The sequence below is a fragment of the Mustela erminea genome, chromosome 6 (assembly GCF_009829155.1).
Source record: "Mustela erminea isolate mMusErm1 chromosome 6, mMusErm1.Pri, whole genome shotgun sequence".
NCBI lineage: Eukaryota > Metazoa > Chordata > Mammalia > Carnivora > Mustelidae > Mustela > Mustela erminea.
The window spans coordinates 6,379,210-6,656,483 of NC_045619.1; the positions used below are offsets into that span (position 1 = coordinate 6,379,210).

At 52.9% G+C, this 277,274-nt stretch overlaps 9 protein-coding genes and 1 long non-coding RNA gene across 15 annotated transcripts; 6 read left to right on the forward strand and 4 right to left on the reverse strand.

The window, feature by feature from the left end:
* The first annotated feature begins 12,496 nt into the window (after positions 1-12,496).
* LOC116592686 lies at positions 12,497-16,287 on the forward strand. The gene is made up of 2 exons (XR_004286584.1): positions 12,497-12,670; positions 16,088-16,287. It is a non-coding gene; the product is annotated as an uncharacterized LOC116592686 (long non-coding RNA).
* A 75,936-nt stretch (positions 16,288-92,223) lies between these two features.
* On the reverse strand, positions 92,224-113,045 carry LOC116592547 (collagen alpha-2(V) chain-like). The gene is given in 6 exon segments (XM_032345712.1): positions 92,224-95,301; positions 95,647-95,929; positions 95,932-95,977; positions 99,437-99,569; positions 99,605-100,032; positions 112,998-113,045. Coding segments are annotated over 6 exon segments (1,035 nt in total). The 3' UTR covers positions 92,224-95,204.
* Positions 98,801-201,807, forward strand: TCF20 (transcription factor 20). Of its 3 annotated transcripts, none has more exons than XM_032346068.1 (6): positions 98,801-99,118; positions 147,385-153,060; positions 187,368-187,461; positions 195,027-195,076; positions 196,133-196,260; positions 201,682-201,790. In XM_032346068.1, the coding sequence occupies exons 2-5, from the start codon at positions 147,421-147,423 to the stop codon at positions 196,214-196,216; spliced, it is 5,868 nt and encodes a 1,955-aa protein (XP_032201959.1). In that variant the 5' UTR covers positions 98,801-99,118; positions 147,385-147,420; the 3' UTR covers positions 196,217-196,260; positions 201,682-201,790. The 3 variants fall into 3 exon arrangements, with proteins under 3 accessions (XP_032201959.1, XP_032201960.1, XP_032201961.1); XM_032346069.1 differs by lacking the exon at positions 98,801-99,118 and adding an exon at positions 99,681-99,757; XM_032346070.1 differs by lacking the exons at positions 98,801-99,118; positions 196,133-196,260 and having other exon boundaries at positions 201,682-201,807.
* Positions 201,808-208,386: 6,579 nt separating this feature from the next.
* On the forward strand, positions 208,387-212,957 carry LOC116592687 (cytochrome P450 2D15). The gene is made up of 9 exons (XM_032346071.1): positions 208,387-208,701; positions 209,360-209,531; positions 210,073-210,225; positions 210,326-210,486; positions 210,911-211,087; positions 211,270-211,411; positions 211,656-211,843; positions 212,284-212,425; positions 212,523-212,957. Exons 1-9 carry the CDS (start codon positions 208,513-208,515, stop codon positions 212,699-212,701), a joined length of 1,503 nt encoding a protein of 500 aa, XP_032201962.1. The 5' UTR covers positions 208,387-208,512; the 3' UTR covers positions 212,702-212,957.
* A 1,152-nt stretch (positions 212,958-214,109) lies between these two features.
* On the reverse strand, positions 214,110-222,784 carry LOC116592692. The gene is made up of 10 exons (XM_032346087.1): positions 222,699-222,784; positions 220,977-221,015; positions 220,090-220,133; positions 219,787-219,864; positions 219,553-219,629; positions 215,733-215,798; positions 215,587-215,625; positions 215,210-215,374; positions 214,901-214,943; positions 214,110-214,595 (listed from the first exon to the last, which is right to left on the reverse strand). Exons 2-10 carry the CDS (start codon positions 221,006-221,008, stop codon positions 214,474-214,476), a joined length of 666 nt encoding a protein of 221 aa, XP_032201978.1. The 5' UTR covers positions 221,009-221,015; positions 222,699-222,784; the 3' UTR covers positions 214,110-214,473.
* Positions 222,785-234,400: 11,616 nt separating this feature from the next.
* On the forward strand, positions 234,401-241,801 carry NDUFA6 (NADH:ubiquinone oxidoreductase subunit A6). Of its 2 annotated transcripts, none has more exons than XM_032346088.1 (3): positions 234,401-234,586; positions 240,375-240,490; positions 241,588-241,801. In XM_032346088.1, exons 1-3 carry the CDS (start codon positions 234,448-234,450, stop codon positions 241,717-241,719), a joined length of 387 nt encoding a protein of 128 aa, XP_032201979.1. In that variant the 5' UTR covers positions 234,401-234,447; the 3' UTR covers positions 241,720-241,801. The 2 variants fall into 2 exon arrangements, with proteins under 2 accessions (XP_032201979.1, XP_032201980.1); XM_032346089.1 differs by having other exon boundaries at positions 241,486-241,592.
* Positions 241,802-243,005: 1,204 nt separating this feature from the next.
* SMDT1 (single-pass membrane protein with aspartate rich tail 1) lies at positions 243,006-246,977 on the reverse strand. The gene is made up of 3 exons (XM_032346090.1): positions 246,667-246,977; positions 245,184-245,324; positions 243,006-243,247 (listed from the first exon to the last, which is right to left on the reverse strand). The coding sequence occupies exons 1-2, from the start codon at positions 246,853-246,855 to the stop codon at positions 245,187-245,189; spliced, it is 327 nt and encodes a 108-aa protein (XP_032201981.1). The 5' UTR covers positions 246,856-246,977; the 3' UTR covers positions 243,006-243,247; positions 245,184-245,186.
* Positions 246,978-247,744: 767 nt separating this feature from the next.
* On the reverse strand, positions 247,745-272,638 carry PHETA2 (PH domain containing endocytic trafficking adaptor 2). 3 transcript variants are annotated; one of them, XM_032346086.1, is made up of 3 exons: positions 272,550-272,638; positions 250,407-250,488; positions 247,745-249,580 (listed from the first exon to the last, which is right to left on the reverse strand). In XM_032346086.1, exon 3 carries the CDS (start codon positions 249,573-249,575, stop codon positions 248,790-248,792), a length of 786 nt encoding a protein of 261 aa, XP_032201977.1. In that variant the 5' UTR covers positions 249,576-249,580; positions 250,407-250,488; positions 272,550-272,638; the 3' UTR covers positions 247,745-248,789. The 3 variants fall into 3 exon arrangements, with proteins under 3 accessions (XP_032201977.1, XP_032201975.1, XP_032201976.1); XM_032346084.1 differs by lacking the exon at positions 272,550-272,638 and adding an exon at positions 251,808-251,894 and having other exon boundaries at positions 247,748-249,580; XM_032346085.1 differs by lacking the exon at positions 272,550-272,638 and adding an exon at positions 250,895-250,979 and having other exon boundaries at positions 247,748-249,580.
* Positions 251,109-253,215, forward strand: LOC116592548 (collagen alpha-1(I) chain-like). Its single transcript, XM_032345713.1, has 3 exons — positions 251,109-251,125; positions 251,165-252,293; positions 253,037-253,215. The coding sequence occupies exons 1-2, from the start codon at positions 251,109-251,111 to the stop codon at positions 252,240-252,242; spliced, it is 1,095 nt and encodes a 364-aa protein (XP_032201604.1). The 3' UTR covers positions 252,243-252,293; positions 253,037-253,215.
* NAGA (alpha-N-acetylgalactosaminidase) lies at positions 254,128-263,820 on the forward strand. Its single transcript, XM_032346079.1, has 10 exons — positions 254,128-254,216; positions 254,640-254,731; positions 255,579-255,714; positions 256,136-256,307; positions 256,782-256,959; positions 257,314-257,408; positions 258,066-258,227; positions 259,498-259,695; positions 260,776-260,919; positions 261,404-263,820. The coding sequence occupies exons 2-10, from the start codon at positions 254,716-254,718 to the stop codon at positions 261,536-261,538; spliced, it is 1,236 nt and encodes a 411-aa protein (XP_032201970.1). The 5' UTR covers positions 254,128-254,216; positions 254,640-254,715; the 3' UTR covers positions 261,539-263,820.
* Positions 272,639-277,274: the final 4,636 nt, after the last annotated feature.

Here is a 277,274-nt window from a genome sequence, read left to right on the forward strand (position 1 = left end):
ACGGAGCCATTTCTGTAGCCCCCAGTGCTCATTCCTCCCTCTCAGCAGCCCTGCTGCAACCCGTTTGACAGGCGGACAGGGCTGAGGGGTGGGGAGTCCCCCAGGCTGCGGGGCTCGGCTCCTTCCCTCCCCTGCTCTCCCCTACCCCTGTCCCCCTGCCACTGCCTTCTACTCTGTCATTTGCAAAACCCTCCCTCCCACCCCCAGGCTGCCCCAGAGGTCCCTGAGGGGCCCTTGCCCACAAGCATGTACAGTGACCATGAGGGGCCCGAGGCATAGGCCCTGACCCTGGCCCCCGAGCAGTACTGGGTCACCCAACTGTGGGCATCCAGATAAAACATCTATGGGATGCAGGTGCCTGGGGGGCACAGTTGGTTGAGAGGTTAAGCCTCTGACTCTTGGTTTCAGCTCAGGTCCTGATCTCAGGGTTCTGGAATCGAGCCCCGTGTCGGGCTCCTTGCTCATTGTGGAGTCTGCTGAAGTTTCTCTCTCCGTCTCCCTCTGCCCCTCCCCCAAGCACTTGCTCTGTCTCTCTCAAATCAATCAATCAATCTTTAAAATAAATAAATAAAAATCCGCCTGGGATCACGTCCCTCCTCGTGCTCCGCAGTTCCCACCGTCCCCAGTTCCCACCTCACTGGGAACGAAATGCTAAGCCCTTCCCGCGGCCTGTGAGCCCCTTCAGGACCAACCCGACACCCTTCTGCACACACGGCCACTGCCAGCATAGTCTGGCCCGGGGGCAAGACGGGGAGGGTGCTGAGGTGTCCAAGGGGTAGGCAGCGAGGCAGGGAGGAGGAGGGAGGGGAGGGTCAGGCTGGAGGGGTGCGGTAGGAGATATCCCGGGACTCCCAGTGTGGAGCAAAAGACAATGGAGCACCTGTCCCTTCACCTCCAGGGCTGAGAGCCCCACGAGCTGCTGGTGCAGGGGTGGGGGGCAGGGGTGGCAGATTCCCCCAGGGGGAGCAGGGGACAGTAGGGAGGAGAGGGCTTCGAACTGAGCTCCTTGAGGGCACGCCTGTGTGGACTCTGGACTCTGAGCAGGCGGAGGAGGGAAGGACGGAACTGGGGAGCCCTGTGGGGCTGGGGGCTGCCGAGGTTTCTAGAACCCCAGCTCTGCCTTGCAGCAGCCACGCCCTCCTGAGCCCCGGTTGCGGGGACAATCAAGACCTCTCAGAGCGGCTCAGAGAAGACAGATGGGGAACTCTCTGCTCAGCGGGTGTGCGTTTTCCTCTCGGGCTTCTCCTCCAGGAAAAACAGGCGATGGCAGAACAGTGTGGAGGGGGTTCGCTAAACAAGGGGCCCCGGGCTCTGTCGCCCCCACGGGAGGAGGATCTGAAGAGGAACAGGTCAGGCCTGGGTGAGGGGAGCCTTAGACCCAAAGGCTGGATGGCAGCATCCCCAGTGGTGGGTCCCAGGCCTAGGCCGGTAGAAGTCCCCTGCGGTCCTGGAGGGCCAGGCCCTGGGCACTGCTCCTTCCCACCCCGACCCTGCCCCAAGGTACCCCCTTGGAGGGGCAGTTGGACCTGGCCTGCCTGCCTGGCCCTGACCGGGATTTCCTCCCGGCTCTCAGCAGGGCCTGCCTGCCCTCCTGGGTCACCGTCCACAGAGCCTCGGGCACCTGGAACCGGTCAGCTGCTTCCGACACCCTCCACCTCCGAGGGCCTCTCTGGGGCAGCCCCTCAGATGCGGCCCACACGGCCCCTTCCCCCGGCTTCAGCCAGCAGCCCCTCTCCTGCTCCCGCTCCGTTCAGTGCTTGCTGGAGAAAATCATCCCTGAAAACCAAGCCCAGGAAACACAAAATAGGTGTGGGAGCGGCGGCCCCTCCTCGGCAACAATTTCCAGAGGATTCTGTGGAGCAGAGTTTCCATGGGAACACGTGCACTTCCACACAGAACCTCGGCGGGGCTGGGGTACCCCCTCACAGCCCAGAGTGCAGGACCAGGGCCCCGGGGGCCTCGGCCCCGCACAGCCGGTCACGGCCCCCCGCCCTCACCAACCTGAAATCAAGCTACTGGCAAATCTGCCTTTTTCTTTTCTTTTCTCTTCTTTTTTACATTCTAATTTAAAGGCGCACTCCATTCTAAGGATGCCTTTGGGATTTCCAGGATGGATTTTTATGTAGCTCAATAGTTTTCTTGGCAGACCGCTCAGCCGGAAGAGGTGGGCTGTGGCCCCAGCCCAGCTAGGCTGACAAGGCAGTGTCTCTCTGTCCCTCTCCATGCCAGGGGACATCACTTACCCACCTGAGGTGCTTCCTCCCGACCGGATTCAGACTCCACGTGTTGGGGGCACCAGCAGGAGGCGCTGGACTACCTTCCTCACCAGGCTCCTTCCTTGACCTGCCGTCCTAATTTACCACCTGCAAGCCTTGACCGAGCGCAGGTCAGGTCCCTACTCTGCACTCGGTATTTTGCGTGTGTTTATCTAAGCGGGTGCCACAGACATAACGGGCATCACGCAGGAGGTCAAATTTCTTTCTTTCTTTTTTAAGATTTTATTTGACAAGCAGAGATCACAAGTAGGCAGAGAGACAGGTGGAGAGAGCAGGAAGCAGGCTCCCTACAGGGCAGAGTTCCTGATGCAGGGCTCGATCCCAGGACCCTGAGACCATGACCTGAGCCAAAGGCAGAGGCTTTGACCCACTGAGCCGCCCAGGTGCCCCAGGAGGTCAAATTTCCTCTCCTGCCAGTCGCCACCTCCATCTCAGGCCCCTCCAGAGGCCACCCTGGGGTCACTGGGGTGTGTTTTGTTTTGTTTTTTTTTTTTCAGGCTGTTTTCATCGTGTCCACAAACAAATATGCATAAATATGAACATATAAACTATACAGTGATTGCAGGGAGTTCTGAAAGCTTAAATGGGATTGTTCCGTAGGTGGTGTCTGTGCTGGCTTTGTTCGTACAGCCCCACGTGGTGGGGATCTGCCCGTGACAGCGCACAGAAGCTGCCAGACTCCTTAATTACAGCAAAGGATTCCGCAGTACCCATGGACCCTAATTTACCCAGAGCCCTATAAATGGCCTTTTCAGTTGTTTACAATTTCCAGCCTCACAGAAGGTGCTGCAGGGAATAGTCGTGTACATAATCTGCAGAACTTTCTCTGTGGGAAATGACAGAAAGGACTCGCTGGGGCCCAGGGTGTGGACATTATTCTTTTAGCAGATGCTGTCAAGTAGGCATGCAGAAGTTTTGTACGGGTTTCCATTCTTTAAGGCTTCTACCTGCACTATCTCATTTAATCCTGAAGACCCCCTGCGAAGTGGGGGGCAGGGGCCTTGTCTCCCCATCTTACCAAAGCAGAAACTATGAGAGAGAGAGGCTGAAGGTCCTATAGCCCGGAAGGGGCAGCCCTGGGTTGGCTCCCACTGTGTGTGGTCTTCAGGCTCCATGGATCAGATGGGGGGGGTGTTGGTAAAGTGTTTTGGATGGACTCAGTACCCCCAGGGGTGGGGAAGTCCTTGAGGCGACAAATTTCTGCCCGAGATAGACTGTCAGCATTACATTGCTCAGGATTGTTGGGGGGTGGGGCAGGGGTCCTTCTTCCCCGCCGTTGGTCTATCTTCTTGAGGAAATGAAGGCGGGTCTGTAGAGGCTGGTGGACCTGGGCCCGCCCAGCAGACAGCACGCACTGTGGGGCCTGGCTTCAGGCAGCCTAGACATTTGGATCCCTAGACTCCCCTGAAAATTTCTGGGCACAACACGCCTGGAGGTGTGAGCCGCCTCTTGGAAGCTTTCTAATCCGGGATAATGCTGCTGTAATTGGCAGTGGTTTGCATTTACAACCCTCTCGTTACCTGAAAATCTCCTTGCAATGGCTGTATCTGGAGAGGGTTTAAGTTTACCACTTTGTGGACCTTGAGGGGCCGAGGAGACCAGGCTTTTTCTCTGTGCCCCTTCGCCCACCCCATTCCGATCCCCCAGTGAGTGCCGCAGGCAGGCCCCGGGGGCCCCAGGCTGGCTGAGCTCAAGGCCTTGGTTCAGGGCACAGCCCTGTACCTGGCTCCCCACGGGAGCCCCAGGTTGATTAGGGGGTCGTGTTTCTCCCCAATTCTCCCTCCTTCCTGGGTCCAGCCCACTCATCTCGTCTCCCTTCAACCCCCTCTCCTGCTGGCCCTTCCCAGTCTCTGCCACCAAACTGATCTTTCTTTCTTTATTTCCTTATAAAGATTTTATTTATTTATTTGACACAGAGAGAGAGAGAGAGAGAGAGTGAGAGAGTGAATACAAGCAGGGGGAGTGGGAGAGGAGAAGCAGGCTTCCTGCCAAGCAGGGAGCCCGATGCAGGGCTCGATCCCAGGATCCTGGGATCATGACCTGAGCTGAAGGCAGACGCTTAACGACTGAGCCACCCAGGTGCCCCACCAAACTGATTTTTCAAAAGCACAGATCTGACCATGCTTCTCCTCCTCAAAACCCTATAGTAACTTACATTTATTCATTGCAACAAAGGGTCAACGATAATGCAATAGGGGCAAAAACAGGCTTTCAACAGGTAGTGCTGGGAGATACGGACATTCTCATGCAAAAAGATGAAGCCGGACCCCTACCTCACACCCTATATGGAACCACACGGTGGCTTTCACCATCCACGGGTTGGAGCCTTGACTCTTTAGCCCTGTGCAGCAAGTGGGATAAGAGACAGATGCTTCTGGGGTGCCTGGGTGGCTCAGTCGTTAGGCATCTGCCGTCAGCTCAGGTCATGATCCCAGGGTCCTGGGATCGAGTCCCGCATCGGGCTCCCTGCTCCGAGGGAAGCCTGCTTCTCCCTCTCCCACTCCGGCTGTTTGTGCTCCCTCCGTCGCTGTGTCTTTCTCTGTCAAATAAATAAATAAAATCTTTAAAAAAAAAAAAAGAGAGAGAGAGAGAGAGAGAGAGAGACGGATGCTTCTGTCCTCACGTCGTCCATCAGCCTCATCTCTGACCCGCTCCCACCGGCCCGGACACAGCTGCAGTTCACGGAGCTGCCAAGCTCTGAATTGTTCTCCCATTTTCTCTGTCCCAAGGCCCTTCACTCCATTCTTTGCCTGGGGTATTCCTGCTCAAATGCCACTTCCTCCATGAAGCCTTCCTTCAAGCCCCACTTCCACCAAGCAGTTCATGCATTTCTCACTGCTCTGACCTGAATCGGGTCAAACACACCCATCCCCCCCAGCAGGCTCTGAACTTCCAGGGGAGCACGGAGAAGAGGCCGTGTGTATCTCCTTAACTCATAGGAGGGGCTCAAGAGCCAATTGTTTAAAGAATAAATGAACTTTTACCTTGGCTGGCAACTTAGTGCCCATTCTTGCTGAAAGAGGAAGAATGATTTTATTTTCCAGTTTTCAGAAAGTGATCTCTAGGACGTGATCCATTTCACATCGGTGAGAACTGCAACAGACATGGTGCTCCGTCCGTCCCGGAGAGGGGAGGCCAGGCACGTGCAGGGTCTGGAAAGCTGGCAGCGGCCCTCCAGACGGGAGGGGGCAGGCTCTGTGCGGAGAGGTTGGAGGCCCAGGCACATGAGGAAGAGAAAGGTGAGCGAGAGCGGGAGTGAGCAGCGGCTCTGGGCTTCACCTCCCTGCTCCCAAAGCTGTCAGGGGCTCGGATCGATGACACGTGCCTGTGGAACTTGCTTCAGAGGCCGAGAGCCCTGTTCGGGTGGTTCTGTTAATTGATCCCAGAAGCCCCTTGTCACTGCCAGGGGATGCTTTAGCCGGCTCAGCAATGTTCTGACCGCCGTTCCTCGCCTCACCAGATGGCCGTTCCTCCCGCCTCAGCTGCTTCGAGCCCTGACCATGTGGGATCTGGGATCCTCCAAGCAGCCAGCAGCACTGATCCCACGGCGGGGAGCAGGGTGGGAGCCCCCAAGAAGCCCCTTGGCCAGGTCAGAGCCGCCCAGACAATGTCTGGATGGGTAGGGGAGACTCAGGGTTTATAAAAAGTCCTCTCCTCTGATCTCTCTGAACTCAGCCTCAAATGCCCCCCACCTGCCTCCAATGGCCTCATGGCCCACTGCCTCCTGCGGGCAGGGAGCCTGAAGTGCTGTATATTGGGGGTAAAGCCAGGACAGCTGCCCCTTGACCCATTAGGAAAAGTCTGGCCAGTTTAGTCCTGGTGGGGAGGGAGACTCTGGAACTGAGTGACTAGGTCCAGAAAAAAAAATGCTGTCTGTGTTGATACAAAGTGAGCCCTGAGCTCCCACACCTCGGGCCTCCTCAGCCTTGTACAGTGGGTTAGCCTGCCTCCCGGGATATAGTAAGGAAGCCCAGAGAGGCTGAGGAGAGTCAACCCCGGACTGGACTGGTCCCACGGCTGGTGCTCCCAGCCCACAGCTCAGCGCTACAGGGTACCTCTGTCTTCTCCCCTGCTTCAAGCCTGGAGTGGGAGATCGCAGAGAGCTTTAAGATGCTCCAAAAACCAAAACCCAACAACAACAAAAAACCCCTGCCCTTGCCTTGGAGGAGGAGGAATGGCTGCTAATGGATATGGGGTTTGTTTCTGGGGTGATGAAAATGTTCTAGCATAGGATAATGGTAATGGTTCCACAACCTTGTGAATATGCTAAAAGCCACTGAATTGTACCCTTTAAAATGGTGAATTTTATGCTATGTGAATCAAATCTTAATAAAACAAAACAAAGCCAGACACTGCCCTATGTTACCACTTTCTGTGCCCCCTGTTCATGACCCGCAGGACAGAGGACCGAGCACACATCACACATGTGTGCACACACACACACACACACACACACACACACTTCCCCGGGAAGGCACCCAAGTCCACCACCCTGCAGCTCTCCACCCCAGGCTGCCCGCCCTATGTCCTGCCCTTCCTCCCTCCCTCATACACAAGGCTCTTTCCAGACTCTGACACATGGGAGTCCTCTCTGCCTACTATGTAATTACATGCCAGCTACATTCTTATCTGGAGCGAGGCATTGTTCCCATTTTATAGATGAGAAAACAGAGTGTCAGAGATATGTAGCCTCTTGCTCAGGTCCACATGGGCGGGGGGGGGGGGTGGCCAAGCGGTAAGACTGAGATAGATTTAGGCCCAGCGGTGACTTCAGAGTCTGTGACCTGAACCTCTTTGCTCAGTGGCCCTCTGCCATAGGCTGAATAGTGGGCCTCCCTGAGACGTCCACATCCGAATTCCTGGAACCCACGAATGCCACCTTATATGGCAAAGACCCTGCAGGTGTGATTAAGGATTTTAAAATGAGATTATCCTGGTTATTACAATTCGCAAGTGTTCGTATAAGAGGGATTATCGACGGAAGGCAGAACGCTATAGGAGGATGGAAGTAGAGAGATTTAAAGTTGCTACACTGTCGACTTTGGAGTAGGATGGAGGGAGGGGCCATGAGCCGAGGAATGCAGCTCTAGAGCTAGAATGGGGGATGAGGCAGATTATCCTCAAAATCTGGAAGTTCCATGGCCCTGCCAAGCCCTTGGTTTCAGCCTGGTGAAACTGATTTTGAATTTCTGGCTTCCAGAACTGTCAGAGAACAAATGTGCACTATTTTAAGCCACTGAGTTTGCGGTACCTGGTTACAGCAGCTACAGAAGTCTACTATGCTTTCCCTTCTAGGAGGGTCTCGTTCAGCCTCCCAGGCCTAGTGGGTGGCTCCTCCCTGCTCTGTGCTCCCTGCCGTCACTTCTCACAGCTCTGACCCTGGAGGTTCTGCTGCTGCTCTGCGTTTGCCCCAACCTTGGCCCTCTTCTCTTGCTCCCAGCACTGACATTGCCAGGCTGGTGTCGTCCTCTAGTTGTCCAAGAGTAGGCAGCGGCTCTGGGGCATAGCAGAGGAAGAAACTGAGGCTCAGAGAGGGACAGTGAAAGCCCAAGTTCACTCAGCTAGCAAGGGGCAAGGCTAGGTTTGAACTTTGGACCTGGCTGGTCCTAGAGCTGGTGCTCCTAACAACTCCTCTCTGGACACTGAATGAGGGTCCCTGAGTGACCCTTGATAAGTACTCCTGAGTAAGTGACAGCCTCAGTCTCAGTGAGACCCTGAAAGGCAGGCATACACTGAAACCCAAAGAAAATATATTGTTGGAAGGGCTATGGGAGCCCCAAGGAGAGTAAACCAAGCCTGAGCTAACCAAGGAAGACTTCCTGGAATAGGGGACCTTGAAAGATGAAGGCATTCCAGATTGAGAATATCATGAGCTAAGGAAGGCCTGAAGATGAAAGGAGGGATGGCAGAACACGTGAGGTGTCTGAGGGAGCCTGGGGAGATGCCACCAGGCCTAGATCATGAAGGGCCTTGGGTACCAGATTGAGGCCTGAAGAGCACACAGAAGTTGGGGAGCAGGAGAGCAAAATCCCCTACACTGTCCTTTAGGAGGCAACTCAAGTAAATGGCTCAGGGAAGGCTGGTTTGTTTCATTTGGAGGCTGCTGACCCCAGTGAAAACTTTGGGACTGGGACTGAAGCCAAGGAGATATAGCCTGGGGCAGGGAACAAGACTCTAGAGTCACTTCGGAGGAGAGGGGACAATAAAACCTGGTGATCTACTGGCCTCAAGTGTCCATGCCTCATCCAGGGGACAGAGGCTGATTTCAGTAAACACGACCAGAAATGCAGGAGTGGAGCACCAATGTAGGGAGAAATCTGGGCAACAACCAGGAGGAGGTGTCCTAAAGGCAATTAAGAGAATGGATCAGGACTCAGGGGACAGGTTGCGATAGCAGACACATGATGAGCAGAAACTGGGAAGCTGTGGTGGGCATAGCTGCAGGGGGAATGAGGTAGTCAGGGAAGGTGTGGCAAGAGGTGACCAGGGCACCCAAGGTCAAGAACTCTTAAGGAAAGACCCTTTCCCTCCTCTGCTGCTGGTGCCTCAGGGTACTAACCCCAGCACCCACCTGGGCCCATATGGAATTGGACTTTTCCTGATGGGCTTCACTTTAGGGAAAGCTGATAGGAAATTCTAAACCAATAAGAGCAAATAAATGAGGGGTGATTACCGACAATAGAAGAGGGTACACCACGGGGTGCCTCCAAATAGCATTTCCTCCAGTACATTTTAAGTGCTTTATAGGTCATTAACTACTTGACAGAGAAAGCCTGACACTTAAAGCAAAGAATTCTGCGCCTCTGCCAGGGAAAATCAATCAGAAATGAAGATTGAGCATTGCTGATGTTAAAATGTACTGGGTGGGCAAAAGGGATTCGATTTACACATAATGTTAAGGCCCTCTCTGTTGTGTAAAGTGGGGCATACTGGTATTTGAGGCCGTTTATAAGTCCCAAACTTAACCCCCACCCCCGCCATTTTTTGTTGTTGTTATTGTTAATGAAATATTTCAAAGACACGGAAAAGTACAGAGATGAGCTTAATGTCTGAGCCCACCACCTAACTTCGTCAAATAAAACATTACAGCTACGGTTGAAGTACCCACTTGTTAAAAATGCTACTTGCCTTTCCTTCCTGTCTTTTCAAATCCCTTCTGTCTCCCAGCCCCCGCTCTTCGGGGAGACCGAGGCTGACCACCCATCCCTGCCCAAGACATGGCTCCTTCCTCTGAAATCTGACTGTAATTACTGCCTCTTTAATTAACTTGCCGATTAATCACCACCTGCTTGTGAAACAGCTTTTATTGTCCTTGTCCATCTCATATGTGGGATGTGGATGGGGGTGGGGACCATGCAGGCAGGAAAAGGAGGGACAGGCAGGCTGGGCAGAATCTGCTGGAGAGAGAGGCTTGAGAAAGCCTCCTATCAGAGGATCAGCTCACTCCTGGCTCAGAACAAGCAGCTGCCAGGTAACAGGAACTGAGAGGAGCAGAGGATAAGACCCCAGAAAGCAGTGGGCATTAGAAGGATCACCTGCTCTTGCTGTCCTCCTCCGACCAGAATGTTCTTTCTTCATTGAGCCTTGTTGCAGGTGGAATCGTGTCTTCCAAAAAGAGATGTTGATATCCCAACCTGTGAATGTAACTGATTTGGAAATGGGACCTTTGCAGATGTAGTGAAGTTGAGATGAGGCCATACTGTGTTAGGGTGGGCCCTAATGCAATGACCGTTGTCCTTATAAGGGATCCTGTGAAAACAGAGACACACAGGGAGAACTCCCTGTGCCATGAAGCCCGCTCCTCTGCATGCCTGAATCTGGCCGTCCAAGGATCTTAGGCAGTGTGTCTCTGTCAATTTTTTAAAATTTGTTTTTTATTTTATTTTTTAAAGATTTTATTTATTTATTTGATGGAGAGAGAAAGAGATCACAAGTAGGCAGAGAGGCAGGCGGGGGTGGGGGTGGGGAAAGCTGGCTCCCTCCTGAGCAGACAGCCTGACTCCATCCCAGGACCCTGGGATCATAACCTGAGCCTAAGGCAGAGGCTTAGCCCACTGAGCCACTCTGGGGCCCATATTTCTGGTCAATTAGTGCTCTCATCCAACTCCAGAAGCAGCTCCTATACCCTCTTTTATGGGAGGAAACCTTCTCCCCTAGCCCATCTCAGAGTCCACCCTTCAGTCAGAAGGACCAGTCTGGGGGGACACCTGGGTGACTCAGTCAGTTAAATGCCTGACTTTTTATCTCAGTTCAGGTCTTGATCTCAGGGTCATGATTTCAAGCCCCACAGTTGGGTTCCACGCTGGGCATGGAAACTATTTTAAAAAAGAAAAAAAAAAAAAAAAAGGACCAGTTTGGGATGCAGTGGGGTTTCCCAAGGATTCCCTCCCCCCACAATAGCATGCCTGGTCAAGTCAGTTTCCCTGGGCTCCCCCCAGAAAAATCCTCCCACATGTCCCCAAACCCTCAGAGGTGGGTGAGGTAGCCTGGTTTGACCAGAGCGCTTTTAACATCCCCTGTGATTTGTGGGGGAGGGGTGCCAGAAAAGGAGAGGAACCCAGAATTTAACACCGACAAGCACAGGGTTGCCTACAACATATTCACTGAAACAACTTCCAAACCACCTTCTCCAATCAATCTGATCTTTGGACAATTGTGAAACTGAGGCCCTGACGGTCCACAGCGCATCGCTGTGTAGAGATCTGAGGTCCAGTGGTGTAAGCGTGTCCCAGTATCAGCTCAGCCATCACTCCCGGCAACAGCATTCCTCGGCACGTCTGTCTCTCCATTCTTGAAGGAGAATGAATGATACTACCATTCTCTAGGGATGTTACCAGCCTTAAAGAGAGCTCTAAAAACCATTAATTAATTTCCATTAATTCAATCAACAAACACAGTGTGAGTACATCCTGCATGCCAGGCCCTGGGGGTACAGTGGTGAGCACCGCGTACCCAGAGTCCCGACCTCAAGGTGCTACCTCTTTGGTCGCCAAAGGCAAAGAAATGCAGTTACACTCGGGTGGTTAAGTGTTACGATGGGGTGCACGGAAGCAGCGATGAAAAGGCTGCGGATCTCAGGAGGGCCCAAAAGAGCAGCGGTGGCCGCAGGAAAGAAAAGGCAAAGAATGAAACCCGCAACCCCCACCCCATTGCCTGAGCCCTTCTTCATCTCAGCCAGTCAGGCCTCAGCGTCGCCGGCCGGCTGACCAATCAGCGCAGGAACAGGAGCGCTGGCAGCAGGGCCCCGGCTTCCCGCGGGAGGGCCGCTGGAGCCCGCGCGCCCCGCCCGGCCCCGCCCCTGCCACGCCCCCTCCCCGCCCCCTGTCTGCCCAGGCCCCGCCCCGCCGCGGCGAGGAGCGCCCGCCTGGAGCCCCCCGGCCAGCGGCCGGTCGCTGGGGCAGAGTATTGTCTCAAAGGCCGAAAAGAGAGGAAAGCGGGGAGACTGGGGGGCAGCCACGCGACTGGGAGAGGATTTATAATATTTTCTTTCGCTGTCGACAATATTGCAAAACGTATGAAAGGGACTGACTGCACCGCCGGGACCGGAGCGTGAGGGCGCGGGCAAGGTAAGCAGCCCCCGGCCGGCTTCGCGGAGCGCGGGGGCACCGGGGGAAAACGCGGCACCACCCCGCTCACTGAGCGGCTGTCGCGGAGTCTGCGTCCTGGGTCGCCCTCTGAGCCTCGTGAGCCTTAAGAGTGTAGACGCGGTCCGGGAGCTGGGGCATGTCGGAGGCAGCGTGGACGCGGCACCTGAGCCGAGGAGTCTTCAATGACCCGGGGGCTGCCGTGGCGGTGTAGACGCGCGCAGGCGGTCCGGCGGAGGCGCCTCCGAAATCCCGAGGTAGTCCAGGCGGTCAGCGTAACTCGCGGGAGTGAGACGGTGGAGACGCGGACTCTGACCCAGGCACGCCGCAGAGCCCCGGAGGGGCCCGGGGAGCGCCGCAGAGCCGAGGGCCGGTGTAGACGCGCGCGGGGCTCGACCGCGGAAAGTTTGCCGGAGCGCGCGGGGCGGGCGCGCCTGGGGGCTGAGCGCGGAGCGAAGCGGCGCGGCGCCCGGGGCGCGCGGCCGGAGAGTGTCCGCTGCTCCCTGCCGCGGGAGCCTGGGGGATCCCCGCGCCCCGGCCCAGCTGCCGCCGCGGGGTGGGAGGGGTCGGGCGGAGGGAGCAACTGAACTGAGCGCGTGCGGGAGAGCGGGGGAGATTGACTTCGAGCCTTTCGGACAGGTTCCCGAAGCGCCCGCGCTGTGCCCGCTGGAGCCCGGGGGTCTCTCCAGCTCACCTGGAGGAATCTGAGGGGCAGAGGCCAGCTTACGACACGACACTCGCTGAGGGGCCTCACACCCGGTCTGGTCCGAGCCCGCAGCCCAGCTCCTTCTCTCCTTCCACTTCGCCTCAGTGAGGAGAAAGGCGTGGGGGGAGCGGGGGAGGCGGGTGCAGATGGGGCTTGGGGGTGGGGTGTAGGGAGACGATCGGGACTGCTGGCTCGGCCTCCCGCTGCCTCTCAGTGGATCTGGGGGGCCCTTGAGCACTGGAGAGGGAGTGAATGGAGGACGGAAGGCAGGGGTGGGGAGGAAGCCTATTGGGCAGGTGATGCTAGTCCCCGCCTTCCTGATGCTGTGTGCCTGGGGCAGATGGAGTGGGACAGAGTACCTGTGTGACAGTCTCCTGTAGGGGAAGGAAGACCCCAAAACCCAGTTTCTGCCACAGGGGGAAGGCAGAAGGGAGCCCAGAAGAGGGAAGAGATACCAGGGTGGCTCTTGGGGTGGCCCAGTCCCATTTCCCAGTACTCCCTGTGACTTTTGCCCCAATTCTTACTCCTGCACTCCCCCTTCTCTCTGATTCCTGCACCACAGGTCCTTTGCACATGTTGTGTGTGTGTGTGTGTGTGTGTGTGTTTTGTTTTGTTTTATCAACAAGTACTCATCGAAAATCCCAGGCACAGGTGACTCAATGGTGAACAAGGCAGACCTAGTCTGGGACTTCCAGACCAGGGCAGGGATGCAGATGATGAATAATAGTCCAGAAGGGAATGGGGCAAGGGAATGGGAGGCAACCTTGGGTGGTCATGAAGAAAGGCTCCGGAGAGGTGACAGTGAGGGATTCTGCCTCCTCAACCTTTGGGCCCCAGTCACCTCCTCCAGGAAGCCTTCCTTGACCTCACTGACCTGACACCTCCCCTGTTGACAGGCTGTCATAGCCTGGGGACCACTCCTCCCATGGATATTTTTATGTCATTATTGGGTTAATATTTGTTTCCCCCCATCAAATGTAAGTGTCACGAAGGCAGGACCCAAATTTCTTTTGGGTAGACAATAGACAAATTGAATAAAGGATGGGTAGAATTTCCCCCAGAAAAATGTGAACTGCTCAGCAAGGTCGGGCATCCAGATGGCAGAAACTTCTCTCTCCTTCCCTGGACTGAGTCCTGGGCTCCACACCCCATTTGCAATTGACAGAAGCAAAGTAAAAGAAACAGCAGGCCTGCTGAGGAAGTGAGCAGGAAGAGGCCTGGCAGAGATGGCCCGCTGAAGCTCCAGGGCTATTCCACTGGAAGGGAAGGGACTGCAGAGGGGGAGGCCAGAGGACATGTGCCTGTCCTGTTCTCTGAGCTCAGACCAACCTAGTCCTCAGCTCAACCTCTGTCCCAGCTCTGGGAGGCTTGATTTCCTTCAAATGCTTCTCTGGAGAAGGTGGTGGCCATCAGGGTCCCCAGATGGCCAGGGTCTAGGGCCATAGGAACTGCCTGGCATCCCCTGCCTCTCCCCCAATCTGGAGCCAACAGGCTGTCTGTGGCACCTGTCTGCCCCAGAGTCAGGCCTCCGGGCCACAGATAGCTGTGAGGAACATGGAGGTTCCCCACCCTTCCCTGAAACTCCTGGCAGGAAAGTAGGACTCAGGCTTTGAAAGACCAACTCTCCTTAATTTCCATAGTTTCCACACTTGGTGATTTCTCCCTCCCCTGGCTCTGTCAGACCTGTGGGCCTGGCACTTTTCCGGTGGCAGATTACGCTCTCACAGATGCCCAACAAAGCTTTCAGCTCCCCCCTCCCATTCCGCCCGCCCGTCCACCTCAGGGAGCTGCCTCCAGGCTCCGCTAGAATGTCTGCAAGCTTTACTCAGGCTCTGGCAGGGACCAAACAGAAGCGGCCTCCCCACCCAGCCAGCCAGCCAGCCCTCCTGACTGGAATTGCTTTAAAAAATTAATTTGCAATGATTTACGCCCTTCCATTCTGTGGGGATCACCAGCATCTTAAATATGTATTTAAATCAGATTCACTGCTCCCAGTTAAACCTGAAGCATCTCCCCCCAACCCCCACCCCAGCAGAAAGAGCCCTGGATTTGGAGTTGGCACAGCTCAGAGGTTCAGGCCTAGTTCTGCTAATGACAAGCTGTGTGACCTTGGGCAAATTACTTAACCTCTCTGCGCCTCCATTGGCTCCTCTGGTAACTGAGGTTAATGATAATCCTTCCCTCACAGGGTGTTGGGAGGATTAAATTAGATAACATTCAGGGAAGGGCTGTGCAATGCCAGGCCTGTGTTTTCTGTTCCCCGGTACAGGCTGTCCCGCTAATTAGCCTGGTGACCTTGGGCGGGCCACTCAGCCACTCCTGGCCCTCAATTTCCCCATCTCGAAAGCATAGGGGTTGTTCTAGGAGATGAGGCCACAGAGCGCACCCCCGAGGCGATCCCTGAGCCCCACCACACCGTGTACCTCCTCCACCCCTCTGCCAGACACCCTCCCCCTTGGCCACCCTCTTTTGCATTATCCAAGCGCTGGGTTCTAATTGGAGATGGCCCCCCTCCCCAGCTGCCTCTCCTCCTGGCTCCCTGCGAAGCCGGAGCCGCAGGGTTTGGGCCCTAGGGGCCTGCAGTTCTTGGCTCATTTTCAGGAGCAATTAGCTGTGATGTCACAGGCCTCCGCGGTGGTCTCAGTGGGCGTGTGTGCCTGGAAGCCCAAACACCACTCCGTCTGTGGCCTGTGGGACTCCCCCAGGCCAGGGGGTCCCCACTGCTAGCTGAAGGAAGGCAGCTTCCCCGGCAAAGCCATTTCTGTACTTTATGACTCCTTGAAGCCCCGAGCCTCAGTGTAAATTAGTTCTACCCTGTGCTTTTGTTGGCACTGTCTGTTCCTTGGAAGCGAGGGGCTTTGTCAGGAAGAACAAAGCTGTTTGGTGTTTTTCTGATTTGGGGGAAGCGTGCTCCTGGGGGAGGGCTCATCGCTTCTCAGTGTCAGTCTGGAGTCCTCGATTCTCAGGCTCATTCTCAGACTCGCTGGTTTTGTTTGGGGTTTTTAAGTCCTGTGGCTTAAGAGTCACGCATGTCTGTGTGAGTGTTGGCTATAGGCTTGCTTTCTTCCTTTCTGGCTTCTACAGCGTATTCCGTGGAAGCTAATTCCAGGGACTGAACTTTTCAAATCACTGCTTCAACAGCTTTTAAAAATCTGGACCTAGTTACCCCTGTCACCCATGTGTAAAGATTTAGAAAAAAATTCCCAACCCGAGGGTGGGCAGCCTTGAGGATGCACGGCTCCTGGCAGCGTGCACTCGCCATAGACTTGAGGTCAAAGCCGAAATGCCGGGCGCCTCTTGGGATGGGAGGTAGTGGGGAGCGTGGTCTGCTCGGTGCCAGACATCTGGATATTTAGAAAACATCTGGGAGGCTGGATTTTTCAGATTTCTGCCTGACATTACATATCACAAACATTGAGCCTGCCTCCCGCCCCCCACCTCCCTAACATACCCAGCCCCTTCCCCCCCCAAGCCCCCCTTTCCTGACGGGCAAGAAACATCCATTCTTTCCAATTCCCCAGCGTTTCCCCCCTACCGGAAATCTGATGGGCTTATGACATCATGGCTGGCTGCTGAGCAATGAGTGGATGCCACAAAGAAATCCGACATATCAGATGGATTCTGAAATCAGTTTCCCTCTGGCTGTAGTAACGGGAGTGAAGTCAGGAGAATGTGAGCTTTGTTTAAAAAACAAAAAAATAAAACTAAGCCTTGTCCTGTATTAAATACAGTCTTTTTCCTTTTCTTTTTTTTTTTTTTAAGCAAACGGACCTTTTGGATATCATCCTATTTTAATAGAAATGCTGGTTTTTATGAACTGAAAGTGTCTAATAAATCAGACCTAATGCAATGTGTTTGCTTTTGGTTGAGTTTTTGTGTGTCCTTATTCACTAATAAAGGAGGAAGTGGGAATGGCTTCTGTCCCTTCGTTATTCAAATGGGGTAGTTTTTTTTTGTTTGTTTGTTTGGGTGTGTTTTGTTTTGTTTTGTTTGGGTTTGAGGCCAATAAAATTCACCGGGCAAATTGCTAGTTTATGTTTTTCCAGGAATCCATTTTTATAGAGTGACCTTGGACCTGACCTGGTCTGCAAACATTGTATTTGCCTCTGCTGGTTTTTCTGGCTGGGAAACTGTAAAGACGATGCAGTTAAGCCTGCTTTTCAGTGTCTTCTCGGCAGGGCAGAGCCAGGAACAGGGAGCTGGGAACAGGGCGGTTTTGGGGATGAAAAACCGATTTGAAAGGACAAAGTCAGGAGGGGAGCAGACAGTAAAGGGGCAGCGTGGGCGTGGGGGAACCCAATGTCTTCCCTGCCCCTCCAAAGAGGACCTCAGAGCTCAGAAATAGCTCCAGACGGAGGAAGCTCCCCCCGATGCTGGCCCAGTTTACAGGAAGCTCAGGTTTGGGGGTGCTATGCCTACCACGCCTCTGGCACCGGCATTTAGCGTCTGTCAGATCTGCATTGGAGTCTCCACTCCCACTTGGACAAGCTGTGGGGCCCTGGGCAAGTCACGTCATCTTGTAGTCAGTGCCCAGCCCCCCCAACCTCCTGGCACAAGGGCCCCACCGTGCATACTGGGAGAATCCGTAAGGCTGGACAGTCCCCAGGTGCCCGGCCACTTCGTAGGGCTCCGGGGACAGCCTTGGAGCCAAGCGAAGCCAGTGTAGATTCTAGTTTTTACATCCTGGTTCTGCCAGCTACTATCTGCGTCATAACAATAGGGCCAACCCCACACGTGGGGCCATCGTGAGGACTGACATAGTGAGCGATCACCAGGCCTTAGCTGTTTTTATGAGATGGGCCCCTGAGCCCTGCAGGCAGGTTGCCCGGTAGCACTGTTGGGCGCCCGGGAGGCAAGGGGATGTGTCAAGCTGAGTCCAGGAGGAGGATAGCCAAGGGCCGAATGGAACATTCTTCATTGCTCTGCACAGAACTTTCCATGGGTCCCCTGTGTCCATGATTCCTATTTTAGAAGCAAAAACAAAGACATTAAGCATCTTTGCCCAAGGTCACGGAGCCCAGGTTGGAGCCAGGGGGTGGGCTCCTGCACCTGTCCTCCGCATTCCGGCTCCCCTGGCGCTGTGGAGCCTTCCTCCACCTGTTCCAGCTCATCCCCGCAGCCGGAGCACTGCCTTCCAGTGGCTGCCCCGTCCCTGCCAAGACTCTTCCACTGCCCCATCCAAGAGGCCTGCATAGATTACCCTCCCTTCGTGTCATCTTTGGCCCCTCTCAGGGTGTGGCTCTGCGCTGGGCCCCAGGGCCCTTGTCTACCTCCCTTAGAGGCCAGGAGTGGGGCTGTGGCTAGTTTTGTGTCCCCCACAAGGCCCTGTGGGCCAGGTCAGCAGCCATTTACTAAGGACTTATTATGTGCAAAAGATGGGGACTCATACGGTTGATGGGGACTCACACCCAGCTTGGACTTCTCTCCTGAACTACAGACCCATGCCGCCGATGCCCTCTGCCACATCCCCATGTGGACGGCCGCTGGGCCCTCTCCCTCAGAGGTCACCCCCAGAAACCTACCCCCCACCACATCTTCCCCATCTCAGGTAAGAGCACCTCCACTTTCCACGCACTTGCTCAGGCCCCCCAGCCCTGCAAACACTACTGATGCCTCCCCTCACTTTCTCTCCTCTCTCTCCCCGGGCTCCTCCTTATCCAATCCATCAGCAAATATCCCTGGCTCTGCTTTCAAAATATATCAGCAATTTGACCATGTCCGCTGCCACCGTATGCGTGTAGCTGCCTCCTCGTGGGTCTCCTGCTTCTCCCTGGGGCCCCTGGCTTCCATTCTCGGTGCAGCAGCCGGAGTGATCCTGTTAGAACTTAGGTCAAATTCTGTACTCCTCAGCCCAGAACCCTGCAATGGCTCGGTCAGAGTCAAAGCAGAGTCTTGTGTCTGTCCCCTGCTTGATCCCTCTCAGTTCCCATCACCCTCACACCACTCATTGACCTCCTTGCATTTCTTCCAACATCTCGTGTATATTCCTACCTCAGGACCTTTGCACTTGCTGTCCCCTCTCCGGGTATGCGCTTTCCTTGGATGTTTATAACACTTTCTCCTTTGTTTCATAGAAGTTGTTTCCTGAAGGTGGCGGCTCAGGAGGTGGCCAGAGGGGGAAGAGGAATTGGAGGAAGAGGGGTTGGGCGGACAAGTGGGAGTGCACTTCTGGGGCTGAGGACGGGCCTGGGTGGGCACAGGAGAGTAAGTGGGACCTTCGAGGTCAACAGGAACCTGGTGGGTGGAGAGGGCAGGTTTTCCAGGTTGGGGTTTCCCAGGGGGAAATGTACCCGGCATGTATGTGCACAGCTTGGCCGGCAGGGGACAGATTGGGGAAGGTCTTAAGTGCTGCCTGGAGAGGTGTTAGGAGGAGCCGTGGAGGCTGCGTTGGAATCCCCGCTGTCCCTCTGCATCTCTGTGATCCTGGATGCGGAGCTTCTCCGCCGTTGGGCTCAGCTTCCCATCAGTAGACTCTTGAGCACAGCCTTTCCTGCAGCACTGTCCTACTTTACAGAGAGAGAGAGACTTAATTAAGCCTGGAGGGACCCAGGGTAGAGAGAGGTCTGCCTGGAAGAGCATGGTAGGCAGGGGAAACAGAATGTGCAAAGTCATGGGGCCGTCCTCTGGGCTGCATTTCTTCAGTCCCTCCCTCAGCGAACAGAGAGGCAGGGAAGACAATGAGGGGGGTGGCCTGGCTGTCCCCAGTGGGGGCCTGAGGCGCCCCCGTTTCTGCACTCAAGGGTCTGGCGACCTCTAACCTCATACTCTCCTGAGTGCTGCAGCCCTGAGAGGCAGGCCTTTCCCTGGAGCTGGAGAAGCCAGGGCTCAGAGCAGAGAGGTGACCTGCTGGCACATTACCACACGGCTGGGAAACGGCAGACGAAGGCCTTGAACCCACGCCCTGCTGTCCTTCAACAAAACTGAGCCGCATCCTTTGGGTGGGACAGGTCAGCTCACTCCAGGTCTGGGAGAGCCAGAACTGTACAGGTGAGGGGCGCTTGCTTGATTCAGTCAGTAGAGCACGTAACTCTTGATCTTGGGACTGTGAGTTCAAGCCCCACGTTGGGTGTAGAGCTTCTTTAAAGAAGAAGAAGGAGGAGGGAGGGCGGAGCAGGGGGGAAGGAGGGGAAGGGGCGCCTGGGGGGCTCCGTGGGTTTAGCGCCTCTGCCTTCAGCTCAGGTGATGATCCCAGAGCGCTGGGATCGCCCCCGGCCCGTGTCCGGCTCGCTGCTCAGCGGGGAGCCTGCTTCCCCCTCCCCCTCCGCCTTCCACGCCGCCTGCTTGGGCTCTCTCTCTCTCTCTGTGTCAGATAAATAAATAAAACCTGAAAAAAAAAAAAAGTTGGGATTACAAAAACCTCTTTTTAAAAAAAAAGGCAGAATTGTACGGCGAAATCCCCATTCATAACAGACTTCAAATTTTCGTCCCTTCCCCCCACAACCATGAGGCTGCTCTGATCAAGGCCACTCCCTCCTTTGGAGAAGGTGAGTCAGGCTTCTGGAAAGCCCCCTGAGCCTCTTTTCTTGGCTGGAGCTTCTCTGAAGACTCTGGACGCTCCTGGAAAATTCCCAGGCTGTTGGCTCCCTGAAGCCTCACAACCACCCCTCACACAGGGGCTGTTGTTATCTCCATTGTACAGCTTGGGAAAGTGAGGCTCAGAGAAGAGCCCTGTCCAAGGGAGTCCTGCTGCTTAATCGGGGGGTGTCCTGCTATATTCAATTTCCCAAGGCTGCCCAGGCAGCAGATCACCGGGGGCTCTGTTGGGAGCTTCAGGTCGCCCGTTTCAGCCCACACTGAGAAGAACGTTCTTTTGGGTATGCCCAAGATCGATCTTTGCAGAAGTGAGGTCCCCATCATCACCGGAGTTCCAACAACCTCTGCATTCGGTGCGAGGGAAGAATAACATCAGAGGGGCTTTGGGACCAAGCAGTTCAAATTTTTGTTTACCTCTCCAAGCCTCAGTTTCCCGAGCTGTACAATGGGAATATTAATACCTAAGTGTCTGAAGTAGTAGTCCGGGGACACCATAAAGCACCCACAGAAGGCACCCAGTAAGTGCCACTGTCTCCTCCTGGGACTCCCAGACTTCTACGATGGCCAGGCTCTGAGGTCAGAGTGCGAAAAAGGCCACTTCACCAGCCGCGCCTCTGTCTGGGGAGCCGAGGGGTCCGTGCAGGGCTTGAACCGTCCTAGGCATCTGTCTCCCATCTCATCTGTCAGATGGGCTGGGCCGTCTGTGGGGATGGGGTCCCCACAATGACCTTGGAAAATATGACCTTGAGGGCAGAGGGGACCTCTTGCTACCACAGACTTCTCAGCCTCCAGGAGGGGCCGGGTTTACCTTTTTTTTTTTTTTTTTTTTTTGTCTCTGTAAGAACCTCACTGCTCTAATTACAGACCCACACAGGCTCAACTCTGAGCCTCCCTCCCTTCCAGGGCTTCCTGGTTCCAGGCTCGGAAGTGGCTCCATGCCAGGAGCCAGAGAGCTGGGGGACTGTCACCCAGAGGCTCTGTCATGATGCCCCAGGCAACTGCTGTTTGTTGAGCAACCCCTACTCTGGGCTGGGGACCTTCCTCACCTCTGCTTAAGTAATTCTTGAGGTGGAGCCTACAATCTCATGTCACAGGACAGAAGGCCATATTTCAGGGAGAGGAAAAAACTGGGCTGAGCGGTACAAGAGCCAGAATTCTATCCCAGTGTATAAGTGTACCCGGTTTATGCCCTGCCCTGTCTATACCCTACCACCCCTCAGGCAGGACAGTGGAAGTAGCACTGGCTTCAGAGCCCTGGGATGTGATGGGGGGACTCTGAGCAGTGGAGGCAGACACAACCCAGACTCTGCCCTCATATCTTTGCACATTCTGTTCCCCCTGCTCACCACGCGCTTCCAGGCAGACTCCACCCTCTGTGAGCCTCTTCAGGCTCAAATCTCTCCCTCTATGAGGCAGAGCAGCGCAGGTCTGTTTTCAAATCCTGCCGTGACACCGCTGGACCTGGAAGGAAGCAGAGGGAGAGGGCATGCACTTCGGGGACCTCAGACACAAAGGCAAGCGAGTGTGAGCGGGCTGCATCAGCTAGGAGGGCAGAGCCAGGATCTGGCCGGGGAAGGTTGGCTGCTCTTCCCTCGCTCTGTCTTTGGCTTGGGCTGCCCTCTCTGCCTGGCCACTTCCCCTTCTCCTGTCGCAGGCTTTGTACCCTTAGGTCCCTGCTCATGGGTCAGTCTCTTCCTGAGCCATCCTGTTCAGCACCCTCCCTCCCAGGGCTCTCACAGCCTCGGGTGCTTTCTGGATTTGAGCAATGATCCAGAACAGAGTGTGTGCAGCTTTCTGTCCTGCCTGAGTGTGCTGGTAGGACCCTCCACCCAAATCCTGGGCTGTCCTTGTTCTGCGGTGACCACGGACCAAGTACTTTACCTCTCTGTTTTCTCGTCTGCAGGATGGCACTAGCGGCTCCCAACTCACAGGGTTCTCTAGGGGATTAATTGAGGTTGTGTTCATAAAGCAGGAAACCATACCGCCTCCTAAAGCCAGCCAGCTGGGACCCATGGGTTTGCGAGCATCATTATTATTTACAGGTTCCCTGAAGGCAAGGCTTTGTGTCCCTGCCCTGTTCACAGCAAGGCCAGAAAGGGGGCTCTGGGAAAGCTTCTGGAACAAATGGGCAGCCTATTCTCCTTCTCCAGTGTGAGCTCTAATAAAACTACCAGTAACCTAAATAGTTATCGTGTTTTGAATACCTACATTAACTTGTTCAATCTCGACCACCTTGCAATGCGGGAATTATTAGACCCATTTTGCAGACAATGGAGTTGAGGCTTAGAGGACCGGGGACAGGTAGCTGAATCGGGTTCTGCCTCTGGGTCTGGCTGACTTCGCTGTACCGTGTGTTGGTTAGGATGCTGTCCTGTTATGCCCCTGGCTGAATCGTCCAGAGACCTTCTCCCCTCCCTGGGTGTCCTGCTTCATCTCTAGCCCACCTTCTTGGAGTCACTGGGGTGAGGGGACATGGGTTTGGGGGCCCATGGCAATCTGCCTGTTCATGAGCCCGGAGGCCTATAATACTTGCACACGTGCTCGTGACACACACACTCAAAGGCACACACACATGTGCACACGTATACACGCACCCTCCACAGGCAACAAGTTCCCCGAGTCTCCAGAGTCAAGGGTCTATGACGGCAAGCCCGTGTGAGGTCCCTGTGAAATGCTGCAGGTCAAACTGTCACTGCTCATCTATCGGTTGGCCGGCCGCAGTCCCCAAGCTGTCATTGGAGCTTGACACTCCAGTGACACTCCTGGGGTCTGATGGGGCTTGGAGACTCCCCCACCCCACTCTGGGGGGTGGCCCCAAGGGACTTCGGGATCCTTTAACCCCTGGTGGGCTAAATCAGCCAGGGCCAAGGGGAAAGGCAGTGATGGGGCATTCAGGACCTGCATGGGCGTTGGGCCCGGGGCAAGCCAGCCCAGTAAGAGCAAGCCTGAACCCCCTAGATTCATTCATTCATTCTGCAAATGTTCATTGAGCTCCTCACTTGTGGCTTGCAGACCCCTGTGCTCAGGGCTGGGGACGTGGCAATGGACAAGACCCCTGCCCTCATGGAGATCACATTCTAGTGGAGGAACAGAGACAAACAACATACTAAGGGCGTAAAAAAATATTTTGCTCCAGAGTGATAAACGCTAAGAAGAAAAATAAAACAGGAAAAGGAAACAAGGTAGATTTTTATTTTTATTTATGAATAAGGTGTCCAAGGAAGGTCTGAGAGAGAAGGTGACATTTGAGCAAAGACAGCAAAGAGGTGAGGAGGTGAGTCCGTGGCTCTTGGGAGGGGCGGACTTCCAGGCAGAGGAAACAGCCAGGGCAGAGGTACACAGCAGGGAGCGTGCCGTGAGGTCCAGGAGTCGCAAGAAGGCTGGAGCCTGTGTGGCTGGAGGGGAGTGAGGGAGAGGAGGTGGTAGCCGAGGCCCCCAGTGAGGAAATGGGGGCCAGATGGTGAGGCCTCCCAGACTCACCATTTACAAGGATCCCTCCGGCTGCTGAGCTGGGAGTAGGCTGGGGGAGGGGCAAGGGCGAGCCGGGAGCCAGATAGGAGGCTGTTGAGAATAATGTAACAGGATTTGCTGATGGATTGGATGTGGGAGAGAGAGAGAGAGAGAAGAGGGGGGGGAGGGTGTGTGTGCAAGTACAAGCAGGGGGTCAAGGTTGGCTCCAGAGAGTTCAGGTCACTTTGCTGGAGCGGCCAGCCCTGGAGGAGGCTGGAGACCAGGCAGTGGGCTGGGATGCGGCGGTTCTTTCTGTGCTCCGGGGATCCCGGCTCAGCCCCGGGAAGAGCCGTTCACTCTGGATGCGGGTCTGGGCGTTGGGATGAAAGTGGTCTCTGGGCCCACAGGAAGCCCCCTGAGCCTGAGCCTCCTACCCACCCATTCACCCACACGGCCACCTGGTCTCCCTGCCCCTCCCTCTCTCTTCCCTGTCCTTCTACTGTCACTCACCCACCACCCCACCCAGCCCCTTCTTAGCACCCCAACTAGCCAGGCACTGACCCAGGTACTGGGGCTGCATCCAGGAACTCGGCAGATGGGGTCCCTGCTCTCACGGACCTGACATGCAGTGTGTCTGGGCTCGAAGCAACTTCACGGGACAGACTAAGACCCATGGATCCTCTTAATTCTTTCCGATTTAAGGTCATGCAACAAGTGTGTGACTACGTGTGATTTCATTGTAATACATTTTCTAAGTCATTTCAAATAAAGTCACTATCACCGGAAACCCTGGTCAGGTCATGCCTCCTGGTTTGTGTTCCAGAAAAGACTGGCAGAGCCGAGGGCCCCAGGCTGCCAAGGCTCGGGGAGGAAGGGCTCCCAAGGAGGCAGAAGCATGGCTCACCCAAAGGCGGGGGTGGGGGGTGGGGGTGTGGAGCAGGACTGAGCGAACGTGGGATGTGGGGAAGGCTGCAAAGCCAGGTGGGTCCCCGGGAGCACCTGGTCTTTGTTCTGAAGGCAGTGAGGAACCACCGATGTTTTCTGAGCTGGGGACCAGAGAGAAGGCTGTGGCCTTGGCCAGTGCAGGGTACAGAGACCAAACCCAGAAAACAGGAGTATCAAGGGGGTTGAATATGGGAAGTGTCACGGGACTGACTGGTTGCATCTGGACATGGAGCTAATGTGACCTGCTCGTACCAGATGTGCTCCTTCCACAGTGCTCCCCGCCTCGGAACTGGCCCCATTCCCCCCAGCCCTCTGCACCGCTGGGATCCGGCGCCATCCCAGCCTCCCCGTCCCCTACATCGGTGCTACTTCTAAGTTGCTTTAATTCTGGCTCTCAGATTCCTCCCCAGCATGTTCCTTCTCTGTCCTGCGCAGCCTCTGCTCCAGGCGGGGCCCTGCCTCTCCAGGCCTACGCTCTCCGTGGCCTCCTCCCGGCCTCATGCCTCCAGCCTCGTACTGCTCCTTCATCCCTTGGGCAAAGAGCCAAAGGGATCCTTCTGGAACCCGAGTCTGGCATGCCATCCTCCTCATCCTCACGGTTTCCCACTGCCCTGAGGAAAGCCCACCCAGTACAGCCCACCCCCCTTAGCTGAGATCCTGAGGATGAGCAGGACTGGGAGAAAAGTGTTTCAGGAAGAAGCAAACTCCAGAGCAAAAAGCATGGGCTGGACCCACGGCAGGAAGCAGCGCCCACCCTGTCAGAGTAGCCACTGCCCCCGCACCCCACCATCCACCCAGGCAGGCAACTTGGAAGGGGTGGGTAGGCCAACTCCTGGGGGCCTATGGGGTAGACTGCTCTATAGGGACCTTACCACTTAAAAAACAAAACAAAACAGTTTTATCAAGATAAAATTCACATACCATAAAATTTACCTTTTTAAAAGTGTACAATCCACAGTTTTTCATATATTTACAGGACTGTACAACCATCACTGCTGTCCAATTCCAGAACACTTTTATCATCCCCCAAAGAAACTCTGAGCCCACTCGTGGCCCCTCGGCTCCCCCTCCCCTTGGAAACCACTCACCTGCTTTCTGTCTCTGTGGACTGCCAGTTCTAGACACTTCACATTATGGAATCAGACAATATGTGACCTTCTGTGTCTGGCTTCTTTCACGGAGCGTATGATGTGTTTTTGGTTTTGTTTTTGTTTTTTTTTAATAGTGTCCCTTTCACAGGACTGTCTTTTTTTTTTTTTTTTAAAGATTTTATTCATTTATTTGACAGACAGAGATCACAAGTAGGCAGAGAGGCAGCCATAGAGAGGGAGGGGAAAGCAGGGTCCCTGCCGAGCAGAACTTCCCAGGACCCTGAGATCATGACCTGAGCCAAAGGCAGAGGCTTTAACCTACTGAGCCACCCAGGCGCCCTGCATATGATGTGTTTTTAAGATTCACTTATTCAGGGGTGCCTGGATGGCTCAGTGGGTTAAAGCCTCTGCCTTCAGCTCAGGTCATGATCCCAGGACCCTGGGATCGAGCCCCGCATTGGGCTCTCTGCTCAGCAGGGAGCCTGCTTCCTCCTTCTTGCTCTCTGCCTGCCTCTCAGCCTACTTGTAATCTCTGCCTGTCAAATAAATAAATAAAATTAAAAAAAAATTCACTTATTCATGTTACAGCAGAAGTCAGTCCTTTCTTCCTAATGGCCGAATAATATTCCATAGCTACCTTGCCTGCATTTTTGTTTATCAACTGGGGAGCATGTGGGTTGTTTCCACTTTGGGGCTACCCCGAATAACGTGAACAATGCTGCTCTAAACGCTCGTGTGCGAGTTCTTGTGTAGATGTGTATTTTCATTTCTCTGGGGTCTAGACCTAGAGGTGGAATCACTGGGTGGTACCATAACTCTCTCTCTCTCTCTCTTTTTTAAGATTTTATTTATTTGACAGAGAGAGATCCCAAGTAGGCAGAGAGGCAGGTAGAGAAAGAGGAGGAAGCAGGCTCCCTGCCGAGCAGAGAGCCCGATGTGGGGCTCGATCCCAGGACCCTGAGATCATGGGCCCAGCCGAAGGCAGAGGTTTCAACCCACTGAGCCATCCAGGTACCCCCCCGTAACTCTCTTTTTAACCTTTGATGAATGGCTAGACCTTTTGCCAAAGTGGCTTTCCCCATTTTGACATTCCCAACAGCAGCGTACGGGTGTTCCGAGTCTCTGCATCCTTGCCAACACTTGTTCGTACCTGGCTTTTCATTATAATCAGTCCAGTAGGTGAGAACTGGTTTCTCATTGTGTGTGTGTGTGTGTGTGTGTGTGTGTTTAAGATTTATTTATTTGAGAGAGAGACAGAGTGAGAGCACGGCGGGAGGGGCAGAGAAGGAGGGAGAGAGAGTCTCAAGCACGCCCCTTGCTTAGCATGAAGCCCAACGTGGGGCTCGATCTCATGAACCTGAGATCAGGGCCTGTGCTGAAACCAAGACTCAGATGCTTAACAGACTGTGCACCCCAGACACCCCCTCCGTGTGGTTTTGACTGATGGCTGATGAGTTGGCCACTTTTTCCTGGGCTTATTGGCCATTTGTATACCTTCTTTGGAGAAACGTCTGTTCACACTCCCTACCCATTTAAAATCTGGGATACTTGTCCTCTTATTGTTGCGTTGTAAGACTTCTTTACATTTCTGGATCCAAGCCCCTTGTCAGGAACTCCAGGAGCTAGGCCCTGGGGCTGCCCTGAGCCCCATACTCCTAGTCCCAAGGTCTGTCCCCTGGGCTTCACTGAGCGGCTCCTTTATCCCCCGGGAGGGTGGGCATCTGCCCTGTGAGTCACTGTCTCCCACCAGCTCCCTTGACCCACTTCAGACACCACATGGCGAGCGCTTCCCAGGGACCGTGGTGGCTCCACCCATCAGGGCCGCAGACCAGCAGCTGGTTTTCATAACAAGGGAAAGGGAAAAGGCCGATCCTCACAGAGGTGACCACAGAGAAGCCAACACCTGTTCCAAACCCGCTGTGACATGGCCGCGACCCCGGCTGCAACAGGCCGGCTGCCTCCACGGCCCAGAGGTCGAGCCCGCAGCTTACCAGGACATCCGCCCAATGGACAGGCGGCAGAAGTGGGGGGAACACGACACCCTGTCCCCCCCCCCGCCCCTTCCCCCTCCCCTGCACTGTGCTGTGGGAGGGATGCCTGCCAAGGCAGCCGCAGCCCCCTCGGGCCAGGCCCTCCCTCACCCTGCTTATTTAAACTTTCCTGAACTTTCCACGGTTTGTAAGTTGAGCTCCTATAACTTTGAGAATCAAGGGAAATGGTAAAAAAACAAAACCCAACCGTGTTTGCTGGCTGATTTAGCTTGGACATTTGGGGGGTTCTTTCTCTGTGGCTGCTCAGGGCTGGGTGCTAGGAGGAAAACACAGGGGCAGGGCTCGCTGGGCCGGTTGTATGGGGGTCTCACTACCCCCTACAAACCTCTGGGCTGGGATGTTTGCCAAGGCAGTGACCCCCCCGCCTCACGCCATTGGTCGTGACTCTGTGCAGCGTGTGAGGGGTTGGGATGGGGCCTCAGCCCCTGCAAATTCACCGCCCTCAGGGACACAAGAGGTACAAAGAGGGGAAGGGGCCTGACAGTTCTGGGAAAGGAAGACCAGGCTAGGGGGCCTGAGGCATAGCCTCCGGGAGCTGGGGAGGGCCGACAAATGGGGGCTTCTGAACTGTCCTTCAAGGAGGGTTAGAATTTCAAAGAGACAGAAAAGGCATTCAGACTGAGGACAGCATAGGCACCGGGGTCTGGCACACAGGGGATCTGGGTGAGGGCTGTTATCTAAGGGGTGAAGGGAAGCAGGTCAGAAGCCCGGCTGGGGCTGATTGTCACTGGCCCCCTTGTGCCTGCCGCCAGCCCACCTCCCGGATGGGGTTCCTAAGTGCAAAGGCAGCCTCTGGTCCCCTCCCTCACCTTTGCGCCACCTCTCGGTCCTGCAAACCTGTCCCCTGGAGCCCCGCTGGCTGGCTCTCCCGCACTGCACTTCTCTCTGCAGGACTGGGCCTGAGGACTTGCTCCTCACTCCCGTGGAGCCCCAGCTGGGCCTTCCACCAGCCACCTGCCACCCGCCCACATGGACACCCCCCCCCCCGCCCCCCCCCCCGCCCCCCCCCCCCCCCCCCCCCCCCCCCCCCCCCCCCCGGTCCCGCTGGCTTCGGCTTTGGCAAGCTCTGGGCCCTGAGGCCCCTCTGCTCACTGATTACACAGCAGCCGGTGGGCTCAAGAGCCAGAGCGAGAGATTTATTATGGTTTTTAGGGGGCGTTTAGGAGCCGATGTGATAATGTCTGTGAACTCACTCTGTAAACTGTAACGGGGGAGTGCCATGCACATGTGAGGGGCTGGGGATGGGGAGGGGGCGGGAGCCCAGCCCCCAGATCACATCCTGAGGCTTAGCTGGGAAGCCCCTCCAGTCCTGGGGGTGGAGAAGTCCTGTTGGAGGGCAGCGCAGGAGTCCTGCTGAAACAGGACCTTCCTGGGCCTGGGGACCCGTCTGTGTCACCAGGCAGCCCTGGAATGAGCTGTGAGCCAGAAAATTGCTCGGGTCATTCCCTCACCCAAGAGGCCCAGTTGCATTGCAGTGACAGTCACAGGCTTCCTGGCTGTGGTGGGGGAGAACTCAGGCCACAGTGAGGGGAGTTCACGGAGGGGAGCTGCACAGCGGCTGCACTGGTGCTCTTCTGGGAAGGGGAGCTGCCCACAAGCAGAGGGGCTCAGCCCTCCTGCCTTCTAGCTAAATGTTACCATCTGAGAATGTTTCTCTGGTGCCAAACGTTTACTGAGCACCTACTATGAGCTTGGCAATGCTGTAGATGCTGGGGGTACATCCAGATGCTGGATCCAGACAAATTAGAATCCCTGTCCTCAAGGTGAAGGTGAAGACAGACAATACATACCTTTAAATACTGGTTGTTACTGCAGAGACAGTGAAATGGGGGGAGATTGCGAACTGCTGAAGTTGGGGAGGGAGGCAGAAAAGTCCTTCCTGAGGGTCCCTCTGCCCTTTCTCGAGATGGGCCCCTCTCCATGGCCTCTGGGAAAATCCTAAACCCTGAGGGGCTCAGATGGTCCTCCAGGGACTTGCCAATCACCAGGCAGCACACACACTCCTCAGCTGCCTCCCAGGCTTGTGGTCAAGGGGCCATCAGAGCTCATGTGTTCCCCATCTGGCCAATGTGGGGGGCTGCCAGCATCCCCAGCTGGGCTGCGTGCATTTCATCCCGGAGCCAGTGAGAAGCGGTGGGTGGGCGCAGCCCGAGGACCCAGGCATAGCTGGAAGAGTTGGCCACGGCAGGTGCCGCTCTGTCTGCCCCCATTCTCCAGATGAGGAAACCGAAGGATCCCTTGCTGGTGCGGGTAGAATTTGAACTTCAGTCTACTTTTTTTCCAAAACAAACTAAACTGAAAATCATGCCCCTCATCTCATAAGGACAAGCAGGGAAGTCTCCTTGAACTTGGGACTGGTTGCCTTTACTTATCTCCAGAGAAATGGGAAGTGAGCTAACGCTGTTTGAGGCTTAACAGGGCCAGGCGATGTTGAATGCCGGATCTGAGCTAAGTCAATCCCCAGTGCAACTCAACACTGTGGCAACTGCCATCAATATTCTCATTTTACAGACAGGGAAACTGAGGCCTGGTGAGGTTACCCAGAGCCCTACAGCTGGTAGAATGGAGCTCGGATGCAAACCCCTCAGGGCCCATGTTTTTAACCGTTCCCGTCTGTCTCCCTCGTAAAGGTCACAGGCCTTGGGCCTTATGATTGCCAGGCTCTGCTGAGTGGTTCTGCACGCATCAGCCCACATCAGGCTCATTATGGTCTCCTGAGTTGACTGGTCTTCCTATGATCTGCCCTACATTTTTTACAGAGAAGGGAACTGAGGGCCCGAGCAGGGGAGTCACAGCTGGGAAGCTGGGAAGTCAGGACCCAAGCACATAACCTTTTGGCTCTCTGCCCTCTTGTCTCATCTGCTGTCTTGTTTTGGCCCCCTGAAAACCCGCAGAGGCTCAGCTGTTCTCCCATATTGCAGATGGGCACACTGAGGCTCAGAAAGGTGTTTTGTGATTGACTTGTCTGTCGTGGCTGGCTGTTGAGTTAGGCTTGCCTTCTGGGCCTTTCTATGAGAAGGCCCTGTGGCTGGACCACTGTGGCCAGGAGATGGTTGGGGGTGGGGTGGGGCAGACGGGGTCTTGGGCATTTGCCCAGGTGTGCAAGGTTCTGGGAGCGAGGACTGCTCAGAGCCAGCTCTGGGATCCAGGCACCAGCATCCCCTCCATTATAGACCAGTCCTTAGCTCTGGAATCAGCCCTGAGGAGGTCTCACTTCCCAGCAGGGCAGAGCCCTCTGGAGGGCCATGAAGGCTCCTGGCTTAGCATCCTACCAACCTGTGACCTTGGCAAGGTCACCTTATCTGAGCTTGCTCCTTCTCTGTAAAACGGGATCTTGGTGTCTGCTTGGATTTGTGACACACGTTTTTAATAAAACTGTGGTGTGTTTGGTGGCTGCAAAGGTGTGGCTCTTGCCTACCCCCCACCCCCCACCCCGTTCTTTGCTCAGGAACCTAGCAGGATGAAGGAAAACTGGAGGAACCTGACCTGGGGAGTCATCACCACTGTCTTGGCCACCGAGGGCTCTCTGGGCTACTCTGTCCCTCCCATGGACCCTGGCCAGCTGCTGTCCTCCACCCTGTGGTCCCGAAACTTCTTGTGACCTCACAGGTGTCATGGAGGCACAGCTGGACCCTCCCTGAGTCTCCTGGACATTCCCCAGGTGGACTGCACCTTCTGGGAAAGATCTGATGCCAGTCTGAGTGCAGTGGCAAGAGGCCCTGGAGCCTTGGCAGTGGGATTAAGGTGGAGAAAAATGAAGCGTGGAAATCATTAGCTTCCTTGGTTGGCAAGAGCTACCCTGAACGAACATTTGAGGCTTTTAAAATGAACATCAGCTGCAGGGACTGGTGCCCTGTGCCCACCATGGCCCAGGCCACCTAGCGGAATCCCGATCCGGCCCTTCTTCTTTGGTTGCCACTCAGCCAACACTTACTGAGCGCCTACTGTGGGCCAGGCCCAGAGCCAGGATGGGAGGGAGAATTCAGCCAGAGAGCAGCAGCCCTGTGGTGAGAGCGCAGCCGCAGAGGCCCTGGTGCCAGCCAGCAAGGAATCAGACAGGGCGGGGCAGGCGCCACTACCTCCTGGGGGGCTCTGGGAGCAGGGAGGGGGTGGGTGGCCCTGGGGGGAGGGGTCAGTGCCAGGAGGTCTCCCAAAAGAAGGGTCTGAAGGGGTGGGGGTGGGCTTCCCATGGAGAGGGACCTGCAAAGGCACTGAGGTATGAAAGGCTCCAAGCAAGAGAAAGCACATGCCTCTGGGGCCAGGCAGGTGGGCCTGGTGGGGACTGGGGAGAACTGCAGGCTAGCGTTCTAGCAAGATTGCCGCCAGGGAGGGGGGGTGGCTGCCGCGAGGTGGGGGAGGCTTCTGCCTGAGCTTCCTCTTTTCCAAATAAGCTGGAAATGTGGATTTTTATGTGAAAATTTCCGATTTCTACATGTTGGGAATTATTTTTAATTAGGAACAAAAAAATACTATGGGGTCAAAGCAAGCGGGCTTTGGCTGGGTTGGGCCTGTGGGCCAAGTTTCTGATCTCCGGTGACAGAGGTGATGGGGAGGAGGCAGGGAGGTGGAGCAGGCTGATTAGAATTGGGGGGGGGCTGGGCAGGGGGAGGAGGCTAGGCAGGGTGGGCCGGTAGGAGGATGGGGGTTTTGTGAAAGGGGAGGTGGGGTGGGGGGGCCAGTTGGGAGGAGGGGGTTTCCTAAAGGGGTGGGGTGGGTCGGTTGGGTGGGGGGCTGGCCTAACCCCCACCAGCGGCGCCAGTGCGTGGAGGGGGGGGGTTGGGCGCGGGTGGGCGGGGGCTGGAGGCAGGGCCCCCCCCACCCCAGCCCCGCGCGCCGCGGCCGCCCGCCGCCTCCATCCGGGCCTCTCCCCACCTCCCGCCCGCCCGCCCCCGCCCGCGCCCCTCCCCCGCCGGCGCGCACGGCTCCCGCCGCCCCTCCTCCGCCCGCCCGCCCTCCGCCCGCTCTCCCCGGCTCCCTCCCGGTCTCTCTTAAGTGCCATCGAGGGGCGCCGGGAATTGCAGCCAGTAAATCGCGTCCCACCACTCAGCAGCGGGGCCACCGCAGCGGCGCCGCCCGCGCCCGCCGGGAGCCCGCGCCGCCCGGGCGCCTCTCCAGGGCCCGCGAGGCCCGCCCCCCACCCGGCGCGGCGCTGCGCAGGGCCTGCCCCCGGGCCGGCCGGGGCGCGCGGGGCCCGCGCTGGAGGCGAGGACGCGGCGGCCGCGGGGCGCACGGCCCGGAGCGCGCGGCCCGCGCCCCCGCGCGCCCTGCCCGCGCCCGCGCCCCGCGCTCCGGAGTCCGGCCCCGCTGCCCGGGCTCTCCTGCGGGACCGATGCCGGCCCTCCGGCCGCCAGGGTAAGGGGGCAGCGCGGGCGCGGCGGGGCGAGGCGGGAGGATGGGTGGGCGCCCGCCCCGGGGACCCGGTGCCTGCCCAGCAGCAGCGTCTGGCACGTGGGGGCGTCTCAAGTTCCCTCTGGAGGCCGGACAGGTGGCGAGAACGCGGGGGTGTGATGCTCTGAGGCTAGCACTTACTGCGTGCCTACTGTGCGCCCGGTGTGATCCGCTCGGCTGGAGTGGGGGGGTTTGTCCCCATTGTACAGATGAGAAAACAGAGGCTACGAAAGGGCAAATCGCTTGCTCAGGGTCCCCAGCTAGGAAGTGGCCAAGCCAGGATTTGAGCCCTGGGCTGCTTGACGCCAAAGCCAGAGCTCTCCTCACTAGGGCACACACAGCCATGGAGTGAGGGTATGAATATTTCATTGTAGAAAAGAAGAAAAAAAAATCAGCCATTGTCCCACCACCATAATGCAGCCACTGTGAGCATCGAGGCTTTTTATTTCGGCCTTGTTCTTTTTCCTCTTTTCTTTAAGAGCCTGTGCTTGGGGGTCATTTGGACCCTGGTTCCATCCTGGCTGTAGCACCAAGAAGCTGAGAGAGCCTTTGAGCAAGTCCCTTAGCTCTCTGGGCCTGGGTCTCCAACCTAGGAAAATGGGGACACTCCCAGGGCTACTGAGGGAACTGAGGCTACTGAGGGCTACTGAGCCTTGAAGGAACAGGAGGACACAGGGAGGGGCCAGGGCCTGGGGCAGGGGTTCGGCAGAGATTCTCGGAGAGCCTAGGAAGTGCAGAAGCTGCCCTGGGCCCTGGGGGCAGGTGGGGATGGGGGCAGCCTGGCCCACAGGCTTTCAAGCGGGAGGGCTCTGTCCAGCACACTGGTGCTGCCTCTCTTCACACCCTGCCTTTGCCAGGCTCCTGCTTCCTCCTGGAGTGTCTGGGCCCTGGGGCAGGTCCCCACGCCCGCCCTCCCCCCCCCCCCCCCCGGGGCTTCACCTCCTCTAAGAAATGCATTGGCTCCAGGAGGTGGTGTCTGACACTGCTCAGAATTTGGCACTCAACATTTGGGGGCTGGCTTCTCCTAAGCCCGGGCCTGCGTTTGGGGCTCTGCTGTGACATTCTGGGCTCACAGGTTAAGCATGAGGTCCAATTCCTTATCTTACCCCGGGGCCAAAGGCATCACCTCCACCAAACTGGAGATCCCAAGCCTGTGGCCTCCCAGACTACCTGCCCATCTTTCTGGCCAACCACAGGGATCCTTTGGTCCTGCCCCTCAAATATCTGTCTCTGCTTTTACCCTCTGGGCTGGACATTTCCACCTCACCTCCCCTGCCTCAGCCATCAGTCTGGGACACCGTAGCTCAAGCTGGCTTTCTAAAGGCAGCTCTGAGCTGTGAACTGCTCAGCGGTCCACGGGCCTAAACTAGGCCAAACTTCTGAGCTGCCCCTTGAGGCTGAGCTTCCTTGTGGTCTGCCCTGCCCACTTCTGCAGCCTCACCACTGTTAAGCAGGCTGTCCCCTGGACACAAAGCCCCTGAACACTGGGTCTCCCCCATCTGAGATGATCTCTTACCCCAAATCCCTTCCCTGGTGTCTTCTGGCCTGTTGAACTCTTGCTCATCCTCAGGGCCCGGCTGGGCTTTCCTCCTAGACCCCCAGCTCTCTCAGGCGGGTGGGGTCCCTGTGCCTTCCCCATGGGCACCCCTGCTCTTGGCAAGTCCCTCCATTACGGGTCTCACATGGTGCAGCATGGCCAAACACGCTTCTGTGTCGGCCTCCCCCACCAGACTGGGAGCTCTGGGAAAGCAGGGGCCGGGGCTGACACACGCCCAAGGCCAGACCCGGAACGGCCAGCTCGGCGATCCTTGAGGAAGGAACACTGGGGAGTCTGGCAAAAGCAGATGGACCTAAGCTCCTTAGAGGGGCTCTCTCAAACCCCCCCGGGAGTCAGTGGGAGTGGAAAGTCATGCCTCCTTGGGGGTCTTCTACTGGTGAGCAAGTTGCCCTGAGAAGATGAGGACCAGGTATCTGCAGGCCTTGACCCTCAGCCATGGCCGTCGGGGACCAAGGTCCCACCTGGGTTTGTCGGTGCAGTGACGGTGGGCACTCAGCTGGAGTGCTGGAAGGGCCCTCCCTGCCCTGTCCCCTGAGTCCCTCAGCCCCCTCTGCCCCATGGAGCCCAGCCCCGACGGTCCTCCCAGGGAACAGGGAGAGTTATGTCAGGCCCTCTGGCCGAGCGCCAGGGCTCCCCATGGAACTATAAATTGACCTGTCGGGAGAGGGAAGAGATTAATGTCGGCCATCTTCATTAGCGCGTCCCCCAGGGTGACGGCGGCTGCCCTGAGCTGGCTGATTGGAGAGGGTGTGAGTGAGTGAGGGGATTGAGGGGGGTTGCACTCCCCCCCCAGAAAAGCAAGGGGTAGGGCCCGGGGCCTGCCAGAGAGCCGTGGCCTCTGCCGACTGTTAGAAGGGCCGTCCCTCTGGCCTCTGCTCCTGGCAGCAGGCGTGTGCTTTGATGGAGGACCTGTGTGCTAATTGGGAGCAGAGATGCGCGCCCTGCAGCTCCGCAGGGCTCCCGGGCTGACACCGCCAGCCTTCATTAGAGGCCTTTCCCCTGACCAGAAAGGAGCCTGCTGTGGGCTGGGGGGAGGCTTTCCTTCTTGCCTTCCCCCTCCCCCTCCCCCTCTGCCTTCTCTTTACTGCGTTGATGATGGGGAAGGAGGCAGCTTTGGTGTGTGGAAGGGGTGATGAGCATAGGAAGATGGCAGAGGTTGAAGACCTTCTGCTTTCTGTTGGACATGTGACCCGGGGTTGGGGCCTCCGCTGCTCTGCATTTGGGTGTCCTGGGTCCATGGGACGGGCATGGTCATGCCCCCCCGCCCGGAGTGAGTGGGGGATCGGATAAGGGAGTGTGTATGGATGGATTCATTTTTGGAAATGAGGGCAAAGCAGACCAGACTCAAGCCCAGCTACTCGGGTTCAAATCCTGTGGCTGCCCCATGCCCTTCATGAGGCCCTGGGCCCTCTGAGCCTCAGTTGCCTTGTCTGTCAATGGTTAGGGGCTGGAGCTGCTCTTGTGGGGTGGGGATCCCTTTTGGGAGACAGAAACAGAGCCTCCTCGCTGAGTGCGGACTGCCGCGGGCCGTGCTATTGGTGCGCTCCATCTCCATCATTCATTCACCCGCTCATTCATTCATCCAGGACCTGCCTCCTGTACTGGGGTCGTGTGCCCACAGAGGGCTTCAGAGGGGGCCTTGTCTGCTGCTGGTCTCCCTGGGGAGACAGTTCTGGGAACAGATGGGGACAGGACTGCATGGGCTGCTGGGATCCCTAGAAAGCAGGCTTCCCAAGGCCAGGGATATCTGGAAGGCTCCAGAGGGACACCCATGAGGTGGACATGGTGTCATCTTTCCTTGCAGGTCTCGTCTGTGCCAGACTCTAATGTGGAGGGACCCAGCTAGTCACCATGTTCCTGGCCCCTTGAGTTCCTCAGACCAGGCTCTCTGAGGTCTGAGCAGGGGAGGCTCTGCTGAGTGTGCCACCCACTCTTCTGACTCCCAGTCTTTCCTGTGCATCCAGGGGTGCTGGGACAGGGGGGACTCAGTACCCGGTACTGCTGGCCTCCAGTTCATGCCTCGGATTGGGTTCTTGAAGCATCTGGTTGGCCTAGTGCCTGCTCAAGGCTGGGAGTAGGCAGCAGGTGGGCCAGGACCATCCCATGGGATGGTCAAATTATCGGGGCTATGCCACTTACTGGCTGGGTCACTGTGGGCGTGTGGCTCTTGCGTTCTCAGGCCTCAGGGTCCTTGTCTGCACAATGGGATGGCACTGTGCGAACTGCCTGGCACACACCTGTGGCAGCACGGGGCAAGTGAGCACTATGTTGTGGTCACCTCTGCCTCAGGCAGCTGCCCCGATTGCTGCTTGCTGCCCGGAGAACCCCTAGGCTTCTCTGTGGCTCCAAATCTCTCCATCAACCTGCTAGGGGGTCCTGGGCACCCACTGTGCATGGTGGAATGTTTGAACAAAAAGCACACGGTTCTGGAGTCAGAAAACCCAGCTCTGAGTTTTTGCCCTGTAGCCAACCGGCTGTGTGGCCTTGGGCACAGCACCTAACCTTTCTGTGCCTCTGCTGTCTCCTCGGGAGCTGAAATGAGATGTCGTACACTGACAGCCACAGAGCAGGTCGGCATTGATGGGTGACCTTCGCGTGGAGGCTGGAGCATGGGGCCAGGAGTGCATGCCCTGGGCAGTGGGGGGTGGGAGGGGATTCCTGCCCCTTTGGCCGTGCAGTGTGACTTTGGGCACATTCCTTAAAGGGGGCCGTGGCACCCACCCACCCCACAGAGCTCTTCGGAGAATGAAAAGACATGCAGAGTCGGGGAGAGGGGCTGCTCGGGGCGCCATCCCAGGGCTGGATGCTTTCTTGGAACCACCCTGGCCCTGGAGAGGTGGATGACCTCCCCGGGGCCCCAGCTTCCCAGCTGGAAAATGGGACCAGACCCCCCGCACACCCCCGCCGCTCCCCACTCGCCCTGGTGCCCAGATCTCTGTGAGTCTGCGTCGAATCAGAATGTGAGCCATTCTGTTTCGAATGCATCTGCACGGCTGCAGCCCCATTTGCTGGGAGCCGTGTCGGAACACACCGTGGCCCGGACTGGAATGTACGGAGGTTTGCCCTTTGGAAGTCACGTGCGGGGAGGCGGGTGACGGCGAGGTGCCTATTGTTGCCGCCTCGCGCCGTGCCCAGCCGGTCCCGCCTGGCAGACTCGCAGGAGCTGGCAACATGGCTGTCTGCCTCCGCCCCTCCCGAGCAGGCAGGAATCACTAACGCGTTAGCAGTTTCATTAAGCCTCTCGCCAGCCTCCCCGCCTCCCTCCCGGGCCTCCTCGGTAATTATTTCCCAGCCCTTCCACTCGCGGCCCCTTAGCGAGCTCTTCGTTATTGGCCGAGTGGCCCCCGCAGGCTGGGCTGCTGGGACCGGGGCTCCGCCGAGGGCCCCCCCACCCCCAAGCACCCCCTCTCTCCCGCCTCCCCCCTGCGTTGCCATTTAAGCTTTGTGTCCCCCTGAGGCCTCCGTGAAAATGCAGATCTGCTGCCTGCCAGGGGTGATGGTTAACCCGTTATTACACACCCCGCACACGGGAGGCTCCTCGGCACAGCCCGCCTCCCTTCAATCAGGCGAAAAGTTTCTCGGGCCTTCCTCTGGGGCTGTCGTGGGGTGGGCACCAGGGACCCAGCGGCAAGGGAGAGGGGATTCCTTGTGCCACGAAGCCGTGGCCATCCAGGGCCCTGGCTGGGTACCCGCCACCTGCCTCCCACGCGGGGCACGGGTGGGGACTGAGGGGTAAAGGTGTGGGGCGTGGGACTGGGACCGGGGCGTGGGACTGGGGTGTGAGTGCGTTGTCTTCCTGGCACCTAGAGGTCCTGGGACGCACAGTGATCGTGAGACGCAGGTGGCCCAAATACCCCTTCCTCTTGGCCGTGGTGACTGGCTGAGAAATGGGCACCTGGCCCGTCTGAGCCCATCACTGGCTGCCCTGGATCTTGGACTTAGGGTCTTGGCTGTGGTTCCTGAACCTGAGCATGTGGATGTGGGACCACCAGCTGCTCTCTCCCATCAGCCGTATCCAGGGTAGGGAATCTCAGTCAGCACAGAACTGAGATGGAAGGATACGTTACTTCCTCGGAGCCTCTGGTTCCAGCCATGCCTGAAACCACCCCTGGAATTGTCAGTTACATAACAGTCACGTTCCCCTCTTTGCTCAAGCCACCTTGAGCTAGATCTCTTCTTGCAACCAGTAGAGTCCTGACGGGTGAGAAGCAGCAGCCAGGATTTTAGAAAAGAGGTGACCTTTCAAGTTCGGTCTTCAGGGGTGAGTAAGGTTTGCTGGCAGAGAAGGGGCAGGAAGGGTATCCCAGAAGAGTATGGGTCTGGGAATCAGAGTGAGAGGAGAAACTCCAGGGTCGAGCCTGGAGAAGCCGTTCAAGTCCAGACCACAGGGGCTGAAGCAGCAGCATCCAGAGGGTCCCAGGAGCGAGCCCCTGATGTGCTCAGATCTAATTAGCCCTGGAAACTAGCAGGTCATTGACTCATCCATGGAACACCTGCTATGCGCTGGACCCTGAGGCTCCACCAGTTACCACTGAGACACAGGCGCTGCGTCCTGCTGGTCCCGTGCTGTTGCGGGGACAGACAATGAGCAAGGAAAAAGGGAATGTGACCCAGTGTCATCTGATGGTGGCGGGGGACGGTGGGCATGGGGCCACCACTGGCCAGGGTGCTCTGGGGAGGCCTCTCCAAGAAGAGACATAGGAGCTGAGAGCTGAAGGATGAAGAAGGCTGGCCATGGGGAGATCAGGACGAAGAGCATCCCAGGCAGAGACAGGTACAAAGGCCCTGTGGCGGATCTAAGTTTGGCCTGTCGAGGGGCAGAAAGGAGGCCAGTGTGGCCATGAGGTATGGTAGGGGCCAGGGGGCCAGATCATTCTTGGAGGGCACTTGGGTTTTCTCCCTGTGATGGGGAATCTTTAGAGACTTCAGCAGCAAGTCTGGAGGTACAGATGGGAATGAGGAAGATGGCAGTAGGGCTGGAGCTGGGAGGATCCATGAGGCCTGGGGAGTTGAGGGGAGAGAGGAGGCCTGGATAAAGCCCCAGTTTCTGGAGTGAGCATCTGGCCGGGGGAGAGGTGCCACGTAGGGAGAAGGGTTACCTGGAACAGGCTTAAGCTGGCTGACATCTGGGTGGAGGGCCAGGGACAGCTAGGGCTGGTGATTAAAGCTGAGGTTGTCCAAGGGGAGGGGAGTTGGGAGCCATGGCCTGGAGAGAGGGAGGACATCTGGCCCACCAACCCCGGGGTGTGTCAGGCGGGGCTGGCGTGTGCGAGAGGCCATCCCTCGTGCGGATCTGGCTGGGGCACGTAAGGGACGTTTCTGCTGCCTGCAGCCATGCCACCCTCTGCAGTGAGAAAGCCCACCTAGGCTGCTTTGTCTCTTGGTGCCAGCTGGTTTGCTTGGCTGGGGAAGGCCATGCTAACGGGGCCAAGGTTGCAGGCTGCAGACTGCACGGGTGGTGGGCTGGGTCCTTGACCCGTGGATGGGTGCCTGGACCGTGCTCCTAGTGCCTGCGGGTGCCGGATGGGTGAAGGCTGGCCCGCACACCTTGGTTACTCACTCTGGGTGGGCCTGGAGGGGAAGGTGAGCCGGGGCCAAGCTAGTCTGGGAGGTGAGCTGAATGCCGGGGACCCCTTCCTCGCACCTGGAGCCCTGCCCCCTCCAGAACCTGCTGACCTCCCAGGGTCACCCCCTGGGCACCCCCTGGGCACCTCCCATGATCAACTACTACACTTGGAGGTCCCCAGAGCCCAGGTCTTCCTTGCCACCAGGCGCTATGCCTTCTGAGGCGCTTCCTCATTCCCTTCCCTCTGCTCTGCTCCGGGGGGAACAGGTGCCCCCAGCTGCGTTCCCACAGCCCCTGGGCTCTTCCTTCTGCCAGTCAGCATTCAGTCAGCAAATGTTTTCACTTAACAAGACTGAGGCCCTACTGCGCACCAGGTCCTGTGCTAGGGGGCGAGGTCGAGAGGGAGGCATCTGTGAGTAAAGCAGACCAGGGCCCAGCCTTCACAATAGAGCCGGAAAGACAGTCCGCTGGGAAGTGCGCAAATGCATGTCTGGTACAGGATGGTAGGCACAGCTGTGTCGGAAAGCTGAGGGGTGCTGGGCCGTGGGTGGGCCTGGGGGGCGCTGATGAGGGCAGAGTGGTCAGGGAGCCTTTCATCTGAGAGCTGACGGAAGAGAAGGTACCCGTTATGAGAGGTGTGGTGGGGAGAGCGTCCCAGGTGGGGAGGTCTCCTTTCTTGTCTGTCTCCCTTACTCCCCGTGCCTCTCCCGGGGACCAGCACAGAGCTAGGGTCTCCGCTGGAGCTAAGCTGATTCGGGTAGGGTCCCCAGGGGCAGGGATGGTCTGTGGTGGCCCCACAGACCCCAGACCCCAGGAGTGTAGGCAGAGGCCAGAGCCAGGCTGGATTACAGGGCCAGCTGGTGCGCTGCTGTGGGCACTGCGCTTAGCCAGGGCCTAGGCCTGAGGCTTGGGCTCCCACTGAGTCCTAGGACAGACTCCACGGGAAGGGTTACCCCCCTTCAGAGGCAGACGGGACAGAGCGACCTGCACGCTGGGGGTTAGATCCGGTCCCCACTAGAGGCGGGGAGGCCAACCTCCTGCAAGTTACTGAATTTGGGCCTCTTTGATCTGTAAAATGGGCACAGCTGTGCCTCCGCCGGCGGCTGGCGGGAGCATGGGAGGGGCTCACGGTGCAGCGCCTGGCTCAGGACGGTGACTGGGTGTGTCGCCCTCTCCCCTGTGGTTATTCTTGGCGTTTGCTGAGGGCGGTGCAGGCGGGGCTGGTGTTAATTTGGAGTCTACATCCCCGCGTGCTTCTTCACTGTGCCAGCTCCTAGAACAGTGCCTGCCACACACGGCGGGGGCCGGGGGGGGGCGCTCTGTCGATGTTTGTTGACTGACTCCTGAGTGAACGGGGTGTGAATGAGTGACCCCTAGGTGGTGGGGAGCACAGGGCACAGAGCACTTGGGCCTTACCCTCCCGGAGCAGGGATTGTGCCCCGGGGGCACTGACCGTGGGGGATCCCAGCCACCTCCCCTGGCTGGCCTGTCTGGATCTCTGCACACATGCTGGGCCTTCCTGGTAGGGGTCAACAGCTGGGTCATGTTTTTTCTTCACTGCCTATGTCCTCTCCAAGCCTCAGTTTCCTCCTCGGTAAAATGGAGCTGAGGGTGAGCCTGACACCCCCTGCCCCCATCCGGACCCGTCCCCAGGTCACTGGCAGACTCAGGAGAAGATGATAGTAATAGGACCCTCTTGAGAACTGAGCCTGCTGGAATGTTAGTGGTGACACTGGTTTCCCAAGGCTGTCTGTCCAAGGTCTCCAAGAGGCCACTGTGACGCTTAGCCTACATCCAGGGAACCAGGCTTCTCCCTTCTTCCAGTGGCCTACAGGACGACAGGCACCTGTCCATGTGACCCTTCCAGTGACGTGGTACCTTGAATTAACTTTGTCCAGCGGCACGTCCAGGGCTTTGTGGAGCCCGTTCTCACAGGAGCCTTGCTCTAAGCTCTAGCCTGGGCCCCTTGGCCCCTTTCCCACTGCCCCTGTGATCCTGTATCCCAGCGGGCCCCTGCAGAAACCACTGTGGTGGGCTGGCACTGCTCCTGGTGGGGGTCCTCCAGGCTGGGACACAGTAGGTGTGCAGGAAGGGTCCAGCTTAGAAGTGGGCCCCTGAGGCCTGATTCCACACCCATCACGTGCAGAGCCAGGAGAGAGAAGCATGCGTGGGTCCCAAACTCTGGATTCTTCTCAGGTTTATGGTCGGGAGCAGGTCGGCTCACTGTTGGATGAGGGTTTTTACCCCTTTTTCTTTGCTGTCCCTGAAGCAGGTGGAGACCACCGGCCTCTTGCAACCGGGGAAACTGAGGCCCACAGAGGGCCAAGATGAGAGGGAAGCCAGATGCACTGATGTGTTGGTGTGCCCCACCTTCCCGGTGTTGTGGTCACTGGACGGGGTTTATGCACAGCCTGGGCACACACCACCCTCTGGCACCCTCTGTGCAGTGAGGCAGGCCCTGTCACTGCCCCCGTTTTGCAGATGCAGGAACTGAGCCAGCAGATGGAGAGGGCAGGGTGATGGAGTCAGGATTTTGTTCTCACTTACTTTTTTTTTTTTTGGAGGTATACTTAAATACAGAAAAGTGCACAGATCCTGTGTACAGCTGGGTAGCTTTTCATGTACACATGTATGTGCAGTCCTACTCCAGGTCCAGACCTCGACATATGCAGTGCCCCGGGAAGCTCTCTCCACCCCATCTGGTCACCACCCACCTGCCGCCACTAGCATCGGACCATGAAGCTGGTCTTGTCGTCTGCGCATCTCACATACCTGGGGTCACACAGTGTGTCTCCTTTTGCATCTGCTGCTTTCACTCAGCAGGATGTCTGTGTGAGTTGTCCTTGCTGTTGCTTTAGTGGAAGTTGGCAGAATTGACATTGGAACCCTCCTGCTAACTTTCCTCGTGGCATCAGAGATCACTCCTGCTCACACCTCTCCAGAGGCTCCCACTGCCCTTGGATGGAAGATCCAAATCCTCCCCCTGGCCTTGTCCGTGTTTGCTCCCATTACTGCCCTCCAGCCACATAAAAGCTGAATGGGTCTATCCTCAGAAGCACTAAGCTCCTTCCTGCCTCAGGACCTTTGCACATGCAGTTCCTCCCCCCGTCTGCCTTCCACTTCCTTCCATGGCCCAGCTGGTGTGCCACCTCCTCCGGCTGGCCGGTCTGGACCTCCGCACATGTGCTGCGCCCTCCTGGTGGATGTCATCAGGCTAGGTCATGTGTTTTTCTACACTGCTTGTGTCATTTGTAATTAGTTGTCTATTAAGCATCTGCCTCCCCCACTAGACAGTAAACTCCGGGAGGCAGGGATGGTGTCTGTTCAGTTTACGGCTGCATCCCCGGCACCATGCATTGATTCATTCACTCATCCTTCCAGTCAGCTGTTCATTCAGCAAACACAGGGAGCCTGGCACGCTGCGGCCTCTCTGCTGGGATCTGTGGAGTGAGTGGATGGACGGGTGAATGGAGGAGTGACTATCTGTCTGCCTTTCACAGCCAGACTCCTCCCCATCTACTCTATTCCCCTGTCTCTGATACTACCTCTCCGGGCCTCAGTTTCCCCAGTTGTTGAAGAAAGGAGCCAGACATGGCCCGTCTGGCCAGGTTGTGATTCTGAGGATGTGGGACAGATGGTCATGGGCCTGGGGGCAGCCAGTGGAGCGGGGGTGGGGGGGTAGGCTGACTCCAAGTCTCGGGGCAGATGCTGCCCAGACAGCAGTGCCTGTTCCAGCATCAGCTCCAGCGCCCATCAGAGCGCTCTCCCTGCCTGTGTTGCCTGCTAGGGCGCGTGGCTCAAGGCTGAGGTCTGTTGAGGGGCTCACCAAGGCCACACAACTGAGTCCACCTCTGCTATCTCGGCTTGGCCTGCTGGGCCCTGGGAGGAAGGGAAAAAATAGGGTTGCCTGCGTGTGGGAAGCAGTCGGGGCAAGAGTGGTGCTCCCCCGCACCGCAGACTTGGGCCCTAGCTTGGCTTCCCCTACCTTATAGCTAGGTGGCCTCGGCCTGCTCACTCCCACCATGAGCTCAGTTTCCCTGGCTGTTAACCAAAAAAAAAAATGGGCCTGACAGTCTGGATGGTCCCAGGCTCTTGGGGGAGTGTGCCAGAGGCCTTGGGGAGGCCAGCCGCCCTCTCCAGGGCCCAGCTGGACCAGCCCGGGCCGGGAGACGCGCAGCGCAAGGTGGCTCCGCGGCTTAGCAGCTTGTCAGCCAGGCGGGCGGGTGTCCTGGGGCCGGGTTTGATTAGTTCAGGTTGACAGTCGCGCTCCGCAGCGCTGCCGGGAGGGGAGCCCGTGATTACCCTAATGAAGCTTGAACGCAGTTTGTCATCCAAACAGCTGGTTCGGAGCCGCGCTGCTGCCAGCTGCCCGACTCAGCCACGCAGCCGCGCACCCGGCGCTGCCCGAGCCCGGAGAGGCCCCACTGCCGGGGTGACCCACGGAGGAGGTGGTGGTCCTGAGTGCGCAGCGGCCAGCCCCTGGGACTGGGATGGGCTGTCCGGGGGTGGGGGGCGCTTGGCAGAGCCTTGAATGGTGGAACAGGGTAGCTTTCTCAGGACGCTCACAGTGCAGACCTCGGTCTCCCCATCTGTAAAGTGGGTGGTGGGGACCTTGCAGCTCTAAGTCTCGGATTTCAGGCGAAGGTGTTACCTCCTCTGGGGATCCTTCTTGGACCCTGTAGGCTTGGTCAGAGTCCTGTAGACTTCCGCGGCCCTCAAGGCACCATCACTCCCTGATGGCCTTGTGTTGTCATGGAAGGCGCTGGATGGTTGTCATTGTGTCTCATTCATGCATTTGGCAAATACTGATGAGAACATACAGTAGTGGGCAAGCCAGTCACTATCTTGCCTTCATGGAGTTTGCATTCTGGTGGGAGACTTTACCGGGAGAGCCTGGGAGGGCTTCCTGGAGGAGGTGGCAACTGAGCCCAGAACAATAAGGAAGAGTGTTCCAGGCAGGAGGAACGGCATGTGCAAATGTCCTGAGGTAGGAAGGAGGAAGTGTGGTGGAAGGTAGGCATGTGAGTCATCTGGTGACATACCGAAGGTATCAGGGCTTCCCAGGGAAGGAACTTATTTTATGCCCTTGCACTGCACAAGGACACCATGTGATCTTTCATTTAACGTTTCTGCCGGCCCCGGGAGGATCACTGTTCCGTGCTGCAGATGGGGAAACTGAGACTCAGGCTCCCGAGAGGCCCTTGACCAGTGGTTGTTGGCTCAGATTCGGTTAGAGACCATGTGGACACTCAGATGAGAAGGGGGCTGAGCTGGGACCCTGGAGCCAGTCCAGGGCTTAAGCCCTTGCCCAGTGGAGGAGGGCTGGGAAAGAGGCCAGCAGGCAGCCTGGGGCCTCCGGCAGACAGTGAGTGGGTCTCCTGTTCCTCCAGGCCAGGACTCGGATTTGAGTCTAGTCGCTCCTGAGCCCACACTCCCTCCACCGCCTACTGAGCCATTTCTAAGCAGTTTGAGGCCGTCCTTTTCCTAGGGCTTGGCTTGGATGGGGTGGGGGGTAGGGGGAGGAAGGGGACTCAGGAGGGTGAGTCTGGGAGGACCAACCCTTGGCTGCTTCCCGGTTTTCTGTGCCACCTCTGAAGCTGGGCCCCATCTGCACCCTTCTGCATGCCTACGGCAGTCTCCTTGCTGGCTTTCCAGCATGTGTCTGCAGTGGCCATCCTGTCCCCACTACCCTTTGGTCTCGCCACTGCCTCCTGCCATACGGTCTGAGGCTCGCTGCCACCAGCACAGAGCCTGCGTTCTGGCCCATCACTGATGGCTTCCCAGCCTCATCCCCATGCCTCTCCTCGCTTTGCCCCCTCCCCCTCCTCCCTCTTCCTCCTGGAGAGGGGATTGTGGGTTCCTGGGCCTTGCCCTGCCATCTGTCCTGCGGCCGCTTCCGAAACAGGTGTGCCCAGGCTGGGTGCCGGGCTCGACAGGCGCTCCCCACTGCTGCCGGGCAGATAGGAGCAGCCCCTGGCAGCCTGGGAGCTGGGCTGAAGGACAGGTTTACGGCCTCACCGCAGGAAGGGGGGAATTCCCACCGCTCTGCTCCCGCCTTGTCGCTGCTCATGGTGTGACTGCTGCTGTTGCCGCCGCCCGCCTGGGGAAGTGGGGGCTCCCGAAGAGAACTGATTGATCAGATTCGCCTGCCTTGGCCCTGGGAGACCCCAGCAGGTCTCCACCCTGGACCAGAGATGGATGGGGAGAGCTGGAATGAGCCAGGCAGGAGGCTGGTGGGACACGGGTGTGGCAGAGCAGGCCCACATGGAGTGGCACAGGCCTCTTGAATGGTGGACGGGGGAGGCATGGGCTGGACTCCAGCCTCGGTGAGGGCGGCAAGAGAGCCCCCCAGTGTGCTTCTGGGGCCCCGACCCTGTCCTGTGCTCGGGTTCTTTCTCCCACCGAAATGCCATTCTCTGGCCGAGACCTGCACCGAGGAGTTCCTCTGGGGCCTGGGACAGGCCAGGGCAAATGACTTCAGGGAGAGTAAACAGTGGTGCTCCTGAAGGAGTGTCAGGCCCGTGCTGTGCGCTGGGCTCATGTTAAGCATTTCACATATGTCATCCGCTTGACTCCACCACGACCTTGTGAGGTCGACTGGTCCCTCTCCCCATTTTACAGATGAGGAAACTGAGGCCCAGGGAGACTAAGTGACTTGCCCTGGGTCACAGAGCCAGGGAGTGGATGAGCTGGGATTTGATCCTGGGCAGTCTGAAGCTAAGGACTGGGCTTCTAACCAAGAAAGCGGGGATGGGAAAGGGGGCTGCACCGGGCTCAGGGTGGGCTGTGGCGTGGGGGCTGTGCTTGAGAAGGCGCCCGAGTCCGGTGCGTTGAGTGCTGCTGGGGTCTTGGGGCTGAGTGGCCTTCACACACATCCTCAGTGGGCGTCAGAGCCATCAGACACCAGGATTCGGAGGGCACACAGACTGTCCTGCCTCAGGGAGGTCCTCCAGGACACCTATCAGGGAGACTAGGACCCCAGGCCCCCTGCCTTCCCAGGACACCCTGGTCATTTGCTGAGAAAAATGTTCTGGAGAGCTGGACTCTGCAGGGGGTGTGTCCAGCTTTGCTGGAGGGCACATCGGGACGGAGCCGCTAGAGAGGTACAGAGGCGCTGTCCCCCCTCAGAGCTGCTCCGTGGTGAGGCCTGGGAGGCTGGTCTTGAACCCCGGCTCGGCTCCGTGACCCCTCCGTGACTCGGCCCCTCCTCTAAGCTGGGATGGTCCCCCTCACTCCACACGGCTGCCACGAAGGCAGCGTCCCCTGGGGACGCGCCTGGCACACAGTAGTCACCTAATACATATTAGTCCCCTTCCCCTTCTTGAGCCAATGCCACCGGGATTCGTTTCAGGACTTGGAGAAAGATCTCACTTTCCTTACTAAGGGCTCGTTTAAAAGACTGAGTGGCCGAGGGGCCGCTGGTGGAGCCAGGCGGACTGTGCCCAGAGCTCTAGCTCCAGACAGGCTGTGTGATGCTGGGCAAGGCATCACGCTCTCTGGGTTCCTCTTTCAAAGGTGAGTGAGGCGGAGGCAGCCTACCCTCCCCTAGCCCCCAAGGGAGTGGACGTGGTGACTCTTTGCCAGTTTACAAGCACTCTAGACTGAGGTTGTGGTTTTACAGATGAGGAAACTGAGCCCCCGAGGGGTTAAAGAGCTGGTCTGGGGCCACCGAGCTGGGGCTGCTGCCCTGGTCCATGAGGCTCGGGGTCCGTTGCCCTTCACCGTGCTGGGTGTGCTCTGGGGGGATGTCCCCCATCCTCGCTCTGAAGCTGGCATCGGCCCGCTGGGCACCAGCACACCGGCCCCAGCTGGAACGGCTGTCTGATGCACGCCACGAGGTCTGGCCAGAGAGCAGTCTGTGACAGAGCCGCGGGCCATGTCTGCTGGGAATGACCCAGAAAGGAGGGGGCGTCATCACAGGTGGGCTTCAACAGGAACAGATTCCCAGGTGTCCCTGTGGAGGGTTTCTTGGGGAGCGCTCTTGAGACCATACCTGTAGGGGTCGGACGGCGAGGCTGGGCTGCGAGGTAGTCGCACCAGAGGCCTCAGGACCCCGTTGGGATTCCAGAGTGGAGGTGGTCCTGCCAAGCGCCTCAGCTCGAGGCCATTGTACCCTGCACTGACTGATCTCTGGGGCAGCATCCCCAGGGAGGGGGCGGGTCCCTCCTGCTGAGGGGCACAGCTGGGCACCCTGGGAACCCAGCCCTTTGGCAGCCAGGGGAACCCTTGCCTTGGCCCAGAAGCCCCGGTCTTCATGAGCCTTTGAAACGGCCCCCCTAGCCACCATGCGAGGTGGGACCACTCAGCCTGAGAAAATAACGCTTGCAGAGGTGCACAGGCCCGTGGGCCTCAGGGTGAGCAGGAGGCAGAAGGGGAGCCCTGGACGTGGCCTGCTGCACCCCACAGCCACCTTCTCCCCGTATACCATGAACTTGGAGACTCTGGGCCTTTGCTCCTGTACGCCTTCTGCTGAGTGGTCCCTTCCTTCTCCGTCCGAGGCCATCTGGCTCCACTACACCTTCTCTGTCCTGTCCTTAGGGGCCTTGTCCTCTGGTGCAGGCCCTCGTTGGTGTGACATGTGCCTGGCTTTGACGCCGGTCAGGACTCTGCACTCCTGGGAGCCAAGGCTGTGGCCCCTCCTTGGTCCCCTGCCACGTCCGCCTCCTGGTGTGATGCCCAGGCCCGTGGCACCGCACAGACGTTGGCAGGACTGAATTACATTTTCAGGGCCTCCCTTCCACCCACTGGTGTGACTCGCAGCCGGGCGTGCTGTTTGGGCTGGTGCCAGCCCCCGCTTCTTGGTGACACTCATGGGGAGGAAGTCGGGCTCCGCTGGGGAGGCAGCGGTGTGGCTGGGCCCCTCAGGTGCACCTGGCCCCGGGAACTCTGCCTGGCGAGGGGAGAGGGAAGAGGCTGATGGAGGGCCAGTGGGCAGCGGGGACATCTCAGGGGACTTTTTCTGGAGGTTTTCCTCTCCTAGGCTCTTGGGGGAGGGACGTCCCCTTGCCTGGCCCTGGCCCCGGGACAGCTGTGGTGGAGGGTGGGGGGAGCCCAACAGAGATGTCTGCTGTGCCCAGCACCTCTCAGTGGCTCCATGGAGCATCTGTGTGCCCAGCCGGGAGGAGGCCCAGAGAAGCAAATGTCCGGTCAGGGCGGCTGGCCAAGGGGCCCGGAAGCTGGAGAAGTGTCTGGTCCGGGCTGCTGGCTTGTAGCCTGTATTAATGTGTACTTGATATTCGTTTCTTCCTTCCTTCATTCGTTCATTCATTCGCTCACCCAGCTGTGGTTTCCTGAGCCCCAGCTCTGCACAGGACACGGGCCCAAGAGGGACCAGCCCCGGGATGGGGAGAGAACCAGGTCCTGGGCCGTGGCCGCCCGAGTCCCGTATTTGGCACCCAAGGCTGGGATCCTCCTGTCTTACCCCATCCACAGATAAGCTGGTGACCTCGGGCCAGCCGCCTCGCCTCTCTCAGCCTCAGTGTCCTCACCTGTAAAATGGGGGTAATGATAGTCTCCGAGTGGCCAGGAGATCACAATGGCTGTAAAAGCCCATTGGCAAAGTGCATGATTCACAACTAGCAGCGCAGATGAGTTCTCAAATTATAGATTATTTTCCGATATCACTGCTTCTGTTTGTCTTCCTGTTTGCTCGTCACGGAGGCTGGCCGCTTTGCTCCTCCTCACTCCCCGCCGCTTCCCGCATTAGTAATAGTAATAACAACATGCTTGGGGCACCCTGCCTCGATCACCCTCACCACAGCCTCCTGCAGTAGATAGAGCTGTCACCCCCGTTTTATAGATGAGGCAGCCAAGGCTCAGAGCTGGCTTCAAACCGGGCCCCTGTTCTGGGATCTGTGCTCTGCATCCCTGTGATCCGTGCTTCTTGGCTTTTCTTGTGTCTGCCTCAGCAAGGAACATGTGACCGCGCTTGGCCGCTTGGCTGGACTCAGGGGATCTGGTGCTGGTCTTATGCTTACCTTCCCTGCCTCTCTCTCCTGTTCTTCCATCATGTCAGGCTCCTTCCTGCCCCAGGGCCTTTGCACTCGTGGGATCCCCTGCCTGGAGAGTTCTCACCCCACAGCCAAGCAGGGCTCAGTTCAACTGTCGCCTCCTCAGGGAGGTCACCCTTGCCTGACCAAGAGCTCACCCCCACCTCTCTCAGCATCATGCTGTCCCCTGCCCTGAACACACAGCTCCTCCCTGCAGTGCCTGTCACTTGAGGCAGGTGACAGCCGAAGGCCTTCTGGCTCCAGTGTCTTCAGAGCCCAGCCACTCTGGTCTCATGGCCCCCATGTGTTGCCCAGTTCTCTCCGGCCGCCCAGGCTTCTCTTTGCATCCCGAGCCTCCGGTGTCTCTGGTCAGGTTGTCCGGTGGGCACTTCAGCCTCTGAACTAGCCACCAAAGAAAACCGAGCCAGATGGGTGACCTGAACCTGGACTCAGGGAACACACGTTCCTTTGCTCCCCGCCACCCCCGAGAATGCTTCTGGGAGGACCTGAACGGGGATCCCTCCCTCTCCAGCCCTTCCTGGCCCATGTCAGGCCTGTGTCTTGCACAGAAGTCCCTCCCGACAAGCTCCAAGGAGACCCTGGACCTCCCCCCGCTGACATTTCGCGCTGTGATCAAGAAGACGGCTGGTCGTCGCTCTGCTGTCTTCGAGCCCACTCTCTCTCTGCGTCTGGGTGTGAAGGCCACCGCGTGCCCCGAGCCAGACTTGTTGCCAGCTTCTGAAGGACCTTACCATGGGTGTTGGGACCCCATTCCCCCTTCCGAGTGTTCACAGCAGTCCCCGGCTTGGTGCTTGGGATAGGGCTTGACACCGTCAGCTCTCGAGAAGTCTACTGAGGGAAGAAAAGAAGGAAGAAATTCTTTTTACTCTAGTTGCTTAAGTGCCACTGTGTGTCCTGTGGCTTCCTTGGATTCTTTTTGGACAAGAAGGGAAAAATGATGATAGCAATAATAATTGCTCATATTTTTTAAAAGGTTTTATTTTGGAGAATGACAGAGCGCGCACGTGTGAGTGAGCGAGTGGTGGGAAGCGGGAGGGAGAGGGACCAGCAGACTCCCCGCTGAGCGCAGAGCCCAGATGTGGGGCTTGATCTCAGGACCCCAAGATCGTGACCTTAGCTGAAACCAAGAGTCAGATGCTCAACGGACTGAGCCACCAGGCACCCTAATAATTGCTCGTATTTATCAAACACTTGCTACGAGCTAGGCATTGTTCTAGATATTTTGCACGTACAAACTCATCCAGTTGCCTCAGTCGTGTTAGGCGGGTATAGCCACCCCGTTTTATTTGAAGAACTAGAGTGAGCTAGCGGCTGGCCCAAGGTCACGGGGCTCGGAAGTGGTAGAATTGGATGAACCCTGGCGGTGCCCCAGAACCTATGTTCTTGAATCAGGAAGTGTAGACCAGATTCTGTTCTGCTGGAGAGGGGACAGAAGGACCTGGGCTGCTGTCCCATGGGTCATGCCTCTGCAGATGGAGTGGATAGCAGTGCCAGCTGCCTGTGGGTCCCCGAGCCGTTAGAGGGGGCTGGTCACAGGAGGCTGAGTTGGGGGCGTGGGTGTGGCCTGAGCTGGGGGAAGCTGGGGGTCCCTGCTGGAGCGTCTTTCGTCTCCCCTAACAGGCCATGTCTAGGCAGCCACGTGGCCTGAGACGCATGTCTCTGGTGCTCCCCTGTGCCCTCCAAGGCCACCTGTCTGAAGCTTCTGTCCGTCACGGACAGGCCGCACCACAGCAGCCCCTGGGTCCGCCTCCGTGCGAGAAGGCCTTAAATCCATTCCCAGCCCGGGCTCCTGAATTGCTTGTGTGCTTTTTACAGTTGCTTGGGGAACTGTAAGTCTGCGTTGCCTGACTCCTGTGTATTTAAATTCTCAACCATAATGTTATATTAACTCATTTTTTGCAGTTTCCTGGGAGGCCGTGTGTACATTACTGGGGCAGTGGGGGAGTGGGGACGGCCAGGCACACAGACAAACACAGCTGCGAACATGCCCGGCCCTGGGGGCCGACCGGGGGCCCCCACCTCCAGTGCGCCCCCAGGAGAGGCACTGCCTGCTGGCCAGGTACTCTAGTGCCCGAGGCCCCCTGAATTTGTGGGCCCCACCGTGTGGCCCGTGAACTCAGAATCCCTACTGGGGAGGGCTCTGGAGCCCGGGGGAGGCCTGTGGATCACATGTCCTTCGTTCATTCGTGTCCCAGTGCGCCCGTCCCTTTGTCCATCCCCAGACACGCTGAGCCTACTGTGCACCCAGCCGGCAGACTGCGGACATGCCTGACCCTGCTGTCTTCCCCAGGTGGTGTGCTGGGGGGCGACAGACATTAGCCCGTGAGACTGATGGTGTCAGGGGCCACGAGAGCCTTGGGAAGAAAGTGGAGAAGGCGGTGGGGGGGCCGGGGAGAAGGGCACACACTGGGGCAGAGACTTGAAAGGTGGAGGAAGCCGGCTTTGTGTCTCTGAGGTGGTCGTAGTAAGAACAGCTGACTGAGTGACGCGGGCCCTGCTCTGCGCATGTTAGCTTATCTAACCCATACAACAAGGCCATGGGGGGGGCTCGTGCCCATTTTACAGATGATACACAGAGTCAACATCCACCAAATGGCGAAACTGGTACCAAACCCAGGCTGTCTGGCTTCATTAGCCGAGTTCTCAGTGTTTTCTTCAGCTCTCTGGGAAAAAGGCATTTCGAATGGGTGGACCAGGATGTGCAAAGGCCCAGAGGCCAGAAGGTGGTTGGTGAGATTAAGGAGCTGCTGGAAAGCCATCATGGCCGGGGCAGAGAGAGCAAGGGTGAGAACGAAAGACGGAGGTGGAGAAGTTGAAGGGCTCGATTCTGAGGGTTGTGACGAGGAACTGGGGGCTCACTGTGCTCCCTTGTCCTGTTGCTGCTGGGACCAACACAGCCGTGGTGGGGCAGGCTGGTTAGCGGGGGCGGACAGAACTGTGTGGCAGGGCAGGATCTTGGGGCCCCTGTGGGGCAAGATGAGTGAAAGGGGAGCTCCTGGGGGAGCCCAGGGGCTGGGCGGGAGGCCCAGTTCCTCTGGGGGTCCTGCTCAGAGGATCGGAAAACGGAGTTCTCTGCTGGCAGCCTCGCCTGTCCTCGAGGGATATTTGTCTAGGCTTCTGCACGGTGTGAAGACGGGCTTGGAGCTCAGCCCTGACGCTTTATTTAGTTGTCCACTCCTTGCCTCTGTTTCTTCATCCAGGAAACAGGGGCCCTGATGCTCGTGAGAATTAGATATGATAGTTGTAACGTTCCGGCACTGGCAGAAGATTGAAGCTCCGCTCCTCGAGCGCTTGCTGTCTCCTTTGCCTCTCTGGGCGCTGAAGGGAATGAAGGCCAGGAAGGGAAATGACTTGCCCAAAGCCCCTCTGGGTCCTAGTGTGGTGCGTCGGGGGAGAGATGTGGGAGGAGGGCCCTGCCCCCCACAGCCTTCCACGGCTGCCCAGGCAGGAGTGGGGCTGGGAAAGACCAAGCTGGGAGCCCTGGCAGATGGGCCCGGCCCTCTGGCCTCCACGCCAGTCTTTGCTCCTGCTGTGTTTGCTGCCTGGAACGCCCTCCCGCTCTAGCCCAGTCCTCACCCTGCGAGTCTCAGCTGAGGGCAGCACCTCCTCCAGGAAGCCACCTCTGACTTTGCTCCCAGACATCACACGCCAGCTTGGTGGGCCCGTAGCCCTGTGCTCCTGTCACTCTCACTGTGGCCCTCACCTGGTTCTCCCCAACCCTCTGTCCTCCCCAGCCCAGCCTGGGGGCTCCCCGCATGTGGAGCTGTGCCCCAGCTCTCCTGCCCCCCTCCAGTATGGTATGGAGCTGCCATCAGTGAGTGCGTGTAGAAAGAGCCAGAAGGACCTCAGGGTAGCCCAGGGAGGGGGAGCATCCTGCACACTGAGGTCTGGAGGTGGCCAACGCCCCGTTCTTGGGACAGCTTCTGAACGGCAGACCCCGGCGCCAGCGAGACAGTGGCCGTGGCATGTTCTAGAGTAAAGCTGGTCTCCCACAGCTCAGTGACTTGGCCTGGAGTCCTTTCTCACTTGAGGTCCCTGATGAAGGCTCGGTCCGCCAGGGCTGGGGGTCACTGAGCAGAGGGCCCCATCCTGCCCCCCTCGCCAGGCCTGAGCCCCATCCCCGGAATCCTCTCCAAATGCCAGCCTCTGTTCTTAATGAGGAAAGCTCTTCTCTCCTCCCCACCGTTCCCCCTTCTTCCCAAATGGGCTCACCATTCTGCTGCGCCATGCTCCCCACCCCCGTCACCTCCTCCCCCTCTGTACAGGCCACGGAGGGAAGGGAGGGTATTGTATATTTTAGTCGATTGTTCCCCATACGCCCCAGTCTCTTTGGGGTGGGGCTGGGGGGATGGGGGAGTAAGTAAATTATATATTGAACTCCTAACTGGAGCTGAGGCCTTGTGGTTTCTATGGCAACCGGGCTGGAAATAGCTCGGCGTGACATCAGCACGATACAGGTATAGCCGGATCCAGCCGTTCCCCAAACAAGCTGGCAAGGGGAGCAAGGGATGTGTGGCTCATTAGCATATGCAAATCAGGCCTGGTGAGCCTGGTGGGGCCTGGGACGCCCCAGCTGGGCACATGGCTGCGGCCAGGGCCTCTGGCAGGTAAGTGGGCCAGGGCGGGTGGTGGGGTCAAGGCCCAGGCCTCCCCTGGCCCGTGCTCCCCCATTGGGGCTGGTAGGGGCCTCCAGTGTGGAGCCCAGGCTGCTGGGGCTTGCCTGCCCCGTGGGGCTCTAGGAGCATGGCCAATGGGGCTGCCAGGGGACGGGCAGGCGCACACGAGGCACAGCAAAGATGGTTTCCTGCCCGGGCTCCAGTGGGATCTGGCTCCTCTTGGTGCGTAGAGGCCTTTGAAGCCAGCTACCTAATTGGGCCTTGCTGGCTGGCTGCCGTGTTTCTCTCTAGGTCTGCAAGGAAGCGGTCACCCTGCGCCCACCTTGGTATCCCTCCTTCACTGCCAGGTCATGGGAAAGGCCCATGGGTGACCCTCTGCCAGCTGCTTCACTGTTGGGTCCCATATCCCCCTTCCTGCCCACACCTGACAGGGAGGAGAGAACAGAGCCCTTCATCTGTGGCTTGACACTGCCCACCAGTCACCTGGCCTGGGAGCCTCAGTTTCCACCTTAATGAGGGGGAGGTATTTTGTCCCTGGCCACCTCCCTTGCAGGACAGTGAGGTGGCACCGGGGAAGGGCTTGGGTGAATTCGATGGGCCAGAGACACATTTGGAGAAGGAGGAGATTCTCTGTCATCTCTGCTTAAATCGAAGCTCTGTCACCTAGCACTGCCCCCGCCCCCCGCAACATCTCACACACACACACACACACACACACAAACACACTCGTGAGACTAGAGAACTCGCAGTAAATTTCTGGGCGAGGTGAAATATTGCCACCTTCATTGTGGTGATTTCCACACGAGGGCTCTTGGCTGAACTGCCAACAGTTGAGCTGGGCGTGCTCTGTGGCTAAATGAGATAATTTATTCATTTCAGCAAACTTGAGGGTGTGCCGCGAGGGCGGGTGGGGAAGGTGGGGGGTGAGTCAGACGGGGGCCAGGCACCAGGAGCGCTCTCCGCTGCCACAGGAGGCCCGACCGGTAGTGGGGCCAGTGCCGCCTGTCTGGGAAGGTTCTCGGGGGCATGTGATCTTAGAGCGACCCCTTTAGGCCGAGTTGGAGTCCACTTGGCTGGGAATGGTGTTCCAGGGGGAGAGGCAGGCGGGCACCCAGGCTTGGAGGACACCCAGCCTTTGGGGGGAGGGACACTATTTAGCTATGCCTGGAGTGAAGTGACAGAGATGGCACCAGAAAGTTCCACAGGTGCCAGCCCCAGGAGATTGCCAAGCCAAGGAGTTTGGACATGATCCAGAAGGCAGTGGGAGCCATCGGTGGCACCTGATATGATCAAATCCTGGTTTCAGGAAGAAAAGGTGGGCCGGAGAGGGCGGGCATGAGGCAGCCCAGCGGAGGTGACATAGTCATGGATGGTATTAAGGACAGGAATGCCAGCCGCAGTCCCTCCAGAGAGGCCCTGGAGCCAGAAGTTGCTCTTTCCATGGACAAAGGATCAGGAAAGACCTTCTGTCCTTGGGCCTCAGTTTCCGCATCTGTGAAATGGAGCGATTATAGCAGTAGGATGTGGGATCTGTATTAGCCGACAGATGTAAGCATTTGTTCTCCTGGGTTTCAGGATCAGTGGGGAGCAGTGGGAGGGAAGAGCTACAGCCTCATGTGTTCTGGAAGGAGGGGACAGCAGCGTTGGGCAGGGGTGCTGATTTCCTACTGTGGTGGGGGTTTCGCTGGCTGGGTTCTGGCCTTGGCACACGTGTGGCTTTGTGTGGTTGGTGGGAAGGAATTCTGCCTGGGCTGCCCTTGAGGCTCCTGGCGACCAGCGAGAGTCCCTGTTCTCATCTTTTCTTTCCCTCTCCACAAACTGTGGTTTCCTCTTGGTTCCCAGCCCTGCGGTTAAGGGAGGCTTGCTGGAGGAAGGGACATTTGGGCCGAGTTTTGAGGGAATTGTTGACCAGACAGGAAGAGATGGCATCGCGGCCCGAGGGCCCAGCAGCAGCAAAGGCCCTGAGGTGAGAGTAGGCGTGACTTGCCTGGACCGGAGCACCGCAGAAGGGTCTGCCTCCAGCCCACTGAGGGGCCTTCGAGGACGGAGGGAGTCTCACTCAGTGTTGGCCCCCTGGCCAGCTGAGCACCTGGCCCAGAGGTAGAGTCAGCGAACGTTTGTTGAGTGAATGAGTGAGTGGCTGCGTTTCTTCCTGCCTGTGTCCAACCCGCTGCACCTGCCTGGCTGCCATCACCTCCCTCATTCTTCATACCCAGGCGGGATGCTGCCCCTGGGAGTCCTTCCCTGAGCTTGTGCTTGCCTCAGTGCACCTTCCACGAGGGCTGCACAGAGCCCCTCAGGATGGGGGGCTATCCCTGTGGGCCTCCAGCTTGGCGCCAGCCCCTCGAGGCCCCCGCTGGCTTCTCCCGCCTTCCAGTGCCTCAGGCCCTCCTCTTGGGTGGCCCAGGATCAATGATGAACTGATCCTTCCCAGAACCTTTCCTCCCGGGCAGGACTGGGTCCTGTGGGAGTCCTGCAGGTGGCTACCACGGCCCCTCCGTCCCCAGGTCTCCTCAGGCCACTCCCCAATTCTGGGTGTTTCTAAAAAACTACAGAAAACAGCTTTGCGTCATCAATTTCCTGTCATCTTTAAAAAAGAAGGCACGGCCAATTTAAAAACAAGTACTCTGCTGAGGTATGACCTGAAGACTTCAGGCAAGGAGGGCTGTTGGGCCATGTCCCCCGCCCCATCTGCTCCCTCCCCCACTGGGTAGCTGTGTGGGTAGGCAGACACTGGGCAGCCAGAGTCCTGTGCCCTCTCCTCCCCTTGTCTATTTGGGGAACCCCTCCTCCAGATGCTGGCCTGGTGTTGTCCAGGTTTTGAGAATTGTTATTTATTTGCTCATTTATTCAACGTTCACTGGGTTCTTGCACTGTGCCAGGCTCAGTGCTGGGCTCAGAGGTACAGAAGTGAGTTAAAGGGGACAGGCAGGAGCCCCCACTCTTACCTGGGGAGACGGCTCCCTCTTGTCCCACAGGCGCTCAGTGTGGGCCTCCTGGGCGTGGGCCCCGCCGGCTCCCCGACCCTCCTGGGAATTGCAGGCCCCCGGCTCTGGGGAAGCAGCTGGGCCAGGTGCGGCCAGCCGCCTGGCTGCCTGCCTGACCGCCCGCCCACCCGCCCCAGGAGGCATCGCTGCCTGGGATTTGAGCTCCTTCGAGGGCTGGCGTCAGGCCGTGGGGAAATCATTTTCTGACAGTGGCCATCAATTTTGCTGAGAGCCCATCGATGCTCCGGCAGCCTGTCCCTCGGTGGCGGCAGCTGGTCCGTGTCAGTCCCCTCCGTGTCCTGATGACAGAAACGATTCGCATTAGGCATCTGCCCCAGAGCATTTGTCCGGAAGGGATGGGTTCTGGCCAGTTCCAGATACGCACCGCATCACCTCCAAGTTCATCTTTGGGTCCTTAGCTTAGTGGAGGTGTCTCCTCCCCATACTGGGGTGGCCACACGGAGCCCTGGGTGGGGGTGGCCCCAACAGGAGCCTAGGAGCTCTCGGGGAAGGGGATTCCGGTTGCCCCCCACTCCCCCTCCGTGGCCGTGTCATTCTAGGTACCGAGCCTGCAGCATTAAACAGCCGATGGAGCCCCCGCTCTTGCCCCTGCTGTTGCCCTGAGAGGCGGAGCATTTTAGCTGGGAGGTAAAAGACAAGAAGGAAACTGCGTCGTGTAGGAAAAGCATTCTAGGCAGAGGGAATAGCACATGCAAAGGTCCTGAGGTGAGACTAAGCTTGGTGTGCTCACAGAACAGAATTCTGTTGAGGCTGCAGTCAATCTTGGGTAACTGGGAGTAATCCAGGATCAGAGCCCGGGGTCCTGACAGCTCTGGAGGCATCCGACGAATTCTGGCAGAGGACCAAGGAAACCCCCAGAGGAAGTGGTGGGTGTAAGCCATGAAGGGGAACACGATTTTGCCCGGTGGCATTAGATATGGAGAGGAGCCTTCCAGGAGGCCTGCAGGGGTGAGAAGAGGGCGTCCTGCTCAGGGCTCTGCTGGCAGCTGCAGGGTCCTCCCCATTAGGGAGAGGGGACGCTGGGTGATTCCAGGCCACCTCAGGCTCTCCGAGGCCTTGGCCGCCCTCACCTGGTCGGCAGCACACCACAGGCCCCATGGGGTCAGCAGCCTTGGCGCTGAAGTCCTGCCATGTGCCGGGCAGAGACCCACCTGCCAGCACCGCCTGCGGAGTGCCAGGCACTGAAGAGACCCTGGGTGTAAGTTACAGGACGCTGCTCACAGGCGGGCAGTGTCACCTGTACTTCCAGGTGGGGAAGGTGAGGCCCAGAAAAGTCGCGAGGCTTGCCTAAGGGTCCACTGTGGGGGTATGAGGCAGGCAGGGGAGACTGAACGGGGAAGCTTGCCAAGAACCTGGTTGTCCTGATCTCTCCTGGTTGGAGAATGATGAACCACCCCTGGCACAGCAAGCCAGCAGCCCGGAGATGCGGCTGCCGTCCTCCTACCGCCCTTCCCTTGAGCTCTGGAGGTGTGGGCTTGAGGCCCAGGCATGGGCACGCAGGGCATGGGCGTGGGGAGGTTGGAGGTGGGGCCTGAGGCCCCCACACCCTCACCCAGTGTTCAGACACTGGGAAGGGGAGGACATGCTCCAGAAGCTTCCAGGGACCTGTCCCCTCCTGGTTCATGGCAAAGAGGACCACTCACTTCTTCCATTTGGGGAGCCCGTGGTGCAGAGTAGGGGTGGAAGATGATGGGCCTCACAGCAATGGGGGTCTGGGCCACGGCAGCCATTGTCTGTGGGTTTGTCCCCCCAGGGCCCACCGTACACTGGGGAATGAACAGTAAGTTTGGTGGTGGCTATGAACTTGGGCCCTCACCTTGGGCTTTGGTCCTGACAATTGCTTTGTTAGGATAAGGAGTGTAAATTCCAGAACTAAATCTGTTTCCCTGATCCCTTCATGGATTCTTCTAGGCCTAGGGTCCCACCTGGCCTGGCTTTGTCATACCCCCATTAATGAGGTCAAGGCCACCCAGGGAACCCACCTCTGTCCACTGTGTCCATGGATATCCCATTCCCAGGAGACATTGGGCTGCAGCAGGCAGGGCTAGGGCTATGTGTCCTGTCCTGGTGCCTGACAGGTGGCCTACTGACTGTCCAGAAACAGCCCATGGTAGAGCCCTAAGCCCTAAGTGCGGCCCTAAGCCCTACTTGCTTGCTCATTCATTCCTTCATGATGGGCACCTCCAGGACAACTGGAGATTCTCAGTTTTCTCTGCGACGCCTGGGCCTGTACAATGCTAGCCACATAACCCCTACCCAACAAATACTCCGCATCTCTACAAGGTGATTTCAGCATTCGAGGAAGGACTGTCTTCTACCCGCAATGTTTTCCTTCCTTGCCTGTTGGCAGGAATTTTACCCTTAGTGATTCATTCCTTTGGCATAACTATTGCCCTGTCCAGGTTCCTCTTTTAAAACACAAACTCCTAGAATCTCACACCGTCTGCAAAAAAATCTCCCTTTCTGGGTGACCCGTGTGCCAAGGAGGCTAAGACTGTCTTGACTGGATGGGGCTTTGGCATCAGGGTTTGCGGGAGAAACCTGGAAAACAGGCAGAGTCAGGAGGGGATGCGGCAGGCTCTGCATGCCTATGGGGTGCCGGGGACTATAGTATTCTCGTGCTTCCCAACACACAGCCCTGTGCTGAAGGTGCTCTTAGTTTTGTTTTGCCAGGAAGGGGATAGAGGCCTAAGCCTGTCCCCTAGCTGGGAGGGATGGGGCCAGGAGTGGGGTCTGTGTGGTTCCCACCCATGCCCTTTGACTACACCTCACTTCTGCCCAAGATGTGGTTCTGTGGCCCCCACAGGGAACCCTGGGCAGCTCCTCTGGGCTTATAGCTGCTGAAGGGGGGCTTAGTGCTCAGCCGTTTGCACGTGGTGAAAGGTGGTCGTTCCAGAATCTGGTTTGAGCCTCACAGTGACCCTCCGAGGCAGAAATGCCCTCATGTCTCCGATGAGGAAACTGAGGCACGAGAGGCCTCCTCCATGACCTTCCAGGGAGAACAGGTTTGAGCCAGAGCAGCACCACCTAGGGCTTCCGTCCGCCCCTAGCACGTGGAGTGAGGGTCTCAGGTCTGGTCTTGGTGCCGGAGATGAAGTGCTCAGGTAGCCCCCTTCTTCCTCTCTGATCACCCGTCTGGTTGCAGGCCTTACAGGGACCCCAGCCTGCACCCTCCCTGGTGCGGCGCTCCAGTGGGCCGGTCCTGGGGACAAGGGGTGTGGCCTCACCGCCCACCTGCCCCCCACCCCCACCCGGTGCTCCTGCGTCCCTCCTCCAGAGAAAAGCGAGCCACTAACCCGGCCAGCTGGGCAGCCCCTAATTGTCCGCCCTCCAGGCTGTATTTTCTCCGGTACTGATGAGCCACGGTCACCCGGGACGCACCCGGAATCTGAGCTGAACTCAAGACGGATCGGGTCTCCATCTCATCAATCTGCCGGTGGCCACTCGGCTGAGGAGGAGGGCGGGCGTGTGGGCTGGGCCGTGCAGGAGTCCTGGCCTCCCCGGTCTGTCAGTGAGGTCTTCTGTGACCACAAATCTCCCCTCTGGGGCTGATGCATTGCTCTCTGTCCAGGAATTTGCAGGGTGACCAGGACCTGGCAACCTTCTGGGCCTCCTAACTGGCTGCCCATTGCCGAGAGGATAAACCCAGACTGCTCACCCTGGCCACTCCCCCCTCCCCTTCTAGCCGCAAAGGCTGCCACTTTTTCCCACAGGCCACCCTCCTCCCCACCTCAGGGCTTTGCCCGTGCCATTCACTCTGCCTGGAATGTTCTGCTCAGGCTCTGTCCCCTCCTGTTGCTAAGGTCTGACAGAAACACCACTTCCGAGCTCAGACACACACGGGGCTGGATTCCTGTTCTTGTCAATGGTCTCAGCACCGCTTACCTCTCCTGCCGCACCCTCCGGGCAGCTGGAATCAATGAATTATTTATGAGATTTTCTGTTACTGTGTGTCTCCCTCCCTGGAACATTGGCTCTGTGGCCCCAGGAACCACTTTCGTGTTGTTTCCCACTAAGTCCCCAACCCTGGTGCATAGTAGGCCCTCAGGACATGTTCGATGAGTAAACACCTCGTGACTGTCCTTGCCCTAATTGAAAGTTTTCACTCTCTCAGGGGATCCCCCTTTCTGTCCGTCCTCGTGTCATCTCTGCTCACCAAAACCCAGCCATGGATGCAATCCTCATGCCTCACGATGGCTTTTGAGGCCGCAGTGTCTAACTCAAACAACTTCCTCTGCCTGGAGTTGCTTCCTTGTCTGTTGTCTTTGCTTGGTCAACTCCTAGGCATCCTTCAAAACCTCAGTGAGTACCACCTTTTCTAGGAAGCCTTCCTGGCTGCCCCCCACAGGTGGGGTTCTGCCCTCTGATTCAGCAGTGGCTGGGTACGAGGCTCTGTGCAGGGCACTGGGGAGACAGGGCAGGGAGGGGTGGGGCGTGGGAGCAATGCAGAGTCAGCCTGGCAGACAGCAAGTTCAGAGCGGCCTGATAGCGTTCATGGTGACAAGAGCTAAGCAGTATTCCTGGCAAATGGGTTACGTTTTTCTTATTTTATCCTCACCCCCACACTGTGAGGGGTGGTGTCACCCTGCTTTAGGGATGAGGGCGGCGGGGTTCAGGTGATGTCACTTGGGGCTGGGTCACGGAAGCTGGACTTGAACTCCAGCTGCTTTCTGTGTCCCATGCGGCTCTGCGCCCATTGAGGGGCATGCAGAGGGCTGTAAGAATAGGGACGAGCCCCCCACTGCCGTGTCTGTGGGGCAGGAGGTAGAGGTCACACAGGAAGATGTCTGAGCTGACACAGGAAGGAAGCATACCCATTTTTCCAGGCAGAGAGGGAACCAGGAGGGCACTGCTGGCGTGGACAACCGTACAGGCCGAGGGCTGGGGGAGCGGGGAGAGGGTGGGGGCGTGCAGGTGTGGAGGGGCGGGGAGGCCCTGGAGCCCGGGGGGATGATGCCCAGGATGGGTGGGAAGAAGAGGAGTGGTCCCCAGGAAGCCAGGGGGGTGGGCCAGGTCAGCGTGGGGAGGCCCAGGACCAGGTTGCCGCTGGGGGCCTGGGTGATGGATGGAGGCTCCTGGCGTGTGGCCACTGTGGGCTCTGGCTTTTGGCGGCTTCCAGGCTCTGTAGTCCTGCTTGTCCCTGTTTGTGGCTTCTGCTCGTTCAGTCTCCGCTCTGTTCCGTCCCCACCGACAAGGGGTTTGTGTGTGGGGCCCCTGGGGGTGTTTGTTGTCTCTACGTCCTTAGGGAAGAACTTGAGAATGAGTCTGGTGACTGTCCCACAGGCTTGGCCTCGTCCCTCTGTTTCCTGTCTTCTCATTTTCAGAAGGGGCACTCTCGGGTCACTTCTCTGTCTCAGGTCACTTCTCTGAGGCCCACTGTTTATGTTTTTCAAGTGGCCTCACAGGCCAGAGGTCAGGGCCAGCCAGCTCCCCCAGTTTCACATTTTCGCGGGGAGGGAAACTGAGTCTCAGAGAGTTTATACAGCAGCGTGTGGCCTCCCAGCCAGGGGGGCAGAACCAGGATTTGGACCAGGTCTGGCTGACTCCACAGTCCTATCCCACAATAGTGGTCCTGCCTTGGGGTATCCTGCTCCCCCTGTCCCTGCCTCATTCCTGCTCACCGAAATCCAACCTTCAGGGCCCCACTTGGAAGGACCAGACTCTGTTCTGGCTCGTGGAAGAGGCTTAGTCCTCTCCCCTTCCCTTCCCTTACAGAAACTTCATGCCCACCCTTTCCCTCAGCCACCCTTCTAGCCACTGGTCACCCTACACTGGGTCCGCACTCTGGAGTTGGATTTCATGGCTTCACCCTTACCAGCTTTGCGACCTTTAAAAAATTAGCTCTCTGAACCTCTGTTTCTTTATCTGTAAAATTGTGTGGGGGGAGTGTTATTTAGGGCCTGCCCCCTGGATTATTGGTAGGATTGAGTCCCTGAGTATAAAGTGCTGGGAATGGTACCTGGCACATAGTAGGCCCTCTGTTCACATCACGTGTTATTGTGTCCAATCCTGGTTTTCATGAGCCCCCTCCTCCAGGAAGCCTCCCCAGATCCTCCAGGCTGGTGAGCATCTCCCTCCTCTGAGTTCCGGCTCCCTTGCTCCGTGTCCCGGCGGTGAGGTCTGAGGGTCAGGTGGGTCCCTTGCCCAGCAATAGGCACCTTGGGGGCTGGGGCTGTTCCCCCCATTGCCCCCTCACCCCACCCCAGCTACCGGACCAGGGCTCTGCACATAATAGACACTTAATACATGTTTATGGAATTGAATTAACGATAAAACGAGATAATGGCCTGGAAGGAGCCTGAGTTGTTAGGCGGGAATGCACAGCATAAAAACCAGGCATATTTTTTTAAGCAGATTAATCTGGTCTTAACTCATTCTAATAGCCTGCGCCCCTATTGGCCAAGGCCATTATAATAATATACGGCCAGGGCCATGGAGCGGGAGATAGCAGTGCCTCAAAGTTTGCCTTCCAGAGGATACCATGGCAGGCTGCCTCCCGACTCTCTGCGCTAGAGCCCAGGAAGGATAAGGGACATCCCTGGGGTCACTCACTTGGAAAGCAGAGAGAGGACACTGGGGCTCAGAGAGGCCATGGGGCTTATCCCAAGATGCACAGCTAATGGAGGATGAGCTGGCACGAGAGGTCTAGCCTTCTGGGGTGATCGCATTCCTCTGTCTTTGATGCTTGGTGCCAGGACCAGCTTCCAGATTCTCATCCCACAGAGCCCTTCACTCAGCGCCTCACTCCTGTGAACAACCAGCTGCACAGTTGCAATGTCATGTTCAATGCCTTGGAATATATAAACCCCAAGAGGAAAAGAGAGAAAGCTCGTAGCAGCCATTCACACCTTAGTCTGAATTCACTTTCTGGTGAAGGCTGAGATCTGAGGGAGCTAGAGATCTGTGGGCTATTGGAAGGCGGAAATGCTCTAGCTTCTGTCAGATCAGGTCAAGCACTGACCCCAAAGTGACCTGTCCCAGCTGTCTACTGCTCTATCCCTGAGTCTAGACAAGAGTCTGGGAGTCGGGGAACTTGGCTTGATTTCAGAAAGAGAGGCTTGGGGTGGTGACCAATCAGTGTTTTTTCTTCATAGTCCAGGAGGGAGTGACCATACCACCGGTCAGATGCAAATCCTAGCTACTGGAGTGGGTGTCTCATGTGACTGTCTTGCCTTAGCTCGTCTCAGGAGCACCCCCGTGCTGTGCTGTCACCAGAGCCCCAGCCCTTTGCCGCCCTCATCAGCAGCCTTGGACAAGTGCTGCTCCCTGAGCCCTCGGGTCCCTGTCTGTGGCTACAGTGATCCCATCCAAGGGGCAGTGAAGAGTCACGAGACACCCAGCACAGCCCCAGGCATGCATGTGGGGAAGCCCCATCAGTGCCATCTCTGGGCTTCTCCCACCAGCCCGTGGGGAACCCAGCACCGAGGCTGGGGGATGCCTCGTGCTCTTGAACCCGTGGGGCTGCCCGAGTTTCAGCGGGGAAGGGAGCGGAAGTTTCTCTCAGCTGGAGGTTTCCCCAGTTGGGTGGTACCCTGGAGGGGCTGCGGGAGCCTACGGGTCCCCTCGCCGTCCCCTCCCCCCCACCGTGGCTTCCCACCTGCCTCCCATCGGGCGGACAAGGTCCTCAGCTGCTGGCCCAGCCTGGCAGGGCAGCCTCCGCCTTCATCAGCCAGCCCGCCACTTCCCTGGAAGGAGAGATTGCAGGTGGCGACTCGTAATTTCCCGGGCTTCTCCCTTTCATTAATTTCTTCCCGCAAAATGGAGGCTTTCTGCTGAGCCGGGGAATTGGCAGCCGCGCTCTCTCGGCTCAAGATGGGGGGCGGCGGGGGGGCCGCGGCAGCCGCTGTGCTTACACTTGGCCGCGCCCCCTTGCAGAGGCCAGAGGTTTCCTCCGTGCTGGGATCAGCTTGCCGAGGCACACCAAGTCCGGAAAATTGCTTGGTTCGCCCTGTGCTTGCTGCTCCGTCCCCGGTGGGGGGTCGGCCTTCAGGGGGCAGTGAAAGGGGCAGAAGTGTCTGAGCCACCAGGGACACCCCCTTCTCTGCGTCTGATTCCTGAGGGGATGAGCATGGGGCTGCCAGGGTCTTGAGCATCCATCCCGAGGGCCTTTTCTTGCCCTGCAGAGTTCAGGTTTGAAGACCCCACTCAGGAACGAGTGTGATAAAGTAGTCGAGGGCAGACACCATCTAGGCTTCGGGGAGCTCCCTGCCGTGGGGACACAGAGACGGCACAGCAGCGAGGACACCTGGCCAAGGGTCACTGCTGGACAGGCCAGAGGGTAGGGAGACCTGAAGTTGGCAGCCTGGGGAGACCAGGGTCTGGAAGGATAGATGCGGGGGTGGGAGACGGGGAGAAACATCCCCTGATTCTGGGACAGCCTGGGCCAAGAAACCGAGACTTCATCCAGCCCGCAGAAGCGGTGGGGGGCAGATTACAGGGAATCACAGGGTGAGCCAGGTGTCCCCTGGAGCGTGGGGGGACTTGGTTTGGTTTAGAGAGGCCAACAGGACAGCCAGCGTGGAAAGTGTTTGAGAGGGGGCCTAGGAGGACGGGGAAGAATGCTGGAGGTTGAGTGGGCGAGATGGTTCCAGGCTGCCGGGCCCAGGTAGGTGACAGTGGTTTCTTGGGAAGGAGGCAAGGAGACACAGGAAGAGGAGCAGGTGTTCTGGTGGGAGAAGAGGGATAGGGTCCTCATCAAGAGGAAGGAGTCAATCACACCCTAGTATGAATTAGGGAATCGGACTTGCTCATTAACTACCAACTTTCACTTACAACCTTAGGGTCTAGGAGATGGCTCTGGAGGAACAGGGCTGACATTTGCTTTGCGCGTGTCCCTGTGTTTGTGCGGCTGCCTTGGTAGGGGGGACTCAGAAGGTGTGCAGTTCAAATTCTGCTCTCCCTCCCTGCTGAGGGACCAGGGAGAGGGGCTGCTGTGGGTCTCGGAGCTTCTCTGTTCCTACTTCCTGGTTTGGAAAGAGCTCAAGTTCCAGAGCCAAGCAGATCCCAGGGCTCGGGGCTGCTGCTGGAACCTGGGAGCATGTCAGCTGGGGACAGCCATTCCTCAGCCTCTAAGAGGGCTCAGGGCCCGCCCTGCTGGAGAGGATGTAGCTGTCCACTTTGCTGGGGGGGGGGGGGACTGAAACCCAGTTCATATCCCATCGAGAGCACCCCGAGGTAGGGGAGTTCCCCGATGGAAGTCGAGCGCCTGCATAGGGAGAAGTGGACCCTGGGCAGCCCAAACCTGCAGCTGCTCCTGCCTCTTAACTCCCGTGCCTGTGTCCCCAGCTGGAGGATGAGGTGACTCTGACCTCACAGGGTCTCCGTGACTTCAGAGTTCACTGGAGGGCCTACCTGGCATGCGGCTGTGGTGTGCTGGTGACAGTAGCTAGGGGTTGGTCCTCTGCTAGCACTCATCCCGGGGGTGCGGACAGACAGACAACGCAACGGGCTTTGTGAGCCAAGGGGGTGGTGAGTCAGGAGGGCTCTGCCGGGTGGGGCGGCGGTGGACGGGACAGGTAGGCACTCAGGGACCAGGGCGAGATGTATGACTCCCCTCCTTTGGCCCAGGGCTCTGGGCTCCCTCCTGCCAGGCTCCTGGCGCAGCCTCCCCAGCGCCTCTCTGGAAACCGGGGTTGCCCCTGCGCCCACCCCACCTCCCCACAGTCACCACTTCGTTGGACTCTACCTGCCTCTCCCAGTCTGCATTCTGGTTGCAGAGTATCTGGGCAAGAATCTAGTGCAGCTTTGATCTTTTCGGAGGGAGGACTGGGCAGCTGAGGCCGGGCGGGAGCTGGCTGTATATTTTCTTCTGTAATGGGGTATTAAGTAGACAGCCCAGATGGGGATCTTGGGCAGGAGGGGCTGGGGTGCAGCCTGCTTTGTATCAGCCTGAAATATGGCCCCATCTCTGCCAGACCTCAAAGGACTCTACCTTGGGGTTGGCTGGGAACCAGCTTTGATGTGCTTACGGCAGGGGGACCCGGACGGGCAGATCTTCCCTGGCACAGATCTTCCCTGGAATGTGGCCTGCCAGGTCCCTGGGGGAGAGGAGCCCCCCCTCCGTTCCCTCCCGGGCTCTTCCCCTTCCTTCCCTGTTTCCCTCCCTCCCTTCCCCCTCCCCATTCCCCTCCTCTTCCTCCTCCTCCCCTGGCTGGAGCCACTTACAGGCTGTGCATACTTCCCATCCACAGCACACAACCCCCACCCCAGCCCCCAGCCTCCCTGAGGGTCCCCTCCGGGGATGTGTGGAAAGGGCCACAGAGACCCCGAAGCTGATTGTGGGGAGAAGGTGACTCAAGGTGTGGACTCGGGCCACCTACCCCAGGATTGAATCCCAGCTCTTGAGCCTATCAGGCAAGTTACCTGAATTTTCTGTGCACCCAAGTTCTCTTCCCTCCAGAAAATAGGGTGGGGGGCATAGCTGCCTAAGTAAGGGGTTGACGAGAAGGGTAAGGGAGTTAATACCGCAGAGTGCTTGGATTTGTGCCCCGCCCCCAGCACACGCTGTTTCTGTGACCCAGAGTGAGTGGTGGACCTCTCTGGGCCTCCGCCCAACAGTGTGAATCTCGCCCCCAGTTCGGTGGGGGGATGGTGCGGATGAGATGGATCCGTTACAGGACTTGGCCACGTGGCTTCCAGTGTTTGCTAGACCCCTCCTGTGTGCAGGGCTTGAGACCAGGTCTGAGCCGATGGGGGGAAGAGCGCCCAGGTGAACCGGGCGCCCCTTGAAGCAGTCGTTCCAGAGTTGCAGGGGGGAGGGGCGGTGTCCTGGACGAGCCTTGGGGCAGGCCTTAGGCAATGCCAGTTCCCTTCCTTCCTTTTTTCTTTCCTTGTTCACCTGCCCCCCTGCCCCCCCAACTTGTGTGAGACCCTCAGGAGTTCTGCTAGTCTGGGAACAGAGGGCTTGCCTGGCTCTACCTCTCGCTGGCTGGTGACCTTGGCGGGGCATCGTCTTCTAGCTGTGGATTCTGTCACCATTACTGGCTGGTGGGAGAGTGGCAGCTCTTTGAGGATCCTGAGACCACCCACCCCGCCTCAAATCCTGCCCCACGTGGAGGTGCAAGTGATGATGCTGGGCCACGTGGCTGGTGTCTCCTCTGCCCCCCTCCCCACCCTGCCCGTGGCCAGGATTGACAGAGAAAGGCTGCCCCCTTTCTCAGCCCTCTCCCCAGAGACCTTCAGCTTGGAACCAGAGCTCCCTCCCCTCTGCCTCTGCCTCTGCCTTTGCCCCTTCTGAAGACCCTGACTGTGGTCTCTGCAGGTCTCAGCTCCAGTCCGGACTCTGCCGTGGGAACCCCATCCTCGGTTTCCCCATTTGGAGAATGGGGCTCATCACCTGTCACTGTGTTGTTATTGTTGGCACCAAGGCTCCTGCTCAGTGAAGGGCACCTCCCAACTCCCCCAGGCATGGCCCCTTTCCTGCCATATACCCTCAGCTGCCCCTGTGATGCCACTCCAGGGTCAGGGTCAGGGTCAGCATCGTGCTAGATCACTCAGGGCTCCTCTCGAAGCACCCTGGCAGCTCCTCTCCAGGGCACTTCCTCCGTGGGCTCAGTCTGAGGGACTTGCCTGAGGTCATCCAGCTGCAGGTGGGGGCCTGGGCCTGGGCTTTGGGCCTTGCCAACACCAGCCCGTGGGGCCACCCTGTGCACTGGAAAGTTCTTCCTTGCCTCAAACTGAAGTCTGCTCACAGGAACAGCTGCCCAGCAGTCCTGATCGGTTCTGCTGATGAAAAGAGAGGGCTCCCTTCCCCAACGACAGCCTTCAGAGAGTGAAGGCGTGTGCCAGCTCCCCAACCATCAACTCCCTTGTCCCCCCTGCCCCACTCCCCTGGTCCTCGGCATAAAGGGAAGAAGCTGTGTCCCCTTCCTGCCTACGCCTTGGCCTGCCGAAGCCCTTTTACTCATCATCGCTGGGCCCTGAGCACGTGCACGTACTGCTCCCTCCCCTCGTAGGCAGGCCCCTGCTTGAAGACCCGCAGGCTTAGGCTCCTGAGAGCCCTCTCACCCCTCACCCCACAGTGGTGCCCACAGTTGACACAAGCACCCCTGCCCCCCATGGGAGCCAGTACGCCATCCGCCTGTCTGTCTGCCTGGGGCCTGGCACAGAGTAAGTGCTCAGTAGATCCCTGTTAAATGAACACAGGAAGGAATGAGTGAGTGACGTCCAGGGCGGCCTATCTGGCGTCATACCCGCGACCCCAGAGTGGAGATTGGAGCCTACCTCTCCCCTGCACAGACACCTCCAGGGCCTCTTGGGTGCCCTTAAGATAAATGGCCCAACCTTCTGAGTTTGCAGGGCTCCCCATGTTCAGCCGTAGCCACCAGCACCCATTTTACTCCACCCCTGGCAAGCACAGATGCCAGGGATTTTGCCTAGAATCCTCCGTGCCTCGCCCTGGGACTTTCCTTTGGGGAAGCCCCTGTCACCACCCCACAGGTTGCCTCCTTGGTGCTCCCGTTTCTCTGTCCCCACCTTGGTCTGGCACCAGTCCTGGCCCTGTGTGTGTGTGTGTGTGTGTGTGTGTGTGTCCAGGTCCTGGTGGGCGTGGCCAGTGAGATGAACCAATGCATCATGGGAGGACTGGGCAGTTTGGGTCAGGACAGCAGAGGTGGCATTCGGAGACCCTCCCCTGCCACTAACCCTTTCCCCACTAGTCAATAGCTCACCCGTCTCTTGGGCTCCAGACCTTCGGACCGTCTGTCCATCTGACCCTGAGGTTCCAGCCTGGGAGTCCCAAGATCCCCACGTTCTAACCCACCCCCCTTGCCAAGCGCCCACCATGTGACCTCGAGTGAGCCCCATTGTCTCTCTGGGCCTCAGTTTCCCCACTTGCAGTACAAGTGGGTTGGAGTCCATCAGAAGCGAGGTCCTAGGCCCAAATCAGGACATGCTCTATTTGGCCCATGTGGTGGTTTTTGCCTTTCCTTTTTTCCTTTTTTCCTTTTTTTTTAAAAACTTGAGCCAGTATTGAAAAGGGGAAGCTTTCACATAAAATCCAGATTTCCAGCTTCTGCTGAACTGGGATGGCCCTGCGCAAGCCTCTCACCAGTGGGCCCCAAGTAGCTGGTGGCCGTTGCTCTTGGCCACCTGCCCAGCGGCTGACCCCAGAGGCCCCTTCTGCCCTGACACTCTCTTTGGAGGGAAAGGTTTCAAGCCTGCCTGGAGATAAAGCTTTCTGGCTGCACCCCCCCACCCCCCCAATATTCCAGGCAATCTGCCTCATTTTAAAATTCCTTCAGCAGCCCCAGGCCCAGCAGCTTCTCCCAACGAAGGAATGAGCGACGGAGGCCACACGCACGTGACTGTGCTCTGCGGCGGGGAAGGCTTTGATGTTGCGGGCGATTTCCGACCGCCCCTCGGCCCCTCCCCCTCGGCCCCTTCCCCTCCCCTCCCCCCGCTCCTTCCGCGTTCTCTCCCTCCCTCTCCCCTCCACTTTTCCCTCCGAACCCTTTCTCTCTTCTCCCCTCCTCCCTCCTCCCCTACACTTCCTCCTCCCCCTTTTCTTCTCCTCTGCTCCCTCCTCCTTCCCCTCCACTTCCTTTTCTTTGCTATTCTGTCCCCGCCCCCCCAGGTTACTAGCCCTCGACTGGCATTACACACCTGGCCTGGTGACTTGCAGGCCAGGTCACCCTGGGTGGTTGAATTCTGGGGGACAGGGCCGCTGTGCAGAGAGAGGGGTGGGGGTTGGTGAGACTGCAGAGTGCAAGGAAGAGTAACCCGCCCCTGGGGCTGTGTCCACTGTGGAGGAGGGACAGCCCTCCAGCCCCTGCCCCAGTTCTCTGATGATGCTGGGTGACCTGCCACTGCTGGCATGTTTTATTCAGGTCTTCAGGCCAAGGCTGCTTGTGTCAAGGCTGTAGCCCTTTTGTCCTGGGGAGAAACTGAGGCCTGGGGCACTGGAGGCAGGAGGGAGTGGCAGGAGGGAGTGGGGGAGGGAGGGTAAGGTAAGGAATGCAGGAGTGGGGAGGGCCAGTGGGCGGCTGGTGTGTGAGAGGCATGTGAGGCAGGGCCCTTGGTCCCCATCCCCAGCGGGACTCTCCCACACCTGCTGCTTGCTGCCTGCCCCGTAAATATTCTCTGGGGTCCCTAGTTGGTGGCCCTGGGGACCCTTGCCACCTGCCCACCACCCCCCTCCTGTCCCTGTCAAGCTTTCTGATGGTGAATCCCCAAGGCTTGTGTCAGGTTTCTCTATCTGGCGAGCCTCCGTTTGCCTCCCCGCCCACAGAGGGCAGGCCGTGGGTCTGGGAGGACTTGGTCTCTGCCATCCCTGCCCCGTGTTACCCACGCCCAGTGCACCCATCTGCGAGCCCTGAGGCTGAGGACACACCTCTGCCGGCCACAGGGATGGAATGCAAAGTGTGGGACTGCTTCCAGAACTCCCTGAGAGGGTTGATCTGTACCTTGGGGGAGGGTCCTCCACTCCTGCCTGGCCCCCAGGCTTGGGCCTGTCCCTGCTCTACTTTCTGTGGTTAAAAAAACCTGGCAGGAGTGTCCATGAAAGGCGTGTGTGCACGGAGAGAGAACAATTAGGGCAGAGCTGTAACTATGCCAGCGGGTTGGGAGTCCTACTGTGTGCCCACCAGGGGAGTGACAGTGTCCTCTGTCCCGCTCCGTCACTGCACAGAGGAGTTGTTCAGGCTCGGAGAGGGGACCCAACTCCTAGGGTCACACAGCCGGGCTCCTCTACCATCCCCACCCTACTCTGCTCTTGGCACTGCCTGCTGCCCAGGTGACTGGCCTCTGGCCAGTCTCCCTCCTCGAAACCCTAGTCAGTGATGCTCAGGTGGGCTCCTGTCTCACTGGGTGTCTTCGCAGCATCTGTGCTCACATGCTATGCCCACTGGGTGCCCTTGGCCATGGGCAGCCCGTCAGGGTGAGGGCCAGTGTGCCGGCCGCATCCACTCTCTCTCCGGAAGACCTCTACCCACCCAGACCTGTTTGCCCTCCATCCTCCCCTGCTCCGCTCAGCTGCTCTGGGAGCTGGCACTGGCTCTGAACCTGAGGGCTTCACCCTCCCCCAGATAAGGAAATCTGGTAATAGGAGTGCTGGGGGGCCTCAGGAGCCCAGGCTGCCCCCCCGATGACCTGGTGTAACCTTGGGTAAGTCAGTGTCCCTGTCTGGGCGTATGGGAAATGGGGACAGTGGCAGAAGCCTCTCTCCCTTTGGGCTTGTTTCGAATTGAATGAGGAGACGGATGGTAAAAACAAGTGGGCTGACTGGTTGTCTTTGCACATGCTCGCCAATGACCCCAGTCTTGTCTCTCTCTCTTTTTTTTTTTCTTTAAAGATTTATTTGAGAGGGACGCCTGGGTGGCTCAGTTGGTTGGACGACTGCCTTCGGCTCAGGTCATGATCCCGGAGTCCCGGGATCGAGTCCCGCATCGGGCTCCCAGCTCCATGGGGAGTCTGCTTCTCCCTCTGACCTTCTCCTCGCTCATGCTCTCTCTCACTGTCTCTCTCTCTCAAATAAACAAATAAAATCTTTAAAAAAAAAAAAAAAAAAAGATTTATTTGAGAGAGCACAAGTGAGAAGGGCAGAGGGAGAGAGAGAGAAAAAAATCTTAAGCAGATTCCCCCGCTGAGTTCAGAGCCCGACATGGGGCTTGATGTCATGACCCTGATGGCATGACTCGAGCCAAAACGGAGTTGGACCTTCACTGACCGCCCCACCTGGGCACCCCGACCCCAGTCTTTTCTGTGAGACCTTGAACCAGAAATAGCGGGCCCCACCCGGCCAGGGAATGTAGAGCCCAAGCCTTTTGGACTGAGGGGCAGGAGAGCGCCACACCAGAGACGGGTCTGCACGCATTGGTCTGGCCTAGGCCCACGATTCTCTGGCCAGTTTTTCTTGAGTTTACCTTGTCTAGGAGTGGGGAGAGGTGGTTTGTAGGGACAGCTCCTGGGTCTGAGTCTCAAGGCCATGCACGGTGGGCTTCCAGTTAGCCCTAGGAACTGCCTCTCCCCAGGGCCAACCCTGCCAGCCCAGCCATGCCTATAGAGGGCACCCAGGACACTGTGGGGGGGATGCGGCCGGCTGGCAGGGCCTCTGATGCGATGGGCCTTTTTGTTCTTATCATTCCTGAAGCTCAGCAACTATGACCAACACTAGCCATGTTTAGGGAACATGTCCTGTGCTCAGGCCTGCTTCTCTGTCTTTAGCCCGTGGTTCGACTCTGTAGTGATATCCTTTCTGTGCCCATTTTACAGACGGGTGACTTCCTGGCTCAAGGCCACCCAGGTGGGCTAGCCAGCATGAGTACGTAGGCCGGCCTGAGCCAGTGGAGCAGAGAGGTCGGAACATAGGGTCTGGAACCTGAGCTCAAAATCGAAGTCCTCCCGCAGCGTGCTGTGTGGTTGAGTGACTTCCTGCACCTCTCTGAGCTCAGCCACCAGTCCAGAGAGGGCGGATGGAGCCAGACAGAGGAGCAGCGCATGAACCACCTGGCACAAAGTCCTTGCTAAATGTCAGCTGTGGTTGTCGCTGTTTTTATTATTATTTGACTTGAAAATTCCCCTGCTCCACGTGCTGCTTCCACTATAGTGAAAGCTGAGTGGAATTAATGGGGACAAGGCGTCCTGGGTCCCCACCCAGTGAGATTATGTCCCTGAGCCCTGTTTGGGGCCGGCATCCGTAGGGCCCCCGAGAGCTGTGGCAATGAGCGGCTCGGCCCTGTCCCGGTGGCCTGGCCGGGGCCCCATTCGGGGGGCGGGGGTCTCTGGCCTGCCTGGCCTGCCTCCCGGTTGACAGCTCAGGCACCATGAGCTGGCTGACAGCCAAGCTGCCTCCTCTCCCGTCTGGCTGGCATCCCGGGCCCGATGCCAGGGGGCTGGCTGGTGGGCAGCAGCTCGAGCACCGCAGGGCTGTGATCCCAGCCAGCAGGCTCCGGGCAGGGCTGGGTGTTGGGGCCTCCAGCCGCCCCACACGGCCCTCGGGAGCCAGGCACAGCTGTGCTGGCGCTCGCCACCGCCCCCCCACGTTGGCGCCTCTGCAGAGCTGGGAAGAGCAGATTCACAGAAGCAGCAGCGAAAAGAACACAGCCGGGGCCGCAGGACCACAGAAGGCTGAGCCTCCCACAGCCTCCGTGGCCTCACCTAGGAAATGGAGCCGGTCCACCTCCCCGGCCAGCTGTGCAGGGTCAGCTGTAGAGCCAGCATGGTGAGCTCCCGGAGTATCCCCATGGCAGGGGCTTGTGCGGGGTGACCAAGCACTTGCCAGGCACTGCCGTGTGTGCCTCCCCCCCGCCATGTTATAGATGAAGAAACTGACAAACACAGGAGCTGAAACAGCTAGTGTCGGAGACAGGATTTGAACCCCAGGAGGGGCCACACTTCCATGATGCCTAGGTGCTGAGGGCAACCTGTGCCACTGGGGGAGCAGGTCTCTCTGCCTGGGGCATGGGGAAGCTTCCCAGAGGAGGGGATGGATGCATGTGTGGGACTGAGGCCACATGGCATTTCTGCTGGGGGGCAGTCGGCCTTGGATGGAGGAGGCCACGGTAAGCAGGCAGTTCAAGGAAGGCTTCTCTGAGGAGGTGCCATGTGGGCTCTGACCTGAACGACACGCACCAGCTGTGCAAGAGCATCCCTGGAAGAGGGGACAGCCCAGACAAAGGTCCTGAGGCAGGAAGAGGCGGGATGAGCTGCAAGGAGCAGAAGTCAGGCCCCCGATGGGAGTGTGGAGTGGCTGGCCAGCTCACAGAGGGTGGGGAGGAGTTTGGGGGTTGTTCTGGGGCAGAGGCAGCATGTGGGGCCCTCCAGGCATTCCTGACTTTTCCTTCAGGCAGAGAAGTGCTTGGGTCAGGCTTAGGCGGCTTGGCTAGGTCACTAGATGGTGTCACCCTTTCTCCTGCAGTGACTTCCCCTCCTCTCGTCATTTCTCTTAGTTGCAGTGGTGGGGGTCTGTGGAGGGGGAGGTCTCTGATCCCCTTTGCCCCATGACTGGTGGTAGTTCAGGCAGGACCCAGCCAGGCTGCTCTTGCCTTTAGGTTCTCAGGTCTCCCTGGGTAGCCTCCGTCTGGCCAGCTCCTGGCTGTGTGGGTCTCCCTCCCCAGCCCAGCACATCTCACTGCACAGAAGCCAACACCCAGCATTAGACCCTTTGCGGGGGGCCCATCCCCGTGCCCTCAGACCCTGCACTCAACCACACTTCCCTCTGTGTATGTCCAGCTGCAGTCAGCCAGGCGCTTCGCCTGATGCCCAGTGTAACCGGACAATCCAGGCTCAACTGTATGACCACAGCAAGCCACGGCCCCCCTCTGAGCCTCATTGTCCTCATCTGTACAGTGGGGTGTCGGTTTCTGCCTGTGATTGGCCACAATCTGAGAGCACATTGCCTGAGAGAACCGCCGTCAGGTTCCTGCTGGGAGCCTAGCCTGGCCTCCTCCATCAGTGGCCGCTGTTGCAAATGTGAATCCTAAATCCCTGTGACCGCCTGGCCCAGCACCCTGGACAGCAGCGGCCTGGCCGTGCCCTCGTCCTCAGGGCACGCCTACCCACTGCCCTACCTCAGCCCTGCTGACCTCCGTCAGCCTCCCCTGGCCTCCCTCCTGCTCCCAGAGTCTTTAGTCTTTGGCACAGTCTGGTAATTAAAAACCTTCAAGGGGGACTTTATTGAGTTAGCATTAGTTATTTTGTCAGGCTGGGAGAGCGAGAGAATTATCTGTCCTCCGGGAGAGGGGGGCTGGGGCGGGGGCCGTGGGCTGAGATTGGCAGGTGCCTGCCGGGGTGCGTGCACAGCCCTGGTGCTCAGCGGATCCTCGGCGCTGCAGGAGGCTGGCGGGACGCTGGCAGGGGGGTGATTCCCCACCAGGAGGCTCATCCTGCGGGATGCTCCCGCTTTTCAGCCCCTTCCTGGCTTCCGTCCTAGGGCTGATGGGCTCCCGGCTTGAGCCCAAGATGGCTGCAGCCTCAGGGAGGCAGGGATGGGGGCTTGCTTCTTCCCGAGCTGGGGTTTGCGGCCAGGCTGAGCTCCAGGGCTGGGTTTGGCTAGTGGGCGCGGGCCTCCTCCCTGCCTACCCCTTCCCACAGCCTGAAAGCACTCACTTACCAGTTAGGCAAGGCACACTCAGGACTTGGAGCTCTGGGACCTTGGGCAAGACCCCTCGTCCACCTGCTCCCAGATACTCACCTGTGAAATTAGAATTGAGTCCTTCCCTCTCCAGGCTGCCCTGAGCAGTAAAGGAGGTGTATGTGAATTCCCTTGCTCTGGAGAAGACCTGCTTTTATATCCCTGGGGCTTTTTAAATGTCTAGCTCTCCCTCCCCATCCCCCACCCGCAAACGCCAAGCCCTAGGGAAGGGGCCAGCATTTACTTTTTCTGTTTGGCCATCACCATGAGACAACTTAGCACTCAGACTCTTTGCAATAATCTGGCAAGAAGGGTGTGGCCAGCCCCGCTTCCAGTTGAGCAGACGGAGGGTTTGGGGGCGTGGAGGTGGTCTGCTCAGGGTCTCCTCGAGGAGCTGGGAGGCTGGGCCCAGACCCTGGTCTTTACCCTGTGGGAGACAGCAGCAGAAACTACTGAATCTCTCAGGGGGAGGTGCCCAGGAAGGACACTTGTCAGCTCCCTCCAGGGACTTGGGCTTGACCAGGAGGCTTCCTGTGAGGGAGCGGGTCCCTGGGTCATCCATGCTTTGTGCCCTGTCTGTCCCCTCACCTTGCTCCAGAGGCAAGTCTAGGAAAAGCCCAGGAGCCTGACTCCCTGGTCTCTAATAGCAGCTGAGGCCCAGGCCCTGTCACTCCCGGGCAGGTGGCGCTCAGTGGAAGGAAATGTGGGTGTGGAGTGTGGAGCCTTAAGGCACCTCTGGGCCACCGTGGTCAGACCAGTCACTTAGGAGGAGTTTCCTGGGACCGGGCCAGCACTGGGACTGGCCACAGGCATAGGACTGGCCTGGAATGGGACTGGTTGCCGTGGGGAGGGGGTGGCAGAGAGTCAGGGCTCTGTCTGCCTGAAAGTCATGGGGCCCTGTGTCTCAGGTGCGTGGTGCTTTACAGCTCATTCAGGCCTTCTTACTCTTAAGGTCACTACCAAACACCCTCTCTTCCAGGAAGTCTTCTGGAACTTTCCCAGGCTGACCTAATGCCCACTCCGTTGGGGTCTCAAGGCCCATTTCGGTCAGCTGACATGCTGGGACATTACCTCCTAAGGGAAGGATCGGCCCCTGGCTTGTCCCTCAGCTTCCCAGACTATCTGCTGGCTCCCGGCTGAGTCCCAGCTCTGGTCAGCATTTCTCACCCGTGAAGGGAGTTGAAGGCATGGAACTGGTGCTTGGGGATTTGGGAGGGTAAGAAGGCTCCTTTTTACTACATCCTGGTCCCCGTAGGCATGCTGTCAGCAGGAGCGGGAGTGGAGCCTGGGGGGCAGGACGCTGAACACCCAGGCCCAGGCGCCTGAAAGTGCTGCCTCCTGCCGCCTCTGGGATTTATAATGCCCGCCCCCGCCCGCCCTCTTGAGATCATGGGCAGGAACCCAGCATGCAGGAGTCCTGTGGGTTGGTTTCTGCCTGTGCTTTTTATCTCCAAGTCTCAGTCTCCTTATCTGAGAAATGGGTGAGGGACCCTTTGGTTTTCTAGTGCTGCAAGACTTATGTGCAGGGTAGTGTCTGAGAGGGGCCTGGCAGCTTCCCAGCTCATGCACCTCAGCTCTGTGGGGCATTGGGGGAGGGGGTGACCGGTGTCCCTTAGGCTGGATCGGCGTTGGCTGCCGTTGCCAGCCAGGGGCTCGGACTTCATCCCTCACTTCTGTGATTTAAACCTTGATTCTCCATCTCTCTGTGCCAGAAAGTAACTGGGTTGAGCCCCACACCCTCATGTGGCCCCCTTGTGCTCACTTGTTAGGTTGGACCCTCTTTTGGGGGTGTCCTTAGTTTCTGCTTCTCAGACCACTGGACCAGAAGTCAGGAGACCTGGGTTCACGAGGTCCCCCTCTTCAGTGTCCCCTGGCTGGAGGGCCCTGCCTTTGCCTGGTTTGGCCCAGACCGCCCAGCCTACCTGGATCCACACTCAGCCCTGACCCACCCAGAACACCATCCCACGGTCAGTCACACCCTTCCAACAGACGCTGTCTCCGCGGCACCGTGCACAAAACCTGCCCTTGGCCCCATCTGTCCACCCTAGTCCAGACTCCAGTGTAAAGATCCCCACACCTCCCCACTTCCCAAGAAAGCCCTCCCTATCTCCCAAGGCCATGGAGGAAGGTCCCTTGCCCTGGGGCTCAGACTGGACTGTGGTCGTTGGTTTATTTCCACCCCCACCCCCCGCAAAGACTGTGAGCTCCTTGAGCAACCTTATGCACTTCTGGAACCCTGGGCCTGGCATATAGTAGGTGTTTAATAAATGCTTTTGCTCGCTGGACAGGATGTGGGAGCAAGAAGGACCTTGAAGGTCATTTCGGAGAAGAAATGGAGCCCCAGAGAGGGGAGGGACGGGGCATGGAGTCAGGCTGTGCGGTGGAGAGGAGAGGGTACTGGCTTCGAATTCTGACAGCCTGGGGACTCAGCTGCTGGGCCCTTTACTTCGCTTTTCTGTGCCTCAGTTTCCTTATTTGTGAACAGTGTGTTAAAGCTGCCTCCTGTGGCTATGCTGAGCCAAAGCAAGAGGGGGTGCTTGACAAAGCCCTTGAAGATGTGCCTCTTCCCAGCACTGTTCTGGGGGTCTCAGGGTCCGAGTGAGCAGGAGCTTCGCATCTGGGGCCTGTGCTCAGGGATGCTGGCCACTACGTTGAGTTGGAGACTTCCTGGGGGCTCCCCGAGGATTGGCCAGTGTCTCATTCCCAGTGCTTCACCCAGAACCTTTGGGCTTGCAACAGAGGGGTGCTTTCTGTCCTCCACGACCCTCCAGAAACCAGAAGCCATCGTGCCCTGGTGCTGCCTGGGTTCCCTTTACTAATGGTCTCGCTGTAGAAACACGCTCCCTGACTTGGGCTAATAGGGTTAGGAGTAGCCGGCCACCGAGACCTGCCCCCTCAGTGCCCCAGCCAGGCCCACAGCAGAGCCCAACTTCCCCTTACCTGAGTCCCCTCCAACACCCACGGTTTTATATTTGGAGCACATGAAAGATTTTCATTCCTTTTTGTGTGTCTTTTCTTTCCTTTCTTTTTCTTTTTCTTTCTTTCTTCTTCCTTTTTTTTTTTGGCTGGGATTCGATGGTCCCTAGCTGCCCGTTTCCTCAAAGCTCTGTTGTGCTGAGAAGGCAGCAGAGGGCCCATGCTGTATGGCTTCCTGGGGGTCCTGAGCCTCCCGCAGGTCCTGGGGGCAGGGGGCTCAGGGTCAGGACTGGGAGGAGAGTTGGGGTGAGCGGGGGACCCTCACTGTGGGCACCTCGAGCCCCACGGGAGCTCATGGTGAAAGGTTAGCCGGGCCTTGGGGCCGCTGCTTGGGGCCAGGAAGGCCCCGGCCCCCGGGGAGGGTTTTGGCCCACGCTGTGCCTCCTGTTAGCGGCCCCCCTGCCCGGTCCCCCGGCCTGGCCCCCCGATCCCCGAGCAGCAGCCGGCGGTGCAGGGGGCGCATGCGTGCGGCGGGAGTGAGCCGGCTGTGGAGAATTAATATTCCTGGAACATCGCCCCGGCCGCCTGCACACGCCGAGGAGAATATTACGGCGATTAGCGGTGGGAGTTCGGCCTGCACGCAATATCTGGATGGAGAATTCGGTGTGATTAATCTGGCGCTAAGTAGCAGCCTCCGGGGTCCGCGGGGCTCTGGCATGTTTGGAATGGGAAAAAAGCTCGTGAGTGCCGCGGTTCTTCAGGGGGCTCTTTGGGGGTCTGCCAGGGCGGCAGCTGTGCCCAGGGCAGGCTGCGGGCCCCTGATGCCCCCCCCCCGGGCGGGCAGATCACCCCTCATTTGTGGCCATCGGCAGCCTGCCAGCGGATGAGAGTGTGTTCAGCTCCCAGCCCACCGGGCGCCCACCCCAGGCCTTTCTCCTTCCTTCAGCCTCCTCTGTTCAGACCCAGCTTCCAAGTGTGGCCTCACTGCACTTCCCGCCGCCTCTCTCTGCCTCAGTTTCCTCATCTGTAAAACGGGAAGCGTGATCCCTGTCCTGCCATCTCAGGGAGCAGTAATGAGTATTAACCCCGTTTTATGGAGGAGGGAGCAGGCTGTGAGCCAGGAAGTGGTACCGTGCTCTACAGATTTGGGATATGATTATTAATAATCCTGATACCCTGATCTCAGCAGCGATCCGGTTCCTCTGGGTTTGTCTCTGCTCTTTGAGCAACAGCGGGCGATGTTTGGAACTTCCCAGAGTGTGTTGGAGGTGCAGGGGCAGGGAGAGAGCACTGATCCTCGAGATCAGAATCCGTGGCTCCATCTGTAGAATGGGCATAAAAAGAACCTCATCTCCCTGAAGTCGAGGCCTATTTTAAGATCTGTTGTTCTAGGGCTGTTTACAGCATTGCCAAGGTTACTGGTGGAGGGGAGATGAAGGTGGTTTGGGCTGGGAGGCATCTGCCTGGCCTTCCTTCCTGTCCTCAGCCCCAGGCTTGCAGCCTTGTCAGATGGGAGCACTGGGGTGCCAGGGCTGGAAGGGGGCTCCTTCTCCACTTTGAGGAGGAGAAAACGGAGGATTGGAGGAGGAATGAGCCTGCCCAGGGTGGCCCTGAAGTTGCACTGTCGAAAGGGGATCACAGGCTTTGGAACCAGCCGGGTCCATGCTGACCTTGGGCTCGTCTTTCTTTCTCTGAGCCTCAGTCTCCTCCTCTGTGGAATGGCACAGTCATGCCAGCCTTTGGGGGTAGAACAGTGTTGTGGGCCTGGAACAGAGCAGGTGCTCTGGTGTGAGCGGGGAAAGGTCTGGGTCTTCTGGGAGACCAGAAGGCTATCTGAAAGGTTGCCCAGCCCATGTGACTGAGCTGCTGCCTCTCTGCCCAGAGGGCTGGGCTTGTCGAACGCTCTTGTAGGTAGCAGAACTCAACCGATGCACTTTTTGGCTCACTTGCTTCAAGCTTCATGGACCGAGCATTTTCAAATCTGATCTGCAGGATTTGTATGTGTGTGTGTGTGTGTGTCTGTGTCTGTGTCTGTGTATTTTGCCCAGGGAGGTCTCAGACCTCCATGCAACTCACCAGTGTGCCCTGAAATTGATACTGGTTCATTCATTCATCACTCCCCTGTGTGAAAGCAGGCAATATAGCAATCTCTGAAAGGGGACTGGTATCCCAATAGTAGAGTGAGCAGCTAAATTCCAAGCCGGGCTTTTCAGGAGGACAGTTTTTTCCCTGAAGAAGCTCAGCACAATATGGGGTGACAGGGGCCACAGACAGGGGAGGGGTGGAGCTCCAGGGGGTCGGCCATGCACTCACTGCTAACTTGTCAGTGCCTAGAACAGCAGGAGTTCAAATCAGCGCTCCTTGAGTGAATGCTTGCGTGCTTGGTTGGGGGGCTGGGTGCAAGTGTGCACCGTGGGAGGGATGCACGTAATGATGAGAAGCAGGAGGGTATAGTGGCTAAAAGCCCAGACTCCGGGGCTAGAGAGCCTGGGGTTTTATCCTGGGTATGTTCTTTATTGGTGGTATAACTTGGGACAACTCTGTTCAAGTCTCTGGGCCTCAGTTTGCTCATCTTTAAAATGGGTGTAATGGTAGTCCCTCGCCAGAGAGTAGTTGTGGGGCTCAAACTAGTTCATCCTCCTAACAAGCCAAGACAGGGGTGCGCTCGGGAAGTACTACATACGGATGATTAATTGTTGTTATCACCGTTATCAAGAAAAGAATTCTGGCCCAGGGGTTGCCACGCTAAGCACAGGCCCTGGCTCTGCCACTGAGCTTCCATGCCACCTTAGACAAATCCCTTTGTCTCTCTCTGGACCTCAGTTTCCTTGTGCGTAGAATGGTGGGGCCAGAGAATCCCAGCATCCCTCCCAGCTTGTGTGGTCTCCATGTGATGGGCCTTTATTCCTGACAACAGCACGCCCAGCACAGAGGTCTGGTGCTCACGGAGCCTGCTCAGCCCTCCTGCTGCCAAAAACCTCTGCTTCCAGGCAGAGGGGACAGGGCCCCCTCCCCCAAGTATGCTTGCAATTTGCTGCCTCAGCAATGTGCTTCGCTCTAGGGGGATTCTGTCCCTGCATTTGCTCCCTCTTCCCTTCCTGGGGAGGATTCCTGACCCTACTCACATACCTCCTCCTCCAGGAAGCCCTTCCTGTTGTCTCCTCCCAACTGTCCTTCCTTCTAAGCTTTTTCTCTGCATCTTTTGCTCCTGGCTTGTGATCACACCACCCCCATGTCAGGATGGTCATGGAAGTTATTGTATAACCGTGGTTTGGGGTTCCCCACATGTACTGCTTATCTCTTTAGTGCCCGACCCCGTGCCAGGCCCTTTTATACTCTTTGTTTGCAGTCACTCACTCAAAAACTCAGCGAAGGGGTGTTTCCCTGCTTCAGGAGTGTGAAACTAAGGCTCAGTGAGATGAAGTTGGAGCCCAGTCTCCGTTCCTCTAAAGCCCACTTCCTTCCCACTGTCCCACCGTATCTCTAACTTTTCTCTGTCCTTTGTGGTACCTTGCAGGCTCTGGTCAGATAAAGAAATAATGATGGCCGCTTTCACAGGGCTGGCTCCTGCTGAGCTTCTGCCCTGCTCTAAGCACTTTACTTCGCTTCTCTCACGTAATCTTACAACAACCTTATAAGGCAGAATTTATTCTTACCTCCATTTTACAGGTGGGGCATACAAGGCTCAGAGAAGTTAAGTAACTTGCCCAAGATCACACAGGAAGGAAGTGGTGGAGCCAAGATTTAAAAACTAGATGGCCCGATGTAGGTGCTTGCCGAACGGAATTAATAATCTCCAGTGCACCGTTTCAACCAACCTTGCCTAGGTTCCTCAGTGCCCGTTTCTGTGTGTGGGCACTGTGCCAGGGGTCAGTCGACAAGACAGATCCATGTCCTTGGCCGATCTGGCAGCCCAGCTGGGGAGGCAGACAGGGGAAAGAGCAGGAGCTGTTCTGCTGGAGTCTGGTGGGGGCCTGGACTGCTGTTACTCCCCGCATGTCACAGAGGCGGAAGCCGATTGAGAAGGGTCAAGTCACTTGTCCAGGGTCCCACACTGAGCAGTCAGACCGCAGTCTGCCTCAGAATCCCCACCCATTTCCACCACTCCTTGCTGGCCTCCCAGGACAGTGAGTAGGATTGGTGTTGGGGGAGAGAATGAAAAAAGCAGCATCAAACTTGGACTTGAGGGTCAGAAGTGCTTCTCAGAGGAAGTGATGTCTCAGCTGAGACCCTCCTGTTGCCAGGAAAGGGGTGGGGCTGGGCTGAGAAGGTGTTCCAGGCAGAGGTGACAGCATGGGCAGAGGCCTGGAGGCACGAGACAGCGTGGTTGGTTTAGGGGACAGAACGAAAGTGTTCGTTCTGGGCTTCCTGGCTGGTGTTTGGAGCTGCACGTTCATCTTTTGTGAGAAGAGTCCTTTGCCTCCAAGGGCTTCCTAGTGTCTTGTGTGGATTCTGCTCCGTGTCTGGTCTTGGTTGGGGGGAAGGACCAGTGCAAAGCAAGGCAGGAGTCCTGAGAACTGAGCTGGGAACATTAGCTCTGGGCTTTGGTGAAAGCCTGAGAGAAATCGAAGTACTTTCCGGACAGTGGGAGCAGCCTTGTGTCCTGGTCTGAAACCTCGGAACCCTGACATCCTGCCCGTGGAAAGGATGAAATGAGAAGGTAGAGCCTGGTGCTTACCGGGCCATCCCCAAACATCAGGCTGGGAAGCTCAGATGGTGTGTGCCGAGTTTGGGGTAGTCAGTGGTCAGCAGCCTAGGTCCCCTGTGGGGCCAGGAAGAGAGGGCTCTCAGGGTTTGGCACACTGGGGCCTAGAAGGGCCCTGGGCTGGGCTGGGGTCTCAGGCTGAAGGGGGCAGAGCAGAGTGGGCTATGTAGCCTCTCATCTGAGGGCAGAGGCTGGAGCAACTATGGTTTTCTCCAAGGAAGCGGGCATAGGACCGGGGGACCCTGCCAGGCTGGGTTTGGCCCAAGCAGCTATAGAGTAAGAGGCTCAGGCCAAGGGCATTGCAGGGCCAAGGGTCTGGCCAAGATCTGGAGTCTGGGCACCTGTTTTGGCCCATCACCTCTTGGGCCTCAGTTTCTCCACCTTGTCCTGGGGTTTTGGTATCTACTTCTCAGACACTGCGACGGGATGAAAGAGGAGTCGGGGTGCCTGGTGCTCAGCCTGTTGGAATTAGCATGTCATATCCGAGGGGCGAACCTGGATGGGACTTGGGGTGACGCGGACTACCCCACCCTGCCTCCCCCTTCGGAAGCCCACCTTTGTGGAGGGATGGCCTGGGCTAAATGTTCAGATCCAGAGCCTCATTCCTGCAGCTGGCCAGGGCTTCAAAAAGCCCTAAAGCTGCCCTTCAGGCTCTGGCTCTGGCCCTTCAGGCTCTGTCTGGGCTCCTTTCCTGGTCCCGACCAGCCCTTTCCCACCTCTCTGTGCCTCTGCCTGTCCAATATCAGCTCATTTTCCTGCTGTGTGGCCTCAGGGAGGCCCTTCCCTCTCTGAGCCTCGCCAAGGTCTTCGTGCCCACTGCACAAAGTGTTGGGTATGAGTCCCTGACCTGTGAGCCGTCACGCTGGCCTTGACCCTGTGGCTCCAAGAAAAGCAGAGAGCTGTGATTCGCGCCTCTGGTGGGCGGTCTCCCCTTTTAAGCCATTCACTCTGGGGCCAATTATAAATAGACACATAATCGCCCCTATCTGTAGAGATAAAACATATTCTTCAGAGACGAGCCACCCCCCTCCCCTCCCCCCCCCATGCTGGCACGGGCTCTCCGCAGTTGAGGGTGAAGGAAGGATCCGTGCTCCCCTCCCTCCTCCATCCATCCCCTCCTCCCCGCTGCTCTTCCATCTCCACCCTGCAGAGGTGAGATCCGGCAGGGGCCGTGATGTCAGAGGCTCAGCTGATGTCACCGCCCCAGCCCTGTGACTTCACTTGCCGGCTTGGGCAGGAGGAGCCGCGAGGAGACTGAAAGACGAGAAACTGCCCCCCTTTCCTCTTCCTTCTCCTTTTTCCCTCCCCCCTCCTCCCCAGCCTCGGCTTGGGGCTTGGGACGTGCTCTGCTCCCAGCAGGTCTGTCGGAGGGGCTGGGGCAAGTGCCGGGAAGGATGGGGCTGCAAAGGTAACGGGCGTGCGCGGTGCTCTCCCTCCGGTCGTGAAAGTTTGCTCTGGTGCGCGAGGCGTGCCCGCTGGGCGCTCCGCTGTGCCGCGCGGCCCGGCCCGAGGCTCCCGGGGAGGGGGGGGGAGCGGGCGGGGGCGGGCAAGGCCGGGCAGGGCCAGGGCAGGGCGGGCAGGGGCCTCCCGGGCCGCCTTCGCTGCCTTGTCCCCATCAAAGGCCGCAGCTGCTCGAGTGGCGGCTGCAGCTTTGAAACTGCCATAAAGAGCGAGAGAGGGAGGGGAGGCGGGGGATGTTCAGAGCAGTGCCCAGGAGGGTGGCCGGGAGAGGAGGGGCGGGAGGGGGGCTGCTCCGGCAGCGCTGTGGCCCCGGGGCAGCAGCAGGGGCGTGAAGGGCAGGGCCCCGGGTCAGAGTCCCAGGGGCCGAGTCACCCTCCCTTGCCCCTTGTCCCCTGGAGTCCAGCCAGCTTCCGCGGCCAGGACCCCAGCAGCCAGCGAGGGTACCCAAGGCGGCGGGGCGCAGGGGCTGGCTCCCCCCGCCACCCCCCACCCCCCCATTATTTCCAGGCATATTCTTCTACCTCCAGTAGGCCATTTGTCAGCGGCGATTCGGGACAAAGGAGGGGGCAGTGGGTGGTCTGCTGTAAGTTGGACGATGGGCACGGAGAGCTCGGAGCGCGGGCCAGAGAGAAACGCCAGCAATTAAGAGGCAGATCGAGGGCTTTGCTCATTCAGGCTGTCGAGGGAGCCGTCATTTTGTGTTAGCGTGTGTGTGTCTGAGGTGGGAGGAGGAAGAGAGGGAGAATGACAGGAGAAGGATTATGACATTGTGTTGTCTCTGTTTGTGGTAAATGCAAATTTGGCCCCAGCAGCTTCCCGGGAAAAGCAGCAGCAAGTAACCCAGGCCAAGGCCTTGGCCCAGACCCGCCGAGGGAGCCCATGTGGGGCGGTTGGGGGTGTTTTTTTTCCCTTCCCTTTTTTCTGTCTGGCGTGTGCTTCTTCCATTTATTTTTACAGTGAAGTACTGGAGACAGACAGGCCAGCATGGCGGGGAGGAGCTGGTCCTCCCTCCTCCCCGGCACGGCAGCCCCCTCCTCCCTCTGCGGGATGCCCAGGCTGCTCTTCTGACCCCCAGCCGTTGCCCCATCTTGGCTGCCTCCCTGCTAGGTCTCTGTCCCCAGCCAGGGTCACAGTCCCATCATTCTCTTAGTCCGGGCGGCCTGAGGTCTCGGAAGGCTAATTCTGCCCACAGCTGCTCCCCAAGGGTGACTGGAGGCTGCGAGCCTGGGACCGAGGCCCAGATGGGGCTTCGGAGATAAAAAGCCAGGCTGGCCAGGGGTTTCTGTGGCCAGGCCGGTGTTGGCCAAGTGTCCCAGAACCGTGACTCCTCTGACGGGCCCAAGAGGGCAGGGAGCTGGAGCTTGAGCCTGTCCTGGCCCGGAGAGTGACCAGAGCCCAAGGTTCTGGGCTCCCAGAGGGCATAAGCAGGCACGGTGCCAGTCCCAGATGGTTAGACCCTCTGGAGCGGGTCTCCAGAGAACGCACAGGGTAGGGTCTTACCAGGGCCAGGCCCCAGCTCAGACCCCAGCTCAGGCTCCAGCAGGGGTGGAGAGTTCAGAGCCGCGAAGTGGAGGCAAGAGCGCTTCTCAGATGGAGATGCAGGGGAAGGTTGTGGCTGGCTGGGTCCAGCCTGTCACACACCAGCCCTCCGGCTTGTGGCCCTTGTACTTGTTCTCTTTCCCTGGAAGCTGGTTCCTCCCTCCCTCCTCTTTTGCCCTGTTGAGTCCTTCTGGACTCAGTTGACCTCCTCCAGGAAGGGGGAGGCTTCCCTCCACTTAGATGGGCTGGGGGCCTGGGCCATGCCTACTCCATCCGCCCCCTCACAGCGCTGATCAACGCTGTGGTCACTGAGAGGCCCTGGGGTACAGGGACTTTTAGGCCACCCTCCCAGGGTTCCTGGCACCTGCCCAGAGCAGAGCACAGAGGAGGTTATCACCTGGAGGCCAGGGCAGAAGATCCAGACCCACAGATTCCCCAGGACAGTGGGCCACCAGGAACAGTCACCCTGCCAAGCCCCCTAGGAAGGGTGTTCGACTCATTTCCTTCGGGCAGATCCACCCAAAGAGAATTTTTCCCCACGGAGCCTGACAGGTGAGGGCAAAACAAGCTAAGCCTGCGAGGGGGAAGTCTGCCCCGAGCTGCAGAGCCTTCTGTGGCTACACAACGTCCCTTCTGGAACAGGCGGTGGGCTTGTTTATCCGCCCTGGCATTTCCTTCAGGTCCTGGGCCCATAAGCCAACCCCCGTAGGGGAGCCAGAAAGCACTGCAGAGACTGTGTGAGTCGCAGCTGCCCGCCTGGCCTTCCTATGGAGCTCCCTTTGCCAGATGGAAGAGGAAGGGAGAGTGGCGAGGCTCTCCCCAAGGCCGAGATGCTGAGTCCGTTCCAGGCCCTGGGCTCGAGAACCGTGTGGCCCGAGGTGCAGAGAGCCCCAGGCGGGGCCGGCTGGCCAGGCGGCTTACTTCACCCAGCCCAAGTTCACAGAGCCTGCCCACTTGGAGCGGGCACCCCCTTGGCACGCAGGCCCGCTCTCTCTGGATGCCCCCGATGGGATGCATCCCAGGAGCTCTGGAGTGAGACAGTTTGGAGAGGCAGTCTTCCCCGGCCACTTCCTGTCTGCGTGACCTTGGGCAGCTCTCAGAGCTCCAGTTTTAAAAGGCAGGGCCCTGGGGACGGGCATCTCTGCCTTCATGCTCGAAGAGACTGCAGGTGCGGTGCCTGCCCCCAGCAGGTGTTCGATTAGTGACAGCTGTAGTTATGAGGAAGCTTGGCTGTCCCAGCAACCCAGAGGCCCAGTGAAATATTCTCCCTGGGGTACTCTTGTGAATTCTTACGGAGCAATTGAGAAGGGCTTCAAGGAGGAGGTGGCGTTTGAAGGCCTTGAAGAATGAGTAGGAATTTGCCTAGGCTATGGCAGGGGAGGGGCTGCCATCAGGAGGAGAGCAAGGGCACAGCTTTGAGTAAGAGGGTCCCGTCGCCTCATGGAGCTGAAGCTCGGGGAGGGCTTAGGGGAGAGAGGGCCGTTGGCCGTGGGAGCGGGTTCTGGAAGAGGGTAGGACCCTGACTTGATGATCTGGGTGGCCAGGCTTTACACACACGTCTTGATCACAGCAAGCCTGTGTCTTAGAATGTCACACTGTTCTCTCCCCGATCCTGGAAAGCAGGCTTGTTGGTTTTAGCCTCCCCCAAGTCAGGCCTCTCAGGCTGGTCTTGTGGTGGTGGGCTTCCCAGACAGCCCCATCTTTGAATTGAAGCGCCAGCCTGGGTCTTCATTTCATCTGAAGTTTCAGGACCCCTGGGGGTCAGGCTCCACTGTGAGTCATTGCTAGGGAAACAGAATGGACGCCTGGAGTCTGATTTGGGGGAGAGCTCCGCCCACAAGAGGCAGGGTGCTTACTCCTTGAGTGAGAGGGCAGTGCAGATGGGGGCCTGGCTGCCTGAGATCACCCGGGGCTCTGCTGTGGACCAGCTGTGTGGCTTTAGGCAAATCGCCTGCCCTCTCTGAGCCTCAGTTTCTTGGGGGTGATCATAGTTCCTAAACCACAGGGCCATGGTGAGGACTGTGCAGTTGGCCCAGAGCCTGGCTGCCAGGGGTACTCAGGAACTGTTAGCTTACAGAAAAAGCCCACGAGAGTGAAGCCTCTAGCTCCCGCTTCATATCTGTGGCCCAGTCAGTCCCTCCGAGCCTCAGTTCCCCTAGCTGTAATGTGGTGATAATTGTGCCTAGTGATAGTGGCTAACATTTATGAGCGCTTTCCGTTAGGTGGACTCTGACTCTAGAACTATGTAGTCGCTTATTGAATACAATCTCTCCAGCTCTGCCTACCAGGTGAGGGGAGTGTGGGGATGGGGAGTAGGACGTCACCAGAAGCGGAAACCAAAGGGGAAAATCTTAAGATTTGGTGTTTCCTGGGTGAGGCTAAACCGGCCCCCTTGGTAGTGTGGGCAAGACCAGAGAGGATCAGATGGCTGGGGTAGGAGGCATGAAGACCAGCAAAGGGCCCACCCTCCACGTTGAATGGGCCACCGGCCGCAGGACCTCTTCATGTATGGCAGAGGCACCAACACACTCGGGGCCCTTGAGGTCAAGGCCCCACCCTGGGCCTCAGTTTCCCCATCTGTATGATGGGGACTTGGGCTCACTCACCTCTCAGGGCCCCACCCCCTCGAAGGGCCTTTGATTCTCTTGTCCCTGACTTTCTTGTGTGGCTTCCATGCAGCTTGGGACTTTGAAAGCATCATCTGCCCATCGATTTTTCCAGAAAGGGTGCTAGCTTCCTTTCTATTCTGCAGTCAGCTGAATAACCCACACACCTTACGTAGCCTGGAGTCGGGGGGCCGAGGGTACCCATCTGGCCCGGTAGGGACCCCAACACCATGCTGCATGAGCTTGTTAGGGGAGTGCCCTAGAAGTGTGAGCACATGGGGCTAGGGAACCACCACATCTGGCCCACACCTGGCTGTGTGCAGCTGAGTAGCCCGGGAAGACCCAAGGGGTTCATTTGCAGCCTCTCCTGGAGCTGGACAGACCGCTCACCCCTTGTTCCAGTGAATCCTCTGCCAGGTGCTTGGGGGCACCTCACTTCCCTGAGCCTGGCTTGCTCCCCGGACGAGCGAGTCCACCTCGTGGGGCACCCGAGGCCAGAGTGTTGGAAACCACCCTTAGGTGCAAGGTCACCGATGAAACACCTGCGTGGACAGCGTTCCGTGGCAGGTGGGGATGTCCCTGTTCTGCAGGTGGGAATGCTGAGGCTCCGAGAGTTTAGGGAGCTTGGCCAGCATTGCATCGTCTTCCACTTCCCCTTTCTTTTTCACATCACACCTACTACCGAAAGGGAGCTGGGGCGGACTGTAAGGCTGGGAGTCCGTATGAGGTAGGACAGATGAAGGGAGCCCAGAGACCACTAGGGGAGAGAGGCTGGGGAGATGAGAAACCTGTGACAAGGTGCTTACCTGCCAGCTTGTCGCTGCTGGCCCACGCAGGCTATAGCGGGATGGGAAGAGTGGTCATGACGGGTGTGGGGGAGGGGCACCCCCCCCCAGGATCCCAGCCTTTGAAGGATGTATGGTAGTTCTCCCCCCCTGCCTGGGACCTCTCTGCTCACCTTGGCTGAGTCAGGGTGTGGGGTTACCTAAGGGCTCTGTGTGGGTTCAGATCCTGGCTCTGTCGCTCACTGGCTGTGTGATCGCAGGCTAATGATTTATTGCTCTGAATCTCAGTTTCTACACCTGTCAATGGGGATATTGTCAGACTTGGCCCTTAGGCTTGTGTGAGGAGGACCTGACTTAATGCAGGTTTACTCCTTCAGCACGGTGCCCACACGAGAGCTGTAGGAATGTTCTCACCAGTCATCCCCTCAAATCCGTTCGGATTCCCCTCAAACAGTGGGTTTCCTGAGCACCTGCTGTGTGCCAGCCCCAAGGCCAGGGAGCCAAGGATTCATCAGTCAGGCCCCTCCCGTGCTCTGGGCGAAGCTGCCAGCCTCAGGGCCTGGGGCTGAGCGTGTGGGTCTGACGTGTACTGGGAACAGCCTTCGAGAATTGGTGTGTTGGCTCCCACTGCTGGCGTGACAGACATCCTGATGAAATATGTCATTTTAAAACATTTTCCAAAGAAATTTCTGGAGAGTTTTCTTAACCCCATGGGGCCATAAGTAGCCTGACCATTGTCAGGTTTTGGTCTTGGCTTTGACACGCCTTGCCAGGGACCCCTCCTTTCCTGGGCCTCCCTCTCCTCATATGTGAAAGGGGGCAGGAACCATTCCCACCTGCGCGGGTGGACCCTGGGTGAGACAGCTCGTGCAAAACAGAGTGTGTGAGGTCAGGACCACTTTCTGGCTGTTGAGACTTTTGGGTTCTGTTTCTGGCTATTCACCTGGCCACGGGCAGGTGCCTGTGCCATGTCGTGCTGGATGCTGGCTGCCGTCGGAGGGGGGATGCTGGCTCTGCTCTCCAGGGCTCCCGGAGTAGTGGCCTTGCTAAAACCCTTGAATTTTGTGATTTCCAGAGAACGTGGAAGGCCCCTCAGGCAGCCTGGCCCCTTCCAGGGGAAATGCTGGTAAGTGTCTTGTCCTCTCTGTTAGTTTGTTCCACACGTTTTTGGAGCGGTTGTGTGTGCTGGGGTGAGGTGGGAGAACCGGAAGTCAGCTCTACCCTCGATAGCTCGGTCTAGGAGGAAGGCTTTGAAGACTCCAAACCTGACTCACCAGAGGTCCTGAGATTCGGGGGTGGCTGGATGCAAAGTCTGGGTTTTGAGAAGGTGCTCAGGCGCGGGGCAGCTGGCCGGGTCATTTACAAACGAATATTGACTGTTCAGAATCTTTCAATGGCTCCCCCTTTTTGCCTGGGGATAAAGTCCCCATGCCTTCTGTGGCCTGCACCGTCTGATTCCAGCTGCCTCTCCAGCTTTCTCATTTCACTTAAATTGCATTGGCCTCCTTTCCCTTCCGGAAACACGACTCGTTCCCTCCTGCCTCAAGACTTTTGCCCATGCTGTGCCCACCGCCTGGGGCTCGCGTCCAACCCCATCCTGTGACCCTTTCCTATCTTCCAGGTTTCAACTCAAATGTCTTGGACCCCCCAGTACCCAGTGTCCCATTATAGACTCTCTGTGCCCCCAGCATGCTTTCTTACTAGTGTGTACCCCAACTTCACCAAATGATCGTACGTGTTGACTCGTTTTTCTCTCTAATGGCCCCCTGACAACAGGGGCCTTTGGACTTGGGGCCTGGCATATGGTAAGGGCTCAATGGATGTCTGGAATGAATTTATGAGGAGTACTAAGGTAAGGTTTCGTGGAGGTGGTGGCACTTGAGTCTTGGAAGAAGTTGTAATTTCGGTCTCCAGGGAGGGGGGAGGGACTGCCTGCCTCGGGGAGCAGCCAAGCACATGGCAGGAACACAGCTCGCTTGGCCTGGCAAAGAGGCAGAACCGGACATGTGAGAGAAAGTTGGAGAACTGAGCTGGGGCCAGCCAGGGGCTTTGTGTGCCCGCTGAATGGGAATCGACTTGAATTCTGAAGCCACTTGGGACCCTTTGAAGACTTCCGCGCCAGGGGCAGGAGGGTCAAAGCTGGCTGTGGCTCACCGTGACGAAGTCTGCTGCAGGGATGGGGTGGGCCGGGGATGGAGGCTGCAGCCAAAAGGACCTGGTGGCAGCTGGAGAATCCATCGGCCCTGCTGCTTGCTTTTTCTGCTGGAATCACACATGTGCCTTGTCAGTTATCCTCACAAGCCATCAGGGAGAGGCAGGGCAGAGACCAGGAACCTCACCCACCGTGACCGCTTCCAGAAGACCATCACCTCGGCGGCCAGGCAGCCGTTCCCAAATCACTGGAGGGATAGATGGAGTCAGGGCAGGAAGGGGTGGGTGGTGCACTGATGTCCACTCTTCTCGGCTTCTCCAACCCAGGAGGCAGCATCTAGTTATGCATCCCCACACCTCTGTCTGGGCGCCTTCCCCCGTGGCCAAGGGATTATGACTTGGAGTTACCAGCCCATGTCAGAAGACGAGCAGAAGCATTTCTGTCCGAGCCCAGCAAACAAGATGCACCTCCTGGCCCCCATGGGGGCATAGCTCCCATGGTCAGAAGCGCCAGGATTCTCACGTCCCCGATCTACCACTTAGTGGCTGTGTGCCTTCAGGCCTCTTGTTATCACCTCCGGGCTTGGGTTTCTCCGGCCGTGAAGCAGGGGCTGCTCGGGTTGTGAAGGTTAAATGAGAGGACACACTCAGAGCCCCAAGCGCAGCGAACCCCAGAGGCTCAGGAAGTAGCGGCTGTATCTCGGCTGCGGTTTTTCTCCTCCTTTTCAATTCTTTGCAGCAAGCTTGGGTTTCGGGCTTAAAACGAAGAGCATATCAACAAAAGAGGATGGAACAAAGTCCTTTCCCAGCGCGCCTCGGCATGCGGCACTGCCCTCCCGGGGAGCCCAGCAGTGATGGGGCTAAAAGTCTCGGGCTTTCAAGCAGAAATAATCCCAATGGAACAGAACCTCCCCATTGTTACCATGTGATAAGGCGATACAGGGGCTCTGCGGTCCGACCTGCCTGTGTCGATTCCAACTCTGCCCCTTCCTGGCTGCTCTGTGCCTCAGTTTCCTTATCTGCAAAACAAGGTAATTGCATCCACACGGGAGGGCTGTTGTAAGGATTAGGCGAGTTAATGTGGGTGAAGTGCTTAGAACGTGCGTGTGTCACTGCTGTTGCTAGACCGTTTCATCTCGAACTCTTTGTAAGCGCTGGCAGGGACTCAGTGGGGCCCTGGAGCCCAAAACCTGGGTTCAGATTCCAGCTCTGCTATTTTCTAGCTGTGTGACCTCAGACAAATCTCTTAGCATCTCTGTGCGTCCATTTCCTGCTCTGTACAATGGAGATGACAGTTCCTGCCTCGTACGGTTGTTCGGAGGAGTGAATGGGGTTGCCCAGGGAAGGGGCCCGACTCCCTGGAGGCAGGCAGACCACTCAGCCCCTCCTCCCACCCCGATGGAAACACTGAGACTAGAGTCATTGGCGGACATATGTGGCTGAGAGCAGGCTGGGCCCCTAGTTTAGTGACCTGCGCTAGGCCATCATGCCAGGGCCTGAGAGTCAAGCCACTAGGGACAGGAGTGCCAAGTGTGCTGAGGGGTGATCTGCCCTGCAGTCAGGCTGCGGGGGGCTTCCAGCTGCTCAGTGTCTCCTCCAGTGTTTTCTTTCTGCTCGCCTGTGGGAAGAGTGAGCCCCCACAACAGCAGCTGCCACTTGGGCAGGCCACAGTCTTCTAGGGGCGGGGTCTGAGAGCCCATCACCTGCAAGCTGCCCAGTCTCCAGGGCTTGGACATGTCCCTAGTGGGGAAGGGCTGGTGCTGACCCCGCAGACCCTCTCCTATCTCGTGCCTGATGTGCCTGCAGACTTCATGACCCGCCAACTGTCTGCGTCCATCCATCCTTCCAGTGTTTACTGAGTGCTGGGAAGCTTGGTGGTTAAGAGTGCAGCCCGTAAAGACCCGGGTTCCAGTCCAGCATGGCCTCTTCCAAGCCGTGTGACTCGGGACAAGTTAAATTCTCGGGCCTCTCTGTAACGGCGGGGGCGATAACAGTCTCAGCCAACCTCATCAGGTTGCCGCAAACCCACAGTGCCCATTCCCAGTAAGCTTGGATCCCTCAGGGCTGTATCGGGATTTCTAACGTTATCATTTTTATGGATAGGATGCCCTGCCCTGCTCAGGATGTCTCTGCCCTGTGGATACTCACAGCCCCGTGGGAGAGATGGATACAGTCCCACACAGCCCTGTGTCACCATTGAGAGCTGAGGAGGGAGCCACAGCTTTGATCCTGGAGGGCTGGCGTGGAGGGCAGGGTTGGCCTCCTAAGCAGCAGTCCCTGTGAGACCCTGTGAAACAAATTCATGTGAAGAAGCATGTCAATGTAGCATCCTCTGCAACCTCAGCTCTCCTTCCCCTGTGTGTGTGCTGGGCACAGCCTTCCTGAGAACAGCAGGCAGCTGCGCGCACACACGAGTGTTGATATCCCTGACTCCCTCTAGAGCCTTCCCTATTCCCTTAACCTTAGAGCCTGCCCTACTGTTGCCCCAGAAGGACTTATTGTGAGCCCCTGTGCTCCCTCCGTCAGGACTCACGGCCTAGCACACAGCTAGGTGCTCTGTGTGGAAGGAAGGCATGTCCACAAAGGATCTGGCCACCCCTGCTGTTCGTGCCTGGCCTGGGACAGGCCTCACAGGAGGCTGTGGTGGGGGTTCCTCACTCTGTTAACCCGAGGCTTTTGTAAGTGGTCTCCTGGAGGACGGACAGCAGGCATTCCAGGCCTCCCTCTTGGTGTGTTAGAGTTAGCAGGAGGCAACTCCAGAGAGGAAGGGGAGCTGGGACCTGGTGAAGGATAAAGGTGAGGGCTGTGCACGTGCTCCTGAGAGCCAGAGAGGGAGAGAAAGGCCATCCGCCTGCCGCTGAAGGCACTGACACCCCGGCTCACTTCGCACAAGTCACTGATCTGCCGAGCAGGCCAGGCTCCTCAATCAATCCGTGCTGACAGATGGTAGCGGAATCAGTGACCTAGAGGCAGAAGGCTCCATTTGTAATCCCGGAGTGGCCCAGGCGCCTGGAGGAGGGCAGAGGAGTTTGTAATAAAGGGAGTGACACAGGGTTTCCAAAAGCCATCTCTGCGCCGGAGGAGGAGGGAAAGGATTAATTTTGCTTCTGGAATTGAAACCACTGATTCAGTTCAATAAGTATTTTTTCAGTAGACTAGGTTAGGAGAGGAAAAAAAAAAAAACAAAAAACAGATCTACTGTCCCTTCCTTAAAGTGGTAGGAAAAACAAGATTCTCGCAGATGAGACAAGAGAACAATGGAGGAACTCTAATGTGATCAAAGAGGACTTCCCCAGTTGAGCTCCGGCCACTGTGGAATCTTGGGCAGTAACTTGCCCTCTCCGAGCCTCCGTCTGCTCGTGTGTCCTGTTGTGGCCATCTTGTGGAACTGTAGCTGTTCTTAATATGTGCCTGGTATTGTACTGAATTCTTTATGCAGATCTCTTTAGGCTCCTGTGATACCTTATTATCCCCTTTTACTGCTCAGGAAACCAGAGCTCAGAGAGGTGATGTGATTTGTCCAGCCACACAGCCCCAGAGTAACCCAGATCTGTCTGTTGGCCATAATGCCCACATGTTCTTTTCCCAAGTGGTACTGAAAGGAAAAGTGACTCCAGGCCACCAGGGGTGAAGAGATCCAGGCTGGCCTGGCCCTGGGACTGGGGAAGTTTCCAGGTAGAGGTTGGCTGGGCAATATCCTGGCAGGGTCCAAAGGGGTTGGGAGAGAGGGGGCTATAGAATCGGTCCCAGGACCGGAGGCAGGAGCAGATGAGAGCCTGGACTCAAGTTCTCTATCTGCATTCTTTCCTTTTTGAATGAGGCTCTCTGCACAGTTTGTGACCATTCATTTCATGTTTCAGTCCCTCTTTCTGAGACCTGAGTGAACGGAGGAAGAGGGGAAAGGAAGGAAGGATGGGGCAGGAGACTAAGGAAAAGGGCTTCCTTTCATGAGTTCTCTCAAGAAATTGAGGGTGCCCCCAACCACTCTGCTTAGAAAGCTCCCCTGCATCCTTCTAAGTTTGTCCAGAAAACATGCATGTGTGCTGGGAGTCCCCCCATCCTTTCGCTCTGCAGCCCTGACCCAAGCAGAAGCCAGCACTGGTCTTTTAAAAGTCTTAGTGCCAAAGAATTTGAAAATGAAACTCACAGAACAATGGAACCGTCAGAGGGCAGGGCCTAGCAGCCTCTTCAGCTCTACCCCGGAAGAGCCCGACACCCCGTTTGGCATGCAGGAGGTGTTGGGGAATCAAGTCTCCAAGAATAGTCCTGACCCACATTGGAGCCAGCCCCCACTTTGTGAAATTGGACAGGAGCCAGGAGAAATCACTGCCTTCCTCAACCACATCCTCCTGAGTGCCAGGACCAACTGAGGCCCTGCCTCGGATTCCTTTACTCGGGAGAGGTGTTGCCTGGCCAGGACCCTCCTTGGGTGGGCTGAGGCAAGGTAAAGCATTTCTGTCTCTGGCCAGGTGAGGCTAGAGGTGAAAGGGTAGACTCAGGCCCAGGGGAGCTCTGTACCTCAAATGGACTAAAATCGGTCCCAGGTCACACCTGGTTCCTCAACTTCCACCTGCTGCCCAAAGCACTCTTCCAGTTCCAAATGACTTTCAAGTTGGGTTGCTTCAGGAAAGGAAGCCACATACTCCCCTAACATCTAGGGCAGATGGGGGCCTAATTTAGAATCAGCAATGTTAGCCAACATTGGGAGCACCTAGTTCAAACTCCCCTCATTATATACCAGTCGGAAACTGAGGCCCAGACTGGGGAGAGAATTTGGCCAGATCTCTATGTGAGCCAGAAGTAGGATCGCAAACACTCCCAACACATCCCACCCCCATGGGCCTTCTCCCTTTTGATAGCAGTGGGTCACAGGGAACAAACATCCCAGTGGTGGTTCTACAACTGAGATTTTCTTTCAAAAAAAAAAAAGCCATTCCTTTGCTCCATAAAACATACATGAGGTTTGCAAAAGAAGGTTGGGAACAGCCCGAGGCCTTGGCACCGCAAATCCTCCACCTTATCTCCAAATTAATTCTGGACCCTGGGTCCAGTCAGCCAGGCGCTGCAGCGTTTTAATGCTGCCGCGGGCCTAGGCAACTGGCTTTCGGTGAGTATCTATTTTACATGCGAGGTTGGTGGGCCTCCCAGCTCCTCGCTTTTATTGCGGAGGAAACTGAGGAAGTTATCTGTTATCTAGAGAGCCTAAGTCATTCATCCAAGGACACGCGGCTCTAAGGGGCGGAGGAGGGAAGGGAACCAGGCCCTCTGCGCCGGACGGAGGGCGCTTGGCGGTCAGGAGCTAACCCCCATGCCCGGCCCCACTCAGCAGGTTCCCCGGGGGAGGCCAGGCCCTAGCCCGCGGGTTCCCCAGGATGCCAGAGGCGCGATTCTGGCGTTGGAGGCTCCAGGGAACTCTAGAAATCCCAGGGAGAGATTCCGGGCCACCAACTCCCCAGAAAGTTGGCTCGCGGCCACTCCCAGGACGGCCCGGAGCCGCCGGCCAAGATGGCACTGTGCGGGCGTCCAGCCGCACGCGCGGCGCGGGGCAGCTGCCTAGGGGAGTCCCGCGCGACCCCTGCCGCGGGGCGGGAAGGTCTCCGCCGCCCCGGGCCCCGCCGCGCGCAGGCCTCCGCGCCGCCGCACGCGGGTGGGCACGCGCGCCCCCGCCGGCCCCGCCCCCTGCCGCCCCGCCCCCGCCGCGCGCACCGCCCCGCCGCGCGCCCTCCCGCCCGCCCGCGCGCCGCGGCCCGGAGCCTCCCCATTGGCCGCGCGCCGTCACCTGACGCTCTGTTATTTCCTGTGTGTTGGGAGAATGGAGAGAAAAAACCCGGAGCCGAGCCGCTTTCGGCCCCTGCGAGGCGGCCGCGGCCTCCGCCGGGGGAGCCCGCCCTGAGGCGCGCCTGACCGGGGAGCGAGCGCGCGGGCCGGAGCGAGGCTCGAGGGGCCACGGCCCCGGCCCGCCCCGCCGCCGGCCGGGGCGCCCGAGCTGGAGGCGGCGGAGGCTCCCCCACCCCCACCTCGCGCCGCGCCGCCCGCCGCCGCCGCCGCTCCCTCCCCTCCCGCCCCCGGCCGAGGCCGAGGGACCGGGCGGGGGGCCCCTGCAGGTAACCGCCGCCCGGGCCTGAGGGGGAGGGGCAGGGGTCAGAGCTGAGCGGCTGGGGCCGGGCCGGGGTGTTCGGCCTCGGGGGCCGGGGGCAGAGGTCCTAGCCCGGCCGACCTGAAGTGCTGAGCCCCCTGGACTCCAGGGCACGGGGTGCTGAGGGGAAGGTCCCTGCCTGGCCCGACCCGGGAGTGCTGAGAGGAGCGGCCTGGCCTGGGGGTGCGGAGGGGAAGGGGCTCGGCCTGGCGTTAGGGCGCTGAGGGGTCTGAGGGGTCTGGCCTGGGAGTCCGGTAGGGCTTTGGCACCAGTCCTAGCCTTAGGGTGTCGGGGGAAGGTACCTGCTTGTCGCGGCCTCGGGTGCAAAGGCGGCGGGTGTGAGCGGGCGGCGCCCAGGGGTCCGCGGGGTCAGCGCCGCCCACCCCGGGACCCCTGGCAGCCCCCGGCGTCCCGCGGCGCTCGCCTCTTGGTGGCGGCTGGGGGCGAGGCCGGCGGGCGAAGGCTGGGCTTGCGGCGGGAGCGGCGCTGGCCGCCCGGAGTCGGAGCGCGCCCTGCCGCGGGAGGGACGGGGGCCCGTTTATTGCCATGTGAACACCTGAAGCCATGTGGACGCGGCAGCTTCTCGCCTGTTGGGGGCGGAGGACAGGTACCGACTGGCGGGGCGCAAGGTCCTGGCGCGGGGGGGCGGGGAGCGGAGCGCGGGGCACAGTTCCTGCGTGGGGTTTTCTCCTCCTCCCCCGCCGCGGTGAGCGGGGCGGGTGTTGGATCCGGTGGTCCCGGGTGCGAGCGAGCGAGCGCGCGTTTAGGGGCCTGGGGTTGAAGCCCCTCGTCTCCTTCGGGGCGGGGGGAGTGGTTGAAGGAGAGCGGCCCCTCTGGGCCAGCTCGCTCAGAAGCGGCTGGAGGTGGAATGCCTCCCGTGCGCTGCGATGGGAGTGGAATTCGGTGTGTTTTGGGGCGGGGGGAGCGCGGAGCGGTCTCCTTCCTGGGCCTATGGGTGGGGATTATTGTCTGTTTTTGTGGTTGTGGATGCTAGAGCTGTCTGCTGGTCTGTAGGCATCCCTTTCGTTTGCCCTTAGGGGACAGATAAAAATTAGGACTTTTTCCTCCTTTTCTCTTTGCTCCCCCCACCCCCCGCCCCGAGATTAGATGACTCTGGTAACTGCTGTAAAATGGATGGAATTTTCAAGCTATTATCTAACAGGCAGATCTCTGAATGATAATTGGACCCTTATGTTAACAGCTTCAGTGAAGACTTTTATGAAACATCTTACATGGGGTGGCAGCGGTAGATCTTAACGTGGGCAGAGTGGGAAACTGCTGTGAAGTCCAACCTGGGAAACCAGGCATCTACTTCCAGGTTTGCCCCCAAATAAACTGTAACCCCGGCCAAGTTACCTACCCTCTCAAGCCTCCCAGGTTCCTTCTCTGTTAAATGAGGACTCCCTTCTAGGTCAAACACTGCAGGGCTTGTGGGTAGGTTTTCTCGTTTGTTTTGGTTTTTTAATGTTTGTTTGTTTGTTTTTGGTCTACTACCTTGTGCTTTTGTACAGAGGCAGCCTTCTTGAGAAATGCAGGATGTTTCTCTGCTGGCTTTTAAGATCCTGTCCCACTTTTTAGTATCCAGCCTTTTCCTTCTTCAGCAGAGCATTGAACTTGGTTAGCATAGTTTTTCCTCAAATCCCAGATACTGTTCTGTGCTTCTCAGAAAGTGTACCTTATTACAGTCTGTGTTGAGTATGTCTTATGTTTTTTTGTCTTTGTACAAAAAAGTTACCAGGAGAAAGATTTCAGAGAACATTTGACTGTTTGGAAGTGTGGATAGTGTAAATGTATTGGGGTTTGTGTATATTGGTTGGCCGCAAAGAGTTACAAGGTCTTTTTATGCAGGGAATTGTGGAGGGACCTTATTTAAAATTTGTTGAAGCCATATTTGGCATTTGGCTAATTTTTGAAATGTCCAACTTCAGTATTCTCAAGAGTAGGGATAAAGTGGAATTCCGTAGTATCTCCTGTGAAATGGTATGCTGGTGGAATTAACTGTCACCTCAGGGTGCACTAATTGTTTGCATCCCCAATTTATTCCATAATGGTGGCCGATGCTTCCTCTCAGATGCTGCAGAACCCCAATTAGTTTCACTGATTTTATGGTGTGTGAGAGCCTTAGGCCATGCTATTGACTGGTTAGCCCTTCTAGACCAGTCTCAGCTCTGGTCTTGTCTGTCTTAAATTTCTGGTACTGTTGATGCTTGGAGGGCATGTGCCTAATGTGGTGTAATGTGTCTTCTCCCACTTTTTAAATTCAGTCTGTACAGTTTCAGAAAGGGTCTCCGCAAGGGGATGTGTGCTCATAGTGTTGACTATGGAGATGGATTGGTGTAATTTTTCTCATACGTTAACATCGGGCCTGTCACATAGGCAGACACTTTAATATGACTGCACAGAGTAATAAGTGGAAGTTTCTCAAAATAAGTGATTTATTCTGTATGGGTATTCGAATTATGACCTAGTGTTTGGGGTGGGATTTTAAAAATCCTGGTTACTTAAGTCGTAAGTCGTTCTCACACTCACATATGTTTGTATTCGTGTTATAACGAGGAAAAGATTATTATAAAACTTAGAGGTGGGGCACCTGGGTGGTTCAGTGGGTTAAGCCGCTCCCTTTGGCTCAGGTCATGATCTCAGGGTCCTGGGATTGAGTCCCGCATCGGGCTCTCTGCTCAGCGGGGAGCCTGCTTCCCTCTCTCTCTCTCTGCCTGCCTCTCTGCCTTCTTGTGATTTTTCTCTGTCAAATAAATAAATAAAATCTTAAAAAACAAAACTTAGAGGTGATTCGTGTGTGCATGTGAGAGAAGGTTGCTAAGGTAGTAAGATGTTAGGAGACATGGGTTTTAGGTTCTGCAATCTCTTAGTGGTATACTTTTTTCTTTAATTTCATAAAATGGAATGGAATGTAGTTTAAATCACATCCATTTAGACCAAGAAATTAAAGTTGGATGTCTGGTGAGTCCAGCTTTTTCTTCCTATGGATAGGGAAGAATGCTAATATTTGTGCCGGCTTTTTTATGGTGGTTTTTTAAATCCGTTATGCTAGGTTCTGTCCCAGTTGTTTAATTTGTCTTACAGAATCTACCCAGCAGACCTGAGAGGTGTAAGTGATCTCTCCTTTTCCTGAGAGGTCAAAGAGCTAGTGAGGGTCAGAGATTGGCTGCGACCATCCTTACCGTGGCTGCAAAGCCTGACTAGATCGGTTATAGCTCACTGCCTGCATACGGCACAGATCATCTGGTGGTAGGTTGGCCTTGGAGTCTGTACTTCCTGCTGTGCCCTATTTTTTTTTTTTTTCTTAAGTTATAGTGAAATGGAAATCTGGACTTGGGCAAAATATTGGAAAGCATGGTTTTTGCAGCTATGCCACCCAACCAGACTCTGGTTTAGTGACCTCTGGGATGTCTATACACTTTCACTTTCCTTATAACTAGCCAGTTTTGCTAGTGTACCTGAGATGTAATCTAAAAAATTTCTCCTTCGTTCCCAATTCTGCCATTCTGTCTTTGAGCCAGAAACTTACTGTATCAGCTCAGAGAATGGTATCATATAAGGGGCTGTCTCTCTTCCGGTCTGTGCTGCCACACAGGTTTGCACTGCACGGTCTGTGTTTGACCAGATGGGACTGAAAAGATACATTTCCAGAAGACAGTCCCTTGTGTGGCTTAAGTTCTCTTCCTTGAGGTTGCTTGTGTTTAAGGCACCTTAGTGCTCATTAGATCTGTCTGGGGTTTCTGACTCTGCTACCTTCATTTTCTTTTTGTGGAGATAAAAGTAACAAAATGAAGCAAAACCGTAAAACCCTGTTTATGTTGGAGTATAACTGTACATCAAAGTTACACATTTGAAATATAATGAAGTCTTGGCTTTCATGGGGCGTAATTTGGGCACATTGCACTTAGACTGGATGGCTTTTTTATTATTAGTTAGGGTGCTTAAAAGTCCTCTTAATACCTATGATGTGTGCATTGTGGGTGAAAAGGTTCTCATGGTGACAAACACAATCAGTACTTTTCGCGTTAGAGCTGTGTTTGCTTTGTAGGAAATGCGCGCAGCCCAGCAGGAAGATGAACTAGAAAGTGACTTATTGGTGTATCTGTGGCTTGTTATCTGATGCTTCATTGTGGGGAAGTTAAGAAAGAGAAAACATTAGCTGTAGGGGGAAATATCCTTATTGTAGTGTGCACATGGAAGCTGTTCTGTAGGGAAGGGTGGAAGTTCATTGGAACACTTGAATGCCACAGCGCCTGATGGGAAGGTGGTTTCCATGTTTGCACATCACATCCCTGAATGTGGACACAGGCCCTCTGTGTGTGTTCTAGTTTTCATTAACAGGTGTTTATGGACGGTTTTCTAAGCATGGACGATGCAGTGGTGGGCAAGGGGGAAAAGGAACCTGCCCTGGAGATGGGCTGTAAACAGTAAGTAAATAAGAATATCCGGTAGTGATAACTATGAGATGAGAATATGGTAGTGACTTGGGAGAGTAGATGTTCCGTCTTCTGAAGCCTTTGCTGCCAGCAGGGCAGTCAGACTTGGTCTGTAGGATGGATAAAAATGGCATTAAACAAAGTAAGTAATTTGCTTTAGCCCTGAGTATCTTGGGAAGTTAATCCAAAGAATAGAAGTGGGTTGGTTGAAGCCTTTCCTCTGTTTATATCTTCATGCTTTGTGATTGGGGACCTGGCTCAAAGGAGCTGAGAGGGGAAGAGAGAAAAAAACGATTACCCCCTTGTAAAGGGTAGTTCTGATTAAAAAAAAAAAAAAAAAGTAGAGATGTGTTACAATATTGGTGAGTGCTGGGCATTATTAGAAACACTCTTCAGTTGTGTTTGTGTGTCTTTGTTGTAATCATCGACTTGGTTAAAGCTTCAGGTGAAACCAACAAATATGAGTAACATCTGTGTGCAGGGCGCTCTGCTAGGCATTTCGTCACGCAGAGGATCCCGAGCGACTGAGTGGAACTGTGGGGGCTGTTGCGGGAAGCACGGATAGCGTGGAGTCGGGGGGCTCTGGCAGGGAGAGGAACAGTGCAGGTCAGACGGGTAGTTTAATCATAGCCTGGAGGGTGCATCCTCCCAGCCCTTTCCAGCCATCCTGCTGGGTCCCGCATACCTTTACTCACCGTGTCGTGCTGTCTGGTTCTAGAGTTCTGTAGAGAGCTGAAAGAAATCTTAGAAATCAGCTAGTGTAGCTAGCCCTTTGGCTTTACAACTCAGGAGAGATGCTGAGGAAAGTGGTGACTTCCAGATTCATGCAGTTTTACGCTGACGGAGTCAAGGCCAGGACTCTGCTCTTAGCCAGTGAGGCTGGTTTTCTTTCCACCATAGCCCATGCTGTCACCAGAAGACTGACAATTAATAGTTGCTCCTGAGTGGAAAACGAAAGGAAGTCTCTGAGTACTAATGTACCCACTCAGTTTGAAAAAGCCCATGTATTTCCAGTCTGAAGAAGTCAGGGCATGGGCATCTGGGTGGCTCAGTTGGTTAAGTGTCTGACTCATGATTTCAGCTCAGGTCATGATCTCAGGGTTGTGAGATCGAGCCCTGTGTCCGGCTCCACGCTGGGTGTGGGGCCTGCTTGAGATTCCCCACCTCTCGCACCTCACATTCTCTCTCCATGCTCTTGCAAAAAAAAAAAAAAGTAGTAGTAGTCAGAAGTCAGAGCAGAGGCAGCACGTTAATCTGAAAATCAGAGTATGGAAAAGAATATTATACCATTGTTATTTTTCACATGGAACTGTAGTGTTGTTTTCTCAGGCCCCACGGAGACCTGATCCCGTCCTGATCATGTCCTGGTCTGGAACACAGGCCGCATTCGGCATTAGTTGTGAAGTTAGAGTAAAGCCCTTTAGGTACAGGGGGAAATTTCTGAAATGGGGCTGAGTTCTAAAATTCAAGAGTTAAGCCATAAGAGTTCCATGTTTTCACCTCTAGACCTTGGTTTCGTGGAAGGTTTCTCTTCTGCCTTCTGAAGCAGCCTAAGTATGAAACGTCACTTGGGGAGTCTGAAGACAGTTCACTGTGGCGAGAGCAAGGAGTCCTGGCAAGCAGAGCTGTGTCCCGGGGCATTTCCCTGGCTTAGAGCTCTGGTGGGCCACTGACCTGGGGACAGCTTTTGTATCCCTTTGGCAGGACTGTGAGAGGGCGGTCCTGCTGTGAAGAGGCCACATGACGGGCACTTCATGGAGGCAGCAGAGCATATGTGAAGGAGGATGTCTAGCCACAGTCTGGCTCCGTCACTTTGGCAGTGACATTTTGCCTGAGCCACAGTTTCCTCATCTGTAAAATGGAAGTGCACTTTCCCTGGGGCCTTGGGAAGAGGAACTAACACAGGAAAAGTGTATAGTGGAGTACATTACCTCTAGGGGACACTCAGTAAATGGTACTTGTCCAGGACACTAGCATTCAACACTTTGTGCCCTGTACCAAGACCCTGGCCTAGAGCGGGGTGGGTTCCTGCCGAGTGTGTCAGTTTTAGAGTACACTCGGGGTCTCACATACCTGCCCAGTAGAGAAGAGCACGTGAACAGGGTGTCAGAAGTGCCCTGATGAGGAGTACAAGGTGCTCTACCACGATGTGGAACCTTAACTGGAAAGGTCACATGGGGAACCCACGTGGCCCAGTCAGTTCAGCGTCTGACTCTTGATTTCAGCTCAGGTCATGATCTCACGGTGGTGAGATGGAGCCCCGTGTTGGGCTCCACACTTGGCGGGGAGTCTGCTTGAGAGTCTCTCTCTCCCCCTCTGCCCCTCGCCCGACTCTTGCTCAGTCACCCTCTCTCTCTAATAATAAATTTTAAAAATCTTAAGGAAAAGAAAAAGGCAGGTCACAAGCGGCTTCTCAGAGGCGGATCATTTACTTCCTCTTCGACCCGCTTGTCCCTCAGCTCTCCCTTCCCACCTCTGCAGCTCACTCCACTCCTGCTGGACCGTAGGTGTTGCCTGGACCCTCGTATTGTCATGTACTCTCTCCCCGGTGCGCTCGGATACCCCCAGGCTTTCGTGACTCTCTGTGAGCTGACGAGCCCCACGCTGGTAACTTCAGCCGATCTGTCCGGCTCCCCCGGCTGCTGCGTGACACCACCGCGTGCGTCCGTCACCGGTCGCTTGAGCTTCGTGAGTCCAAAACTAAATAGAAACTCCTTGAAAGTTCTTTCTCCTTCACCTGTCCCTTCTCCGTGAGTGCCTTTCCTAGCCAGGAAGCTCCCAGATTAGCCTCCTCCCTCTCTGTCCCCTTCCTCTACATGTCGTCCATCACCAGGTCATTGTCGGCGCCGTTTCTGTGCTGAGACTGGAGTCTGTCCGTTCTCCTGCCACGGCCCTCTGAGCCACCATCGTCTCCTCCCTGGCACACGGTGATGGCCTCTCAGCATGGCCTCGCCATTTCTCCTCCTGTCTGCCTCTCCTCTACTTTGCCGGGAGTGGCCACGAGTTACCTGTCTCTCCTCCACTTCAAATTTTTGTACGGTTTCTCACAATGCTTGGAAGACAATAGTTTCTCAGGCCCTCAGGACCCTGGGCCCTGCCCGCCTCTCTGACGGCCCCTCCTGCTGCCTTTGCTTACCGTCCTCCAGCCACATTCCTTCTCAAAAGTCTCCTGAAGGCACCCAGCTCATTCCCACCTCAGGGACTCGCTCCTATGCTACTTCCTCAGCCTCCAGCACTCTGGCCAGCCCAGCCTTTTTCTTATCCTTCAGGATATTTGTTGAATGAATGAGTAGCATGAGACAGGCAGCGAAGGGGATGCTGGGGTAAGGAGGGAAAGTGTCCGTAGAGTCCATCTACGAAGATGCAAATGATATAAAGTGTAAAATGATGCCACCACTTTGGAAAACTGTAGGTTTCTTCAAGAGCTGAATGAATGGGGTGCCTGGGTGGTGCAGTTGGTTAGGGGTCTGACTCTTGGTTTCGGCTTAGGTCATGATCTCAGGGTCATGGGATCGAGCCCTCTGTCAGGCTCCACACTGAGCGTGGAGTCTGCTTGGATTCTGTCTCGCCCTCCCACCCTCCCACCCTCCCTCTCTCCCTCTCTCCCTCTCTCTCAAACAAATAAATCTTTAAAAAAAAAAGGAAGCTGAATGTATGTCTACCCTGTGACCCAGCAGTTCTGTTTCTAGGTATCTGTCCAAGAGGAATGAAAATACACGTTCACAGATAAGCCTATACAAGAATGTTTGTAGCAGCTTCATTCATGGTAGCCAGAAACTCTAAATAGTACAGATGTCCATCAGTGAGAGAATGGATAAACAGATGCATTCATGCAGCGGAAGACCGCTCAGCAATACAAAGGAGCGAACTACTGATACACGTAGTAAGATTGACTCTCCCAGGTATTAATGCCGGATGAAAAACCAGACACAAGGAAGTACATAATGGATGATCCCACTTACAAGAGCTGGAGTAGGCAAAAGTGGTCTGTGATACCAGAAATCGAATCAGTAGTTGCTTCTGGGGTGGAGGGGGATTGACAGGGCGGAGACACGAGAGAACTTGCTCCATCCTGATAGCAGGCATCACATCTGATTGAATCATAGACTATATGTAATGTTACTGTCTGTACCTACAAATAACCTAGGAATTGTCCTAGATTGCTCTCTTTCCCCCCTCACTTCCAACTTTTAATCTCCCAGCAAGTTCACTTGATGTCCATAACCTATCCTGAATTTGTTTCTTCCGTCTCAGGCACCGCTCCCTCTTATCCGGACTGGACTGTCGCCTCCTGAGTGGTGTTCCAACCCCCTGTTTTTGGTCTCCTCCCAAACCATTTCTTGCACTTACCGGCTAAAGTGACCTTTAAAAATTCAGATTGGGTGATGTCAGTTGTCTTCCCACAGTCCTTGAGTAGCTTTCCATTGCTTTCATGGTGGCCAGCTAGAGCCCACCTGCCCCGTCTTCCTCTGAGCTCATCTGCCCCGGCCTCCTCATTCCGCACACTTTTCAGCCTTGTTGACTCTCCCTCTGTTCTTTGAATATCTGAAGTTGATTTCTGCCTTAGGACCTTTACACTTGGCTCCTCCCGCTCCCAGGAGCACTCCACTTCCCGGATCTGTGTGAGACTTGTTTGTGGTTCAGGTTCAGTTTTAAATGTTTGGTTTTCTGGGAGGTTCTCTCTGACCCTCTGTCTAAAGTAATGCCCCATCACATCACCCAGCTTTATTTTATTCATAACTTTGATCAAATCTGAAATTATCTTGGCCTTTTGTTTGTTTGCCTGTCGCCTCCCTCTCAGATTTCTTGTTTTTTTTTTTTAAGATTTTATTTATTTGACTGAGAGGGAGAGAGGAAACACAAGCAGGGGGAGTGAGAGAGAGAGAGAAGCAGGCCTCCCGATGAGCAGGGAGCCTGATGCGGGGGCTCGATCCCAGGACCTGAGATCATAACCTGAGCTGAAGGCAGACAGTTAATGACTGAGCTTCCCAGGCGCCCCTCCTCCCTCTCAGATTGAGCTTGACTTGTTCATTGCTGTATTCCTGGTGTCTGCAGTAGTGTTTGGCCCGTACGGGACAAAAGGATTGACTGAGTGAAGGCGTCGGGCATGGTGGCGACCTGAGGAGCCAAGGAGAGTAAGGACCTCGGGCGTGGGAACTAGGTCATGGTGGTGCCATTCATTGAACTAGAAAGTGGTGGAGAAAAAGTGATTGGGCTGGGGTATAAAGTGATGAATTTCATTTTGGACTTAAGTTTGGGGAAGGCATCAAGGGTTTGAGGCACAGATGTGACATTTAGGAGAAGGAACTGGGCTGTAGACTCAGACTCGGAGGTGAGCACATGTGGTCCGGCCTAGAAATAGATGAGGTTTTTCTTGGGATTGGACAAGGATGTGCCTATGGAGAGGGAGAGAAGCAGTTGCTTTTTCCCTGCCTGAGTGCTGAGCATCTCTTCCACCAGCAGTGACGGCTTCAGAGTTCAGCCCTTACTTGGGAGGTTTTGTAGTTTTAAACCCTCCCCCCCGTTATTGTTGCTGATAATGACAGTGACTTGGAGGGGAGGACAAGACGAGGAACACGCACATTTGAGGGAGGAGGGCCGTGTTTCAGGAGCAGGGGGTGCAGCCCGGCAGGTTTGGAGGAAAACAATGCATGGCACGAGGACAGAAGGTGTTCCAAGTCAGAGGCCGTGGCCAAGTGTCCAAGTGTCCATTGGGAGGGGAGGGGAGGAGAGGGGATGGGGTAGGTGAAGCCGACTTGCGTATGTTCACGAGAAAGTGAGGTGGAGACAGTGAGTTTGGGATCAAGTCTGCCCGAAGTTTGGCTGTTAAAGGAGAGTAAAAAATAGCTGCAGGGAAAATCTGGGGCCAAGAGAAGACTATTTTTTTTCTTTATTTTTATTTTTTTATTTTTTAAAAGATTTTATTTATCTACTTGACAGACGAAGATCACAAGTAGGCAGAGAGGCAGGCAGAGAGAGAGGAGGAAGCAGGCTCCCCGCAGAGCAGAGAGCCCGATGTGGGGCTTGATCCCAGAACCCTGGGATCATGACCTGAGCCGAAGGCAGAGACTTTAACCCACTGAGCCACCCAGGTGCCCTCTTTATTTATTTTTTTATTTTATGTATTTACAAGAGAGATCACAGAAGGAGAGGGAGAAGCAGACTCATTGTTGTGCAGGGAACCCGACACAGGGCTGGATCCCAGGACCCTGAGATCATGACCTGAGCCAAAGGGAGATGCTTAACCGACTGAGCCACCTAGGCGCCCCAAGAAGATATTTTTTAAAAATGTGTGAGAACCTTCAACATGTGTAAAGGGAAGTGGGAAGGAGCAGTACAGGACCGTGTTGAAGTTGCAGGAGAGCGTGCTGGGCGGGGAGGCCTTCCGCAAGACCGCAAGACCGCAGGGCCTGCTGTGATCAGGGGCGTTGGTTGGTTCAAGACCGCAGGGCCTGCTGTGATCAGGGGCGTTGGTTGGTTCAGACGGTTGAGAATACTCTGGGAGGAAAGAGGTGTGTGGGTGAGAAGCATAGGCCTGAGGGCTGGCAGGGAAGCAGTACTTTTCTGTGTGTTCTGTGAAGATCCTGCTGAGGGACAAGAGTGAGGTGGGGTGTTGGAGGCTTGAAGAACGCAAGAAAGATTCGAGGAAACTGCTGTGGCAAGCAGGTAGAGCTGCTAAGGAAACAGGAATTAGGGGGAGGGCGGGTAGAAAGTGGTTAGGATGAGCTTTCCATCTCTGGGTTTTTTTGAGAAACTGATCAGTCCTTTACAGTGCTTTGTCTGGTGCTTAGATTCCAGTGATTTGGACTTTTTGGCTTTTCCTGCCTTGTGTCTGGCGATTCCACTCCTTCTCCAGATGCCTCTGCTGTTCCCATTGATTAGACCAGTAACTTCTTTTTTTATTCTTTCCACAGACAGAGATCACAAGTAGACAGAGAGGCAGGCAGAGAGAGAGGAGGAAGCAGGCTCCCCACTGAGCAGAGAGCCCGATGCGGGGCTCGATCCCAGGACCCTGGGATCATGACCTGAGCCGAAGGCAGAGGCTTTAACCCACCGAGCCATCCAGGCACACCCTTTCATCTCTTTCTTAGCTTTTGGGTATATGTGTAAAATTTTTGCTGGAAAAACTGCAAAATGTTTTCGAACACCACTGTACTAGGTGGTAAGATCTTGCAGTCAAGGCTGTGTTTTGTTTTATTTTATGGCCCCGGCATCTGGCATTTTGCCTGTCAGTGCGCTGCGAGTAAATGCCGGCTTTGCCTGTGAGGCTGTGCTCTGGAATGCCCATCTTCCTCCTCTGTCTTTACCCATATGTTACAGTTACGTATGTCGTACATTGCGGTTGATAGAACATGTGTCTTTCTCACCACAGAATTGTGTATTTTTAGGTGGCCTCCATGTCTTGTTAATCTTAATTCTTGATCTCTTTCACATGGTAGGTATTAAAAGTAATGTCAGATTTGGGGACGCTTGGGTGGCTCAGTCAGTTAAGCGTTGACTCTTGATTTCCACTCAGGTCGTGAAATGGAGCCCCTGTGTCAGGGCTCTGCGGCTCCAGATTTCTCTCCCTTACCGTCAGCACCTCCCCGCCAGATGCACGCATCTACATGGGCTCTCTTTCTCAAATAAGTAAATAAGTCTTTAAAAAAGGAATAATGTTAAATTTGGATTCGTTGTAAAAAAACAAAAAAACCCCAAAACGTGCAGAGTGTTCTTAAGAATTACGAAAATGGTTTAAGAATGGGGAAAAATTTCAAAGAAAATATCAACCAAAGAACTGCGTTAATTTAACCTGATGAAGTATTCTACACAGTAGTTACCAAGGCTCTTAGCATGTGTTGGAGAGTGCCGGTCAGCGCTTTCTCAGCGCTGAGAAGGAAACAGCAGCAGACGAGTGGGGTGTTGGTGGCTTAGGGGAACAAACCCAGTAACCGCCTGCTGCGTGAGGACGGCCAGCAGTTTCTCCCGGGGAGTTGTAGACCTTGGAACAGACTCACTTGTGTTCGTTCAGTAATCCCTACTCGATGGCAGAGGCCTAAAGAATCTGCTGTCAGGATTCCCGCCAAACAACTCCGACAAGCACAGTGCGCCTTGGCCGTGTCGGTGAACCTGCCACATGGAAGGGTCTTGCAGCCTGCGGCATTTATTCAGTGTTAGTTTTTTTTTTTTTTTATAAAAAATGCAAATATTTTTACATTGGCTAGCCATGGGCTATCTCTAAAGATAAGGGGCACAAGGTTAAAGGAGGCCTATAGGAATGAAATATCAGAAACAATGAAAATTCCCATTTCACTTCAGCCGAGGTTGCTAACTTCGATGCCGTGTTAGGAACCAGAAATGCAGAATAAGTAAGACCCCTTCCCTTTCCCTGGAGTGCGATGTTGTAGAAGAGTCGGACAGGGAAGATTCACGTTTATAAACTCTCTGTGGGATCTGTAAGGCTAAAATAGTGGTAGCCTGAGTTCCAGGAGAGAATTGGGGGGGGGGCGGGGGCTTTCCTTCTGCTTAAGTGTGGGAGGAGTATTGGAGAGCACCATAGAGGGAGGGACAGACGTGCGAGCACCTCCTGGGAGCATGGCTGGGAGAGAAGCTAAGCGGCGGAGTGGGGGGGGGGGGCACTCCAGGGGAAGGTCCTTCAAGAACCAAGGCCTGCAACTACGTGGCATATTAAAGGGAAAAGCTCAGGCTACTCAGGGGGCCTGGAAATGACAGGGAAGGGATGTCAGAAGGGGCTGTGGGTGAAGAGTGAGCCTTGGAACTGGAACAAGATTTTGGGAAGAGAGGTGTGATATTGAGACTAGTTGCAGGGGAGGGGTAGGGGGAGTGGGGGGGAGGGCTGGTGAACCGATCATCTGTGCCTCTTCCTCATCAAGACTCCAGTCTGCACGAGAAAGATCTGCAAAATTTAGCAGCTGGTTGAAATAAATTGATTTATAGGAAATTTTGGCATCAACCCACTTGATTGTAAAACAGGCGAGGATCTTTTATTTATAAAAAACTGGAATAAATAGTACTAAATAATAAGTAATAAAATTATATAAATAATAATTCTAAGTGCCAGATATTGTTCCAAACACTTAAAGATAGTAACTTTCTTAATTCTTAAAAAATCCTATGAGGTAGTACTATTATCTCCATTTTTATTTTATTTATTTATTTTTAAAGATTTTTTTTATTCATTTGAGAGGGGTGGAGGGGGAGAGAGAGAGGAGAAGGCATGAGCAGAGAGGAGAGGCAGAGGGAAAAGCAGACTCTGCTGAGCTGAGAGCCCACTGTGGGGCTCGATCCCAGGACCTAGAGATCACAACCTGAACTGAAGGCAGATGCTTAACCCTCTGAGCCCCCCAGGCACCCCTATTTCCTCCATTTGTTTAGATGAAGACACTGTAACAGGGAGGTTGAGCAACTTACCAAGGTCTTATCTAAAAAGCAGCAGAGCCAGGATTTGGTATCAGGCATCCCGACTGCAGACCCTGTGCCCTTAATCTGTACACAGTGCAGTTCTGGGTTTAATTTAAATGAACTGGGTGATAACTCTTGCAGAATAAGTCTGTGACCCCTCTGAAGGGAAGGAGTTTGGGTTTGGATTGTAGGAGCAGAGTGGAGCCCAGGAATTGCCTGGACCTGCTTGTTAGAACACCATTTGTGTAAGGGCAGGGACTTTCTGTTCCTCATCATCTCCCCAGTGCCTAGAAGAGTGCGTGGCACATAGTTAGTGCTCAGCAAATAGTTTTTGTGTGTTTAATAAATGAATTTTGCTGCCAGTTCTCAAGAGAACATGCCATGGAAGCCTCAGTTCCTTTTTTCCCTTCGACTCTGTTCATGATCCCTTTCTGAATTAATGAGTCCTGTGAGTTTCTCTCTTGCTTGTTCTCATTGAACTTACCTTGCTGGGCTTTCAAAGGATGCCAGCTCAGTCTGCTGATTTAGTGATTTAAAAAAAAAAAAAAAAACAAAACCAGCAACTTATTTTCAGAATCAAAATATTAGGTTTTAAGATTTCAACAGTCTTTTAATGTAAATATGATTTCTTTTGTTGGTGCTTTTTTGGCTTTTCGTATGCCTGTGTTGAAGACGTAAAAGCTTAAAAATGTTACTAAGGAGAATTGGATGTATTGTACACGTGAAACTAATATGACACTGTGTTAACTAACTGGAATTAAAATAAAAACTTCTAGGGGCCCCTGGGTTTCTCAGTCCGTGGAGCATCTGCCTTTGGCTCAGGTCTTGATCCTAGGGTCCTGGGATTAAGCCCCCTCATGGGGCTCCCTGCTCAGCAGAAAACAGAGCCTGCTTTTCCCTCTCCCTCTCCTCCCACTCATGTTCCCCCCGTCTTTCTCTCTCTGTCGAATGAATAAAATCTTTTAAAAAAATAAAATAACTTAAAAACCAACCAAAAAAAAAACCCCACTTATCTAGAAAGAGGGAGAATTGGAAGTGACTTCCAACGATTGTAGCTGAGATTACATATTTATGGAATCCTTCTCAACAGACCAAGCATCATCTCTACTTACCCTTTTTTGCCAATATTCTTAATATTTGATACCAGTCCACATGCATCTGCTGCAGAAGCTTCGTCAGTGAGTGAGTGGTTAGGAAATCTCTTCCAGGCGCCCAGTGGTGGCACAGCTCGAGAGCTGTCTCCGCTAATGGAAAGCCACAGCATCAGCCCTGTAGAAGGCATATATCTGATTTCATTAGCAAATTACTAGGTCATATAGGCTCCTAAGGAGGAGCAGACTAATGTTTTCTCTCTGTTTTAGTTCATTCTAAATTAAATCATTTGAGAATAGGAGAATAGGAAATTTTTTCTCCGTTCGTCTATAAATTCTCAGACTTAGGTCCGTAAGCCAATATATTCTTTCTTTTGCTGACCTGATTCAGCTTAACATTCTATGAAAATATATACCTCATAACATTTTATTTTCTTTTAAGAATAAGGTTTGAGTCTTACCAATTAGAAATTTGAAAAAATCCTACCACTCTTAGAGATGACATGGTCGTACGAAAATAGTTTTTTGTGTTTTGTTTTTTTTTTTTTTTAATTTGAGAGAGAGAGAGCATGAGAGGGGAGAAGGTCAGAGGGAGAAGCAGACTCCCTGTGGAGCTGGGAGCCCAATGCGCGACTCGATCCCAGGACTCCGGCATCATGACTCGAGCCCAAGGCAATGGCCCAACAAACTAAGCCACCCAGGTGCCTGAAAATAGTTATTTTTGTTGAAGTAGTTACATAGAGAATTATGTATGTTAGAGAAAAACAAGTCAAGAAAGTTAGCATTGTGTTTTAGTTTAACTTTTATAACTGTCTTTTATTGATATGTGTCTTTTTATTATGAAAATAGTATGTGCTTACTGTATAAAACAGTACAGAGGTGTATAATACCATTCTCCGGAGATAACTTTTTACAGTTCAGTACATATTTTTCTACACTTTAAAAAAAATTGCCTTTATTTTTAAACTTTTTTACTTTTTAAAGATTTTCTATATTTATTAGAGAGAGAGCATGGGCACATGCGGCAGGGTAGGGGACAGAGGGAGAGGGAGACACAGACTCCCTGCTGAGCAGGGCCTCCCTACGCTGGCTCAGGGGCTCAGTCCCAGAACCCGGAGATCAACACCAGAGCTGGTCAGATGCTAATCCAATCGAGCCACCCAGGTACCCCACCTTTATTTTCTAGAGTGGTTTTAGGGTTCAGCAAAATTGAGAGCAAAGGTACGGAGAGGTCCCACACACCTCCTGCCTCCACACACGTGCAGCCTCCCCGACTGTCAGCATCCCCCACCAGCGAGGTGCATTGTCACAACTGATGACCCTGCATGGACACCTCGTTGTCACTCAAAGCCCATAGTTTATATTACAGTTACTCTTGGTGCTGTGTCGTTCTGTGGTTTTAGAGAATCGGGGAATGAGGTGTCCCCGTCACAGTATTACGAAGAGTAGTGTCACCGCCCCGAGGCTGGCTGTGTTCCACCTGTTCATCCCCCCGCACCCACCCTTGGCAGCCGCTCTTCTTTTTACTGTCTTATGGTTTTGCCTTTTTCAGAATGTCATAGAGTTGGAATCATACAGTACGTAGTGTTGTCAGTTGGCTTTTTTGACTCAGTTATATGCATTTAAGTTTCTTTCATGTCTTTTTGTGATTTGGTAGCTCATTTTTTGTCACTGAATAATAGAACTGCTTTTTTTTTTTTAAATAAATACCTGCCTTTTTTTTTTTTTTAAAGATTTTATTTAATTATTTATTTGGCAGATAGAGAGAGAGAGAGAGAGAGAGACTGAGACCTGGTGAGAGAGGGAGCACAAGCAGGGGGAGTGAGAGTGGGAGAAGCAGGCTTCCCATTGAGCAGTGAGCCTGATGCGGGACTCGATCCCAGGAACCTGGGATCATGACCTGAGCCAAAGCAGCCACTTAACAACTGAGCCACCCAGGCACCCCTAGAACTGCATTTTTATTTGTAGATGAAGGTCGTTCTTAATACTCTTTAACGAAATATTGCCAGGTGTGTTTTGTTGTTGTTGTTTTAAGATTTTGCTCATTTATTTATTTATTTATTTTTAAAAAAGATTTTATTTATTTATTTGACAGAGAGAGATCACAGTAGACAGAGAGGCAGGCAGAGAGAGAGAGAGGGAAGCAGGCTCCCTGCTGAGCAGAGAGCCCGATGCGGGACTCGATCCCAGGACCCTGAGATCATGACCTGAGCCGAAGGCAGCGGCTTAACCCACTGAGCCACCCAGGCACCCTCATATATTTATTTTAACAGAGAGAGACCTTGAGGGGTGGTAGGAGGAACAGAGGGAGAGGTGACAAGCAGATGTAGCACAGAGCAGCACTGAGCATGGACCCCAACTTGGGCCAATCCCTAGACCCTGAGATCATGACCTGAGCCAAAATCCAGAGTTGGCCACTCAACCTGCTGAGCCGCCCAGGCACCCCAGTTCCCAGGTTTCTGTTATAGTTGGTTCATCTCCCAAAAACTTACTTGTTTTAGACAGTTTATAGGCAAATATAGCAGCAAGATAATTTACGTGTGTTCAACCACTGATCTAGCGGCTAACATTTATTTATCTTTTATTAAGTGCACAATATTTATATTCAAGATTCAGGAGAGATTAAGTTATTTGCAAGAGGTCACTCAGCCATTGATAGAATCCAGTCCTGAACCCAGCTCTTTGTGGCTCCAAAACCTCCTTCTCCCTTGTAATGTAAAATGTGCACCTTCTAGAAATGCATACCTGGCTGCCTCCTTCCCCACCCACCTGAGCTCAGACAGCCCCGGTGTTTGCACTTGCTCTCGGCCTCACTCTCTCCCTTCACAGCATTTATCTGACATGTCTTTTCTCTCTTTCTTCCACTTAAGTGTAAGCTCCATGGGGTAGACCCGGGCTCCTTCCCCTGTGCATCCCTGTTGCCTAGCACTGTACATGGGACCCAGTAGGGGTTCACATATTTGGTGTGGGGAGTCTGTGCCATAGGTGCTATCAGTCCGTACGATGTGCCTCTAATCACTTTTGTAGGACAGACTCTTACATTATTTTCCTTTTTAGTTAGTGATTTAAGCAAAGGAGTTCAAAGACGTGTCCCTAGAGGAGATGCTGAGGAGCAGCTGAGCAGGAGACGAGGCTGCTATGGAGAGGCGAGCTGGGAAGTGGTTCGAGTGAGGGAGTGGGACACCTGCCTGCGCTGCTCTCACGTGTCCCGAAGGGTGACTCTTCCCCATTTCCCAGTCCGGCCTCTAACCACTGCAGGACAGCGTCTGAAGCCCGTCTCTTGTCATGTCCCTCTCAGTTGTGTGCTGGCTTAAATGTGGAGGCCTGGCCTTGCTCAGGGCTCCACAGGAGGCCGCTCCCCTGCCCGTCCTTGCCTTTCCCGGCCCATCTCCTGGTTCCCTACACGCGTGCTCTCCTGCGGCTTCCGTGTCCTCGGTCCCGTGCCCCCTGCCTGCGCTCCATCTGTGGAGCTCGTGGGCTTTCAAGGCCTTTTTATTTGCTCCTTCTTCCATGAAACCTAACATCCCCTTAACTGGGTGTTTCTCTCATGGAATTTTGTAATTTTCTTGTGTATACTTAATCTTTATACTCTTCCGAACGCGTTCTCGCCGTCCTTCCCCAGTCCCTCGGAAGGCGAAGACCGTAGTGTCAACATCTGGACATCCTCCGCGGCGCTCTGACTGCGTGAGCGGGCTGGGGATCGCTCTTGAAGTAGAGAAGAACAAAGGTAGACGAAAGACAGAATTGATGGCATTTAGTTTTGGCACAGGACAAGGATTATTTTGGTGGTCAGGAATGTTTCTGAAGAGAAGCTGAGTTTGGGCGCAGGGGCGGGGAGGGGGTCGGTAAAGTGTGAAGTCCAGTGGGTCTCCTCTTCTGCGGGAGGAGGCGGGGAGCCACATGGGGAGGTGACTAGAGGAGCAGCAGTTGATTTTCAGAGTTCTGGGACGAGTCGCAGGACTTGCCCTCAGGGTGTCAGCAGTCTAGTGAGGGAAATGGACGTGTTAGAACAGTGTGAACCTTATGAAAATTTAGCCATGGAGAAGGGAAGACCCTAGAAGACAACATGTGATTCTGGAAAAGGGGTTGGGGTAAAGACCCAATGACCTTAGTAAGATCGAGGTCCCAAGGAGATGGGCAGAAGGGTTGGCATCACGCAGCGGGAAGCAGCCTTCGGGTCCAAACAGTTGTTCTCTCCCTCTTAAATGAGCATTACAGAAGGTATCCAGAGATATTTTAGGATGATGATGGTGAAAGGTTGGCTTTTAGTGTGTGAGCTCAGATCTTACAGGAGAAGTAGGTCGATATTAAACAATAGTGAATTCCGTGTTTGAAACTTTCATAGCGGCTTGTTCAGTGTTTCCAAGGTCTGCAGGGCTGGAGACTGAAATTCATGGGAGGGAGCCAGGATTCATGATGAGGAGCGGGAGAGAGCAAGTCATAAAATTGCTCACTCTTGAGTGTCCTGGGTTCTTTTAGACTGAGATGCATCCTTGGGTTTGGTTCTGTGTGTGTTTGTTTAAGATTTTAAAGTTTTAATGTTAAGTAATTTCTACATCCAACATGGGGCTTGAACCACAATCCTGAGATCAAGAGTCACACACTCCATCAGCTGAGCCAGCCAGGTCTTCGTTTAATTAATGTGAAGTTCACAAAACACAAAAGTAACCATTTTTAATATAATATATTATTAACTGTAGTAATCATGCTGTACTTGAAGTTTCCAGAATTTTTTCATCTTACAACTGTGAAGTCCAGACCCTTTGGCCAAAATCAACCATTTTATTATTTTTAAAATTTAATTAATTTATTTTTGAGAAGTGTTGGGGGAGCAAGTGAGGGAGGGGAGGAGCAGAGGGAGAGAGAATCCCAAGCAGGCTCTATGCCCAGCGTGTGAGCCCGACATGGGGCTTGGTCTCACGACCCTGAGATCATGACCTGAGCTGAAACCAAGAGTCACACGCTTAACTAACTGAGCCACCCAGGCGCCCCAGAATTAACCATTTTTAAGTGAATAGTTCAACAGGTCAGTGGCATGTATTCTATTCACAGCGTTGTGAATGTACAGTCTCAGTTTCAAAAGATTTTTATCACTCCCAAAGGAAACTCCACGCCCCATAAGCAGCTAATGCCATCCCCGGCCCCTGCCTGGCAACTTGCAATCTGCTGTCTGTCCGTGGGTTGACCTGCTGTGACGACGTTATGTGAATGGAATCATAGGATATGTGACTTTTTTACCCTGCTTCTTTGACTCAGCAAGTTTTTGAGTTCATCCACATTGTAGCATATATCCTGACTTTGTGTGAATACGTGTTTCGGTTCTTAATAGTAAGTTAATAATGAAGTATCAGTCTCTGTTCAGTTACACTAAATGTACCCCACTCATCCCACTGCTGGGAGATGTTTCTAGTTACTAGCATTGCTAGTTAGTGTGGTGCATATGCTAGAGTTGATGAACCGATATTGACATCTTACTGTTGACTAAAATCCATGGCTCTTTTTAGGCTCGCTCTTTGTTGTATGTTCTGTGGATGTTGATGAAGACATAATGTCCTGTATGCACCATTACAGTATACGTCATCAGACAGAATGCTCTGTCTTAAAAGTTTGTTCTGACCCACCTGTTCATCCCTTCCCTCCCCTTGGGCCCCTGACAACCACTGACCTTTTTTTTTTTTTTTTTAAGGATTTTATTTATTTATTTGACAGAGAGAGAGATCACAAGTAGGCAGAGAGGCAGGCAGAGAGAGAGGGGGAAGCAGGCTCCCTGCTGAGCAGAGAGCCCCATGTGGGACTCGATCCCAGGACCCTGAGATCATGACCTGAGCTGAAGGCAGAGGCTTAACCCACTGAGCCTCCCAGGCGCCCTGTTTTTTGTTTTTTTTTTTTTTAAGAATAAAATCTATTTATTTGACAGAGACTCAGCAAGAGAGGGAATATAAGCAGGGAGAGTGAGAGAGGAGCCTGATGGGGGGCTCGATCCAAGGACCCCGGGATCATGACCTGAGCCAAAGGCAGACGCCCAAGGACTGAGCCATCCAGGCGCCCCCAACCACTAATCTTTGTACTGTCTCTAGTTTTGCCTTTCTTAGCATGTCATGTAGTTGGAATCATCTAGTTATGTAGCCTCTTCAGACCCACTTTTCACTCAACCATGTGCATTTAGGTTAGTTTGTGTCTTTTTGTGTCTTGGTAACTCATGTTTTTTAATCACTGAATAGTATTCCATTGTATGGATGTACCACAGCTTACATCCATTTATCTTTTGAAGGACATTTTTTTTTTTTTTTTAAGATTTTATTTATTTATTTGACAGAAATCACAAGTAGACGGAGAGGCAGGCAGAGAGAGAGAGAGAGGGAAGCAGGCTCCCTGCTGAGCAGAGAGCCCGATGCAGGACTCGATCCCAGGACCCTGAGACCATGACCTGAGCCGAAGGCAGCGGCTCAACCCACTGAGCCACCCAGGCGCCCCTTGAAGGACATTTCTATTGCTTTCGGGTTTTGGCGATTATAAACAAAGCTGCTGTCAGCATTAATGTGCAGGTGCTTGTGTTTACAGAAATTTCAACTCATTTGGGTAAACATCTAGGAGCACAGGTGCTGGATTGTGTGATAAGAATTTTTTTTTTTTTTAAGGTTTTATTTATTTATTTGACACAAAGAGAGAGACAGCAAGAGAAGGAACACAAGCTGGGGGAGTGAGAGAGGGAGAAGCAGACTCCTCACTGAGCAGGGAGCCCGATGCGGGGCTCTATCCCAGGACTCTGGGATCATGACCTGAGCCGAAGGCAGACGCTTCACAACTGAGCCACCCAGGCGCCCCCTTGATAAAAATATTTTAGCTTTGTAAGAAACTGTCAAATGATCTTCCAAAATGACTATTAAGTTTTTTTTTTAGTTGCAGTAAAAGTTGCAATTTTAACCCATTTTTCAGTGTATATTTCACTAGCATTGATTACTCACAGTGTTGTGAACCCGTCACCACCGTCTGTTTCCAAAACCTTTTCATCCCCCAAACAGAAACTGTGCACCTGTTGTACAGAAACTACTCATTTCCTCCTCCCCCTGGCCGCAGGCTGTGGTACCTCTAATCTTCCTGTCTCTGTGAATTTGTCTGTTCTAGGTATCTCGTGTAAGTGGAATCATCCAGTATTTGTCCTTTTGTGTCTGGACACAAAGCTTAATGTTTTCAGAGGTCATCCATGTTGTAGCAGCTGTCAGAGCTTCATTCCTTTTTATGGTTGACTAATACTTCATTGTGTATATGTCACATTTGACTCATGCATTCATCTGATGGGCACTTGGATTGTTTTTACCTTTTGCCTGGTTTGAATAATGCCGCGGTGAACACTGGCATTCAGGCATCTTTTGTATCTCTGTTTTCAGTTCTTCGGGGTGTATACCTAGAATGGATTTGCTGGGTCGTATGGGTAGTAACTCAGGGTCTAAACATTTGAGGAACTGCTAGACTGGCTTCCAGAGTGGCTGCACCATTTTACGTTCACATCCGCACGCGAGAGGGTCCCAGTTTCTCCACATCCTGTAACACTCATAATTTCCTGGGTCTTGATCACACTCATAGAAGTGGGTGTGACAGGGGATCTCACTGTGGTTTTGATTTGCATTTTCCTAAAAATGTTGAGCATCTTTTCATGCACTTATTGATCATTTCACTATCATTTCTGGAGAATTATCTGTGGAAGTCCTTTGCTTATTTTTTAATGGTGTTGTCTCATTAGTGTTGAGTTGTAAGAGTTCTGTATATATTCTGGATACTGGATCCTTATCGGACATCAGATAAGGCAGTTTTCATTGTCTGGGAATTTGGAGTTCTTTTCTTCTAGTATCATTTGAATAAGTTACTTCAGATACATTGGCTTAGGTATGAATAAGCCTGTGTGCAGGTTTGAACAATAGTGGGATCCCAGAAATAGAAGCAATTTTGAATGATTTTGAAATTTGATGCCTGTATTATTATTTACTCACTGTATTTTTTTCGCCGATATCTTTGAAGCCTCTACAGCTCACAAGACCCAGGAGATGTGAAGAAACCAAGCTCGGAAAGTGGTCCCAGCATACGTAAAATACTATAAACCACTTTATTCCTAAGACCAAGACATTGAGGGTTATGTGTTGAATCATGTCATAGTAATTGACAGTCATACTCTAAACACAGAATGACGGGAGCACTGCCAGTGATAGACAGCCTGTCCAGAAACTTCACTAGAACTTGGCTTCGGAAAGGATTCCTTTCGTTTCGCCCACACGTTGGTATAGGTATCACCTGCTTCTTTGCAGGTCAGCTTTCCACCTGGGAGCAGGGTTTTCTACTTACCTTCCAGGCAGTTCCACTCCTGCTTGAGTCCCTACGTGGGCATGTGTTCTAGAAGCTGTGTCCGTCTCTTTAACCTTCTTGGAGGAGAGGGTTCATTTAGCATTTTGAGCTTAATAGAAGGCAGAGATCCTTGGACTTTTTTTTTTTTTTTTTTTAAGATTTTACTCATTTATTTGACAGACAGAGATCACAAGTAGAGAGGCAGGCAGAGAAAGAGGGGGAAGCAGGCTCCCCGTTGAGCAGAGAGCCCGATGCGGGGTTTTGATCCCAGGACCCTGAGATCATGATCTGAGCCGAAGGCAGAGGCTTTAACCCACTGAGCCACCCAGGTGCCCCCAGATTTATCATTCTTAAAAATCCCTTATTAGGTGTAGGGTTAAGGGGATAATATGAGGAGAAGATTCTTTGAGTTTTCTCATGCCAAGGATTTTCAGTTCAGATTGTGAGGGGAGCTTGACCAGCACTGTAAAAAGAATGGAAATAGCTTCTAGGCCTGGACCATTGGAGAACATTGGATCCTCCATATTGTTTCTCCTTCAGTGCCTTTTCCAGTTTTATCGCTTTTTAGGTTCATTGGTTTTTCCTTTTAAATACTTCTAGCATTTTTTCTTGCCTTTTCCCTTTCTCCCCCTTATTTTTGGTAGCATGTGAGGTGGAGTATATTAGGTTATGATGATTTAACAGCTCTTCTAGGTGCTTGACTTTGAACTCCTCTGCCTTTCTATTCCCCGTGTGCAGCCCCTAGTAGGACTGCAGTAGGATCTGGGTTAACGAGCTGCAGCACTATGCTTAGAGAGTGGGCCGTGCCGTTTTTAGAAGACAGTCTAGATTTCTTGAGTCTGTGGCTGGTGTCTTTTCCCTGTTCCGGAGAATTCCCAGCCGTTCTTTTCCATATTGCTTTGCCCCCTTTCTTTTCTCCTTCCAAGGCTCCAGTTACATGGATGTGTCAGACCTCCTCTTTGTGTCCTTTCGTCACTTACCCTGTCTTCTGTATTTTTGCCCCTCTCCGTTTTTCATTCTGGGTACTTAATTTTGACCTGTCCTGCATTTAACCAGGTCACTCTTTGACCCATCTGTGCTTAGTTGAAATTAAGAACTCAGTGGATGGGTTTATTACCTTTTTCAGTTTCAAATCTGCTACGTTGCTTTTTTATGGAGTCTTGTACCCTGCTAAATTTCTCAAGCTTGGCTTTTTTAAAAACAGGAAATATAGTTGTTCTATAATCTCTCAATTGCATTATCTGGAGTTCCTTTGGGTCTGTGACTGTTTTTGATGGTTCTTACTCATGGTATTTTGTCTATTCTTATGTTTGTGTGTTGAATGTGGTATTTGAAACATTATTTATAGAAATAATTAGAGGCCTTCAATGTCTTTTTCCAAGGAGGATTTTTATTTGCTTTTTCCAGGTGCTTAAGGGTACTAGCAAACCAGGATCATGTTAATCCAAGTGGAGAGTTTTAGATTTTCTGGCCTAACCATGTGATTTGAAGCTGAATCCATGGGGAGGTGGACTTCCTTCCATTTCACTCTTACTTCTGGGATGCTGCCCTTTAGAGCCCCGGTCCTCTGATAGGTGCGGGGCGGCCGACAGAGTATCTCCCTATGCAGGGCCCTGAAGGACCAGACCTGCCCCTGGACCTCTTTGGCCACCACTGGCAGATCAGAAGTTGCCCTGGGTCTTACGTCTTTGGATCTCTGTTCTTTTACAGTAATTCCTCACTCCCTGTTAATTTTTTGTTACTTTAAAAAGATACATGTGTAAGTTACCCAGTTTCTGTGTCACATTACTTAGTCCATCATTTTTGGTTGCAGAATATGAGACCTTATTTCCTTGGGCTCGTGTTATCCTAACATTCACCTAGAAACAAGCGACCATAAGGTGAGAGACATGACACTGTAGTCTTGTTTACACCTCAGTGTGACGCTGAGTGAGTAGGAGATGGCAGAACTGATTGGGAAACCCACGAAGGGTTTGTGGGAGGGTTCTCAAGAACCGTATCTCGAGCAAGCCAACTGCATGACTTTTGAATCCCACCTCTACCACTCATTAGCAGTATGCTCTTTTTTTTTTTTTTTTAATTTTTAGCAGTATGATCTTAATCAAGTAACTGTTCTGTGCCTTTGTTTTCTTGTCTAAAAATGGAAATATTAATTGTACTTGCCTGTGGTTGTACTGATTCAAGTAGTTAATCATGAAAACTTTTAGGATATTGCCTCTCTCATAGTAATCACTAGGTAAATTTTACCTTTTATTATAACTATCTAGAAAATTTGTTAGTATCTGATATTTCAGAAAACGTTTATGTCATTTGGCTTTTATTGTCAAAATTTGGGATCACAGGCAGTGATGCCTTCTCATCGGCCACCCATTCTCTGTGGGCTTATTTCAGAGTCACTGAAGTTGGTATTTGCTCATTTCATGCCAGTGGGTCGGGGGAGGGCGAGGCACTCTCTCCTGTACTTCAGAGACCCCATGGGTCTCCAGCAGTCAGGCCACTGTCCCTCAGTGGGGAGGTAGGTGTGGGGATTGGTCCTGGCTGTGGCTCTTGCCTATGGAGTAAGAATGTGCCCTGTTGGCATTTTGATTGTGAATTAGGAAGACTGGTGAGGATTTAACCCTGCTGTGATTTTTATGAATGGGCTGTAGATCCCAGGGTGTGGGAGCTTTCTTAATTAGAGAATGACATAGGAATTAGCTGTCATAGAGTGGTTTTCTATCAGTCATAGCAGTTTTTGGCTTTTTTTAGGGTTTCGTTGTATTTCATTTGTTTGCTTGACTGACAGCTAGTGCCTCTTCCAGGATTTTTCCTTGTCGCTTTTCTTTTGCCTGTTTTTTTGTTGGTTCAGACATTTACCTGGAAGAGTCAGAGGGGATGGTAAGACTAATAATGATCATTTTAATTTAGGTGGTACTTAACAGTTACATGTTTGTTGTGGAACATTCCTGTGTGGCAGTAAGGTGGGTTAACTGCCATTTTTGCAAATGAGTAAAGTGGGACTGGCAGGTTAAATAACTTGGCCAAGTCACAGAACAAGTGGCAAAAACCAGTAAGTATTTAAATATAAGCTTCCTGATTCTAAATCTAGTATTTTTCCAATGCATCACTCAGGGGACTATTGAAAACAAGTTTGATAGGGAAAGCAATTGTATCTTGCTAAAATAAAGTTGTGTTTTTGCTCATTCTGCCTGCTGAAATGAAATTCTATTTTCAGTTGATTTTTGAAACATGTTTTTCTTGGTATCTTTCTTCCAGACATTGAGTTTGACTGTCAGTGAGAGAGCAGTGCTCGATGCTCTTGTGGTCCTGGAAGTGGTTGGGAGAGGTGGCTGGACGGTTGTGTACTGGCTGGAGCACACCCTCTGGCTCCTCTCTCCGATATGGCCCATTGAACCGAGGCCCCAGTTGAGGAGGGTTTTATGGCTGTCGCTTCTCAGATCTCTTGGGAAAGAGCAGTTTGTAGGAGCAGTTTCTTTTGTCTCTCAGCGCCTGTTACATGTGTACTGGACACCCTCCTTTTTACAATTATGTCCCGCTCCCCCAATCTCCCTGCATTTTGAAATGAAATGAAAACCTGAAATACAGTCTAGAGCTAAAGCCACTTGCAAAGATCTTAAGGTACTGAAATGATGTCTTTTTATTTCTTAAAGATCCTCCAGCCCCAGATTAATTTGCTGATTTCTTTTTAAAAAAATTAATTAATAAAAATATTTTATTTATTGGGACGCCTGGGTGACTCAGTTGGCTAAGCGGCTGCCTTCAGCTCAGGTCATGATCCCACAGTCCTGAGATTGAGAACCCGTATCAGGCTCCTTGCTCAGCTAGGAGTCTGCTTCTCCCTCTCCCTCTGCCTGCTGCTCCCCCGCTTGTGCTCGCTCTCTCTGTCAAATAAATCAATAAAATCTTTAAAAAAATAATTAAGAAAAAAATTTTGTTTATTTATTTGAGATAGGGAGAGAGAGCGCACAACCAGGGGGCAGAGGGAGAGGCAGATTCCAAGCTGAGTAGGGAGCCCAGTGCAGGGCTCCACCCCAGGACCCCAGGATTATGACCTGAGCAAAAGGCAGTTGCTTAACTGCCTGAGCCACCCAGTGTCCCCCAAGGTTTATTTATCTTGGAGAGTATGAGCATGTGGGGGGTGGGGGCAGGAGAAGAGGGAGAGCGAGTCTCAAGCAGATCCCTCACTGAGCACGGAGCCTGATTTGGGGCTCTGTCTCAGGACCCTGAGATCATGACTTGAGCGGAAACCAAGAGTTGCTTAACCAACCAAGCAACCTAGGTGCTCCTAATTTGCTAATCTCTTAAACCACGTCTTGGAGACTTAGAGGTGACTCTTTAGTTTGGGAGTTGCAGTTTTGAAGTTTGTACCATGTTTGAAACAATCCTCTGAGCTATTTTTTTTTTTTTTTTTTTAATCCTCTGAGCTATTTATAGGTGTGGAATTTTCTTGGGTTTTTTGTTTGTTTTTCTGGTTTTTGTTTTTGTTTTTGTTTTTTAAGATTTTATTTGTTTGACAGAGAGAGCAAGATCACAAGCAGGCAGAGAGAGAGGAGGAAGCAGGGTCCCTGCCAAGCAGAGAGCCTGATGTGGGGCTCGACCCCAGGACCCTGAGACCATGACCTGAGCCGAAGGCAGAGGCTCAACCCACTGAGCCACACAGGCGGCCCTGTTTTTCTGTTTTTAAGCAGAAACCTTAATAATCTTTAGAAGGATACTTAATTTATAGATGCGTTTAACAAGAACTAACACACTGCTTCTTAGGATTTTGGAGTTGTGGTCCGTTGGAGGCAGCATTGCGAGTTGTGGAGTGTGTCAGCTCAGCTCAGCTCCTCTTGTGCTCTTCCACGGGAATGAATCATCCAGACGGTGGTCCTCCCGTGCCTGCGTCCCCAGCCACACAGACAGGACCCCAGAAACTGTAAAAAGGTCCATTGGCTTTTATCTGGAGTGGACTCTCCATGCAGAACTCAGTCCTGCCTTTGCTTCATTTGACAGGTTGACCTATGGTGTTGGTACCTCTCATAAAATCAAGTCTTAATGCATTGGTTGAGTGCGTTTCTCATTGCTTTGCCCAGCAGGCCAAGGACATGTGAAAATCTGTTTTTCTCATCCTATATTTCCTTTCTGGGATTGTTGGGCTATTACTTTTGTTTTCTAATTCTTTTTTTTTTTTTTTGAGGTTTTATTTATTTATTTCACAGACAGAGACATCACAAGTAGACAAACAGGCAGGCAGAGAGAGAGGGAGAAGCAGCCTCCCCGCTGAACAGAGAGCCTGATGCGGGGCTTGATCTCAGGATCCTGAGATCATGACCTGAGCTGAAGGCAGAGGTTTAACCCACTGAGCTGCCCAGGCGCCCCTGTTTTCTAATATGTTGATTGAACTCAGCTACTGTTGATAATTTCAGATGTGGTCAGTTGGCGTTGAAAGACCTTTGTGCATTTTAAACATATCTGATTCACTAGCTCATATGTCTCTGTGTATATGTGAAGTATCTTTGAATATTTTTGCATTTCTTTGCGCTGAACTTAAAAAGTGCTTTCTTTTGGCACCTGGGTGGCTCTTGTCGGCTAAGCGTCTGTCTTGAGCTTAGGTCATGATCCCTGGGATCCAACCTGCCATCAGGCTCCCTGATCAATGGGGAGCTTACATCTCCCTCTGCCCGTCTTCCCTGCCCATGCTCTTGCTCTTTCTCTCAAATAAATAAATAAAATCCTTTTTTTTTTTTAAGTGCTTTTTTTCAAAGGTGAGAACCTTTGGGAAAAGGTAGAAAATTTTCAAAACCCTTTAAAACATTTTTTAAAAACTTTTAAATTTATGTTATTTAGTAGTAAGTTGTTTTTATTTATCCGAAGTGGTAGCTCTTGTGTTCAGCCACTTCGTGAAAAAGGTATAGATCAGCCTCCCTCTCCTCACGCGTCAACCAGAGGTGGGGCGCAAAGCAGGGAGTGAGGGAGCGGTTAGAGGAACCGTTCTCAGGATTAACCTCGCTCACAGGTGAAAACTTTCGGTCTCCATCTGTTATCTTAGCTTTTGTCAGAAGGAGAATTTGTATTGTCGACCTGGTTCAGCCGGCATTTGTGTGCTTGCTATGTGCGTGGCGGGAGGAGAGCCGGAGTCCCAAGCTGGGGGGCAAGGAGAGGGCGAAGAGCTGGCAGATAATGCTGACCGAGGCCCGGGCCGCAGGGAGGGGTTGGGGAACGTGGGATTTGCACTAGACTTTCAAGGTCAGTGGTATGTCAAGCTAGTATTACTCAGGCAGAAGAACCAGCTGGAGCGAAGGAAAGGCTGCAGAAGGTGCACGCGGGGTGGGGTGGGGCCTGGAGAACACAGAGCGTGGCTAAGAACAGGAGAGGTAAAGGGCACGTTCTTTATGAGACCTGGGCTTACATCGCAGCGTGTCTTCTTCACCATAAGCTGCGTAACCTGTGAGAGTTGAGTTTTCTGAGCCTCATTTTCCTCATCTGCACAGTGGCTAATGACTACATCACAGACTTGTTAAAATTAAACGAGACTGTAGGAAATGCTTACTCTTGATTTTGGCTCAGGTCATGATTCCCAGGGTTGTGAGTTTGAGCCCCGTCTCAGGCTCTGAGCTGGGCGTGGAACCTGCTTAAGGTTCTCTCTCCCTCTCTCCCTCTCTCCCTCTCTCCCTCTCTCCCTCCCTCCCTCCCCCCCTGCTTGCATGTGTGCGCGCTCTGCTCTCTCTTCTCTCTCTCTCAAAAAAAGAGAAAAAACTGTACTATATTGCCTGGCATTTAGTGTAAGCCCTCAATAAAAGTAACTGCAATTGTCAAATTTCTTTGCTATTTAAATATTTCTTTTTTAAAGTTAATATTCTCATTAAACCACTTCCTAGAAGGTGACTGTCCCCCACAATCCCACCCCAGGGACAGCCACTGTCAAGAGTTTGGTGGCTGTCTCCTTACGTTAGTCTCTGGGCACCTTTTCATCTTTTACACGCATCCCTCAGAGTTACTGTGGGTTTGCTTCCAGACCACCGTGGTAACGTGAGTCACACACTTTGGTTTCTCAGTGCATATGAAGGTTACATTCATGCTGTGCTGTAGTCTGTTAAGTGTACAGTAGCATGATGTCGAAAAAAATAAACAAGGTGCACACCTTAATTTAAAAAATACTTGCTGCCAGGGGCGCCTGGGTGGCTCAGTTGGTAAGCGTCTGCCTTTGGCTCAGATCATGATCCCAGGGTCCTGGGATCAAGCCCCACATCAGTCTCCCTGCTCGGCAGGAAGCCTGCTTCTCCCTCTCCCATTCCCCCTGCTTGTGTTCCCGCTCTTGCTGTGTCTTCTATTAAAAAAAATAAAATCTCCAAAAAAATCAAAAAACAAAAAACTTGCTCCTAAAAAACGCAATAAGCAGCACCGGAGCTCAGCCAGTCGTCATCTTTTGGCTGGTGGAGGGTCTTGCCTCCCGGTGTGTAGCTTCTGACTGATGAGGGCGGTGGTTGCTGAAGGTGGGGTGGCTGTGGCGGTTCCTTAAAATGAGGCAGTCACGAAGGCCGCCACACAGATGGACCCTGCTTCCCCACGTGGCTTCTTTGTGGCGTGGGATGCTGTTCGATAGCATTATAGAACTTTCTCGGAACCGCAGTCCGTCCTCTCGGGCTCTGCCACTGCTTGGGCAGCTACATGTGCGTCTTGTTCTCAGTCCTTTGTCTTCTTCTCAGCCGTCTTCAGGGCAGCTTCACTGGGACCTTCCGTCTCAGCAAACGACGTTTTCTGTTCCTCCTTCGTTTGACGGTGACACGGCCGCAGTTCGGTCCCGTCCTCAGGCCCCCCTTCTGACTGCAGTTCTCTTGCTGTGTCCACCACATCTGCATGATTTCTCCGCTCAGTCTTGAACCACTCAGAGCCCTCTGTGATCGTGGGTTGGAATCAGAGTCTTCCAAACTCCTGTTCATGTCGCTATTTTGACCTCTTCCCATGAATCATGACTGTGCTTAATGGCATCTAGAATAGTGAATTCTTTCTAGAAGGTTTTCCATTTACTTTGCCTCGGTCCATCAGAGGGATCACTGTCTATGGCAGCTAGAGCCTTATGATACGCATTTGTTAAACAGAAAGACTCGAAAGTTGAAATGACTCTCGATCCCTGGGGTTCGGCATGGATGCTGTGCTGGCAGCATCGTGAGCAACATCCGTCTCGTAGTACCTCTGTGTCAGAGCTCTTGGGTGACCAGAGGTACGTGGTCAATGAGCAGTGATAGCTTTTTCTCTGAGCAGTAGTTCTCGACAGTGAGCCTCCGATATTCAGCAAACCGTGTCATAAATAGGTGTGTGACGTCCAGGCTTTCTTGTTCCATTTAGAAAGCCCAGGCAGAGTAGACCTAGCATAATTCTTAAGGGTTCTAGGATTTTCAGACTGGGGAATGAGACTGGGCTTCAGCCTGAAGGCACCAGCCGCATTACCCCCTCACAAGAGAGTCGCCTGCTCTTTGAAACTTTGAAGCCACGCATTGACTTTTCCTCTCCAGCTGTGGCCGTCCTAGATGGCATCTTCTTCCAAAGTAAGGCGGTTTGGTCTACATTGAGAACCTGTTGTTTGCTGTGGCCACGCTCATTATTTCAGCTCCGCCATCTGGAGAACTTTCTGCAGCTTCCGCATGCCCACTTGCCTCACCTTGCTTGCACTCTGCTGTTGCGAAGACAGCTTCTTTCCCTAAATCGCACAACCCACCTGTGCTGGCTTCAGACTTCTGTGGCTCCCTCCCCTCTCTCAGCCTGCCCAGAATGGAGAGTTTTGCTCTAGATTAGGCTTTGGCTTAAGGGAATGTTGTGGGTGGTTTGATCTTCTACACAGACTACTAAAACTTCTCCCCTGTCAGCAGGAAGGCTCTTTCACTTTCTCATTCATGTGTTCACCGGAGTAGCACTTCTAATTTCCTTCAAGAATGTTCCTTTGCGTGCACAACTTGGCTGTCCGGCGCAAGAGGCCTGGCTTCCAGCCTGTCTTGGCTTTTGACATGCCTTCCTCACTAAGCCTCATCATCTCTAGCTTTTGAGTTAAAGCGAGAGATGTGTGACTCTTCCTTTCACTTGAACACCGAAGGCCATTGTAGGGTTATTAATTGGCCTAATTTCAATATGGTTATGTTTCAGGGAGTAGGGAGGCCTGAGGGGAGGAGGAGGAGGGCGAGAGAAGGAAGGAGGAATACGCAGAAGACGCACATTTAGTGATTAAGTTGTAGTTTGCCACCGTATATGGCCATGGTTTGTGGCTCGCCAGAACAATTACAGTCGTAACATCAAAGGTCAGTGGCCACAGATCCCCGTAACACATATAATAATGATGAAAAAAAAATGGAAAAGAATTGCTGAAACGTGACACAGTCCTGAAGTGTCAAATGCTGCTGAAAAAATGGCCAGGTTGACACCAGCTCACCATAAACCTTCAGTCTGTATAAAAAAGAAAAAATTGAAATTCAGTGTCTGGAAGTGTAACGAAATGAGGTATACCTGTGTTTGCTTTGATAGCCACTGTTCCGGCTTTAGGGTGTTGGGGGTTTGGGAGGCAGGGAAAGGAAGGGCTGCATGGCATGTCTGAGAGGGCAGGACCGGGCTGTGTGTGTAGTTTGCTGGTAATTAGGAGCCAGTGAAGGTTTTAGAGGCCAAAGTGACTCGGTCGGACCTATTTCAGTAGCAGTGCTGAGACGGAAGTTGGAGGGAAGTCTTGTAGTGTGGGGAAGCAAGTATTTGTTTGGCTGTTAGAGTGCCTTGTCTGTGTCAGACACCTTTGCTACACGCCTTCAACATGTGTGTCCTAGTTTCAGAAATGAGCTCACACGAGGGAGGGAAGTGAGGACGAGGCAGCGACCAGGCACCGGAGATGGTGTGTGAACGAGAAATGCCGTAGCTCTGCAGGGAGGGCAAGGTCGTGGAGCGGAGTGTGGCTCGAAGGCTTCCGTGAAGAGGTCAGACCCAAGCCAGGCTTAGGAGAGTGACTCAGATTTAGGGAACACTTTTGGGAGGAGCAAAACACAAGTCAAGAGATAGGAGTGCAGGTACTGAGTGTGCGGTCTGGCCGGAGTGGTGGGCGTGGGCCGGCCAGTGGCGAGCAGTGTGGCTCGAGTGGAGAATGGCAGCGACCCGCTCTGCCTCGCGGCCCTGATGTCCCTGTCCCGCAGTTGTCTTCCTCCTCTGCCGCGGTCTTAGTCATCCCTGTACTCCCAGGCCTGGTGAGGAGCCCGGCACAGAGTAGACACTAAAGAGACTCGAACAACTGGATATTTGCGCTTTGCGGAAATTACACACTGGATAGCCTGCTGTCCCCTCCCACTCGGGGTCTAGAATAAAGTCCTGATCTTTGTCTCCACTCTCCCTTCCACTGTGCTCCCTGCCAGCAGGCCTTCAAGGGGTCACCTTCCCCGTGCTCCCCAGCGCTGCGTGTTTCCTCCCTGTCCCGTAATTACTTCTGGACACCTGTTTGGGGTCACTCTGCGTGACCCTCCCCAGCCCACCCCTGTCCAGCATGTCCCACTCACTCAGCCCTGGGGGCCCCACATTGCCTTTCTCTCGCCCCCACTAGCTGCTTTTTTCCCTTAACTCTCCTTCTGGGGCTGCTTTCCCTCTTCCACAGCTCGAAGTGCTAGAGTGACTCAAAAGTTCGATCCTGTACAGAATCCCTGGACCCGCACGTGGCTTAAACCTTTCTTTGACCAAACCAGCCTGGTATACACGCCCTGCCCCCAGTGCACACAGACACAACTGAAACAGGAGTCTCTCAGAACGGTTCCTCGTCTCACTCTGGCCCATGGACTCTGTTATTTTTTAAGTGCTGTTCATGACCCACTAAATTGATTTCACAACCTTTGGTTTGAAAAACCGCTCTGGATGATCTCATCCACTCCTTTGACTTTAAATACAATCTTCACGCTGAGGACGTTATCTCCATCACTACCTTTCCCTGAGGTCCAGACGTGCCAGCTGTCTACCTGACATCCCCACTTGGATGTCCACCAGGAACCTCACAAGGAACCTGGCCAGCAGAGCACCCTTGATTCCCGCCACCCTTGATTCCCTTGATTCACCCCATCGCGTCCCACTCTAGCTGCGGCGCACTCTAGCTGCGGCGCGGGGTTCACAGTGGCTCTGTCGAGGACGGTGCTGGAATAGAGGCTCCGGGGCCTGCTGCGGGGGCTCAGACCCAGGCGGCCGTCGGACAAGCTGGGAGGCCTTGGGCAGTTCCGGAAGCGCTGTCTGCCTCCTGGTCTTCATTTTAATACAGTGGCCTTGCTGGCTGTCCCCTCCAGGTGGGACTGAAGTTCTACATGCGGAGGCCGTGGGGCGCTCAGGGGTGTCGGCTGCTGCTGTCTGTGGCCATTGTCGTGTTCCTCCCGCTCACTTCTGGTCCATTCGCAGTTTCCTGTGGCTCCAGCGTCAGAACCTGCCCTTTCTTTGCCACATATCAGCATCTCCATCAGCGCCGCATGCATCTGGGCGGCCGGCGTCCCTCCTCCAGACGACTCAAGTAGCCTCTTAACCAGCTCCCTGCGCCTGCCCTTGCCCCTCCCAGAGCCTGTTTTCCACAGAGCAGAGTGGCCATTCGAGAATTGAAACCACAGTATGTCCTAATAAAATCCAACGTTCTTGCACGGCTTGCGGGGCCCTTTGTCAGTACTTTCCAGACTGTGGCGGGCACGCTCCTTGCTGCGCAGCTTGTTACGTTCAGATTCCAACCGGCTCGGCCCTCAGGACCTGAGCCTCTGCCTCTCCAGCGAACACCCCCTCCACAGTGGGCCCCATGTAGCAAGGCCTGTGCTCGGGCCTCTTTCTCTGGCTGCCTCTCCCTCTGAGCTTTGGCTTTTTTTTTTTTTTTAAGATTTTACTTATTTATTTGACAGAGATCACAAGTAGGCAGAGAGGCAGGCAGAGAGAGGAGAAAGTAGGCTCCCTGCTGAGCAGAGAGCCCGATGGAGGGCTCAATCCCAAGACCCTGAGATCATGACCTGAGCTGAAGACAGAAGCTTTAACCCACTGAGCCACCCAGGCGCACCTGCCCTTGTTATTTTGAAATTTATCAGTAACGAAAGAAAAGGTGGAGCTTGCTTCCGGTTCAGGAGAACTCTTGGCAGAATAATGCAATGAATTGTTCGCCTTACAAAGGACAAACTCCTGGGCTGTTTCTTTTCTACAGTTGAGGAAACTGAGGCTTTAAGAAGTGAGTATTTTGCTCAAGCTCTCACTAGCAGTGAGCTACAAAACGTGGTTCAGAATCTGACCTGTCTCGGTTCAGAGTCCGTGCTGCCAGGAGAAGGCAGCTTCTGGTGAGTGGACATGTGAGCTCATCTTCACAGGAGTCTGGGTAGGCAGGTAGTGGAAGTGGGCAGGGAACCAGCATTCCACACATGGGTCACCGCTTGGGCAAGGACCTGGGGGTTCTGAAGCACACATGGGGAAATGGAGAGAAATCCAGTGGCTCTGGAAGTAGTGTGCAAAGGGAGGTCACGGGAGGTGAAGCTGGAAATTCTGTTGGTGTCAGAAACACTGAAGGATCTTTAGGGATCATGAGCTCTGTGGTACATTTTCAAACTGGTCAGGTGGGAACCAGAATTTTATTTGCAAAATATGTCAAACATAGAAAAGCATCCAGACTAATCATGGTGCTTGTGTACTCATCACCCAGCCCTCCCTCCACTTAGACCCATGCTCCCAAACACCAGGCCTTTTTCGCGTCTGTTGTTTCTAAAATTTATCAGTATTGGGCACCTGGGTGTTTCAGTGGCTTAAGTGTCTGTCTGCCTTCAGCTCAGGTCATGATCCCAGAGCCCTGGGATCAAGTCCCATATCTGGTTCCCTGCTCAGCAGGGAGCCTGCTTCTCCCTCTGCCTGCTGCTCCCCCTGCTTGTGCGCACTCTCTCTCTGTCGAATAAATAAATAAAATCTTTAGAAAAAAAATACCTAAAATTTATCGATATTCACACACACAGTTGTAGGAGCTAATTTGGAAAAATTCCATTGTTAATTTATCTAATACAATAAAAGAAAAAAGAGCTCGGTTCTACAAAATCTCAAGTTACCCCCTCAGGCTTCTTGGACATGTCTCCTTTAGAGCAGAAGCATGTCCCAGCTTTCTGGCACACTCAAGCAGTGTAGGCGTACACCTCGTACTTGGCCTGCCCCTTGGAATATCAGCCATTTTCCCAAGAAGCCTTAGTTCCATTTAGTGAAGAATGACATTTAGAAACCCAAAACTGAATGTCAGCTGGGTTCCTTAGGATTATTAGTGTTTTCTTCCAAAAACAACCACGCCTCGTGTGTGTGTATGTGTGTGTGAGAGAGAGAGAGAGAGAGAGATAGCTTTTACATTCACCTGGGGCTTGTTTTTTATGAATATTGTGAAATGAGGTCTAACAATTCCTTTTCTCCCAAAAAGGTAGCATGTTGTCCCAATAGCCTTGAATTTATTTTAATTATAATTTAGAAAAAGTTAGGATACACAGTAGAGCACATATCTCCTGACTTCTCAGTTTTCCACGTTTTCTTGACTACCTTTGCACATTTTCCTTTTCCAAGCTGTAGAATTTATCAAAACCTGTGGGGGCACTGCTGTGCAGAGGCAGGGGGCCGTCCCATTCCTGAGGAGGTGCCGGTGCAGGGGTGTGAAGGGTGAGGCTGCAGAGTTTGGGAGATTACGTTTCTTACGTTGCAGAAGCGTAAATTGATTAAGCAGGTACGTAAGTGTATCTTGAGGACAATGGGAGCCAAGTGTCCGTCTGAGAAGGGAGTTACACACAGGGAAAGGTGGAGGGTTGGGAAGAACTCTAAGGGTGCTGGATTGGAATCGGAGGCATCAAAATGAACTCCTGGTTCTTCACCCTCTCACTGTGTCAACAGAACGTGTCACCTAGTCGTAGGTGTAGGTGTTGATGTACATAATATTTTCTAGCTGGAAGCAATGACATCCCAGTAGCAATGTGTTTATTCACCACAATACTAGCCCCCAGTTCTTTGTTTCTAAATATTCTCCTCCTCCAAACGGAATCTGGTGTCCTTGGAGAAATGGCTAGTTGCAGGGCTTGGGCAGGGAAAACACAAGATGAGCCCAAGACGTCTTGTGCCAGGAAGTAAGGGAACGTTCAATGGAATGAGTCAAAAGGGAACAGAGGCCAGTCTGAGGTTTTCACTGGTCAAATCTGGGACAGTTGGAGCATCAAACAATGAACGAATAAATGGCTGAGGAGGGAAATGCCCGCTAATGATGAATAGAGAATCACCGTCTGGCACCCATCGGAGAGGTGGGTTGATTCACGTAGGAGTCATCGAGGGTGGTGGTTTGACAAAGAACAAAATACTGGCAAAATCTCAGGATTTCTTTCACTATACACTTATGGGTTACAAAGAGTACAGTAGTGGCTTTGCAGTGGAGAAACCTGGCAGAGATGGGTTTTGACCAGGTGGCAGTGGTTGGCTCGCCTTGTGTGTCTCCTGCTGTGGTCGATAGCCAGAGCAGCACCGCCTCTCTGGTCTTGTCGCAGGGAGCGTGAGAGCAGAGTCTGGACATGCAGGGTGAGGGCCATCCTGTGCAATGGGAGGGGCGTGGAAGTCAGGAAAACACCGAGAAACCATTCCAGGTCTACAGGACACCATGAGACATGACAACTTGTGTTCCTGGAGGGGGATCTTGGATCAGAAAGAAAAAAGAAATATTGTTTGGACAGTTTACCAGATTAGATTTGTGGTGTTGATTTCCTGATATGGAGAGTTAGGTGCTGATTACATGCAGGAGTGTCCTTGTTTTTGAAAATATGCATACTGGAATATTTAGGGTTGACAGGGCTTTATATCTTCAGCCTACTCTCAGAAAGGTCAGGAAAAAACTGATGGGTGTGGGTGGGTAGGTGTGTGTCGGGGGTGGATATATTATAGGTAATGAGCATGCGTCGTTACTAGAGCCAATGACATAAAACATGAGTCGGGGAATCTTACTGAAGGGAGTGTGTGAGCGTGGTACTGTTCTTGTACTTTTCTGTACACTTGAAATTATTTCAAAATTGTTTTTTAATATATTACTGAGATTTTGACTGGAACTCTTAGTTCTATGAACTAATCTGGAGACTTGATCTCTGTAAAATGGGTCTCTTTTTGTCTAAATTCATTATGTATTCTGGTTTGTCTATTTCATTGTGTTTCCAGCTCTCCTTTTTTTGGGTCCTTCAGTAAAGTTTGTAATTTTCATCATCTAGCTTTTGCCCATTTCTCCTTTGGATTAGCCCACTGGTATCTTTTTAATTTTGTTGCTATTATAAAATGAGACACTTTTTGCCTCTGAGTAGCAACACTGATTGCTTTTTGTGACCCTCTTGTCCGGGAAGGTTTAGAAATTATGTACTCAAACAGTCTTTAAATGGGGGGAAAATTCAGTAACATCTTCAAAAGCGCTCAAGCTGGGCAGTTAGGAAGAATCCACCGGGAACCCCAGCTAGCCCCTCACCCTGCTCCTGCCCCCTTTCCAAGAACTCTTGGCCATCCTGGCCACAGATGTGATCATCGGAATTGATCTTGGGATGCCCCTGTGAAGATGACGGTAGCCATCAGGTGGGGATGGAACGCAGCCTCTTTTGGCCTAGCCAGGAGCAAATTGATGGCATTTCTGTACAGTTACAGAAGCGTACAGTTGATAGGATGCTACAACCTCGTGGCTGTTTGAGATTGTGTCTAAAAATAGGCCTGCCCACTGTGGAGTGGAATTCAGCTGTTTTTAGGCCTGATTCTGAAAAATAGCTCCAAGCTGGTTATTTTTGCGCGCACACTTGCTTGGGCACCACAGCTCTGCGGTGTGCCTGCGGTGTTGGCGCCAGGCTTCCTGGAGCAGAGATGCTGCCTGGCAGGTGCCCCTGCCTCCAACCTGCTCTGGACTTGTGGGCTCTCCTGTGCCTTCCTTTCCTCCCCGTGGCCAGGGTAGGGCTTTGCTGTCAGTAGGAACAGATAGAGCAAAGGTATTTTTGAAATAGGGTGAGGGGTAAATTTTTTAAATGAGGTTAATTAAATTTTAAAGTGATTATTTTCTACACAGACATTAATGTAAATAGAAATGGAAGGGAAGAAAATGCATACCACAGTTCTGCCACCCTGAATAGTCAAAAGGTTTTAATTTTCATACTGTTCTCTTTGGCTGTGGACCAGACGAATGTCTGATTTCGAGAGCACTGTGACCATAATACAGGTGCGCGCCTACAGGCGTCCTTGTTTTACTGAGTCCCCTTTACTGCCCTCCGCAGATTCTCGGCAGATACCATGGTGGTTTTGTTTTTTTACAAATGGAAGGTTCGTGGCAACCCTGCACCAAGCCAGTTAATCAGTGCTATTTTTCCAACAGTGTTTGCTTTAGGATGTGTCTCTGTGTCACATTTTGGTAATTTCCTGCAATATTTTTTACATTTTCAGTATTATTATTATGTTTGTTATGGTGTCTGTGATCAAGATTATGACTTGCTGAAAGTTCAGAGGATGGTTAGCATTTTTTAAAAAAAGATTTTATTTATTTATTTGACAGAGAGATCACGTAGGCAGAGAGAGAGAGAGGAAGTAGGCTCCCTGCCAAGCAGAGCTCCCAACTCGGGACTTGATTCCAGGACCCTGAGATCGTGACCTGAACTGAAGGCAGAGGCCTAACCCACTGAGCCACCCAGGCACCCCTGGTTAGCATTTTGTAGGAGTATTTTTTATTAAGGTACATACATTATTTTATTTTTATTTTTTAAAGATTTATTTATTTGAGAGCGGGCAGGAGTCCTGGGGTAGGAGCAGAGGGAGAGGGAGAGGGAGAGGGAAAACAAGAGAAGCACACTCCACACTGAGCACAGATCCCGACACAGGGCTCGATCTCACAACCCCGAGATCATGACCTGAGTGGAAACCAAGAGTCGGACGCCTAACCGACTGCGCTGCCCAGGTGCCCCTAGACATTGTATCTTCAGACACAGTGCTGTTGCGCACTTCAGACTACAGTAGAGTATGGCCATCACTTTCACACGCGCTGGGTAAAACATTCACTGGACTTGCTTTATTGGAACCCAAACCGCAGCATCTCCGAGGTGTGTCTGTGCTCGCTGCACTTCCGCCCTGGACTGGAGACGGTGCGCGCGTCCGCACAGTTGTTTCTAACCAGTGTGTGCTGTTCTGTTAAGTGGATTTACCGTACTTTAAAAAATTTTAAATTTAAATTCAAAAGAAATTTTAAAAATTTTTAAATTCATTTAAAAAAATGAAAATCAGTAATTTTCAAATGATAAAGAATTTGGTTCTTGCCAGAATTTAGGTTGTCCAAAGGAGTGTGGCCCCCAGTGGGCTGTCTCAGCCGGCCTCTGTGACTGCAGGGTCGGAGCCCTGAGAGCGGGGTTTTTCTCTTCACTCGCCTGCTGCCTCTTTTCTTTTTATAGAGATCACTGGAGTCAATAGGTTGGTACTTTGGTTTTTGCTTGTTTGGTTTGAGATTTCCCTAGGATAAGAATCTAGTAAACAGAATTACTTGGGTCAAAAATACCAATATTTCTATTAACCAGATTGCTTTTTTAAAAAGTTGTCGTAACGTACACTGCTTTTGTGACTGTACCAGCTTCATCCTAATCTCACCAGATGGGGTATCATCTCTTAATTTTGGGGGGAAAATTGATAAATTTTTGCCTCTAGTTTTTGCTGGCATTAATTTGGTCACGGTCTAAGGTAAATATTTTTTATCTTACGTCCTTATTATAATACAGGTTTGGACCCTCAGAGAGCAAACTTTTTTGATCTGTAGCACTCTGGTGGGTTTCCTTTCCTCTGGATAGCTGCCTTGCACATTCTGACTGAGTCGGTTCCGTAAGCTGCTCTCTAGGCTTCTCCGCCATGGAGCCAGTCAGCAAGTACTGCTGGCGCCTCCTCTTATTCTGAAGGCCTGATTGTACTGAGATCTGTCAGCCACTGAGAAAAATCCAGACTCTGCAACTCTGCAAAAAGGATATAGAATTTGAAATATCAAGTCACCGGGCAAGTCTTTGTGCCGGATTGATCTCCTTAGGAAGATCCCACGTTTGCACATAACCTAAAACAGCACGGATAGATCCAAACTGTGAACTCCGAGCAAATTTCAAGATTTCTTTTTTTAAAATGCTTCCCAGTTTGTGAGTGTCTTGCTGCTGGAACAAGGCAGGCGTCTGCCAGAATACAGACGGGGCTTTAGGGGTGAGCATTCCATATCTCACCTCTCCATTTATGATGAATGTGTCGCTTGTTCTCATCTCTGAGCCTCAGTTTACAGGAAGGACCAGTAATGCTTCTCAGCACATGGCGAGGGTGAACTGCATTAACGTGTGTGCAGGGGCACCTGGGTGGCTCAGTGGGTTAAGTAAGCCTCTGCCTTCGGCTCAGGTCATGATCTCCGGGTCCTGGGATCAGGCCCCCGCATCAGGCTATCTGCACATCAGGGAGCCTGCGTCTCCTTCTCTCTCTGCCTACTTGTGATCTCGATCTCTGTCAAATAAATAAATAACATCTTTTTAAAAAAGTAGATGAGAATCAGTTTTACTAAAAGCAAAACAAAACGTGTGTGTGCAGTGCCTGGCCCAGTACGGGGCTTGTGTCAGGTCTACAGTGAACAGGACGGAGCTGTGCAGTGTAGTAAATCTGGCACAAGTGTTTGTCAGGTTTTTTAAAAACCCGGATTTGGGTGCTCCTTGCTGAATTTGTGCTGCAGTGAAAGAAAGAACGTGGGCTTCAGAACTGAGTTGTAGCCTGTCTGTTCCAGTTTATTCCAGAAGAGTGACTTCCGGCAAATTCTGTCATTTATCTGTTTTTTGTTTCCTCATCTGTGAGAAGTTGAAGTATACATAAAGCCACACAGCGGGTGACACGTAGGATCAATGGTAGCTGTTACCACATTAGTAGCACGTACCTTAGGCTGTGATTAAAGGCAAATATACTTTACTACGTTTGTCATCACTGAGCAGAGAAAAGCCAGAGAATTCTGTTTTTAAGGGAGAGTTGTAGAGAAGATCACGTTTCCGCAGCTCTTAAGGTTCCGAGAGCCATGTGACTGACAAAGGGGGAAGGAATTTTTGGACCTGGGGATGCCTCAGAGAAGGCTTTGTGGTGAGAAAGGCAGGCGGCCTGGAGGGGACTGAGCAGTTTGTGGGAGCCGGTGGAGAGGAGCAGAAGTTGGGTTGGGAAGATGCCAGAGGGCTTCAGGGCATGTGGGGAGGGGGACACTGTCAAGACTCGGGTGAAGAAAAGCCATCCCGGGTGACTGGTGCCGGGAAAGAGAACTTGCGGAGCTGTGACTCCCCAGAAAGATGAACGCTGTGGTGACAAGGGCCAGGGCGGTGAAGCGCCAATGCAGGATGTGGCGAAGCGGCAGGATTAGGTGACATCTTAAAGGGTCACAGGAGGAGATGAATTTGGGAGTATTCTAAAGCTTCTTGCTTGGGACAGCTGAGAGCTGATTGTGGTTTTCCTGGAGGATGGGAAGTTAGGTCAGTTGAGGAAAGAACATTTTTGTCACTGAAAATGAGTTGGTGACAACCTAAGAATAAATACATTTTGTCATCTTTATAGAAATTATTCTAGCCACAAGTGACTGTTCTGTCCCCCCACTACTACCTAAAGAGGGCTGGAGGCCTTGTCTTCTGGCTTAGCACGGGCCCTAGAACCACAGCCACGTGGTTGGTAAGTGCTGTGGTCCCACCCACCCCCCACCCCATCCCTGGCGGCCAGAGCCCAGCACCTGCTTGCCTCTCTGTTTCTGGTATCCCAACCGGTTCTGAACCCTGGACATTTCTTACTTGCAGCTTGGCTGTACGTTTTTTTCTGACATTTCTAGGTGTTTTGTTTTTTAGTTCCTCTGGTATGCCATATTGCATGAAATAGAAGTCTCTCACTCTCCAAGTGATAATATCCTACTCTGAAATCCCAGGACTAAGAGAAGAACTGTATTAGTCAGGGTCCTATAGGAAGCAGATGGCACACTCAAACAGGGTAATTTGAGGAGCATTTAATTGTATCATGAGGAGAAAGGAGGCTTTCTGTTCCAGATATGAAGAGTTTTGATAGAGGAATTAAGGGTTTATCCCACTGTCAGAAGAACAGGGGGTTGAGAAGGTCAGGGAAGCTGTGCCCGACCAGCTCAGGCTTCGGGACCACAGTGAGTGGTTCTCAGGAGCTTGTGGAGAAGCCGCCAAGCATCTGCGTCTGCTGGTGCAGCTCCCTCTGGGGCTACCAGTCTCTCCTTTTTCTTCTGTTTTTCAAATCTCTCTTGTGCTCTCTGCATCTGTGCTGGAAAGAAGTTTATGGGAAGTAGCTCCCAGCTTCTGATCTGCAGAGGAGGGTCGTCACGATGCCAAGCTGACCGCGGTTCAGAATTGCGACTTTTCACAAAGGGGTGAGCAGAGGTGGGGGCCCCAGTGGGGAAGGCAGGGCCTCCTGGGTCAGCGGCAGCAGTTGTTACTACCTCCAGCCTGAAAGGCAAGAGGAAGAAACAGTTCCTAGGAACTGGGAGAAATTCCTGGTGAAAGTGACTATTAGGTTTGCCCAAAGGGGACATGGCCATTGGTGACCATCTGAGCCAGGCCAGCCGCAGCAACTGCAGGGTTGGAGCTCAGAGAGCACAGACCGCCCCCCACCCCCAGCTCTCTTCCTGCCTTTTCCCCCGCTCTTCCCAACCAGGCTGCCAGAAGCCAGGGGTACCGGAGCCTCTTAGGGTCCTTACTGTGGCCCCTCCCGGAACATAGAGCAGGGCGGAGATGGGTGAGGAGGGAGGCTGGAGGACAAACAGCTACAGCCACGGCCGTAACTAGAAGCACAGAGCGTGTTTTTATCTTGGGAGGCGAAGCATTTTTTCCAAGGAGGGGAAGGAGAAGCAGCAGAAAAACAGTGGTTAAGCCTGAACTGAAAGAGGAGACAGGTGCTTACAAAGACCGTGGAAGGGAACCTGCGTTGAGGACAGTTTGTAGAACTTGCGGAGAAGAGTGGACTGGGGAGTGGCGTGGCGCTGGGCAGGGGAAGGAGGGGGGACAGCGGGAGCCGCCCTTGTCTTCCGGAAGGTGGCGCGGCCGTGGGCCCTGGGCTGGGGGGGAGAGCAGGCCCCGGGCAGGTGCTGTGGTTGCCGCGACGTCGGTGTGTGGACCCAGGCTGTGAACATAAAGGCAGTAAGTTCGGGACCTTGCTAGTCAACTCCACAGCCCTCTGAAACCATTCGGAAAGCTAGGAAAACAGAAGAAAATCGAAAAAGGGGAAGTCAGGGAAAGGGAGAGTTGGGGAGGGCGGTGCACTGGGAAAGCTCCCTGCAGAGCGCTGCGCAAATTCCTCATGGGCAACTGACTTCCTTTGGAGCGTCAAACTTTCTTCAGCCACGTCTGTATTCTTTCAAACAAGGAAATTCAGGCGCTTGTCATTATTAATCACGATGCTTCAAAACTAACTATATTTGCATTTTTTAAAATGATAGGCTAGTATACTGGAATGATCTCTATTAGTAGCTTATTTTATAATGCTAATACTAAAATTACAGATACTCTGGGCTGACATTTTCCATTACTGGTATACTTGGTTTTCCTGATTGCTTTATGTGGAACTTCTCAAACAGATGAACTTGGTTCACTTTCTTGCGACCGGATCCTTCCTATATACTAAGAATATTTAGCGTGACCTGTACCTTGCAGGAGGTACTTGGCTGGGAATTTCTTCTTTTTCGTCGGGTCCATAAACCAGAACTATAAGAGGGAGAAGGGCATCCGGCAGGACAGGGAACCTCCATAGAAGAGCTGAGCACAGGCTTCTGAGAAATAGTACCCAAATGTCTGACCCTGTGCCGCTCGGGTTTCCCAGGGACCACGGTAGGACTGGCTGAGGGAAACTGCTCTTCAGCTCTTAGAAGCTCCTGCTAAGGAAAAATTTGGAGCAAGTGACGTTGTTTATACACACAGATTTTCAGTAGCCTGATTTTATTTACAGAAGGCTTTAATTAAACAACATGTAAAATATTTAGTTGTGGAGAGGTTATCTCTTGAGAAAGCTTTTAGTTTCACTAAAACTTCCAGATTTAGTCTTTTTGTCCACCATAACCCACCTGAACTGCTTTCCATCATGCAGAGGAGGCCACCGGCCCCGAGAGCCAGAAGAGAGGCACACCACAAACACGGGACACACCTGTGCGGACACAGTGTTTCTGGCAGTGCTGGGAATAGTGGGGAAGGTCCTGGTGAAGGGAGAGCAGAGAAGGGACACGCGGGAAGCATTGTTGGTGGCTGCCCATTTTCACGGCCGACCTCTGACGGGCCCGGTGGCCGCTGGTGCTGACCGCATCCCGGATCCTCCGGGTAGTGTAGCATTAGGAACAGGACCCGAGGAGCCTGCTGCTCAACAGCCTGCTGAGCTCCGTGCTTTGGTCTCATCATCTGTAAAGCGAGGACGTCCATGCTTGTGAGGGCCAGTGTCGGTGCGTGTGAAGGGCGGCTGCCGTACCGGGCGGGCTCTCCGTGAGCCGCCAGTCTGTGCCCAGCAGAGTCACTGGAGCACGGAGAGCAGTCAGGTCTGTCGCAGAGCCATTCTGAGGACATGAGAAGCGGTTTCCTTTAGCTCCTGAGATTATTTGTACTGGAATGTTGAAAGATGATTTGGGGTCATGTGATTATGTAATCAAACTTAATATCAAAGTAGTAGACTCTGGTCTAGCTATTTTAGACTGAAGGTATTTCAGGACGAAGTGGGGCAGCGCTCTGAGTTTGGAGTTAACGGACCGTCTTCGGCCATGACCCACGTTTACTCTCTAAAGCCTCTTTAGGGCTCTCCTGTAGATTCAAGTTGGGCTTTTTCCCTTGGAACTGGGCCTGGAGGATTTTTCAGGCAGGACGTTAGCATCCTCCAGCTCTGCTTTTAGATCGATCATGTTCTATTTTCTCTTGCGCAGCTCTCTCATCTCCCCACCACACCACCACCTCTGAGTAGGTACGTTCTAGCCTAGTTCTCGCAAACCCAGTTCTTATGCCGTTTGCGGGTTCACCGAATGCCTGCCGTGCGCTCTTCGCCATTCTGGTGACATGAGGGTTACAGCAAGGCACGAAGTCTCCGGCCTTCAGGAAGCTGACATCCTAGTGGGGGTGGGGAGACGGATAGTACGCAAGTAGCCCATCTGTGTCTGTCTGTGTCTGTCGGGCCAAGTGCTGGGGAGCGGGATGGGGAGAGCCGTGTGGAGGGAGCTGTTGTGGATAGGATGGCCAAGGGAGGCCTTCCCAGTCCGTTGACATTTGCCCAGAGACCAGAGAAGGAAGGGGGCAAGCTGTGCTGCTGCTGGGAAGCACATCGCGGGCTAGAGCAGAAGTCCTCTAGAAACGTCTCTGGTGCTCCCGGGAGCAGGACGCGCAGCAGGACTAGAGCAGAGCGTGGTAGGGCAGGAGGTCAGAGAGGTAATGGGCTGGAGACAGGGCTCCCGAAAGCAGCTTCACTTGAATGAGAGGGGGAGCCCCCAGTGGGGTTGGAGATAAGGAATTCAGCTTACCGTTTAAAAGGGTCTCTGACTTTCCTGCCAGCAAGTTTATGCCAGCTTAGTAAGTCATTGTAGTAAAACTCTGTCCTAACTCACCCTAACCCATAGGTATTTCACAGCTTTTTTTTTGGTGGGGGTGGGGGAGGTAGAGGGAGAGGGGGAGAGAGACTCTTAAGCAGGCTCCGTACCCATCCTGGGGCCTGACATGGGTCTTGACCTCACAGCCCTGAGATGATGACCTGAGCCGAAGCTTAAGAGTCGAGCGCTTAACTGACTGAACCACAGAGGCAGTTCTCGCCACTTCTTTTTTAAATAATTGATTTTAAAGACTTTTATAGCAGTTTGGCCATGTTCTACTCAGCTGACTCTGAGAAGGAGATAGGCCCAGGCAAAAGGCAAAATAAAATTATCTCTTGATTAGTTTTCTAAGAGGAGTGGTGCATTATATGCTAATTACATTAGCGAAGGTAATGCAAAGTGTCGACCCAATCAGATGCCTTTGGGAAGCGTCTAGGTCCTAGCTTGATGAATTTTTCCTTTCCTCCGTGTCTCATACTATCCTCCAAAGCGACCGTTACAATTCCATCTTTCACAGTAATAATAATAATAATAATAACTCTGCAAATACTAGATTGGCAGATAAAACATGATGTGGGCGTTAGAGGTGCCGGAACTTCTTGCACCCTCCAGAAAAATCTGGAAGAATGGTCACTGCTGCGTTAGCTTATGCTGCTTAGTCCTTTGTCCCTGGGAGTTAAGGATAGATAGTTGAAGGAAGGACTGCCTTGCGCACAGTTACGGGTCAGGAAAGAGATGAAGCCCTAGGTGTGTGCTGCAGCCGTGAGCAATCCAGGTGGTAAGAAGACTTGAGTGTCCTGGGGTCGCCGGTCCTCACGGGTAGTAGGTAATCACAGGAAATCTGCACTAACGTGCATTTGGACATGAGAGACTGATTTCTGTTCCCCGGGCGAGTTCTGTTTCTCAAAGTCAGGGAGGGCAGGGACAGCCAGTGGAGGGATTGCCTCGTCATTATTTGAGACCTTAGTCCCACGATCAGGCTAATACAGGAAAGCCAATAGATGAAAGTGTTTTTTTCAACCTCCCCAACATAACTAGAAGATTGACTTAAAAATTGTTGGGTTTTTTTAATTAACAGTAATAGCACAGCCCCATATTTTAGCCCAGTTGGATGTTGGGGGCTCATTTATTTAATAATGAGGTCTGGTGTTTTGTTTTTTTTCTGTACCAAATTTGCATTTACTCAGAATGTTTCTTTTCATCCTCCCATAGACGTCTGCCTCACCATTGAGGCCATTTCTCTGCTTATTGGCACTTTCAGAAATGGACAGGACAAGAAATGAAAGGAAGTTCAAACCGGTCCCCTTCATCTGGGCATCTGAATTATTGTATCCCCTCCATCACCCAGACTTGATTTCCTTTGTGCAGAGGAGATACGTGTCTGATATTTTTCTCTCTCCTCTTCCATTTCCAGGAGGGCTGTTGGCCTGCTGCCGTGCTGCTGAACAGTATGCAGTCCTTCCGGGAGCAAAGCAGTTACCACGGAGACCAGCAGAGCTACCCGCAGGAGGTACACAGCTCATCCCGGATAGAAGAGTTCAGCCCGCGTCAGGCCCAGATGTTCCAGAATTTTGGGGGTGCAGGCGGTGGCGGCAGCGGCAGCAGCAGCAGCAGCGGTGGTGGGCGACGAGGATCGGCGGCTGCGGCAGCGATGGCTAGCGAAACCTCTGGCCACCAGGGCTACCAGGGCTTCAGGAAAGAGGCTGGAGACTTCTACTACATGGCAGGCAGCAAAGACCCTGTAACAACAGGAACCCCGCAGCCGCCTCAGCGAAGGCCTTCGGGGCCGGTGCAGAGCTACGGACCGCCCCAGGGGAGCAGCTTTGGCAATCAGTATGGGAGCGAGGGGCACGTGGGCCAGTTTCAAGCCCAGCACTCAGCCCTCGGTGGGGTGTCTCACTATCAGCAGGATTACACGGGGCCTTTCTCTCCAGGGAGCGCTCAGTACCAGCAGCAGGCCTCCAGCCAGCAGCAGCAGCAGCAGCAGGTGCAGCAGCTGAGACAGCAGCTCTACCAGTCCCACCAGCCTCTGCCACAGGCCACCGGCCAGCCGGCGTCCGCATCGTCCCATCTGCAGCCAATGCAGCGGCCTTCCGCGCTGCCGTCGTCCGCGTCCGGGTACCAGCTGCGGGTCGGTCAGTTCGGCCAGCACTACCAGTCCTCCGCCGCCTCCTCGTCCTCCTCCTTCCCTTCGCCGCAGCGTTTCAGCCAGTCCGGCCAGAGCTACGACGGCAGTTACAGCGTGAATGCGGGGTCCCAGTACGAGGGACACGGCGTGGGTTCTAACGCGCAGGCGTACAGCACGCAGTCCAACTACAGCTACCAGCCTCAGTCTGTGAAGGGCTTCGAGCCGGCCAAGATTCCCCAGGGGACACAGCAGGGGCAGGCGCCCGCGCAGCCCCCGCAGCCCCCGCCGCAGCACGTGATGCAGTACACGAACACCGCCACCAAGCTGCCCCTGCAGGCCCAGGTGGGGCAGTACAGCCAGCCCGAGGTTCCGGTGCGGTCGCCCATGCAGTTCCACCAGAACTTCAGCCCCATCTCCAACCCTTCCCCCGCGGCCTCTGTGGTGCAGTCTCCAAGCTGCAGCTCCACCCCGTCCCCCCTGATGCAGAGCGGGGAGAACCTCCAGTGTGGGCAAGGCAGTGTGCCCATGGGTTCCAGAAACCGAATTTTACAGCTAATGCCCCAGCTGAGCCCAACGCCCTCCATGATGCCCAGTCCTAATTCGCACGCCGCAGGCTTCAAAGGGTTTGGCCTAGAAGGAGTGCCGGAAAAGCGACTGACAGACCCCGGGCTGAGTAGTTTGAGCGCCCTGAGTACGCAGGTGGCCAATCTTCCTAATACCGTTCAGCACATGCTACTTTCCGACGCCCTGACACCTCAGAAGAAGACCTCCAAGAGGCCCTCCTCCTCTTCGAAGAAAGCGGACAGCTGCACAAACTCCGAAGGCTCCTCCCAGCCTGAGGAACAGCTCAAGTCCCCCATGGCCGAGTCGCTGGACGGAGGCTGCTCGAGCAGCTCCGAGGACCAAGGCGAGCGGGTGAGGCAGCTCAGTGGCCAGAGCACCAGCTCAGACACCACCTACAAGGGCGGGACCTCTGAAAAAGCGGGCTCCTCCCCAGCACAGGGCGCTCAGAGCGAGGCCCCCAGACTCAGTGCCAGTCCCGTGGCCAGAGAAGAGGCTGCCTCGCCTGGTGCTAAGGACACACCGCTGTCATCCGAAGGCAACCCCAAAGTCAACGAGAAGACCGTTGGCGTGATTGTCTCCCGGGAAGCCATGACAGGTCGGGTCGAAAAACCTGGTGCACAAGATAAAGGCTCCCAGGAGGAGGATCCCACAGCCACGCAGAGGCCACCCAGCGCTGGAGGGCCAAAGGAGACCAGTCACCCGTCGGTCCCACAGCCAGAGCCCCCGGGGGGAGGGAGCAAAGGAAACAAGAATGTAGATAATAACTCCAACCACAATGGAGAGGGAAATGGCCAGGGCGGGCACTCGGCGGTGGGCCCCAGTTTTATAGGCAGGAGTGAGCCCAGCAAATCTCCTGGCAGCCTGCGCTATAGTTACAAAGACAGTTTCGGGTCAGCCGTGCCGAGAAACGTCAGTAGCTTTCCTCAGTACCCTACAGGACAAGATAAGGGGGACTTCTCTGGCCACGGGGAGCGCAAGGGGAGGAACGAGAAGTTCCCCAGCCTGCTGCAGGAAGTGCTTCAGGGCTACCATCACCACCCGGACAGGAGGTACTCCAGGAGTGCGCAGGAGCATCAGGGCATGGCGGGGGGCCTGGAAGCAGCCACGAGGCCTAATGTCTTAGTCAGTCAAACCAATGAGTTAGCTAGCAGGGGCCTCTTGAACAAGAGCATCGGGTCCCTATTAGAAAACCCGCACTGGGGCCCTTGGGAAAGGAAGTCAAGCGGCACGGCTCCCGAAATGAAACAGATCAATTTGGCTGACTATCCGATTCCCAGAAAGTTTGAAATAGAGCCGCAGTCATCGGCCCATGAGCCCGGGGGTTCCCTCTCTGAAAGAAGATCCGTGATCTGTGACATTTCTCCACTAAGACAGATTGTCAGGGACCCGGGGGCTCACTCACTGGGACACATGGGTACCGACACTAGACTTGGGAGGAGTGATCGGCTCAATCCAAGTTTAAGTCAGTCGGTCATTCTTCCCGGTGGGTTGGTATCCATGGAAGCGAAGCTGAAATCCCAGAGCGGGCAGATAAAAGAGGAAGACTTTGAACAGTCCAAATCTCAAGCTAGCTTCAACAACAAGAAATCTGGAGACCACTGCCATCCTGCCAGCATCAAGCATGAATCTTACCGAGGCAATGCCAGTCCTGCAGCAGCTCACGATTCCATCGCAGACTACGGCCCCCAAGACAGCAGACCCACGCCAATGCGGCGGGTTCCTGGCAGAGTCGGTGGCCGGGAGGGCATGAGGGGTCGGTCCCCTTCGCAGTATCATGATTTCTCAGAAAAACTGAAGATGTCTCCTGGGAGGAGCAGAGGCCCAGGAGGAGACCCTCATCACATGAACCCACACATGACCTTTTCGGAGCGGGCCAACCGGAGTTCTTTACACACTCCCTTCTCTCCCAACTCAGAAAGCCTGGCCTCTGCTTACCACGCCAACACTCGGGCTCATGCTTACGGGGACCCCAACGCAGGTTTGAATTCTCAGCTCCATTATAAGAGACAGATGTACCAACAGCAGCAAGACGAGTACAAAGACTGGAGCAGCAGCTCTGCTCAGGGAGTGATCGCCGCCGCGCAGCACAGGCAGGAGGGACCACGGAAGAGCCCGAGGCAGCAGCAGTTTCTCGACAGAGTGCGGAGCCCTCTGAAAAACGACAAAGATGGTATGATGTATGGCCCACCAATGGGGACTTACCATGACCCCAGCGGTCAGGAAGGGGGGCGCTGCCTCATGTCTGCCGATGGTCTGTCTAACAAAGGCATCGAGTTGAAGCATGGCTCCCAGAAGTTACAACAAGAATCTTGTTGGGATCTTTCCCGGCAGACTTCTCCAGCCAAAAGCAGCGGTCCTCCGGGGATGTCCAATCAGAAGAGGTACGGGCCACCCCACGAGGCCGACGGACACGGGCTCGCCGACACGCCGCAGTCATCCAAACCCAGTAATGTTATGCTCAGGCTCCCGGGCCAAGAGGATCATTCTTCTCAAAACCCCTTAATCATGCGGAGGCGGGTGCGTTCCTTTATCTCTCCCATTCCCAGCAAGAGGCAGTCACAGGATGTGAAAAACAGTAACGCGGAAGATAAAGGGCGTCTCCTTCACCCACCGAAAGAAGGCGCCGACCGAGCGTTCAATTCCTATGCGCATCTCTCTCACAGCCAGGATGTCAAATCCATCCCGAAGAGAGAATCCTCCAAGGACCTTCCAAGTCCGGATAGCAGAAACTGCCCTGCAGTTACCCTCACAAGTCCTGCTAAGACCAAAATTCTGCCCCCTCGGAAAGGCCGGGGCTTGAAATTGGAAGCTATAGTTCAGAAGATCACATCCCCAAACATCAGGAGGAGTGCATCCTCAAACAGCGCGGAGGCCGGGGGAGACACAGTCACTCTCGATGACATTCTGTCATTGAAGAGTGGCCCTCCCGAAGGTGGCAGCGTTGCTGTTCAGGATGCCGAGATGGAGAAGAGAAAAGGTGAGCTGGTGCCTGACTTGGTCTGTCCAACAAGCCAGGACCTGAACATCGAAAAGCCCCTGCCAAGGGCTTCAGAGGAGTGGCGTGGTGGTGGGGACGACAAAGTGAAGACCGAGACGCACCCGGAGACGGTCACTGCTGGAAAGGACCCCCCTGGCGCCATGACATCTGTGACCTCACAGAAGCCTGGGGGTAACCAGGGGAGACCAGATGGTTCCCTTGGTGGGACTGCACCCTTAATCTTCTCGGACTCAAAGAATGTACCTCCAGCGGGCGTGTCGGCCCCTGAGGCAAACCCCAAGGCTGAGGAGAAAGAGAACGATACAGTGACGATTTCCCCCAAACAAGAGGGTTTCCCCCCGAAGGGGTACTTCCCATCAGGAAAGAAGAAGGGGAGACCCATCGGTAGTGTGAACAAGCAAAAGAAACAGCAGCCACCACCTCCACCCCCTCAGCCCCCTCAGATACCAGAAGCTTCTGCGGATGGAGAGCCAAAGCCAAAAAAGCAGAGGCAAAGGCGGGAGAGGAGGAAGCCTGGGGCACAGCCAAGGAAGCGGAAAACCAAACAAGCAGTTCCCATCGTGGAACCCCAAGAACCTGAGATCAAACTAAAGTATGCCACCCAGCCACTGGATAAAACCGATGCCAAGAACAAGTCTTTTTTCCCTTACATCCATGTAGTAAATAAGTGTGAACTTGGAGCCGTGTGTACAATCATCAATGCCGAGGAGGAGGAGCAGACCAAATTGGTGAGGGGTCGGAAGGGGCAGAGGTCGCTGACGCCGCCCCCCAGCAGCACAGAAAGCAAGGCGCTGCCGGCCTCGTCCTTCATGCTGCAGGGCCCCGTGGTGACCGAGTCTTCTGTCATGGGGCACCTGGTGTGCTGTCTGTGTGGCAAGTGGGCCAGTTACCGCAACATGGGCGACCTCTTTGGACCCTTTTACCCGCAAGATTATGCAGCCACTCTCCCGAAGAACCCGCCCCCGAAGCGGGCCGCGGAGATGCAGAGCAGAGTGAAAGTGCGGCACAAAAGCGCTTCGAACGGCTCCAAGACGGACACTGAGGAGGAGGAGGAGCAGCAGCAGAAGGAGCAGAGGAGCCTGGCCGCGCACCCCAGGTTCAAGCGGCGACACCGCTCGGAAGACTGCGGCGGCGGCGGCCCTCGCTCCCTGGCCCGGGGCCTCCCCTGTAAGAAGGCCACCGCCGAGGGCAGCAGCGACAAGACTGCTTTGGACTCAAAGCCCTCCGTGCCCACCACTTCGGAAGGGGGCCCCGAGCTGGAGTTACAAATTCCTGAACTACCTCTTGACAGCAATGAATTTTGGGTCCACGAGGGTTGTATTCTCTGGGCCAATGGAATCTACCTGGTCTGCGGCCGGCTCTACGGCCTGCAGGAGGCGCTGGAAATAGCCAGAGAGATGGTGAGTGTGCCCTCCCCCCCACTCCCAAATCCGGGGGGGCGGGGGGACTCGCCCTGCCTCTTCCCGCCTTCTGCTCCCCTCTTTCCCTCTTGCACTCTCCCCAGCCCCGCCAATTGGACTGATCGTTCCCCCAGGTTGGAGCCCCTAAGCCCACAGGAGGGGTGGAAAATGAAGTGATTTGGAAGATTGGTTTAACTTTCATTTTTATGGGTAGTGCTGACCCTAGGTGGCAGAGTCCTGCTGGGGCAGCCCTGAGAGGCAGAGCAAGCTAGCGTGTGTCGTGTTGTGTTCCCACCCTGCCCCTCGGCCCGCCCAGTACTCTGCCACCTTCCTCTTTCTGCACCATAAGCTTTTGCTGCTAGTTGTTTTATTTATTGGTCCTTTTCTCCCATTTTTCAACATCTGCCTCTGTAATACTTACAGAGTACGCTGTGATTCTGTTTCCTTTCCTCTCAAACTCTTCCCTTCTCTGGAATTACTCATTCATGTTAGGCTTCTCTTGGACCACTTCGCTCTAATCCAAGCTTGACAACAGGATGTTCATTCTTTAGGTCGGTTTCGTAACTGTTATCCTGGGGTGTTCGTAGTCATTGTCACTCCCTTCTTTCTTCCAGCGAATGCCTTTCTTAGTCTGCGCCCTCATTTAACGCTGCGCATTGTCCCTCGGGAGTTTCCCGAGATGGGTGTGTGGGAGGAAAAATACTTGGGAGACTTGTCTTGGGTGAGAATATGTCTCTGTCCCATCCTCATGTTTGCTTGAGGGTTGGGTATGGAATTCTAGATTTGAAATCATTTTCTCTCGCTGTCTTAGAGTCCTGGCTCCCGACTTGGCCTTGAGCTTCTGGTGCTGCAGTCGAGGAGACGTGGCCGTTGGTGGTTTTCAGTCCTTGGTATGAGTGTGTGGACTGCCTTTCTCGTCTGAAGCGTTTGAGGATCTTCTCGGTTTCCCTTGGGGTGGGTCTTTTCATTCTCCACTGGGAGATCTTGCCATCTGTAAACTCCTGTGTCCCACTTGGGGAAGTTTGTCCTCTGTTGTTTCTTGGATAATTTCCTTCCGTCTGTTTTCTTGGTTCTTTCTGGAATCCTCTGAATTAGGTACCTCCTGGATTGATCCTCTGGCTTTACCTTTTCACTCCTGGGTTTTCTCTCTCTTTCTCTGCCTTTTTGTTCTCATTTCTCCACGCTCTCTCCAGCTGTACCATCTAACTTTTTATTTATTTATCTTCGTTTCTGATACTCTCAGAACATCGTTCTTCTCTGAATGTCTCTGTCGCGGGGACCTGCTTGAATTAGGCTGGGTTAGGGACCTAACTCCTCTTAAAATTTTGAGCCAACGACCTGGTTTCTGGCCCCACTTTCTGAGACGCCTGCTTCCCCGGCTCTGTGCCCCTCAGTGGCTGGTGTTCTAGTGGCCCCTCCCCTGCGCTCGCTCGTTCCTCTCCCTGCCTTTCAGACTGCTGGGTCGTACCCTTTTTGTCTGATTTCCAGCGTCTGGAAATGGGGACATCTCTCGTGTGTGTTCCCTTTCTCGTTCTTGGTGTCCTCAAGAAATTGCCGTATAAGTTTGTCCCTTTATCTTTGTGGGAAGCGAAAAGATGTGGAAATGGACGTTCAGCCTATGATGCTTAGGGACATGAGATTTTTGTGTTAATTCATATTTAAAATTTACCATACTTGACAAATACACTGATGATTTTCAGTCATAGTGAAGAAGGGTCGTATCAGCCAGGATCCATAGTATTTTGGGCTACTTGATACTATTCTTTTGCTCGCCCCCTACACTTCACCAGAAGCACTCTATTTTATCATTGCATTGTTTCCAGAATTTACCACAGTGTCTGATAAAAAGGAAGTCAAAGCTATAAACTATAGTAAAAAATGTTATTTAATATGAAGTTTATATACTTTTTATATTAGAACATTCTAATTCAGTCACATGAGGAGCTTGCTTTCCCTCTAAGAGCCTCCCCCACCAGGGGAGTTTTTTTCCCTCCCTCCTTCCCACTCCATCCCCACAGTCACTCCCAATCCCCAGGTTTGAAATAGATTGGCTTCTCAGACACGGTGACATTTCATAATGCAAAAGTCTTAAAGGGACATGGCATTTAAAACCCTAAAGTACAGGATTCTTTAAATAGTCAGTTCTGGGTACTCCCTAATCCATCAGTCATCGTCTCGCCCTCGTTGGTGGCCTGCCTGCCATATTTAGTGGTTTGTTTTGTTTTGTTTATTTGTTATTTTAGGTGTGTGTCCCTGCCCATCTGCCAGTGTTTTCTTTATTTCAACAGAGAATATTATTAATATCTCTCAGAGTAACTTCTATGTGTAAATGGTTGAACATTCTGTAGCAGTAATTGGTAACTGGTAATCAGCAGGCTGACTCCTGCCCACCAGACCCTTAAATCCTATGCCTCAGTCTAGGTCTAGTTGATAGAAAGTAGGGGCACCTGAGAACGCTGTGACGACCCTGACCACAGGTGGCCCCTGTGTCCCAGAAAGGTTGGTGACCCACAGGCCTGCCTTTTAAAATTACTCATCAGTAATGAGTAATGAGTAAAAGTGGCTTACTACTCATCAGCTTTGATCCCAAAGTAAAATCTGGCATGTTATAATTAGACCAGATATACTGAATATGAATAAATCATTCTCTCTTGCCCATCCCTCCCCCCTGCATTGTCAGCTGGGTGGTTAAAATGATATGAAGCAATTTAGGTAGAGAATATTGAAGGCGTTTTTTGTTTTTTAAAATATTAATTCCAGCCTCTGCCACTTCAAAAGTACTTCAAATTACATGTTTTAAGGGATGAAAAGTTGGGACACTTCATTTAAAAGTTAAAGATATAAAAGCAGATATTTTTTGGGTGCCTGGGTGGCTCAGTGGGTTAAGCCTCTGCCTTCGGCTCAGGTCATGATCTCAGTGTCCTGGGATTGAGTCCTGCATCGGGCTCTCTGCTTGGCAGGGAGCCTGCTTCTCCTCCCTCTCTGCCTACTTGTGGTCTCTCTCTCTGTCCCAAAAAAAAAAAAGCAGGTATTTTTGTGCTTAGGCTGCTCCTATATAGTAGAGGCTCTGAACTAGATATTTGGGTTCTCTGGTCGCCCCCCGATGGCTCACGCGCCACCATCTCTTTTGATAACATGTTTTAGAACCCAAACAGTTGACCAGTCTTTTTTTCTTTTCAGTTGAGATGTAATTGACATATAACATTGTATTTGTTCCATGACAAATCTTAGATAAATCTCTGTACTGTAGCTTTACGATTATTTCCTTACATTGTACTCACATGATGCCAGGCCCTTTAAAAATACTAAACTTTCTCTTCCCTCGATTCTGTTCTGTTTATGTAACAATCCCGTTTTAGAATAGAATGCTAGCTTTGTATATTGAATTTAATTTCTCAGTACACTCGCACATCTGTTTTACTCCCACAAGCCACCCAGTGAGATGGGAAGGGAAAAGAGAGAGACAGTACCATCCCGTTACCCTCACAATAAAGGATGACTTGGCTTTAGTGACACACGCTCAGGTGCTATATAGCCCAGGGATGTGTTGATTTTAAAAATGGTTAAAAAAAAATGCTGCTTTTCCTTTTTGAGCTGACTGATGTTCCACTATGACTACAAGATCTTTTTCTGTTTTATTTGCCCTAGGTTTATATTCTCCTTTTCCTGATGTACTTGAGAACAAATTAAAATTACACTAACTTGCCTTTTCTTATTTAATTTGATAGATGCTGTTTCAATTTGTCAAGGCCACTCTGAGTCTAGTTTTATCTTAGGTTTTAGCAGATACTTTCAATTTCAGTCCGCTTAACAGGCCTGCCCAATCCTATCATGTTGAGATAAGGCCACATATATTTCATTAGAGATCCATTTTGGCCCATGTATTTATCAGGTGTTTTGACAAGCATGATATTATAACAAAATCATATGAAATCCTCGAGAGACAGTAGCTCCCTCCCTATAGGTGTCATACTGTGAAAATTATGGAAAACTAGAACATTCCTGTTCAAGCAGATGGCCTTTGCTGTCCTTCCTTTTTTGAGTGTGGGACTTAATCCATTCATTTCTGCACGGTCTTCTTTGGTTTTGTCTGACTTTGACTTCTGCTCGTTGATCTCGGTCTGATTATATATGTGAGCCCACGGTGATCTCTGATCTGGTGTGGATGGCGTGATAGAGGCACTTGCCTCTTAAACAGACGTACATAGGACTTGGTATGTAGAAGTCATGTTTGGTACATTTAGGAATGTGAAGGCCTTCAAGGTTCAGGGTTGCGTTGCCAGGAGAGCTGACCTATGTTTATCCCTTCCCTTCCTTTCCCCATCACCTGGGCTGACAGCTCCCTTTCTGAGCAGATTCTTAACACCCTCCATGGGGATTTGTGTATGTTAACTGGATCTGGGTTAATTTCCTTTTTTTTTTTTTTTTTAAAGATTTTATTTATTTATTTGACAGAGATCACAAGTAGGCAGAGAGGCAGGCAGAGGCCAGGCGCCCCGGTTAATTTCCTTTGGATCAGTATATTAAAGATTATATTTAAAGTTTTTTTTTTCCCCAAGTTTTATTTATTTAATCCCTGCACCCAATGTGGGGCTCAAACTCACAACCCTGAGATCAGGGGTTGCATGCGGTTTCTGACTGAGCCAGCCAGGGGCCCCTGAAGTTTATTTTTAATACAAGTTTAAATAGATCATCCTCCATTTCTAATTTACTGTAAACTTTGACCAAAAAAAAAAAAACCTGATTTGACAAGTATAAAATATTAATAGATCGATAATATTATGAAAATGTAACTGCATGTTAAAACATCAAAAACAGAGGCACCTGGGTGGCTCAGTGGGTTAAGCCTCTGCCTTCAGCTCAGGTCATGCTTCCCCGACCCCCACCTCTCTCTGTCTGCCTCTCTGCCTACTTGCGATCTCTCTCTCTCTCTGTCAAATAAATAAATAAAATCTTTAAAAAAACCCCAAAATATAAAAACCAGATCAGTTAGCCTCTCTGGTGATGTGTGAAAGAAAGGCATTATCCTTTATGCTCCCTGAATTTCCATATGTGCTCCCTAAGTTAGTAGTGGGCCGCCCCCGCGCCGAGGTCCTGCTGAAGCCTTCCCACGGAAACTCCTGGTCTCTGCTTTTGACTCACCAGCCACACGCATGCCCCGCAGTGACCGACCCTCCCCTCTATCCTCCCCTCATCCCTCCTCCCCGTCGCCCTCCCCTGGCTTCCTTACATCCTTTGCTTTCCTCTCTAGTCCCCTCTAGAGGCTGTCCCCTGATCTTTGTCGCCACAGCTCACACAGCTGTCCCAGCCTGGCTGTGTTAACACGTTGGGGCACCTGGGTTCATTCATCCCTCTGTTCCTGTGACTTTCAGCAGGTAGCACAGAGTTGTATGATGTCTTATTACCTGTTTTTCTTAACACTACCTGTGTGTGCTCTTACATCACTACGCGATGACCTTGAGACTAAACCTCCAGAGAAAAGGGTCATTTTCTCTCAGGATTTGGTTTTTCTGCATTCTAAGGAATATCATGAAATCTGCAGTTTGGGAATTTTCTTGCTTATATAACGTTACAGAATAAATTGTGAGAGAGTTTTCCTATAGTCTATTTCCTTATTTCTTTTAGGGGTGGAAGGATGATAAGCTTTACACCTGATTTTAAAGTAAAACTTACAGGATCGCCTGGGCGGTGGAGTCGGTTAAGTGTCCGAGTCTCGGTTTTGGCTCAGTCAGGATCTCAGGGTCTGAGGTCTCATGATCTCATGCCGGGCTGGATGGAGCCTGCTTAAGATTCTCTCTCCCTCCCTCTCCCTCTGCACCTCTTCCTTCCCTCTCCCCCATGCTCTCTCTCAAAAAAATAAATAAATAAAAACTGAAAATGGGTGGACTGTTTGAAAATGCTACAGGTAAAGGGCCATAAAGAAGAATATCGATAGGTTACTATATAGTATATACTAGACCTAATAATTCATCTCTGAGATGTTACACTAGTTACTGCTAATGTGTTGAAAGAGCTAACATGATCGGATGGCGTGCAGAAGTAGGCGTTCATTTCAGTTCAGCAGCTAGCCGAGTCCTTGCTAGGAAACCGATGCAGATCTGAAGTTAGAATGCTCTAAGGGGGGCGCCTGGGTGGCTCAGTGGATTAAGCCGCTGCCTTCTGCTCAGGTCATGATCTCAGTGTCCTGTGATAGAGCCCCGCATCGGGCTCTCTGCTCAGCAGGGAGCCTGCTTCCGCCTCTGTCTCTGCCTGCCTCTCTGCCTACTTGTGATCTCTCTCTCTGTCAAATAAAATAAATAAAATCTTTAAAAAAAAAAAAAAAAGAATGCACTAAGGGCCCTTAGCTCCCTTCATGGTTTGGGAGGCCTCGGTCCCCGGTCCCACGGCTGGCGTGTGAGGAGCAGCACTTGGCAGCAAGGCTCCTGGACTTTGTCAGGAGGGTTTATGTGATTCATGCAGAAAGTGACACCTTGCCACACAGTTCCTGCATGAGAGCTTGAATTTTCCAGGATGCGCAACTTCCTTTATACCAGACTCTTAAGAAAAATGAAGCTTCCCCCTCGCTGCCCCCGGCCTAACCTCTTGCCCCAATCCAAGGCCAATTTTATAGGACCCTGAAGGCCACCAGCTGCAGGCCAGCTTCTTCCCACCTTCCCATTTTTTGAAAAGAAGTCCGGCAGGGGAAAATCCATTCAGCTTAATCGTGCCCTCAGAGATCTGCCTCAGCTTTCTGGCTTGGCCCTTCTGCTCACCGACTGGGGAGGCGGGGGATGGGTGAGAGTCCCGCAGTCCCCCTGCTCCGTGGGAAATGAGCATTTCCGAGCTGGTCACGTGCTCAAGGCGCTTAGCCTGCGTGCTTCACCTTCTTAATCTATAAAGTATGGAAACTGCTAGTGCCCACTGTAAAGAAGGCTGTTGGAAGCACGAGTGACTCTTCGGAAGCTTCGTAGAGGAATGTGGGCCAGTGCTGTGGGCCAGCATCTGTCCTCGGGTCGTGTCCTTACGTGTCGTAGTTTTGGTGTATGTTCTGGTTCGCTCACTGAGCAGGCCGTGGCTCACGGATCCTTCCAGACCCACACAACTAGCTCTTCTTCCCGGCAAGGGAAGTTATCCTGCACAGGAGACCACCATTGTCTTTTCATTTTTATTCTTGTGGGAAACTCAGGTTTGTGGGGAGCAGGGTGTGTGGTATTTAGGGTGCAGTGTTAATTAGTGTCCTGTGAGCTGGCGGCAGCCCGCACAGACATTCTCAGGAGTTAGGGCGTTCAGAGGAGAGGAGACAGGAGAAGGGAATAAACTCTACCTGGCACATTAAGTAAAAGCATTAATGTTCTTGTGAGTTGGTCATTTTTTGATAATGAGTACCTAAGGCCAAAGAAAAGAGTGTACGTAGTAATACAGTTATTTTTTAAATAAACATTTTTGATGGGTCAGTGCTATAAGGGAGATCCAAAATAAGAATTCATAGAATGATTCAGAACAACCACACTCCACCTCCCGCCCCACTCCCCCCAAAATAGCTAATACGTACAGGAGGACTGGAGAGGGCTCTGTTGTAGTCTGAGGATTGAGCCTTTGATTTATGGGCAGTGGGAAACCACCAGCAGTGCTGAGTGTGTAATATCACACAATCAGGTTTGTGGCTTATAAAGGCAACTCAGGAGAGACGCGGGGAGAGGAAAGAAGCAGGCCCAGTGGTTGAGAGGCTGTGGCACTGATCTCTCTAGAGATGATAAGGGCTAAAGAAGGAGCAGAGGAGGGATTTATTGGAAGGAGCATACAGATAGTAGGATCGTTTTGGAATTTCAAGTCGATAGAATCCAGAAACGGATTAGGTGTGGCAGGTAAAGGGAGGGGAGGAATAAACCCGAGGCTTCCCTTTTAGCAGGCAGGTTGGCCGATGGAGTGGGCTGGATAAGACCCCAGTAATAGCAAAGGGGGCTATCGAGGAAGAGAAGGGAGACCTTAGGTTTGCAGCTAATGTGTAGCGGGCAAAAGAGACTACCGGGTGTGGAATGCCCAGCCGAATCTGCATGTTCAGGTTGTCAGCACTCTGGGTCTCTAGTACAGTGCTTTTCATAAGCACTGGCTGGTTTTTATTTAGCTTTTTGCATAAACGTAAAATCAGGAAGCTTAATCTGCGTTGCAAGAAAGTGGGAGGAAATAGAAAATCATGAGATCTGTCTTATTTATTTATTTATTTTTTAATTCCATATAGAGAACTCTGAAAAGCTATCAGAGACATTAAGCTACCATTTGAATTATTGCCTGTAATATGGTTGGGAATGGGAGGGGTCACAGAAGAAGTCATTTGCTATTTTTGGTTTTCTTTTTTTCTTTTTTTTTTAAGATATTATTTATTTATTTGACACACAGAGAGAGAGAGAGAGAGATCACAAGTAAGCAGAGTGGCAGGCAGGGAGAGAGGAGGAAGCAGGTTCCCCGCTGAGCAGAGAGCCCGATGTGGGGCTCGATCCCAGGACCCTGAGACCATGACCTGAGCTGAAGGCAGAGGCTTAACCCTCTGAGCCACCCAGCCACCCCTGTTTTTGGTTTTCTAATAATTTTTCAAGACATTGACATTATTGACAACACAGTGGAATGCCCAATTGCATTTAGTTATGGTGAGAAAGAGCTGATAAGAAACATTACTCTTGGGGCCCTGGAAAAAGCTCTGTTGTGCACGGTATCTCCCCATTTTCTGAGAGTCCTAGGATGTAGCCCAAGCCTCTGCGTGTTGAACTGAGACTAGACAAGGTGCACTTCACTTTGAGGTCACGTGGGTTCAGAGGTTCAGATAGTCATAATGCACGGATACTCATTTTTGGAGGGTCTGAGACAGTTCCACTCACAGGAAGCGACAGGAAACCAGGAAAGGACAGAAGAGCTTAACAGACAGGGTTTAGAGGGGGCACTGGGTACATCTGTGGGCTTGAGGCTCAGTCTTAACTCCTGAGGCCTGAAAAGATAAAATACTTTTTTTTTTTTTTTTAAGATTTTATTTATTTGACAGATCACAAGTAGGCAGAGAAAGAGACCGGGGAAGCAGGCTCCCCACTGAGCAGAGAGCCCGTTGCTGGGCCTGATCCCAGGACCCTGGGATCATGCCCTGAGCTGAAGGCAGAGGCTTTAACCCACTGAGCCACCAAGATGCCCCAATAAAATACTTTTTTACGAGGGAATTACACAGTATTCACATAAGAGTAAATGTTAATAATGTTATTCATACTGTAAAACTACTAGAACTGTAGGTAAAAGAGGGCCACAATCCTGATAATCCAGTAAATTAGCCTCTTTTTTAGATTCCGTCCATGTGCTTATTTTACTAGATTTAGTAATAGTGTAGTAATAACTGCTGACATGGGTTGAGTGCTTTCCAAGTGCGCTGTGCATGAATTCTCACATTTAAACCTCAAAGCAACCCTCTGAGGTGGGCTTTCTCCTGGATGAAACGGAGTCCAGGATCCACATCCAGAGAGTCTCTGCCATTAACTCGACATACGAGGCAGCACTGCGTTTTTCACTTGCTTTTGTAATTTTAGCTTGTGTAGTAACTTACGGTATTTTGTTTTAATATGTACGTAATATATCTTCACTAAGTACTCTGCTGTTAGACACCGGAGCCTTTGGTTACTTTACTGTTTCTGATGCAGTGGTAGACATTTCAATTCATGGAGTCATAGTTGAGGGGAAATCCCCAGATGTTAAACTGCGAAGTCAAAAAGTGCGACTATTTTATGGGTTCTGATTGTCATTGTCTCGTGGGTTAACCAAAAAGGGTCATGCTGAGTCATGCCCATGGCCACGGCCACAGAGATCATCCACAGTTAGACACCAGCCCACTAGGACCTCAGCGCTGGGTATTTTTAAATTTTTAATTTTTTCCTTTAAATTTTGTTTCTTGTATTGGTGATATCGCTGCAGTTCCCTATTAATTTTAATGTTTTACATCCATTGGTCATTAATTTGGAATTTTAAAGTTTCTCTTCAGTTTGTCACTTCTCTGCACATAATTTCCTGAGTCTGAGTAGCTCCCTTATCTGGCAACTGGACAGGAGCCCTTTCTTCAGGAGTGCCACGAAATGAGGCGTTTGGAGAGCTCTAAGACAAAGTTTTCTCATCTATAAATAGGACGGTGACAGAGGACTGTTGGGGGCAAAATTGACTTTGCCGGAGATCAGGTAGCTTCCTTGGGCACCAAACGATTCCTAGAGGCTTTGAGCTGAGGTGGTTTTAAAGGAAGTACGTGCTGTGAGCTGGGGTCAGTTCTGGAAGGTGTCCTTATGTGTGGTTTTAGTGGAGACACATCCCTGTCATTAAGCTTACTGGGTGGAAATCAAGTTGAGGAGAAAACTCGGCCCGGCGTGACCCTATCCCAGTCAGCTAGGTACTAGGGACTGATTTGGGCTGTGTGCGCTTCGGGGCTGACACTTTATCTGAGTATGTTGGCAGCACACTGCTGTCAAGGAATGTGCCTTGTGAGAATAGAACCCACGAGCTGCCACATAAGCAGATGCAAGGGACCAAGGTCAACACAGTGACACGTTTCCGTCTGAAAGAACAAACTTCGGGATGGGAGTGGGACCCAGCTGTGGTGACATCAGCTTTGGAGGCGTTTCATTTCTTATGTGTTTTCACTAAGCGGCCGGTGGAAGAGTTTCTAGTAAAATGTCTATGTTCATTTAACTCACAGGCATACTCCTTGTGACTCGCTCTGTGGCGTCGCCAGCTGGTTCTAGACTTGGAGGCCTGTGCCTGTGAAGTTCAGATCTTGGTGGAGACGGAGGTCAGACATAGGGCTTCGCTTCTCTTGCAAGTTGCTTTCGTTGTTGTCCAAAAGCTACTTAAAGCTGAGTTGGTAGGATAATAGCTCGTTGACAGAAGCAACAGGAGCGTTGCCAGTTGGTTCTGCTTGCTTGTTTCCTAAGTAGAGTTCCCTCTGGAAGAAATCAAAAGATATTAATGTTTTGAAAAGGCAGCCCCTTCGAAAACAATGTATTTGTTTGCCAAAACACGGCTCTGCACCTCCCAGCAGGTCTGGGCATTTTAAACACTGCTGTTCATGAAAAGCGCATTTGAAAAAACCAGCTCACCTGCCACCCGGTTCCCCAGACAGCAAGTGCCCAGCACTCCCGCTACACCTGCTGTGCCACTGAGCACCATGTATTGTGACAGTTTTGCCCGCCGAGCCCACCATAGTGCCTGCCGCATGGCTGCTGAGTGCCGTGTGTGGTGAGCCTGGGGCCAGCAGGCTCACTTAAGCCACATTAACGAGCAACAGACGCTTCGTGGTAGGAGGTGGGCCTTCGGAAGCCACTTAAAGTACTTGTTTTAAAACATATACTTGAAAATCAGGAAAATACTGGTTAGGATTTTAATCTTTGCATGAGAGAATTGAAGAGAGGAGTGAAAGGCTGTTTTGGTAATGAGACGGAGTGACAGCTTTTTTCCATCTGCCACTTCTTCATTTCCGGGAAAACATTAATGGGCAAGAGATGGATGACCAGTCTGAATTGCTTTACCCCAGTAGTTCTTTGTGGGGTGCAGCGTGCTGGGAACCGTTGCCACGGGCTCTGCCCCCCATTAAGGGCATCTGTGCCAGGTTCTGTTGTGCCTGTGTCTCAGTGTGCACCTCTTGAGACAAACACAGACATGCAGAGAGCAGTCCTACCACTGGTGTTGATTACCCAGCCCGACCGTCTAAATGGCAGCCTCCCCTTTGACTCAGACGGGAGCACAGTTTCTGAATGCGAACCTCACCTAACGGCACTTAGAACTCAGGTTTGAGAGCTGTCTAGGCACCTGCCAGAGTCCTCACGCTAAACCAGAACACGCAGACACCAGTGTCCCCCATGTGGTTCTGTGCCACCCTCTGCCCCAAACAAAAACCTTGGAGCCATCCTAGACTCCCCTCTCCTGTTACTCCTGTCCAGGCACTCACTCTACCCTGTTGTTTTCATTAGCCAAATAATTCAAATCTCTCCTATCTTCCTTGTCACCATCTCCCTCCCCCAAGTCCAGACCATCATCTTTTCTCATCACAGTAGCATCATGATTGGTCCTGCTACCCTTTACTTTGAGCCCCTTTAGTCTGTCCTGTGCTCTGAAATGCTAGTTCTAAAACCCAGGTGGGGCAGTGCCAGCGCGAGCTTACAGCCCTAGTTTACTAACACCCTGCCCTTGTCCATTCAGCCAGTGCACGTTGGCATCTGTTATGTGCCGGGAACAAATCCACGCACATAATTAAAATAAGAGTATGAGAGACAGTGATGGGTAGCTGCTTTGTCATTATTGTTATTATTATTATTATTATTATTATTGCTATTTTAGAGAGAGAAAGAGTACGTGGAGGGGGAGGGGCAGAGGGAGGGGGAGAGAAAGAATCTTAAGTAGTTTCCACACCCAGCCTGGAGCCCCACAAGGGGACTCAATCTCACGACCCTGAGATCATGACCTAAGCCGAAATCAGGAGTTGGACGCTTCACACACTAAGACCCAGCCCCCTGGGGAGCTGCATTGGATTGGGGGTCCAGGGAAATTGCCCTGAGAGGTTGAGGTGGGAGTAGCCTGTCCAGCCAGCCTTTGAGATCAGAGGGCATTTTAGAGCATCCAGGGGCTGTAGCGGGGGAGCTGAGCTTGGTGGATGTGAGGAACAGAAAAAGCAGTGTGGGGAGGCAGTACCGGCTGCAGAGAGAGGGTAATGACGTTGGAGAGGTCAGCAGGAGCGAATTCCTCTGGCCTGTGTGAGTAGGGGCGGCAGCAGAGCAACGGGACGATTGGGGTGCCCTTGCTTGAAAGTGGGAAGCCTGGAGGAAGAGCAGGTTTGGTGGGGGAAATCCGGTATGTTATGTTCCCATCGAATCTGAGATGCCTCTTAGACATCCCGGTGAAGTAGGACCATTTCAGAATTAAGGAGGTCTGAGGACGGCTTCTTGCAGCTAAGGGCGACCCGAGCTTTGCTTAGGTCAGCACTTGTGTCACGTGCTTGAGGCTGTGGGTGTGGCGCCCATGCAGGCACCGGGAAGCCGCACCTGACTTGGGGCAGGAAGGCTCAGGGTGCGCTCAGACCTGCCGAGAGGTCAGATGACTTGGGGAGTTTGAAGAGTGAGTGGGAGAGAAACAGGCACACGGCAAGATCCACGCCTTCCTCCTTTCCCAGGACCTTCGCTCGTGCCCTCGGAAACCCGAGGTCCACCAGGAGTGCACACTTCATTCTCTGCTCTGAGCACCTCTGGCTCTCCCCGTGCTCCTGCCCCTCAGCCCTCTCAGATGGCCGCAAGCAGTCATTAAGATTTAGTGCCCTCGCTGAGGGCCAGGCACTGTCCAAGAGCAGACTTTCTCCTCCGTGGGGACAGACAGGCCAGGTTGCGTGGCAAGCATGCACAGTAGTGGTGGAGGAGCACTGTGCAAGGCAGCCATGTGGGTGTGGGGCAGCTGTTGCTTCCACTTCGCCTCCTGGGCGAGGCTTTACAGTGCTATAGGCCCCTTTCTTCATGAGAGCGTCTAGCTTCCAGGGGTCTTCTCTCTCCAGCAAGGGAATTCCATTTTCCTGGACCCAATGCACCCCACACCCTCCTTTGGAAACAAGAGCTCCATTTATAGTGACTGTGCCAATACGAATTTGTGGGTGACTTTTTGGAGACTCTACATTCAGAATTAATTTCCAGATTAACTCTAGGGAATGCCAGGAAATCACACACACACACACACACACACACACACGCACGCACGCACACACCTGGGCCCTCAAAGGCTCTGAGACCACTAGCAAACACCAATTGTTGCCTTTAGCTCTTTAATTTGACTTGGGAATTCTGAAATGCCATGGTCATTGATAGATTTTCAGACAGTTTAAATAATTTTGCCAACGCCATCCTGTGTGTGTTGCCTTTGTAATCTTAGTCATGGAGGAGGAGAACCCGTGTGCCGGAGCTCCCTTTGATTGCATAACCACCGCGCACTGACCGGGCTGCCCACGGCAGAGGGACCGCAGGGTGAGCAAGCGGGATTCTTGCGTTTACCCCGGAGGAGGTCTCTGAAAGGGGTCATGATTACCAGCTCTTGCAGGTTTCATTTTATCCTTGAATTATTCATAAAGATTGGCTACTTGGAAAATTGTAATGGTAGACAAGTCATTGAGCCTCTCTTGGCCCAATTTTTTAACCCTTAAAATGGAGATAATAACTAGACTACTCTTTCAGGTTGTCTTAAGGGATAAAATGAGATCGGTCTTCACAGTCAGTTGTCATTTAAAAATTGGAGGTGGAGGGGCACCTGGGTGGCTCAGTGGGTGAAGCCTCTGCCTTCGGCTCGAGATCTCAGGGTCCTGGGATCAAGCCCTGCGTCGGCCTCTCTGCTCAGCAGGGAACCTGCTTCCCCCTTCTCTCTGCCTACTTGTGATCTCTCTCTCTCAGTCAAATAAATTAATAAAATATTTTTAAAGATTGGAGGTGAGGAGGTATTTGTTGAATCTAGTCAAGATCTCTGATCTTGGTCATGTCCGTTACAAGTTTCCATTGTCTTCCTCTGTTGAAGTTAAGATTAGCCTTTTGCCAAGTATCTTAAACTCTGGGATGAAGCTTCTGAACTAGAAAATAAAGAAGAAAATGCCCGTGTCCATGAAGCTGGTTTAGTCAGTAGTACTTAAACTTTCCCGGGGATACGAAACACCTGGGATGCTGCACATTCAGTCTTTCCGGGTCATGGCTGTGGTCTGCGTTGTTAGCACAAGCTTCGGGTGCAACTAAAAGCGACTCTGAGAACTCTTAAGTTTTTAGCTGGTCCGCTAGAGCTAGGTCGAGAGCTAGTCAGTTAATTCTGGTAGCAGTTTCCACACTAGGTTTGGACCAACTTTTTCCTTCTGGCGTAAGGTTTCTGGGAAGAAAGTCATGAGAGTTGAGACCTGAAGGGAAGTGTCTCACTCGTGATCACCTCCTGAACTGGCCCCATAAAGGCCCCAGAGACGGTTGTCGGGATCTGGAGGCTGGCGTTAGGCTGTGGGGCCCGGCAGCCCTGTGGAGAGTTGCACTGGAGTTTAAATATGCCATGACATCCTGGTTTTTTCAAGTTCCTTTTTGCTGGATCTCTGATCCTGTGTAAAAGTCCCTTCCCTGTCCCTGCCTTTGAAGAACTTGCCGTGTCGAGATTAGGGTGGCTTTGCGGAAAGGACCGTGACTTCTGTTTAGTTGTTCAGTTGAGAAGACACGGGTGAGGACTGGTGAGGTGGAGGTAGATCTGGGCAGGAAAGGAGAAGACAAACCAAGAGGGAAGAGAGGCAGTAAGAACAGGAAGACGACCTCCAGGGCCAGGAGTGCGGAACTTCTGCTGAGATGGAAGATCCCGCGTGGGCCCTGCGGATTTGAGATCCTGTTAAGGGGGGCCTGTTGTGACAGCACATTTGTCATCTCTGCCACTGAAATCTCCAACAGTTAAATGTGAGCATCTTGTGAACGAGCAGCTCCCCGTAACTGGCTTTCTGGAAGCGTAGACCCAACTCCTAGGATGAGTATGGAGGGAAGGAGGATTATATGGAGAATTGCTTTCCTGCCGGGCAGTTCTTTAAAAAGATGCCTTTCTACCCACAAAAGATAATCATTTCTCCTTCTAATCCAATCCAGTGTTTGAGCAAAGGGGAAAATAAAATTAAGCCAGTACGTAGTCTTGTGCAACTTTAATTTCAGTGTTTCCAGCTCTGTCCGTAAGCGCTCATCTCTGTACTTCGAGAAAAGGCTCCTCTCTCTTCTCGCTCCTGCTGGGTGCAGCCTTTTTTCAGGTTCTCCACTGCTGTTCCGAGCCAGCCTGCTAATTACTGCTTTAAAAACCTCCCCCACCCTAAGCCCCTCCTTTCTGATTTCTTAAAGGGCACAGATCTCTTGTCTTTTTGAAAGATTTGTCTGAAAATGCCCCTCAACAAAATATGTAATGTTTTATCAAGGTCACAGCTTTCTTCTCTGGCTATAAAGGAAACCCTCTGATTAGAATTATTTTAATGTACTTGCAGGTAAAATAAAATGCAGACTGTGTGTAGGATAAGACTGCAAAGTGGGGGAAACCAAGGTCTAGTTAGCCCAAAGAAACATCCTCAGCACAACCTGTGCAGACTTTTTGTTAAGTGGCATTATGAAGGATATATATTAATACACATTTTGTGTAAGAGAAAAACAAAATCTTCTTCCATAACACTTTGGTATTCTAGAAAGGGGAGGGGATGAAGATTGGTTTTAACTTAAATGGCGGCAAATGGATGCATTTTACTAGGGAAATTGCTTTGTTTTGCCTGTATATTATTACTGGAGCTGAAGACTGTAGACTCAGGAGAATTAGACAGGGAACCATAGAACATGTAAAACCCACGCAGGTGGCCCATGTCCGCGCCTGCCACATCCACAGGTGAAGTTCCGTAGCTCCATGTGTGGTCATTATAAATAGTCTCAGCTTTGTGCGCTTCTGGTAAAAGTAATCATGAGCGGTGTCAGTCCGTGTTTATAGAACAGTATCATCAATAGAGTGTTTCTATTAAGACGTATAGTTGAAGGTGGGAATTAAAGAGGAGGTAAATACTGTGCCTTACCTGTTAAAAATGTTCCAATAAAAAGATGACTGTTCAGAGCAAGTGCACATGAGTAGCAACTTAGCTGCGTTGAAGTGTAACGGCTAGTGGCGTGCATCGTCTTAGGAGCCGGCCCTTCCTGGATGTCTGTGCTGCTGCCCACCTCCAGCTTCCCACGCACAGGAGCCCCGGAGACTCTGGTTGCTCAGGGGCCCAGCCACTCCGTGTGGGATCTCTGCTGGGACTTTTTCCCTTCTGTTTTTCTACAGGGTGTCTCAGGAGTACCCTACATGTCATTTCAAAAATACTCCTTCCTTCATTGTCAAACACATTCAGGGTTTTGTTTGGTTTAGGGACCCCCCCCCCAATCAGTTTTCTTAAAAGATTCTTCATCCCCTTCCGCTTTTCCCATGGGGGGGTGGTTTATCCTCCATTTACTGTTGTGAAAATTGAGGCTTAAATGAATGATCTAGGCCAAGCTCATTTGGCCGGTGAGAGTCCAGGCCAGGGGTTGGTCTCCCGTCCCGTGCAGCCCCCACTGTGGTGAAGAACTCCGAGGGCCTTTTCTCCAGCCCAGCTTTCTCTCCATTTTTCTCATGTCCCGTCTTCATTTCTTTTTAGACTTGCCTGTATTTGAGGCAGGAACCACGATTCCCCACTGAGTACAGGGAGGGCAGACTGAGGAGATGTGCACTAACAGCTGGAGCAGGCCTTCAGCTGCATTGTTTCTGTTCTCGTCTCCACTTTCAAATAGACAAGAAAATGATGAGGAGAAAAGCTTGCTAGCAGAGATTTATTTTTTTTTTTATTTTTTTACTGTTTTGTAAAGATTTAATTTATTTGGTAGCGTGAGCACAAGCAGGGAGAGTGGCAAGCAGAAGGAGAGGCGGGCTGTCTGCTGAGCAGGGAGCCCAGCGCGGGGCTCGATCCCAGGACCCTGGGATCATGACCTGAGCTGAAGGCAGAGGCTTTACTGACTGAGCCACCCAGGATCCCGCGGATATTTATTTATTTTAAATCATTATTTATTTGACAGAGATCATAATTAGGTAGAGAGGCAGGCAGAGAGAGAGAGAGAGAGGAGGAAGCAGGCTCCCTGCTAAGCAGAGAGCCCAATGTGGGGCTCAATCTTAGGACCCTGAGATCATGACCTGAGCCAAAGGCAGAGGCTTAACCCACTGAGCCACCCAGACACCCCAAGATGCTTATTTTTTTTTTTTTTAAGATTTTATTTATTTATTTGACAGAGATCACAAGCAGGCAGAGAGGCAGGCAGAGAGAGGAAGGGAAGCAGGCTCCCTGCCGAGCAGAGAGCCTGACGCGGGGCTCGATCGCAGGACCCCGGGATCACGACCTGAGCCAAAGGCAGAGGCTTTAACCCACTGAGCCACCCAGGCGCCCCCAAAATACTTATTTTTAAAAGCAGGTTTTAAGTTCTGTCTTGGGGTCACTTTGATAAAGCCTAGTTTTTACCTAGTGTCTTCCAAGAATATTCCTAATCATGGAATCATCACTCTGTGGCAATAGAGAATAATCAGTTTAATTCAGAACATGTAGACTGATGGGTTCCAGAAAATGTCTTTTGAAATTAAACCCATTCCTGATCATTCTAGGTGAGATTTTGCTCTAGGTCCAAAACATTCTATTCTGTAAATGGAGCATTTTAAAGAGTAAATAGGTTTTAGACCTGGGGCCATGTGTGTTCTCTGTTCCTCAGAATCTTTCTACGCACTGATGCCCGAAGGGTCCTCCCTTCCGCCGAGCCCACCAGTGAGGTGCCCACCACCACACACTAAGACACGCCTCACAGACCCCCTCTCTGTAGCTCATCACCACACCCTACCTATTTTCTTTCTAAAGTGTCTCTAAGTGCATCCTCTTGTATGCCTTTCCACATCCTCCTACACATACTTCCATGACATCCCTAAGCTGGCAGTGACGTTGTCGGCCCCACCTTCCTGCTCTGCTGTGCCCTGCCCCTCCCTTCAGACTCAAGCTCCCCCACATGCACCCTCGACACCCTGAGCCTTCGTTCCTACAAGGCGGTTTGTTCTCTCTGCTCTGGAAGACTCCCCTGCCCCCTTGCCCAAGTGGTTCCTACTCCTTCACAACTGCTCAACAATAGTCCCTCAAGCATACTTTCCTAGGGGCGCCTGGATGGCTCAGTGAGTTAAAGCCTCTGCCTTTGGCTCAGATCATGGTCCCAGGGTCCTGGGATTGAGCCCCGCATCGGGCTCTCTGCTCAGCAGGGAGCCTGCTTCCTCAGCTTTCTCTCTGCCTGCCTCTCCACCTACTTGTGATCTCTGTCTGTCAAATAAATAAATAAAATCTTTAAAAAAAAAAAAAAAAAAAAAGAATGCTTTCCTGACCGTAAAGAGGCTGACATGCTACCATTAACCTCTAGGATCCTGCTGACGTCATATATAGCCCATCACAGACTGTTCTGGAAGTTCCCTGAGGACAGACACTACTTGGACTTTGGGTCCTCAGTTTGGGGCCCCTTTGCCTTGCCCATAGGTGTGCTATAAAAGTGTGTTGAGTGAGCAATGAAAACGAACGATCTTTACATTTCTGAAGGCGATACCATTTAAGAAAACCGAGATACCAAGCAAAGTCCACTGAGAATCAGAGGCCCCTGGATCACAGGGTCTCTTTCAGCCTTTAGAGACACGAGTATGGTTATGTTCAAGGGAGGGTAGGGAGCAGAGAAAACAGCGCGTGGAGACCAGGCGGATCTGGTGGTTCCTCATTTTCCTCCAGCCCTTGTTTCCAGTTTCAGGACTTGGCAGTTTTGTGCCACAGACTCAGAGTCAACATGCTAATGAGGCAAATTAAAGTCCCAAGAACAGCTTGTCAGGAAATCAGATCCTTTCTTCATATTCAGTAGAATAACTCGTATCTTGTGATTCTGTAAAGAAGCGCCAGCCTGACTCACCTGCTCGCCCCTAGTTACCATGCCAGCTGATGGAGAGAAACAGATGGACCTTGTTTCCAGCACACGGACCTGTGGGAATCTGGATTTACCAAAGAGCATCCACAAAAAAGGTCTATGTGATAGAGTCTTCCAGAGAAAAGACACCCTTGCCCAGTTGCATATGAGCCCTAATTTTACATTATTCATTTGCTGTATGATAGAATGAACGAATCCATTGTATAGAGGCATGTGTACGCTAAGTGTGTTTTCCGTGTGCTCAAGGTTATAGCTAAATCCTGGCCTCCTCTGTTTGGCAGATGAAGTGCAGAAAGACAGGGAAGGACATTGTTAATGAAGAGAAAAGAATCCTTTAATCGCGAGCCCTCTGGCCTAATTCAAAGCATCATAACTTTACTGTAAATCCATCTGCGGGTACAAAGGCAGTAGGAAGGGTATTCAGGGAACAGACTCTCCTCGTGGATCAGGGATATAACTAGGAGACTGCCAGAGAACAGCTGCACGTTGACTTTGACCTTGGTGCTGCTGTCCTGCATTTTGTTCCACCTCCAGGGCCAGCCTCCACTCAACCCTGACTCAGCCACAGAGACACTTAGTGTAGGTTTTTAGTGTGGTTTGAAAAGCTTTCCCAAAGAAACTAATAATTTCAGGGTCAGCAGCAGAACCACTTTTTGATCAGGGACTTTTTGATGGGATGGAAGTGGGGGGGTCTAAAAGGATACTTCTAATTCTTTATGTATCTGAAAGATAATGATCAGATTAGGAAAGATTGGACGTGTGTGTTTTTTCTTCTGGTGACAGAGGTGAACTGTTAGGCTCTAGAAGTGTGGGGAGGGGCAGTACCACCTCCTAGGCCTCAGCCCTTTGTGGCAGCAGGAGATCCAGAAGCAGCGGGAGAAATCATTCTAGATCATTCTAATGTGGGTGAGTGGGGTTGCATAACAAGGGTGGGGATAGGCTGGGAGAACCCAGGAGCACGGGGCAGGTGACACTGGTGCAAGCAGCCAGAGCCCGCCGTCCACGGAACAGGCCAAAGAGGGAAGGAGCTGCTGACGCAGCCGACCAGCCTGCCAGGCACTTGGCCTCATCCCGGTTGTGCTCAGTGCGCCGCTTTTGGGATAGTTTTCAATGCTTCTGACCTCCTGCAAGTGTTTAATTAGGACTTGATGGTGCATAGTTTCATTTCTCCTTGTTTATTTAGTACCTTCCAGTGCAAAAGTGCTTCCCCAAACCCTAAGAATAATTGCTGTTATTTATAGCCAAAAGCTGAGCACACACACCCTCGGAAGTTGCAGTGGGACCGTGTGACAGATGTTCAGGCCCCCCTGGGGGCTGCTTGTTTCAGGCAAGATTCTAAGGGGGAAAGTTTCAAAAAAATCATTGTTTAACCCAGTTCGTCCTAATTTAATAGACTCTACTTGGTTTCTGTTCAGTCTAATTTTGACATCAATAACTCCCAAAAATAGGACGTATTATAGATGGAGAGATGTTTTATATGTTTTTATAAGTCCTATTAATTACATAACTCTTTAAGACATTGCAGTTACTTCACACAACAACCTCATGAGGAAGGCAAAGCAAATATTGTTGTCCCCACTTTACAGATGGTAAAATTGATGTGCTGACTTTCTTAGCCTTCATACAAGAGCTGGCACCCTCAGGTTCTCTTCCACCGGCCCTGGCACTGCTCCAGACCTGGACAGTACTGAGATGAAGCCATCCACATTTCTTCCAAAAAGCCACGTCCAACCTGAAACTTTGTTTTCTTGTACACACATCCTTTTAATGCTGACGGACGGGCATTTGCCCTGGTGTCGTAATTTATTAAGAGGTGCATTTAATGGGTTCAGTTTCTGAAATCGAGGAGTTTCCTAGAAAAGCTACGGGACACAAATGCACCTTTCATACCCATTCACTACACCTCCCCATAGTGCCAGAGAACTTTCTGGCCCTTCAGCGTTGGCTGTGAAACCTTGGTGCTCTGGGCTGTGGTGTGGGTTCCAGAGTCTGTTGCCAAACCCAGCTCTGGAGTCTGAGCACGGCAGGCAGCAGCAGAATGCTCTGGCTGGTCTCTTGGGCTTTCTCAAGGGAACATAAGGAGATTATCTAGCTCTGAGGAAGCAAGGACCCAAAACATATAGGGTTTTATATGGATTGCTTTGGCCGACACCTCGAAGTGCTCTTGAAAGAAAATTGGTAGGATGCAGAGTTGCATCAAAGAAAGATGCTTGGAGGACCTTAGAGGGTAGCTCCTTGTATGGGAACCTTGTCACTGCCACGTAGCTGGGGTAGGTTGCTCTGGTGGCAGAGGCTTCTGTCCTAGATACAGGAAATGTAATTAAAAGGGTCGGGGAGCTCTGGCCAAAAATGAGCCCATACCTTGTTCCACATTCTCCAGGCTCTGCCAGCGCCGGCTGTGTACTCCCTGTTGAAGAGTGGCCTCATTCGTCTTCTCGGGCGCTCACATTGGTTAGACATTGTGTTCACTCCATCGGGCCACGTTTACGGTCTCCACGCGGTGCTGGGCCCTGGGGACACAAGAGTGAGTCTCCCAGTTCAGGGGAGGTGGACAAACATGAATAAATAATGTGAGCATGAGCAGAAGTGTGTGTGGTGCTCTGTGAAAGCCACCTCGGGCCCGGTGGGGGCAAGGCGCGGGATCGTCAAGCCTCGAACAGAACCAGTTGCCAGCCCTAACGACACTCTGACCCAGATGCTTCGGCGCTCTGAGGCTGCTTCGAGATGCTCATTAAACACAGTGATGATTCAGGTCGCTGTTACATCTCCTAGGAAGGAGCCTTTCTGTGAATGAAGAGGCAAGCAAAATTCTCCCTGGGAGCTCCTGTCAGATGCGGATTAAACTGCTCTTAGGTGATTTAGCGTCTGGCCACCTCCTGCGACAGTGACAAGGGCTGGTGAAGGGATCAGGGTGGCTGTTTGGCCACTCTCTGTTGTTCAAACGTGTCCCAAAAGTAAGAATACATTTTATAGCCGATTTCCCAAGATGAGACAGTGTCAGAAATGTCAAGATTTCTTACTTATTTTGTCAAAGGTTTTATTTAATTGTCAGAGCACAAGCAGGAGGAGCAGCAGGCAGAGGGAGAAGCAGGCTCCCCGCTGAGTAAGGAGCCCGATGCGGGACTCGATCCCAGGACCCTGGGATCATGACCCGAGCCAAAGACAGATGCTTAATGACTGAGCCACTCAGTGTCCCAAATGTCAGATTTCTAAAAAATAACTATATTTCTTTCAGTAATACATGAAAATTTTGCTATTTGGAAGACTGGGCTGTTGCTTGTTTGAAGAACATACCTTGATTTAGAAACCGTGATTGAAGCCCCACTGTGTCTCATGTGTGGGGGGAGCAGTATTATGTGGACTTCTCCGCCACTAACGGCAGTGCAGTCAAAAACAAAGGACATGGGGCACCTGGGTGGCTCAGTGGTTTAAAGCCTTTGCCTTTGGCTCAGGTCATGATCTCAGGGTCCTGGGATCGAGCCCCGCATCGGGGGTCCCTGCTCAGTAGGGAGCCTGCTTCCTTCTCTCTCTGCCTGCCTCTTTGCCTACTTGTGATCTCTGTCAAATAAATAAATAAAATTTTTAAAAAAAGCAAAGGATATTAAGCTGTGCAGTGACTTTATTCTATCATTTGCATTATAAGAGAATGGTAGTGTAGTTTCTTCAGGTAAAAGGTAAAACAAAACAAAAAACAATTAGAAATGGTATTAGCCTGGGTACTGACTTGGGGGTTTGAAGGGGAGAATAGAAACAGAGGACACTATAGAGATAAGTTTTTCTATTCTGTCTTTGGCACCTGGCATGTAGAAAGTACTTTCCGACTGTTGGATACTTGTGTGAATGAGGGGGACCAGTGGGCCGCGCAGCACGGTACGGAGAAGGTCAAGCTTGGGGTGTGTCGAAGCTGTGGGTCCTTCTAGTCACCTGATCTCCAGCAGGCCACGTTGCTTCTGGCTGTTTCTTGAAGGAGAAACAAGGGCACTAATGACAGAACCAGTGTCTCTTCTAGTTCCGGTGTCACTGATGGTGCCAATAAAATGGGAGTGAAATTGTGGGTATTTCCGTGAGGGAGAAATGTGTTACATTGAAGAATGTAGAAGGAAAATGTGAGATTTTCACAGGAAGTCCCCCCCTGACTAGTCTCCTGTCGCTGCTGTAACACACGACTACAAACAGCCTTCCAGTTTGGTCGGTGTCGGGTCTGGCACAGGTCTCCCTAGGCTCAGGCTGAGGTGTCAGCGGGACTGAGTTCCTTTCTGGAGGCTCCAAGGAAGAAATTCGTTTTCTTGTCTCCAGCTTTTAAAGGCCATCCCCATTCTTGGCTCGTGGCCCCTTCTTCCGTCCTCAGAACCAGCAGCATCTCTGACCCTGCTCCCATCACCCCATCACCCTAAAGCCCTCAACGCTCACTGCCTCCGGGGGGGCTGCTTTGCCTGCATGGGCCCGTGTGACTAGACGGGAGCCCCCTGGCTAACCTGGCCTACTCTCTCCATCCCAGGGTTCTTGACCTAGTCGTGTCTGCAGACTCCCTTTACCGTGAGTGGTGGCCGGTCCTGGGGATGAGCTTGGACATCTTGGACATGTCGTGGGGCCGCTCTGCCTGTCATGCCCCATGGTCTGCATCGGTCAGTAGGGGCAGAAGTATGGGGAAGCCAGCAGTAAATCTCCCCCAGGACACCTGAAATCCTTATTCATCCGGTTGTCCCGTCTCTGGGTCTTTGTTTTCCTCACCGAAAAAGCTGGGGACTTGACATTGAACCCGTGGCTTCTCAAATTGTGTCCTGTGTCAGAATTGCCTGGACGCTGCCCCAGCATGGACTGAGTTGGGCCTTGAAGACTTGCATTTCAGCCATTGGCCACCGTCCTTCTCCAGAACTCTTCCATCTAGCAAAACTGAGACTGTACCCATGAGACGCACCCCATTTCCTGTACCCCGCCCCAGGGCAGCCACCCTTACGCTTTCTCTGTTTTAACTGTTGGAAGGAGCTCATGTAAGTGGCTCATCCAGTATATGTCTTTTTCGTACTGGCTTCATTCAGTAGCACGATGGCCTCGGCAAAAGGTTCCCTGCTCGTAGCAGCTGGCGGACTTTCCTTCTTTTAAAGGTCGAAGGATAGTCCGTTGTACATATGTACCGCGTTTTGTTTCTCTTCATCCGTCCGCGGACACCTGAGTTGCTTCCACATTTTAGCTTTCGTGACTAATGCTGCCGTGAACACAGGTGTGCAGGCGAGACCTGCTTTCACTTCTGGGCATCTGTGACGTTCTGAGGAGCTGCCATCCTGTTACCCGCGGTGGCTTTGCATTTTTCATTCACTCCGCCAGTGCTCAAGGATTCCAGTTTCTCCACATCCTTACCACACTTGTTGTTTTGGGTGGGTTTTGTTTTGTTTTGTTTTTGTTTATTTTTTTGTAGTAGGTGTTCTTTTGGGTATGAGGTGGTATCTCGTTGTCTTGATTTGCATTTCCCTGATCATGAGCGACGCTGAGCTTCCTGCTTTGCGCGCTCGTTGGCCGTTTGTATGTTGTGAGAAATACCTATTCAGAGCTTGTTTTGCTGATTTGTTGTTGTGGAGTTTTATTTATTTACTTATTCTGTGTAAGATTTGCAAATATCTTTTCCCATTCTGTAAATCACCCTTCTACTCTGTCGATGGTATCTTCGGATGTATATAATATTTTAATTTTCATGAAGTCCTGTTTGTTTCTTTTTTCTTTTGTTATGTGGGCCTTGGGTGTCATAACCCAAAAATTGCTGCCATACCCAGTGTTGTGAAGCCCATGTTTTCTTCTAAGAGTTCTGTTGTTTTGGTCTTAGGTTTAGGTTCTCAATCCATTTTAAGTTAATTTTTGTATACGGTGTTAGGAAGGATTCAGCTTCATTCTTTTGCGTGTGGATATCTAGTTTTCCTGGCAGCATTTGTTGAAGAGACTGTCCTTTTCCCCATTGAAGAATGGTCTTGGCACCCTTGTCAAAAATCATTTGACCAGGGGCACCTGGGTGGCTCAGTGGGTTAAAGCCTCTGCCTTCTGCTCGGGTCATGATCTCAGGGTCCTGGGATCGAGCCCTGCATCGGGCTCTCTGCTCAGTGGGGAGCCTGCTTCCTCCTCTCTCTCTCTCTCTCTCTCTGCCTGTCTCTCTGTCTACTTGTGATATCTGTCAAATAAATAAATAAAATCTTTTTTTTTTAAGATTTTTAAAATTTATTTATTTGACAGAGATCACAAGTAGGCGGAGAGGCAGGCTGAGAGAGAGAGGAGAAAGCAGGCTCCCTGCTGAGCAGAGAGTCCCATGTGGGGCTCCATCTCAGGACCCTGAGATCATGACCCGAGCCGAAGGCAGAGGCTTTAACCCACTGAGCCACCCAGCGCCCTTAAATAAATAAAATCTTTTTAAAAAAATCATTTGAGGGGCGCCTGGGTGGCTCAGTGGGTTAAGCCGCTGCCTTTGGCTCAGGTCATGATCTCAGGGTCCTGGGATCGAGTCCCGCATCAGGCTTTCTGCTCAGCAGGGAGCCTGCTTCCCTCTCTCTCTCTCTGTCTGCCTCTCCATCTACTTGTGATTTCTCTCTGTCAAATAAATACATAAAATCTTTAAAAAAAAAATGATTTGACTCTATATGCAAGAGTTTACTTCTGGACACTCTATTCTGTTCTCTCAGTCTGTATCGTTTTTTTATGCCAGGACTACACTGTAGCTTTTGTAGTAAGTTTTGAAATCAGGTAGTATGAGTCTTCCAGTTTTTCTTCTTTTCCAAGATTATTTTGGCTCTTCGTGGTCCATTCATTCACCCAAATGAGTCAGGATAGGTGTTTCTATTTCTGTGAGTGAAAAAAGTTATTGGGATTTTGATAGTGATTGCATTAAATATGTAGATCACTTTGCATAGTATTCGTACTTGAGTAATACTGTCTTCTAATCCATGAGAATGGGATGGGTTTCTGTTTATTCATATCTTCTTTAATTTCTTTCAGCAGTGTTTTGTAGTTTTCATTGTACAAGTCTTTCACTTCCTCAGTTAATTCCTAAATATTTATATATTTTTTTGATTTTTATTTTATTTATTTGATAGCGATCACAAGTGGGCAGAGAGGCAGGCAGAGAGAGAGGAAGGGAAGCAGGCTCCCTGCTGAGCAGAGAGCCCAATGTGGGGCTCGATCCCCGGACCCTGGGATCATGAACTGAGCTGAAGGCAGAGGCTTTAACCCCCTGAGCCACCCAGGCACCCCTGCTTTTATTTTTGATGCTATTGAAAATCAAAAGCATTTGTTTAATTTCCTTTTCAGATTGTTCATTGTTTGTATGTAGAAGTGCAATTGATGTTTTGTGTACTGATCTTATATCTTGCTGCTTTGCCAAATTCACTTATTAGTTCTAACAGGTTTTTGGTGTGCCTGAGAGTTTTCTATATATAAGATCGTATCATCTACAGAGAATTTTACTTCTTCCTGTCTGCTTTGGACACCTCTTGTTTCTTTTTTCTTTCCTAATTGTTCTGGTTAGAACTTTCTGTATTATGTTAAGTAATGGTGAAAATGGTTAAGTCTGGTGAAAGCCAGCATCCTTACCTTGTTCCTCATCTTAGAGGAACGGCTTTCATCTTTCACCATTAGGTATGATAATCCCTGTGGGTTTTTCCTATGTTTCTTGTTATGTTGAGGTGGTTCCCTTCCATTCCTAGTTTGTTGAATGTTTTTATCATAAAAAGACGGTTGAATTTTGTTGGAACCTTCTTCTGCCCCAATTGAGATGGCGATCTGGTTATTTCCTTCATAATGTTCATGTATTACACTGAGCATTTTTCTTGGGGTTGAACCATCCTTGCATTCCAAGAATAAATCCCACTTGGCCCTTGCGTGTAATCCTTTTAATGTGCTGCAGAATTCTGTTGGCTAGTATTTATGTTGAGGACTCTTATGTAATTATTCATAAAGAGTATTTGTAGTTTGTTTTTTCTTGTAGTGTATTTGTCTGACTTTGGTTTCAAGTAATGCTGGCCTCAGAATAATATTGAAAATATTCCTCTAATTTAGGGGGGAAGGGTCACAAGAATTGGTATTAGTTCATATAGTTCAGTCAGTGTTCAGATAGTTCAGATGTTTGGTAGAATTCACCAATGAAGCCATTGGGTTCAGTGCTTTTCTTTTGGGGGCAGATTTTTTTTTTTTTAAGATTTTATTTATTTATTTGACAGACAGAGATCACAAGTAGGCAGAGAGGCAGGCAAAGAGAGGGGGGAAGCAGGCTCCCCCTCAGCAGAGAGCCTGATGCAGGGCTTGATCCCAGGACCCTGAGATCATGACCTGAGCCAAAGACAGAGGCTTAACCCACTGAGCCTCCCAGGCGCCCTATTTCTTTCTGTTTTTTTAATCCATAAAGTCTATTTTGTCTGATATTAAGATAGGCACTCCTCCCTTCTGATTACTGTTTGCATAGAATATCTCTTTCTGTCCTTTCACTTTGTCTGTTTGTATCTAATGTAACTCTCTTGTATATAACGTATAGCTGAATCATAAGTTTGTATCCATTCTGGCAGTCTCCGTTTTTTGATTGGAGAGTTTAATCCATTTACATTTAAAATAATTACGATAATAGGCACCTTCTATCATTTCACTATTTTGTTTCTAGATGTCTTGTAGTTTTCTGTCCCTCATTTCCTGCATTACTGTCTTTTTCTGTATTCAGTTTTTATAGTGAAAAGTTTAAATTTCTTTCTCATTTATTTGACAGAGAGATCACAAGTAGACAGAGAGGCATGGGGGTGGGGTGCAGGCCCCCTGCTGAACAGAGAGCCCAATGTGGGGCTCTATCCCAGGACCCTGATCATGACTCACTGAGCCAAAGACAGAGGCTTAACCCACTGAGCCACCCAGGCGCCCAGTTTTCTATATATTTAATATTGATTTTCTTTAAGGTCACCATGGGGGTTGTATGTAACATCTTAACATTACTAACACTTTAATTTGAATTTATACCAACTTAATTTTAGTGACACACGAAAACTCTGCTCCTTTGCAGTTCTAATCTTTTCAGGTGTTGATGTCACAAAATTACATCTTTATATGTTGTATACCCCAAAACATAAACTAATAATGTTTTAAATGTAGTGTTCTCTTAAATTATGTAGAAAACAAGATTTGGGGCGCCTGGGTGGCTCAGTGGGTTAAGCCGCTGCCTTCGGCTCAGGTCATGATCTCAGGGTCCTGGGATCGAGTCCCGCATCGGGCTCTCTGCTCAGCAGGGAGCCTGCTTCCCTCTCTCTCTCTCTCTGCCTGCCTCTCCATCTACTTGTGATTTCTCTCTGTCAAATAAATAAATAAAATCTTTAAAAAAAAAAAAAAGAAAACAAGATTTGTAGTCACAAACCAAAGTTACAATAATAGTAGCTTTTACACTGATAATTTTTTTTAATTTAACTGTTTTAATCTCTTAAATCATGTAGAAAAAAATGCATTTATGAGCCTTTGCTGCTGTAACACTTGGCTTTTCTTATTGCCCATGTGTTCACCTTTATTAAGATTTTTATTTCTCTGGGGGCGCCTGGGTGACTTAGTGGGTTAAGCCACTGCCTTCAGCTCAGGTCATGATCTCAGGGTCCTGGGATCGAGTCCCGCATCGGGTTCTCTGCTCAGCAGGGAGGCTGCTTCCCTCTCTCTCTCTGCCTGCCTCTCTGTCTACTTGTGATTTCTCTCTTGTCAAATAAATAAATAAAATCTTTTAAAAAAAAAAAAAGATTTTTATTTCTCTGTACAGCTTCACCTGCAGACCCCCTTGAGCACATCTTACAGAGGAAGGCTAGCAGTTGTGAAAACCCTCGGCTTTTGTTTATTTGGCAATGTCCCGATTTCTCCTTCATTCTTGAAAGACAGCTTTGTCAGGTATAGGATTCTTGGTTGATAGTTTTTTTTTTTTTTTTTTAAGCCCTTTGAATACATCAGCCCACTGCTGTCCTCAAAGTTTCTGGTAAGAAACCTGCAAATAATTTTATAGAGAGGATTGTAACAATTCACTTCTCCCAATGTTCTCTCTTTGGCTTTTGAAATTTTGAGTATAATTTGTCTCACTACAAATCTCTCTTTCTTGGAGTTTATTGAACTTCTTGGATGTTTATATTCATATCTTCCATCAAATTTAGGAAGTTTGCAGTCATTCCAAAATTGGCTCTGCCCCTTCCTCTGTCTTCTCTTTCTGGGACTCCCTTAGTACTTATGTTGGTCTGCTTAATGGTTTCACTTAGGCTTTGTTTACTTTTCTTTGGCCCTTTTTTTTTTCCTCCCCCCTGTTCCTCAGACTCAGTAATTCCATTATCCTATTCTCAGGTTCATTGATTCTTTTTCCAGCCTGATCCAGTTTGCCTTTGAATCCCTTTAATGAATTTTAAAATTTCAGTTATTACAGTTATCAACTTCAAGAAGAATTTATTTTGGTATCTTTTTAGGTTTTCTTTTCTCGTATTTTTATTTGTTCACACATTGTGTTCTTGACTATCTCCCTCTCTCTTTAATTCTTTTTTTTTTTAAGATTTTATTTATTTTATTAAATTTTATTTATTTGACAGAGATTACAAGTGGGCAGAAAGGCAGGCAGAGAGAGAAGAGAAAGCAGGCTCCCTGCTGAGCAGAAAGCCCGATTCAGGGCTCGATCCCAGGACCCGGAGATCATGACCTGAGCCAAAGGCAGAGGCTTAACCCACTGAGCCACCCAGGTGCCCCACCATTACTCTTTAATTCCTTGAGCATTTCTGAGACAGTTCTCTCCAAGTATTTGTCTAATGTACCTGCCCTTGCGTCTTTTTCAGGGAAGGTTTCTGTCGATTTATTTATTTCCTTTGAATAGGCCATACTTTCCTGTCTCTGCATATGCCTTATGAGTCTTTCTTAAACACTGGATATTTGAATTTAATAATGTGATAACTCGGGACGCCTGGGTGGCTCAGTGGGATAAAGCTTCTGCCTTCAGCTCAGGTCATGATCCCGGGGTCCTGGGATGGAGCCCCTACATGGGGCTCTCTGCTTAGCAGGGAGGCTGCTTCCCTCTCTCTCTCTGCCTGCCTCTCTGACTACTTGTGATCTCTGTCAAATGAATAAATAAAATCTTTAAAATTAATAATAATAATGTGATAACTCTGGGGGCCCCTGGGTGGCTCAGTCAGTTAAGTGTCTGACTCTTGGTTTTGGCTCAGGTCATGATCTCAGGTTCCTGAGATCAGGTCCCATGTCAGGCTCAGTGTGAAGTCTATTTGAGATTCTCTCCCTCCCTCTGCTCCTGTCCACTTGCTCTCATGAATGAATAAATAAAATAATGTGATAACTCTGAAGATTAGATTCTCTCCCTTTCCCAAGCATTGCTTTTTGGGAGGTTGTTAATTGTTTTGGGTTTGGTGGTGTTATGTTTTTTGGATTTGTTTTTGGCTTTTTTAATATTTATGCTGTCTCTGTGCCTAGGATCAGCCTGAGGTGTCAACTTAAAGTCTCGGGTCTTTTCTGAGCCTTTCCCCAGGAATACATGGGTCACTTTCTAATCATACCCATGTATGTAGTTGTTGTTTTTTTTTAACATCCTACTCTTTAATGTCTAGCTCTCGAAAGGGAAAAAAGCAAAAAAAAAATGTTGGGGAGAGGGTGCCAGTCTTTTCAATCCCTTGGAAGTCATTTCAGCTTGAGGGGGAGGGGCTTGCAGCAGTAGCTACCCTCCTGTGTTTGCACCTCCGTGATCGAACCGATCATCAGCAGTCAGAGCAGGGATCCCTCCCGATACCTGGAAGACAGGGTTCTCTCTGCCCGCCCTCCCCCTCTCTCTCCCACAAGCTGTGTGCAAGCTGCTCCAAGATCGTGTGCACAGCTGCCTGCCGCTTGGCCGGGCGTCGGAGATGGATAGCTGCCGCTGTGCTCCTAGGAGTTGACATTGACCAAAATTAGCTGCCGTTTACCACCCAAGTCTTCCCCCGGAAGCTGTACGCCTACAACAGACTCCAGAGTTCCAGAATAGTTGTATCAGACAGATTCAGCCAATGCAGTTGTTGTCCAGGAGGGAGAGAGAGAGATTCCTGGTGCTGCCTACTCCCCCATCTTCCCAGAATCCCAAAATTTCCATTTCTAATAAGTTCCAGGGTGATGCTGATGTTGCTGGTCCAAGGATTACACCGTAGCCACTGAACCGAATTCTTTTAATGTCCTTTCTCCAAGGCCCGAGTATACCATACAGGGTTTTTCTCCTCTGGATGCAATGTAGTGAATTAATTGTGCTTTTTACCTGAAAGAAGCAAGCGTCATTTTATTGATGTAATTTCTTGGTGAGGGGTGAGTTTGCTTTCTTTTTGCAGAAGATGGGCATGGTGGCCTATGGGCTAGTTCAGGGCCAGGAGCAGTGAGAGGCCCTGCAGGGGATGGAGACCTGTGCTGAGCTGAGGTAGGAAGGAGATGGACATTGTTCAGCCCGAAGCTTGGTTGTTTCTCCTTCCTGTCCGGGAGCTCAGGTGATGACCAGGCCAGCTCTGCAGGTTGCTTCTCACCGGTGGTCTGTGTCACTCACATCTACCGACGCTTTTGATCCAGACGCTGTCTTCAGCCTTGATTCACACGCTAACCCTCCCAGCTCTGTGGGGTGGATAGTACTGTTAGGTAGGTTCGTGTTTGCCGTTTAAGGAAGCAGAGGTTAGGAATTGGCCAGGAGCACATAGAGGCGGCAGTGGGAGCGTTTGCTAGTGGGTTGCTTAGGTTCCACAGCCTGCACACGTGACCTTCTGTGGCCGTGCTTCGGATATTAGTCCCTTCCAGTATCAGTGATGACTGTATGTTAGAAAATTTAAAAGTGACTTTTTTTTTTTTTTTTAAGTGTCATCTCCTTTAGCAGTCTGGAGATGGGATGGTTCTGGACCTGGTTAATAGAGTCGTCAACAGTGTCACAGAGGGTCCAGGTTCCCTCTGTCCTGTCGCTCTGCTGTCCTCAACAGCTTGGGCTTTGTCTTAAGAGCTCTCCCTTCCTGGTGATAACGGGATTTCACCAGATCTCTTCATCCCACTAACCGGTGGAGTGAGCAGCCTGTTCCTGCCTCTTGTCCCGGTTAAAGAGAGGTGAAACTTTCCTGGAAGTTCCTTAACCTGTGGCTTCCCTACCAGGAGCACTTGCTACACCCATTCGTAAATGGCCACCACTGACTGGGGTTTACCCCCTGTCCCTCAGGGCGGGGAGGGCCTGGAGCAGAAGTGTGGGGAGCTGATCCAGCTTCTTCAGTCAGAAGGGCCTCCAGCGGAAACTGCTGCGGGGCGGGGGGGGCGACTGACGGATGAGCCACAGTCGTCCCCTCCAGTTAGCAGGGAGACCTCACTTCTGAACATCCTCTGTGGCCCGGACAGGGTACAGTCGAGGGCTGTTCAGAATGCTGCCAGCGGTCCTTGGTTTACTCCAGCCACGGAGTAATCTTTTGTTTCCGGATCCTCAGGACCCAGGACGCGGGTCTTCTGAGAGAAAGGCAGAGCTCGCGGAGGACATGGCTTACGGCCCTCTTCCTGCCCCCTTGTCTTTGGAGGATGCCGGGGCCGGTCATTTTGGATGGGCTCTGACCTGGAGCAAGAACTTCGGCTCCGGGTGCCTCGGGCACCTCATCTGTGGAAGGGGGAAGCTTCCAGGACCGAATGACTGGGTTTATGGCTCTGGCACACGGCGACACCCGTGGCATGGCAAGGCCCTGAGGTGGTGCTGTGGCTGGCCCTGGTGTGGGTTTAGCGGCGATCTGCGTTAGGGAAACTCGGTCCAGGTGAGCTTTACTCCCACTGGAGCCACACTGACTTCTGGGCCCCCAGCTGGGCTCTGCCTTCGCATGAGAAAGGGAGAGAAGGGCACCCTTTGGGCTTACTGCCCCCTGGAGGGTGCCGGCCCCTGCAGGGAGGCCTTCTCCACAAGCACATCGGCTGAGGGAGCACTTTCGTATTATTTTTCCTAGAATCAGGAGCAAGCATCTGTATCACTCAGGTGGCTTCATCTGGGTGTGCCTCGGCCACCAGAAGGATTTGCAGCCTCCCTCAGTAGGGCCGATTTGGCTGAATTTTACAAATAATGATTATTGTTGCTAGGTCACATTTCGCATGCCGACAGGACTGAGCGATCACAGGGATGATAGAGATGTGCCCCACTTTAAGAAAACCTGCCCATATAAGGAGGAACATCTCAATTACGGAATAATGTCTCACTTAGCCAGAAATTTGTGGCAGGTTTCCTAGTGCATTTAAAATAGGATTTGTGTGTAAAAATACCATTTGCACACAGGAGCCCATCTTTTCTGAAGAGAGAAATATACTTGTATTGGGCATTTGGGATAAGTAGAACAAAAATAAAATCTTACAAATACAAGAACTAGAAACCAAATTCCACTTTTAATTCTAAAAGGTTTATATATAACTCTACTATCTTACCCTCTCCTCCCACCCCAGACTTCCACAGCAGAAATAAATAGGCAAGATCTGGCATTTTAAGAAGCGGGAGGAATGAGGAAAGGACGGGCAAGCACGTGTGTGGGCGGGCGGACCACAGGAGCACCAGGGACCGGTCTGGGTGCCCCACCCCACCCCATTGCCTTGTGCTGTTGGATCTATTTGTGGCCATTTACGAGGCCTGGCCTAGCCCGTCTCTGCTGGATCCTTTCCACGGTGCGGTCAGTGAGTGGCGGTTCGCAGCGGACCGGCCCAGCCCCCCACCGCCGTCCTGTAACCACAGAGACGAGCTGGGGTGTGCCGGACGGGGCTGAGGGAGGGCCTGGAGGAGAGGGCTGGATTCTGGGATGCTGACGTGCCACACTTCTTTCTTTTCAGAAATGTTCCCACTGCCAGGAGGCAGGTGCCACCTTGGGCTGTTACAACAAAGGCTGTTCCTTCCGATACCACTACCCGTGTGCCATTGACGCAGGTAAGATGGGGCCACGGCCCTCGTCCAGAGCGTCCTAAGGCTGGGACGGTCACTTTGACTCTCTCTGCCTTCTTTCCTTTATCATTCTTTTGTGTCTCTTCTGACCCCGTTCTGTGTGTGGTTCTACAGGAATGCAGAGAGGATAATAAAAAGGAGTGAAACAGGGTCATAATAACAGTTTTATTTGTATAATTCACACGTGATTCACTCTTTAGGTGTACAGTCCAGTGGGTTTGAGTTAGTACACTCACAGGGTCGTGCACCCGTCACCGCAGTCAATTTTAGGACATTTTCGTCACCTCGTAAATTCCTACCCATTAGTGGCCACTCCCCCTCCACCCACCCGAGTCCCTGGCGACCACTGACCTACTTCATATCTTGATGGATTTGCCTGCTCTGGGCACTTCCTGTAAGTGGGATCACACAGTAGGTGTTCCTTAGGACGCCGGCATCTGTGGCTTCACGTCGCGCTTTTCCAGGTTCGTCCGTGTTGCAGCAGACATCAGGCTTCATTTTTATTGTCCAACAGTGTCTCGGGCACGCCATACGTTACAGACCGCTCATCAGTCCGTGCACGTTGAGATTGTTTTCTCCTTTTTGATTATTATGAATAATGCTGCAGTGCACACTCCCCAAGTCTTTCTGTAGATCGAATGTTTTCACTTCCTTTGGGTTTAAACCTGGGAGTGGAATTACTGGGTCGTGTCTTAACTCTGCGGCAGGACGGTCAGACTTTCCCCCATGTGACTTTCCCGTCCTTCAGCAGTGTAGGAGGGCTTTGGTCTCCACATCCTCACCGGCGCCTGCCGTTACCTGCCTCTTGTGTCCCCGCCACCCCAGCATCGCATGGTGATTGGAGCATTTCCCTGGTGGCTGATGACGGCTGGCGTCTGCGTGAAGTTCAGTTCATCCATTTTTTTCTTTTGTTGTTTTTGCTTTTCATGGCCTGTTCCTTTTTCTTACGTCTAAGAAACTGTTGCCTAATCCAGAAAATCACAAAGATTATGCCTGTGTTTTCTCCTCTCAGAACTTGTCTCTTACACGGGTCTTTGATCCACTTTGAGTTAATTTTTATATATGGTATGAAATAGGACTCCAGTTCCCTCTTTTTTTTTTTTTTTTTAAGACTTTATTTGACAGAGACAGAGCAGAAGCAAGGGGAAGCAGCAGGCAGAGGGAAAGGGAGGAGCAGGCTTCCCGCCGAGCAGGGAGCCTGATGTGGGACGCAATCCCAGGACGCTGGGATTGTGACCTGAGCTGAAGGCAGACGCTTAACCCGCTGAGCCACCCAGGCGCCCACTTCACTCTTTTGTACGTGGATTCCAGTGTCTTAGGGCCATTTGTAGAAAAGATTACTTTTTCCTCATTGAATGATCTCGGCACCTTTGTCAAAAACCAGTGGACCATAGGTGTGTGGGCTGATTTCTGAACTTTGTCCAGTCCCACACTGTCTTGATTACTGGAACTCTGTAGTAGATTCTGAAATTGGAAAGTATGAGTATTCTGAATATTCCTTTTGTCAAGATTGTTTTGGCTGTTCTGGGTCCTTGGCTACTTCATATGAATTTTAAGATCAGCTGGTCTGTTTCTATTTAAAAAAAAAAAAAAAAAAAAACAGCAATTAAAACTCTAACGATTGCACTGAGTCTGCAGGTGCAGCAGGGCAGTCTTACCATCGTACCAACAGTCTTCCAGCCCATGGCCAGGCAGCGCCTCTGCCTTTGTCTCATTCTTGAATTTCAATCAACAGTGTTTTGTAGTTTTCAGAGTGTAAGTTTTGCGCCTGTTCATTAAATTTGTTCTGAAGTATTTTATTATTTTTAGTGTGATTGTAAATGCGGTTGTTTTCCTAATTTAGTTTTCAGATGGTTTGTTGTGAACATATAGAAAAACAATTGATTTCGTGTATTGATCTTGTATCCTGCAGCTTTGCTCAGCTCATTGATTAGTTCTAATAGTTTTTTAATGGATTTCTATGTACAAGATATGTCATCTGCAAATGGGTAGTTTCACTTCTTCTTTTCCAGTCAGATGCCTTTTATTTCTTTTTCTTGCCTAATTGTCTTGGCTAGAACTTCTAATGTAATGCTGGGTAGCAGCGGCAAGAGCTGACATCCTTGCCTTGTTTCTGACCCAGTAAGTGTGGTGATAGCTGGGCGGCGGGGGGGGGGGGTGGGGTGGTTCACAGATGTTCTTGACGCAGCTGAGGAAGTTCCCTGTCTTCCTGCTTTGCGGAGTGTTTTTATCTCTCAACCACGGCTTTTGCATTCTACCATCTTTTCCCTGTCTGTTGAGATGATCAGAGTAGTGTTTCGCAGTATCATGACTGTTGAAAGAAGGGGAAACTCTTGTCCATGAAGTTCCATCCAGTGAATGAATGATGCGGAACCCTTAAATTTTGACTTTGAGCTTTAGCCTCAGAAAGTCCTCTCTCTCCGTCTAGAGTCTTACCCTTTCAGTGGACGTTTTCACCAGTTCCTTTCTGAGCACATGTCTCCCCTCACCGGCCCTCCTAGTACTTTCATTCAGGAAGGAGGGGGAGAAGGATAGGGAACATCAGTGAGGGTCCAGCCAGTGGCAGGGAGCAGGTTACCTCTAAGTGCTTGAGAGACAGGCGGGGAGGGCTTGGCCGTCCAGGTGTGGGAAGCAGGTACAGGGGCGTAAGCTCAGAGTGGGATCTGACAGGTGGGGAGGGGAGTCCGACGTCATCCGGACCACCCTTCCTTCCCGGGAAGTCACTTGAGCTACATGCCCCTGGTCCTTCTTGTTCCTCCTTTCCCTGCCTTTCTGTTCTCTTTCCAAGTTTCCATAGGAGGCACAGCTGAAGGACTGGAAAAATATAGAAAGATAACGCTTATTACGCCTCAGTTCGATTCTCACAAAAGTGTGTGTTTGCACTTGCTGAAGAGCGGCCGGTGGCCAGGGCGCTGTATGGCCAGAGGGAGTAAGAAGAGAGCCTTGAAATGTCAGTTCAGGGAGTTTGGGTTTTAGTCTGTCCCCTTCCGCTCTCTTTCTTCCCCAACATGTTTCTGCGCTGCGTCTGAGCTGTAATTCACCGAGTCGTGGTCTGGCACATTCCATCATGCAGCCGCTCTGTCCTCTCTCTCACACTCTCTTCCTCGCTCTCAACAGCCAGCCCTTGCCATTTCTCTTTTTCATGGCATTGCCCTGAATTCTTTTTTCTAGTTTAAGCTTCATGATTTTTTTTTTCCTAAGATTTTATTTATTTACTTGATAGACAGAGATCACAAGTAGGCAGAGAAGCAGGCGGGGGGTCGGGGGAAGCAGGCTCCCTGCTGAGCAGAGAGCCCAACTCGGGGCTCGATCCCAGGACCGTGGGATCATGACCTGAGCCAAAGGCAGAGGCTTTAACCCACTGAGCCACCCAGGCGCCCCTAAGCTTCATGATTTTTAAATGAAGATGTTTAAGTATTAAGTTTGTAGCAGTTATTTATAATTTTATGCAAGGCTTGGCTCTCGCAGCCAGAGGCCTGATAAGAGGTGGTCTGCACTGAGGCTTTGCTCAGAAACATCCGGTGAGCGGCAGGCAGGTAACCTCGTCTCGTCTGCTGCCCCCTTCCCCCTGTGAGTGCACTCCCATCTGCATAATGGGGCACCAGCCAGTTTGGGGACCAGGCTCCTGGCAGTTTCTTGAGGGGATTCACAGTGCTGCTCAGGAGGAGCCTCTGCCGTGACAGGAGTGTTCAGGATCCGCGCACTCCAGCGCAGTCGCCACAAGCCTTGTGTACTACTGAGTGCTTCAAGTGTGGCTCTTTGGGAACGAGGGACTGAATTTTTGTTTGACTTTGTTGTATTTAAACTTAATTATCTGTCCGAGTGTGGCTAGGAGCTGGAAAGCACGGGCTTAGCCCCGCCTTGATCAAACTCAGGCCGTGGGGATGGGGTTCTCGGGGAAATGCACGGGGCTCTGCCTCCCCTCCAGAGAGAGCTTGCTCAGTCAGCCGCTTACTGGTGAGGGTTAGTAAGTAAGCCCTGTTGGTCACTCTCTGTCTGCGCCTGTCTTGTGTGGCCTGCCCAAGTGACTGGGTCACATGTGTATTTGGCAGAAGTTGGTAGCCAAGTATCCAGTGAGAGGAAGGCTGCCTGGGTCGGAGGGGTGCGGGCTCAGGCAGGCCCTCGGCCCCCCGGCTTTGCTGCCCCAGCGGCTGCCTGCTCTGCTGCTCCATCTAGAAATACAGGACCAAGGAAGTAGCACTACAAGGTGACTGTGTCTTGGGCATTTATCAATCTTTTTGATGCCCGGAGTCCCAGTGACCCAGAAGTCTGAACTGCTCTGTGGGACGGATGCTTATGTTTAGGGTCTTCTCGGGAGTTCTCTTCTTGATACCATGGATCTTGTGTCCAGGAAGGGTGTTCATTGATTGACATCCTAAATAAATAAATGAGTCCCTGAGTTTGAGAGCTCCTCATTTCCGCGTGGAGTAAGGAACAGATTAAATGTCCATCTTTGCTCTGCTGCTAACCGCCCAAACCTCACGGAGCTGTTCAAGTCTCAGGGGGAACTCTAACTGCTGGGTCAACTCCATGGAAACAGGATCGTTTCCGCTGAGGGTCTGTGGCTGCTGCAGTCCCCCCTCCCCCCGGCCTGTTCCTGCATTCGTGACGTCACGGTCAGCCGCCCCATGCTGCGCAGGTCGCAGGGGCAGACTGTGGCTTGGGGAAATGAAGTGACAGGAACGTGAGCCCTGGTTCTAAAAAAGTGATGTATTAGTGCAACGAGCCACAGCAATTAAGAGCCACAGCCACATGTTAGTAAGTACTGTGCACGAGGAATGCAGCCTGGAGGGGTTTCTCTTACCCTCAGGAGGAGGCCCAGCGGGGACGGGGACGCGCTCTCTGCAGCCACCCCTGCTGCTCACCGCAGACTCTGATGTGGACGTGGTGGGTTCAGGCCCTCTGGGGTTATAAAAGGACTGGTGTCCGGCCCTTCCCCGGAGAGGCCTCCGCTCTGCACCCCAGGACCAGTGCCAGGGCTTGCCGGGCTCTGATGGTCCCCTCGCCAGGCCCAGGAGCCCCTCGACAAGGTGGGTGCGGCTCGCAGGTCCCTAAGTCCCAGGGTGATCAGGCCAATCTAAGCACCAGCCGTAGCTCTGGGAGAGTTTGCAGACGAGCTGGAGACGGCGGCCGGGGGCTGGCAGGTCCCCCCGGTCCGAGCCCAGCAGCCCTCCCCTCTCCCATCTCCCCCGCCTCGAGCTTAGTGCCTCCGGCCCAGGGAAGGTGTGGCCGCACGTGGGTGCAGGCAGCTCCGAGTCGCTTGTTGTGAGGAGAGCGGTGAGGTCCGCTGTGCAGTTCAGCGAAGTGCAGGGAGGGGAGCGCATCCTCCGCCGGGTGCGGTGTGCGCGTCGGGAGCCGTCTGGTGGACAGGACAACCCTGGGAGTCGTTCCCGGCATGTGTGATGCCCCAGCACGCCGTTTCCTTGACTTCACTGTGTGGAAGTACTGACCGGCCCTCCGGCCAGTGTGGGATATGGCCAGAGGCTCGAGGAAAACCCAGCGCCAGGCGGGCCGGCCGTGTAGGGCAGGCGCCCGTTCAGTGACCTTGGGCGGTGCCCCTCCGAGCCTCTCACCGCTCTTGTGCTCCTCGCAGCAAGGCCGGGGTCAGGGCAGCCGAGCAGGGGCTCCCTGAGCCCTTGCAGGTGGCTAAGCTCTCTGGCCACGGTTCTCGCCCTGCCAGGAGCGTGAGCTGCGGTTCCTGATGGCTGCGGACACGTCGAGGACGGATGGGAGCCCTGGTCTGCAGTCTTGTGCTGGAGGCCCCTGTCCGAGGTGGACGTGGTCTCTGGCAGATTTGTTTAGGAGACTCCCCTTTCCAGAAGTGCCTGACATTAGCTCCAGTTGCCTTCAGTGCACACTTACGTTCTTACTTCTTTTCTGCTTTCTAACTTAGAGGGAGCATGTCTCCTAACTTCAGACGAGTTTCACTAATGGTCGGTCACAGCTGGCCGCTCCTCCATGGCTGGGCGGGGAGCTGAGCCGCCGCTGCCTTTCCCGTGGCACCTTTTCCAGCTAATGCGGTCCCCCCTTCTCATTTCTCTGATGCCCTGTGGCATAAAGGTGGCCGAGCCCCACAGGGGCTCTGCGGTTTCTCTAGCCCAGGCTAGAGACTGCCAGCAAGCAGTGCTGCCAAAGCTCAGGTAAGGAGCGAGTGCTTCCTGCGCTCCGGTCGCCTGGCCCCTGCTGTTCATAAGCTCTCCGGCAGATTGGAGCAGCAGGGGCCTTGGTCACGCCGTGTACTTGTGGGTTTTAAATTAACACATTTCATTTACTGCCATGCTATTTGCTTGCGGGGGGGAGGGCTTGGGGGTTAGCTGGACTTGCTGGGCTCCTGTGCCTGGAGGCCGGCCCTGGGGGCAGAGAGGCCGCCTTCCCACTGCTGGGTATTCAGGGGTTCCAGAGGGAGGCCGCGATGGGACAGGCCCAGCCCAGTTATGAAAGGGTCTTTTTCCATTTGTTTAAGATACAAAGGACCTCAGAAGTTCTCGTTTGTGTGTTCCCTTGCTTATTCCTCTATCCTGTGAAATCTGCGGATACACAGGCTGCTAATCCGGACCTCAGTTTAAACCGGAGTTAAATCGTACATTTAACAAGGCTAAGTACCATGGCTGCTTCCCGCCACGGTGCCCGGGAGCTCTCTGAGAATGTGTGATCAATATTTATTAACATTCTGCCACCGCATCTTGCACCAGTGACCTGGCTGTCGCTCTCCGGGAGCTGCGGTGTGCAGAGTGAATTCATTAATTAGATTTCCTCGCCCTGCTCCACACACCACCCTTGTGCCACGGAGCTCAGCACACCTGGAGGCGGACGCGTGTCCTTGCTGTCAGCGAGGATGCTGTCACCACGTTAAAAGTTGGAATGAATCATTTTCCTTCAAGGATTAGTAACCCCCTCATGGGATTTCATTTTCCCCTGAAGCATTTAGTGTGGATTATGTGGCTCATGTTGGGAACTTCTCCCGTGGCTCCATGGGTCGTCCGGCAAAGGTGGCAGCCGGGCTCTGGACGGAGGAGAGAGGTGCCCCCAGGTGTGCGGTGTTGCTATGAGGAAGCTTTGGCTCGGGCCTGCTGGAACGGGCTTAGCCGAGAATCAGGGATTTTAAAAATAACATTTATTGGAGATGGTTTCTGTTAGTGTAATTGTGGAAATACATAAAAAAATAATAATCAAGTCACCTATAGTCTTGCCAGCCAAAGAGAACCACGGGGTAAGTTTCCTTTGTCTTGTTTTTCATGCACATAACACATTTTGATAAAACGAGGACTGTACTTCTATATTTACGTAAACTGGTTTTCAGGCCATTCTGTGTCATGAGTGTTTCCCCGTACCATTAACTGTTGTGAAACATTAAAATGTTAAGGGACTGATGCTCCCATCATGTTGCAGTACCGTAGTTCATTTGGGGGCGTCTCTGATGTTTCAGAAATCACAGTGTGGGGGCCTCTTACCTCCCTGTCTGACACTGTCAGTCCTGGCTAGTGTGGCCCCCCTCACCCCGGGCTGTACCACGCACCGGCTCGGTCTGACTGTGCCTTTCTGTCTTACAGATTGTTTGCTCCATGAGGAGAACTTCTCGGTGAGGTGCCCCAAGCACAAGGTGAGTCAGTGCATGTGGCCCCCGCAGACCTGGGGCAGGGGTGTTCCTCACGGTCTACAGACCATACACGGGAGGCCGCCGCCTGCTCCTGGCCCTGAGAGAGTGGAGAGGCCCGGTGCTGGAGGGAGCCCTGCACCCCAGGGTGGCCCCCACGTGCTGTGGTGGGAGTCTGGGAGAACCGTGGGGGAGCGGAAGGTATTTGTGGATTGTTAAGAGAAATTCAGAGAGCAAACTCAATACAAGCTGATTTCCATTTTAGTTTAGTGGACCCCCAGTTCCCAGGTTGGCACGAGGTAAGCCCGTAGGCCTTGATATATAATCAGAGGCATTTTCCCCGACTAAAAGAAATAAGAATTGACCCCACGGTTCTGCGGGAGAAACTCAGTCTTTTCTAGGCTTGACCTCAGCAGAAGTGACCGGTGGTGCAGCTGGTGGGGGCTGCCGCTTGATTTCCCCAGTAATTCAAGAGGTGGTCTGTTGGTGTGACCCTTTCTATGAAAGGATGGAAGATAAGGGGCGCCTGGGCTGTCGCCCACCTAGCACGTGGGGCAGGGAGGGTCCGAGAAGGCAGCCCTGGCAAGGATGGGGGCCGCCCAGCCGGTCTGGCGCCACCTGGCGTTTACTGTGGCGGTTGCGCTCCTCTGGCTGAGGTCACACTGACACCTGGTGGTCACGGGTCGCTCGCAGGCTCCGGGCTCCAACTAGGGCCAAACATGAACCTGAAATGCGGTCCTCCTGACGGGTCGGCCCCCAAAACGCGTCGGAAAGATGCTTGCTTATGCTTTTCTTTAAAAAATTATTTTCAGGGATGGACCACAGGATCTTATAGTATTCTCTTTTAATTTACATGTTTTTAGTTTTAAACTTCTCTTTTTTAATGGTCACATTTTGCCTTGGAAAACCCTGTCTGAATATCTCCTGTTTGTCATTCAATACTGACTTCTGCTTTTTCTTTCCTTTTCCGTGTGCCATTCCTCTCCTCGCCTCTGCCCTCCCTGACCCCCGCACTGTTCTTCTTTCCCTCCTGTCTCGTCTCCTTGGCTTTGCCGGCGGCAGCCTCCCCTCCCGTTCCCCCTCCCCCCACTGCAGAACAAGACAGCGAAAGGCAGCCTCAGCACAGAGCAGTCGGAGCGGGGGTGAGGGGGGCAGTGTGCTCGTGGGAATGGAAAGTACAGCAAGCACAGGTGAGTCGGGGCCGCACCCCTGCCAGAGTCCCAGTGGGTGTCACGGCCTCTGCCCTCCTGCTTGCCCCAGGCCAGGCTGCACCACCGGCCTCTAACCGCGTGAATTGCTGAAACCGGGTGGATTGAGTGTTTCTTCGACTGTCATTGAGCTCCCCGGAATGTCCATGGAGACATGTTTGAGGCTTTAAAACTGTCCCATTGCCCATCAGAGTTCACGGTGACTGAGCGGAGGTCAGGCTTGTGTGTGGCGCTCTCGATGGCTTCTGGGACAGAGCCCGCCAGCAGCCCACCCTCTGTCCCCGGCTCAGAAATGCTTCTAGCCAGTGGGCTGTCCTTTCCAGTTTACTCCCTATCTGTAAAACTTGTGGTGGCTCTTCCTTTGAAAAACAAAACATTCCTCAGTTTTGTTCTTTGAAATCTTTTCCCCAAAGTACTATGATGGACTCCTCTGCACAGAAGTACAAAGGGAAGGGAAATCCCCTCAAAGATTTAGGGGACTTTAGCATCCGATTTAATTTTACTCTTAAAAAAAACTCAAGAGATTGAGCTGTGCTTTTTGTGAGTGTGTCTGGGCTTGTGGTCAGGGCGGCGGCAGCACGCGTCTGTGGAAGCGGGATTAGTGGACTAACGTCCCCAGAGGCAGCGCGCCTCCCCTGCTCCCTGCTTGCTCGCCCCCTGCCCCCCCCCCAACAGAGTCATGAGGGTTGAAGAAAATAGACCATAAAGAGAAGAAAAAGAAAAGCCAAGATGTAACTTGAAGCACTTGGTCCTCGGGGATGGGGTGGGGGGACCAGTTGTCTCAGAAACGTTCATTAAGGGATTATTTCTCTTCAAATGAAGGGCTTCTGTGTTTACTCCAGGCGCCCAAGAGCCACACACAGACGTGCTAGAGTCCATGGCATGTTCCCTCCCCGTGACAACCGGCAGGTTCCACCTTGCTCTGCAATACCTACCAGTCACTTGAGGAGAAAATAATTCCTCTCAGACGGTTGCACTTTTTCTCCTTTGAGAAGCCCTCTGTTTCTTCGGAGGGTCCCAGTGCTGAATTCCAGAGAAGCCCGCTGTGCTCTGCTGTGTGAGGCCGTGGGGCTGTAGAGAGGCCTGTCCGGCTTTCTCCAGGGGGGCTGTCGAGTAAGGCCTCTGCGGTCGTGCCTTTCTTTTCTCTCTTCCTCTTCCAAGACAGGGGTTGGAAGTGGAAGGGCAGGTGGTCGGGTCCCAGGAGTCCAATGAGCGAGCTGGGAGCAGCAGCGGCCACTGGATTTCCGGAACACACCGGGGCCCGCCGGCTCCTGCACGCCTTTCCCCTGAGCAGCCCTCAGCGCACAACAGCAGTCTGGACGGTTCTCCAGCATGTTTCTCTTGGCCTTTGTTTCGTGCCGGGGCTCTGCCTTCCTCCTGTCAATTCCTCTGGCTGATGGGTAGAGCCGTGTGCTGTGGGGGCTGCAAGGAACATTCCTGACAGTGTCCTGACGACCCAGTCAGGGAAGGAACCATTTGTTGTCACGTGCCGTTGTTTTCGTCCTGGCATTCCAGCCCGTGTTTACGGGGGGGAGACTGAGCCACGGCCCTGCGGGGCCGATCTCCAGCGGGGCCGATCTCCAGCGGGGCCGATCTCCAGCGGGGCCGATCTCCAGCGGGGCCGATCTCCAGCGGGGCCGATCTCCAGCGGGGCCGATCTCCAGCGGGGCCGATCTCCAGCGGGGCCGATCTCCAGCGGGGCCGATCTCCAGCGGGGCCGATCTCCAGCGGGGCCGATCTCCAGCGGGGCATCTTAACTCCATTCATCCTCTCCTTCCTCTCCTCCCAGCCTTGCGCGCCGCCAGCTGCCAGCCCCAGCCCCCAAGCGGAGCAGTGAGCTTCGTCGTCCAGATCTTAGTCAGTGTGGGCAGGAGTCCCCGTGCGGACCGGAGACCCCGCCTCGCCGAGCGGTCACGCAGCCGACCCATCGGTGTGGGGTGGTTTCTCGTCTGTTGAGGTCCGACCGTTCACCTCTTGGAGGGAAGGGGTGGACATAGGCTGCATCCAGTCGTGTCCACCTGAAAGGATTTTCTCCGTGTGCCATCCCCAGGGCGGGACCCTTGTCCTGTTTCTCGGTTCAGCTGTCCCATTGTGAGTGGTGGCCCTCGGCAGACTGTACAGGAGCCCCAGGGATTGGGACGGAGAACATTTCATCTTGGGGTCCGTTCTAGGGACAGAGAGCTACTGTCATTGGGTGCCCTGACATGGCAGGGAGGGGACATGAGTACCTGGGACATGAGTACCTGGGTCCTGCTTCTCGGGGCCCCGTTTTCTCATACAGTAAGAGCTGTGTAACCGGGGGCACTTCCTGTTTCTGCTTCTGTTTCTTCGGTAAAGAGAGGAACAGCGGTGTCCAGCCTAGTGAGGATTCAGTTAAGAAACGTCTCCAAGGTGTCCACGTGGCCTAGCGTGGGGTGCAGCTCATGCAGGTCCTGGGGCCCTGCAGGAGCCCGAGGGGTCAAGGCCAAAGGCTGGACCCTGCTGCCGCTCTGCCTGGTGGAAAACTGGGGGCTGGGAGATGGGAGATTGAATCCCCCCCAGCCTCCAGCAGCATATGAGGTCCCTGCACTTGGCCCTCAGCAGACCAGCCGTGCCAGACAGGAAAAGTCTTTGGGCCGCCGTCCACGCAGCAGGCTGCCGCTTGCGCGTTTCTGGGCGTGAGGAAGCCGCGGGAGGCCTGTGGGCGCCCACCTTCTCCCTGTGCCGACTGCTGATGCCTCCGCCAGGGCCTGTGGGCGTGTCTGGCGAGCTGCTCAGAGGCGGGACTTCTCCCTGTGGGCTCTGGCACATGCCATTCCCTGGGCCTGGTCCCCTGCCTCCCCTCTTCCGTGACAGGCTCTCTCTCCTCTCTGGGCCTCAGCTGCAGAGGCCTTCCCTTCTGGGTCCCTGTCGGGCTCCTTTGCACGCCACAGCTCTCCTGTGCCAATTTGGAATCATTCATTCGTTTGCTTTGTGCATCTCCACCAGCCTGTGCACGCAGTGAGGACAGGAACCGTGTCTGGCTCCGGCTTCTCTGCTCTATCTAACCTGGAGCGCACACGTGGCGGGGCCAGCCGAGTGCATGGGAGAGGGCGTGCCCCGCAGAGCAACATGTGCTTGTCACCCTGTCTGTGCCTGGATAGGTGCGGACGACGGCCCCACTGCACAGCCCCATCCCTGCAGGAGGGTACCGGCCGGGCGGGGAGGACGTGGTGGATTCTTGCTGCCCTGGGAGAAGGCGGGAGGAGGCCCCGCCAGGTTCAGGCCGTGGAGGGGCCGCTGAAAGCCACGGAAGGTGGGAGCGTGACAAAGGTGAGCGAGTCCTGGCAGGCTGTGGCCCCAGGTGGAACGCTCCTCACCGGCAGCTGGACATCGGGACGCCTTTTAAAGAGAGTGTTGAAAACCCGCTGGCACGGAGTGGCTGCCCGCTCGCGGCGCTCTGGCCGGCTGCAGCTGGCCCGCGTGCACCAGCCGAGTCCCACGCAGTCGAACAGGACCACACGTGACTGAGGCTCGAAGGCAGAGTCCTGGGGGCCCGCACAGAGGGCTTTGCTGGGTGGGAGCCCCAGTCCCACCGCTCGGCAGCCCCGTGGCTTTGGGTCCCTCAGCTTCAGCTGTGTCTTCTCTGAGACCGGGGGCGGGTGGGGGGACGGTCAGGCCTTGGTGTCATCATGAGATAACATCTTTGAAACTCCTCACATAGAGCCTGGCACATGGATTTCCTTCCTAAGCTCCCTGTTGAAGGAACAGTGTTTGAGAAGTAACTGAGAAGTTAGGGTCTGCTGACCTTGAAGTTGTGTGACGTCAGACCCTGGGGAAAAGTCCCCTTAGGAAGGCTGGAAGACAGGGCCACAGCAGGGGGCGGCTGTCAAGACTGGAGCTTCCCAGGCTACCGGGCGCACCCATGGCCCGAGGTCGGCAGCCCACAGAGCGCCCCCAGCCGGGCAGGCCCGGGGTGCCAAGTGTGCTCCGTTCCCAGGTTGGGGCCAGGTTGGGCCTGCTCTCCTGAGTGGTTTGCGGGTCGGGGGTACAGGCCCAACGCTGGCAAGCCTGGGGGAGGGCAAACCCTGCCCTGTCACCCACTCCACAAGCAGAGCCTTCCAAGGAGTGCCTGGACATCTGTCCTCTGTTCACGTGGTCCCACATCCCCAGCAAGATGTTGCCCCCCGGGTTGTTGCTTGAGGCTTCCTGTTGGCTCCGCCCTCATCCTTGCATCTCCGAGGGCTTTTGGTTGCTGGGGTAACATGGGGAGGCGCTTCTGTCCCCTCTCCTGGCAAGCAGCCTTAATCCTAGGACAACCAGAGGGCAGGACCTGCGAGCCTCCCTGGGCTGGAGGCAGACCAGAGCGTGGGCCAGCAGGGCTGGGGCGACTTCCAGGGAGGGTCCAGAGCCACCTACGGAACAGGGAAGCCAGGCTGTCACCATGGACATCCTGAGCATGGGGACAGTGTCCTGCTGTCTCTGCAGGTCTCCCCATGTGGTCATGTCTTACCCCAAGCAGTTATTGCGCCTCTTTGGTCCGGGCAGGTATACCTATGTGGGTGCTTTCAAATAGAAGGTTCGTAGCCCCTGCACACAGAGCAGCCTTCTGAACGACTTTGCCCGTTAGTAAGTTGTGTGAACCCAGGAAAGGGATGGTGCCGCCTGGGTTTTCCCCAGGGGTTATTCCCGAGGGCACCAGAAGGGGTCTGAGGCAGGAGGGAGCGCTGTGACTGGCAGGGAGCAGGTCAGGGGAGGCCGCCGCCCCTGCTTCTGCTCTGATTGTTCTGCCCCGATCCTTGCCAACCTCTGTGTCCCTCGGAGACCCCTGCACGCGTCGTGAGCCATGACGGGCTCCACGGAGGCCCGTGGTCCAACCCCACTGCCCCACTGGGTCATCGGGATCGCCTTTCTGAGCACAGAGCCTGGGCTGGAAGAGGAGCAAGTGCAGGGGACGCCTGGGGAGTCCTGGAGGAGGCCCTGCCGTCCCGTCGGAGCCGGCTGGAGAGTGCTCTTCGTGGGGTGTGAAGGGTGCACGCTTGTCACCACAAGCGGCCGTGGCGGGTCCCGAGCTGGTTTTCCCACAGAGCGCCTGTGCGCTCAGCCGCCTCCGTGAGGACTGCTCCGGGCCACCAAAGGGCCGAGCCCCACGGGAGGCCCCCCGTGGGCCACCCCGAGAGCTGGAGGGTCGGGGAGCTCCTTCGTGGTCTCCGTTCCTGCCGCGCACTGGGGAGGCCGCCATGCCGCGAGGGGCCCGGGGTCCGTTCGCAGCACCGCGGGCCACATCACTGCCGCCTTTCCCATGTGCCAGGGCCACGTGGTCTGCGCCACACGGTGGCTCCGCCACTGGTCGGGGGTCTGCCGCTGCTGGACCCCCAGAGGAAGGGCTGTCGGCCACGGGGCCGCACAGGATTCCCAGCACCCAGTGTCGGTTCTGTCTTGCAGGTGAGACTGTGGAGGTGAGAGGTGGTGGACACTCGCGATGGAAGGAACCGTCCTGCCGTGCGGCCCCGCCCTGCCCCGCCCGCCCCGCCAGCACCTCCTCCCCAAGTCCTTACATCACACCCAAACCGTGACACCACAGGAAAGAAAGACCCAAGAAGTTGGAATGGCTGTTTCCATGGACACAATCTCCATAGTGACAATGTGGGGGGAGGGGGGAGGGGTGGGATGATGGGAAGGGGGGGTGCAAAGGGAGGGATAAAAATATATATATATAAATCTATTTTTAGTCTGGAAAGACTTTGTTTAAATGAAAGGTGCGCTATCCCTTTTGATTCTATTTTAAAAATTCTCTAGTTAAAGAACTCCAAATTTGTTCCAATAACAGTGAAATTTAAGTGTGAAATTGAACAAGCTGGTCTCATAAGAGGCGGGGCGTGGCTTTGATCTTTAGCCCGTCTCACACCGGTTCAGAGAGCTGCAGACCCAGGGCTGGAAGAGCAGGCAAACCACACCAGAACCATCCTTTGTCATTAAGTTGTCTCAAAAGTGGGAAGGTTTGGGGCGGGGGGAGGGGGGGTATGGGGGACGGTCCGTGTTTTCAAGAGTGGGGGAATGATGTTTAAACACAAAAATAAATTTTTTTCATTTCCAGAAACACTATTTATTTATTATTTTTAAATTTTTTATCTTTTTGGGGGGTGAAATTGGCAGATGTCCCGAGGTCACAGCTGTGTCCTGGATCACTGTGGCCAGTGAGACCCTCAAGCGCCCCACTAAGTGCGCGTGGCAGGCAGGGTCGGGGGTGGCCCGCCACGGGGCGTGTTCCTGGCAGCTGTGCCCTGCCCACCCCCACCCCCCACCCCAGGACGGAAGGACAGGACAGGAAATCTTGAGCTGTAGGAGTTGACACAGGGGAGGGACTGTGTCTGTCCAGTGTGATCAGTGTGGGTTACGCTGACCAGGAAACACCCAGTTAACCCTTTTTTCTTTTGCTTTCATTTTTATAAAGGAAAAGAGGGCCTGTCAGGTGAGCAGCCCCACGCTACATAGTTCTTTATGTTGTATTGTTTTGTTTTGTTTTGTAAATTGTATAATTTTTAAATATCTGAGTTTTAAAAAAAGAAGAAAAAAGTACAAAAAAAAAATCTTGTTAAGGCCTTAAGAAGGGGTTAGTGCATCTTTCAGGGGTCACTCTGCCGTGGGGATAAAATAGCTGTTTCACAAACAGTTTTATTTAAAAAACAAAAAAATCAAAAAATAATAAACTTCATTTTAACCTTGTTTCCTTTTTTGTTTACTGTAAAGCAAACGCGCCTCTTCCTCCTCCCGCTCCAGCCCCTCAAGGTGGCTTTGCTCCACCGCAGAGAAGGCCGCCCTGCGACTGTCCAGCAGAGCCCCAGCCTCCTGCCCACCCACCCCCCCCACCCCGCAGCAGGGCCTGGAACCAGTCAAAACCCTGGGGCTCCTCCCTGCAGCTCCACCCGGGGTGGGTGGAACTCAGCCAGTGTGTGGGGACGGTCAGATTTACTTAAGTTGGTATGAGGACATATTTCCAATCAACATTAATTTTAAAGGTTATAAAAAAATAATGCGATGTTAATGGACTTTTTTCGAGAACAGAAATACTGGAAGGAATGTTGTGAAGTAGAAATAAGCAATTATAAATGAGTTCTTGTGTGCTCATCAATTTGGGGCTGCAGAAATGGCAGATTAATTCTGTTTTAATGGCTCCATCAAGCAGTGCGGCCCATTTCTCATCTCGCTCACCAGGATGGAGGCGTGGGCGGGTGTGCTGCGCGGGCCCTAGGACCTGCGTAGAAGTAGCTGGGTGGCTTTCCGTCCAGTCCTGACCGGGCATTAACACAGTTCAAATGAAATTGATAGATTTCAGGTGTCAGGGGCTAAACCACAAAACTTGAAAAATACGTATCTTGAGGAAAATATTTTCCCGACAGCAAATGATTCTTTGTCATTTTGCTTTTCTTCTCCTGTTGCCTTTTGACTTGCTGATGATCCTTGACCAAGGCACTTGGGATGATTCTAGATCTTTCCTCAAACTGGCTGGTGACACGCCCGTTGATGGGCGTGGCCATGCTCCACGCACCCCTGCTGACCCCTGCTGCAGGAAGCCTGGACTCTGTGCATTTCAGCTTTCGCTGCTTTTAAGTTCTATGGATTTTTTTTTTCATAGACTTTTTTTTTAAGATTTTATTTATTTATTTGACAGCGATAACAAGTAGGCAGAGAGGCAGGCAGAGAGAGAGAAAGGGAAGCAGACTCCCTGCTGAGCAGAGAGCCCGATGTGGGGCTCAATCCCAGGACCCTGAGACCATGACCTGAGCCGAAGGCAGAGGCTTTAACCCACTGAGCCACCCAGGCGCCCATTTTTCATAGACATTTTTAGAGCAAGTTCAAGTTCATAGCAGTATGGAGCAGAAGTTACAGAATGTTCCCATTGTACCCCCTGCACCCCAGACATGGCCTCCCCCAGCAGACCGCTACATTTGTGGCAGCCACTGGTCCACCTGCACCAACGTATCCTCGTCCCCCGGAGCCCACAGTTAACATTAGGGTTCCTTCTTGGTGTTGCACATTCTGTGGGTTCAAACAGTCTGGTGACATGTATCCACCGTTCAGTGTCGCCCAGAGGAGTCTCACTGCCCTAGAAATCCTCTGTTCTGCCTGTCCTCCTGCCCTCAGCCCAGCCCCCGGTCTTTTTACTGTCTGTATAGTTTTGCCTTTTCCAGAACGTGCTGTGGTTGGAATCCTACCATATGCAGCCCTGACACGCTGGCTTCCTTTGCTCAGTGATAATGCATTTAAGGTTCCTCCATGTCTGTTCGGGGCTTGGTAGCTCATTTCTTTTTAGTACTGAAGAATGTTCCATTGTCCGGATGTACTACCGCTTACCCACCTACCGAAAGACATCTTGGTTGCTTCCGAGTTTGGGCAATGATGAATAAAGCTGCTATAAATACCCGTGTGCAGGTTTCTGTGTAGACATCAGTTCACAGCTCCGGGGGGGTCAATACCAAGGCGCTTGCTGGATCTCGTGGTAAGAAGCTCTTGTTGTGTAAGGGGCCACGGAACTGGCTTACGCATCAGCTGTCCCTTGTTGCGTCCCCACAAGGCAATGTGTGAAAGGTGCTCGCTCCACAGCCTTGCCAGGCTCTGGCGGTGTCAGTGTTCTAGATTTTCACTGTTCTAATGGGTATGCAGTGGTGATTTTCATATATAACCTTTAAGTTGTGGTTAAAAACATAACATTTACCATCTTAACCAGCGCACAGTTTATTAGTGTTAATTATATCCACATGGTCATGCACGGGATCTCTAGAACCTTTCATGCACCCAGCAGAAGCCCTGCACCCTTAAAACACACCAGGGGGCGGGCCCTGCGCCGCCACCACCCCTGGCAAGCTGGATGCTGGTAGCTTTTCCTTTCTGTGCCCAGGAAGGAGCAGGAATTGGGGGGCTTACTCTGGGCGCTGCTATGCCTCGAGGAGGAGGCAGGGGCAAGGCGAGCAGCAGGCCACCCATGTGCCCAGCACCCCCTGCTGGGTGCCTGGCTCCTACCGACTGTCTAGAGCCCTGGTGCCACATGGGGGCGGCCCTGGGCGAGAGCTTCCCAGCCCACCGTGTTGCTGGTATCCCTCCCCAGCAGAGGACCCACCCCTGCGCAGGTGAACATCCCCGTGACCGTGACCGTGACCGTGACCAGGGGTGGCCCCAGGAGTCCTTCCCTCCGCTTCACCAGAGCAGTTTCACCACCCGCGGAGGAGGGCCCAGTGTGTTTCTAAAGCGCAGTAATGCGCTGGCCCTTGAAGAAGTTCACGTCCAAACTGTATACATAACTCAGAGCGTGCTTTTGGCATGACCCCTGATGCCACTCTAGGATTCTGACCTCCTGACATGACCTGAGATTCTGTCTCCTCGGTGCTTGGGGATCACGAAGCTGAATTGCCCAGAGATGGCAAAAAGCCACAGGCCTTGAGATGGCAGGTTCCCTCATGGCCTCCCCAGCCTGGACAGCAGGCCCCCAGGACAGGGAGGCCACCGCCCTTCATGACGCATTCGGGTGACCGCTTGGGGAAGGCCGCCAAGACGATGGGCAGATACAGGCGGTGTATCCAGGGCCGGCAGGCGACGACGCCCTTGGCCGTCCTGCCCACTGTGCTGCTCTCCGGGACGGTCAGCTGAGACAGATGAGAAGCCCCAGTGTACCCTTGGGTCTCGCCCTCCCGGTCTGTTGAGTGGCCTCCAAAGTGGGCTCTCTACCTCCTGGAAGCCCAGAAACCCCGGGTTCCCAGTCGAGTCCTCAGCCTGGCTTGCAAAGGCTCCGTCACGCTGCCTCACACCCACCGCGCACGGGGCCTTGTGAGGCTTTGGTCCCGCTGCCAGATCACCTTGGCTTGTGTTTCAAGCCAGCCAAAATCTCCATGAAGTGTTGCCAGCACGTCCTGTCCCAGCCCAGGGGCAGTGTCCCCATGACCCTGCAAGCGGTCCCCATACTGCCACTGTCTGACTCACCACACCTCCTCTGGGCCCTGGATGCTGGAGCAGTCTGACCGTGGTCTCCTCCTGCGTTGCCATACTTAGCCCAACACCCGGCACAGGGCACCTCTGGCGTGTGGGGTCGGGGGGGGTGACGGAGTTCAAGCCCACCCAGTGCTTGGACCAAGGCAAGGTGCGGGGAAGGCCCGGCTGGGCCCCGGCACGCTAGGCCTTGTGGCCCTGGGTCTGGCAGGAGAGTAGGGACGTGGGCATTCGGGAAGGGCGCAGCGTTCACAAATCAAGCAGGAATTGCAGACTTTGGAAAGCCATTGCCAAGAGGCCACATACCCCCGGGCTGCCATGTCTGAGAGGCAACTCTGAGTCCGGGAGTATTAGGAGGCGCCCCAGGAAGATCCTGGTCCTCCTACCGTTGGGGAGGGAGAGAGAACAGGGTGGGGGATATGGGAGGGCGGTGGGGAATGCCTCCTCCAGGCCCCGCGTCAGCCTGGGAGAGAGTAATCCAACTGTTTCCAGAACGGGAGTTCTGGTTCTCATACACCCCTGGGGTGGGGGAAAGGGCCCGATGCCTACCCAGGAAATGTTCTTCCCCACCCTCTGGGTTCTTGGACCTTCTCATTTGACCTCAGTTCCCTTCAGCCTCAATCTAACAACTCAGCCTCAAATCAGCCCTCTCATTGTTGAAGAAGGAGCCTGAGGTCTGGCACCATGTGGTCAACCCCCCAGAGGAGGGGCAGAGAGTCCGGGCAAGAGGAAGGATCTGGTAGGCACGACTCCAGCCTGGAGGCGGCAGACACCGGTGTGAGTGGTACAGAGGTTCGCATCTTTTCCAGAGTCCAACCCCAGAGTCGGGGTTGGAAGGGACGGGGCTGGAGCCAAGGGGATGGGGCCTGGGAGAGAGAGGAGCTGACACGGGGGCGGGCAGGGGGACCTGAGAATTCATTCCCTGTGGTCCTCAGCAGGGGACGCCTGCAAGGCCGTAAAGAAATTGTGGCCCGTTTGACTTCCATCCCCTCGTCTTCCAGAATGAATTTGAGCAGCTGATGTTCAAGGACAAATGAGGAAGCAGGCCCACTCCTCAGAGGACAGAGACACATCTTCTCTAAGTGACCCTCATAGCCTGAGCTCAGCAGCAGCTCCGTCCAGAAGGGCAGCCCCCCCGCCCCATTTCTCCAAGTCAGGAAAGTGGACAGGCCCAAGGAGACGCATCACGGGGGATGCTAGGAGGTCCCAGGACCAATAAGTAACGACCTTAGGGAACCACTAGTGTCCCGGCCATTGAACTGACTGGTCTGGGCGACAAGGGAGCGCTTGTCAACCCAGCTGCCTCCCCAGCCCCAGATGCGGACTCACTAGGCCAAGGTCAGGCCAGAACTGGGGAAGCTGGGCCAGCGACCTACCTGGTGGGGGGCTTCAGTACCATTGCGGGTGGCCTTGGGGCAGGAGGCTGGGGCCTGGCCCAGGCAGCCACTGGAAACTAGGGAACTTGGTGCTGCGTCCAAGTGTGTGCATGCGTGTGTGTGTGTGTGTGTGAGAGAGAGAGAGAGAGAGAGAGAGAGAGAGAGGTGCATGTGTGTGCCATGTGTGTGGTTTTCCATGTGTGTGGGTGTGTAATGCATACCTGTGATTGTGTGTCAGTAGTAGTGTCTGTGAATGTGTGAGCAGTTGGTGATTGTGTGGTTCTGTGCGTGTTGAGTGAACTGGTGTGACGTGAGGGGAAACCGAGAACTTCATTTCCACGCCGCCCCCCCCACCCCCCACCCCCCGCACACGGTCCCTCTGATCACTGTGACCTCCCTACAGCACCGGGCAAGGGCCAGTAACAAACTTGGGAGGCGAAAACCAGTTGGGAGGAGGCAGGTGTGGCAAGGACATGTTCTGGGGACAAGGCTGCAACCATATTGCAGGGTGTGATTTGCTTGATGGCTGGGTGGCAGGATTAAGTCCAGTGACCCCTGGTTTTTCCTGCAGTCAGGCTGAAGGCGGGTCTTCATCATCTCTCCCCTACCCCCACATCACTAGCCTGGGGAGGCACCCGGAGAGGCCAGGAGGGACCGGACTCCTGTGGTCAACCCCCCTCCCCCCACCCCCTGCACCTGACCTTCCCTGGCCCCTCCCCCTACCCTCTGGCAATGCAATTGCCCTGACATGCTGACTCAGGGCCCAGGGCAAAGGTCATTCTCGGCTCCCTTTAGAAAGCGGGGCGAGCTGGATGAGCTCCCTCAGTGTGGGAGAGCGCCCTGTCTGGCTAGTCCTGGGTCCCTGGTGTGCTAACCGACACCCGCGTGCCAGAGGAGGCCAGCGGGCACTAAGGCAACCATGGGGCTGCTGAGTGGGGTTGCGCTGGGGCCTCTGGCCGTGGCCGTGGCCATCTTCCTGCTCCTGGTGGACCTGATGCACAGACGCAGATGCTGGGCTGCACGCTACCCGCCAGGCCCCGTGCCGCTGCCCCTGCTGGGCAACCTGCTGCAGATGGACTTCCAGAACACGCTCTGCTACTTCGACCAGGTAACGAAGGCGGGAGGTTGGGGAGGAGAGATCCTGGGACCCCACCTAGCAGCAGACAGCAGGTGGTGGGTGAAGCCCCGGGCTGCACAAGGGCATGGGCTGAGAAGACCAGGCAGGTTTGAAGGGCTGACCCGGGGAGGGCCTTGGTGCCTCAAGGACAGTTTGGATTTTCCAAACAAAGATCAGAGAGAGCAAAGGCCTAGAGTGGAGTGTGGTCTTGGCAGTAGATTTGAGATCCAGCTGGACAGCACTTAAATTATGTGACCTGGTCCCTTCTGATTACATCAGGGGGAAGGAGTCTGGACACGAGCCCCATTTAAATCAGGAAACAGGCTGACATCGGGAGAGGGACAGGTTCAGCTCTGGGTCTGCGGGTCCATGGGTCTCAGTGCTCACCTCTATGAACTTGAGTTTCTTCACCTGTGGGTTGGGATCCTAACAGCCTAGTGACAATATTGGTCACCTTTGCAAAGTCATAGCTAAGAGGTGTGATCCAGCATCAGGGCACACACACACACACACACACACGCACACCCCACTCCAGAGAGTATGTGACCCCACTGGTCACCAGGCCAAGCTTGCCTGGGCGCCATGAGACTGAGGCCGGCAGCCTGGTGGCCACCCGGCTTGACCAACGCCCTCCACCCTTGGCCTGCAGCTGCGGCAGCGCTTCGGGAACGTGTTCACCCTGCACCTGGCCTGGACACCCTTTGTCGTGCTCAATGGCCTGGACGCCGTGCGCGAGGCCCTGGTGTACCACAGCGAGGACACAGCCGACCGTCCGCCGATGCCCATCTATGAGCACCTGGGGTTCAAGCCGTACTCTCAAGGCAAGCGGAGGAGGGGGGCCGACCGGGACTGGCCGGGACTGAGCCAGCAGTGACTCAAACCCCGGCAGGCCCACGCGGGGGCAGGATCGTGGACGTCCAGTGCAGGGAAGAGGCAGCGAATTTGGAGGGGCGGCAGGTGGAGGAGGGAGCTGGTGCCAAGTGCCTGGGTGGGACGTGGGAGGATAATGGCGGGGCCTGACCGAGGCCGCGTGGAACCCCGGCTCCGGGGAACAGGAACAGGAGGTCAGAGTCTGGCAATGAGGAGGACAAAGTCTGTGTGGGTGACGCAGGGGCGGGCCCGGACTTTCCCTGGCGGCGAGGGAGTCAAGAGGGCAGAGCACAGTGGGGCCAGCACCTGCCCCCAGCCGGCGAGCAGAGCTGGCTGGCAGAGCGACCTGAGTGGTCGCGATTTAGTGGGGGTGGGGAGTAAGTTTGGGTGTAGGGGGGCAGGGGGCGGGGCCTGTATCAAGGGGGCGGGGCAGGGGCTTCGTGAAAGGGCGGGGCGGGCACTCCATAGCCCCGCCCACCGCCCCGCCCCCAGGGGTGATCATGGCGCGCTATGGCCGCGAGTGGCGGGAGCAGCGGCGCTTCTCCTTGTCCGCCCTGCGCAACTTCGGCCTGGGCAAGAAGTCGCTGGAGCAGTGGGTGACCGAGGAGGCCTCGCGCCTCTGTGACGCCTTCGCCGACTACGCCGGTGAGAGTTGCGGCCGAGGGACACCGGGGTCAGGGATGGACGGAGGGGCCGCGGAAGGGGCGGTGGAGGCGAGACTCGGCCCCGCACTGCGCCCTCCCAGGACGCCCATTCAGCCCCCGCGCCCTCCTGGATAAAGCGGTGAGCAACGTGATCTCCTCCCTCACCTACGGGCGCCGCTTCGAGTACGACGACCCGCAGCTCCTCAAGTTGCTGGACCGGCTGCACGCGGGCGTGGAGGAGGACCAGGGCCTCCTGCGCGAGGTGCGGGGCGAGCGCCGGGGAGGAGGCCTCGCCCTAAACCGGGCCTCCGGGACAAGGGCGTGGGGAGAGCGGGGTGCGGGAGAGAAGCCCTTCCGAGGCGGAAGGCCTGGAGGTGGGGAAGTCCCAGAGGAGGGAGACGGCGGAGGCGGGCCCACGGTGGCGGGGCCCAGAGAAGGCTACGGAATCTTAGCACCTCCGTCACTGGAAGCCACTAGAGCCCATGAGATCGAGATTTTAGATTTATCCTACTGGGCCCTGGGTCAGGAAAAAGGACCAAGGCCGAAGTTAGGAAGGAACCATGTCAATGGTGGGGACACTCCGGAGGCCGGAGGCCGGAGGCCAAGCGGACACCCTGGAGGCGGTGTCCTGACTAATCAAGAGAACACCTGGGCACAGGAAGGTCCCCGATCTGTGGTCCGCACAGGTCCTGAACTCCATCCCGGTGCTCCTGCACATCCCGGGGCTGGCTGGCAAGGTCTTCTCAGCACAGAAGGCCTTCATGACCCTGATAGATGAGCTAGTCCAGGAACACAGGACAAGCCGGGACCCAACCCAGCCACCCCGAGACCTGACTGACGCCTTCCTGGATGAGGTGGAAAAGGTGAGGTGTCCAGGAGGATGGTTGTGGGTTGAGGGCCCCATGAATCAAGACCCAGGTGCGGGGGTTGGGGGGGGGTTGGCTGTATTAGCCCGTTATCAGTCATTACTGCTGGCTGCGGGCTGGGAGACCATTTGGGGGCTCCTTCCCTCTGCCCCAGAGCTCACCCTCTCGGCATGGCCCAGGCCAAGGGGAACCCCAAGAGCAGCTTCAATGACGAGAACCTGAGCATGGTGACATCCGACCTGTTCGCGGCCGGGATGGTGTCCACCTCCACCACGCTGACCTGGGCCCTGCTGCTCATGATCCTGCACCCGGACGTGCAGCGTGAGCCCACGCTGGGGGCCCGGTGGGCTGGACGAGGGAGGAGAGGGACAGGCTGGGGCCTCTTGAACATGATTTGCAACCCCCCCCCCCCCCGCCCCGCCCCACCGAATCCCGAGCAGAGGCTGGGCTCTGGTCGGAGGTAGGAGCTGCCTATTTGTGGGCACAGCCTTCCTCAGGAATCAGGTAGAGGTTGGGGCCCAGACCCCCGGGGTTCTGACTGCTGTGGGGGTGCCTGTCTGTCCAGGACGTGTCCAACAGGAAATCGATGAGGTGATAGGGCAGGCGCGGCAACCAGAGATGGGGGACCAGGCCCACATGCCCTTCACCATGGCCGTGGTCCATGAGGTGCAGCGTTATGGGGACATCGTGCCACTGGGTGTGCCCCACATGACGACCCGAGACATCGAAGTGCAGGGCTTCCTCATCCCCAAGGTAGGCATGCGAGGCTCCCCAGCGCGAGCTCAGCACCACCTCTGGCCTGGCAGCCCAAGCACGGCTGACATCCCAGGGAGGGGGGCGTCTGGATCCCCCAGTCCGCATTTCCCCAGACAGTGGGGGTGGGGGCGAGAGCCCCGGCAGGGCTGGCCCTGTCCCTTCAGAGCCCCCAGCCTCCTGGGGAAGACGAACTAAAATCTACCACAGGGTGTTGGAGGAGCCTGGGCTCAGGGACGGTGACAGTGTGGGCTCCCGTGGGTCATGAGACACTCAGCCCCGCCCTGGGCACAGAGAGGGTGCCGAGAAGCTTCTCGGGCCGAGGGGTTACTTGGAAGAGTCTGGGCGTGTGCCGGGCAGAGTGTGCGCCCATCCGTGTTTGGTGGCGGCGTCTGGGCTAGGGACGCCCAGATCCCACTCATGCCAGCTTCTCCTGCCAGGGGACAAGGCTTATCACCAACCTGTCGTCGGTGCTGAAGGACAAGGCGGCCTGGAAGAAGCCCTTCCGGTTCGACCCCGAGCACTTCCTGGACGCCGAGGGCCGATTCGTCAAGCAGGAGGCCTTCATGCCCTTCTCCGCAGGTGCCCGGGCTGCCCGACTCGCCAGCCCCTCCGGAGGGAGCCCGGGAGGGTGGGGCCCAGGCCCGCGAGCTCACGGCGCACCCCCGGACTCCCGCAGGCCGCCGCGTCTGCCTCGGGGAGCCCCTGGCCCGCATGGAGCTCTTCCTCTTCTTCACCCGCCTCCTGCAGCGCTTCGACTTCTCGGTGCCCCCCGGGCAGCCCCGGCCCAGCGACCACGGCACCTTCTCCTTCCTGGTGACCCCCGCCCCCTACCAGCTCTGCGCTGTGCCTCGCTAGAGGGAGGCAGCTCCCCCACTGGCTCCTCAGCTGTGCCAATAAACCGGTTGGGTGGCTCCACCCTGGCTTCCGAGTCCCCTCCAGGGACCCCTGACCGCCCCGCCCCACCCCCAGCCGTGATGGGTCCTCAGCAGCCTCCCCAGGGCCAGCCCCTGCCCCTGCCCCGGCCTGAGCCATCCTGGCCTGAGCCATCCTGACCTTGCACGTGATCCCAATTGCGAGATGGGGATGCTGAGGGCCAGTAGATCACAGCTTACCCCTAGTTACCCACGGGGACCCAATCCTGGCGACTTGGGATAGGGACGATGTCTGTCCTTAGGTGTTGACTCATGCCAGGCAGAGATAGAACCGGCTGTGGAGAGCCCTCAGCCAGGCCCTGGTGGGGGTGGACAGGGCCCCACTCAGCCTGGACACCCACCTCTCAGGTCCAGCGCCACGTACCACCCCACGGCCCAGCAGCTCTGCCAGCAGCACCAGCTTTTTTTTTTTTTTTTTTTTTAAGATTTTATTTATTTATTTGACAGAGATCACAAGTAGGCAGAGCAGGGGGGAAGCAGGCTCCCGGTTGAGCAGAGAGCCTGATGTAGGGCTCCATCCTAGGACCCTGAGATCATGACCTGAGCCGAAGGCAAAGGCTTAACTCACTGAACCACCCAGGCACCCCAGCACCAGCTCTCTTTCCCCTTCATCTACGACGACGCCCTCAAAGGTGGGGAAACCCAAGGATGGCCATGAAGGGGGGAGGGTACCAGGTTAACACCCAGGGCTCAGTCCACTGGTGCCAGAACTTTCCCTGGGAACCCTTTGGCAGTCCGGGAATGAACCACCTCCCTAAGCCTTTCAGTCACCCCAAGCTAGGTGAGACACCTTTCCCAGCTCCTCAGGGACGCCTGCGTCTAGGCACCTGCCAAGAAGTTACCATTCGTGGCCAGGCTGGAGCAGAAGGAGGACACTCATCGGGGCTCCAACCTGGGGCACGGTCCTCTGAGTGGCTGAGTCAAGCAAGACTCTCAGGAGACTTGGCCAGGGGTAGGCAGTGAGACCTGGGGGCCCCAGGTACCCTAGGGACAGGGGTCAGCCTTGGACCCACGTGAGAGTGGAATGGCCAGAGGCATTGGTGGCCACGTGGAGACTTTGGAGGAGGACACCCTGGATTTCATTCTTGCTTTGCCAGGGTTCTCTGTGGCCCTGGGCCGGTTCCTGCCTGTCCTGGGCTTCTGGTTCCCCCTAACCCAACGGGATGATTACACCAGATTAGCTGCTGGGTCCGGTGGTCCTGCTCTGACTTCCAGGGCCGTGACCCTGTTAGCCTGGAGCCCCGGCCGAGAGCAGGACTGCTGTCCTCCCCCTGTGCCCACAACTGGCCAGTTCTGGACTGAGCGCCCGGGAGGCACCCACTTAGCCAGGTCCTGGGCAGACCGCCTGGTGCCTTCAGGGAACTGTTTGCGGACCGGAGAGGTCAGGGTGTCTCTTTCGCCAGAGGACACCCCTCCGCCCCATACCAACAGCACCCCTGACGGGGGCCCCCCAGCACCTTCCGAGTGTGGTCACGCCATGGAGCTCCCCAGCTCTCCACCCTAGGGGAACTTGCTCTGCCCCTTGGCATGGGGCCGGGAGCCTCTCCGCAGGACCAGCAGTTGTGGGGGCGGCTCAGAGGCAGCTCGTCTGGGCAGGGAGTGTGGACCAGGCCTTGCTGCGTTTAGACAAAGCCCCTGAAAGGAAGCGGCTGGGCCAGGAGAAGCAGCAAGTCTCCGGATTTATTGGACACTTGGTCACTCGTGGTTCTGCGTCTTCGGGATGTCAGGGGCTGGGAACCAGTCCAGCCAGAGCTTCTGCAGGAGCTGGGGGACCCAGCCCCCAGGCCTTTCCTCCTCGCTGTCCTCCTCAGATACTTCTACAAAGCACAAACGGGCATGCCCTGTGGGTCCCTTTGGGGCGGTGTGTCCCCAGGGCCGGGGCACCCTCTGACGCTGGGGGAACAGGCCGGCGCTGTTCTGGGCACCCAGGGCAAGAGGCCTCAGGTTCCTACTGACCGGGAAGGAGGCAGGAGGCAGCGGAGACCTTCAGGCAGGACAGGGCATCTGGCTACCTGGGCCTCTTCCCTCCCCGCCTGGGTGCCGGGCTGGAGGCCTGAGAGAGGCCGGGCCCCCTGGCAGCTCTGCAGGGTCCCTGGGCAGCCCGGCGGGTCTGCCGTCTTACCCGGAGGGTGTGCCACGCTCTCCTGTCCGACGTCTCTGCTCACCTGGGAGGAAGGACGGGGCACATGGTGGGACGAGACAGGAGCCGCATCGCATAGCCGGGGAGGCCAGGGGAGGCGGGTCCGACCCACTCGCACCGGGGCTGCTGCTGCTCCGCCCCTTACGGCTCCTTCCTCCCTGGGCTGGCAGTGTGGGCAGCCATCTCCTTCCCCCACACGGTCCTCCTCCTCATCCCCCCGCCCCAGCGCCTGGGGCGTCCCGGAAGGGCCCACGCTGGGGATGTTCCTGTGGAGGCACCAGGCTTCCTCACCTCCCAGCCTGGGGTCCCCGCCGCCTCTCGCTCCTTGGCCACAGGGCCCAGGCTGCCCGCTTCCTCCTCTGGGGGCCTCACCTCCCCCGCACGCTGAGACCAGAGCTCAGTCTCCTCCGTGGGGGCAGCACTGCTCAGTCCCCCCGTTGCCTTGGGGGTCCTGGCCTGCAGGGAGGTGGGGGGGGCACACAGGCGGAAGGGCCCTCAGAGCGCCTCACCCTCCTGCCCCGTCCTCCGCACCTTCCCAGGGGAGCCCTTCCCTTCTCAGCAAGCTGCAAGTTTGGGGGGGGGGGTTGCCACCATCCCTGGGACTCCCCCGCCACCAGCAGGGGTGTCTCGGGGTCCCACGGAGCTCTGACAGAAGGGAGCTCGCCTACCTCAGAGGCTTGCTTCTTCCCGCTCTTCACTCTGCGTCTCTACAGGGGGAGACAGAAGTGACTCACGCCCGAGGGGCCCGTCCTCCCACTGCACCTGCCCAGGAGGCCCACTCCAGGGAAAGTGGGGTCCCCCGGCCCTGACCTACCTGAGTGGTCCCAGGGTAGCACTTATCCATCGGCCCCCACACCGGCCTTAAGGTCTCCCCTTCAAGCTGTGTGACAGGGAGAGCCAGGAGGGAGGGAAGGCTGAGGTGGCAGGCGAGTTCACTGTCGAGGGCCACACAACACACACACACACACCACACACACACACACAGACACCAGACCCCCAAGGACTACGCGTCCTTAGAAAGCTAAAACTTGGCATTCATGAAACAAGAATAGGCCCTAAAACAGAAACAGCCTAAAAACGTCTAATTCTTGAAAACAAAAATATAAGAATAATGGGAATGAAAAATCCAATCAAAATGTAGGAGGTAAAGTTGAAAAAAAAAATTTTTTTTTTTCCCAGAAAGAGCAGAGAGAAGAGACCAGGAGCTCCCACAGCTAATTCATAGATCCTTCTTTCTTTCTTTTTTTTTTTAAATTAATTATTTATTTATTTGACAGAGATCACAAGCAGGCAGAGGCAGGCAAGGGGGGCGCGGAGGGGAAGCAGGCTCCCCGCTGAGCAGAGAGCCTGATGCGGGGCTCGATCCCAGGACCCTGGGATCATGACCTGAGCCGAAGGCAGAGGCTTAACCCACTGAGCCCCCCAGGCGCCCCTCATAGATCTTTCTGCGAGGGAACAGCCAGCAGGCCGAGGGGACGGGGAGATGCCATGTAAATACATCCCCGTGTCATCAAGACAGTTTCCCAAACGTGAGGGACATGGGTTTGCAGAAGAGGAGGAGTCAGCAAGCATCCAGGACAATGGATGGCGGAGATGAGCCCCGGATTTTGTCATCAATAAATCTCAGAACACCGAGGACCAGGACCCAAAAAACTTCCAGAAATACAAAGGAAAAAGTCTGCTCTAGGAATTCAACTTTTCTCAGACCTTTCTTTGAAAGTCTTTGAAGCCAGAGGACAATGAGAATCTTCAGAATCTATGAGAAGAGTATTTCTAGTCTGGAATCCTATACCTACCCGAACTCTTAATCCTTAATACGGATTAAGACTGTTTCAGACACGTGATATCTCAGGACTACCCCCCAGGAAGCAGAGGTTCCCCTAGAGGTTGTGTTCCATCAAAATGTCCCCTGGGTGACAGGGGCTCCCCAGAGCGATGAGAAAGGGAGGTCCCAGGACAGCTGAGCAGCGAACCTCCAGGACATGCTGTCAGTGTGGGGACAGCAGGAGGGCGGGCTCTGGGAGATATGGCTCTGCAGAGACCAACAGATAAAGCACCTAATTTGTCTAAATGTACTGTCTAATGTAAAGACGCCCCCCAAATGGCCAAAAACTCATGGCGAGTGCTGGGGCAGATGTGGAACCACTGGAAGCTCACCCTCAGGGCTGATGACCGAGCAGAATGGGCCGCGACCCCTCTGAAAGTGCTGGGGTCTTACCAAACCAACCAAACGCCGACCCCATGACCCACCAGCCTGGTTGCCGGTGCAAAGGGAAGGAAAAAACCGATGTTGACACAAAACTTATAAATGAATATTGATAGTGGGACTTTTAAAAAGATTTTATTTATTTATTTTGGAGAAAGCATGAATGGGGGAGGCCCAAGGGGAGAGAGAATCTTGAAGCAGATTCCCCACTGGGCACAGAGCCTGATGCAGGGGCTCGATCCCATGACTGCAGAAAGCAGAAACCAAGAGTTGGACACTTAAACGGACTGAGCCACCCAGGCTTTAATCTATGACTCTTAGAGGCTTTATTTGTGATTGTTCCCAACCAAAAACACCCAGATTTCTCTCAGGTGCTGTGCAGACAAACTGCAGCAGCCCCCCCTACGAAGGACACCTGCCCAGCTCGGAGAAGGAACAAATGAGCTGCTGCCGCCCACGTGCCGAGAGAAGCCTCACCTGCCCCAAAGTCAGTGAGAGACCAGACGACAGGCAGCTGTCTCCACTTACAGGGCAATCTTGCAAAGGCCAAACTATCAGAACAGAAAACTCTTCGCCGGATGTCGGGGTGGGGGAAGGGCTGACTGCACGTGAGTCCGGAGGAACTCTTGGAAGGGATGGAACTGCTCTGTTTTTCAGTTGTGGTGGGGGTTACGCAGGTGCCAACAATGATCCCGCTACAGTGGAGGGGGACTTAAAAGGCAAAATGATAGAAAAGTCACCCAAATGGCAACCATATTATTTAAAAGATTTTAACGACTGAAAATGTCATTCCTCAGGTTAGAAATTTTATGATTCAAAAGCCCGGCGGTAGCCATACTGGAAGGCTGGAGGGAGCTGGTGTGTGTGCTGGAGGGCGGCGCACGGCAGCTGTTCCGAGAGCTCAGTCCTATGCTCCCACCGCAGGAACTCACCGGCTGCGGTGCCTGGGTGGCTCAGGGGGTTAAGCCTCTGTCTTTGGCTCAGGTCATGATCTCAGGGTCCTGGGATCTAGCCCCGCATCAGGCTCTCTACTCAGCAGGGAGCCTGTTTCCCTCTCTCTCTCTGTCTGTCTCTCTGTCTACTTGTGATCTCTGTCTGTCAAATAAATAAATAAAGTCTTTAAAAAAAGAAAGGAATTCACTGGCTACTGTTTAAATCTGAAAATTCAAGACAAAGCAGGATGAGCGTTGGTATTTAGAAACAGGAAAAATCAGGGCGCCTGGGTGGCTCAGTTGGTTGGGCGACTGCCTTCGGCTCGGGTCATGATCCCAGAGTCCTGGGATCGAGTACCACATTGGGCTCCCAGCTCCATGGGGAGTCTGCTTCTCCCTCTGACCTTCTCCTCGCTCATGCTCTCTCTCACTGTCTCTCTTTCAAATAAATAAATAAAAATCTTAAAAAAAAAAAAAAAACCCACAGGAAAAATCAAAGGCTCTGGCTGGGAGGCTGGGAAGATTCCGACCCTGGGGCGCGGGGATCGTGGGTGGGGCACAAGGCAGCCATTTGTTGGTTTCAGGTCTTAAAACTTTGAAGAAGCAAACTGTGTACATGCCTACCTTTGATGACATTGAACCTTTTTTTAAGTGGAAACGTGACCAGTTACTTTAAACAACAACAACAAAGGAAACAAGTGGCCTTGTTTCCAAGGCACCCTCAAGGCACTTGCCAACACGGGCCTTTAAGGCACCTGCCAACACGGGCCTTCTTAGGGGCCCCCTGCCTCTGAATCGTCAGCCCCAAAAGGTGTAGCACATACTTCTCGGTGCTTCTGAGTCACTGACTCCCTTGTCTCTATGGGAATCCCCTGCACAGAGAGCGGGAGGCCTCCAGAGACCAAGGATGTGGTTCTGGCCTATCACCTCAGGCAGCCTGGCTCGTCACTGTCCCCTGGGGACATGAAGTTCGAGCTGCTGGGCTCCTGTGAGGGTTACAATGACTGAGCACATGGACACGGTATGTAGTCCGGCATGGGGCCCTTGGTGGGCGCCCAGCAGGCCGCCCGGGGCTGGGAGCAGGGGCTTCTGCACTGGGTTCTTAGCTCTGGGACATGGAGGAGAGTATGAACCCCAGGCAGGCGTCCTGCTCCCCGCCACCCATCGACATATGAGCACTGAGCCACGTTCCAGAACTACTCACATGAATAAGGGACCATCTCCTCCTTTTGGTTTGTGGACGTCATGGACACGGCCACAGCCACGGCCACGGCCACAGAGCCCCGAGGCGACTATACAGCCAGCCCACGAGGGATGGAGCCTCAGTCTGACACTTCACCAGAAACACAGCCGATTTCTGCAGAGCCCTCACGTTCATACGCACACACGCACACACGCATGCCTGCACACGCACACAGCTGGTTAACAGTTGAGGTCAAGGAGCGTGACCTCTACTCAGGCTACGGTGAGACCACCCCGGCCTCCACTGCACTCACCTGTGAGGGCTCCTCAGCCATGTCATGGTCAGGGGCTGTCTTCCCCACAGGCCCCTGAAAATAGTAGTACACCACACCTGCAGCAGTGGAGAAAGACTGAATGAAACATTTAAGAGCAAGACAATCACATGACAATGCCAGGATTTACAACGTGCCAGAAACCCCATCCTTTTAAACTGAACTGGAAATGAAAGACATTAGGTATTGAAGTGTACGAGGGGAGACGTGATTTCCCATTACCGGTGTGCAGGCCAGCGTTGAAGGTCACTGCCACAGGACACGAGGCTGTGCGGGTTCTGGTTTGTGGGTTTTCTGGGGAGGGGGGAGGATGGGTTTTCGAATCAAATGTGGGTTCAAATCCGTTTCACCAGGAAGGTACCGAGGAAGGAAGGAAGGGCAGCCCTGACTCTGAGCAGCACGGCCAGTCCCTGGGAGCCCGGGCCGTAGGCAGCTGGAGAGTGGGGCGACCTTGAGGTGAGAACCAGCACCCCCCATGGCCCCCCACTCTCGCCATGGCCCCAGTGCCCAGGCCCTTACCTGCAAGAATGAAGAGATGCGCTGTGTACAGGGGCTTGTAGAGCCTGGAAGGAAAGTGGAGTTGAGGGTAAAGCTGCGCACCTCGTGCCCTCACTGCAGGGCCGGGTGGGGGGCACCGGGTTCCTCCCACTCCAAACCCCACGGCCAACGCCGCCTGTGCATGTCCAGACGCTGCAGGTGAATAAATCCCTCAGCTGTAACCGGGCTCGAGGGGGCTTCCCGCCTCCTGGGGATGGTGTGGCGGGGACCAGGCTCTGTGCCTCCGCTGAGAGCCAGACTCAGAGCCTGGAGCACATCCCTTCTCCTTTCCTTCCGCATTTGTCCCCTGGGTCCACCAGGGGGTCCACCTGGGTCCAGCCAGAAAGCAAGAACCCGGCCGTGACTGGGGACTCAGTGCCCGATCAGCTCTTCCCCACCCCACCAGGTCCTCCAAGGCCCCCCTGCTCTGGACTGACAGATCCCACAATTCCGATCAGAAACTGTATCCCCATGACTCCCCCACCTCTTCTGGGCCCCCTCCCCTGGCACAACAGGAGCACCTTGACACTGCTGGGACAGTGGCTCCCTGTGTGCGCGCGCACACACACGCACACACACACGCACACACGCACACGCACGTGCACACATATACACGCATGCACATACATGCACACATATACATGCATGCGTGCATGCGCACACACGCACGTGCACACATATACACGCATGAGCACAAACAGGCAGGTCCCAGCTGCCAGGACCAGGCCTTCCACCCCAACCCTGAGTCCCAGAGCTACTGGAACAGTCCAGGAAAGGGGAATAGAAAACCCTGTTTCCCTCCCTCCTAGACCCAAGTGGGGGTCCCCCACCCTGGTCACTCGAGGCCCTGTGGCCCATGTAAACTTTACCTTTCTCTCTGGCAGCCCAGTCCAAACACCATTTTCAGTCTAAGAAGAAAAGATGGGTCCACAGTCAGTGCATCGCGCAGGCCCGGGATCCCTGTTCCCTTCCTGGGCGGCTCACAGGGAGTGCGACGGGCCAGAGACGATCAGGAAAGGCCAGGACCTCCACCCGCAGGGCTCAGCCAGGGCCAGACTTAGGACAGACTGAGCTAGCCCTGGGAGCTTGGAAATGCTCGGGAATTTCTCCCAAGACCTCGGAGTCCCAAACAAAAGCTAGTTTTCAATGCCCTCGGAGCTGGGAAGGTAGTTCTCAGAGAACCGGGTTGAGGAAAGGGACTTGGGTTAGGATGAAGGAAAAAGGAATCACTCTATTGAACATTTGGTGTAAAATGACCCCAGATGTAGGTAGCTACTTACTTCAGAAATGCTGTGTAACAGGAAATATTTGAAAGTATTCATTTTTAATCATTATTATTTACTCTTGTAATTTGGGGACTAGTCTCTCAAAAAGAAATCCCATCAGCAGGGTCGAACTCCATAAAAGTCAAGGGCACAGTAAAGTCAAGGTCTCCAACGTGAGCCAGACCCCACGTAGCCTGGAAAGCCTCCACTTCCCAAGGGAGCTCCCTAGTCTCCCCAGGGACAAGTTCAGAATCTCCCTTAAGCCCTGCACCCCCACGTCCACATGTTCCACTCTCAGCAGGGAACTCAGGCACCCCCAGACGGGAGTTCCTCCACTCTCTGCCGCCAAACCCACTCATTCTCTGCTCCCCCCTCAGGGAGTCGGCTGCCCCCTGCTCTCTGGACCAGCCCCACTCTGTGCTCCGTGCTCGGTTCCATCTGGTCTTCTCCCTGCCTGGGTGTTTGGGGGCCCCTGTCTCTCACTGATACACTCAGCCTTTCCTTCTCTTCAGGCTCCTAATCAGCATTTCACACACAGCTCATCTCTCCCATTAAAAAAAATGCCTTCTCGGGGCACCTGGGTGGCTCAGTGGGTTAAAGCCTCTGCTTTCAGCTCAGGTCATGATCCCAGGGTCCTGGGATCGAGCCCCACATCGGGCTCTCTGCTCAGCGGGGACCCTGCTTCCTCCTCTCTCTCTCTGCCTGCCTCTCTGCCTGCTTGTGATCTCTGTCTGTCAAATAAATGAATAAAATCTTTTAAAAAACGTTTCAAAAAAAAAAAAGCCTTCTCCCTTGGACCAGATCCCTGCCCCAGCGACCACTGTCACGGCCCCCACTGTCCACCCCAGCCCTCCAGCTGTCCGTCCCGGGTGTCTTCACTCCTCTCGGCCTCGCCTCACCGCACAGCTGCCTCCATCTCTCCCCGGCCCTGCAAACCTCCCAGACTCTCCCACCAAGGTCGCCGGTCCACTCGGCGCCACACTAAACCCTGGGGGCCTTTGCCAGGCTTGGCTGGCTTCCCTTCTCTGCAGGGCCCTGCGCGCCTCCCTTCTCCCGACCACCTTCTAGGAGAACCCCGCCGGCCATGTATTCGCCAGGAAGCTTTTTAGTCACTTACAATTTAGTGTGAGCAAAGTTACCAGGCTTTTCCTGAGCGGTGGTCTGGAGGAGGAGAGTCCGTGGGTGCCGTGGGAGAGAAGAAGGGGTGGGGAGTGCCGGGTAGGAACGGGTGTGGCGAAGGGAAGCTGAGAGCTGGAAAGACAATTTGCACCCGCTTGGGAGCCTTACTGAGCACAGCCTTCGAGACCGTTTGCCCAAGTTGCCAACCTGGATGGTGTCAGCGGTCTGCGGAGCACCCAGCGACCACACCAGTGTCCAGGCAGTGTCCTCCTCGCCTCCCGTCTGGCTCCGGGACTGAGCCTGTGAAGGGCACGGGAGCTCAGCTAAGTCTGGGAGTCCAGGGCCCAGCCCCTCCCTTTTGCAAGGACAGTGGTGTCTGTGTGTGACATCACGTCTCAGGGGGCTTTGTGACAGGACAGCCCCTCCAACTGTGGCCAGAGCAGCTTGCCAGGTGCCTCGGGGCGGCCTGGAAGCCTCACCAGTCGGAGGCAGCCCCCCTGTAGCCATCTCTCTAGTCCCATTCTGGGCCACCTGCGCTGCCCAAGTGCCTTCTGTGTGCCAAGCGACGTTCGAAGTCCTGTAGGGATACGAAGACATAAAAGGGTTGTGACTCCGACCCATCACACGGCCCAGTGAGGATATTTTCTGAGTCAAAAACAAGAACACAGTCTAACCATTTCTGAGCGCCCCCAAGCCGTTCAGCCGTGTCTGCTCAGCTTCCATCTGGGGCCAGGAGACGTGCTGAGGGGCGAGAAAGGCAAACAGGACACAGAGCCTGCCTCTGAGAGGCAGACGTCTTCTGGCTCAAGACAATAACCGACACCCTCCCCCAATTACTATGAATGTAACTAAATAATAATTACAAAACTATGGGAGCACCTGGGGCGCTCCGTCGGCTAGGTGTCTGACTCTTGGTTTCGGTTCACGTTGTAAACTCGGGGTCTTGAGATCAAGCCCTGGGTCGGGCTCTGCACTCAGCGCAGAGTCTGCTCAAAACTCTCTCTCCCGGTCCCTCTCCATGCCCTTCCCCCAGCTTGCATATGCATTCTCTCTCTCGGAAAAATAAACTCTAAAAAAACCAAAACAAAAGTATGGATGCTTAAAACTGAGAAATGCTTAGTTTCATATATACATGAAATAATTACCAAGACAGACCATATTCTAAACCACAAAACAAGCCTGAAAAAAATTTAAAATGTTAAAGTCATTTCTAGCGGCTGCCTGCCTGGCTCAGTCAGTAGAACATTTGACTCCTGATCTTGGGGCTGTAAATTTGAGCCCCATATTGGGTGTGGAGCCTCCTAAAAAAAAAAAGTTTCAAGTATGTTCTTTGACTACAATGGAATTAAATTAGAAATCAGTAACAGTAAGACCCCTGGAAATTCCCCAAATATTTAGAAACTAAACAACATACATTTAAATAACACGCGAGTGAAATAAAAAAATCTAAAAGAGGGGCTCTCAGGTGGCTCAGTTGGTTGAGCGGCTGCCTTCAGCTCGGGTTGTGATTCCAGGGTCCTGGGATGGAGCCCGCATCGGGCTCCCTGCTCAGCGGAGAGCCTGCTTCTCTCTCTCACTCTCCCTGCCGCTCTGCTTACTTGTGCTCTCTCTCTAGCTCTCTGTCAAATAAACAAATAAAATATTTTTTAAAAAATCTAAAAGAAAGTTAGAAAGTATTTTGAACTGAATAAAAATGAAAAAATATCAGAATGGTGGGGATTCAGTTAAAGCAGTACATAGAGGAAAAATCACAGCACTAGAAACAGCTATATTATAAAATAACAAATGTCTCAAATGAATTACTTCAGTTTCTACTTTAAGGATGGATGAGCAAATTAAGCCCAAAGTAAGCATAAGAATTAAAATTAAAAAGATTAAAGTGAAAATAATTGAAATAGAAAACAGAAAAATAATAGAAAAACATCAATAAAACCAAAAGCTGGTTTTGTGAGGTCAACAAAATGACTAATTCTGTAAATAGCCTAGAACAGAAAAAAATAAGATACAATAGAAAAAAGATAAGATCAATATCGAGAATGATGAAGGTAATAAAGACACAGACCCTATACATTGCAAAATGGTAGTAAGGGAATATTATGAACTCGCCATACCAATAAATTGGACAATATAGAGGAAAAGGACAAAATCTTTAAAAGACACAAAATACCAAAGTTCATGCAAGAAGAAATACATAACCTGATAACACAATATCTATTAGAGACATTAAATTTACTTAACTTTTCCACAAAGAAAGCTCCAGATGGCTTCACTAGTGAATTCTACCAAACTTTTTTTTTAAGATTTTTTTATTTAGTTATGACAGACAGAGATCACAAGCAGATAGAGAGGCAGGCAGAGAGAGAGAGAGGAGGAAGCAGGCTCCCTACTGAGCAGAGAGCCCGATGTGGGGCTCGATCCCAGGACCCTGGGATCATGACCTGAGCCGAAGGCAGAGGCTTAACCCACTGAACCACCCAGGCGCCCCTTCTATCAAACTTTTAAGAAACCAATTCTATACACTCTTCCTGAAAAAGAGGAGAGAAAACTTTCCATCATATTGTACAAGGATACCATTATCTGACATCAAAACTGGACAAAGACAACACAAGAAAACTATAGGATAACATCCCTCATAAACATAGAGGCAAATATTATTAAGAAAATCTTAACTTGAGGGATGCCTGAGTGGCTCAGTCACTTAAGTGTCTGCCTTCAGCTCAGGTCGTTATCTCAGGGTCCTGGGATGGAGTCCTGCATCAGGCTCCCTGTTCAGCGGGGAGTCTGCTTCTACCCCTGCCTCTGCCTGTCGCTCCCCCTGCTTGTGCTTCTCTTTCTCTCTCTCTCTGGCAAATAAATAAATAAATAAAATCTAGAAATAGAGAAAATCCTAACTTGGGGGCACCTGGATGGCTCAGTTGGTTGAGTGTCTGCCTTTGGCTTAGGTCATGATCTCTGGGTCCTGGGATCAAGCTCCATGTTGGGCTCTCCTTATTCAGCAGGGTGTCTGCTTCTCCCTCTTCCTTTGTACTCTCTCTCAAGTAAAAAAAATCTTTAGAAAAATATGTTTAAAAAGAAAATCTTGACTTGGAACTAACATATAAAAAGGATAATACATAATACCAAAAGAGTTTATCCTCAGGAATGCAAGGTTGGTTCAACATTCAAAAGCCAATCAACATAATTCACCATATTAACAAACTAAAAAAGAAAAAGCATATGAATATCTCAATAGATGCTTTAAAAATTTTGATAAAATCAACATCTGTTCTTGGGGAAAAAAACAAACAAACTTCCCAGCAAACTAGGAGGAGTTGGGAACATCCTCAACCAGATGAAGGACATTAGCGAAAAACTTAGTGCTTACAATATACTCAGTGGCAAAATACCGAACACTTTCCCCCTAAGTTCAGGAATAAGGCAAGGATGTCTGCCTTCATTCTTTCTACATGATATACTGCAAGTTTTAGACAATGAACTCAGTCGAAAGGAAGAAGTAATTGCCCCTTTCACCATTAGTAAACCTACCATATTCCTGAAAAGGGCAAAGATATTAAGAAAAAAGAATAATATTAAACTTATTCCACCCTGACTAAACTAGTCCAATGACCAACCTAACATTTGAAAATCTGACTTATTACTACTTGTCAATTTTTTTTCCTGACATCAAACTCTATACTTTGATAACAGATCTCCAGAGTCAGAGCCTTATTACTGTAATGATTCAACTATATACCAGAAATACATATCTTATATACTAATACTTGTGTCTATTGCATAAAAGACCTGTAGCATTTTTCTCCATCAATTTCTGTGGCAAATTGAAAATGAGACAAGAGCCTTTCACTTGCAAATATGTCATAATGTTATTCATGGATTAAACTAATACTTTTCAAATTTGACAATCATAATCAGCCATTATAAAAGATGACCCCTCCCTTCAACGAGCTAAAAAATTTAACATACAAAGAAAGAGAGAATAGGAGAGACAGAGAAAGAGAAGTAAAAGTCAGCCAGATTGTAAAGGAATAAGTAAAACTGGCTTTATTTTGCAGAAAACATGATTGTGTATAAAATCCTACAGAATCATACAAAAATCTACAATAGTTTAGTAAGGTTGAAGGATATAAGATCAATATATAAAAACAAAATATATTTACTGTGAACAGAAAACTGCCTAAAAAATAAACTATATTTAAAGATTTAAAAGGTTAGGGATGCCTGGGTGGCTCAGGTCACCTGAGCCTCCAGCTCAGGTCATGATCCCAGGGTCCTGGGATCAAGTCCCACATTGGGCTCCCTGCTCAGAGGGGAGCCTAATTCTCCCTCTGCCTGCTGTTGCCCCTGTTTGTGCTCTCCCTCTCCCAGACAAATAAATAAATAAAATCTTGAAAAATTTTAAAAGTCAAAAGTCTGTATCGTAGCAATGAACAATTGGGAATTGAAATATTTTAAGATATCATTTATAATAGCATCAAAAATATGAAATGTGTAGAAAAAATCTGACAAAAGATGTGTGTGAGATCTGTACACTAAACACGACAAAACACTGCTGAGAGAAATTAAAGAAGACCTACATAAGTGAAGAGATATACCATGGTCATGGATCAGAGGATTCAACATTGTTAAAATGTCAACTCCACCCTCAAACTGATCTATAAATTCCGTGTAATTGTAATAAACATTCCAGCAAATTTTTTTAGTTGTTAAAACCAATATGCTGTATCTAAGGTTCGTTATGGAAATGTGAAGGACCTAAAATAACCAAACAATTTTTGAAAAAAACAAAGTTGCTCAGCAATCAAGATAATATGAAATTGTTGATGTCAAAAGAGATGAAACAGAAGAGTCCAGAGGCAGAGCCTCGGTACTGTCAATCAATCTGAGGCAAAGGTGCAAACGTATTTCACTGGAGGAAAGTCTTTTCAATAAATGGTCCTAGAGAAACTGGGTATTCATATGGAGAATAGTGGACTTGGATTCATATTTCATACCATGTAACTCAAAATTAATCATAGACCTAAATCATAGACCTAAATCTAAAACCAAAAACTATAAAATTTCTAGAAGAAAACGTAGAAGAAAATCTTTGTGACCACGGATTAAGCAAAGATTTCTCAATATAACACCAAAATCATGATCCATTATAGAAAAAAAGCTAATATATTGACTTCATCAAAATTTATATCTTCTCTTCCAAAGATACTATTAAGAGAACAGAAAGATAAGCCTGAGACTAGGAGAAAATATTTGCAAATTATATATCTAATAAAGAGATCTGTCTAGAATATACAAAGAACTCTCAAACTCAATAATAAGAAAACAACTGATTTTTTAAAAGATTTTATTTATTGGGGGCGCCTGGGTGGCTCAGTGGGTTAAAGCCTCTGCCTTCAGCTCAGGTCATGATCCCAGGGTCTTGGGATCAAGCCCCGCATCAGGCTCTCTGCTCAGCAGGGGGCCTGCTTCTCTTCCTCTCTCTTTGCCTGCCTCTCTGCCTACTTGTGATCTCTCTGTCGAATAAATAAATAAAATATTAAAAAAAAAAGATTTTATTTATTTATTTGACAGAGAGAAATCACAAGTAGATGGAGAGGCAGGCAGAGAGAGAGAGAGAGGGAAGCAGGCTCCCCGTTGAGCAGAGAGCCCGATGCCGGACTCGATCCCAGAACCCTGAGATCATGACCTGAGCCGAAGGCAGTGGCTTAACCCACTGAGCCACCCAGGCGCCCTGAAAACAACTGATTTTTTTAAAAAGATTTTATTTATTTATTTGACAGAAAGAGATCACAAGTAGATGGAGAGGCAGGCAGAGAGAGAGAGGGGGAAGCAGGCTCCCTGCTGAGCAGAGAGCCCCATGTGGGGCTCTATCCCAGGGCCCTGGGATTATGACCTGAGCCGAAGGCAGAGGCTTTAACCCACTGAGCCACCCAGGTGCCCCCAAAACAACAATGATTTTTAAAATGGGCAAAAGATGGTGTGCCTGGGTGGCTCAGTGAGTTAAGCCTCTGCCTTTGGCTCAGGTCATGATCTCAGGGTCCTGGGATCAAGCCCCACATTGGGCTCTCTGCTCAGCAGGGAGACTGCTTTCTCCCCTCTCTCTCTCTGCCTGCCTCTCTGCCTACTTGTGATCTCAGTCTGTCAAATAAATAAATAAGATGTCCTCTACAGGGTGGTGGTTAAACCATGGGATATCCGTATCACAGAATAGTACCCAGAAATGAAAAGGAATAAAATTTTGATACACATAACAACCTGGGTGAATCTTAAAAGTATTATGCTGATTAGAAAAAAAAAAGCCTATTCAAAAGGTTATATACTGTATGATCCCTTTAGCATAACTTTCTTGAAATGACAAAATGGAGTCCCTTTATCAGGGACTCAGAAGGAGGCGGGGAAGGGAAACACGAAGGGTCCTTGGGGCAATATGGGAATATGTCCCAATATGGGAAAACAATATGGGAATATTGTTTCTTGATTGTATCGATGTCAATATCTTGGTTGTTCTATTACACTATCCTTTTACAATACGCTACCATTGGGAAAAACTGAGTAAAGGCCATACCCGGACTTCTGTTTTATTTCTTACACATATGAATCTACAATTATCTTAAAAGTTTTATTTTATTTTATTTTATTATTTTTTTAAAGATTTCATTTATTTATTTGACAGACAGAGATCACAAGTAGGCAGAGAGGCAGGCAGAGAGAGAGAGAGGAGGAAGCAGGCTCCCGGCAGAGCAGAGAGCCCGATGTAGGGCTCGATCCCAGGACCCTGGGATCATGACCCGAGTCGAAGGCAGAGGCTTTAACCTACTGAGCCACCCAGGTGCCCCTTAAAAGTTTAATTTTAAATGTTTGGTATAACACAGGGAAAATGATAAAAGCATCTTTTTGTTCCTTCTAGGGACCAGAGAGAAAAGGCCAAGCAGGAGGCAGTGTGTGGCTGTTTTTGGACCTCAAATCAGCAACTAGTTTTGCTTCCATCTGGGGACTCCATGGTCCCCTCTGCCACTGGAACTCAACAGACCCTCTGCTCTTATTTCTGACCCTAGGCAGTCTCAAGGAAAAAGAACACAAACAGATATTAACTGTTTAAGACGGGAAAACTTTAAGTCAACACAATAGTGGGCTGGGAGGAGGGAGGGGGTGGAAGAGAAACACTGGACAAGAGATTCGGGGATCTCCTTGTCACTCCACCATCAACTGAACACGTCTCCGAAATGCCCAGGGCTTCCATTCAGCCCAATTTAACATTTACTGGGTACCAAGGACAGCAGCAGGAGGGGCTGGGAGCAGTGGTTAACCTTTAACCGACATCTATATTAACACTGTTCCCCCAGTAAAGTAACATTCTTTGTTACAGAATATCGACATTTTCTTAATTTGGGGTGTAATGTACAATGTAAGTAAAAATTGGGGTCTTAGGTGCTAACACAGGATCAAGAAAACACCCTGGATGTGCTGCTCATCCCACCCCTCCCCCACGAGACTGCTGCTTCACTCTTTTTCACCAGGATCTACTCTGTGTAGCATGTTATAGGGATAGAGGCTAAAGGAAGTTAACAGGATTCTCACAATCTGATGAGCAGACGCTTAGCAAACATCCGTGTGCACCAAATATCTTCTAGGCATTTCACGTTACATACGTTATCTCATTTAATCCTCACAACCCTGGGTGGAAGCCACTGTTATCCCCATTTTACAGATGTGGAAACCAAAGACCATGGGGGAAAGGTAACTTGACATACAGCTTATAACTAGTATCAGGAACAGACAATAACTTCTTTTCACTGTATACTACACTGCTTCTAATTCTATAGAGGATATTTATTTTCTGTGCTATGCTATACTTTCACGACTGTCCAAAATCATTGTTTTTAACAAAGACAAATAGGTTTTTTTTTTTCTTTTTTAAGGCGATGAGAGCAGGAAGACATTATTAAAATACACCGGACCTCACACATTTGAAAAATCACCAGAGGTCGTTCTTTCCCAGCAGCTTGACTGAGAGGTAACTTACATAAAATTTCTCCTTCATTCATTTTAACTGTGCAATTCAATGGACTTTGGTCTGTTTACAAAGTTGTACACTACACCACAGACTTCAGAGCATCTCCCGCTGCCTAAACAGAAACACAAATGATAAATTCTTGAACACTACATCTGAGATTAAAGATGTACGGTGTGTTGGCTATTTTAAGTAAATAAAACAAACCCAGAAACCCCATGGTATCGTCACTCCGCATTCCCACCCAGCCCGCTCACCTGTTTGCCTTTTCGGAACCCTTCATATAAATGAAGTCACACAATATGTGTTTTGTTTCTAGTTTTTTTCATTTAGCATAATGTTTTCAAGGTTCTTCATAGCTGAAGAGTATTCCATTGCATGGATATCCCACATTTTTATCCACTTTTTTTTTTTTTAACTCCATCAGGTGATGGACTTTTGGGTTGTTTCTACTTTTTTGGTTACTGTGAACAATGCTGGTATGAACATTTGCATATGGACATATGTTTTCATTTCTTCTGGGTAGATACCTAAGACTGGAGTTTTTTGTTTTTGTTTTTAAGATTTTATGTATTTATTTGACAGAGAGAGAGAGAGATCACACGTAGGCATAGAGGCAGGCAGAGAGAGGGAGAAGCAGGCTCCCTTATGAGCAGAGAGCCTGATTCGGGGCTCGATCCCAGGACCCTGACTAAGATCATGACCTGAGCTGAAGGCAGAGGCTCAACCCACTGAGCCACTCAGCCGCCCTACGACTGGAGTTTCTAAGAAACTGCCAGGCTGTTTTCTGAAGTGGTTGCATCGTTTTACATTCCCACCAGCCGTGTATGAGCGTTCCAATTTCTTCACATCCTCACCAGCACTGACTATTATCTTTTTATTCTAGGATTCTATGGGTAAGAAATGGTGTCTTGTTACGGTTTTGATTTTATCATTTACCTAATGACTAACCATGTTGAATGTCTTTTCATGTGTTTATTGGTCACTATGTACCTTTTCTGGAGAAATAGCTATTCAAATCCCTTGCCCACTAAAAAAAAATAGACTTTAGTTTTTAGAGTAGTTTTAGGTTCATAGCATAATTGAGTGGAATGGACAGAGATTTCCCCTATATGCTTACCCCCCAATTCTAGCCCTCTCTGTTATCAACATCCCCCCCATCCCACCAGTGGAGCATTTGTCACAATTGATGAACCTCCGTGGACACATCACTGTCATCCAGAGCCCACAGGTTACAGCAGGGTTCACTCTATGGGTTTGGACAAATGTATAATGACAGCTATCCACTACAGAGTATCACACAGAGGGGTGCCCGGGTGGCTCAGTGGGTTGAGCCTCTGCCTGACCTCGGGGTCCTGGGATCGAGCCCCGCATCGGGCTCTCTGCTCGGCAGGGAGCCTGCTTCTCCCTCTCTCTCTGCCTGCCGCTCTGCCTACTTGTGATCTGTCAAATAAATAAATAAAATCTTTAAAAAAAAATAAGAGTATCACACAGAGTCTCGCCTATCCATTCCTCGCTCCCTCCCCCAGCCCATAGCAACCAATGATCTTTTTATTGCCTCCACAATTTCGGCTTTTACTGTTACGCTCGAATTATACCGCATGCAGCCTTTTCAGGTGCGCTTTTTTCACTTAGTAATTTCCTCCATGTCTTTTAAAAAAATATTTATTTATTATTTATTAGGGAGGCAGGGGGAGGGAGAGTCTCGAACAGACTCCATACTGAGCATGGAGCCCAGCTTGGGGCTCCATCCCAGGACCCTGAGACCAAAATTGGAGCCGAAACCAGGAGTGCACTGCCCCGCCCACTGTGCCACCCGGGTGCTCCTCTCCATGTCTTTTCATGGCTCGATAACTAATTTCTTCCTAATGCTGAAGAATATTCCATTGTGTGGATGTACAAAAGTTCATCTCTCCATTCACCTCCCTAAGGACATCTTGGATGCTTCCAAATTTTGGCAACTATGAATGAAGCTGTTATAAATATCCCAGATTTTTGGACGGACAAAAGTTTTCAGCTCATTCGGGGGAAGACCGAGGAGTAGGATTGCTGGATCGCATGGTAAGAATATGTTTAGTTTTGTAAGAAACTGCGAAACTGACTTCCAAAGTGGCTGTCTGATTCTTTATTTTCACCAGCTATGACAGAGTTCCTGCCATTGGGTTTGTCACTTTGGCTCTTTTCTTTTTTTTTTTTTTTTTAATCTAGGCTCTATGCCCAACATGGGACTTGAACTCATGACCCTGAGATCAAGAGTCAGATGCTCTACTGACTCAGCCAGCCAGAGGCCCTATCTTTGCTTATTTTTAAATTGGGCTATTTGCCTTTTTATTACTGAGCTGTAAGAGTCTTATATATATTTTAGATACAAATACATTACGGAATGAATGATTTGCAAATATCTTCTCCCAGTTTGTGGTTTTTTCAGGGCCTTTTTTTTTTTTCAATGAAAAGGAATATTAAACGCTACATTCATGATAGCGGTTACTCCTGGAGGAGGCAGGAGCATGGATGAGGTTAGAATTAGACAGGTAGATGTGATGATGTAGGTGCTGTGAGAGGTAGAGCACAGATTCCAGGGACAGCTACCTGGGTCTCAAGCCAGCCCTGTTCGGTAACTTCCTCTCTGTGCGTCTGTTTTCTCATCTGTAAAATGGGTTTAAAGGTGCTGATCCCACAGGTGTGTTGTGATGCATGAACAAGTTAATGTGCCTGGAGAACTCAAATCAGTGGCTGTCAAGAGCACAGTCTGCTTATATAAACCTTAACTCTATCACCACTGTTTGAGGTTGTGGTTGAGGCTTCAAGGTTTCCATTTTATTATCATGCTTTGAACTCGTATATGGTGCAAGCTTCCTTTGAATGCGTAACTCACTTAAAAGCAGATACATTTTAAAAGGCAATGCAAGAACAAAAATCGGATTTTCTTTTACCGTTTAAAACGGGAAAGGCTGGGATAGTTGCAGGGCCCTATTCCTTGCTGGCTGGGGTCTCAGAGCTGAGCTCAGCCCCTACTCCTGCCCCTCCCCCAGACCCTCACAAGGTGCACGTGACCTTGACCCCACACCACCTGTTTCCTGGGGTGCCAACAGAAGCTCTCTGATCCATGAGATTAAAGAAGACCAGGTAAAATGGTCTAGTGTGCGGCCTGCCATGCGTTAGCTGCTATTTCTCCCTTAGCACCTCCGGACCCCTCCCCCGGGATGGCCAGATGACAACCTCAGTAGAAAAATGTCACAACGGAGGGGACACTCAGGACAGTCGATGCAAGCCTGCCTCCGGCTCCACGTTTCTGGGTCGCTTCTCACGGAGATGCACAGGTTAGGACGAAAAGGTTCTTGTCTGAAACGGGGCTGATGACAGAGCCTACCTTCCCGGGACATGGAGAAGCGCCAGGAGGGCAACGGCCAGGAAAGAGCTTTGGCGGCTACACAGCGCTTCCGAAGAGTTGGTTTATTGGGGGGTGGGGGGTGGGGGGTGGGGGAATGATGCTGCAGAGAAACCGCACAGGGGCCAGGCCGGCTCCAAGGAAGCCCAGGCGCCCTGGGGGGGCTTCCGCTGCCCCTGGGGACCGGTGACCCCGGCCCGGGGAAAGCGACCCGCGAAGCTCTGCGAGACCCGCGCGCCCACAGGCACAACCAAAGGAGCGCGGCGAGCTGGTGGCCGGCGGGACACCGGGCGACGCCAAGGCTGCGGCTCCGCGGCCAGCCTGGCGCTCGAGCGTCTCCTGGCGGCGAGGTTGGGCCATCGTTAGGACCGCCAACAGCTGAGCTGGGGTTTCCGGGTCTGGGCATGCGCATCCCCCAGCGTCCTCCCAGCCAGTCAGAGAGTCCCACAGCTATCCTCCCGCCTACCCATGGCGCTTGGGGGCGTGGCCTTCAGTTTTAGCCAATGACAAAAGACTTTCTTCCTTCGGCCGCCCCCACAGAAGGTGGTTTCTTTAGCAAGATGGCGGCGAGCGGCCTCCGGCGGGCTGCTGCTACGGTGCCCACTTCAGTCAAGCCCATTTTCAGTCGGGACATGAACGAAGCCAAGCGGAGGGTGCGCGAGTTGTACCGCGCCTGGTACCGAGAGGTGCCGAACACTGGTGAGAGGCCGCGGCGCAAGCGGGGCTCCGGATGCAGCCGCCCAAGGTCGCAGCCGTCCTGGCCTCCCATTTCTCCCGGGACGAGCTGAGGTCACCGACCTGGGCACAGGCGACTCCGGGTGCTTCAGGGGAGGAGGGTCACCCAAGCATTGGTGGACCCGACCCGGCGGCGGCGCCGGACTCAAAAACAACCGTGACCTGCGTCCGGACCGCGCTTCTAGGCGCTCTGGGCGCGTTGGCCCTTTGGTCCCCGTAATTCTTACCGAATCCGTGGCAGGGACTGTGGGTGACAGGCTCGTTTTGTAGGTGAGGCATGTGAGGCACCTAGAGGCGAAGTGATGCCCCCGAGGCCCAGAGCCAGCCGTAGAGTAGCTGACTGTATTTACAGGTGCCCATTAGGTTCTGTGAGCCGAAGGTGGGTGTAGGGCTTGAGTGGTCATCTGTCGCCCACACACCCCACGCCCACCCCCCACGGAAAAACAGACCACCAGAGAAGGGAAGTGACTTTCCCAAGGTCATCCAGTTAAGTCAGTGGTGCCTTTTCCAGTCCAAGTGAGGTGGCCTTCTCCCACAGCTTCCCGAGCTTGCTCCCTAGCTCTGCCTGCCTCTAGCATTTCTTAGGAGCTCCGTTCCCTCCCCTCGCATGACCTGCCCGCTACTGCCTCGCTGTCCCCTGCCTTCACGTAGATGCCCCAGAACCAGTCACTGGAAGGATTGAAATACGAGGTCCCCGGATGCAGAGATTCTGTTTTCTTATCTCGGCGTTCCCCCTCGGCACTGCTTCTCGGGGAAGTAAACTGTCAAGGACGGTAGGAACGTCAGGGGCTGTCGATATTTTGTTGTTTTGTAGATTGATGGAGTGTGTTTTAGTGTGGACCGTCACTGCTGGTCTAAGAGGGAAGGTGTTCGTAAGTGAGCTCCCCTCTGCGCTGTCCCTTCCCTATGCCTGTGTGAGAAGCAATAGAGTGTGGTAGTTACACAGACTTGTCCCCAGACTTTGCCTCTTACTGTGGGACCTTGAGCAAATTATTTCATCTTGCTGTGCCTCAGTTTCCTCATCTGTAAAAGGAGCATCATGGTGATTCCTTCTTCAGAGAGTAGCCCTTATTAAAAAGCTAATATATTTAAAGTGCTGAGAGGAAGCCCTGGCACTTAGGTACTCACTGAATGTTGGCCGCTACTGTTGTTTTTATTATTACGATTATTATTATTACTGTTACTTACAGCAGGAGCATTTGTGCAAAATCCAGTTTTTTGGTGTGTGAGAACTGTCTGCTCCACAGTGTCCCTGTCCTGAACCTGACTTTCTGAGAGGTTGCTGATGACCAGAACTTAACACCCCAGGACACAAGGGAGAGAGAAACTTAAGTGAACTGCTGGTTTGGAGACCGCAGATGTAGATGCTTTCAGGGGGCAGGTGAATAATAGGTACAGGGAAGTGAGAGCAGCCAGTGTCTGCACGTGTGTGTTTGGGCCGGGGGAGGAGGGTGTATTCAGTTGCAGATGTTTGAAAACACAGTGTTTGCCTAGCAGAATCCTGTGAGTGCCTAGAACCCTTTCTTTCTTTCTTTCTTTTTTTTTTTTAAAGATTTTATTTTTTTTTATTTGACAGAGAGAAATTACAAGTAGTCGGAGAGGCAGGCAGAGAGAGAGAGAGGAGGAAGCAGGCTCCCTGCTGAGCAGAGAGCCCGATGCGGGACTCGATCCCTGGACTCTGAGATCATGACCTGAGCCGAAGGCAGCGGCTTAACCCACTGAGCCACCCAGGCGCCCTAGAACCCTTTCTTGTTGCAGAGAGAAGTAAGAGGTGGGAACAAGACCCAGATGCAGGAAGAATCGTTTGTGATGGCTTTAAAAAAAAGAAAAACAATCGATGGCTGAGTTGAGGACAGACCCAGTTGTCCACAGTCAGCGTCCGAAGTCTTTAAACTATCCTCTCTCAGGAATTCCCCTCAAATGCAGTTTGAGAAGATTATTCCAGAGTCCGAAGGGTCCTGAAAAGGGGCGGGGGGCAAGTGGGGAGGGGCACAGGGGTGGTGCCCCCCTTATGGGGAGGATTGGTGGTCTGTAGCTGGTGGTCCGTAGGTGGCCAGTTGCTCAGGCGTGTGTCTACACTGGTGTTAGGCTATCCATGGTTGGGACTCCAGCTGAGGAACCAAACCAAGAATTGGAATAAGTAATAGTATTTCTAATAACTAACATTTACTGACTTGCATACATATGGCCTAGCACTGTGCTAAATGCTTCACATTGCCCTATTTGAGGGTGGGTTCTAATTGTTCCTTGTCTTACAGATAAGAAAATGGAGGCACCTAAGTGTGTCTAACCATCACACAATTAGTGAGGAGACGAGCCAGACTGCAGACCCTGGCTATCCAGCTTTTACACTGGCTCTTTGCTCCTGCTGAGTTTTCCCTGAATCTCTCAGGACCCAGTTACGCTGCACGCGTGAGCGGCCCTTTGCTTGGCTGGTGGTGCCCTTGCATGGGAGCACAGAGGCAGAACTACCTTCCTTCAGACCCCTCTACTGCAGAAGTATTAACTGAGGCTCGCTGGTTACAAAACAGGAGGTTTTCTGTAGAAACTATTTAATTTCCATTTCACTGGGATCTCTTGTACAATAGGGGCGCTACTGGATGCCCAGAGATACAAAAGTGAATAAAACAGCCCTCCTCTTCTGGTCTAGTCAGGAAGACAGGCATATATCCAGGCCATTAAGACTTAGAATAGATGTATTTTAAGATGTAAAATAGAAGCAAGTGCTGAAATGTTTAACAACTAACATTTATAGTAGCTTCGCTGTTTACAAGATATTGTCACCGATTTTTGCCATGGTCCCATAAAGAAATTAGGTCTGAGGTTCTTTTCTTTCCTATTTTTTAGCTGAGGAAGCAGGCTGAAGGGGTTGTACTCAAGTCAAGGTCATAGTTCATAATGGTGGGGAGACCTTACCCAGCTGGTTTGACCCCTGACCCCTGACCCCGTGCTCTCCAGCACACCGCCCGCCTTCCCATCTCAGGATCTCGCAGTACCTGGTATGAACGCTTCCAGAGTGAGCAGAGCAGACAGCTGAGGATATCCGTGTCCTCCCTCTTGATATGTCAGAGCCTTCCTGACTCAGGAAAACCTTGACAGTAATTTTGGAAAAACACGCAGAGGCTGTGGAAAAGGCATCTTCATCCAAGAGGGGCACTTTGATACCTTCCTTTTGATTTTGATTTGATACCTTCCTTAGTCCTCTCAGATTTTTTCAAAACTGCAATTTCAGTATTCAGAATTCAAAGAAGAAGCCAAGAAGCTGAGTTGAGGGAGAGCAGTTGGAATTAATTTATCCAGGGCCTCTCAGCACACTTGCACTGGATAATCGTGGGGCATAGGATTTTTAACATCATCCCTGTCCTCTACCCACTAGATGCCAGTAGCACTCTTTCCCTAGTGAGACAGCCCAGAGTGCCTCCAGACATGGCCATTTGTGCTGGTGGGCAGGATCGTTGCTGGTTTAAGCAGCAAGCCCGGTGTTGTTAAACCAAAGATGATCGGGCAGGTCATCGCTTCGGTTGTTGCTGTCTGCCTTCCCACAGCCTTTCTCGCCGGTGGAGGGGCGTGGTCAAAGGGTTGGGGTGGGAGGAGGGCGATCAGGACAAAGCTATACAGTTTGTCTCCAGAGACAAGGGTGGTTAAGCCGTGAAGGATGGGCATCCAGGGACCTGTGAGCTGACACTGTAAGCCAAACTGCATTTGTGCTTGTGAACATCTTCCTAAGGAAGAAGACTTACACACCCAACGTCCTGGTGTGCAGTTCAGGAGATGACGAGGAGCGGGAGCAGATGGGCACCAGCTCCCCCGGGATAGAGGGACCTTGATTTTTAAGCTCCCAGGGTTGGGCAGAGATCTAATATAAAAATGCAGGAAGGGTGAACACTGATAGCAGGGGAAGAGTCCTCATACTCATTTCCTTTAAAAAACACCAGATTGTAAAATAAAAATAAACAACCTGGATTCCAGGCCCACATTTGCCGGGGACCAATCGTATGACTTCAGGCAAGTACCCACAGTGCCATAGGCCTCACTCCCCCCAAATGGGAGGATTCTGAATCCCGGGAGCCCTGTTAGTTTGCATTTGTCTTTGTATCTCTTTGTCTTACTGTCCCTCTCTTTGCTCTTCTCTAAAATTCTATGAGAGGCACCTGGCACCTGGCTTCGGCTCCGGTCGCTTAGGTATGATCTCCAGGTTTTGGGATCAGGCCTCCTGGAGTCAAGCTGTACTGGGCTTCCTGCTCAGCCGGGAGTCTGCTTCCCCCTCGTCCTCTGCCCCTCCCTCTACTCTCTTTCTAAAATAAAAAATAAAATTCCTACTATGATACACACTGGTGGGAACGCAGATTTATAGCATTTACCAATTTTCTGGGAGCTGGTACTCCCGCCATGGTTGATTTTTAAGCTACCAAAGTGAAGTCAGTGAAGGCATATTGGGAAGAGAGACTCCCCGAGAGCCTGCTCCAGCACGCCACTGGATCCCGAGTTCTTTCCAGTGTGAGTGATTTCCTGTCCTCTGTTAACACTTCCCTGTAAGGCTGGCTGCGGTTTCTCCTGTTCAGTTTCTGCAGGTGCTTATTCCCTGCCGGGATCAGCAAGGCAAGGTATAAATACCTCAGCAGAAGCTTTATTTTCCTGTCGCTGGCTCTAAATTGAGTATAGTTAAAGACTGAAACTTGATTGTCGATTCACTCAGTCACTCCATAGCTCTCGTGGTGTTTCAGAGCTGGTTCTGATTCTGTAGACGAGAGTGGACATGTCACAGGAATGGCCACAACACCAGGCGTCCTCACCAAATAAACACACAACCACATGCTCGTTCTAGCCTCTGAGCCTTATTTATGCTTAATGTGCCCCCTCTCCCGAATCCTGCCCACCACACACGGCCCTGTTCGTGCCCTCGTCGTCGGCGAAGCCACAGAAGGCTGACTGTCAGAGGGTGAGAATACAAATGGCCGAAACCTAGTTTTCAAAGGACATAATGTGCCTCAGCTGAAGTCTCAAATCCCTAAGGCTGTGCCACTCTTCGAGGCATCGACTTAGCCAGGGGTTGCAAAGTATCGTGATTTCATGTTTGCATTCACGGATGGCTGTCCCTTGGATCAGAATTTGAGAGACGAGTAGGAGTTAACTTCGAAGACTGTTCCCTCCTTCCCCCGAGTAACCTGATGTGGTAGTAATTGCTGGCCAGACTGAAGCCGCCCCTGCACACACAGCAGGCTCCCCGCGCCCTGAGCCGTGTGCCGCTCAAACCCACACCCCATCACTGCTGGTTAATTTCAGCCCCGTCATCTTTTGCCGATTGTTCTCTCTGAGAATAAAGCTCACCTTCTTGAGAGCTTATTCCATGCGGGGCACTGTTCTCAGCATCTTATCTCATGGAATCCTCCCAACAGCTCTGGAGTTCTCTGTGCTATGACCCTCCTCCTCTCCCTCAGAAACAAATACGCTCAGGCACGGAGAAGCTTACGTCTGCAGGACCACACAGGTGCTGTGACCGAGCTGGGATCTTGACCTGTGCTCTGCTGTGCGCCACCGCCGCCTCAGACAGCGCGGTCTGGTCTCTGCAAGTAAACTCTAAGCTCCTTGTGAGCACGTGTCACTCCTGTACAGCCTCAGGCACCTCGCTTAGGGTCAGGCTAGTGATGTCTGCTGATGAAATGAATGGGGAGCCTGGATGTGTTCACTGACTGTTTTTGTAAAACAGGTTTTCACCGTGTAATTTCTTCCCTGAACCGTGTTTCCTCTCTAGTGCAATTGTTCCAGCTCGACATCACTGTGAAGCAAGGACGGGATAAAGTCCGAGAAATGTTCATGAAGAATGCCCACGTCGCAGACCCCAGGGTGGTGGATCTTCTGGTCATTAAGGTAAATGACCTTCCCTGACGGGCTTAAGAGCAGCTGGCTCATCCAGAGCTGCTCAGATTTGTCTCCCAAGTTTAAAAAGCAACTGCTAGGTCAGTAGCTTTTGCTTAGTGTTTCAAAGAAACAGGTGAACTTAGAGGTGGTTATCACCTGATTAAATAGAAGATTGTTCAAGAAGAAAACCACCGGGGCTTGCATTTTTATTTTTATCCATTATTTTTTAAAGATTTTATTATTTGTGGGGGCGCCTGGGTGGCTCAGTGGGTCACAATCTCAGAGTCCTGGGATCCAGTCCCGCATCGGGCTCTCTGCTCGACAGGGAGCCTGCTTCCCCCTCTCTCTCTACCTGCCTCTCTGCCTACTTGTGATCTCTCTGTGTCAAATAAATAAATAAATTCTTTAAAAAAAAAAAAAGATCTTATTATTTGAGAGACAGAGCACGAGTCAGGGAGAGGGGCCGAGGAAGAGGGAGAAGCAGACTCCCGAGTGTGGAGCCCAAAACAGGGCCTGATCCCAGGACCCTGAGATCATGACCTGAGCTAAAGGCAGCCGCTTAACCGACTAAGCCACCCAGATGCTCTGGGGCTTGTATTTTGGAAAAAGACATATAAAGAGGAAGGTTTGAAACTCTTCCTGAAACCCGGTTCTGCTCTGCTCTGGCACAGACTTACTGTGCACCACCAGGCTGCTGCTGGAAGAGGCAGGCTGGTTAGCGGAGTCCTGTGTGAATGGGGTCAAATCCCAGGCCTGATTGTGTTCTTTCCGGTCATCAGTGCGAACTTTAGCAAGGACCACTACGTACCACAGGATGAGTGTTTAGCAGAAAGCCAAATTCAGCCACTCAGGCAGTCGGGGCAGGGGCCTGTTGACCTGGAAGTCTCCCCTCCTGGAGTCAGTTCACTACAAAGAATTTGAAAGGCCGCAGAGGTCAGTGAGCCCGACCACCTCATTGTCTAGATGTGGAAACTGGTCCTGACAGAGGCTGCTCCTTGCCCAAGGTGACGCAGTACGTCTGTGCCAGAGAACAGAGTCGCAGCCTGCAGCGTCGCATTCCTTCCCCTCAGCCGCTCTGACCAAACTCCTCTCCCCCACGTGTGCAGGGCAAGATGGAACTGGAGGAAACGATCAACGTGTGGAAGCAGCGGACACACGTCATGCGGTTCTTCCACGAAACAGAAGCGCCGAGGCCAAAGGATTTCCTGTCCAAGTTCTATGTTGGCCACGACCCGTGAAGTCACTCAGGGGAAAGGTGCATGTTGATATTTAAATATTTTAGAGTGCAAATAAACTCAGTATGTGATGGTCACTTCCTAATAGAACTCCACTGGTGAGCCGGTGGGGAGTCCCTCTCCTGCAGTCTGTCTCCCTTTTTGCCTGAACAAGTGGGGTCTCAGTGTACACACCACCTGTTCTTTCCCTTTCCTGAAGTGTGGTGTTTCCTCCAAATTAGATTCTCTTTTCTCAGAGCCTCGCATGTCAGTAAACAGGAAGGATGAGGCCATCTGCTCAGAAACTAGCCTCCTGGCTATCAGGCTGGATGACTTTGTTAAGGGGGTGGGGGTGGGGCTCAGAGGGAGAGGGATGCCCAGCACAGGGTCCCACTCGGGGCTCAGTCTCACGACTGAGATCACAGCCTGGGCGGAAATCAAGAGTCGGATGCTTAACCAATGAGCCACCCGGGTGCCCCAGTTAGCCATGTTTCTACAGCCCTTAGGATTGCTTAGTTTCACGGCACAGGTTATCCAGAATGAGCCAGCTTTTGCTGTCGGGAGAGAGATCAGAGCAAAACTAGGAGGCACAGAAGTCAGGCTGCCAGGCCGGGCTGTTCTCCCCTGGGTTCTGACGAGGCCTCGCCTGTCTCCGTGCAACAAGCAGCAATCCTGAAAGTAAAATGAACTTCCTACCCCATTGGGCACTCGGCTAGGAACACTGTTTAGTGCACACGGAGCAGAAATATTTCTACTGCTCTTCAAGCTGGGTTATAGCTCCAGTGACAGAATAAATGGCACCACGCGTCAAAGAACTCCTCTCTGCTCTCCGTGCTGCTTCCCCTGGCCGTCTAAGTGCTGGAGGGAGGGGTTCGGCAGGCGGTCACCCTGTGTTCCCAGATTCTTCTGCACCACCAGCCCTTTTACTGTCTTCTCATCTAAGGAACCCAAGTGTTGAAAGATTCATTTTAATAACGGTGTTTCTCAAAGAGTTGTAAATGGTCACAGCTTATGCCTGGCCTGTGACAACTCGCCAGTGTTCCTCAACACGAAAAAGCTCAAGGCTTTAGTTATCCTGTGCATCTTTACTGAGGGTAAAGTTTCTGTTGGGCTTTTGTACATAATGAAAAATAGGTCCCAGTTGCCTGTAATGACCTTTGTGGATCCAGGGGCGGGGTGAGGGGCCTGGAAATCTTGGGCTGTAAATCAAAGGCCTGTTAACGTCCAGCTGCCAGAGAACGGACTGCGGGGACAGGAAACTACAGCAGGGGTCACTCATGCGGGGACAGTTCAGCCGCCACTCAGTCATACCGAGCTGATGTTTAGCATGTTTATTCATAAGGTGATGGTGCTCAGTGGACAGCACATTTGTAGGAATGTCCCAGGGCCTGGGGATCTGGGCTGCGGTCACAGACGATGCAGGAGGCTTCACTGGAGTTGGGAGGCTGAGGGCTTTCCCTGCGCCCTTCGGACAGGGCAGGAGGAGAGGCTGTGAGCATCACCGTATCATGATTAAGTCAGGGCTGTCTCCTTTCTGTACTTCCTCCGTGTCCTGTAAGAAAGCAAAACAGCAGTGAACTGGGCACAAAGCAGCCTTCTGGCCACACACCAAAAAGCATTCCAGAGAGGTTCTACTAAACAAGGCAGGAGCAAGACAGTTTGTTTCTTCACTCACACATTTAATGAACATTCATCAGAGACCAGGAACTGGGGACCCATAGGTATAAAAAACAAACTTCTGAGGGCATTTGCCTGGCTCAGTTGGTGGAACATGTGACTCTTGATCTTGGGATTGTGAGTTCAGGCCCTACACTGGGTGTAGAGCTCACCTTTTAAAAAAAAAAAAGTGTTCCTTGCCAGCAAGAAACTCTTAGTCTAGTAGAATTTGGGGGTGTGCCTGTGTGGTTAAGCATGTAATACTGTCACAAGACATACTGGTCAGTCAGAGGGCACAGCAGTCCCTCCCTTTTTTTTTTTTTTTTTTTAAAAGACCTTTTTTTTGGGGGGTGCCTGGGTGGCTCAGTGGGTTAAAGCCTCTGCCTTCAGCTCAGGTCATGATCCCAGGGTCCTGGGATCGAGCCCCGCATCCGGCATCTCTGCCTGCCTCTCTGTGATCTCTATCTGTCAAATAAAATAAATAAAAAATCTTTAAAAAAAAAAAAACAACTTAAAAAAAAGAAAAAGACTTTTTTTTTTTTAAGATTTTATTTATTTATTTGGCAGATAGAGATCACACGTAGGCAGAGAGGCAGGCAGAGAGAGGAGGAAGCAGGCTCCCTGCTGAGCGGAGAGCCTAATGTGGGGCTTGATCCCAGGACCCTGAGATCATGACCTGAGCTGAAGGCAGAGGCTTTAACCCACTGAGCCACCCAGGCGCCTCACAGCAGTCACTTTCAAATGGAGGAATGAGGGAAGACTTCATCAACGACAATGAAGAATTGGAAGTAAGAATAGTGAGAAATAGGGGCGCCTGGGTGGCTCAGTGATTAGGCATCTGTCTTTGGCTCGGGTCATGATCTTCAGGTACTGGGACTGAGCCCTGCATCGGGCTCCCTGCTCAGCAGGGAGTTTGCTCTCCTTCTGCTTGTGCTGTCTGTCTGTCTCTCTCTCTCAAATTAATAAAAAAAAAAAAATCTTAAAGAGTAGTGCGAAATAGCCTTCCAACTGGAAGGAAGCGTGAGCCTCTGGGAGCAGGAAAGCATGTGGGTGATTCAAGAAACAGTGAATACTGGGGAGAGGTGAGTGGTTGGGAATATGGGAGACGAGGGCTGAATAACTGCTGTGACCAGGTCACGGCACGCTTGACTGTCAGACTGTGGAGCCAGAACTGTCCTTAGCTACAACGGAAGGGCAGCCAAGCTGCACATATTCAAGCACGGGAGCCAACACCAGAGAGCTGAATGGAACAGGCAGAATGTGTGGTAACCTTGCTGACCACGGTCAAGACCTGCAGTTTCTAAATTTCAATGCGGAGAATGAAGCTGTTTGGGGTGTGTGTGTAAGGCATTAAATTGTTAAGAAACTTGTGGGTTGAGAGAACAAAGATATATAAAAGACAAAGACTGGCTGGGATCAACCCAGTTGGAGGAGATCCTAGTTAATTTTCTTTTTTAAAGATTTTACTTATTTGAGAGAGAGAGTGCACAAGCAGGGGGGAGAGGGAGAGGGAGAAGCAGACTCCCTGCTGAGCGAGGAGCCCAATATAGGGCTCAAACCTGGGACCCTGAGATCATGACCAGAGTCAGGCAGATGCTTAAACCGACTGAGCCATCCAGGTGCCCTATCCCATTCCAGTGAATTTTTAAATCAGTAAGATCTCCTCATCAACATAGAGCAAAGGCAAAATAAAAACAGCGAAGTCAATTTATTAAAGGTCTGCACTTCTGCTTCAAGGAACCAGAAACTGCTACCAGCACAAACTGCATCAGAGTTCCGATGCCCCACCCCCTTCCTGTTCCTGGTCTACGTAGGAGAAAAGGAAGATTTACCTGTTAGTCATCGTCGTCATCATCCTCAGGAACAAAAATGTCGTGCTCCTCAAGTAGGGCAGCAAAGTTCTTGCTAATGAGCGTCCCCACATAGAGAAAGGGGATCACGATGGAGAACACACGGAGAAGGCCGAAGGACATCTGCAGAGGGTCAGAGCGGTGGCTGTGAGCTCCAGAGCCCACTCTGTGGGACCACAGAAGGCCTGGCCCCTAAGGGACACTCCTGTGAACCCCAGACCCATAATACACAGCTACTTGATTTTGGAAACATGCAGAACAAGAAAAAAGAAAAAGAAGGTTATTTTATGGCCATCAATGTGGCTACCAGAAAGAAAAGTACAAGGCATTCATTCTAGACATCTAAAAAATGAGTCGTGCATGTACCGTGGAAGGATACTTTGTACAGTTCTTTAAAAGATTCCCGAGTTTAATTTCACATTAAATCTCAAACAACCATGTTTTGAAAAATAAGCATGTCTTTACCATAAAAGACTAGCTGTGTAGACAGACTAGGGGAGTTTCCGTGGAATTTCAAAATATCCTCTCCTACTTTCCTACGGAGTTTCAGGGTTTTTTGCAGCTGTGCCTTTTTATAAAGCAGCTCTTCCCCAATATGGACCCTGCTTCTTGCCACAAAACAGTCCTGAACTCACCTGTCTGTGCAAGCTAGCACTGGCCATACTAACTGTAGGAGAATTTCTGTTTTCTAACTCCCACACCGCCCTGGAGTCAAAAAGCAAACGTGTTTGATGTAAGGGTCTGTTTCCATTTTACTTACAAGAAGAAGAAAAAAAAAAAAGTACTCGGGTCAGACGACAGCATTCAGCGGTGGGGAAAACAGGACCTGGTTGGGGACTGGGGTTGTACCAGCCAGAAATCTGGACTCCAGGACCCAACTCGCTGCTAGCTTTGGAGCCTCAGGGCTTCACTGCTTTGGCCCGACTTCATCCGTGGAAACTGATCGTAATAACTCCCTGCCCACCTCTCAAGAACAGCAAATCACGAGAATTAAGTAGTAAGTCAAAACTTATAAAAACAGAAGTTCTGTCCCACATACCCTTTATCTAAAAGCCTTTTCACAACTCTTTATTCCATCCCATCAACTGCGAGGTGGGCAAGAACGGAGTGGTTACGTGACTTGTCTACACGGGACACACACAGCCGAGTCTTGTGGCCTGGAGAACTAGGGCACCACGCTTCCTGCTAGCTCACCACGACGAGCTAGTGCAGGGTGCAGTCCTTCTCAGCTCTCGCCCCCCACCCCCTGTCTCGGTGCGCCCAACTCAACACCGGGATCTGACCCATTTCCTCCCACCTGTCAAAATTAGCAGCGCATCATCGCTAAACTTTGTCCTTGATCCGTCTTCCGGTCTAAGGCGGTCGTATGATTGGCCTTTGCGCCTATCAGTCAGCGTCGACCCGCGCACACTCCCCATAATGATTGGCCGCGGCCCCTTCGCCCCGCCTCCAGGCAGACACTCACTTTCACCGGTTTGGGCAAAATGGCGCCGCTGCGAGTAACGATGACTGACCTCGACGGTACCAGGCTCCGACCTGCGCCACCTCCTCCGGCGGAGACATCACCACCACCCTTCCTCAAGGTCGGCCCGCTCCGGAAAGCCCCGGATCGCAAGGATGCCAGTGCCAGCCAGCGAGCCGCTCCGGACGCCATCTCCCAGCTCCGCCCCTCGCCCGGCACCCGGACCGCACCGCCCGGCCGCTGTGACGCCCTCCGGGAGAGCACCGCCCCAACCCGCGCGAGGCTTTTGGGATCAGACGCGAGGCCCAGCCTAGTTCCTGTTGCGGTGCGAGAGAGGCGTTTGTCACGCGCCCGACGTGGTGACGTCACGAGGAGGGGTCAATGCCCCGTAGCCGCCTCGTTCCGGGCCTGGCGGGCCGGTTTGGCCCGCGAGCGGTCGTGGTGGAATGTGTTCGCTTCCGCCTTTGTTCCCTCGGCCTGGCGCGCCGGGGCTGGGCAGAGCCGGTGACCGCTGGGAAGGGAAGTCACTTTCATCGACCCTCAGACAGTCGTATTTTCCTTTTTAACATTTAAAGAACACGATTCAGACCCGTTAGTTGTACTGCCCGGGTGCTTCTGGAATTGTTTCTTGCCAAGGTGCACGCGACAGAGGCAAGTGGAAAGACCTCGGAAGGGGAAGTGCGAGCTTTCGCACGACCTGGGCAGGTGACTGTTGAAATAAACTCGAGGAACCGAAGTGAGTAATAAAAACAAGTGTTTTACTCGTATAAAAAACACTGTGACCGTAAGAACGAGAACAAAAGCCTGTACTGTCCGAGTATAAAACAAGGCGCAGTGGCCCGGGGGCTCCTCCAGCCCCTCTTCCTGGGAACAAGCCCGCAGGAAGGGGTTCCGGACCCTGGTGGCCTCCCGGCGGCCTGGTCTTGGCCTGAGCGGAAGCCTCTAGACCTACTCGGACCCTGGGCAGTGTACCCAAGGCTAAGAAGGGGCCGATTGCGTGCAGGCAGAGGGGGCATGCCTTGACCGCCTCGGGATCTCCCATCCAGCCGCTGCGGCCACACCCTGGGGCTCAGGCGGGTCCTCCCTCGATCACATCCAGCTGCTGCGGCCACACCCTGGGGCTCAGGCGGGTCCTCCCTCAACAGCAGAGAAAACGCGTGGCACCGAGCTGCTGAGAGGAGCAAAGACAGGGTCTTGCCAGACACGCACTGGCTGACCAGCCGGACCGTCAGTGAGTTCCCAGGCCGGGTTCGGGATCGGGAGTGGCTCTTAGCAGTTAGGAGGAAAGAGTTTATCCCAGGGTGCTTGCTGGGAATCCTGCGTCCAAGCTTCTAGAATGACCCGGACTGAGAACCAAAATAACAGCCTGGCTTCCCCAGGGAGCCCCATGTGCCTCCCCTCCTTTAGCTTCCCACCTGGCAGCTCCCAGAGCCAGCCGCTCAGGGCAGAACACAGGAAGGATTTCTGCCACCAGTCCTTCCTGGGGCCATGACCAGCACCATCTATAGACAGGGCAGCCAGGGAGAGAATCTGAGGACCCGGATACTTTCTGAGCGGAATCAATCCCCTTTTGCTGGCTGAAGGCCCTCTCCCTCCAAAGGGCCCCACCCAAACTGCAGAGGGGAGGGGGTCCTATGCCCCACTTCTCAGGAAGCAACTGGCCCCAGAAACCCCTATGGCAATAAACCTACTTTCTCTGATGCTGTCAGTTCCCCAAGCCAACACTTGAGCCAACTTCTGGTATTTAAATGTACATAAGGCTCCCTGTGTAGGAAGTTATGGTTGTAGAGTCTGGTGTGTAGGTAGCATTCTATGGCCACATAATAGTCCCCATTCCCACCATTTGACTAGTGTCCCCTGCCAGAGGGGCAGTCCAGCAGAGCGGCAGGAGACTTGGTCACGCTCCATGGCTACCAAGCAAGCCCCCTTCCTCTCTGGGCCTCAGGAAATAAAGGTGCTGGAAAGAATGATTCCTCAGTCCCACCCAGGCACGAGGGCGGATCTGGAACCTGGAGAAGGACCAAAAAGCAGGAAGAAAAGAACCTCTCAAAACAAAGCAACTTGAAACCCAATGAACACTGAATCCTGACCGGCAGGATAAGGGCAGAAGCCCCAAGGGCTGAGGCTCAGGGCCCATCCTGTTTCTCCCGAGCTGGCCGGCTCCCCCAGACCCTCCGCAGCCACCTCTGCCTCAGCTCCGTGATCTCCTGGCCGTACCAGTTGTGCAGGGTAGAAAAGTAGGAGGTCTCAGGGAACTCGGGGCTCTGCCTCCTGTCCAGGAAGAGGCTGGCCGGGCCCTGCCACTCGGCCAAGCCCTGCCGTGCTGGCTTGCTGCCTCTTTCTTCAACCGAGTCCACGGGGCTGCAGTCCTTGGAGGGGGAGTGACCGTTTTCCAGGCCTGGAGACCGGCGGTCAGGAGGAGCCTGGGGCTTACAGTGGCTGCCAATGGCCTTCCAGGATGAGTGGCGATGCAGAGCCAGGCTGTGGCGGGCCTGGCGCAGCTGGCTCTCCAGCTCGCGCACCACCAGGCGCATGTAGCTAAAGCTGGCCCTGGACAGGGCCTTCACCCAGGCCTCCTGCGCCGCGGGCCCATCGGCCGCCAGCAGGTGTGGGCGCACACCAGGGGCGTCGAAGCAGATGGCGAAGGCGAACTCCTCGGACACGGGAGCCTCGGCCAGCTCCACCGTGCAGCCCTCCAGCACCACCAGGCTCAGTGGGGCCCGGCTCTCACGACTCTCAAAGGAGAAGAGCAGGTTGCCTTTGAGGACAAACCAGCACCTCCGGCCGGTGCCACTGGGGGTCGGTGCAGTCCCTGGCCCGCCCCAGGTGCGCAGAAAGCCCGTATGGTCGGCGGGGGAGTCGCTCAGCGCGTAGTGGGCCACGCTCCTCTCATTCAGCTTCATGGCTCCCATAAGAACTGTGAGGGGAGATGGGTGGCCCCAGGTCAGAGCGGGAGGCAGCCTCCCTGCCCCTGCTGGGAAAAGAACGCTGGCTCTGGAGGACCCCTGGGCCCCCGCCCTGTGGCCTCTACTCACTTGCTGTATACACTGAGGCTCTCAGGGTCCTCATCTGTGAAATGGGCTTGTGTCCCTGCCTTTTCTCGCAAAGGGTGGTTGTGAGGGGCGCGCAAAAAACTGGACAGCAGAGGACTCAGAGGATGATGTGACTGTCCCAGACCAGGAGGTAAGGAGGGGTTTGAAACAGCTTTTTAAACTCCAAAGAAAAAAGCATCAGCTGAGCTGAAATGGACCCTGAACCCATAGAAATCACTGCTTGAACCATCCCTTAATCCAGGGGTCCCTTAGCTCCAACCCTGAAGCCAAACCTCCAAGGTTTCTGTGACCCTCCTGGGCCCCCGCCAGCCTCTCCTTGGTTAATGGCAGTTATCCTTTAGTTAAGAATCTGTGGCCTGTGGGGCAAGCCAGGCCCCATTCCTCCACTGGCAGGGGTGGGGGCTTGGGAGAGGCTTACATGGGGACCGGCTCAGTATACAAGAGTGTGGTACAAACACAGGGTGTGGCTGGGTAGGACCAACCCCAACCCCAACCCAATCCCTCCTGAATGCGGGTGCCCCACGGATCCTAAGGGGCACCCAATCCAACTGTCCTCCTGACCCATGAAAAATGGATGCCCAGAGCAGCGAAGATGAACTGCCCAAGCCCGCATGACCAGTGAGAAGCAGAGCTTGGTCTCCTGATTCCCTCATGCCTTCCAGGGGCGAGTCTCCGCAGGGACTCACTTACCAGCAGAGCTCACAGCAAGAGGGCGGGGGCCTCTTGTCCAGCCTCTCGCAGTAACCCTTTGACTATGTGGTTCCTAGGGCACCTGCAAAACAATTGTCAAAACTCCATCACAGCATCCTAAAGGATGAGAAATCCTACTCAGTCTTAGAGGCCCAGTAAAACCACTGCCGCCTCCAGGAAGCCTCCCCTGACCCCTGATAATCTCCCTATCTTCCCACCCACCCAGACCGGGCACCTGAGAGCAACTGACCATCACTTTGCAGAGCTCAGTCCCCTACACCCAAAGTCAAGGTCAGAGTTAAGTGTCCTCAGCTTCCTGCTTTGCCCTTTTAGCAGTCCCAGGGTTTATCCGCGCGCTGAAGTCACCTAATCTGCGAGGCCTGCCCTGATCACTGTTTCTAAAGTGCTCCCGAGCACAAGCTGACCCAACCAGTAGCCCCCCACTTCTGCTTTCTTTTCCTTCCCCCCACAATGATCTCCTTGTTTACCGCACTCTCCCCAGCACCAGAACGTCTAGCGCAGGACTGACTCTTCTGGGCGGGAGTCGGCTTGGCTGCCCGCAGCCTCCCATAAAAAGCCCATCGAGATGAGGACTCCAGAAAGTACTGAAATAACCAGGAAGACAGCAGTGGACAAAGCAATCCGTCCGTCCTGGAGCCTGCATTCCAGCGGGGAGACATTGTAAACAAAGATAAATAATAAATGAATGGGAAAATTAAGTTAAGTAAGAAGTCACGTTAAGGACCAGTCCCAATAAGGCCTGGGGAGAGAAACAGGCCGGACCTTCGGGGGAGGGGCGGTGCCCGTGGCGGGTCGCGGGAGGCGGGGGCTCACGGAGGTCCTCCCGGCACGGCACCGGGCGCAGAAAGGGGACCCCGGGGCCCGCGGGGCAATGCTCCGGCTCCCGCCGCGACCCTGGTGCGGGACGCGGATCGCACAGCCCGCGAGGGGCCGGTACACCCGTGTTTCCTGATTCTGTTAGAGGAGCTGGGCGGGCTGGGGCCTGGGACCCAGGGGCCTGGGGCCACCGGGTTGCCCCGGACCCGCCACCGCCCGAAAACAGCGGTGGCCTCCGCGGGAGCCCCCGGCCGAGCGCGCAGAGCCGCGGCGGCCGCCTCAGTCTCCCGGTCCGCGCAGTGGGGCTGCCCCGCCACGTCTCCGCGGGCCACGCCTTCCCGGGGCCGCCGCCTCCAGAGCCCGCCGGGCCCGCTCACCTCCGCGCGGCCGGGCGCGACGCCGCTCGGGAGGGCGGCCCGCGGGGTGGGCTGCGCCTGCGGCTCGGGGCGACCCCGGCTCGGGACCCCGCGCCTCCGCCAGGACCGGAACGTGGCCGCGGGCGCCGGGAGACCCCTTCCGGGCGGCTCGAGTTACCCCCCGCGCCCCTCCCCTCCCGCGGCTCACCGGGCGGTCCGCGAAGCCGCCCCTGATCCACGCGTGGGGGGGAAACTGAGGCCCCAGAGCCCGGGACAGAGCTGGTCAGCGGCGGGCGACCTCGAACCCAGGGCCCCACCGCAGGCCGTCCGCGGGCCTCGGACCCAGCCCACCGCCGGGAGAACTCGGAGCCCTTCTCTCCCCCTCTCCAGACCCCTCATCCCGCCCGGCCCACTTTTCCCACCGAGCCAAGCCTGGGACGGCTTCGGCCCGGCGCCTCCTCTGGGCGGGCTCCTATCCAGCCCGCGAGGCCCGGGCGAGCTTCCTGGCGACTCCACCCGGCCCCTGAAATTCTCGAATCTGTTTCTGGGGCTTATCCATTTCTGCTTCCGCCACTGCCAGCGGCCTGCCGCCCACCCGCGGCTCCCAGGCTCTGCCTGGGGTCGGTCTCTTGGTGGACTGTAGTGAAGGTCGCAGGAGTGCTCAGCCACACACCAGAGGCTGGAAGCCAGCGAGGTCGGCGTATCTGCCCATGAACTTGGTGGTTCCGGGCTCGGAGCTCTAGCCTTTGCACTTTCCTGCAGCCTAGAGTGTGTTCTTCTTGTCCCTATCCCTCGGCTCTAACGTCTCAGGGCTCCTTCACATCAATTAGGACTCTGCTCAGATGTCCCCTCCCTGACCAGGTGATGGAAAGTATCCTACCCTCAAGTCTCTTATCACATCCCTGAGTTGTATTTTCACTAGCCACGATAGAAATTCCCCTATATTCACGCTTTCGTTTCGTGTTATCTGTCTCTTCTACTAAATTTAATTCATTTAATAATAGAAACCATAATAAGTGTGTTAGATGGGAATATGGGGTACAGAAAATATAGGAGGGCCAGGGAGCTTGGGCACTGCTAAAGTAGAGATCGCAATTTCAAATGGGAAGGTCAAGGTAGGCCTCATTGAGCAGGTGGCCTTTGAGATACACTGGGAGGAAATAAAGGAGCCAGCCATGCCAAAATCTGGAGGAAGAGCGTTCCAGGCAGGGGGAACAGCTAGTGCCAGGGCCCGGAGGCCTGTTGTGTGTTTGAGGAACTTTAAGGAGGACGTTGTGGCCGGGAGTCAGGGAGGAGGGGGGAGCAGTGGGAGAGGGGGTCGGACCGTGTGGGTGGGGCTTTGTAAATCTGGGAGCCTCTAGACTGGGATGAACAGCCATCACAGGGTGGAGCAAAGCATGATCTGTTATATTTTATTTTCTATTTATTTTTTTAGAGAGAGAGAGAGAGCACTCAAGCAAGCAGAGGGAGAAGGAGAGAGAGAACTCAAGCAGGCTCCGCAGGAGGCCAACCCTGGGCTCTATCTCACAGCTCTCAGATCATGACCTGAGCGGAAGTCAGGAGTGGCAGGTTTCATCCTACTGAGCCGCCCGGGTGCCCCAGCGGAGCTCCAGTTCTGTAGGAGTACTCTGGCCGCTGTGGAGAGTGAGTGCAGGTGGAAGCGGCCGGCTGGCGAGGATGCTGCAACTAATGATCCAGGCAAGATGTGACGGTTGCCGGGAGAGTAATGAGAGGTGGGTTGGGAAGGCAGAGGGCATCCGGTTTTGCCAAAAGACTGGATATGGGGAGTGAGGGAGAGGGGTGGCAAAGAGGACTCAAAGGTTTTGGCTTGAGCATATGGAAGGAGGGTCGCCATTACCTGTTCCGTTTGGGGAGTTCGGTGTGGGGCCGGTTATGTTTGAGATGCCCAGTGACCATCCAAGTGAAGGTGCCGAGAATAAAGTGTTTGGCGCCTACCTAGGAGTCGCTCATCAAATATCTGATGAATGAAAGAGAAGAAATATGCAGAATGCGTGCCTGGGTCAGGACAACCGGTGGCTGGCCCGGAGGGTCAGGCAGGTGGGGAGAACCTCCTGGCTTTGCAAAAAACAGTGCCCTACACCTGACTTGCTTTCCCCCACCCATCTTTCTCGTAATGCCTTTTCATCTTCGACTACGGTTTTTGAGTGGCTTACTTTGGGTCGTGCTTCATGGCATCTCCTCATTTCCTTTTAATAACGCAGATATTCACGCCATACTATTGATTAAACGTGTACACTGTGCGGGGCACTATGCTTGCCTTCAGGGACCCCACAGAGGTGAAACGACTACCCTCTCCGGGAGCCGTGGTAGCCAGGTCAGCCAGTCCTTAAACTCGCTAGGCGGGCGGGCGTCCGCGGGGGTTGGGCTCAGAGCACGAGCTCGAGGGGGGCGGGGCTTGCGGAGGCTCGGGGGAGGGCTTATTGGGCTCACAGCGGGCGGGACGCGACGTTGCTAGGGGGATTCTGATAGGTTCCGCCGGGGAAGGCGTGCCGCCGCCAGGCTCCGCCCCCTCTGGAACGCAGCCGGCAAATCGGGTTACAGCAGCAGTCGGCTGCCCCAGAGGCAGAAGCGGGTGGCGTTCGGGGGCGTCCGCGGGGTGAGTTCCGTGAACGGGGCACTCTGGGGGAGGGTCCCCGCTCTGGGGCTGCTGGGCTGCGGTCCTTGGGGGCGGGGGGGCAACCCAGACCCGGTGGGAGTCCGAAGCCTGGCCCCAGCCCGACGCCTCGGTTCTTCCCGGGCGTCCCAGAGGGGATCGCTGTCTTTTTGTGGCCCCGGCCCATCGGAGGGCCGCCGGTGGGCGCTCGGGGTTCCCAGCACTACAGGGGGTGGGGTCTATCGTCTAAGACGCCTTGGTTAGTATTTCTGAGGCATCCCCAACCTCGGGGAAGTGATGGCGGGGGCCGGAGGTGGTGGGCAATGAGGGCGACTTCGGGACCGAGTGGGGGATCCACTCCCAAGGCTGAGGGCGGCAGAGCTAGCGAGGCAGTAGTGACCCCAGTGCTTTTCTAACGTTTCTTAGCTTCCGAAGTCCAACATATAAAGCTGCTAAAAGCAGAGCAGATCTGGTCAGGTTCCGAGACGCTGAGTCCAGAGCAATGTTGCTGAAGACAGGTACCTAGCTCGTGGGGATGGTTTGGGGGAGGGTAGGTGACCCGTTGGGGGTAGGGGCTACCTGGAGGAAGTTCCAGCCCTCTGGTTTCAGGGCCTCCTTCCCTGATGTGGGTATGTGGGGAGACATGTTCCTCTTGTTCTTGGAACTGGACCAGAAAGGAGATGCTTCCCACCTAGGAATCAGTTTCCCTCCAAAGAAGCCTCTTCCTTTCCGGTCCTCTCTCCCTCAAAGTGCAGAAGTCCTATTTTATGTGTCATCAGCATGGCAGAGAACAGCCCTGTAAAGTCAGTTACAGTAACTTCATCTTACAGATAAGGAAACAGGCCCTAGGGGGCAAGGGTTCACCGGGGGGGGGGGGGGGGGGGGGGGGGGCTGGCTAGGTGCAGGTCCAACTTGGTTGACCCCTTAAGCCCTTATGAGGCCTCTTGAGCGGGGGGTTCTGTGGGGGAGAGCCACGACCTATGGATGGGGGTCAGGAGACCTGGAGTCTGACTACAGGGTTCTGTCAAGTTCTGTGTAAATGGGGGAGCTGGTCAGGGTATAGAAAGGATACAGCCTCAGATGTGAGCTTTTACGAATTCCAGCAACAACAGCTGTGGCAACAGCAAGTGGGACTCAGGCCCAGAACACACCGCCCTGCCCCAGGCACCGTGAGACCCCTCACTATGACCACTGGAGCCAGCAGCTGCAGGAAGAGCTAGTTCTACCCTATTGATTCCCCTAAGGGGAAGGCCAGCGGCCTGTGCAGAGCTGAACAGCCAGGCCGGACAGGGTATGAATGGAATGGCGTGAGGCCTGGGGCAACTATGGGAGCCGCTGACAGTCGTCTTTCTGACCCCCCTGCAGTGGTCTTGCTGGCCCTGGTGGCCCATGTGCTGGTGCTAGAGAATGGGCTCCTGCGGAAGCCACCCATGGGCTGGCTGGCCTGGGAACGTTTTCGCTGCAACACCAACTGCGAGGAGGACCCGAAGAACTGCATCAGGTGAGGAAGGCCCACCACCGCACCAGCCTCGCCCAAGACCCAGCAGAGTGGGGGGGCCGAGCGGGGAGGGTCGGCTAGAAAGGAGGGCAGGGCCAGAGAGCCCCATCCCAGAGAGAATGCAGCCAGAGGGGACTTCTGGGACATCTGACAGCCTGTGCCCTGCTTGGGGCCCATGTAGGGACTGTCAGCCCTGATGGGTCAGGGACATCGTGGTGGACCCAGCCCCTGAGGTCACTGAAAGGAGATAATTGTGAAGGCTGGCTCAGTTGCGCAAGCCTGGGGGCCAGGCCCCTCCTTTCATTCCACCCTGATTATGGTTCTCACAGCCCGGGTTCACACTCAGATGATCTGGGAAGTCTCAAAAGCTCTGAAGAAGGGGGCGGGGGGTGACCGAGCTGCCCTCCACCCTGCCTCTCACCAGTGAGCGGCTCTTCATGGAGATGGCCGACCACCTGGCACAGGATGGATGGCGGGACCTAGGCTACATATACCTCAACATCGACGACTGCTGGATTGGTGGGCGGGACGCTAAAGGCAACCTGGTGCCCGACCCCAAGCGCTTCCCCAACGGCATTGCCTTCCTGGCAGACTATGTGAGCCCCAACCCCGGCCATGCCCTAGAGCTGGGGGTCCAGACCGCTCGCGGCGCCACCGCCACCACTTCACTTAGGGTTCAGTTCTGCAGCCCCTGCTTGAAAAATCTCAGTCTGGTGGGGGAGGCAGATAAATGAACAGCTCGCTTGGGCCCACTGTGGTGGGAAAGGCATCTTATCCAGCCTGGGATTTCAGAAAGATTCCCCCGAGGAGGCGGTTCCTGAGCTGATACAAGTGAAGTGGCATTCGGGGCAGAGGGGCGGCAGAAGCCAGGCCTAGAAGCCAGAAACTGCCCATGGGGGGCGTGTGTTGGCGGGAGGAGGAGGACTGTGGTTGGCAGGGGCCAGGCCAGCACACGGAGACCCTTTCCTTTGGGCAGTGGGGAGCCATTGATAGTTTTATAATGAAGCCTGGTCAGATGTGCCTGTGAGGTGGCTCCCCGCCTGAGCCCACGGTGTCCTCAACCCTGACAGGCTCACTCCCTGGGCCTGAAGCTGGGCATCTACGAGGACATGGGCAACTTCACCTGTATGGGCTACCCAGGCACCACACTAGACAAGGTGGTTCAGGACGCTCAAACCTTTGCCGCGTGGAAGGTGGACATGCTGAAGTTGGATGGCTGCTTTTCGACCCCCAAGGAACGGGCCCAGGGTGGGTCCTAGAGCTGGCGGGGGCCGGGGGGGGGGGCTGGGCAGGGGGCTGGGGAGGGGTGGCCATGAAAAGCTCCCAGGTGCCCACCTGGCTGAGCTTGAGCTCGTGTGTCCCTGTGGCCCCTAGGGGGTAGCATTTCCCAATTCCCTGTGCCCAGAGGCTGGGGGGATTCCTTCCTCCCAGGCTTCCTACCCATGGCTTGGCAGCATGCCCCACCAAGGAAGTGAGACTCAAAAGAGGAAGTGCCTCTCTTTTGAGTCTCTTTCCTCACATTTGGTGGGAGGTTTGGGCTGAGGCCTCAGATTTTCTCCTGAGCCTCCTCAGTCCTAAAGTGTGGGGGTTGGGCTTCCCCAGGGTACCCCAAGATGGCAGCTGCCCTGAATGCCACAGGCCGCCCCATTGCCTTCTCCTGCAGTTGGCCAGCCTATGAAGGGGGCCTTCCCCCAAAGGTAAGCCTTTCTGTGCACCTGCCTGGCAGTGCGCCCCACACCCAAGCCTCCTCGCCCCTGTGCAGTCAGGGCTGCGCTCATCACAGCTTGCCCATGTGCTGATTTGTGGGTCTAGGAGAGGATTGTAAGTGCCCCAAGGGGGGCCTCAGCCAGCCCTGGGTCTAGAGAAGAGGAGACACTTGTGAGGTGGATGAAGGGATGGGCATCCAAGGCATAGGAACCGCACGTCATGGGCAGACACACGTCACCCAGCACGTGGGCAGAATCCTGGCGGTACTGAGTGGCCCAGGAGGTCCAGAAGGCTGGTGAGGCCGGGCGGGTGCAGCTGAACCTCCCCAGGGGCCCTTCAGCACCTAGGACCCTGGAAAGGGTGGGATCCGACCGGCTTACCGGAGGGAGAGCGCCGGCAGGTGGTGGGACTCACTGAGAGAATGCAGGGGTGGGGGGCTGTGGGTACACCGGCCTGGGCCCCTACCTGGGCTGGGCCCAGATAGCATGTGAGAGCAGGGGAGGCCTTCCTCATCTGGCTCAGGGCCTGTTCTCTGCCCCCATCCCCCACCCTCCACGTCTCCTGCTGAGGCTCCTCAGCCCCCATGCCGGCCTCCAGGCAGCAGGGCCTGCCTCTGGTGCCGGACTCCGCTTTCCCCCAACATCCAGGTGAACTACACTCTGCTGGCAGAAATCTGCAACCTCTGGCGCAACTATGACGACATCCAGGACTCCTGGAGTAGCGTGCTCTCCATCCTGGACTGGTTCGTGGACAACCAGGACATCCTGCAGCCGGTGGCAGGCCCTGGGCACTGGAACGACCCGGACATGGTACCGGCATGGAGGGGGCATGGTCACGACAGACCCACTCCCCACTGCCCTGTGCTGTCTTCCTAGATGCTCACCGCCAGGTTCTAGATCAGTGTCTCTAAAACACGTCCTTGAACCAGCTGCGGTGGACTCACGATGGGAGCTTGTTTTCCTCTCTTCCCAGGGCCCCACCCCCACCTTGTGGATCAGAATGTTCCGAAGAGGGCCTCGCAATGCCCATTGTTAACCATCTTCCCGGGCAGTTCTGATGTTTCTTGAAACCTGAGAACTCGGTCTGTAGTGCCGCTTGTGGGACTGTATTCCGCTGGGGGGTGAGGGTCACGAGGAGTCCACGTGCTCTGACCACTCCATCCCTAGACTGCCCTGCCCTGTGCCCTGGTACGGCCCGCAGAGCCTCGACAGGCAGAGGTGGCCCCTCGTGCCTACCTCAGAGCCCCGTGACCGAAATTGTCTTGCAGTTTATCTTACGACTTTATAGCTGTCTCTTCATTTAGCCAACAAGCATTTACTACCAGTGATGATTATAATAATTACATTATTGTATATACTATTATTACGGAGGCCGGATAGACGCCTGGAGAAACAGATTGGCCTGCTTTGGAGTTCTGGTTCCCGCTCTGCCACTCAGCCTTGGGAAAGGGACTTCATTTTTCCTGTGCTTCAGTTTTGTCAGTGGGAGAATGAGAAGAGCAGCTGCCTCCTAGAGGGCTGCTCCGAGTATTGAAACGGATGATTCCTTAAAAAGCTCGGCACAGTTTGGCACACACCCCGTGGTGGTTCAGTTGGTATCACTAAGTACCCCAGCATGTTGCTTGCGTTAGCCATTACTGTTTGTGTCCAGTCTGTGGACTGGTTGCCCTGGGGTCAGGAAGGGCCCCTTGGTCCTGTCGCCTGTGGCTAGGGCAGGTAGATGGCTAGGAGTGGGAGCAGGGATTCTGTCCAGGTCTGGTTACCTATGGCTGCCACTCCGACTGGATTTCTTGACTTTGGTGTTCCAGTGTCTAAACGCATTCGGCAACAGGATCCCACTGGATCATCTGAACAACCTGTGGTGTGGCCAGGACATACGCTCACCCTGTATTCTTGGTGAAATAAAAAGTTGAGGCTCACAGGGAGAGTGCTCGGCTCAGCCCAAGGCCGCGCGGCTAAGTGGTGTTCACAGGCTGTCGTCCCCACCTCCTCTTGCCTTGGCCACGCGTTTAGGGTCGGGCCCTGTGCCCACTTCCCTGGAGAGGACAGAGCTGACCGCTTCTCTCTTCTCTGACCCCAGCTGCTCATAGGGAACTTTGGCCTCAGCTTTGAGCAAGCCCGGGCCCAGATGGCACTATGGACGGTGCTGGCAGCGCCCCTCTTCATGTCCACGGACCTGCGTACCATCTCAGCCCAGAACGTGGACATTCTGCAGAATCCACTCATGATCAAAATCAACCAGGATCCCTTGGGCATCCAAGGACGCAGGATTCGCAAGGTACCGGGGTGTGGGGGGAGGGAAGGGGAGGCCAAGGGACTGGGCTCCCCTGAGAACAAGGCTGCAAGCCGGAGGTCACGGAGGGCTGGGCCTCTGAAATCTGCTCAGCCCTCCTTCCTGGTTGCATTCAGTCAAGGATTCTACCGGGAGCTGCTCCAGCTGTCCGCCCCTTCCCCCCGGTGCCCCTTTGCCCGAGTGAGAGCAAAGCCAGAGCTCATGGGATCTGGGGAAGGGACACATCACCCCACAAGTGCACACAGGACAGTGGGGTCCCTCGACTTGGCAGTATAAGACTTATGCACACATCAGTGATGCCTGGCAGAGAACTAGGGCTTCCCTCCAGAGCTTAAGAATTGTTTGAGCCAAGGAATGAACCACTACTAGTACGAAACTAGCACTGGCTGTTTACTGAGAACCTACTGTGCACTGGGCGTTCTGGTACCTTTTCTCAGAAGGTGAATACTCCTCCCCATCTTACAAATGAGGAAACTGAGACTTGAGGAGTCTGAGTAACACAAGGCCACAGAATTGGTAGATGATACAGTAGGACTTCACTCCCAACAGTCGAGCCTCAGAGCTTGTGCTGTTTGCACAGATCTTCCCCCTCTCTAGTTAAAAGAAATCCATACAACTTACAGAAGTCACGTACGGAGTCGATGATGCCTCAAGGAGGTAACTTAATTCCTACTGGAGAGGCTTATGGTGGAAGCAGGCCCAGGGACCTTCTGGAAGATGGGGCTTCACCCTCCTGGCTACTCAGGCCAGAGTTCATCATCCTTCCTGGACAGTGGCCTCCACTCCAGTGCCAGCAGCTGCCCATATCTATCCCACCCCTGACCCTGCCTCTCCGAGACAGGGCCTCATACAGCACTTGTCTCTGTGTTCTAGCATGGGGCCTGGCACACAATTGAGTCAGGCAAGAGTAAGTTGGGGTGCTAGAGGGCCCAGATATCCCCCCAAACTTCTTCATGATATGAAAGTGTGGGCTAGGGAGACCCAGAGCTCAAAGGAAGGCTGGGGAGGGGGTTTCAGGGCCTGCCTGAGCAGGGAGGCCAGCTGGTAGCCACCTTGTGTGCCTAGGAGAAATCCCGCATTGAAGTGTTCATGCGGCCCCTGGCCAATGGGGCCAGCGCCTTAGTCTTCTTCAGCCGCCGGACAGATATGCCGTATCACTACCACTCCTCCCTCGCCCAGCTCAACTTCAACAGCTCCCACACGTATGAGGTGAGTACCCTGCTACCCACAGGGCTGCAGATTTCCCTGGGAGGGTGTTGCTGGGGTGCTGCTGCCTCGTACAGGGCCTCCCCTAGGCCTTGGACCCTGGGGCCTCTGGCAGGAGCCTGAGGGGCAGCTGCAGGTGTGCAGGGCTGTGCTGTACCCTTCTCTGCACTGGTGTTTTCAGGCTCTGCAAACAGAGCTGCTCTGTAGAATTAAGGCCTGTGCCCTGAAGCTGCACACGTCCCCTTATTGGTCTGTCCTTGCCAGCACGTTCCTCCGGTTGTCCGTGGGCTGGGGCTTTCGCCACAGCCTGTGTTTGGGCAACTGCTGACTTTGTCAATGGAGAAGTGATGGGAGGTGCCGTGCTCCCCTTTCTCTGGGGCACCCCGGAAGCCCGCCACAGGCCGAAGTCCAGGCTTTCCTGCCCTCGGAGGGGAGCTCTGTGCAGCTGTTCTTATAGTGGTTTTGCTGATGTCTCCTCCCACTGCAGGCCCAGAATGTCTACACGGGTGATGTCATCAGTGGCCTCCACTCTAAAACCAACTTCACAGTGATCATCAACCCCTCAGGGGTGGTGATGTGGTACCTGTATCCCGTCAGGAAGCTGGGGACGCCCCAGCACTGAGGAGCTGAGACATGGGACAGGCTGTGGCGGCGCCGCTGAGCCCAGACTATGGAGCCTCCACATGCCGAGGCCGGCAGGCGGGGTTCTCGGACACCCAGGCGCGCTCGGGGACTTGGCCCCATCAGACCCAAAGTGCAATCTCAGGGCCAGGTTCCATGCCCTGCCCAAGTGTGAACCTTCTTGGAAACTTGTCTTGGGGCGATTTCCCATGGCCTTCCTGGCTTCCATCTTGCCTGCGCGGCCCCACAGATGTTACTGAGGAACTCAGCCAGCCTCCTGAGCCCCCACAAGCAGGGGGACTGATAACCCTCTGACCTTTTTGTTCACTCTGAAATCAGGAATTTTTTTTGAAATTTGTAAATTTGGAATTTTTCTTATGATTAGGAGTGGAGATCTGACCTCTTGTCAGGAACTGCCATGAATCGTGTGACTGGTTTTCCCGCATGGATAAGGCCTTACAGGCTAACACCACCAAGGTAGCCTTGGTTCCGTCAGGTTACCAATAAAGCTGTTCTTTAACTGAGTAGTTGCAGTATGGACCTGGGGCCACGGGCACCTTCAGTGAGGGACTCTGGGAGGGACAGTACATAGGCTGCTGGTTTCAGATCTCACCCCACATGGAAGGTGTGTGGCATCTTCTGGCTCCTCATTTTCCAAAGTGACCTGCAGACTGTACTTCCTAGAGCTGCCAGACTTGCCTCTCCCCGGGGAGCCACCCTGCTCTGCCCAACGGAGCAGGAAGGACTGTGAAGCAGAGCAGCAGGTGCCCAGGCCCTTTGTCTTGTGCATCCCTCCCCCACCCCATTCAGACTCACTCCTCAGCCCTCCTGCTAATAGAAGACCCTGATCTGCTAAGGATTTTGCATTGTCTCCAGCCGCCGCCTGCTCATGTCCCCCTTTCTGCAGGGCTTCGTTCAGGGGCACTCCGGAGCGGACTGCCCGTGAGGGGGTCAGCCAGCCTTCTCCCACAGGGCCACGACAGCTGCTCCTCTGCCCGGCAGTGCCCCAGCCCTCCCTTGGTATCTCTTTTCCTAACCTGGCTTCCGAGGAGGTTCAGATCCCACCGCTGTGTCCAAAGACAAGTCGAGGGGCTCTTTGTGTCTTAGAATATACTTCCTGCTCCTCCTCCTCCTTCAGGAAAGTCAAAGAATGGCAGGTTCTTGACTGCCTCCCTTTGGTTCCTATTTCCCAAACCCTATTCATTTAGCCAAGGCCACAAGGCACCTGTGGTCCCTGATGGCTCTTGTCCCCATCTGGAAAGCTGGCAGCAGAGCAGGCTAGGTAGGTTTTCCTTGGGCTCTGAAGATGGGAGCGCCCAGTGCCTCAGGCCTTGCACTCTTTTGCCCTGTGGGTACTCTTCTGCGTAGATCTCCCATGCTCCCTCCCTCAGGGTTTGAGTTCCTTTATAGGAATATGGTATAAAGAACTGCATGTTTTACTGTGTCATTAGGATCACTGGGGCTTCACTGATTGAGTCTGGGGTCATCAGAGAGAGCTCCCTTTTCCTAGCTGATGTCTTAAGGCGATGGGTCACTTAGAGTGTCAGAAGCCTACCTCCTCCCTTGGAGGCCTGTCACCCCATGCAGAGCTCCAGCTTTGGATCCTGATTATAGCCCGAGTCAAGCCTAGAGGGAATGGCCTCAGGTGGGGTGCATTCTTTGGCCAGTCCTAGAAAGAAGTCTTTCCTACTGCCCTGGGGGAAAGGTGGGGGAAATAGCAGGGGATGGTGGTTGAGACCATAGACTTGGGAGCCAGGGTTAGGGAGCAGCCCAGACTTGACCAGTCAGTTCATTTGCCCTCCAGACTGAGACACGGTTACATGTCTTCACTTGTGATATAACTTGTCCTTTTATCCTGGGGGTACCAGATTGATTCTCTCTTTAGCCTTCATGCTCTCGATATCACCCCTGCCTATCTCCCAGGGGTGGTTTTACTCCCTTCTATCCAAGGCCAATTAGGAGCTCAATTATTTTTTCCCAGTTCAAGGCATCCTTGTTTGGACCCAACGGTACACCTCATCTTTTAAGAAAGATTATAAAAGTTTTCAAACACAAAACTAAAATGGTGAACTCTGTGTACCCATTACCCAGTTCCAGCAAACATCAACATGTGCTAAGATTTCATAGCTGTCTTCCCACACATACTTTTTGTGAGCTGGAGTATTTGAAAGTAAGTCAAAGAAAACTGTAAATGCCACTATGTAGCTCTAGGAGGTCTTTAAAAACATATGTGACCTTAATATAATTTTCCTGGCCAACAAAATAAAGTTTTTAATAATCTAATAACCATTCTGTGTTCAGTTTTTGCCAACTGTATCAAAAATCTCTCTCTTTAGTTTGTTTGAATCAAAATGCAAGCAAGGAGTCAACAAAAGTGGCCAGTAATAACCACCAAATGTTTGTTCCCTCCATAAAAGCAATGATAAACTTGCCACATATTATCAGAATCAACTTGCACAGAATTCTGGAAGTGAATCAAAAGCCTGCAGCAACCCAGAGTGCCCGCAGTTTAGACAGAGTAGAACATTGCTACGAACAGCAAGCTTGGTAATGCTTTAGATTACTCTATTTTAAATCTGTTCACAAAGCTAAAAGAAACCATGTATAAAGAGTTAAAGAAAAATAAGAATGATGTCTCACTAAATAGATAATTGGAATGATGTCTCACTAAATAGATAATTGGTAAAGAGACTGAAATTACAGAAAGGAACCAAATACAAATTGAAAAGTACAATAACTGAGATAAAAAAAATTTAACTTGACATGCCCAAGCAGAAGAAATCGGCAAGCTCAAAGTTAGGTCCATTGAACTTAACCTGTCTACAGAATAGCAGAATGAAGAAAAATTAACAGAGACTCAGAGACCCACAGGACACTTGCAGCACACAGACATACGCAGAAGAGAGAGAAAGGGCAGAAAGAATATTTGAAAAAATCATATCTACAAGTTTCCCCTATTTGATGACAAAAATTAAGCTATACATCCAAGAAATTCATGAGCTCCAAGGAGGATAAACTCAAAGGGATTCAGCCCTCTACAGAACCCAATCAAACTCTCAAAAGACAAATGGAGAATTCTGAAAGCAGCAAGACAGAAGCATATCAGCACAGACTAGGGAAGATACTTGAGATGAACGAAAATGAACATACAATGTACCCCAAACACAAAAACATAACATACCAAAACTTACGGAGTAAAACTAGGGATCAGAGGGAAATCTGTAGGTATAATTTACTTATATGAAAAAAGACAACACATAAAATGGGAGAAAATACTTGCAATTTACATGTCATATAAGGGACTTCTGTCAAAATACATAGAGAACTCAACAATCAAAAAACCCAATTTAAAAATGGGTACAGGATCTGAATAGACATTTTTCCAAGAAAGATAAGCAAATGGCCAGAGCTCCACATCACTCACCATTAGGGAAATGCAAATAAAACCCAGAAGATACCACTTCACACCTAAAAGGATAGCTAGGATAAAAAAGTCAAATTGTTGATAAAGACATGGGGAAATTAGAACCCCCATATGATACTGGTAGAAATGTAAAACTGATACAGCTCTTGGGGAAAAGGATCTAGCAATTTCTCAAATGATTAAATATAGGGTTATTATATGACCTAGAAATTCCACATCTAAGTATCCAAAAGAAATGAAAACATATGTCCACATGAAACCCTGCACACAGATGTTTAAAGCAGCATCATTCATAGCAGCTAATAGGTGGAAACCACCCAAATGTCCACCAGCTCCTGAGTGAATAAATAAAATATGGTTAACCATACAATGTAATATTAGCCACAGAATGGAGTCAAGTACTGACATGAGCCACGACACAGATGAACCTTGAAAACTGTACGCTAAGGGAAAGAAGCTGGTCACAAAAGACCACATATTATATGATTCCATTCCTTTTGAAGTCCAGGATTGGGTAATGTGCAGAAACAGAGAGTAGATTAGTGGTTGCTTAGGGCCAGGTGGGGAGGATGGTGGGATAAGGGGTAACAACTAAAGGGTACAAGGCTTCTTTCTGGGGTGATGAAAAGGTTCTTGACTACAGGAATGGTTGCACGTATCTGTGAATATACTACAACCCATTGAACTGCACACATTAAATGAATGAACTGTGGTTATGTGATTTATATCTCAGTAAAGCCATTAAAAAAAACTCACACCAGGGCGCCTGGCTGGCTCAGTTGATAAAGTGTGCGACTCTTGATCTCGGGGTTGTAAGTTTGAGCCCCATGTTGGCTGGAGAGATTATTTTAAAATAAAAATTTTAAAACAACAAAAACAACAAAATTCACACCCATACCCACTGTAGTATTAAGCACAATAGTCAAGACATGTAACCCAAAAGTCCACTGATGGATGAAAGGACAAAGGAATAAAATATACACACACATATTATTCAGCCTTAAAAAAGAAGGACATTCTGTCTACAACACGCTACAACATGGATGGACCTTGAGGATATACTGAGTGAATAAGTGTGCCACAAAAAGACAGATACTGTGTGATTCCCCTACGTGAGGTATTTAAAGTAGTCAATCTTGTAGAAACAAAGTAGAATGGTAGTTTCCAGGGGTTTGGAAGAGGAGGGAATGGGGTGTTGCTCAATGGGTGTGGCATTTCAGTTTCGCATGAAAAAGTTCCTAGAGATCCACGGCACAACGATGTGAGTACAGTTAACACTACTGAAATGGACACTTAAAAATGGTTAAGATAGGCTTTATATGATGTTTTTTTGCCATATTTTTAAAAAAAGAGATATATCCCTGAGACTCAGCCAGAAGATGCCCAGCATTTAGGTGTTGGTGGCTGTGGAGAGGCCCAGATCAGTAGGGTCCAAAATGGGTAAAAGTAGCACACGGGCTTGTGAAGAACATTCTCGGTCTGGATCGCAAACAGGACAGCGGCATTCCCCAGGAATGCAACAACACACACACACACACACACACACACACACACACACACACAGGGGAAGTCCAATCCAGACGGGCTTATCTTCCAGCCTTAGGATGCCCGAGAGGAGGAATGAAGAGGGATGGGACTGGGGGTCGTTAGGAACGGGCGTCCTCCTGCCGCTGCTGGGCATGATGGGTTATGGGGGTCAGTCAGATGTCAGCTTCCCATTAATGAGTCTTTCTCTACTTCCTTCTTTTTTCAGACTCCTGGCAAAATGCAAAATAACACTGTAATATTCCTTTTTTCCCATTTGATGTTATCCAAACTTTTCTGCCATCCTTACCGGAATATCAGACAGCTCCAGGAACAGAGCCAGCCTCACTCTTCCCCATGTCATTTCCATCCACAAAAGGGTGAACAAGGAGGCGGAGAAGAATATAATCTATCAGGCGGATATTCAGGGGGTAAAGGGTAAGAATTTAAAAGGTGGGGTAGCTCAACAAGTTAGCCCTCACGTACCCACATCCCAACTTGAAAACAACCAGTTGGCATTCATTCACAGACAAAAGTACCTTGTGGAAGGTGTGGGACTCAACACCACACCCCACAGAGCCCGAGAGGGAAGAGTCTAGACCACCAGTTCATCAGGTAATAGGTGTGCAGACCTTACTCCCGGCTTGAGCCCTGCAGGGCCTGGGAACCGGCTCCAGCCTGAGAGATGCTGGCGATCACTGTCTTAGACAATCACCCACCCAAGAGAGCCTTTGTGGAAGCGCAGGTTTCCTGTGAAGAAGTTCCAGCACACCACTGGAGAAAGAAAATAAAAACGTGAACACACCAGAGAGGGAAGGAGGAACATGGCACTCCTCCCCCAAGAGCATAGCTCAGTGCCAAGTCCGATGATTCTTGGCCCTCGATTTCTCCCATGGGGAAAAATAAGGGCACGCGAGAGCGCATGGCTTCCCCGGTTGTGCAGCAAGCTGCCAAACAAACCTACTTCTCACTCGTGCTGACCAGAGTACTGAGTCACGAGCTGTGTGACTTGGGAGTGGGAAAAGGCTGGTAGAGTGACAGATGAGACCCTCAGAAGGCATTAAAGGGACGTGGATCCTACTGTGTTCCAGACTTCAATAAGAAGCCTGCCCACACGGTGACCTTGTCTGCAGATCCCTATCCCTGAGCCGCGCGTCTCACCCCCACGAGCCCCTGTCTCACCCCCTTACCCTATGGATGATTTCTGTGCAAACTCTTGATGGTGGCAAGAGCGAGCTTTGGGACGTGGCTAGTGAGCACTCACAGAAAGCCAGCCCGAGTCTGCAGACTGGGGACAGACCACAAACGTGAGCTTTAACCCTACTTGAGAAAACAAAACAGAGGCCATCAGAGATGCCTGGGTGGCTCAGTCATTTAAGCGTCTGCCTTCGGCTCAGCTCATGATCTCAGGGATTGAGCCCACGATCGGGATTGAGCCCTGCATCAGGCTCCCTGCTCTGCAGGTGTGCTCTGCAGGGAGACTGCTTCTCCCTCTCCCCCTCCCCACTCGTACTCTCTCTCTCTCTCTCAAATAAATAAATAAAAACTTTTTAAAAAATTCAGAATAGCTGTTTTAAGGAAGCTCAATGAGCTACAAGAAAGCACAGAAAGACAATTCAATGAAATCAGGAAAAGAATAGATGAATAAAATGAGATAGAGATAGAAATCAGAGCTAGAAAGACAGAAGAGATCAAAATCATACCAAAAAGAACCAAATAAACTCTGGAGCTGATGAATACATTGAATGAGGTGGAAAATGCCACAGAGAGCATCAGCTGTAGAATGAAGCAATCAGGAGAAAGAATCTGTGAATTAGAACAAAGGAACTTTGGTATTATCCAGTCAGAGAGTAACAAAGGAAAAAGAAGGAATGAGTGAAGAAAGCCTATATGATCTATAGGATGCCATCAAAAGAAACAAAATGCTAATTATTGGAGCCCCAGAAGGAAAAGAGAGGGAGAAGCGGATGGAGAAAACTTATTTAAAGAAATAATGGCTGGGGCGCCTGGGTGGCTCAGTGGGTTAATGCCTCTGCCTTCAGCTCAGGTCATGATCTCAGGGTCCTGGGATTGAGCCCCACATCGGGCTCTCTGCTCAGCGGGGAGCCTGCTTCCTCCTCTCTCTTCTCTGCCTGCCTCTCTGCCTGCTTGTAATCTCTGTCTGTCAAATAAATAAATAAAATCTTTAAAAAAATAAAAAAAAAGAAAGAAAGAAATAATGGCTGAGAGTTCCCAAAGTCCCAACCTTAAGAAATTTTCTCCAACATACATTAGGATGAAAGTGTTGAAAATCAAAACAAAGAAAGAATCTTAAAAGCTGCAAGAGAAGGGGCTCCTGGGTGACTCAGTCTGTTGGGCGGTTGCCTTCGGCTCAGGACATGATCTCAGGGTCCTGGGATCGAGCCCCGCATCAGTCTCCTTCCTCAATGGGAATTCTGCTTCTCCCTTTCCTTCTGTCGCTGCCCCTGCTTGTAATCTCTCACTTGTGCACACACTCTCTCTCTAATAAATAAATAAAATCTTAAAAAAAAAAAAAGCAGCAAGAGTAAAGAAGCTTATAACTTACAAGAGAATCCCCATAAAGTATCAGTAGATTTCTCTGCAGAAACCTCACACAAGAGAGTGGGATGATATATTCAAAGTGCCAAAAAAATAAAACTGCAACCAAGAATGACCTGGCAAAGTTCTCCTTCAGAAATGAGAGAAAAACAAAGATTACCTCAGACAAACAAAAGCAGAGGAATTCATCACCAGAAGTGCCTTATAAGGGGCCTCTGGGTGGCTCAGTTAGGTGTCTGCCTTAGGCTCAGATCATTATCCCAGTGTCCTGGGTTTGAGCTCTGCATTGGGCTCTTTGCTTAGCAGGGAACCTGCTTCTCCCTCTCCCTCTGCCTGTCAACTCCCTGCCTGTGCTCTTGCTCTCTGTCAAATAAATAAATAAAATCTTTAAAAATATCTATAGAAGTGCCTTATAAGGAATGCTGAAAGGACTTTTTTTTTTTTTTAAAGATTTTGTCTATTTATTTGACAGACAGACATTACATGTAGGCAGAGAGGCAGGCAGAGAGAAAGAAGGAAGCAGGCTCCCTACTGAGCAGAGAGCCCGATGCGGGGCTCGATCCCAGGACCCTGGGATCATGACCTGAGCCGAAGGCAGAGGCTTAACCCATTGAGCCACCCAGGCGCCCCTGAAAGGACTTTTTTTTTTTTTTTTTTAATTTTTTTTTTTTTTTTTATCAGAGAGAGAGAGGGGGAGAAAGCGAGCACAGGCAGACAGAATGGCAGGCAGAGGCAGAGGGAGAAGCAGGCTCCCCGCCGAGCAAGGAGCCCGATGTGGGACTCGATCCCAGGATGCTGGGATCATGACCTGAGCCGAAGGCAGCTGCTTAACCAACTGAGTCACCCAGGCGTCCCTGAAAGGACTTCTTTAAACTGCAATGAAAGTATGCTAATTAGTAATGTGAAAACATGAAAATATGCAACACACTGGGAAGGTAAATATAGTTGAGCCTTGAACAACACGGGTGTGGGGAGGAAGTTAGGGGCACTGACCCCTGCACAGTCAAAAATTCCCTTATAATTCTGACTCCCCAAAACTTAACTTCTAATAGCTGACTGTTGATTGGAAGCCTTACTGATATTTTGTACATTATTTTTGTACATATTTTGTATATTATATGTATCGTGTGCCATATTCTTATAATAAAGTAAGTTAAAGAAAAGAGAATGTTAAGAAAATCATAAGGAAGAGCAAGTACAGCACCATATGTACATTTACTGAAAAGAAAATTAGGCAGGCTGGGCCGACTGGATAGCGCACCCTGGGACGGCAATGTTCCACAGCCTGGTGGTTTTTGGCTTAGCGGTGGCAGTCACCAGGATGGCCCGCGGCAATGACAGTGACTTTGAGATGCAGTCAAGCTGCCCCATCTGCTTGGAGGTAGGCATTAGCCATCAGCAGCTGCAGTTACACGTGAGCGCATCGGCCTCTGGGAAGCTGAAGGCAGGAGGGAAGGTGGAGGCCACTTCCTCCACCCTGGAGGGTCCACTCTCCACCCTGGAGGGGCCCAAGGTCCACAGCTGCACTACCACAGCCCTGAAGCACGTCTGGAGCACTCAAGAGCAGGGGTCTAGGGTGTGGGTCTCCCTATACAGCACCGTCGCTGCACACAGAGGGCACCTTGCATCCCTGCCTGCTCCTGGGCCCCCTGTGGTTGCTGAAAGCCTCTGCGCGCCTCCACAGGTACCCACGGAGTGACAGCTAATGACCCGCACCAGTCACTTTCTAGTCAGTCTGTGACAATGGGGGGAGAGGGCAGTTGTAAATAAATGACTTGTGGCTTTTATTGACACTGTTTCACATTAAATTTGTGTAAGTAGACTCGCACAATTCTAACCGATGTTGCTCAAGAGCCAACTGTATAGTCAAATTCAGAATATTCTAATATTGTAACATGGTGGTGTATTAAGCATTTAACTCTGGTATAAAGGTTAAAGGACAAAGGTATTAAAAATAATTATAGCTAAAATCATTTGTTAATGAATCTGCAATATAAAAAGAGATAAACTGTGACAGCAAAAATGTAAAAAGGGGGAAAGTAAAAGGGTAGAGTTTTGCATATGGTTGAAGTAATTGTTATCAGCATAGAATAGACTACTGTTTCTATAAGATATATTATGTAAGCCTCATGGTAACCACAAAACAAAACCCTGCAATAGATAAACCCTGCAAAAGATAAAGGCAAAGGAATCAAAGCATAACACTCCAGAAAATCATCAATTCACAAAAGAAGACAGCAAAAGAGAGAGAAAGGTACAGGGAACTTTTTAAAAAATAGCTGGAGAGGGGCGCCTGGGTGGCTCAGTGGATTAGAGCCTCTGCCTTCAGCTCAAGTCATGATCTCGGGGTCCTGGGATGGAGCCCTGCATTGGGCTCTCTGCTCAGCGGGGAGCCTGCTTCCTCCTCTCTCTCTCTCTGCCTGCCTCTCTGCCTACTTGTGATCTCTGTATGTCAAATAAATAAAATCTTAAAAACTTTAAAAATTAAAAATTAAAATTGAAAAAAAAGCCAAAGAACAATTAATCAGATGGCATTAATAAGTCCTTACTTATCGATAATTACTCGATATAAATGGATTAAAAAACAAGATCCAACTGTATGTTGCTACAAGAGACTCACCTCAGCTTTAAGGACACACAGGCTCAAAGTGAAGAGATGGAAAAGGATATTCTATACAACTGGAAACCAAGAAACAGCAGGGATAACCACCCTTAGACAAAATAGACCTTAAACCATAAACTATAACAAGAGACAAAGAAGGTCATTATATAATGATAAAAGGTCAATTCATCAAGAGGACATAGCAATCATATATGCACCCAACATTAACTATATTAAGTAAATACTAACAGATCTGAAGGGAGAAATAGCCAATAATCCAGTAATGGCAGAGAAACTCAATATCACACTTTCAACAATGGGTAGAACATCCAGAAAAAAATCAGTAAGAAAATATTGGACTTCAGCTACGACTAAATGGGCCTAAAAACATATGCAGAACACTGCATTAAACAGCAGCAAAACACACATTCTTCCTAAGTGCACACATAACATTCTGCAGGATAGATCATACAATAGATCACAAAACAAGTCTTAACAAATTTAAGATTGAAATTATAGCAAGTATTTTTTCCAACACATCAGTAGAAAACTGGAAGGCAATAACAAGGGGAAAACTGGAAAATTCACAAATATGTGGGAATTAACATACTCCGGAACAACCAATGGTTCTAAAAGAAATCAAAAGAGAAAAAATTATCAGGGTGCCTGGCTGGCTCAGTCGGTTAAGCATCTGCCTTCAGCTCAGATCATGATCCCAGGATCCTAGGATCAAGCCCAGCATCGGGCTCCCTGCTCAGTGGGAAGCCTGCTTCTCTTCCTCCCTTTGCCTGCCATTCCCCTGTTTGTGCTCTCTCTCTCTGTCAAATAGATAAATAAAATATTAAAAAAGAAGAAGAAATTTTAAAAGTATGTTGAAACAAACAAAGTAAAAACATAACTTACCAAACTTGCAGCAAAAGCAATGTTAAAAATAGGGAAGCTTATATGGCAAATGTCTACATTAAAAAAAAAAAAAAGATTTCAAACAAACAACATAACTTCAAACTTAAGGAACCACGAAAAGAACAAACCAAACCCAAAGCTAGCAGAAAGAAGGAAGTAACAAAGATTAGACCAGCAATAAATGAAATAGAGGCCAGGAAAAAAAAAAAAAAAGAAAGAAAACATCAATAGAAGAGCTGGTTTTTTTTTTTTTAAATAAATTGCTAGACAAAGGGAAAAAAGAGAGAGAAGACTCGAATAAAATCAGAAATGAGAGAGCAGACATTATGATACCACAGAAAAACAAGAGCATAAGAGACTACTACAAATAATTATACACCGACAAGTTAGCTATACTAGAAGAAATGGATAAATTCTTAGAAACATACAACCTAACAAGACTGAATCATGAGGTAATAGAAAATCTAAACAGATACACAATGAGTAATTGAATGAAAATCAAAATTTCCAAACACAGAAAAGCTCAGGACCAGAGTTTCTCTGCTGATGTCTATCAAACAGTTAAAGCGTTAATATTAACCATTATCAAACTCTTCAAAAAAAAAATTGAAGAAAAGGGGAGTCTCTCAAACTCATTTTATGAGGTCAGAATTGCCCTGATACCAAAAACAGATAAGGACACTCTAAAAAAACTCCAGACGCATATCTCTGATGAATACAGATGCAAAAAGTCTCAAAATATTAACAAACTGAATTCAACATCACATTAAAAGGATCATACCATGATCAAGTAGGATTTATCCCTGGGATGCAAGGATGCTTCAACATATGCAAATCAATCAATGTGATATATACCCCACTGATAAGTTGAAAGACAAAAATCATATGATCATCTCAATAGATACAGAAAAAGCATTTGGCAAAATACAACATCTAAACATTGAAGAAAGAAATTAAAGACCTAAATAAATGGAAAGACCTCCCTATTTGTGGATTGGAAGATTTATTATTGTTAAAAGTCCTAACAGATTCAGTCCTAATAAAATTTCAATAGCCTTTTTACAGAAATGGATAGTTGATCCTGAAAGGGACCCAGAGTAGCTAAGATAATCTTGAACAAAAACAAACAAATTTTAAAGATTCACATTTCTAATTTTAAAACCTATTAGAGGGCGCCTGGGTGGCTCAGTGGGTTAAGCCGCTGCCTTCGGCTCAGGTCATGATCTCAGGGTCCTGGGATCGAGTCCCGCATCGGGCTCTCTGCTCTGCAGGGAGTCTGCTTCCTCCTCTATCTCTCTGTCTGCCTCTCTGCCTACTTGTGATCTCTCTCTGTCAAGTAAATAAATAAAATCTTTAAAAAAAAATAAAAAAAATAAAACCTATTAGAAAGCTATACTAATTAAAACTGTGGGGGGAGCCTGGGTGGCTCAGTGGGTTAAAGCCTCTGCTTTCACAGGTCATGATCTCAGGGTCCTGGGATTGAGCCCCACATCGGGATCTCTGCTCAGCAGGGATCCCGCTTTCTCTCTCTCTCTCTGCCTCCCTCTCTGCCTACTTGTGATCTCTGTCTGTCAAATAAATAAATCTTAAAAAAAATAAAAATAATAAAAATAAAAATAAAACTGTGGTAATAGAATAAAGATAGTCACATAGATCAATGATCTATAGAGTCCTGAAAAAAAACTCATACATCTATAGCCAACTGATTTTCGACAAAGGCACCAAGACCATTCAATGAGTAAAAATGGTCTTTTCAGTAAATGGTTCTAGGACAACTAGCTAGCCACACAAATAAACTTGGACCTCTGTTTCACATTATATACAAAAATGAACTCAAAATGGATCGAAGACCTACAAAGACCTAAGAGCTCAAACTATAAAACACTTAGAAGAAAACAAAGGTTATATCTTAATGACTCTCAATTAGGCAACAGTTTCTTATATACGACACTAAAAGCACAAGCAACCATAGAAAAAATAAATTGGACCTCATCAAAATAGTAAACTTGTGTGTGTCAAAGGACACTATCAAGGAAGTGAAAAGATGACACACAGGATGGGAAAATATATTTGCCAATCCTATATCTGATAAGGATCTATTATGGGAATATATAAAGATCACTTACAACTCATAAATACAACAAAAAAGATAAAAGATAACAAAAATAAAAAGACCAATAACCTATTTAAAAATAGGCAAAAGATTCAAAGAGACATTTATCCAAAGAGATTGTACAAATGGCCAGTAAGTTCATGGAAAGATGCTCAGTACCATTAACCACCAGTCCCTGTGGAAAACTCTCTGGAAATTCCTTAGAACGTTAAACACAAGTTACCACAGTGACACAGCAATTGCACTTGCATGCATACACTCAAGAGAAATGAGAATATATGCCCACACAAAGACTTATATATGAACATTTACAACAGTATTATTCAATAATAGCCAATAAGTAATAGCCAAAAAGTGGAAACAACAAATGTGTGTCAGCTAGCCAATTGGATAAATATGTGGTCTATCCACACAACCCACACAATATGTCTGTACTGATACATGCTACAACATGGATGGGTCTAGAAAATGATACAAAGTGAAAGAAGCCAGACACAAAGGGCTCTTATCAGATTCCATTTATATGAAATGTCTAGAATAGGCCAATCTATAGAGACAAAAAGTAGGTGAGTGGTTGACAAAAGGGAATGAGTAGTGATTGCCAAGGGCAGGGGGTTTCGCTTTGGGTCATGAAAATGTTCTGGGGGGCGGGTGGTACTGGGTGGCTTAGTCAGTTGGGCGACCCACTCTTGATTTCCCCTCAGGTTGTGATCTCAGGGTCTTGGGACCAAGCACCACGTTAGGCTCCACACGCTCTTGCTTTAAAAAAAAAAAAAAAGACTGCCCAGTTCATAGAATGAGAACAAGTTGCATGTAATGATTTAGTTACATATTCTAATATCTAGACTTAAATCTTGGCTCCAGGGGAGTCCGGGTGGCTCAGATAGTTAAGTGTCTGCCTTCACTCACTCAGGTCATGATCCCAGTGTCCTGGGAATGAGCCCCACATCGGGCTCCTGGCTCAGCGGGGAGTCTGCTTCTCCCTCTGCCTCTTCCCCTGCTCATGCTCTCACGCACTGTCTCTCTATATATATATCTATATATCTGTCTCAAATAAATAAATAAAATCCTTAAAAAATTGTTTTATTTAAAATAAATAAATAAATTTTATTTTTTTTAAATAAATCTTGGCTCCATTTAACTCTGTGCAATCTTGAATAAGCTACTTAATTTCTGTGTTTCCACTTCCTCCTCTATAAAGTAGGGATGTTATTAGTTCACACAGGATTGTTGCTCAAGAATTACATAAGGTAATTTATGTAAAGCACTTAGGCACCTGAGGAAGTATTTGTGCCCAGTTTTCTCTACATCGTGGTTTTTGCCCCTAAGCCGGGGCGCCCTCTGCAGGAAGTTGTGGAAGTAACAGGCTCTCCTTAAGGGATACCCCAGCCCTCATCTCTTCTTCCCCGCTACCACCCTTTTTAAAAGAGCAGTTCTAGGGGCGCCTGGGTGGCTCAGTGGGTTAAAGCCTCTGCCTTCAGCTCAGGTCATAATCCCAGGTCCTGGGATCGAGCCCCACATCAGGCTCTCTGCTCAGCAGGGAGCCTGCTTCTCCCTCTCTCTCTGCCTGCTTCTCTGCCTACTTGTGATCTCTGTGTGTCAAATTAATAAAGAAAATCTTTAAAAAAAAAAAGAGCAGTTCTAGGATTATGAAAAATGGAACAGGAAGCCAAGTTTCCATATATCCTCTGTACCAAGGCCTCCTCCACTGTGTCCCCCATTATTAGCATCTTGCATTAAGTTGTTACATTTGTTATAACTGATCACAGGATTGATACATTATTATCAGCTATAATTTACATTAGTTTACATTAGGGTTCATAGTTTACATTAGGGTTCTCTCTTTGTATTGTACATTTTGTAGGTTTTGACCAATGTATGATATGACATGTATCCACCATTACAGTACAGAAGTGTCACTGCCCTAAAATCCGGGGCTCCACTTACTCATCCCTCCCACCAACCCCCAACCCCACAACCACTAATCTTTTCAATGTCTTCATAGTTTTGCCTTCTCCAGAATGTCACAGAGCTGGAATTACACAGTATGTAGCCTTTTCAGATTGGTTTCTCTCCCTTGGCAATACGCATTTAAGGTTCCAACATATCTTTCCATGATTTTGTAACTTACTTCTTTTTATTGATGAAACTATCCATTATGTATATATCCACTCAGCTACAGAAGAACATCTTGATTGCCTCCAGATTTTGATAATTATGAATAAAGCTGTTATAAGCCTTCAGGTGCAGACTTTTGTGTAGACATAGGTTTTCAACTCATTTGGAAAAATAGCAAGGAGTTCAACTTCTGGTTCATACAGTAAGAATATGTTTAGTTTTATAAGAAACTGTCATATGATCTCCCACATGGTTGTTCCATTTTGTACTTCCACCAGCAACGACAGAGCGTTACTGTTGCTCCACATCCTTGCCAGAATTTGGTTTGATTAGTGTGCTGGATTTTAGCCATTTTAATTGGTGTGTAGTGGTAGTTGTTGTTTCAATTTGAAATTCCCTAATGACATGTGATGCGGAACATCTTTTCATATGCTTATTTGCCATCTGTATATCTTCTTTAGTGAGGTGTTTGTTCACGTCTTTTGTCCATTTCT

Excerpts from the sequence above, each read along its gene's own strand:
- PHETA2 (XM_032346086.1), bottom strand. The coding sequence starts at position 249,575 with ATGGGAGCCATGAAGCTGAATGAGAGGAGCGTGGCCCACTACGCGCTG.
- NDUFA6 (XM_032346088.1), top strand. The coding sequence starts at position 234,448 with ATGGCGGCGAGCGGCCTCCGGCGGGCTGCTGCTACGGTGCCCACTTCA. Across the intron at positions 234,587-240,374 it reads CCGAGAGGTGCCGAACACTG|TGCAATTGTTCCAGCTCGAC; the intron begins GTGAGAGGCCGC and ends TTTCCTCTCTAG. Across the intron at positions 240,491-241,587 it reads TGGATCTTCTGGTCATTAAG|GGCAAGATGGAACTGGAGGA; the intron begins GTAAATGACCTT and ends CCACGTGTGCAG.
- SMDT1 (XM_032346090.1), bottom strand. The coding sequence starts at position 246,855 with ATGGCGTCCGGAGCGGCTCGCTGGCTGGCACTGGCATCCTTGCGATCC. Across the intron at positions 245,325-246,666 it reads TTTTGCCCAAACCGGTGAAA|ATGTCCTTCGGCCTTCTCCG; the intron begins GTGAGTGTCTGC and ends GACCCTCTGCAG.
- TCF20 (XM_032346068.1), top strand. The coding sequence starts at position 147,421 with ATGCAGTCCTTCCGGGAGCAAAGCAGTTACCACGGAGACCAGCAGAGC. Across the intron at positions 153,061-187,367 it reads TGGAAATAGCCAGAGAGATG|AAATGTTCCCACTGCCAGGA; the intron begins GTGAGTGTGCCC and ends CTTTCTTTTCAG. Across the intron at positions 187,462-195,026 it reads CCCGTGTGCCATTGACGCAG|ATTGTTTGCTCCATGAGGAG; the intron begins GTAAGATGGGGC and ends TCTGTCTTACAG.
- LOC116592692 (XM_032346087.1), bottom strand. The coding sequence starts at position 221,008 with ATGGTGTTTGGACTGGGCTGCCAGAGAGAAAG. Across the intron at positions 219,865-220,089 it reads GCATCTCTTCATTCTTGCAG|AAAACCCACAAACCAGAACC; the intron begins GTAAGGGCCTGG and ends CCCCCTCCCCAG. Across the intron at positions 214,596-214,900 it reads GAGCGTGGCACACCCTCCGG|AAGTATCTGAGGAGGACAGC; the intron begins GTAAGACGGCAG and ends TGTGCTTTGTAG.
- LOC116592687 (XM_032346071.1), top strand. The coding sequence starts at position 208,513 with ATGGGGCTGCTGAGTGGGGTTGCGCTGGGGCCTCTGGCCGTGGCCGTG. Across the intron at positions 210,226-210,325 it reads CGCCTTCGCCGACTACGCCG|GACGCCCATTCAGCCCCCGC; the intron begins GTGAGAGTTGCG and ends GCGCCCTCCCAG. Across the intron at positions 211,412-211,655 it reads CCTGCACCCGGACGTGCAGC|GACGTGTCCAACAGGAAATC; the intron begins GTGAGCCCACGC and ends CTGTCTGTCCAG.
- NAGA (XM_032346079.1), top strand. Across the intron at positions 256,960-257,313 it reads CCCCAAGGAACGGGCCCAGG|GGTACCCCAAGATGGCAGCT; the intron begins GTGGGTCCTAGA and ends GGGCTTCCCCAG. Across the intron at positions 258,228-259,497 it reads ACTGGAACGACCCGGACATG|CTGCTCATAGGGAACTTTGG; the intron begins GTACCGGCATGG and ends CTCTGACCCCAG.